Source organism: Lynx canadensis, chromosome F1, assembly GCF_007474595.2.
Source record: "Lynx canadensis isolate LIC74 chromosome F1, mLynCan4.pri.v2, whole genome shotgun sequence".
Lineage (NCBI taxonomy): Eukaryota > Metazoa > Chordata > Mammalia > Carnivora > Felidae > Lynx > Lynx canadensis.
In genome coordinates this window covers 33,784,380-34,072,737 of record NC_044319.2, presented here as the reverse complement: position 1 = coordinate 34,072,737, position 288,358 = coordinate 33,784,380, and positions in this window count along the sequence as shown.

Below are 288,358 nucleotides of genomic sequence, written 5' to 3'. Positions count from 1 at the left end.
TATGGATATGCACTGATTTATTTATTCATCTTTGTAGATGAAGGTTTTGACTCCCCATACTTCCCTGATGCAGCTTCCTCCAGCTCGGTCCCTCAGTCCACGCTCGGGTCATGGAAATACTTCACATAGACGCGACAACACGCACATCCTTTATGAGCTCTGGTGACTTGGGTTGCACCTTGAAATTGCAAAAGTGAAAGTTTATCTAATGATTTTTAATTAATTTTAATTACTTGCGTTTTGAATGGTGGCTTAACATTCTGAATCCCAGACCCTCAGATCACTCTGGGACGCCTGCCAATTTCCTCATTACACACTGGCTCCCCTAACACTATTTGATAATGAAAGGCTTTAAAGCAAACCCCCAAAATATTCAATATGTCATGGGGAGCCCCTGGGAGACAGGGGTGGATTACGGCGTGGGGGTATGGATAATATAACTCACTGTACCTGAATTTATGAAAAGACATTCTCAGCCAGGGAACGTCCTACTTTCAGCAATGAGGCAGAATTCTTTCTCCTTTCAATCTTGCCCTTGCACATCAGCATCCTAACTCTAATAATACAACCCTCTGCAATGCTTGTGATGTTGAGACAATAGAAACAATAGCTCCCAAAGAATTACATGGTATTTCCACCCCCCCCCCCCCCCCCCCCCCCCGCCAAGGCTGGAAAGTGCCTTAATTTTTCAAGAAAGGGACTTCATTTTTGGAGATAAATCAGAGAAGAGAGAAAGGGGGGAGGTGCATATCCTGTAACAGGAAGGATTTGGGCAAGATACAAGAAAGCATTTTGTGGTTTTAGACGGTGATGCACAAGCTGGTATAGTAGAGGCCACAACACTCAGGAAAGCATGTGGTCTTTGACACAAGACCAGTCAGGTTCCAAACACTGAGATTTCTCGGCTCCCAGAAATTCAGTTTACACTTCTGCACCCATTCTTGTTTCACCAGACAGGGTGAAGGTTTTATATAGCATTTAGCACATACCGGATGCTCGAAAGGATCCATCTCCTCTCGGTGAGTTTATTCTGGCTGCTGTAACAAAAATGTCATAGACTGGGTGGCTGGCTTACGAGGATCTGAAATGTATCTCTCACGGTTCCGGAGGCTGGGAGGTCCAAGATCATGGCACCGTTACGTTCAGTGTTTGGTGAGAGCCTGCTTCCTAGTTCATAGATGGCTGCTTCTTGCTGTGTCCCCACACGGCAGGGGGGGGGTGAAAGAACTCTCTGGGGACTTTTTAATAGACGCACTAATCCTGTTCAGGCCTCCCCCCCCTCATGATCCAATCACCTCCCCAACTGCCCCCAACCAAAAACCATCACAATGGAGATCAGGTTTCCACATATGAATGGGGTGCGCGGGGGCGACATAAACGTTCAGCCTTTAGCGTCCTCATTCCTTTGTCTTATTTACAAAATGTCTGTCTGGACAGCTCTTGTTTGTTTCAGATCACGTAGGGGGAGCTTTACCTAGAGGCAAGAGAGGATAACACGATTCCTGAGGTTATTTTTAGTGCCGGAATATGAGAAGGCTGTGTGATAAATGAAGAGCTATCATTTCTGTCTCCATTCTGACATTGGATTCAGAGAGAAGCAGTAGAGGAAAGAGTTCTATCTGCCGGAAGCTGTAACAGGCTAGACTCCATGGATGATAATCTAGAGCCCTGATTTCCTGGGGATCCTGAGAGTATGAAGAAGTCGTGTTTACAGTGCTAGTGCTGATGACTACCCTGACCCGGTGGCCCATTCCGGGACTCCTCAGGCTTGTGCAAGACGAGCGGATATAGAATTGTGCAACCTCCAGCTGTTGCTGACATACCTAGCTTACTATCAGTGCTAAAAGGGGCGAGGGGGCCAGATTATGCCATCGTGTGGAAGATATGGCTCACTGAGATACAGCTATTCACGTTTATTCAAAGGATTCAGGAACACCACTTTCGAGGTAGCAGCTGAATTTTACCCCAAACCCAGATGTTCATCAAGGTGGTTTCCCGGTCATTGTATAAGGTATTTCCATTCCTCCATCTTTCTCTACCCACCTTTTCTTAACTGGCTGTTTTTCCCATTTTTCATATGTATATATATATATTTTTTTCCCTTGGTTAACAACTGGGATTTGTAATTTGAAGTCTCTGTCAGGAGTTTTGAAGTGGAAATGAGTTTAGATGATTTGAAATTAGTATCAAGGGAAAGAAATATTAAGAATTATATGAGTTCGCCAAAGTCGAAGATGTTTGATGTTAGCGGCGTTCTTCTCCTGGACCAACCCCTTTTGAATAGATCGAAGCAGACACGACGGATGCCGCCACCCAGGGATTTGGAAGAAGCTGAACTTGGCAGAGGTGAGCCAAGTGAGAAGTTGCCTATCTCTTTTCTATCCACAGTCTGCATAATTTATAGCTCAGAGATTATACACAATCTCTTATTCATGAACTTTTAAACAGACTGGTTATTGTCATTGGCCCATTGAAAGGAGATTACTTCTACTCTCTCCTCTCTGTCACCGAGAGTCAAAGACACAACGAGAGACACTGAGATTCTCAGATCCCTAAAAAGGCAAGCGATCAGTTCCTCCCAAGCCCTTCACTTTGAACCCTCGCTAAGCTGTTGCATATCCACTTTGGAAAAGACCTTTTGTACGCAAACAGATCCTACCATCAGCAGCTGTTGTGCAAGTGGCACTCTTAGAGTATGGGGGGGGGTGGGGGACGGAGGTGCGAAGAGAAGGAGAGAGCATTCATGGCTGGAAGGGAAAGATAAAATCGAAGGAGTGAGGTATGTTCTTGCCCCATCTCTCCCGTGTCGTCGTCCGCATCAGAAGATGACCCAAGTGTCTGGAATCATTGAGATGAATTTTCTTTTTAATGTTTATTGATTTTTGAGAGAGGGAGAGAGAGAACGCGTGGGTGAGTGGGGGAAGGGGCGGAGAGAGGGAGACAGAGGATTTGAAGTGGGCTCTGTGGGGACAGCAGACAGCCCGACACGGGGCCCGAACCCACAAATCGTGAGATCGTGACCCGAGCTGAAGTTGGATGCTTAACCGACTGAGCCCCCCCACCCCCCCGGGTGCCCCCGCTGAGATGAATCTTAATTGGTATTTGAACTCAGGGGTCAAAGTCCCCGTGTGTGTTTCCCCATGCAGCCAGAGCAGGTGAGAAAGGAAGAACAGACCCAGATGGGAGGGTAGTCAGAGAGCGAAGCAGTGAGGACCAGCTGGGGGTGAGGGGGATTCCCATCCAAGGGCGGGTTCATTGTCACCTGTGGCTCCACCTGGGCTTGCAGAGAGGGGCACTGAGGCTGACCTCTCTTCCCAATTGTTCAGAAAGTCGGTCACCCCTTGGGCAGCCTGGATCAAGTTCACCTCCGTGTCATCCTGCTCAAAGGCCGGGCCCCCCGAAGTATTTTGTGTTCCATGCTAAGGAGTAAAAGCTAAGAAGGTACACTTCCTCCCTTCCCCGTTTAGCCCATTTGTCTGGGCATTTTATCCCTGACAGCCATCTCACGCTCCTTTTACTGAAGCTTGGGAGGCAACTGAAGCCAGTTCTCAACACCTTTGAGAAGAGACTGGCACTTCTCTGAAATTGAGAGCAGGTTTCTTTTCTTCTCTTTTTTTTTTTTTTTTTTTTTTTTTTTTTACAGCTTTGGCTCCCCAGTGCTCCTCCGCGATGGTAGGTGACCCGCCTGCGTTGCCCTGCACTTTGTCAGTGTCTGAGAGTGAGTTAGTCGTGAATGGATTAGCGACGTCTCTTTCTAGACCCAGGGGTTCTCTTTGTTTGTCCACCCCCTGCATTTGGTCTTTTTCTTTGCTTTGCTTCTTTCACTTAAATAATAATAATAAAAAAAATAGCAAAAGAGACCGTAAATGAGTGAGGCAGTGAGGTGCCAAAGCTGGGGCTTCCCTACTTTCCTAAGCAAGCATGGGATTCAGAAACATTTCGTATGTTCCATTCAGGTAGCTACCCAGGAGCCTCACCAGGGGAGAAAGCAATAGAAACGGGGAGATCACAGGGGAAGACAATACAGAAGCCGTGTTCAGAGAATCCCGGCTACACCTCTTTCTTCCCTCCCTATCCAGCTCCCTGAGGGGCCGGAGGAGCTCCTGTGAAAGAGCCTTTCATGGAATGAAAAGCCAAGAAAACTACACAATCGCAAGGGTCTTGGAGACCACAGCAAACGAAGTGCAGCGCTCTGCTAATTAAGTGATGGAGGTAGCAGAGCGATTCCGGACCTCGGCTGCCCTGGTGCTTTCCAGAACACAAGTCTCTCCAGCCCGCCTGGTCCCAGCGACTTTGCCATCCGTCCCGACTTCGGGGCGGCATCTGAGCTCTGCCGTGAGTCCCCCCCACGGGTTCACTGCCTCGAGAGCTGACAGACGTTCTCTTCCACGGTGGTGAAGCGTGAGGTGTGGGAATCACAGTGCATTTAGAAGCAGGAGACCCAGGGGCGCCTGGGTGGCGCAGTCGGTTAAGCGTCCGACTTCAGCCAGGTCACGATCTCGCGGTCCGTGAGTTCGAGCCCCGCGTCGGGCTCTGGGCTGATGGCTCAGAGCCTGGAGCCTGTTTCCGATTCTGTGTCTCCCTCTCTCTCTGCCCCTCCCCCGTTCATGCTATCTCTCTGTCCCAAAAATAAATAAACGTTGAAAAAAAAAATTAAAAAAAAAAAAAAAAAAAAGAAGCAGGAGACCCAGGTACTAGGCCTGCTTAGTGTACTAGACAGAACTTAGTTCTGTCTGTGGCTTGTTCCGTTTTTCCCTCTATGAAACAGGTTAGCAGTAATTCTCCCGTCACAGGGCTGTTGACAGCAAGGGACCCAGATACGCATGTTTTATAAACTGGCACGGGCCCTATTACTCCACTGGGACTGTTCCTAACGAGGCTGAAAACTTTCAGGAAAGAAGGCAGATTGAAACTGCTGAGGAAAGGAGAGAGGTCCAAACAGAAGGGAGTCAATTAACAATGTGAAGTCATTTTTCTCATATTTAATATCACCCAGCCACACGTTACGCATAGTATCTTAAAAGCAAGTCCCCGTTGGGGCGCCTGGGTGGCTCAGTCGGCTGAGCGGCCGACTTCGGCTCAGGTCGCCATCGCGCGGTTTGTGAGTTCGAGCCCCGCGTCCGGCTCCGTGCTGACAGCTCAGAGCCTGGAGCCTGCTTCGGATTCTGTGTCTCGCTCCCTCTCTGTCCCTCCCCTGCTCACGCTCTGTCTCTCTCTGTCTCAAAAATGAATAAAACATTAAAAAAAAATTCAAAAGGTAAGCCCTTATTCTTTCTTGTCTCCTCACCCTTTCTGTTCTCATGCTTCTCTTCTACCGTTAGTCTGTCTACCCAGCTCGCGAGAGGAAGATAAACTGGGAAGAACTGCTTCATTGTGACGCTCAGTAGTAGGTTCTCAGGGTGCGTTCTGGAAAGCCCACAAGTGGCCGAGAAAGAACACTGCTGGATGAAGCCCCCGGGCACTCTCCTCCAGGCGGGCGATCTGTTTGTCCCTGTCTGAGAGGTGGCCTGCCTCTCGGGGACTCTGGAGGGTCCTGACCCTTGGCTTTACTGGCTCAAGCTTGCCAAATGGACTTAACTGATGGAATTTCTGCATTTGTCGGAACGCTCAGAGCTCTCAGAGAGACAGAGAAATTCCTTCTCGTGGAGCTTCTTGCTCATAGTGGCTGTACCTGCTTCTCCCCGGAAGCTCCATGCAACTTCTCATCTCAACGTGTCTACCCCCAGGCTAATAAATCAATCCTTCCTCCTGCTCGCTCTCGACTCTATTTGGTGGTGTTGACACCATTAACCTTGTCAGAGCTGTTCAGCAGGAAAGTCTTGCATTTTTTTTTTTTTTTTCCCTTCACAGACTCTGAGAGTCTTTATTTGTTTCTCTCCAAAGGTATGAACTTCCGCAGAGTCTGGGGGGTGTCCACCCTATCATGTACAGAATAATCTAAGAAAACCCAGCCCAGGCTGTGGTGAAAGCCGACCGCCCCAGGATTTTCATTAGCACCCGGATGTCCCACCCCAGTTTCCTCGCGCACAAGAGGTGGGATTATATGATAGGAGCAGCCCTCCAATTCTGCTGCAATCTAGCATTTTCAGGTTCCTAGAGATGTCTCAGTACAAGAAGTGATTCTTGGGAGGAAAGGAGGGGTGGGAAGGAGACATGCTGATACCTTTCCTGTGTGGAACCAGAACCTCGGGGAGGAAGGACAGGTATGCTGATTTACATAGGATCCTTCAGTGAGAGGGCAACCCTGGCTCGGGCTAAACACAACAACTGACCGCTGAGGTGACTTCTGACAACATGAAACTGGAGGCACCATTCCGTGGCTTCCATCATCAGTTCTGGAACCATACTTTTGCTACCTCTCATGGTGATAACTTGACGTCAGCCTCGATTCCAAGACCAGAGCACATTCTCATGCCCTTGCTTTAGTAGCATGTTTCTGTATTGTTCCATAGAGCCTCAATCTTCTGTGGTAACTATATGGGGTTGAATAGTGTCTCTTCTTCCCCCCCTCCCAGTCCCCTATTCCCAAATGCGTGTCTCCCCAGAACTTTGAAACTTATTTGGAAATAGGGTCATTGCGGTTATAAGTAGATAAAATGAAGTCATGTTGGACTAGGGTAGACCCTAATCCAATAATTTATGCCTGTAAACAAAGAGAAAACAGAGACACAGAAACACACAGGGAGAACACCGGATGATGGTGGAGGCAATGACTAGAGTAATATAGCTACAAACCAAGCTCCACTGAGAATTACCAGCAACCACCCGAAGCTAGGAGAGATACATGGAACAGACTTGCCCTCAGCGTTTCCAGAAAGAACCACTCTTGCTGATACCTACATTTCAGGGTTCCATCCTTCCAAATGGTGAGACCGTAAATCTCCATAGCTTTAAGTCACCCAGTTTGTGGCACTTTGTCATGGCAAGTCAAATGGGGGTCTGCTCAACAACAGCCCCTCCTCTTTTCCATCCCCCTTCCACTCTGTAGCCACCAGGACAGGGGGGGATGATTCCCCAACCAGCTTGTGACTGCACCCTGCCTACTAGCTCTGGCAATGTGACCGAGGCCTTCCAGCTCTCACCCCTCCCCATCCGTCTTCCCTGCTGGTAAGAAACCACCTGCCTGGAGCTCATAATAATGCTTGCCCTGAGCACTCCACCGTGATGTCCTGTAATAGGCAGTCCAAACCTTGCTGTCTTCACTGACATCATCTGATAGTCTGGACTCCCACCTTCTGCCTGTTATGCTCTCTGGCCATTACGAGCCATCCACCTGGCTGCGGCCAGGTCTATCTTCACGACGCAACCCCCTGTGTTGAGAAGGGGTCTGGTCTACGTCTGACTCAAGGCTATTCTACCCCGTGTCTGTTAGATAACCTTTTGAGCCTGGCTGTGTTACCAGGGAAGGCAGGCAAGTTGGGGTATGAATGCTCGGAAGCCTTGCCCCTCCTTCAGAAAGTATTGTTTGACTTCTACTTCCTCCCACCTTCCATTTTATTTACTAGGCAGTAAGCAGAGTTCTTCTGTCTGCTGGGCACTTGGCACCATTTAGATTCTCAAATGTGCTGGCAAAAGATTCTCTCTTTCTGTGGGGAGCTTCTTTTGTTCTCCCATCCTTCGACTTTCTTTTTTCTTCCTTCCTCTTTCTTCTAAAACAAAACAAAGGCATTTGAAAGGAGCCAAATCATTGCTTGCAAAAATGGTCATATCCATATCTTGGTAAGTAATTAGCGGCATCAGAATCCTGACTGAGTACGTTCTTTTTTCTGCTTCCCATTTCACCCCTTAACCCACACATCCTAAAAGCTATAATCTCCAAAATCAGAGTAAAAAGGCACTTCAGCTGTTTTTTTGGTTAATGCGCAGAAAATGAGAGAAAGAGAAAGACACACACACACACACACACACACACACACACACTGGTCACAGTCAGGAGGCATATACGATGTGACAGCCACGAGAAACCAGTGTGGGTGAGAACCTTCTATATCTGCAAAGGACAGTTGCAGGAAACCAACTTACACTATCTGTGACACGGTGAGTAGGAAGGAAAATACAGTAAAATCTTGGACTGCGAGTAACTTGCTCTACGAGTGTTCTGCAAGACAAGCAAGCATTTCTAATAAATTTTGACTTGACAAAAGAGTGATGTCTTGCCATGCGAGTAGTACCTGACACTGAAGGTCACATGATCACAACTGAGCCAATGGCACTCTCTCTCTCTCTCTCTCTCTTTCTCTGTCTCTCACTGAAGTATTGTGGGTAATCCTCTCCCACGCTCAGATGTTCCATCTCAGGCCACCGTGGTTGGCAGAAATCGGTGATTTTTCAGAGCATTGCAAGGTGCCCACCACCGGCACTCGTGTATTTTTTGTCACTTCAAAGCACCTAGGGAGAGTCCTTTGCTTTTCCATACGAAAGTAAGCTTAGGAATGCTTTGCTTCGTTCTAGGCCAGGCTGCCTGCAGATACAGACCCTTTCCTCTGCTGCCTTATTGCCAGTTTCATTAAATACAGTATATGACAAGAGTTTATTAATACTGTACTCCAGTCAACATCCGTTAGCGTTAGTGAAAGTTGTCCTACGTAAGAACCCTCCTCTCTCTTGCCTCTCTCATACCAGCCACAAAGTTTTTCAAAGGTAAGTGCAGGTTCATTTGTTTATTTTCCTTTATATTTTGTGTTTCCTTTATTATTTTATATTATATTACAGTATTGTAATCATTTTTATATGAATATTTGGGGTTGTGGAACGACTCATCTGAGCTTCCGTTATTTCTTATGGGGAAATTCGCTTTGAGATATGTAAATGCGGATTACAGCATGTTTCCGGAATGAATTACGCACACAAACCAAGGTTTCACTTGGTTTACAAGGTTTAGCCTTGGAGGTGTGCAACCAGGAAGAACGTAGCTTAAGGTTTACGGAGTATTCCTCTTCTATTCAGTGGTATGTCAAATCACAGCATTGTGGACCTAGAGGACCTCTCACCAGAAGGATGAGAAAATCGAGTCCAGAGAGATTACCCGCTCTCTAAGCCACAAGCAATCAAGTATGGCCACTCACATCTAGAAGCACTTTCCCTGCTGAATCGGAATTGGTGAATCCCTGGAATGAAAGAAAAAAAAAAAAAGCTCATGAGGTTGCTTTTCTGTTAACATCAATAGGTGGGTCTTAAGGGTTTCTGGTCATTTTGTCACTCACTAACTTTGTTCCAGGTTTTCTAGTGACCTGTTGCATCGGCAAAGTCCGCCCTGGTCCCACTGTCCAGGGAGCCATGAGATGGATGCCTCGCGTCTCTTCGTCCTTCTTCGTCTTCTCACATAATATTTATTTATTCACTGCATATAATAAAGGGAGATTTACTGATGATTTAGGATTGCCAGAAACCATGCTAAGGTCTTTGCGTGATGTGGCAGAAAGTGCAAATTGCCGCTCCATCCCCTTGGATCCTTTGCTGTTTACCAACTTTGTGCAAACAATTTCAGGTGTCCTTCTGCTCCCGACAACCAGGCCCTGAATCTTTGTCAGAGAGCTTCCCTCAGGCTCCAGAACCTTCTTTTCTTGCATGTGCAGAGGACCAGAAGTGCTTGGGAATTTATATCTCTTAGGGGGCCGCCCTTGATGACTGATGGGTTTGAAGATGTCAATAACCCAGTTACCCGCTTCTAGTTCTGGAGAACTCTTGGTTTGCAGCTGACTGCCTGTAATGCTCCCTCGTAGGACTGAGTTACAGTTATTCTTGTGGACTTGTGCTTACTATCAAAGTTACGTGGCTCCCTTTCTTTCGTAGGCCCCACTTTCCTGCTTCCCTAGTGTTTTTTTTTTCCCGGGAGCACTGTGCAGTAAGTCACTTGTACACAAATCGTTATCTCAGCGTCTATTTTTAGAACCTAAAACACAGGGATTTTCTTATTTAATGCTCCCGACAAACCTATGAGGCAAGCTTCTAGAGATAAGACGAGAGAGTCTCAGCATGATGGGGCCAGGTTTCCTGCCCAGTTTCCCTGACGGTTCCGTCCGGACTCAGCCCCCACGCTCGCTCGACTGGGATTAGCCCTCAGGTGCTCCCGCTTCACTGCTCAGGCCCTGGGTGTGGTCAGTCTTGCAAACCACCCTTTTGCCTGGATGTCTGAGGCCAAGATCCCTTGTTAAGTTTTTGGCAGATAATCCCAGCATGTACGCTGGGGAATTCACTTTTTGCCCGGTTCTGTTTCCTGCGTTTCCTGGACTCCGCACGCTTTCTGAAATCACACACCTCATCATCTCCTGTGAGCACTGATGAATGATTTAGACCCCAAACGGATCTAGGTAACCTATCTTATCTTCAAAATCTCGAATCCACATGCACGTAGACCCTAGAGTTAAATCCATACGCCCTTGGCACTCAGTGTGTGGTCCCCGGACTCAATGTGTGGTCCAGGGACTCATAGCATTGGCATCATCCGGCAGCCCAGACCTACCGAAACAGAATCTGCATTTTAACAACATCGCCAGAGAGATACATATTCCTTGGGTATTAAGCCCACGCTCCCATGAGCCCAGTGATTTGGATTCAAGGCCAGTCCCCTAGTTCACCACCCTCTCTGGCATGAGCTGCCTTCATCAGTCTGGACAGAACCACGCTGTTTGTGTCTATCTGTTTGATTTGTTAATCTCTCTCATAGCTAAGGAATTCTGTCTCTTTTCTTGCATCCATTTCCATCTACATCGATTCAAAGTGATTTTTTCCTGGACAAAATGGACTCTCGCCTTGGGTGGGAACATAATAGCTATTTGCCTAAAAGACAGATAAGTTACCGATGCTTTTAATACAGAGGATGCAGCCGGTAAGAAACAGTAAAAGCAGTAGGCTTTCGATTATTTCTGACTTCCAGCTTGAATGAAAAATATCTCGTGCCTTGGCGAGAGAGATGCGTTCTGAGGAAGGAGCCCAAATCCCGTGCACTTCAATGTCAAGTCGTTTGTGAAAGGCAGCTCCTTGAAGTTCATCTGCATCGAGGATAGGCAGAGATTGCTGCATTCAGCTGTTCTCTGTGAGAGCTCTGAAGAGGCACCCGGTTGGAAATACAAACCTTCTCTGTGGGAAAGGGAGAGAAATTTGTGGGAAAACAGAAGGAAGTCATGAGGAGGTTGCTCCAGAGGTTTGTTTTGTAATCTTTGTAGACAGTTTTATTAAAAAGCCTTTCAGCCATAATAGGGCTGTGAGTGATGTTTGTCGAGCAAAGAAATAATTTGGTAGATCGTTGGTTCGGTGTACAGGGCACAAGCTTTTGCAACCACAAGGGTATCTGAAGGTATGGGGATTACTCTAGATCTTTCTGATGGAAAAATACCAGTGGGCCTGGCTTCTCTCCATAGTCAGCAGCTCCTTTGAACACGAGGAGACATTCAGTATAGCTGTGGCATCTGGGTTTCCTTCCTACTCATTCAGTAGTTCGCGGGATGTCCCTTTTGATTCTTCCTTCCTTGGCCAGAAGCTGGTGAAAGGAAGAGAGTCCCAGTGTATCTCAAAGAAAAGATATAAAGAAAACACTAAAAAAAATTATTAAGCATCTACGTTGACTAACTTCTACTGTCCATCGTGTACACGTTGAGTTATTGTCTAGAACGGGACTGAGCAGAGTCTATAAAGAACCAGAAAGTAAATAATTTAGGGTTTGTGGGCCGTAGGGTCTCTGTTGAAACTACTCATCGCCCCCATTGAAGACAGAAAGTAGTCATAGACCAGACCGAAATGAATGAGCAGCTGTGTTCCAATAAACATTTCTATACAAAAACAAATGGAGGGTGAATTGTATCTGTGTCTCGTGTCTCAGTAGATACCCCGTGATTCCTTCCGTGTTGCCCATCCTGGTCTAGGCCACCTTTATTCCTTGGGAGTGTGACAGTAGTTTCCTTTTTCTTCCATTCTTTCCACCTTCAAATCCATGTCGACCCCAGGAGAGCTAACTGTAAAACATAAATTAGAACATGTCACTTCCCTGGTGAAAATTCTCGTATGTTTCCATTTCACAAAGCTGTGTATTCTGCCGTCCACCTCAGACCCCACCCCATTCCCTACCTTCATCTCTGTGTCTATACAATCCGTGTCTCTGTCACATGGCCTTTCTTTCAGTCCCTCGGACGCCCCAACCTCTTTTCCACCTCAGTCTTCCCATATGTGGTGCTCTGCCTGAAACACTGCTCTCCTTACTCTGCCTGGATGGCCCTGCTCTTCCTTTAGATTCTGGAGCTGATGTCATGTCCCCAGACTAAATCCAAACTCAACTAAATCTTCCTTGTTATTCTCTCTCAGGGAGGCCTTTTTGAAATGTTTCCAAGATGCTTTGCACAACTTGTAATTATAAAGGTACTTATTTGTTAACTGTCTCGACAGGCAGGGGTGACCTCTGGGATGGCAGTGACTGTATGGTTGGCCGCTGTGTACCCAGTACCTGGAACAGAGTCTGTGAAGGATAGGAACAACAGAACCTGGGTGGAAACAATGGAGTTAGCAGGAAGCGAGTGTAACGGAGAGAAAGGAAGAGCCTTGAAGGCAGAAACCAGATTTCTCTGCTTATTGTTAGGTCAGCACAAGACAGGGCACTTCGTAAGCCAGAATATAAATTCGGCAATGGAACAATAAGACAGTTTCTTCAGCGACGGTGGCCATCAACTGCCAGGTGTTTCTGGATTATTCTGTAATGAGTGCACTGTCTGCCCATCTAGATGATGAACGTCTCCAGGGAGCTTTAGGTCATGTTCACCTTTGTGTCTTCCGTGGCATGGGGGCGGGGTTCTGCACATGGAAAGCCCTCAGCAAAACATTTTTGGTCGAATGGTTAACCCCAAGTTACTTATTTCCGTTATGAAATAACTCCCTTGTGTCCTGGGCTACCCCCACCTCTCTTCTAGTGCAAGTGTTCTTATACGGTGGCCCCCGAGGTAGCAAAAGCAGGAAGAAAGCCCTGGAATTTTCCCGTGAGCTACGAGTCCAGCCAGAATCTGGGAACAGATTTGAAAATGGAGAACCTCCAAGGTTTCACAAACAGAAAGGAATTGAATCCACCTCAGTTTCTTCCCCACATTGCCTCCTTTGAAGAGGGAAGGGAGAACGTCAGAGGAGAGGAGAGGGGACCCGGAGACCAAAAGACAGACAGAGACCAAGATGGGGGCAAAGAAACAACATATGCCAATTCCCCGGACTGTCAATCCCACACCTTTCACCCCACATCAAATTCTCTTCCAATTCTTCTCCTTAAATTGCAATCCAAAACACGCTGCAGATGTGATATCATTTTCCCTGATAACTGGACCCTCCAAGTTAATGACTTTTCTTCCTTCCAGCGGGGAAACAATTTCGTTTTGCTTAATGTAATAATCTATTGTAGTCCCTTCTGTTCACCGCTGTGACCCAAGGCCGAGTTTCAGAGGAGCTCAGCCTCTCCCCCCCAGCCGCACACGGGAGAGCTGTTCCTGGTGTTGCTCTCCTTTGTGAATCCTGGAGCAAAGGTCTGCCCCAGCCCCGCTGGTGACCTCCAGTGACAACGCCCAGGGGCTACCAGGGTGACAGAACTGGACAGTGCGAGGGACCAAGATAGGTGCCTGGGAAGAAAACAGAAACCGCCTCGTGTTTCACAGTGGCCCACAAGAGATCGCTGGCCTTGGGACGAGTCCGGGAAACGTGGGCACCCTGGCTCGGACACTGTCCTCTCCCTGAGTCCCAGGTGGGCTCTGGGATCCTCTTGTCCTTCAGTGACCTGTGTTTCCACACAGAGGAAATTTAAAGCACACGCAGACTAGCGATGATGGGCCCCAGGAGCCCTGACACTATTTGAGTGGAGACAATTGGGCTGAGGGGCCGGGGGGGGGGGGGGAAGCAGCTCAGAGACAGAGGGGGAGCTCCCGTGAGAGAAAGAAGCTTCCTGAAACCAGAGGTAGGCATCACAGCTCCCCCACTGCTGACTCAGACAAAGGCCCTACGCCTTCTCCAGCGGAGCTGACGAATGGGAGGGAGGCTAATTTGGTGCCATTTGTTTCCCATTTCTAAGCCCTCATTAAAATAATCTGCTCTGATTGTCTAGGGAAGTTATTTTTTGCGCCTCCTTTCCCGTCACTGTATCAGTGCAATTTCAGAGGCAGCAGATTTCTGTGTAGAGGGGTCCAGACAGCTCTGGGCAGACACGGTCGGGGAGGCAGTGGGGGCTCATGAATCTCTGGGAGCAGAGCCAGACCTCTTGGCAGCCCGTGAGGTGGGAATCCTAGACCTTCCACTGTCCCCTGGACTGGGTCCCTGAAAAGCATTCGACTCCTGGCATTGAGGGAGTCCACTTCTCCAGAAAATTCCTTTGATCGGAGAGTAAAAATGAAGGGAAATCTTAATCCTGAGTATTATAATTGGAAAAGGATTCTCCAGGGAGAGAATGAAAAAGCCCAAAATAGATTTCAGAATTTTGATTCTCTCAGTCACCCACACACGATGTGGTTTAGCACGCACTGAGATGATTTAAAAAGAAAAAAAAAAAAAAACATTTAATCAATGTTTGTTGAGCACCTACTATGTGACAGTTTGCGTAGAAGGTAATGAGGATACAGAGTGGAGTGGAATACAAGCCCTAGCTCCTTGTCTCTGATTGCTTTTTCTCTCATCTGCTTCTAGCAACTCAGAATGCTCTGTCGATAACCGAGCTTCCTCCGCTGTCTGGGGTCCCTCACATCCTCCTAGTAGATCTGAGCCTGCCCCTGTAGACTTCATCTCGACTCATGCCTCTGGCCCTCTTCATCTCCTAGCAACTTGGATAGAAATTTGTTCGCTTAGATTTTGCTGTTCCAAATCGAATCTCTGATGTTTGCCTCTTAGCTGGTGCCCAGCCAGGCCAGCCTCACGCCCAGACCCCTTGAGTGGAGCCATGAAATACCAGTTCTAGAGGGGATTAGATTCAGGTGGGGGCGGGGAGGGGACAGAACACGTATGCACGCACGGATCATGGAAACTGACAGGACCGCACACGGCAGAAGTCCTGTCCCTCCCCACTCTGAGCCACAGCTTCGGTCCTGACCACCCAAATCCTAGCTGAAGACGCAAAACCAATGAGATTCCCCTACCCCAGCCAGGTTGCCCAGGACCACGGCAGCAGACTCCTTCACCGGCTTTTATCCAAACCTAATAACACAATTTGTCTCTGGATTCGATTCTAGGGCAAGAAGACTTTTTTGTTTTTTCTGCTATTTATCATAATTGATGATGATGATAAACTATTTTTATTACTATAAATTCCCACCTAGTACGTGCCAAGCAGGGTTCTAGGCGGTGAAAACACAAAAGTCAATAAGACAGGACTGCCTTTAAGGAATCTACTAAAATTAAAAGAGAGAGAGAGAGAGAGAGAGAGAGAGAGAGATGAATAGCCTACTTAGTTTTTGATTGCTCCAAAAGAGTTCTTATACATATAGGGGAGAGATTAATAAAAGCGTCTTCCTCCTCCAACATCTTTTATCTTCATTCTGGTGTCTGTACCTCCCTGATGTGCCCCCCACGTTCCCTCTTCCTACCCCCCACCTGCTCCCTCTTATCCCAAAGCAGAGATGCCTCTTGCATTCAAGTGTATTTGCGTGGTCTTTGGGCACTTCATGTTTCCACAATCAACATATTTTAAAGTCTTGGGAAAGGTTTTTAATTGGCTGAAATGCTGATTGCCGTAACAACTGGCTAATGAACCATCTGGCAGCACATGTAATATTTATTTATGAATTAAACTGCCATGCACTATAAAGTCTAGTTTCCTCTCAAGGACAGCATGGGGGCCATCTTTGGAGAATGCAAGTTCGCTGCAGGGGCTGCTTCATGGGTCTCCGGAAAGGGGAGAGGGAGGCAGAAGAGGGAAACGATTCTTGGTACGAGGGCAGGTATGCTTTTGTGTCAGGTGGAGAACACAGCAGTCACAGGAAGTGGGCAGAAAAGTGCAGGGAGGAGGGGACGGTACGGGGCTCCAAGGCCTGGGAGCTGACTCAGTCTGTACTCTGCCCTTTAATGTATAAAAAACTCTCAACAAGAATTTGTTCCTCCTGAATTTAAGTAACGTTCCCAGTCTGTAGTTGTGATGATCAGGCCAGAAACTGGAGACACTGAAAATACGGGCGCAGTAAGAGCTGATATTAAAGGTTTTATTCAAAGCTGGTACCGGTCGCTATGACTTTCCAATCTATAGGCTTATTTTAGGGGATCAGAGCTGTGGGCCTTTCCCAGAAAAATACATAGACACATATTCACACAGAAATTAATTATCCCTACCCGTTTGCCTGTATTTCAATTCCAGGATTTGAAAATTCCAAGTTCAGACTTCTGGGTCATCCCTATGAGTGTTTTTAGTATCCACAGGCAATTGAATGATAGACCAGCCCTTATTTTTTTTTTTTTCATACCCTCTAGGTGACATATCCCAGGATGAAGCTGGCAAATATAAGTCTCGCACCATGACTGGGTCAGAGGAGGCACTCGATAAAAACTAGCAGTGAAAGTTGTGGAGGTCCAATAGATAATATTTTTTTTTCTTCACCTGATTTTTATTTAATTTTTAATTTTTAATTTTTTAAATTTTTTTTTAACATTTATTTATTTTTGAGACAGAGAGAGACAGAGCATGAACGGGGGAGGGTCAGAGAGAGAGGGAGACACAGAATCTGAAACAGGCTCCAGGCTCTGAGCCATCAGCACAGAGCCCGACGCGGGGCTGGAACTCACGGACCATGAGATCATGACCTGAGCCGAAGTCGGACGCTCAACCGACTGAGCCACCCAGGCGCCCCTCCTCACCTGATTTTTAGACCAATTTAAATTAGAGGCAGGCAAATGGAGACCAAAAGGTCAGTTTTCAAAAATTGTGATTATTATGGAATTGCTAGAAAATGTGATTTAGGTTTCCTAAGATTGAACTCCAGGATTATAGACTCATCCCCTAGATGAGTCTGGAAAGCGACTGTCCTTTTCCATGGAAGAGGTCCCTGGAAAGCACACTCTATACTCAGTAGAATCAAGACGGAAGGGATGACAAGGGGGTAGGAGTGGGGGGGAGGTAGGCTAGTGGACATCACTCCAAACAAAGTAACATCAGGAATGGAAAGCAAGTATTGTCTTTCAGTCAATTTCTTTTCTCCAATTTCCCTTCCCTTTCAGGGAAAATCAAAGGCAGTTTTTCCTTACAAAAAGATTAGGAACTTCTTTAAAGTGTTCAGGGCTTAGAAGCTGGGAAGCCCCAAGTGTGTTGGGACTGTGGAATTTGGAAGCAGACAGACCTGAACTCAAACTCTCCCTCTACCGCTTATTCCCGCTGTGACCTTGAATCATTAACCTCTCCAACCTTGGTGTCTTCATGGGCAAAATCTTGCGCAGACACACATCTGTAAATATTTTTGTTATTTGGGAGGAACTAAAATGGCCACTTATCTTCTGTCCCTGTTTAAGGCTGAGAAGGGAAAGAATGCGTTTAAAAAATAAAGCTTTTGAAAAACGGGGAGACAGGCAGAACAGTCAAGACAATGTCAGGAAGAACTGAGCCCTTACCGGAATCAGGGCACGATGAGAACGGCAGAGCTAGAGATTTGGAGCTGACCAAAAAGATTCTTTTTTTTTAAATATATTTTTTCAAGTTTTATTTATTTTGGCAGAGAGAGAGAGAGAGAGAAAACATGAGCAGGGGAGGGGCAGAGAGAGAATCCCAAGCAGGCTTTGCACTGTCAGCACATTGCCAGACACGGGGATTGATCCCATGAACCCCATGAACCCCATGAACCGTGAGATCGTGACCTGAACCGAAGTCAAGAGTCAGATGCTTAACCCACTGAGCCATCAGGCACCCCTGAGGCTGACCAAAGTGATTCTTAGCACAAGACCTTAGGAAAATCACTGAGCTTTTCTCTCTCTCTCTCTCTCTCTCACACACACACACACACACACACACACACGCACACGCACACACACACGCACACACAAGACACAACAGAAATCAGTGCCCCGGGGAAACATAAACAAAGCAGATGGGGCATCAAGGTTTCTCCCTTTTGTGCTGAGGTGGTTTTTAACTGTGTGTGGCTTTTGGAGTTTGTTTGTTCATTAGTTTCTAGTTGTGTTTGCTCTAGGCAACACTTGAATAGAAACAAAAAGGGGGAAAAAATATCCCTCCACTCCCGGCTGCCTTAAAATGATCCATTCTGATCTCTTCAGACTCTTCTTTTTTTCCTCCTTATCTTCCTCAACCCCTCCCCCCTTCCTTCCTTTCCTTTCTTTCTCTCCTTCTCTCTGTCTTTTTCTGTCTTTATGTCTTCTCTCGTTTTCTCTCTCGGTGCGCATACACGCACGCCGGCGCAAAAATGAGCAAGAAGAAACAGACGAACAAGATGTCCTGTGTCCGTCCCAGGGGGTCAGCTTCTTGCCCTGTGAATCCTTCCCTCTTTGCTATCACCAGAAGTCTCTTCCTCAGCCCCCGGAGAATCACACGCCTCATCTGGGTACTCGTGGCAGAGGCACCAGAAACGTGTCATTTGTTAACGATAATCCCCGGTATTTGTATGTACCAATCAGCAGAGGGGACCTCCTCTATGAATTGAAGGGGATGAGGCCTCGGTGTGATGGGAATCGGATATATTTTTAGTTTGTCCTGGGGGGGGAGGGTACTATAGGGGTAACCAGGAAAGAATGGAGAAAGCCCAGCCCTATTTCATTAAATCTCCATGAATATGCAAAAGAGGACTAATTGCCCTCTTCAAAACCTAATCATTCTGAATTTTACAAGCTGAATTATAAAAACTGACACACACTTATTTTTCTCTTTTATTATATTTGTAAGCATTACTCCTGCTGCAAAGAAAATCAAATCCTATTTTTATCGGGTGCTGTCATCTCCCCTCTTTCTGCTCCCGACCTCATTCCCCCCTCCCCTTTTGCTGAACGTTGCAGCATTGCCACGTGTATTAATTGCCCTGTGAAATGCACTTGAAGTCATTAGAATTCCCCATTCAAAACTATTATCTTGTACCATTATGTCTTTGCATTATATTTATTTAAATGTGCCTCTTCTGAATTAGCTCATTTTTAACAGCTAGCCATGCCTGAAATATTGTTCCCATCCAAGCTGCTCTCATATCATTTTTCTCTCCTCTGTGCAAGAGATGTGTGCCCTCCAGCCTCCTGTCCTGACAGGGGCAGCTTTGCTAGAAGGCAGAGGACGCTTTTGTGCAACAGGCTTCCTTGAGGAGGGATGCCAGGCTTCAGCTGTTTCTGCCATGTTGGAACCCCGGGGGGTCTGGATGAGGTATGGCCTCCCGACAGCAGGTTGCCTGCTACGTGTTGTACATCGTCTTCATCTACGCTCAGGCACTGAGAAAGGAAGAAGTCAAACCCAAGTCCCTAGTGTCTTAGTTGCCTTGTCCTCTGAACAGTCCAACGGCGACGCCCGTTGTCACTGGCAACATCCCAGGGGTCCCCAGCGTCTACATGGCCATCCTGCCCCAAGGAAGTGGGAAGAATTAGACGGCCACTCAAATTCTCTCCCAGACCTGAGTGTCTAGGGTTGCTAAGGAAGTTCTGATACCACTTCTTTGCCACTGAACTTTCTCTACAAGGACTAAATTGATTGAGGTCCCCAGTTAACAAACTGCCCCATTCACTTGTCCACTAGAGAACTGACTTCCACGGCCATGTTGTTTCCATTGAGACTCGTACAAAAAAAAAAAAAAAAAAAAAGAGATAAAGAAACCTTTTGGGTCTTGCATGAACCCTTAAGATCTCCTACTTCAGTCCGTCAGCCTGGACAGTGGAAAGCGATACCAGAGTTCCGGACTTCTGAGAAGTAAAAGAAGTGACTGGGAATCAGGAAGTGCAGGGAATTGACTCAACTTCCCCCATAAGAAAGAAGCTAGACATAGTATGTGGTTCTCACCCAAGGTCCGGGCTTAGTGGTCGGGCTCCAGAAGAGGTTCTCTGTCTGCCCTGATGGCATCATAAGCAGGCTGAAGCCCAGGACAATATGGCTGCGGATGTACTTAACGTTACAGTCCGCTTACCTGAAACCTCCAATACTAACGAACGCCACAGCCCTAGTCTCATGCTATTTCAATGCTTGGATTTCTTTGTTTTTGCTAGGGGAGGCTAACAGGCTTCAGGGGTTCTATCCAGGTTGATTCCCTTGTAAGGACCCATCTGATAGGACCACAGCCTTCTCTCCCTGAGGGAAAGTCACGTCCCTTCCCGACCTTCCCATGAAGAAGCTGTGGACGTCCACTGCGGAGCGCTCGCAAGACAGGCCCAGTGCTGCTAGCTTCGCATTCTTGTCTGGCTTGAATCTTGGAAACCTTCCTGCCCAGCCCTATCCCCTAGGAACACAGAGATTGTCGGCATGACCTTTTCCCTCATAAATATATTTTTTCTCTAGCAAGTAACAGCCAGAAAAAGCAAACACATCCCTAGCTTGCTATTTCAGCCCACAAGTCAAGACCTCCATTAACAATGCTTTCTTTCTAAAACAACCAAACCACACAAGATTGCGTCTTTTCCAGAGAATGCCCCGTGACTGCACCAGCTGCCAAGGGCCACTGTCCTTGAGTGCCCAAGTACCAGGAGACAGAGTGGGGTGTGATGAGGGTCATACTGGCCTAGGGCGAGAGTAAGTGGGGGGAATCAGTAAGACAAGACACGCTCCCATACCTGTGAGGAATCGGCCCTTCTGTGGAGAGCAAGTGGATGGGGTAGAATACGGGGTTTTTTTTGTTTTACTCTTCAGATACCTTTTTTCATTCTACTGTCAGATGACCCTATTCATTAATTCATTTTCTCCCTGAAGACTATTGAATATTTAAAACGGGGACCTGAGATATGCCCAGCGATTTCATAGCGGGGTTATATCCGGCTTAATTTCCTCTTACAAGGCCTCTTCTGACAGAACCAGCAGCCTCTTCCGTATTCCGAGAGGGCCCCATCGTTCACTGCCACATGGACAACAGCGGCCCCCCCCCCCAACCGCTGACACTTCTTGTCAAGCCCATCCCCGCACTTCCTGTAAGCCCAGACAGATTCGCCCATGTGTTGAGGTGGAAGAAACTTTCTCCTCACTCAGAAATATTGACGTAAAATGGCCTTCCCACACTGACCCAATCCTGGTGCCAGAGATGGGGTGTGAGACTGGTGGGGAACCTGTCTCTCTACGTCTCCAGGGTTCCATATTTCCCTGGGGTTGCGGGACAGGCGATTTCGAGCGGGAGGCTCTGTGCGGAAAGCCTGGGTTCCAGGTAAGAGCCTAATTAATCTCCCAAAAGTCGAGCGCTTTTGTTGAAGAAATCTAAATTACGACTGGCCATCTCCTCATCTCTCAGACGGAGATGGCTCTATCGAAACTCACAGGGCCGATGTGAAAATCAAATGTGCTAAAATTTGTGAGAGGGTTTCGTACAGCTCTATAAGCCAGAGGCATATGGTTCGTGCCGACTGGAGGCGAATGTCTTGACAGAAAGCCGCTGGGGGTTGCTCCCAACGGAAACATTCTGTGGTTCTTCTGGCCAGTCAGAGTGGAGAATGACTGCAGCTGCTATCCCTGAGCCACTGGCCTTTTCTTGCAGTAGGCTGCTGACCCCCCACAGGCCACTAGATGGCACCTCCTTTTAAAAGTGAATTTCCCCGAGTGAATCTGGATCCTTTCAGAAGCAAAAAGCATCAGAGAGGGATTTAGTCAACACTAGAGGAGGGAGCTTGGAGCACTGTCCCCTCCCTGGTGGCAGAAACCCTTTGAAAGGGTCACAGGGCCTCTTGAATTTGAGAAACATGCATAGAGATAAAAGAAAGAGATAAAGAAACCTTTTGGGTCTTGCATGAACCCTTAAGATCTCCTACTTCAGTCCGTCAGCCTCTCTCTTGCTTGTTATGAGTTAGCTTGTTAAATACACCGCTCTCTCTTGCTTGTTATGAGTTACCTCCCAGTAATAATAAGAATAATAATACGTAATAAGGTGGGTGGATTTCCATCCCTGTTCATCGTAGTGTGTCCAGAAAAAAAACCGTTGAGCCACTCTGAGGGGTCTAGGAGGAAAAGGTCCTCGGGAAAGAGAGCAGTTTGGAGGGAAAGTACCCGAAAAACCCCCTCTCTTTTTCCATAGCTGGGAACATGTCTAATCTCGCTGCAGACACCCTCTGTCTCAGAAAGCTTGTTCTCTGATTCCCCTACAACATGCCTCTAGGCTGAGTCCAGAACAAACAATTTAGTGCAAAGGCCATTGAGCTCAAGGGGTTTTCACTCAAAGTTAGACAAAAAGAGACTTCCAGAGGCTATGGAAGCCCTGGGTAGGGATCGGGGATCCTGAGAGTCTGGTCAGGTGGTTCACGCACCAGCCACACACTCTTGGGTAAATTCGCTTGTCCCCTCTGCATCTATTTCCTTATCTGTCAAATCAAGGATTTGAGTAAGGGGATTTTTTTTTTTTTTTTTTTTTTATATCTCCTTCAGAGGCCAAAATTCTCTGAGCTCACATAGTTACGTGGGTGGGTTACGTATCAGATATGTAACATTGCCATTCATCGACTTGTTCTTGTCAGGGCGCTTGACAAGGATTCTTGTCAATTTAAGAAGCATGCATCCGTTTATTTATTAAACTCTGCTCTTTCCCAAGGAGTTCGGATACAGCCGCTGCTTTTCTCCTCCTAGACCCCTTAGAATGGTTCAGTGGTTTTTCTGGACGGATTACAATGGACAGTGATGAAAATCCACTCAAGTTCTTATTATTACTGAAAGGTAATGAGGAGCAAGCAAGAAGAGGTTTTGTGTTTAATTTCGGCGTGCTTTTTAAATCCAAATTCAATCTACCCTGTCGCGGCTAGCATCCATATAGACACCAGCTCTGTGCTCTGTGGTGGCTTAGTAAATGCAATTGACTGACCAATATCAGTCAGAGAGAAAAGGATTTCATCTAGATAAAAATTCTGAAATACTCATGTTTAGCCTAAGACTAATAACAATAATAATAATAATAGCTAATGTTTGTTGAGCATTAGAAGCTAAGCAAACTAAGGACAGAGATTTTTGTCTGCTTTCTAATGGCTATATTCCAGGGCCTCCCATAATGTCTGGGATATAGAAAGCCCACAATAAATATTTGTTTAAGAAATAAACAAATGAACACTTAACCATCATTGTCTTGAGAGGTGTTACTATTACTCTCATCCACGTTAGGAAGGAGCGAACCAAAGCCAGGAAAACGTAAATAATTTGCCAAGTGCTCACCCCTCACATGGGCAGCCCTGGGATTCATATCCACTTGTCTTGTTTTAAATCTCCCTAGGGGCGCCTGGGTGGCGCAGTCGGTTAAGCGTCCGACTTCAGCCAGGTCACGATCTCGCAGCCCGTGGGTTCGAGCCCCGCGTCAGGCTCTGGGCTGATGGCTCGGAGCCTGGAGCCTGCTTCCGATTCTGTGTCTCCCTCTCTCTGCCCCTCTCCCGTTCATGCTCTGTCTCTCTCTGTCCCAAAAATAAATAAACGTTGAAAAAAAAAATTAAAAAAAAAAAAACTCCCTAAACACAGGGCCAAACACTCTCTGAGAACACCATGATTTCCTTCGATAACTCATCTGAGGCAAGAACATGTCCTGTTCTCTTATGAGCCATCAATAGTTTGTTGTTTGTTTGTTTTATCAAGAGAAAAGGGCAGGAAAAGATGCTCCCTGGGGTCCTCCCCCCAATCTACATACAGAAGAGTTCAAAACTTCTATTTTTCTGGAAAGGAAGACTCAGGACTAGTCGATTTGCAAATTCGTACACTAGGTGGCGAAAAGCAGATTAGCACTTGTTTTATTAAGGGGGATTAAGCACAGATTAAGTGCTTTGTAGGTGATGGTTGAAGGATGGAGTAGAGGACACTGGAGACATGCATAAGAGAAAGAACTCTGGCCCTACAAGAAGGGGATTGAAAAGGACCATCAGTGAGAAGACGTGGACACGGTTATTTTTCTGTCTACAATTCATGCATTTGTTCTACAGATAGATATCTGTTGAACGCCTGTGTTACATCATCCACCATCCTCCGTGCTGAAGGTGTGGCAATGAACAAGACAATGTCCCTGCTTTTATGACGGAGCTTGGGTGCTACGGGGACACCATGGATTCCAAGCAAACACATCTTTCTCTCAGCCCTGCTAACTAAGGTTGAGGGAATCCTACTAAAGGGTCCGCAGGAATCTCCCCAAACCTGAAAGCAAACAAAAAGGCATGAATTGGGTTCTCCCTTTTTAATTATTCCCAATACCTGAAAAGAATTTCCATAAATGATATGCATTCTGATTTTATTCTACTGTTTTCTTTTTTTTTTTTTTTCCTGATCCTTCATAGGATGGAGAAAATAGGTTCTTTGAAGCACAAATGCTCAAACCAAATCAGATATTCTTGGACCACCTTTTGTCACAGTTAACTTACACAAAAGGAGAGTAGTCATGTACTCATTGCCAATGCTTGTGAAAAAACTGTAAACTTGATGTGGAAAGAGACCGTAGAGATGATGGATTTTAACTTTTCTATTTTACAAATGAGCCTACGGTAGCCCAGAGAAGGGATAAGACTGCTTTATCAAGTCCAGAGAGGCAATTTGAGTAATAGGCTTGGATCTTAGGTCTTCTATTACCTAATCCAGGATGCCGCAATTGCAAGTCTCCCGACGGAGAAGCAAAGACCAGGAAGAAACTCTAGGGGAAGAGAGCAGTATGAATTATCTCAGGAATGCTGAACGCTAACTGTATGATTGGCCACAGCTTCAATCCATCTTTTCATGAGAATGGTCTCTATGCTCATGGCATCCTTTTCCAGAGGTCTCTGCTTCCCATCCAGCAGGACAGCAAGAACCCAAATGTCAGTAGGTACTCCCGGGCTTCACCACCATATGCCTCAGCCAGTAGGGCCCCCTTCAGGAGGATCCAAAAGCCTTCAGGGTCTACACGCTTGGCCTAAATTAATCTCAAAATCTCACGATCTAATCATACTCCTTCTTCACACCTATGAACGTACTATGCTGTCTCTCAGTTCAAATCCAGCCTTTAGACTCTGACATCAAAGGACTGACTCCATGTAAACAACCATGGCTTGCAGACTTTCCCTTGTGTGCCAAACATCATCCTTTGTATTTACATGTTACTTCTAATCTGCCCCTAAGTCCAATGAGTTTGGGGTGATAGCTGTGACTGCTGTTTGCCAAATACATTCCAATCTTCCCCTTGTGAACACAGTGTAAGGTTGTACTTTCCTGAATCCCTTACAGTAAAGCATGCTCAATTTGAGAAGAAAAGCGAGCACACGATTCATAGGGAGCCCCTGTCCCTTTGACCCGGGATACGCATGAAGCTTGAGTAGGAAATTAACCTTTCTTTTAAAGGTACAGATTCAGGGGATTATTTGTTATTGCAGCATAGCCTAGTCTATCCTGACTGATATAGCCGTTCTTATTATTCTCATTTTACGAAGCAGGACACTGAGGCCCAGAAACGTATTGTAATTTTCATGTAGTAATGAATAAAGACTCAACCTCAAGCCCTAACATCTGGTTCCAAAGCTTGTGATCTGTCCACTATAACAACGCATCTGTCCGTCTGGCCTGAACCTCATAATTGGTTTCTGTCCTTTCAATCTCTTATGTTTCCAATATTGGTTACTCAATTTTTATTGTTTGTCCTTCCCAAATACCACTTTGATCATGTCTTTCACTGACTCAAAAACCTTTAAGACTCTGTATCACCTCTAAAATAAATGGAAGCAGGGCGCCTGGATGGCGCAGTCGGTTAAGCGTCCGACTTCAGCCAGGTCACGATCTCGCGGTCCGTGAGTTCGAGCCCCGCGTCAGGCTCTGGGCTGATGGCTCGGAGCCTGGAGCCTGTTTCCGATTCTGTGTCTCCCTCTCTCTGCCCCTCCCCTGTTCATGCTCTGTCTCTCTCTGTCCCAAAAATAAATAAAAACGTTGAAAACATAAATAAAAACGTTGAAAAAAAATTTTAAAATAAATAAATAAATAAATAAATAAAATAAAATAAAATAAAATAAATGGAAGAAAAAAAATAGGCAGTAAGAAATAAAGTCTCTCGGGGCGCCTGGGTGGCGCAGTCGGTTAAGCGTCCGACTTCAGCCAGGTCACGATCTCGCGGTCCGTGAGTTCGAGCCCCGCGTCAGGCTCTGGGCTGATGGCTCAGAGCCTGGAGCCTGTTTCCGATTCTGTGTCTCCCTCTCTCTCTGCCCCTCCCCCGTTCATGCTCTGTCTCTCTCTGTCCCAAAAATAAATAAACGTTGAAAAAAAAAATTTTTAAAAAGAAATAAAGTCTCTCCTCTCCAACTACTGCCTGCTGTTGCTTCTACTGCCAGGACTCTGGCATCACATATCTGGTGTACTTATCCGGAAAAGGCAAGAAAAAGGGACAGGACTGCAGATCCAAAGATCCTGTAGATGAACCAGATCTTTGGGAATCGCTTTTATTTTCTATGTCCAAGCTCACTCTTCAAAATGTATCATGAGAAGCGATTTCTATCTCATTGTAAGTAAGCTACATCCATTCTGGAACTTTCTCAGACACCTTAATCGCTATGTTTCTCTTCTTTATTTCCCACGGGACCAAGGATGGCCCAGCTCTCACTTGCAAAAGAATTCCAAAAAAAAAAAAAAAAAAAAAAAAACCCAGATCAAATCCACTTGGAAAGATTCCACCACCTCACCACCTACCCTAGGGTAGGTTCTGATTTCCCATGGCACCTACGTGCTCTCTTGAAATATTCCTCAGCATTGATATTTACAGAAAAATAATAAACATAATCCACATTGGCGCACATATCGATTTCCAGATTTCACTGACATTTACGAATAAATGATGGATTGCCTTTTTTGTGAGCCTGGCTGAGCTGACCTCTGTGGCCTGTACATAATTTACTTTTGATTAAAGGAGTACTTCAACATCGAGATTCTGTTTGGGAACGCGAGGCAGGATCGATATGTTTATGACACAAACTTTCAAACAATGTACTCTGAGCGAGCAGTCTGCAGTCAGTTCACCTCAGATTGAGTGAGGGGTGGGAGGTGAAGGGAGAGGAAAGACCTGGAATTTCTGAGAGTTGGGCAAGGGCACTGGTTAGAGTCTGAAAACGGTGGCTCTGCTCTTTGGAGTTATGGGCTTGTGCTATTGCCAAGCAAGGCTGTTATAAGGGATTTTAAGGGTCCACGATCTTTCCCAAACATCACTAGAGGAGTGAGGAGAAAAACTGACAGCGGCTGGTTACAAAGAACAAAACTTCTCAGAGGACTAGACATTTTCTTATCCAATAGTGTGCCCATTTCTGCCCACCCTGGAGAGGCAGAACTTACCTCACAGACTGTATGATGTGTTTTCCAACGTTTGATGCCGAATGCTTGAGATGTGTTCTGTAGTTTACCACACTCTACACCACCCCTCATTGCCTCAAATCTGGCAATCCTGTTTCAATAACTTCTGCTCCTGTCTCTTCCCTGAAGGCACTTTGTGGTACCATTCTTGCTTAAGTCATACTGCTCTGGTGATGCTTTTTCTGAATGTTCTGGTCCAAAAGGGTATCTTGATTCTCTTCATGATTATATCACTGATTCTATGACATGATGATGATAATAATAATAATAATAATAATAATAAAGGCTAACATACATGGCACATATGCTATCTGTTTGGGCTGCAATAACAAAATATCATAGCCTGGGGGGGCTTATAAACAGCAGAACTCTATTTCTTACAGTTCTAGACAGTGGGAAGTCCAAGATCATAGCACCAGCAGATCCTGTGTCTGGTAAAGGTCCTTTCCAAGTTGCAGACCGTTGACTTCTTGCTCCGTTCCCACTTGGTGGAAGGGGCTATAGATCTTCTTTGTAAAAGCACTAATCTCATTTATGAGGACTTCACCTTCAGGACCTACGCACCTTCCAAATCCCCACCTCCTGATATCATCCAGCAAGCGTTAGGTTTCCAACGTATGAATTCTGGGGGAGGACAAACATTCAGATCATTTAATACCCAGGGCAAGCCCCTGAGGGAGGTAACAGTATCCCCATTTTCACAATGAGGAGAATGAAGGTGCTGGGAGGTACCATCACTTGACAAGATGGCATGGCGGATGAGTGGCAGGCACTGTGTTCATGGTAGGTGGGTCTCAGTCCTAGGCTTTCTGCTCAACCGTGTTCACCTTTCCTAGTTACAGAATAAGCTCCATGAAGACAGGAGCAATGGGTACCATACCACTTTAGCCCCCGTGCCTGCATGTTGGAAATACACACTCAATAAATGTGTGCTGCCAGAGCTGAAGTTGAAAGGAAACTTGGCCCACGAAGTACAATTGTATTAGATGGGATCTGCCTGAAGGGGTAATAGGAGCAAAGGACAGGAGAAGCCTAAACCCAAGCCCATGCTCCACTCACCAAACAGAACCTCCTAGTTGGTGGCTACATCCACCTGGAAGAAGGGACACCTTTTTCTAATTTGTACAACGATATCGTACAGGTTAATGGTGGCCTTTATGGAGCTTCAGTTGATTTGGGCAATTGGGAAGACTTAGGGTGAACCTACTGTCAGTAACTAGAGGGACTGAGGTCAAGAAGTGGCGTTCCAGAGTGGGCAATGGAGGGGAAAGAAGAAGGCAAGTGGTAATAGACGCTTAGTCACAAAAGAAATACTCTCTAAGGCCCACGGTCAACAGAGGGTTTTTGTCCCATTTTTGATCCCCTACATTTTTTAATTCTTCCCTCTGTGTTCTCCATGGTGGAGCCTCTGCCCAAATCTTTCATCCCCTCTTGAGCCTTTGCAGTCATCTTTTTCGTCTCCAACAAATATTTATCATGCATCTGCTATGCCCTGGGCACCCCAGTGGCACCGGACATAGAATATTACAAAAGTAGATCCGGTTCCTGCCTTTGTGAAGCTCACCATCTAATTAGTGGGGGAAGAAGGTAGGATAGCCATTGAGCAATTCATTATAATACAAATATGCTTTTCAGAATAACAATCGCTATTAGTTTCCATTTATTGAGGGATTATGACTCATCAAGAATTTTGGTGAGTGCCTTTAATGCATCATCTCATTAGCCTTTACAAAACACTATGAATTATGCATTATCTCCTTTCTTTAAGGACTGTATTCCAGAAATGTCATCTTAAATGAGAAGATGAGAGGTAGTTCAAACTTTTTTTTTTTCCCTATCAAATGCCCCACTCATAATCCCTTGGATGTTTCACACAGTTCTCTGCATTTGCTTGAATTTTAATGCCAACATCATCTCTTCTATCTATCTATCTATCTATCTATCCATCATCTATCTCCAAAGATAAGCCTGAGAGATTTCAGCTTCCAAGGCACTTTAATTTCCCAAAGTCACCACTTTTTATTTCATGGCTCTGCATAGCTTTTGCTGGCTTTCCCCTTTAGTACTAGAGTCATTGATTACCCTTTCCCTTGATGCTAAGCCCCACCCCCACACAAGCCCTCACTGTGTCTGACTCATGCGGGACTTACTCCGTAAAAAATAACCCCGGTCCTTGCCTCTAAAGCAGAGCCATCCTTCCTTGGCATTCTGTACTTAATGTTGAAGATATAGCTGTCATTAAAGTAGAATTTAGACTTCCATTAGTATGGTTTATGGCTGTCTTTCTTGCAACTTCCATATGGAAATATCATTCCTTAGGGCCGAGCCACAGAATGGAGACTAGTAGATGCCGTATTCAAGTATAACATGTCAACATGACACATAAACCATTGTTGTTTACACGTTATGGAGACTGCATGTTTTTCATGTATAGACATCGTGGTAGAGACTTCATATTTGCTATATTTAATCCTCACACAAAAAAAGTGAGCGATGACATTACGGTCGCTATTTTCAAAATTTGAAAGTTGACTCTCAGTGAAGATAAGCAGTTTGTCCAAGATGATTTGGTTAGCTAGTAACCGAACCAGGATTCAGAATCAGGTCTACAAAGCATGAAGCTCTCCCACCCCCATCCAGTGCCACACCACCCTCCATTGATTTATAGAGACACCAGGAGAGAGGGTGGCTGGTGACCTGGGCCTTACAGGCTTCATCTGTGGTTTTCAAAATGTGGGGGACCAGTCCATTAGCGTCCACTGAAGACTTGTTAGAAATGCACACTCTTGAGTCCCGTCCCTGACACCTGAAGCAGAAACTCCAGAAGGCGGGGCCCAGGAATACAATTTATCAACTCCTCCAGGTTGGCTAAAGCTTGAGAACCACTGGCCTATGTCATCTTATTCTTTTCTTAAAAATATTTATTTATTTATTCTGAGAGAGAGAGAGTGCACGGCGGCAGGGGTGGGGGGTAAGGGTGAGGGGCTTGGGAGGGGCAGAGCAAGAGGGAGAGAGATAATCACAAGCACGCTCTGTGATGTGGCGTTTGACCCCGTGAACTGTGAGATCGTGACCTGAGCCAAAATCAAGAATCAGACGTTTAACCAACTGAGCCACCCAAGTGCCCTGGCCTGTCTCATTCTTTGAAGCCTAATGGATACTGGTCACCATGTTATGCGTATCGACTGAGAAGTAGAAGAATTCCTCTGGAACCAGGTGAGAAGATGCTAGCTGGCTGAGAAATTTGAGGTAGGGTGCTTGACACTTGTCCTGGTAAAGGAGAGAGGTTGAAGTAGACCATACTTGTGAGGTGCAGAATGGTGGACCCCATTGTCACAAGTCAGGAAGCTCAGGGAGGATGGACCTAGGAAAGATTAGAGTCTGCCATCAAGAGTATTCACAGTTTTCTCAGAATAAGTGACACAGGACTGAAGAAAACTAGTTAGAACCCTGTGGGATTTCCAGACTCAAGAAAGTGATTACACCTCATTCCCCAATTTTTTTTTTTTTTTTGCTTTAAACTTTAAACCTTTATCTTTTCAAGGCAAACCTCATTTTTCCAATAAAGAGAATCAAGAGAAAAAGTTAATCAAGAGAAATTGAGTTTAGAAGTGTTCTCTCTCTCTCTCTCTCAAGGTCTCTCCCTATCCCTAAAGCCTTGGAGGGGTAAAAATTTCACAGAAATGTTACACACAGGTTTAGGGGAGTATGTAAGATCTTAGAAGTCAGTCTGTCCCTGAGGTGCTCCCTGGATAACTTTTTAACTAAATGATCTTTAAAATATTTTTAAATGTTTTTAAGAGACAGCAAGAGACAGAGCATGAGCGGGGGAGGGGCAGAGAGAAAGGGAGACACAGAATCTGAAGAAGGCTCCAGGCTCTGAGCTGTCAGCACAGAGCCCGACGCGGGGCTCGAACTCACAATCTGTGATCATGACCTGAGCAGAAGTCGGACGTTTAACTGACTGAGCCACCCAGGCGCCCCTGAATGATCTTTTTAAAGATACAGCTGAGATCCTATCAGTCCTTACCCAGAATTCTTCAGTGGTTCCACTACCTGCAGAGTAAAGCTTGAAATATTCGACATGAGACTGAATGATCTGATCCCTGATCCCACCTTCTGCCTCAAGCACACAAGAGGACTGTCCTGACCGTTACGGTGTCTGGGCTCTTTCACGCATCCTGGACTTTACCCATTGTCGTTCCCTGGAATGGCCATTCTGCCTCTCTTTCCTCTTCTGTCTACTGAAACGCTGCTCATTTGTCAAGGCCTGTCTGAATGCTGCCTCCAGAGTACGGCTCCTTTTCTGATTGCCCCCGGGGGCACAAGGAATTTTGTGCCCTTCCTTTCTCACGGTGTCATTTCGTTTTACTCCCAGTTTCACCCCCTACTAGCTGTCAGGCAGGCGGGTGATCAAGCCTGTCTGATGATACTCCAGTTTGCTCATTCGCATGTTTCCTAGGTCAGAATGTTGGGCAGATTAAATGAGATAATATGTGGAACACGCTTAACACAATGCAGTTAAACTTTCCTCCTTCCCCCCTTTCCTGTTCCTCGAGGGTACTTTTTCACCCTGCTTTATCGACAGTCTCGGCCTGCGACTTGCTTCGGAAAGAGGACTGCACGTGGATATGAAACACATGCTCTTGAGCACAAGTGCTAAGCGCTCTTGGGCGATCGATCCAGAAGCCTCCACCATGACGGCAGTGTCTCCCAGACCATGGTCACTTTCTCACCCCGGCTCCTGAACGAGAAGGGAGGTGACGCTGAGCCCAGCTGCCTCATGGCCACTCACAGCCCTCCTGTCGCAGGGAAATGAAAGAGCCACGGCTGTTCTCAGCGCCTTCGAAACTGGGATTGTTGCCGCAGCAAAAGCTAAGTAGTCCACACCTCCAAATTCCCATCTGCGGCGTTGGCTCTGGGCCCAGGCATTCAGACTTCCTAGGCCCCTGAACTGCCTTCTCTCTGAGATTTGCTTTTATAAAGCTCTACACCTAAATGGCAGCATGTACTGTAACTAAATGTGACCATAAAGAGGGAAAAGTTATAATGTTGTTTCAGAAAATTGTTGTTCTCATTACCTACCTTATTGCCATATGTTCTAATCTAAAGCACTACGACATGGGAAATTATGGCGTCACAAAGATGGAGTGATGTTCTGGCTAACGATACCCCCCCCCAAATATTTATTCTAGTTCCCTCCCCAGCGGTATTCACATGCATAATTGATGCCAGCTTCCTCAATTAGAAGTCCAGGGCGTAAAGAAAACGAGGACGAGGCCGTTTGCATTTCTGAAGCCTGACAAGGCAAGATTAAAATCTTTTATGAGTTCTCCCCTATCATCTGTGGAATGTGGCGCTCCTATATTTCATTTTCTCAGGGAAAAATAGTGTTTGCATTATTTGGAGAAAATCATTACGAATGCAACGAGTCAGCAGCCGTGGTGGGCCCTGTTACATTACCATTTCTGAGTTATGTTTTGTACTTGGCTTTCTCTACATGCTCTTACCTTTCTTTCTTTCTTTCTTTTTTTTTTTTTTTTTTTTTCCTATTGTGCGTAAGGGAAGGGATAAAATGCAGCTGCTTCAGCCCTGTGTGTGCACTGGACATGGGAACACGGAGAAGCACATCTTGCAGAGTGGAGATCACTGGGAAATGTGAACTGGGGCCTCCAAGGGGGGAAACCACAGCCATCAAAACCTTCACTAAGTTGCAGCCAAATCCCATCACCCTCTTTTCTCACGGATCCCCCCACCCTCACTGCTGATCTGGGCAAATTCTCACGGCAGAGAAGTCAAACCAAACGGGCTTTTCACATGGTTTGGTCCTATGATCTCGAAAAGACAACTGCCTTTTGGTGACATCTGTGTCATAGTGCTGGATAATAAGGATTAGGGCCCAAATACCAAAGAGAAGGCCTCATGGCATTGCACAACCAACAAGCGTAGGCATTGCAGCCACACAGAACGGGCTTCAAATCCCAGTTCTTCTACCATTCGCTGAGTAGCCTGGAGAAAACTACATCATCTCTCTGAGCTTCAGTTAATGCATGCATAAAATAGGGCAATAATTGACAAAAAAAAAAAAACAAAAAACAAAAAACCCAACTTGTAAAGATAAGTGAGTATATGTAACTTACTAGGCAACGTTATTTACTCAATTAGTTTGTAACGTTACTAATGAAGTAATTGACTTTGTTGTTTTTATTGTTATTGTTACTGTTTTTAAATTTTTTTTTAATGTTTATTTACTTTTTTGAGAGAGAGACGGAGCACGAGTGGGGGAGGAGCAGAGAGAGAGGGAGACCCAGAATCCGAAGCAGGCTCCAGGCTCTGAGCTGTCAGCACAGAGCCCGACGCGGGGCTCGAACCCACGAACCGTGAGATCATGACCTGAGCCGAAGTCGGACGCTTAACTAACTGAGCCACCCAGGCGCCCCTGTTGTTTTTGGACAAAGAGAAAAGCACTCTATTATGTCAGAGTACCTTGTGCTGACTTCAGTCTTGGCACTGATCACATGGCAATATAATTATGAACGTGCCTGCTTTTTCTTCCAGTGGTGATTTTCCAGAAGGCAGAAACTGTGTTGCTATGTACCACTGTAACTTTAAAGCTCAGTGAGCAGTGTCTGGAACACGGCGCTCACCCAGTAAATGATTGGTGAGTGAGTGAGTGAATGAATGAATGGATGAATGAATAAAATTTCCCAATGTACATTCCTAAATAATGTTGGACTGGAAGTTTGAAGCCAGGTGGGCCTGATGGCAAAATCTGTGCCATTTCCACTATAGCAATGTGTGCCTGTCCCTCATTGTCTAAGGCTCTTCTGGAGACACGGAGGAGCCAGGTTGCATGTCCAAATGGCATTGGGTCTACTTCCCTGCTTCAAGTGGTCGACCATTCTGTCCTCAAAAGATCACCATAAAATCGGGGCGCCTGGGTGTCTCAGTCAGTTAAGCGTCCGACTTTGGCTCAGGTCATGATCTCGTGGTCCGTGAGTCTGAGCCCCGCGTCACGCTCTGTGCTGACAGCTCAGAGCCTGGACCCTGCCTCAATTCCGTGCCCCCCGCCTCTTCACTCCCCTGCTTGCACTCTGTCTGTCTGTCTGTCTCTCTCTCAAAAATAAACATCAAAAATTTTTTTTTAAATATCACCATAAAGTCCGATGTGTTACACATGCATGGCATTCATGAGCTGGTTAGCTCTTGGTTCATCAGTTCCTGAGTGCCCATGAGATGCTATGATGGAAGTTATCTTCAGCTTCCTCCTTTTATGTCAAGTCTTCTGAGTTCAAGTAAATTTCCAAGATGTTATATTCTGCCCAAGATCATATATAAGTTGCAATTCAAACTAAAAGGGCCTATCTCCAAATTTTGTGCTCTTTCTGTCATACCGTGTAGCATGGGGTGAGGCTATTTTATAGAGATCACTCTGTATAGGGGAGGCAGTAAAAAAGAATTAAAAAAATTTTTTTTTTAACATTTATTCATTTTTGTGAGTGAGAGAGACAGAGCATGAGCGGGGGAGGGGCAGAGAGAGAGGGCGACACAGAATCCGAAGCAGGCTCCAGGCTCTGAGCTGTCAGCACAGAGCCCGACGCGGGGCTAGAACCCACAGACCGTGAGATCGTGACCTGAGCCGAAGTCAGACGCTCAACCGACTGAGCCACCCAGGCCCCCCAGTAAAGAAGAATTTTATACCCATAGTTTAGTAGATTTGGAAGAGACAATACAGTTCATCAGACCCAAACTCCCCATTTTGCTGATGGGGAAATAGATGCTCAGGAAGGGAAAAAGAGTTGCCTCAGGTTTCATAACCATGACTCCCAGCATAGGGCACTTTCTACTATACGAGCTCAATTCCCGACCTGGTGTTCTGGAGTTTCTTCCTCCTCAAATTCAAGATGGTCTTTTTTCTGTTCTTTGTTGAAACTAACAACCTCCAGCATCTCCTGGAGAAGGCCGACAGGTAACCCCTCTTTACCTACAGGCAATCCTTAACATTTAAATAATAGTGTGTAAAGTTTGGATGCCGTAATTCAGCAAAATCAATCATACACTTAGGTACAGGCTCAGGGCAAACATTTCTCACCTCCTCATGTTTTGCAAGAAAAACAAGGGGAACGTGACATAATTGCTCCTTGTGCTTTAAAGACAGACCTGCATGCTCCTTCTACTCCACTCTTGGCTGTCCGAGTGGGCTCCCCGCTCTCCCTTGCTTGAATTTCCACCCCTTTTCTGGGCTTGAGTTTCAGCTGGGATTCCTAGCTGAATCCCAGTAAATGTCGATACCGACGAATGAATGAAGGGAGGATTACAAGTCACTGGGCTCCTCCCGTGCATCCTGGAAACCCAGTATCCAGTCTTACCCTCTCTCTCTTCAATGTCACGAGAGGCAACAAGGGCACTTGTAGCCAGAGTGCAGCTGCTAACCTGGATTGTAGCGCAGATGCGGGAGGACCTCCAGGTGATCTCTCCTTGGACCCACTTGGTGTCTGCTGGGCTGATGGGGGCGAACTCACTTTATGGCAGGTAAGGTCAGCATCTGAAATTGCTAAAGGAAGGATGGGGGGGTGGGGAAGCCATCTATTTGTGGGCCTATGATGGATGTTTTAAATATTCCACTAAAGCATTGTCAGTTCTAGTAATTCTAAGTCAGAGAAAGTGTAACTCAGAGTTGCTGCAGTGTCTCCTGGCCAGACCCAAGTCACCCTGGATATAATTTATACACGCACGCTGAGCTGACTCTGCCAAGCATTGGCACGTCTGGTTTACGTGTTCCAGTTGTGAGGACCTCAATACATTTTTAATTAAAAAACAATTGATAGGGTTGAAGCTATAAATCCCTTCTTGCTGAAGGGAAAACTTATGAAGTTTCAGTTTTGTAGAAGGGAGGCAGAAAATATTTTTGGCCTGTGAATATTTGTTTTTTAATTTCTTTATCTCTGTACAACCATTCCTAGACTTGATGGTTGTTTTCTCTAAAGGCAATATCGGTAACTTAGGCCGACCCTGTGTGGTGCGGCACCAAACTTCAAATGAGTAGCTACCTCACTAGGTTAGAAGGCTGCTTAGAACATCATGGAGGGGAAGGAAAACTCACATGGGAATCTGACGCCTGGGACCCTGTGCTAAACTGAGTCACCACAGTCACTCGTGCCCTCCCTTTACTAGAATTACAGTCCACACCTTTGGCCATGTGACTTGGATGGAACGTCCACTAGAATGGACAAAGTATATTTCTCCGACCCACTGATTTTGGAGTCTAGCCCATGTGATTTGATTTAGCTGATGGCGTGTGGGTAGAAGGTGAACAGAGTGTTTCAGTTCTGGGCTGAGGTCTCAAGAAGCAAAACATTTTTCTGCTTGCCTCCCTGTACTCCAGGGCCCCATTCTAAGAGGAACATGCCCCTGACAGCCGCTGACTCAAGGGTGAGAGACGTATAGAGCAGCCCTGGCCCCAACCAGAAGCTCGTAGCCAATTTCAACAGAGCCTGGCCAAGATCAGCCTAGCCACCGCTAAGTTTTGGAGTGGTTTGTTACATGGCAAAACCCAACCCTATCAATAACTCGCTAATCCCAGCCAAGTCACTTCTACCCAGCACCTCAGTTTTCTCCTGTGTAAAATATAAGCGTTGAGGCAAATATTCCCTAAGGTCTCTTCAATGTCTCTTCAAATTCTAGAACATTGTGTCTGCCATGGGTAGCCTGAATTCCCAGAAAAACCTCCCATAACTGGATGCTATTGGTTCCTAAGGACAACTGAAGCAGAGGATAAGTTTTTGTTTATTGTTTTTATTTACTCCTCTTCTAAGAGCAGGTCAAATTAAATGTGAGTATACAAATGTTCCAATTTATAGCTTATGATAATTGTCTATTTTGTTAACTCACACTCTGAGCTAATATCTCTTCCATGTTGGTTGTTAATTTCTCCTCAGCGAATTGCTGTACTTAAAAGAAGTGCCGCTTTATACAACTGGAAATTCATGAACAACATATAAAACGTTTATGGTTAAAAGAAGACATCAAGTTTGGTTAAAGTAAGTCATTCCCACTTGTGAAGACAACAGTAATTCCCATTTCGAGTTTCAATTAACAATTAGGAAATGTTCTAAACAATTATATACATGGTATTATTTAATTCCCAGATAGTTTTTTAAAGACAGTATTATTTTCATAGACGAGGTAACTGAAATCCCCAAAGTTTAAATGTCTTGTCTCCACTTGCTGCCTTGTAAAAATTAAAGGCAGAGATTTGAACGCAGTCCTGTCTGACTCCAGACCTGAGGCCTGGGTTTGAGAACCCTGCTCAGAAGCCACAGGCCACAGGCAGGGGCAAGCCAGTTATCTCTGTGAGGCAGCTGTACCTTTTGTTGTGGCACCGATACATTGGCTAACTTCTAACTCTATGTTACCTTGGAGACTTCTGAACATCTTTTCGTATATACGTAATGGGTAAAAGTTTCACATCACACACTCGAGTGTTAAAAAAAAAAAAATGGAACTGTCTTAGAACTGTTAATTCATACATCAAGTCTGATTTCCACCTGATTAAACAACCCACACAGTCTGGACATTTTTGTATGATCTCGCAAAATTAGAATGAAGCATGTGGGGTACAAACTCAGCCATATTAAGAGTTCATCCCCTAGTTCCTTGGGCACTTTCTATCTACGCGTAATCTAATATCTGGAAGAAGAGCAGGGCCTGTGAACATCCCAGAGGTGATAAGGTTGAGAATGAGGGAAAACATCACATCTGTCACTCACTGCCTTCTATCCTCTGCTGGCATATGATGCTGCTTGATCTTTGGTCATTAGCTTTGATCCCCAGTGAACCAGTTGCTACTGTCCAGGGTCATGTAGTGATGTCTCATTATCAGAACTCACAGGTACCTCTCTGTTCTTATCCCGTCGGGCTGCTTTTAGTCTATCAGGTGTCCCTCAAGCATTTCCACTCCTCTTCGGGGAGCTCGGAAAATCCTCTATGCACCATTTGGCTACGTGTAAAGAAACCTGGAAGGCTCTTTCAGATTCACCTTTGTTGGACATATCACACTACCTTTTCTGTGTCAGGACTGCTGTACCCTGGGGCATGTGGCCACTCTCCCCTGACTCCTCAGACTTACCCAGCATAACGAAGCCTAACTTTTCTCTAGTCCGAGACCCTCTGGTCTTGCAGAGCCTGGCCCAGAGCCTGGGCCACTTGTCAACTATTATCTAATATCTCATCATGTCCTCCAGCTCTTGTCTCCTTGTCTACTGCCTCCTTCCCCACCCCCATAACTTCCATCTTTCTCTTGTCTCCACGATTGGATAAAATGCTCTTGTCCTACTCTTTTTCCAGTCACTTGCTTCGGCAGGCACTTTATGTCATGTTCCTTCAGGGCTTTACCTCCCATACTCTCAAGTGCCTGGCTCTTGCAAAGCAACAGCTGTAATTTAAAAAATCCATTTAGAAACTCAAAAAGTCCGGAACTTACTGTTGTTTCTTCTCTTTGTAATACGGCTCTAATAATCTTGATCTTCCCTGGGGCAAAGGGTGCCACTGATTTAATAGAGGGAGCCTCCGAGGGTGCCTGGTGGAGGTGAAGCGGGCACAGGGGGTGGAGAGACTCTTGACTAATAGCTCAAAATAGCCATAGGCTGTCAAAGGATGCAGACGATAGTCAAAGCCATAAGCAATCAGTTTCTGAGGCTTTTCATTCATTCATTCATTCAATAAATATCTGTTAAATGCTACTACGTGCTGTCCTAGGAACTGCATAAACAACAATAAACAAGGCAGGCAAGGCTGCCGCTTTCATAGAGCTTTTGCACTCTTGTTGGGAGAGACAACGAACAGGCAAACAAACGCATAAGGCAATTACATAGACTGATAACTACTGTAAGGAAAGAACACATTGTTGATTAATAGAGAGTAGGGCAAGAAAGTAGCAGCTACTTTATAGGGGTTGGGTCGGGAGGGTCTCTCTTTGTGTCATTATTTGAGTTGAAACCTGAACGATGACAAGGAGTGAGCAATGCAAAGATCGGGGTCCAAACGCTCCAAGGGGAAAACACAGCGAGGGCACAAGCCCGTAGCTGGGAAGGGTTGGGCACAGGAAGAACATCATAAGCGCGTCCGGAGCATCACGAGTGAGAAGAGGAGGTCACGGTGAGTACGAGAGGGAGTCAGGGCCTGGATAATGGTCTCGTTAGCCACAGTAAAGAGTGAATTTTGGCTTACGAACAAGACAGGCAGTCATTTCAAGACTAGAAGCACAAGAACGACATGATCGCATTTACTTTTTTAAAACAGGGAACAGAGTGTAGAAAAGCAGGAAGGGAAGCAAGGCAACAGCACCAAGGATTATTCATGACCGAGGCCACACCCGTGGCAAGCTCTCCTGCGGGCAACGTGCTGTAGGTCATCAGATACAAGGGAAGTCTCAAGACTCTCCTCAAATCACCTTCCCGTGGGTGATCACCAGGATGTAGATGCCTGAACTTCAGCTTTTGCTGCTCCTCCTTTCTCTCCAAATGGAGCCTTTAGAAGGAGACCCAGTGAATGTGTGCTCTGTAGACATTGTCAGAGACTGCCGTAAATCGAATTCTTTTATCTGATCTAAACCAAAGCTTTCCAAAGTTGGTGGCAGGTGGGGTGGGGATGGGGGCCGATGGTGGTCTGGAGGGGACTCTTCTCTCCTTGCTTCATTGTTTCCCCTACAGCATTTATCCTAGTGCGAGGCACAGATCGGGGAATCAAAAAACATTTGTTGATTCAGGGATTGATTGATTCTGAGGACTTGAGTACATTTGTAAATATCCTTTGAGGATCTTACATCCCATTGGAATAAAATACCTCATGTTTTATTCAGTTCCTTCCCAGTATGCAAATGTGCAGGTGCCCTGATGGTATAGAGATAACATCATTACACACACACACTCACACTTACACACCAAAGAAATGACTGCTCCCATAGAAGACACAATTAGAGGAAGATTGTGTTTGAGAAATCTATTGGGGTTTAATGCAAGAATGATTGGATGATTTCCTCAGATGCTGGCAGCCTGCTTCTGCAGGGCGGACACTCCCGCAGTCTCCGTGAAACAAGAAATATTGAAGGTAGACAGCCTGATTTACAGCAATAAAGTCTAGACAGCAGCCACGATATTTTTGAGTTCCAGCGCTACAATGCCTAGCTATATCACTGTGAGCAAGTCACTTAAGCAAACCAAACTTCGCTTCCAGGTCTGTAAAAATGAAATAAAAATATTTGCCTTGAAGAGCCTTGAAGATTGGAGCGAAGCATCAAAATCGCGTAAATGGAAATGATTCGCAAACTGTGAAGTGAAATGTGTGAGTGAGTTACAAGCTAGCTTCACCATGGCCACTGTCACAGTCTTATAGCCCAACCCTGCAGAGCTGGAAAAAAATAATGTCAGTGTTTTTAAAACTGTGGAATCAGATCACTGGGTCCATTTCAAATTGCTATAAAAAGCATATAATTAACTTTCAGTATTTTACATTCTTGACTATTCAGCAACAGCTGTTTCCATAGTTCTTCTGAGGTATTTACGCTTTCCTCATATTTTATGCCCCCTCCTTTTCAATAATTGGGCGTCCCCATCTCTATCATCGAAGAATATGTTGACGCTTTTCTATACTATTTATGAAGATGTAAGAAGTAACATTTTTCCTGATTCACATTTTCCTATTTTTATGTATATGATTTTATCTTCTTTATTTATTCCAAAGTTTTTTTTTAATGTGTATTTAGTTTTGAGAGAGACAGAGCACGAGCAGGGGAGGGGCAGAGAGAGAGGGAGACACAGAATCTGAAGCAGGCTCCAGGCTCTGAGCTGTCAGCACAGAGACGAACGCGGGGCTCGACCTCACAAACCGCCAGACCATGACCTGAGCCGAGGTTCATCCCTTAACCAACTGAGCCACCCAGGCGCCCCTTTATTCCAAGGTTTTAAAATATCAAGGTCATGTGTAAGTGCCCCAGACCTATATATCCAGGTATAATATTTTTAAATGGTTGCCTTCTCTTTATTTGGAAAATTAAAGGCATTATATTTCAAAAAATGTATCTTACATTGACTTCACCACTATATTATAAAAGAGAGATGTTTTGACATAAAATTGAATAAACAAATAAATAAATAAAATTGAATAAATTGAGCTTTATAGAAAGTTACTTCTTTTGATTTTTAACTTTGTTTTAATTAATATTTTGAATTGCATTTTTATATAAACAGTACTTTCAACATGGTTTGACATTTAGAAGATAAAAAAGAGCACACAAGTCAAAAGTTTTTCTGTTTTGATTCCTTAGATGCTTAGCTCCCTTTCCCATAGGCAATTGCTGTCTTGTGAATACTTCTAAAGATTTTATGTACACACAAATGTGCTTGTGTGTGTGTGTGTGTGTGTGTGTACCAGCCTTTTACACAAATGGCGGTATGCTGAATATACTATCATTCCCTTCCCTTTTTTAACTTAACAAATGTTAGCGATTTGTCCTTACGAGCCCACAGAGTTTCTGGCTCTTCTTTATGGCTACATAATATCCCATTGTGTGGCTGCCCCATCATTTATTCAACCGGTTTCCTACTAAAAGAGATTTAGGGTGTTCCCACCCACTCACCGCAGAAAACAACCATCAGTGGTTAATCTTGTATAGTCACCATTTTATGCCTGCAAAAGCATTTATTTAGGTTAAATTTCCAGCGATGAAATTACTGAGTATCAAGATATGTTCAATACTGCCAAAATGTCCTTCATAAATGTGGCTCCAATTTACAGTCTCCCGCAAAGCATGAGAGTCAATGTCCCCACACTCTTATCAGGATAGCAGGTCATGAAACTTTTGCATCTTTGACAATATGAGAGGTGAAAAATGGTATCTCTTTACTAGTCTTTTTTCCATGTCTCTTAACATAAATGAAGTTGGGTGTCTTTTCACATGGTCAATTGCCAATTTTTAATTTCCTTTCTCATGAACTGTACATTTATAACTTTTATCCATTTTTTTCTTTAGGGGTGTTGGTTTTTTATTATTGATTCATATTAACTCTTTATATATTAGGGGAATGAGACTTCTTATGTGATAAGTTTGGAAGTACTTTTTTTCAGAGCTTACCATAAAACTTTTGATTCGATTGCATGTGGTACTTTTGCCGTAAATGTATATATTTTTTCTTATTTGTTGTAATTTAATGTGTCAGTCTTTCCTTTCAGTTCCTGAGATTTGTGACATAATTAGAAAGGCCTTTGGCACTCTGAGATTACAAAATAAATTTTCCTTGGTTTCTTTTAGTACTTCTATTGTTTTGTTTTTCACCCCTTAATCTTTGATCTATTTTCAATTTATCCCATTATAAGACTTGAAGCATGAATCCAACTTAATTTTTTTCCGCATAGTGACCCAGTTTCCCCATAAAATGTATTGAATAATTCATCTTTTCCCACTGATATGAAATGGAAATTTATCATATACGGAAGTTGCATACATCTCCAGACCTATTTCTAGATTTCCAATTCCGCATCATTGACTGCCAGCAAACTCATGTGCCAGAACCAAAAATTTAATGTTTGCAACCTGGCAATTTTGTATAGTATCTGGTAATGCTAGTCTTTCCCTCTCCTTTTTATTTATTTCCATTTTCTTCCTTTTCTTCATGTAGCTTTCCACTTGAATTTCAGAATCAGCTTGTCTGCTTCCAAACACAGATTTTTTTAGCTGTTTTTGAAAAACTGGGATTACATGAAATATATGTTTATCTAAGGAATCGTTGATAGTCTTGTGTTGCTGAGTCCTTTTATCTCAACACATGATGGGCCTATCACTTTGTGTAAATTGTTGCATATCCTCAGTAGCCGTATCTGATACGCATGCATCGCACACAAGTACATATATTTCTTGTTAAATTTACACCAGGTATTTTGGGGTTTTTTTAGATTTTTTTAACGTTTATTTAGTTTTGAGAGAGAGAGAGAGAGAGAGAGCGTGCACGCGCATGAGTGGGGGAGGGGCAGAGAGAGAGAGAGGGAATCACAGAATCGGAAGCAGGCTCCAGGCTCTGAGTTGTCAGCACAGAGTCTGACGCGGGGCTGGAACTCACAGACCGCGAGATCATGACCTGAGCCGAAGTCAGACGCTCAACCGACTGAGCCACCCAGGCGCCCCTTTTTTTTTAAATTTTTTTTATTCTTCTATTGAAATTTAACTAGTTGTTCTTAGCTCCCCTTTCATCTCACTGAATTCTCCTGTTTGTGATAGGTTTTAGTTATATCATATGCAAGTAATAACTTTACAAATTTCTTTCCACGTTGCATGCCTCCGATTCCTGCCTCTTACGGGATGGTGTTTGCTAGAACTTCCAGATGATGCTGAAGAGCAGTGGTGACATAGGACATTCTATTCCTGATTCCACTGCTGTCTGTTAATGTTTCTGGTGCTTCTTATGAAGCATGATTCTGGCTTTGCAGCTGAGATATATTTTTTCGCATTAAAGAAATTCTATCTATTTCCATTTCATGAACTCTTTCGTTCCTTTCTTTCTTTCTTTCTTCTTCTTCTTTTTTTTTTTTTTTGAAAAGTAAATCTAGAATATAAAATGCCTTTTTCAGTACCCGTGGAGAAGCCTATCTGGCAGTCTCCTTTGCTCCATAAAAATGGTGAAATATATTTTCAAAGACCACCGTTCTCTTCCTGGAGTAAACCTCACTGTTTCAGTGTGGCTTATATATTTTTTTTTTTTTTATGAAATTTATTGACAAATTGGTTTCCATACAACACCCAGTGCTCATCCCAAAAGGTGCCCTCCTCAATACCCATCACCCACCCTCCCCTCCCTCCCACCCCCCATCAACCCTCAGTTTGTTCTCAGTTTTTAACAGTCTCTTATGCTTTGGCTCTCTCCCACTCTAACCTCTTTTTTTTTTTTTTCCTTCCCCTCCCCCATGGGTTCCTGTTAAGTTTCTCAGGATCCACATAAGAGTGAAACCATATGGTATCTGTCTTTCTCTGTATGGCTTATTTCACTTAGCATTACACTCTCCAGTTCCATCCACGTTGCTACAAAGGGCCATATTTCATTTTTTCTCATTGCCACATAGTATTCCATTGTGTATATAAACCACAATTTCTTTATCCATTCATCAGTTGATGGACATTTAGGCTCTTTCCATAATTTGGCTATTGTTGAGAGTGCTGCTATGAACATTGGGGTACAAGTGCCCCTATGCATCAGTACTCCTGTATCCCTTGGATAAATTCCTAGCAGTGCTATTGCTGGGTCATAGGGTAGGTCTATTTTTAATTTTCTGAGGAACCTCCACACTGCTTTCCAGAGCGGCTGCACCAATTTGCATTCCCACCAACAGTGCAAGAGGGTTCCCGTTTCTCCACATCCTCTCCAGCATCTATAGTCTCCTGATTTGTTCATTTTGGAGTGTGGCTTATATTTTTAATTTATTTAGCTTTTTTACATTAATATTGATACACAGGATTCATCTATAGTTTTATTTTCCTGTGCCATCCTTATCAGGTTTTAATGTAAAGTTTCATATGAAGATTACCCTCAGTATTTGAAAGTCTTCCTTTCCGCCACCCCACCACCATGGCCAATGCTCTAGAATGGTTTCATTCACCAAGTTTTATTCCGTTCTTTAGACTTTTAGTAGAATTTCAAAAACCGGATTTTATGCCTTTGGTGTGTAGGAGAGAGAAAATATTATTTCCCTTGTTTCATTTGTAGTAACTGGTCTGTCCACTGTTTCTAGTATTTTTTCTAGTATATACTTCATTTTACCTGTGTCTTCAAATTTATGTGTATAAAATGTGGCTCAGTGGTTTCTTTTAATGTCCTCTCTACCTTTAGTGTAGAGGTACAATTTCTTATTTTGTCTATTTGTGCTTCCTCCCCTTCTAGCCAACAGCTTAAGTGTTTTCTTTGATTGCAAAATCAGCTTTTGAATTTATTCCTTCTCCTTTCCATTTCGACTTCCTTGCCATGATCGCTTCCCCCCACCATTCCTTTATTGCACTCCGCTATATCACGTTTCAGCTCCTGTCCTCCTGAATTCTTGCACGTGTGTGTGTGTTCTTATCTCATAGAAATCCTTGCTTTAAGTTTGGTTGTTCCTTTTCTCATTGGGGAAAAATATTTGACCATATTTTCAGATCCTCCAGTGGCTTCTTTTGGATTATTCATCTTTGAAGGAGATTCTTTTCCCTCCCCAAACCAACGATTTGCTGGTTTATGTTGGGAGAAGTCAGGGCCATGTCCCAGGTTAGCCAGAATTTTCTTCATGTCTAAGGTCTTCTGTGTGAGTTCTTTCTCCTTGATTTCTCCTCTGCCAAACAATAAACAAAGGTATGTGGGTTTCCGCAAGTCAAGGTTGGGTCCTCTGCCATACTGCTAGGAAATAGTTGACTCGTCTCCATGATTCCTCGCATGGCCTGGCTTCATCCCCTTGGCCGGACCAGCAGCCCCGGCCCCACTACTTAGGCTATATCTCAGACTGCACTCTTCAAGTTTATGACACCTAACCTGTGCCTCTGTGTGAAACTTGAGGCCACCTCCTTCTCCTTCGGGGTCCGCTCCTTCGCATCCCGGCCTGATCCCCTTTGCTTTGGGCAGAACTTCCGCTGACTTAAATTACAAAACAGGAACAACCAAACTTAAAACCTGTGGCTTCAGATTTCAGCAGCCACCCCGTTCCGTCCAAAATCGCACGCGTGCCTTTGCTTCCCATTCTTGTTGGTTTGGGATAACTTCCGGGCAGGAAACGAGAAAATGCTGACTTACGTAGCCATGTTCAAACTGGAAGGGCCTCTTAAGGAAGAAAAAAAAAAAACTTACATGTTTATTTATTTTGGGGAGACATGGCGTGCGAGTGGGGGCGGGGCAGAGAGCGAGGGACACACAGAATTCGGCTCCAGGCTCCGAGCTGTGAACGGTGGGCACAGAGCCCATCGTGGGGCCAGAGCTCACCAACGGAACCACGAGATCATGACCTGAGCTGAAGTTGGTTACTTAACCAACTGAGCCACCCGAGCATCCCTGGCAGTGCTTTCAAATACCTTGCACTCTATATTACATTATTCTCTTTACATTCAATGTTTATTTTTTTTTAATTTGTTTTTTGAGTTTATTTATTCATTTTGAGAGAGACAGAGACAGCGCCGAGTGGGGAATGGGCAGAGAGAGAGAGGGAGACAGAGGATCCCCGGGAGGCTCTGCGCTGTGAGTGCGGAGCCCCGTGCGGGGCTCGAACCCAGGAAAACTGTGAGATCATGGCCTGAGCGAAAACCAAGAGTCAGACGCTTAACCGACTGAGCCACACAGGCGCCCCTACGTTCAGTGCTTAAAAAATTATGGATCCTGTTTTTCATGAAAGCTAACCAGGAAATATGCACAATTGGTTTAAACTCCAGATCTGTGTCCTTGATTAGTCACCGTTAGGTGTCTAGCCCAGCACTTGACATGTAACCCCTCACTGTATAGGTGAATTAATGCATGTATGTTGTAAGGTGCACTGAACAACGACTCCCATCCAGGGATTGAATGTCGATGCAAACGAGGCCTCTGTGAGTGTGTGGTTTGGCCAGAATGGTACTTGCTAGGCAGGACGTGCACTTGGCAGTTTGTTCTAGCCTTCCCTACACCCCGTTTGTTGTTTGACCTGGCTGCTTTACATACACACACTTTATCTTCTTGACCTCTAAATACATTTGACATTGGGCCCTCTGCAAATATTTAATTAAATATGTCAGATCATATTATCTGGACCATTCTAATTTTAAAATACTGTTATAACACACACACACACACACACACACACATACAATCTAGAGATCCACAAAGTTAGATGTGGTCTGGAGTGAAAATCAGAAGTGCGCTTGAGGGGTTATTTAACCTGGCCACACCCTCAGGGGAAGACAGCGCCTCATTAAATAGAGGCGTCTGCCTTCTGCACCAAGTATTGCCCCTTTCATAGAATCCAGGAGGAATAAACAGCACAAACGGGTGTCCAAGGGCTGTCAATATCTAATTAGTCTCTCCTCTTTCTGGTTTGATCCTGTACCGGATATCTAAAAACACAGGCAGAGAATGAGGAGCCCCGTATGTCCCTGGAGTCACCCATGTTCCTGACCGGTGATCATGTCTCACTTTTCTCCAGGAAGCTCAGCCCAATGGTCTGGGCGGTACTTGAGGGCATGAAGTTTTCCTTAAGGGTTTAGATCCTCTGAGAAATCTCCTTTGCAGTAGCTCCCAAGAGTAAATTTCCGGAAAGAGGGTGAGGCATCCCTGCCACCCTGGTCAATGAACTCATATTTACCCTATTCCAGGGGACTCCATCCCAGAAACCAGCAGTATCACCTGCCGACTGGGTGCACCTGGGGAGGGAGGAAGAAAAGGAGGAACGACCCAGGATGTTATTCTGAATTATGTGATCTGATTCCGTTACCTGGATCTTTTTCTTCCCCTAAAGTTTATTGATTTATGTTGAGAGAGACAGAGACAGCACAAGCAGGGGAGGGGCAGAGGGAGAGGGAGAGGGAGAATCCCAAGCAGGCTCCCCTGCTGCCCGCGCAGAGCCCAAAACAGGGCTCGAACTCAAGAACCGTGAGAGATCATGACCTGAGCCAAAACCAAGAGTCAGCGGCTTACCCGACTGAGCCACCCAGACGCCCCTGTTCCCTGGATCTTTGCATCCTCTGAGATCTAACGACTGAAGCAAGATTCATGAAGTTGCATCCCAATCCCCACTCCTTTGATTCTGATCCTACAGACTTGTTTTCCGTGCGCCCTCAGCAAGTATGAAACAAAGATGATCCACTGAGACTGGAATAAAGAAATGCCCTGGAAAAACCCTCCTCGAGGCCATCAGAAACTTAGAGTGCTGCAAAAGCCTTCCTCACTAAAGGCAGGCCAACAGGCTTCTGGCCCTAACTTTTGTCTTTTTGGTTATTGCTCAGTCTTTTAGCCCCTGTGGAGTAAAAATTCAGAGGAAAACAAAAAGAGAAATCCACAGAAGAACTACAGGATTTTGAAAACCGTCTGTTCCAATCTCCTTATTCTGTGGAGCAGATAGGAGAGGTCCAGGGAAGAAGTGTTCCCAGAAGTCCCAGAGCTGGCTCTGGCTCGATTGCTTTCACCAAAGTACCGGCACTGTCTGACTTTACCAATCCCGCCGCTGTCCGCTGAGCACATATCCTGTGCCAGATATGATTAGGGGTGGCGTTACAGAGAACAGGAAGACAAGTTCTTGCGTTTGAAAGCTTTAAGGGTAGCAGGAAAGAAAAATGATTCCGATTTAATGCTTCAGTGTCTTAAGCGATGCAAAATGTAGGGATATATTTTCCCTCTAGGGTAGTGTATTCTGAATTTCTGATCACAAATAGCGTTCAGACAACTTTATTCCTACTGCCCCGCCCACCTATACGCTGGCGAGAAATGAACAGTTCCAGGACTGTCCATGTCCCGGACGGCGTTCCTTAGTAGTGTAAGTCTGGGTCCCTAGATTCTTGTGGCCGCTGAAGCCCACAGCTACATCTGAGGACACCTGGGTGACAGCCACAAGGGGCCAGGGGAGGGAGTTCTGACTCCTTAAGCAGAGCTGAAGGTCCATGGTGATGTCCAATCGCAACTAAGTTTTGCCTTCTAGGAACCTTCGGGACAAAGATTTCCCAGCCTGTGCACAGAAACAAATTGAGAAGAACAAAAAACTAGGATTACACGGAGACCTTTTCAATAGTAATTCGTCAGCCATCAATCGTTCTCTCCTCCAAAACAGAAACGTGGCCTTGCTTCCCATAGGAAGGAAAGCAATCTTCGCCTGAGGCCGAAAGGAGAACCCTTCCCCCATTGGAGATTCTCACGGGTTTCCTAAAGCAAGACAGCAGTGCGCGGAAGAGACTATCAACGTAAATGGGACGCTGAACTCCGCCACAGCTGTCAAGGTGATTTTTGAGCTGGGTCCTAAAATAAGAAAGATTCTGTGCCATGATGAAGGGTATGAAGACACGCTTACTGGATGGAGGAAAGGGTATGAGAAAAGCAACAGACATAAAAGAGAATGGTACATGTGGGGCCATAAACCAACACCTTCATTTTAGAGATGGGAAAGTGCGACATAAAACATATTCAGGCTATGTCCAAGAGCAGCGGCTGGTGAGGAGCACGGCGGGTGAAGAGCCCAGAACTTCTCAGGGCTGTTGTGTTTCTCCTTAGCACCCTGCATCTGATTTCACAGCTCTAAAAGCTGGAGCATCGGGCCTTGGAGAGTTAGTCAACTGACAGAGAAGATGGGGGCGCCTGGGTGGCTGAGTCAGTTAAATGTCCGATTTCGGCTCAGGTCATGGTCTCAGGGTTTGCGGGTTCAAACCCTGCATGGGGCTCTGTGCTGACCGCTCAGGGCCTGGAGCCTGCTTCGGATTCTGTGTCTCCCTCTCTCTCTGCGCCCCACCCCCCCCCCACGCGCTCTCTCTCTCAAAAATAAGTAAAAACATTAAAAATTAAAAAAAAAATAGGGGAGATGGACACTCATAAGCACGTACCTACAATAGTTTTGTATTTTCTGCAATACTCTACTCTCCCAGTGCCTAAAACACCCTTACTACAAGAAGCCAGCTTTTCTTCTCTTTTGTTTTGGCAAGTTTGATTAGAGCAAGAGAAAGTGCTGAATTTCCAATATGCAAATGAAATGAAAGGCCACCCAGGGATGTAGGAGCCCTACAGGAATGCTTTATTGACGCTGCAGATTTACCCAAATAACAACTATTTTAAAAATAAATAAATAAATTGAGTTACAACCTCCTTTGTTATTCCCCTTAGGAGTCACATGTTTTTCACCTCTAATTTCATATCATTGTCAGAGTGGTGCATTGTGCATTATTTATGGATAGAATATCAAATGAAGGTGGAAGAAACGAGAATTAGATTAATCACAAAGTGTGTGGATATTAGCCGCTTGCCCTTTAAGTGCTTACTTTCGGTGAGTGTAAACAGGGAGCAGAATTTAATTTTCGTGGCTAGTATTAGCAGAAAATACATAAAATATTCTGTCTTTTCTACAGTTATCCCCATAGTGTTAAAATAGCCTCCCCAAGGAAATCTGAAATCATGAGGGCTTCTGGGACATAGATTGACATTAGGGAGATTGTATTTTTCAAGGACAGGAAATTAGGGGGCTTAGAACAATTCTTCTGGGTTAGCGGTGTGGTCCTGCCTTGACTGGGTGAGATTGGAAATTTCTAAACAAGTAACAGACTTCTTATGCTCCCTTGCATGGTGTCCAAATGTGCTAAAGCCATTTCCATGTACATTTAAAATTTTAATCCAGTTAGGATCCTATTAACTGCCGTGGTGGTTGAGATCATGGCTTTGGTCTCCCCAACCCCTTCCTTGTGCACAATGAGAGGTTGTGACATTCAATCAAGGACACCGGCTTTGTCCATGAAGTTGAAAGAAGATCAGAAAAAGAGCAACCCCGGAATTCCTATGGGAATTAAGGGAAAACATAAGATGTCAGCAACTTTGACGCATCTCTCCACATCCCCTTTTCCCATGTGTCTGTCACTCTCTGGAAAGTCTGGGCAAGCTCTCTAGGACAAAGGGGTGTCAAGGAAGCAGTCGGAATAACTGTTGTGCGTACAAACTTTGGAATGAAGCAAACTTGTATTTGGCACCTGGCTTGACCCTCACCGGCCACAAGAGTTTAAAAGTGCCTCAGTGATAACACTGTAAAACAGTGAGAGTTCTGTCTACTTTCCAGTCTCTTTGAGAGGACTGAATAATACTTCAAGTTCTGGACACACGGCAACTGCCTCATTACGAGGTTTTCTTACAAAGCATAAAAACAAAAGAGTTCAAACTTTTGGAGGATTTCTATGGGCCATGGCCAGGCTGAGTGTCATACGTGCATTAACACAGTGACCCTCTGACCAGCTACTCAGTGGCAGAACCAGGATTCAAACTCAGGTGGCCGGGCTTCCGAATGTGAGCACCTGACCACCAAGCTCCGCAGTAGGCTTTCTACTGAGTTGGTGACCACGAACAGTGACCCAGAAAACTCTGCGTCCCCATTTAGCCATTAAACAATGAGAACTTAAGAAAGGCAAGCCTGTCCCAAAGCTCCTGAGCTTCCGGTATGCTTCCAGACATAAGTAGGTGGGCATACGGTAGCTAACAAAGATCCCCCACACGTCCTTTTAGGGGCTGTTACCAAATTGGCAGATACCTGTGGCGTTCTAACAAACATCTTTAAAAAAGAGAGAGAGATAAACCTTAAGTCACCATCTGTGTCCAAACGATGTCTAATCCCAACAGGAAGTGCTCACGACTAAGTGAAAATGCAATGATAGCTGACAAATGTTATTCCTCTCTAACTCGAAGATAATGTGAAATCTGTCCAGTAAGATTGAAGAGTACAAGGCTAAGGTGAATAAACGCATACAAATCTCTGTCACTGCGGAGATGACAGTCTCTGAAACTCAATCACATCTCTCAATTTCCCCTATGAGCCTTCTGAATAAGAACAGGTGGGAGTTTAGGCTGACCGTCTTGTCATTGAACTTTAAGATACACCTTGATTTGGTTCATTTACCTACAGAGACATCAACAACCCTCCACTCTAAACCGGGAGACAGGAAAGGGCCCGATGGTAACTATTTCAAGCTCTGCAGGCCGTAAACTCTGTATAGCAACCACTCTACCACGTAAAGCAAAAGCGGGCATAGACGAGGGGTAAACAAACGGATGTGAATGTGTCGCAATAAAGTCTTATTTACAAAAAAAGTGGTGATGGGCTCGATTTGCCCCACAGGTCGTAGTTTGTCAACGCCTGGTCTAAATCACCATCAGCCTTAACCTTTCTCAGATACTGTTCTTATTTCTTCACTGTGAGTGTTTTCCATCCCATCCTAGGTGAATATGCCACTTCCTGGCTTAAAATGCCTCCATGCGCTCTCGTGGCACTTAGCTCAGAAGTTAAACTTCTTAGCATGGCACCCGAAGGCCACATAACAGGAGCCATCTCCCAATGTAGTGTCATCTCATAGCTTGCTCACTTCGGCTCCATGGCTTTCTTTCTGCTACTTTTCAGTGTGCCTCCTCAGGGCCTTTGCCCATGCTGTTTCCTTCTCTTTGAGGTCCTCTTCCCCATCCTCTGCTTCTCTGAGCTCCCAATCCAAATGAGATCACATCCCATGCCCGTCATAGCAAATCTATACCCTTCTTTCAGAGCGCTTAATCAATAGTTAAATATGTATTTGGGTGAAGATTTGTTTAATAGCTATCCCCCCCACCAGACTCAGGGCAGGGATCGGTCATGTTTCTTTTCCTTATTTTATGCTCCTTGACATACAACGGGCAATAAACCCTTGCGTGCTAACTGAACAGATTTTTTTTTTTTTTATTTCTCAGTGTTCAAAGAACCTCATGAAATTCAATCATCTGTCTTCTTTTTGGGGGAGAGCAAAAAAGTCAGGGGCAGCAGGATTTTTTTTCTATGTTGCAAATAGAGAAACAAGCCCACTATGGTCATATATGTCATCGGGAAGTGTTTGTTTACGAGTCCAAGCATGTTTTCCCAGCTTGATAATTTCCTAGCACACTTAGAAGTCCCACACATTCGTGTCTGAATTACCATGTGATTTCCACCTTGCCCTTGCTGATGTCTTTGGAAACCCTAGTCAATTTGCAAAGGCTACTGCCCTTCGTGCAGAGCAATGCTTATTCTGGGAGCACTTCTGATATTATTACTAGCTTCGTTCGGAGTGTGGACCCGGCACAAGAGTTGTGCATATACTATGTGCTAATTTCACAAAGTTTACAGAGCTGGGCTCCACTACGGATTTTCCAGAAGACATTTACGGTTCTAAGCACCTTCCCTAGAATCATTAGGCGACAAATTTGCTTGGAAATTTCTCTCATTGTGCCTCGGTGGAGATGAAATACAGTCACTTGCTGGGGAGGAAACAACAATAAAAGGAGAGTGAAATCTCCCTAAGTGCTCGCTGAAAACAAGAAAATCTGATATGCAGCCTGTGTGCTGATACAATTATGAGGCTTCTAGCGCTGAGCTGTAACAGATGGGCGTTTTCTCTCTCTCTTTGGTGATAAGGTGAATGGTTTCCCCCAGGGATGTGTGGGGAGAGCTGCTGAGCTGGCCGTTTTGTTGCCAAGCAGCTGGCTGCTGACGGGATTATAGGCAGAGACTGGCACCCTGGGTGGGGGGCCGGGGAATGTCGATAATATGGGCGCGGGGGAGTGGAGAGCAAAAGTCACCCTCCACGCTTCTCCATCCATAAAGCCGGGACTAGAAGTAACTCATTTTGAAGAGCGAATGGATGCATCCAAAAGATGCAAATGAAGAGCCTCCGTCCATTCACGTGGGCATGCATTCACCAACCGTTTCTGGAGTACCTGACACATGGCAGCGATCGTGATGACTGCCAAGATATAAAATCATAGGAGAAATGGATCGGGTCTACCCTCAGGAGGCTACCAGCTCAGTAAGGGAGAAGAACTGTGCAAAATAAGCTCGGTACAGCGTTCCTGTGAGCAGGAAAGTCTTCATAGTGGCAGTGACAAGAAAAATAGCCGGAAAATCTGTAGGTGTTTGGACGAGGACGTGAGCATTGGGAGGAAAAAAGAAAGTATGAGTTAGGCGGAGAATGCAGCATGGACAAAGAGAACCTGCTCTGTCCTCTCTTTATTTTCACCCTCCATTGGACCCCTGCTAAATGGACCCCATACTCATCTACGTGCAGTTCCCTTGTAACCAACGCGTCACCATTTCCAGCTCCCGGTTCTGACTCACGATGCCCATTCTACCTGGATTTAACTTCCTTCTCTCTTGAGTACTCCTGAAACCAGAGGACTGTTCGGCGTATGTTGGGCAATTTGAACTTTATCTCGAAGGTCCTTGGGGACATATTAAGGGATTTTAAGCAGAACAGTTACATGGTCAGATGTGCTTTCTAGAAAGTTCACTTTGTTGTTTGGGAGAATGAGCTATTAGGAGACAGATGCAGTCGTCTACCTGGAAGTGTTGAGAGCCTAAACTTGAGCAGTGACAGTTGTCAGAGAGAGGAGAGCCTGGGTATGAAAGACACAAAGGAGATGAGGAAAATCACAGTACTTGATCGTCTAGAAGAAGGGTGGTTTTTTTTTGTCTTTGGGTTGGCCGGATAAATGGGCGCAACATCGTGGAGAGAAAGTGAAAAGGCAGAGTTTGGAAGATCATCGATCCCCTTTGGGCTCGTGATGTCGGCTTGAGATTCAGTGATAGAAATGCACACTTGACATCCAAATGGAAATATTTGGGCATGGTGCAAAGCAGATTTGGAACTCAAGACACAGAGGTCAAGGAGGCTTCTGTCAGTCAGGACGAACTAGGTCACGATGTGGTAAAAATGAAAATCTCAGGGACTTCAAATAACGAAGGTTCATTTCTTCCTCACTCTATCATCTTTTGCGGGTCAGCAGGGGTCCTTCACTCGTTATTCACAGACCCGAGCTGGGAGAGCAGCCACCATGTCACAAGTGGTTGGCTATTGAACCGGAGGAAAAAGGGAGTCTGAAGGGTCTTGCCCTGGCAAGTAAATGTTTAACCAGGAGGTTAAACTTCTGCAAAGAGCTAGTCAGTGACTTCACCCAAACGCGGGGAGCCAGGAGGGCATTCCTCCTGGAGGGAGGGAAAGCCGGAAGTAGTTGGCGACAGCAGTGACGACCAACACAGAGCCAGAAACGAAGACCTGAGAATGTCTGCACGTCTACAGCGTTAAGCTGCGACCGTGGATAACGCAGGAAAACCACACTGAGTTCGGAAAAAAGGGGCTACATATGCTACCCTAGGAAAGTACCTCCATGCAGGATACTCTGTTTATAAGAGAGAAAGCCAGAGGCGCCTGGGTGGCTCAGTCGGTTGAGCGGCCAACTTCGGCTCAGGTCATGATCTCGCGGTCCGTGGGTTCGAGCCCCGCGTCGGGCTCTGTGCTGACTGCTCAGAGCCTGGAGCCTGCTTCAGATTCTGTGTCTCCCTCTCTCTTTGACCCTCTCCCATTCATGCTCTATCTCTCTCTGTCTCAAAAATAAATAAACGTTAAAAAAAATTAAAAAAAAAAAAGAGAGAAAGCCACAAATAGAGGATGAGAAGGAATGATCAAAAAAAAAAAAAAAGGATCAGGAAAACCAGAGTAGCCTTTCAAAAGACAAAGAAGAGAGCATTTCAACAAGGGGGAGAAAACCCAGGAAAGGACTTCAGTAGTGAATCTTCCTTTTGGGAGGTAGGTAGACGGTCTGGATATTGTGATGGATACACAACTTTTTCTTTTCTTCTTTTTTTTTTTCTTTTTTCATTTTGTATATCAGGGTAATCTACTCTCCTAAAGCTGACAGGGTCCTCAGAGGTCATCCAGTGGTCCCTCCCCGCAAATGTTGGAATCTCCACCACGACAAGTTGCAAAGCTCTACCTTCTATACACCTAAAATCTATCTCTTTGTAACTGGTAGCCACGGCTCTAATTCTGCCTTCTGAAATCAGTTAAGAAGAGGCTCTTCCTTCTGTTCCCTTCTCAACCACACACTATCCCTGAATTATAGTTCGTGCTGGAGACCGATTTCCAAGGCACAGACAGTTTGCGTGAGAAGCAACGAAAGAAGGGACCAAGGCTGGCCAGAACTCAGGAGTTCTGATTTCAAGATGGAGGTTCGGTCATCCAAACCCCACTACCTGTCTTGACTAAAGCGTTGAAAATGGGATGTGGGGGCCAGAGAGAGAATAGTTTCGAAAAAATATGAAGATCAGTGGTATAGAGGAATGCACGCTGCATTTGGTTTCTGTGGGACCTTGGCACGTCACGTAACCTCTCGGAGCAGGAACTTTTGCCTCAGTGGAATGTGCCTCACAACGTATCACAGTGCATGGTCAACCTCACAGTGTTGTTAGGGGAAAAGACTGAGGCAATATCTGTAAGTTCAATACACGTCTTAATGGAATTTTTTTTTCAACGTTTATTTATTTTTGGGACAGAGAGAGACAGAGCATGAACGGGCGAGGGGCACAGAGAGAGGGATACACAGAATCGGAAACAGGCTCCAGGCTCTGAGCCGTCAGCCCAGAGCCCGACGCGGGGCTCGAACTCACGGACCGCGAGATCGTGACCTGGCTGAAGTCGGACGCTTAACCGACTGCGCCACCCAGACGCCCCTCAACACACGTCTTAAATACAAGAAATAGAAAAGAACAGAAGAGACGAGAAGACAACATAAGGTTCAGGCATCAGCTGCCCAGCCCGAGAAACAAGTTGTGCTTAGAGGCCAATTGTTGTGAGTTAAGGAAACTCCTTTTGTGTCTATTGCCACAGTAATATTACACAATGGCCACAAAACTCCTGGATGCATGGTGACAAACATTTATTATAACTCAGGAAGCTAAGGGTCTGATGGGGGTTCTTTTGGTCTGGTTTAGGTTCAGCTAAACTTGGCTTGACTTTGTCATACATCTGCAGTCAGGTCATCTGGGCGGTGGCTGGTCTCAAATGATCTCATGTGAGACAACTCCTCTCCATGTTCTCCCATTCAGCGGGCCAGCCTAAACTTGTTCACAGGTGTTCACGGGCATCCAAGAGAAGGCCTCCTTGAAGCTGAAGCACATCTGAACACAGGCATCACTTTTGCCGCCTTGCACTGGCCGGAGCAAAAAATAAAATAAAACCCAAATCCAAGAAATGGGAAAATTGACTTCACTTTTTAACGGCGTGAACGCAGGAAGAGTGGCGCCTTTGGTCCATTTTTGTAACTAGTATATCACAATCTTTCTCTGGTTGGCCTATAAGCAGTTGTTGAGGAAAACTACACGAACAGAAGGGTCCCCCAAGGACAAAGCTAAGAGCCATGTACAGTCGTGGACAGGTGTGGGGCCACTTGCAGGCACAGAACCAGGACCTAATCAAGGCATTCTCCCGATGTCCAGAGGAAGGGGACTTGGAAACATTCGCTTTGTAGACTTCAGAATTGGCGTTCACCTTCTGTCATTCCCCTTTTGGAATGCAAGTGTTGCTAGTCACCACCTTATTCCTGCTCGCTGTTGTATCTTTTGTGTTTGTGACGGATAATCTGCTTTTCTTTTTCTTTTATAGGCTCCGGATTATAAGAAGCTGCATGGAGACTGGATTGTCATTCAGAAGATCCCGGACTTCCAGCGTGATGCCTTCGTGAGGTGGGTCTTGTGGAGGTCGTCGGAGACACTGGGGGTGAGATGTGAACGGTTGTGACCAGAGGACAGACTGTGGTGGGGTTTGCTGCCTCCTTATCCCTCCCTGAATTCATGTCCTCTGCCCTGTGGCTGTGCAGCTCTCTCAGTCAACAGGTGGAGAGTCTATTTCCCCACACGTTAAATCTGGGCCGTTTCTTTGTTCATTTGGGTTTTGGGGTTTTTTTTGGGGGGGGGGTTGGTTTTGTGTGTGTATGGGGGAGGGTATGTTTGGGCCAACAGAACACCCAAAGGTGGTGTTGAGCCATTTCTGAGCCTAGACTTCAAGAGCCTAGGCTCTCTCAGGATTCCTTCCTATGCCATGGGAAAAAGCATCACTGGACTGTGGACAACGAGAGACGTTGTGGCACAGTCCCTATCACTCCATAGGGCAGCCAAACATGTGAGAGGCCATCCTACTCTAGCCAGTCTACAGCTTACCCACCAGGTGACCGAAGATGTGTGAACAAGCTCCCTCAAGATGCACAAAGCCCGGAGTCGATCCACGCCATCCAGCTGATGTGAAAACCCATGCGAAAGAATAATTGTTTAAAGTCCTGTGGGGTGTGTGTGTGTGTGTGTTACTCAGCCATATCTCACTGATACACCCTGACTTTATTCCCTATCATTTTGAAAACTTCTCTTTCTCAGTAACGGAGCATCACACTTGCAGAGGAAGGAGACACAGAAAAGAAAAAAAAAAATCTGACTCTGTCAGCTCTGTTGTCTCTACACATGTTAGCACATTATCTATGGCTGTCTCTTTTGAAATAGGCCTAGACATGCATCATTCCTTCAAGTTACTGTTTCCTAACCTGCCCCCCTCCTCTGTCTCTGTCTCTTTCAATCACTGATGGCCTTTCTCCCATCAGTCTCTGGAGGTATGTCTGAGAGAGTGAGAAGGCATATTTAAAAACTGCGACTTTAAGCTTTTGAAATAGTAACACATGGTCATTCTACCAGTTTCCTTCCTTTTTGCAGAGAGAGGAGAGTAGGAGAAACTACTACCGGGAGAATTCTCAGGAACCGGAAGCCCTAAAATGGTACACGAATGGGCTCTCGCATCTCAAAACAAGAATTATTTTGCTGTTTTGGACACTTGTTTCTAATGGGAAATCCAAGAAGGAAACTTTAAAGACTCTGGGGCAAGGGGCAGAACCAAATGTCTCTAATCCTCCGTGCTGACAAGTTAGATATGTGGAGTGTGGGTATCTGGGTATAGGAAGAAAACAAGGGCAATGACCCCCTAAAAGAAGTTAATTAAAGACTTAAATTGAAGGGGAGAAGCAAGGTTGCACAAGGGAAGAGGCACGGGGTTTGTGATCTGGAATCAGAGTCGCTCTTTTGCCTTTTCTTCTACAACATGCCCTCTTTCCACCCGTAGTGGGTTGTACGACCTGGTTACCTGCCCTCAGCATCCTTATCATAAAATATATATAGTCCATACAGTTAAGACTTAGGGATGTTGTGCCGATTAAAGCAACACACGCGAAATGTCGTGCCAAACCAGAATTTCCTTTTTGCCTTAAAGTGCCGGTGGTAGCCAGTCTCTGGGATTCAGGGATTCATATTATCCGTGTAATTTCACAACAATTTTTCATTCTGCGTGAATCCAAATGAGCCCGGACATCGCTAGAGAAAGCCGGAATGATTTACGTCTCCTTTTCACCAACAACCTTGTGTTCAAGATCTCTGCTTGACAGTTACGATGTGTAAAAGTAAGATGCCTTTGTTCCCCAAGACACAATTCATAGAAGAACCGAGACACAAGGCTATTAAGTGGTCACTGTGTTTTTACAAGCCACACTTCCTACAAGGATCCAAACGAGGAGAAAACCAGAGTCCGGCAGATCAGTCGGGAAGGTTATGGGGGTTGGGTTTGGAGCTCACTCTTGAAGGATAAAAGGGGGAGGGGGGGAGGGCACATTGCATAGACAAGGATGCGACTACATGCAAGACATGTTGCTAGACGATATACATGAATGCATCGCCTCTAGGCTCACAACGACCCGAAAAGATGCATTATTATCTTTGTTTTAAAGACACGTAAACATGGTTCCAAGAGGTAAGGTATTTACCCCAAATCACTCAATAAATGACCACCCTGGAAAGAAAGCCAAATCTCTTTGACTCCAGAGATCATGTCCTTTCCACTGAATCCTACTGCCTGCCCGGGGGCCAGAATGAACGTGCTAAGTGACGAATCACGGGAATCTAAGCCCAAACCAAGAGCACACTGCACACACTGAACGTTAGCCAACGTGACAATAAATTACGTTAAAAAAAGAAGAAGAAAGAACATGCTGCGTTGCGGGACGGTGAGGTGACACATCCAAAAGCAGAGTGAATGTATGTTGAGAATCCCAGGAGGTAATGCTCGACAGGGAAGGTGAAGTCTTCACAGTTAGGGTGGTCTGGAAAGAGCCAGAACACCTAATAATGAGTCCTTTGACATAGGGGCTGTTGATGATTTTTCTCAATTTGGCACTAAGCGTAGACACCGTCAAATCTCCAGTTTTCTAGGGGAAGGCCCTCATTTTGTCACTCTGCAAATTTCCTCTGGGTGGAGAGCATTGTTGAAAAGTCTTTCGTATCAGAGGTTTTGATCTCCCAGTTTTTCTCCCCAGAGCACAGCCAACACGGGTCTACCGTACCTGTGAGCACATCAGCTGACCTAATGCAGACACAATACACTCTTTTCTTGTGATCTTCTTTGCCTGGACTCCTATGGAAGAACAAAAGGGAGGAAAACAGGGACTAACACGGATAGTGTTTTGAGAGTTCTTTCCACTTTGTTCTCATGGAGCAAATGTATGCCGGTCCTTCTAATGAATATTTGAATGATCTCTTCCTCTGTTGTTTCTGGAGTCTCAATTGCAATGGGGAGCAGAATTTAACCTGCCCAGCCTGTTATTCCTGGGATCCTCTCTTATAATTTGTGGGATCGAGAGCCGACGAAAACCACTGGGACTTGTGGTCCTTTATTGTCAGCCCTGAGGAGTCCATCTGATGCTGGTTCCAGAAGGAATAACTCCACGGAAGAAAGAGGTATGAGTGGAGGAGCTCAACAGGAAATATGTCAGTTCCAGCTTTTCTAATACTTCTTTATCAGTGGAAGAGCCAGGATAGGAAATGAGATTAAAAACCTCAAGGGCTATGGCTTCTCCATTGTCCGTGAGAAAATCAGACCGGTATAGGCCCATTAGGTTTCTTCATGTTTATAATTTGATTATCTGGCACCCCGTCATTCTCAATCCATTAGCCTGATTTCTTCTTTATAGCTCTTATCATTACACGACACTTCATTTTCTATTCATTTGTGTATCCATTGTATGGATGTCCCGTTCAAATATACATCTGATGATGGCAGGGGCTTTATGTATCTTGTTTACTGTTAAATTCTATATAACTGGAAACACTGCGGAGTACCAGGCAGGTGCTCGATTAATATTCTTTGGGTAAATAAAGCTTACCAGTGTACGAATTATTTAATTTACATTTATGGACTGACCACTGCGATGAGGCCCTGTGTAAGAAAGTAAACAGAGCTTGTCCTTCAGTGTGAGACACAGAGACATGAACAGATATAACCTAAAAGTTGCAATGGTAGAGGGGCATGGAGGAAATCATGAGTTTACTGAGATGAGGTACTTAACTGGAGAAACAAGCTGACCCAAACCTTAAAGAACGAGTAGGATATTGACCTGGTTAGAAATCAAATAACCTCTCTGCATTCCGCTCCCCCACCCCTTCCTCCACGGGACTGAAGGTCCTAGGGACTAGCGAGGTAGCAGCCTAAGATATTAGGAAATCAAAAACACATATTTTAGACAACAGCAATCCAAGAAGATAACAAAAGTACTTTACGGGCTATGAAACATTCTAATAGCAGTTATCATAGGCGGAATGGGAGCACAGGAATCAGACTGATGAGTACAAGAACGAGACAGAGTGGTGGGGATAAGTAAAAAGAGGAAGGGATATTGGATAACTGTGTAGAACAGGTGTTAGAGTTTGGGTTTGCTTAGACAGGCAGTCTGGAGCTTAGGGCTGGTCTCACCAAGATCATCGGGATCAGGAATGACTAACCTAGAGTGCCGGGGTCCTCTGCCGTGCGGGCTGCCGTTGTGGACCTATATCCCCCCTAGCACAGCTTGCTTCTTTTATCCTATATGAGCATAGGAGGTAATGCGAGGGAAGATGAAAGAGAAGAGAAGAAGCAGAGTAAGGAAAAAGAGTGTAAAAGATGTGAAGGAGAGAGGAAAAACAATTTTTATAAGGCAACAAGGAAAGGAAATAGAAAGTTGAAAAATAAAAGAAGAGGGAAGGGAACTTTCCAGCCCTTATTAGGTTTGAGTGCTAGCAGTTATTTAAGTGGTCCCTTTGGAGGGGTAGACACTTTGAGCATTTCACTTTTGGTTTGTTTATATTTATAAACCATAAAGTCAAGTTCAGATTTCTGCTAGAAAAGCACTTCTAGAAGGCTGTGAGATCTTATCTTTCATTTTCTATAGATCAGTTTTGCAGCCTTTTGAAGTATTTATAGTTTTAATACATAACCATAAATGCCCCCTAAACAAGGAAAATTGCACCTTTCGATTACTATTATTGCTTTATTGCTCATCACACCCATAAATTAGCACCATCCTCCGGCATTGCTGAAAGAGCATTGAATTAGGTTACCACACGAGTACACGAGAACCTATTAAAGCTTTGCTATTTCTTAAAAGTCTTTATAGTTTTCTAGCGCACCCCTTAAGTGTTTCAATTAAAGAACTACTTGCCTGCTCCATAATAGCCCTCCTGTTCAAGACAGGATAGTAGCGTCAGGAAAGAAAAGCAAGATTAAAAGGAGGAAAATTGGAGTGTAAAATATTAAAAAATGAAATTGCTACCAAAAGGATATCAGGTGTTCACGCATTTTAAAGGCATTTAAATTGTCAAACTATTTAATGCACCCTGATGTGCATACCGATCTATCTGTATCATGTCAATGGCAAAGTTTATGTCTAGGTCTGTACTTACATATTTATTCCCCCCAGCGAGCGTGTAGTTCCATCTTTGCTATCTTTTACTTTTTCAATAATTGGTCACGTGGGAAAGAACTCCGTTAAAATGACAAAAATGGCACAAAAAATTCACTTGTAGAACAAAATAGGTAGATACTGACCTAGACATCAGTATCTGATGCCTGAAGACGAAGAAGAGGATGGTAACATAGCACCTTGGAGATAAATACCACACAGACTATCATTAGGATTACAAATCAAATACGACATAGTATTTGTCCCAAATACATATCCCAAAATTATTGGGATCCAGGAGATCTGTATTACACAAGGACTCTGCTAGTAACCTTTATAAATATTTTTACATTTTTTCTGGGTTTCCTTGGGCACCGATGAGCTGATATAATCAGATAAAATGTGAGGCATTCATTTTAAATATGTAGTAAGTAACTGCTAGGCATTGTGGGAAATTTTTTAAAAAGTGTATTTCTCACCCTCAAGAAGCTTATAGTTTTTTGGGGTTTTTTTGTTTTTGTTTTTTAGGTAAGGTTTTTTTTTTTTTTTTTTTTTTTTTCATTCGGTGTTTAAAATGCAAATGATATTGCTTCTGGCTACTATGTGGAAAGTCACGAATGACGGGCACTCCCACCTTGATAAAGAGAATTAGCCAAATCTGCTACAAACACATACAGTGTGTGTGTGTGTGTGTGTGTGTTCAAACACACAATAGAGCTGAGTTTGGAAAGAAAGCTAACCTACAGAAAATGATGGCACCTTTCTAAAAGAGAAGAGACCCATCATAGCTTTTATTCCTAGTTAATTGTGGATAAGAGACTGTTACTCTCCTCTCACTAACGACAAAGATAAGCCATAAAATTTGTCTTTTTTTCAAGACTGTCAGAGAGATGAAAGTGCAAAAAAAAAAAAAAATCTAAATTTCAGAAAGTGAAAATAAAATCTCTTCTAGGAGAGAAGAAACCCATGACAGCTTTAATTTTGGCAGTGCTGTGGGATGAGGAAGAATCCATAGGAAACCCGGGTAAAGGGGAGACCAACCAGCCTGTCAATTCTTCCTCCTGAACTTTAACTGAGTAGAAGGGGAATTGTGCCAAACGATGAGGGCAAGGCAGGAAAACTGAGAGATACTCTCTCTCTTTAGTCATGCCAAGCCATCACCAGGAACACAGCAGCAACTTGCAGAAAGTTGGGATGGGAAAGGATATCAGATAAAAACCCATACAAAATACTCTGGCCCCTATGTAGTATGTAAGACAGTTGTAACACAGGCTAGTGGCAGGGCAGCTGAGTGGAAATCGATTTTCTGAGGTTTTGAGATCTTAAGGTGGTATTGGTGAGCAAAGAGAACTCTCCGGTGACCCAAAAATCTGGCGTATTTTCCCTGAAAAACAGAGACCACTGAACTGCAAAGCACAAAATGATGTGCAAAATTTCTTGAGGGCTCAGATCCTCGCCATGCTAGAAGTAAAGTCCTGATCCAGCCCTCAAAACATTTGAAGTCAGCGATAAACTGAATCTCCGTTGCAAGAAAAGCCGGACCAAACTCAGCTGAAGATGAAATGGGCTTAATCCTCACAAAACGCAGTCTGACAGAATAGGTTTGTCCAATTTGGGATATAATATTATTCATTTCCGAATCTACTGATATATCAGAGACAATGCCAACATGCTATCAAAAATATGCAGAGAGAGACCAGAAAATGAAATTCCTTGGTCCAGAGAGAAACACTCAAGAGAAGTAGATGGGAAGGAGACCTAGATATTGACATGATCATAAAGGGACTTTAAAATAACTATTAACAAACATATCAGTGGGTCTGGATCACATGTTGGGCACATGCTCATATAGATGGAGAGTTTCACCAAAGAGATGAACTCTATGAAAAGAACCAAATGAATCTGTAGAGGCTTCCTCTCTGTTGTACAGCTGAATAATAGTCAGCACGTACATGTAAAGGTACTACCTAAAGCTAGAATCACCTGAAAGGAAGCAGGGGCAGCAATTTCTGGAGCTCACACAGAGCTAGGAATAGTTTGTATTCCCACGCTCCAAAGAGAAAAAAAAAAAAAAAAAAAAAAGGTCACAAATTGTGAGATAACAGTAGAATATTCTGACAGGTATTACTTCAAGAGTGGGGAAAAATTCACCTTAGAGTAAAGGCTGCTCTGGTCCCGACTAACAAAACTTAAAAATAGCCGAACAATTTCCAAGTGACTTAGCTGCATCCCAGAAAAAAAAAAGCCTAAGAATTCAGTAAAGTATTCAAAAAGTAAAAGGCACAATTAAAATTCCAATTCAAAAGTATCAGTTATACAGTTTTCAAAAAAGAAAAGGTGGGGCGCCTGAGTGGCTCAGTCGGTTGGGCGACCAACTTCAGCTCAGTTCGTGATCTCATGGCTTGTGGGCTCGAGCCCCACATCTGGCTCTGTGCTGACAGCGTAGAGCCTGGAGCCTACTTCCAAATCTGTGTCTTTGTCTCTGTCTGCCCCTCCTTTGCTCTTTCTCTCTCTCAAAAATAAATAAACATTAAAAAGTTATAAAAAAAAAAAAAAGAAAACTTTCTCAACCACATAAAAACATCTCTGAAAAAAAACCTATAGCTAATATCACACTTAATGACATTAAGTGTGATATTGTACTTCTTTTTAGTATCAGAAATGAGGCAAAGGTATCCATATTCATCAGTACTTTTCAATATTGCACTAGAGTTCCAGTCAATGCAGTAAGACATGAAAAAGAAATAAAAGACCTCCAGATAAAAAAGAAAGAAAGAAAGAAAGAAAGAAAGAAAGAAAGAGTTGTTATCCTCAGTCATCCATGTAAAAAACCCTACAGAAGCCATAAAAAAGCCACTAGAACTAAGTTTAGAATACTAGAAGTTGGAGTATATGAAGTTAATATACAAAAACACTTAAGGTGAATATTACAAAAGATGTATAAGATTTGTTACACTGAAAACTATAAAACATCATTGAAATAAATTAAGTATTGAAATAAATTGATATATAATGTTCACGGATAAGAAGATTCAATATTGTTAAGATGCCAACCGTCTCAAATTAATCTGTAGATTCAGTGCAATCCCAATCAGCAGCAGGCTTTTTCTTCTTCTTCCTCTTCCCCTTCCCCTCCTCCTCCTCCTCATCCTTCTTCTTCTTCTTGCAATTAAAAAAAAGTAGATCCTGAAAGTTATATGGAAATGTGATAGACCTAGAGTAGCAAAACAACTTTATAAAATAATGAAAATAGCTCTAAAAATAATAAGAAAAACCTGCTTCGATACTTATTGTAAAGCTAAAGTAATTAGTTCTGCATGGCTTGAGAAAAACATGGACATATTCACCCCTGAAACAGAATAGAAAATTGAGTCATAGATCTACATATATGTAGTCGATTGATTTTCAACAAAGCTGCCATGGCAATCAATGGGGGGAAATCTTTTCAAACGACAATGTTGCAGTAATTGGGATGCCTATTTACAAATGACCCTCACTCTTTTTCTCCCACAGTGTATAATAAGGAAATCAAAAAGAAAAAGTTGAGAGTTGCCTGGGTAGCTCAGTAGTTAAGCCTCTGATTCTTGATTTCAGCTCAGGTCATGAACCCATGGTTCATGAGTTTGAGCCCCGGGTCAGGTTCCATGCGGACAGTGCGGTTTTCCTATCTCTCTGCCCCTCCCCTACTCATTCTTTCTCTCAATAAATAAATAAACTTTAAAAAAACAGAGAGAAAGATGATAAACCAAATGCAAGAGTTAAAAATATAAATCTTCCAGAAAAAAATCAGTAGAAAGCCTTAGTAATCTCGGGTTGGGCAAATATTTCTCAAGATTCAAAAAGCATGAACCATAAAGGAAAACTTGAATAACTTAGAATTCATTCGTTTTTAAACTTTCTCTTTAAAACACTATTACTAAAATTAAAGGCAAACCCCAGTCTTGACAGAAAACATTTTTAAAATACATATCCGACAGAGGATGTGTGTCTAGAACATAGTAAGAATGCTTACAACTCAATAATTAGAAGACAAAAAAGGTCAGGTAAAAAATGAGCAGAAGATTTGAATAGACATCTCACCAAAGAGGATATAAAAGTAGCAAATAAGTACAAATGGCAAAAAAAAAAAAATCAACATTATTAATCATCAGGGAACATGAAATTTAAAATGAGTTATCATCTATGTTCCCCCTAAAATGCTCAAATTTAAAAGATTGATCATACCAAGCTTTGGTAGGATTGTAGAACATATAGAACTCTCAATTTCTGATGAGACGTTAAATAGGAGAATAATTTTGAAAAAAAAATGGTTTGTAGCTTTATAAAAAGTTAAACACATACCTAATTTATAACATAGTTATTTTGTTCCTAAGTTTTTACCTAAGAAATGAAAGCAAATGCTCATACAAAGACTTGTACATAAGTGTTCATAGCATATTTATTTGCAATATCATAGAGCTGGAATCTGCCCAAATGTCAAGCAACATGTGAATGGATAAACAGATTGTGGCATAAAAATATGGCAGAATACTGCTTGGCAATATGAATAAACAAATAACAACAACAAAGAAGACAGAAAAAGCTACCGATATAGGCAACAGCCTGAATAAAAATCACAATAATTGGGGTTGATGAAAAGGAGCCAGACAAAAAAGAGCCCATCCTATAATGATCCATTTCTATAAAATTTTAGGAAAATGCAAAATAATCTACGGCAACAAAAAGCAGTTCAGTTGTCACTTGGGATAGGAGTGGAGTGAGAGATTATCAAGGAGCATGAAAGACTTGCGAGTTATGGAAACGTTCATTTTTTTGATCGTAGTGATATTTTCATAAATATATACTTCTGTCAAAGTGGACCAAATCGTACAATTTGAATATGTGAAGTTAGTTGTACTTCAATTGTACATGAATACGTTTATTATTAAAAAAAAAAAAAAACTTCAGTAAAGTAGGAAAACAAGATAATTTTCCAACTTGGATAAGAAGCTTCTACAGGGGTCCTGGGTGGCTCAGTCGGTAAGTGTCCGACTTCAGCTCAGGTCATGATCTCAAGGTTCGTGAGTTCAAGCCCCGCATCGGGCTCTGTGCTGACAGCTCGGAGCCTGGAGCCTGCTTTGGATTCTGGGTCTCCCTCTCTCTCTGCTCCGACCCCACTCACACTCTGTCTCTCTCTCAAAAATAAATAAACATTTAAAAAATGTTTTAAAAAAAGAGAAGCTTCTACCAAAAAGACCTAGTGATAAGATCATATTTACTGATGAAAGATTGAATGTTTCCCAAAGCTTAAGAAAACACAGATATCTACTCCCACCACTTGGATTCTTAGTGGAGCTCCTAGTACTAAATAAGAAAAATAACTATTCAATAAGTACTAAAATAAGAAAAATAAATTAAAAATGGACATTTTTAGAAAGAAAAGGGTAAAACTATATTTATTTACAGTTGACATGATCATGTGCATTAGAATATCCTAAAGAATCTATTAAGAACTATCATAACACATGAGTTTAGAAATACAGCAGCATAATAGGCTAATATTTCTATAGGTTAGCAATGGAAAATTGGAAGCGGAAATAGTAAATATAGTACCATTTTTATAGCATCCAAATATGAAATATTTGTGGATAAATTTAACAAAATATATGTAAAACCTGTGCACTAAAGACTACAAGACATTGCTGATAGAACTTTTAAAAGGTGAAAGCAAATGCAGATTACAAAACAGAATAGAGAGTCTAGAATAAAACCACACGTAATTGATTTTTGACAAAAAGGACAGGTAATCTAGTTGCAAAATAGAATCTTTCCCACAAATAATACTGGAACGACGGCTCATTCCTAACGAGGCGCACGAAGCGCAACCTTAACCTTTTATTGTAACCAAAAACGAATACAGAATGAACCATAGACCTAAAAGTTAAAGCAAACTCTGCAATATTATATTAAGTCCAGGTGTACAACATAGTGATTCAACAATTCCATGCATTCATTACTCAGTGCTCATCACTATGAGTGCAGTCAACATCTGTCACCATACGACACTATTACAACATTATTGATTATATTCCCTATGCTGTACTCGTTGTCTCCGTGACTTATTTTGTAACTGGAAGTTTGTATCACCTAATCCCCTTCACCTATTTCGCCCATCCCCCACCCACCTTCCCTCTGGCCACCAAAAACAATATAGAGATGCTGTTGAAGTCAGCTTGCTTATCTGAAAGAGTTTATTCAGTATACCAATTACTAGCATCATTGTGCCAGTATAGGAATTGTTATGTTATAACCTATTATTAAAATACCACTGGATCTTTTCTAAGGTCCAACTCTAAAACTGGTAAAAGGAAACATTAGAGAAAAAAATTTTGTCACATGGAAATAAGTAAAGTCTTCTTCAATGGGACACAACAAGGATGAAACATAAAAGTTTGATAAATTGTACTTCATCAGAATCATTACCTTCCGCTCTCTAAAGACGTGATTAAGAAGTTAAGAAGTAAGCCACTACCTGGGAGAATACTCATATCTGACACAGGACTTATATTCAGAAAAAATATAGAACTCTTACAACGTAACTATAAGAAAACAAGCAATTAAGACAATGGCAAAAGATTCAAAAAGAAGTTGAACGAAAGAAGATACATCAACGGTCAATAAGCACATGGAAGCATGCTTAACGTTTTTTGTCACCTGAAAAATGTAAGTTAAAATCACAGTGGCATAATACGTCATGCACATTAGAATAGTCAAAATTAGAAAAAAAAAAAAACCCTGACAAATGCAAGTTTTGATAAGCTTGTGGAACAGTTGGAACTCTCATGCATTGCTGGTGGGAATGGATAACGACATAACCACTTAAGAAAAAAAATCTGTCACTTTCTTAAAAAGTTATACATACATAGACTATGAAACTCAGCAACTCAATTTTTCAATATTCGCCCAAGAGAACTAAAAACATATGTCTACACCAAAGCTTGCACTGCCTATATTCACAACAGCCCCAAACTGGAAACAACCCAAATGTCCTTCAACTGTGACATATGCATACAATAGCTACAACTGAGCGTTAAAAAGGAACAAAGCTTTTATGGATGCCTGCAACAGCACAGATTAATTTAAAAATCACTATGTTCTTGGGAAGAGATATAAAAGGGTACGTATCATAGGAATCCTTTCATATGAAACTATAAAAGAGAAAATCAAGAAATTCAAGTTTACCTTTTTGAAATATTAAGTTGACAAACTCCTTCAAAATAAACAAAATCAAAAATTACCAATATTAAGAGAGCAGCACTACAAAACCTATGAAAATTAATAAAGCAATGAGATATTGTACAATTTTATGGCAATAAATTTAAAACGTAGAGGAAAGGTATAAATTCCTTGAAAAAATAAAAAGGATATGAAATGGAGAGTTTAGATAGCCATATGTCTATTAAAACGGCTGAATTTGTAATAAAAATATGCCCAGAAAGGAAATTTCAGTCCTAGTTGGCTTTACTGGTCAATCATATTAAACATTTAAAGAAAAAATAACACCAATCTTACACAAATTCTTTCTGAAAACAAAGAAGGAGAGAATGTTTTCTAACTTCTTTTATGAGACTAGCATAAACCTGATATCAAAACCTGACAAAGATATTTACAAGGAAAGAAATTTTCAGACCAATATTCCTCACGCACATAGATATATTTTTAATGAAACATTAGTAAATATAATCCAAAAGTACATAAAAAAAGATAATAAATTCTGACCAAGTAGGGTTTATATTAGGAAGGCAAAGTCAAATCTTAGAAAAATCAATCAATGTAATTCACAATATTAACAGAATACAGAAGAAAAACCATATGATATCTCAGTCGATGGAGGGAAAAATGACAAAATTCAATATCCATTTATAATAATAACTCAAAGCAAACTAAGAATACAAAGAAACCATCTCGATCTGTTAAAGCATATCTGTGAAATACCTATATTTAGTATCATTAATAATGGTAAAATATTTAGTTTTTTTCCTGCAATCAGAAACAACATAAGAACATACTATTTACATTAACTTCAAAAACACATCATAGACTTAAGAATAAATCTAACAAAAGGTATACACAACCTCTGCAGTGAAAACAAATTGTTGCTAAGATAACTTTAAAGACTTAAATAAATGGAGACATACACCAGATTTGAGAGATTTGATATTGTTATCCATTCTCCCTATATTTATCAATGGATTCAGTGTAATCGGAATTAAAAAAAAAAAAACAGGATTTTTTTAAAAACTTTTTTTTAATGTTTATTTTTGAGACAGAGAGAGACAGAGCATGACTGGGGAAGGGTCAGAGAGAGGGAGACACAGAATCTGAAGCAGGCTCCAGGCTCTGAGCTGTCAGCACAGAGCCTGACGCGGGGCTCGAAATCATGGACTGTGAGATCATGACCTGAGCTGAAGTCGGACGCTTAACCAACTGAACCACTCAGGCGCCCCAAACAGGATATTTTTAAAAAAGAGATTGACAAACTTTCTCCAACTTACTTGAGAATTTAAAGTGATCTAGAAGAGCCAAAACACTCATGAAAAGTAAGAACAAGTGGGCACCTGGATGGCTCAGTCGGTTCAGCGTCTGACTCTCGATGGTCTTAACGGTGGCTCAGGTCGTGATCTCACAGTCGGGAGATCGACCCTCCCATCAGGCTCCAGCATGAAGCCTGCTAAAGATTCTGGCTCTCCCTCTCCCTCTGCCCCTCCCCTGCTCACTCATGCTCTCTCTCTCTCTCAAAATATAAATAAATAAATAAATAAATAAATAAATAAATAAATAATAAATATAAGAATAAGCAGTAGGATGGATATCCCTTGATTGGAAGACTTTCTATAAAGTTCCAATAAGTAAGACAGGGTGATAGTGTCACAGAGATAGATAAACTGATCAACAGAGCAGATTAAATAGTCCAAGGTATATCCACACGTATAAAGTCAATTAATTTTCAACCAAATCAATATGCCAATTCAATTGGAGAAGAGAAAGGGTATATCCTAGGAAGACAGAGTTAATTTTAAATAGTGCTGGGATACCTGATAAAAGTAGAGATCAAAAAATAATCCTCAACCCCTATCTTGCTTACCAACATGCATTAACATTGATCTAAGATGTCTAATAAATCCTAACGTTAGCTCGAACACTAAACTGCTAGAAGAAAACATAAGCGAATATCTTTGCAACTTAGGGGAAGTCAAAGAACTTCGTGTTTATCCAGAACATGAAAAGCATTGGACAAAAAGAATAGGCAAGCCACAAACTGGCAAAAATTCTGATTGGTAGATAGATGATAGATACATAGACAGATGATAGATGAAGAATATATGAAGAACCTCTACCAGTGAATTATAAAAAAAAAAACAATCCAATAAAAAAACCATGCTCGGACAGTTTAAAAAAGAAGCTACAAATGGCCATTGATGACAAGATTTATTACATGAGAAGAAGCTCAACATCATTAGTTGTCAGAGCTACACATACTGGAACCAAAATGAAATACCATTATGTGTCCATGAAGTCAAAAGTCAAAATGCCAGTTACCCCAAATTTTGGCAAGCATGTGGGGCAACTGAAATACCTGGACTTTGTCTACGGCCGAGGAAAATGTTACAGCCACTTTGGTTGACCGTTTCTCTTGTTCTAATCATGCTAAACATACATCTAAGTTGTGACCTAGGAATACGCGCCTACATATTTACTCAAGAGAAATGAAAATGTCTGTTCGCAAGAAGACAGGTAAAATACTACCATGCCTCATTCACAGTCGATCAATATTGGAAACACAGCCCACACGTTCACCAACAAAAGATAATGACATTGTTGTATGTTAATACAGTGAACACAACTCAGCAATTCAGGAGTGAATTATTGATAGGGGCAGCCTCACGGATACATTTCCAAACACTACTTTAAGTGAAAGAAGGCAGACACAGAAAAATACCCACTGTATGAGCCCATGATAAAGCATCTACAAATAGACCAAACTAGCTATAATGAGAGAAATTTCAAAAGTATTTGCCTCAGGAGCATGGAGGAATTGAGCGGAAGAAGCCATGAGCAGTAGCGTCTGTTAAATGTTTAACAACGAGTGTGGGTGGGGTGAAAGTCCTGATTTATAGCATCTGTTGATTTTCATGCTGTAAATACTCTCAATTTCAAGATTTCCAGCTGCCAAATGACGTGACTGAATGAGGACTTGGGAATGGATATACACAATTGATTCTCACGAGGCATTGCAAGCTGGCTTCAGTACACTGCGGCGTGGGTACGAGGAAAATTTCTGACGATAAAAACATTTTATTTCTTCTTCTGGGATGTGGTTACGAGGGTATATATATGTCAAAGCTCATCATATTCCTTGAAAATGTGAGATCGGTGCATTTTTGTATGCAAGTTATATTTTAATGTAAAAAAAAAAAAGTGATAAGTGCCATATGCTGGGTACAGAGAAATACTTGCCACTGGGATTGTTCCCATTGTAACATTATAGCATCCCAGTATATCCCAGTAGAAGAAACAACTCCCGGGGCGCCTGGGTGGCTCAGTCGGTTGAGCCTCCGACCTCGGCTCAGGTCATGATCTCATGGTCTGCAAGTTCGAGCCCCGTGTCGGGCTCTGTGCTGACAGCTCAGAGCCTGGAGCCTGCTTCGGATTCTGGGTCTCCCTCTCTCTCTGACCCTCCCCCGTTCATGCTCTGTCTCTCTCTGTCTCAAAAATAAATAGACATTAAAAAAAAAAGAAAAGAAAAAAAGAAGAAGAAGAAGAAGAAGAAGAAGAAGAAGAAGAAGAAGAAGAAGAAACAACTCCAAAATGTAATGGCTTAAATCAGTGGCATTTTGTTCAAGTTTGGGCGGCTTGAAGGCTGGGCGTGGAATCATCTCTCTTGCATTTAAACATCTGATAGTGAATAATGGGCTGTTGAGGGGACTACTTACCTGTGACATCTCCATGTGACTTGGGCTTTCTTACAACATGATGCCTGAGTTTCAAGGGTGAATACCAAGAGAAGGAAATCCAAGCAGAAGCTGTATCACCTTTCCTAACCAAGCCTGGGAAGGCACAGTGCATCACTTCCACCACCTTCTACTTGTGGGAGTGGCCACAAGCTTGCCCAGGATCAAGAGACGGAGAAACAGATTTCAACTCCTGACGGCAAATGGCAAAGTTCTAGAACAGTATATAGGACTGGAAGTACTGCTGTGGCTATTTTTGAAAAATATATCTTGCCACAGGCTATCAGCTGGCCTACTTTACCTCTTTCCCGGACGCAAAATACTTGTCGCTCCTCCAACACCCTTCAAAGTCTTATCCCATTTCGGCATCATATTCGGATTGAGGGCCCAGGGTCCTATTGTCTGTGTCAGATGCAGGGGTAGAGGAGGATCCTTGGATGTGTTCCTCAAGTACCGTGACTTAAATGGAGTTCTTCTCCATATGAGGACCTAGAAACTAAAGAGAGAAGTTTTCTGAACCCCACACACCTAACCTCAACTGTAGGACAGTCATTAAGATATCATAATGCACTTAACACTCGTAAAATGGGGAAACTGGAAGCTTCCGATATTTGTTGGTTCAAGGTCAATGTGGCATCTTTGCCAAACTTGGTCCTACTTCCTGGGAATGATTCGCTAGTACCTCTATTGGCTTTGCCATCTGGGATTTGCTTCTGCCCTCTGTGTAATACTTCCCTGCTCTATAAGAACTGGCTAGTTCCTTAGACCCACAAACGTATGGCCAACTCATCTTTGACAAAGCAGGAAAGAACATCCAATGGAAAAAAGACAGCCTCTTTAACAAATGGTCCTTGGAGAACTGGACAGCAACATGCAGAAGGTTGAAACTAGACCACTTTCTCACACCATTTACAAAAATAAACTCAAAATGGATAAAGGACCTAAATGTGAGACAGGAAACCATCAAAACCTTAGAGGAGAAAGCAGGAAAAGATCTCTCTGACCTCAGCCGTAGCAATCTCTTACTCGACACATCCCCAAAGGCAAGGGAATTAAAAGCAAAAGTGAATTACTGGGACCTTATGAAGATAAAAAGTTTCTGCACAGCAAAGGAAACAACCAACAAAACTAAAAGGCAACCAACGGAATGGGAAAAGATATTTGCAAATGACATATCGGACAAAGGGCTAGTATCTAAAATCTATAAAGAGCTCACCAAACTCCACACCCGAAAAACAAATAACCCAGTGAAGAAATGGGCAGAAACATGAATAGACACTTCTCTAAAGAAGACATCCAGATGGCCAACAGGCACATGAAAAGATGTTCAGCGTCGCTCCTTATCAGGGAAATACAAATCAAAACCACACTCAGGTATCACCTCACGCCAGTCAGAGTGGCCAAAATGAACAAATCAGGAGACTATAGATGCTGGAGAGGATGTGGAGAAACGGGAACCCTCTTGCACTGTTGGTGGGAATGCAAATTGGTGCAGCCGCTCTGGAAAGCAGTGTGGAGGTTCCTCAGAAAATTAAAAATAGACCTACCCTATGACCCAGCAATAGCACTGCTAGGAATTTATCCAAGGGATACAGGAGTACTGATGCATAGGGGCACTTGTACCCCAATGTTCATAGCAGCACTCTCAACAATAGCCAAATTATGGAAAGAGCCTAAATGCCCATCAACTGATGAATGGATAAAGAAATTGTGGTATATATACACAATGGAGTACTACGTGGCAATGAGAAAAAATGAAATATGGCCCTTTGTAGCAACGTGGATGGAACTGGAGAGTGTAATGCTAAGTGAAATAAGCCATACAGAGAAAGACAGATACCATATGGTTTCACTCTTATGTGGATCCTGAGAAACTTAACAGGAACCCATGGGGGAGGGGAAGGAAAAAAAAAAAAAAGAGGTTAGAGTGGGAGAGAGCCAAAGCATAAGAGACTGTTAAAAACTGAGAACAAACTGAGGGTTGATGGGGGGTGGGAGGGAGGGGAGGGTGGGTGATGGGTATTGAGGAGGGCACCTTTTGGGATGAGCACTGGGTGTTGTATGGAAACCAATTTGTCAATAAATTTCATAAAAAAAAAAAAAAAAGAACTGGCTAGTTCTTGCTTATAGTCATTCAGGAGTCTGATGCCTTTTTCCTTTTCTTTTCTTTAACATAAACCATAGAAATTCATTCAGATTTCTCTGGTTTTTCCATTAACGCTTAAAATCCCAGGATTCCAACCAGGATACTGCATTGCATTTCGTTTTAATGTCTCTTTAGTCTTCGCCAACCTGTGACGGTTTTGCAGTCTATCTTTCTAACCTTCTTAATTAAAAAAAAATCTGTATTGAAATATAATTCACATATCATACAATTCACCAATTAAGGTATACAATCCACTGGTTTTTAATACATCCAAAGAATTGCGTGATCATTCAGGCCCTGTGTTGACAGCTCAGGGCCTGGAGCCTGCTTCGGATTCTGTGTCCCCCTCTCTCTCTGCCCCTCCCCCGCTCATGCTCTGTCTCTCTCTCTGTCAAAAATAAACATCAAAAAAAATTTAAAAAAACAGAAGTGCATGATCATCACTATAGTCCAATTTTATTTATATTTTATAAAGAGAGAAAGTACAAGTGGGGGAGAGGGGGGGAGAGAGAGAGAGAGAGAGAGAGAGAGACAACCTTAAGCAGGTTTCCAAGCTGTCAATGTGAAGCCTGATGCAGGGCTTGACCCAACAAACCGTGAGATCATGACTTGAGCCAAAATCAAGAGTCTAACGCTTACCCAACTGAGCGACCCAGGCACTCCTCTCATTACAATTTTGATCTGAATCTCCCTAATGACTAAGTGTTGAGCACATTTTCATGTGCGTGTTAACACTTTGCATATCTTCTTGGGAGAACTGTCTATTCAAATCCTTTGCCCATTTTAAAATTGGGTTATTTATCTTTTTTATTATTGAGTCAAATGCGTTCTTTATATGGTCTGATACAATCCCCTTAGCAGATATATGACTGAAATATATTTCCTCTTATTCTGTGGGTTGTCTTTTAACTTTCTTGATGTATCGAGCCATTTGTATCAAGTGGTTCTTAATTTGGTAAAAACGAATTTATCTATGTGTTATTTTGTTGCTGTTGTTTTTGGTGTCATATCCAAGAACCCATTAACAAGGCCAAGGTCATGAAGATTTACTTCTATGTTTTCTTTTAAGAGTTTTGTATTCTTAGCTTTTAAATTTAGGTCTACGACCCATTTTGAGACAATTTGTATCTGGTGTATTTTTGCATGTGGTTATCCAGTTGTTCCAACACCATTTGTTAAAAAGATGAAGCATTTCCACTTGAATTGTGTTGAAAATCTTGTCTCAAATCAATTGACCCTAAATGGAAGGGTTTGTTTCTGGACTCTCTGTTCTATTTCATGGATTTATACATCTATCCTTGTGCCAGCATGACATTGTCTTGATTACTGTATCTTTGTAGTAAGTTTGAAATTGCAGCAATCCCTCTCAAAATAACACCGGCAGAGCTAGAACAAGCAATCCTAAAACAATCAGAGCTAGAACAAACAGTCCTAAAATTTGTATGGAACCAGAAAAGACCCTGAATAGCCAAAGCAATCCTGAAAAGGAAAACCAAACCTGGAAGCATCACAATTCCAGACTTCAGGCTGTATTACAAAGCTGTAATCATCAAGACAGTATGGTACTGGCACAAAAACAGACACATAGATCACTGGAACAGAATAGAGAACCCAGAAATGGACCTGCAAACGTAAGGCCAACTAATCTTTGACAAAGCAGGAAAGAATATCCAATGGAAAAAAGACAGTTTCTTCAGCAAATGGTGTTGGGAAAACTGGACAGCGACTTGCAGAAGAAGGAACCTGGACCACTTTCTTACACCATACATAAAATTAAATTCAAAATGGATGAGAGACCTAAATGTGAGACAGGAAGCCATCAAAATCCTAGAGGAGAAAACAGGGAACAATCTCTTTGACCTTGACCACAGCAACTTCTTACTTGACATGTCTCCAGAGGCAAGGGAAACAAAAGCCAAAATGGCCTCATCAAGATAAAAAGCTTCTGCACAGTGAAGCAAACAATCAGCAAAACTAACAGGCAACCTACAAAATGGAAGAATATATTTGCAAATGACATCTCAGATCAAGGGTTAGTATCCAAAATCTATAAAGAACTTATCAAACTCAACACCCAAAAAACAAATAATCCAGTGAGGAAATGGGCAAAGACATGAGTAAACACTTTTCCAGAGAAGACGTCCAGATGGCTAACAGACATGTGAAAAAATGCTCAACATCACTCATTACCAGGGAAATACAAATCAAATAACCAAACTGTGGAAAGAATCCAAATGTCCATTGACTGATGAATGGATAAAGAATATGTGGTATATATGTGTGTATGTGTGTGTGTGTATATATATATATATATATATATATATACATATATATATATACACACACACATATATATATATACACACACACATATATATACACATACACACAGTGGAATATTACTAGACAATCAAAAAGAATGAAATCTTGCCATTTGCAACAATGTGGATGGAACCAGAGTGTATTTATGCTAAGTGAAATAAGTCAGTCAGAGAAAGACAAATATGAAATGATTTCACTCATATATGGAATTTAAGATACAAAACAAATGAACATAAGGGAAGGGAAGCAAAAATAATATGAAAACAGAGAGGGAAACCATAAGAGACCCTTAAATACAGAAAACAAACTGAGGATTGCTGGTGTGGTGTTGTGGGGGGGGGGAGGGCTAAAGGGGTGAAGGACCTTAAGGAGGACACTGGTTGGGATGAGCACTGAGTCCAATATGTAAGTAATGAGTCACTATATTCTATTCTTGAAAAATAAATATATTTTTATCAAAAAAAAGAGAAATTGCAAAGTGTGAGTCCTCCATTTTTTTTCCTTTTCAAGAGTATTTAGTCTATTTTTAGTCCCTTGGATTTCCATATGAATTTTAACATAAAAGTGAGATTATCGCAAAATATGAGATCCGAGCTTTTGATAGGGATTGCATTGAATCTGTAGATCAATTAACACATCACCATCTTAACAATAGAAAGACTTCCAATCCATGAACATGGGATGTATTTCTATTTGGTTTTCCTTTATTTGGGTTTCCATTGAATTTCTTTCAATATTTTGTGGTTTTCAGGGAGTACGTTTTGAACCGTTTTTGTTCAATTTTTTCCTAAGTATCTTACTCACCTTGATACTATGGTAGTAGAATTTAATTATCATTTCATCTTTAGATTATTCATTGCTAGCATATAGAAATACAGTGGATTTTCATAGATTAATCTTGTGTCATGCCCTGTTTGTTAGTTCTAAGAGCTTTTGGTAGATTCCTTAGTATTTATACTGCAATATCACATCATCTGAAAATAGAGATAAATAGATTATTTCATCCTTTACAATCTGGATGTCTTTTATTTCTTATTCATTCATTATTTATTTACTTATGTATTTATGTTGTCTAATTTTCTTGACTAGATATCAGTATAATAAAAATAGTGAGAGTGGTCATTTTTGACTTGTTCCTGATATTAGGGAAGAAAACATTCAATCTTTTCTCTTAAGTATGAGGTTTTAGCTACGGAGTTTTTACAGATAACCTCTATCTGATTGAACAACTTCAATCCTACTCTTAATTTGCTGAGCTCTTTTCTACTTTATGTTTCATTCTAAACATTTCATTGAGGTTGACTCCACGAGACAAAAGTAGCCACATAGCCACAAATTTCTTCGAGAAATTCTACCTTGGGTGTCCCATAAGGTTACTATGAGAAAACACCCTGAAGATTCTTAGAAAATGTGTTTTTTAAACAGACACTACCCTTGAGGCATGGCCTTACTATCATTGGACTAACATAGCTTGCGGAACTCGAGATGCCACCTTAAATTTTTCTGAGGTTTCAGTGTATGGTTGTTCAGTTAGGACATTGGTTTTCTCTTTAGATGAAGCCTTAGTTTTGTCCTTTCGGATGTAGCTCTGGATTTGACCTTTGCTTGGAAACAATTCGTTAATTTTAGCATCATTTGCCATTTGGAGAGGCTGGTATTGAGAAACAGCAAGACCTGATTTGTTTATATTTAACAGATCCTTCTGTTATATTTAACAGAAAACAGTGCATTGTTTTCTCCTCACATTATACTATAAAGAACAAGAAGAGGCTAAATAACACCTTTAACACTCTGCCTGGAAATCTCCTTAGCTGGATCACACAGTTCATTAGGTGAAATTTCTATTTCCTATGTCATCATAGGGGATCACGTGGCTAAACTTTTTGTCACTTTATAACAAGGGCCCCTTTCCTCAAGCTTCCAAAATTGTTTTCCTCGCTTTCCTAAAAGCCCTCAGAGACAACCTCCTCAGGGTCATCAGACCTCAGCTAACAGACTCCTCGAGGGTTATCCGACATCTACCCTTTCCTTGGTCCCGAAACCACTTTAGGATGTTGTCGAGAGCTCTCCACCTCCGATACCAAAAATCTGTTCTCGCTATTATGGCTGCGTAACAAGCCACTCTAAATCTTAATAGCTTAAAACAATGTCAGCACTTAGTTTACTCATGAATCTGCAGTTTGAGCAGGGCTCAGCAGGGATCATCCATCTCTTCCCCACAGCAGCTTGAAGAGCGAGAACTAGAGTCATCCGAAGGCTTCTTTGCTCATGTGTTTGGAGTTGACATTGATGCTCAGCTGAAATCTTAACTGGGAATGCCAACCAGGATATATACAGGCACCTCTCAGTGTGGCTTGGGCTTCCTGCCAACATGGCATCTGGGTTCCAAGGTAGAGCCTATGAGAAAGAGAGAGAGAGAGCAGGAGTGCTAGGCAGGAGCTCTGTCGCCTGTTCTAAGATAACTTTAGAAGTCACACAATGTCACTTCTACCACAGTCTCTATGTTGACACATCGCAAACCTGCCCCGGGCAAAGGAAAGGAAAATAGCCTTTACTTCTCGCATGTAGAGTGGCAAGGTTCCGGAAAAGCATGTTGGATGGAAATATCGTGGTGGCCATTTTTGATAACTACAATCTGCCACAGAAATCAATTGGTCTTTCTTATGGAAATGTTGCCTCAAAAGTATCCTTGAAAAAATGTAGAGCTACATATGAATTAATGGGCAAGGTGAAAGATAGACTTATCTTATATACTTAACATATACAGTTGACCCTTGAACAACCTGGAGCTGAACTGCATGGGTCCACTTATACCAGGATTTTTTTTAAGTGTTGACAGCAAAACCCATAAGACATTTATTACAACTGTCCAGCACCGTCTCCACAGGACCCAATGGAAGGTGAATGGCTCAGAGATTGACCTGCTGTTCTCTGAGTACCCAGGAGGTCTGTGGAGACCATCAGCACTCGCCAAAGGGGCCTGGGACCTGGCTTCAGGTCACCCCGTGTGCTGACATGGTGGTCAGGTCCATTGCCTGGGGCGGAGGGGAGGGCAGCCAGGAGACTGGGGTGAAGCAGAGGACCAGGCCTAGAGAGCAGGACGGTGCTGCACAGACCCCAGGCACAGATCCCTCCGCTGACCCGTGATTCTGCGTATCCAGGCTCCTGGAGGCCAGGCACTCACCTGCGACAACGGCTGCCGCAGTCGTGGGCCGTGGTGCACCGCCAGGCAGATGGGCAACTACAACTCTGTGCTCTTGTCTCCGCCACGGCTGCTGCTGCTACTGATCGAAGGCCCCCAAGCTGTGGATCATCGCCGTCGGTCAGGGCAGACCGGCTGGCACTCCTGCCCCCGCCTATTCGCAGATTTTTTTTTCAATAAATATACGATAACGTGCTGCAAATGTATTTTCTCCTTCTGATGATTTTCTTAATAACATTTTCTTTTTTCCAGCGTACTCGAAGAATACAGTATATAAGACATATTGTAACATACAAAAGATGTACTAATCCATTGTTTCTGTTATCAGTAAGGCTTCTTCTGGTCAACAGTAGTCAAGTTGCAGGGGAGCCAAAAGTTGTTGAGTTTGGATCACAGAGATCAATTGTGCACGCGCGCGCACAATTTTTTCCCACCTTTTAATATTCAGGTCACTTATTAGAATCTGGGCTGGACTAAACTTTTTTATCCTGAATTTTTTGTTTGTTTGTCCATAATGTGCCTCTGGTTTCTGTCCCTGTGTCATTTCTGTGGATCTCCCTTGCAGAAGCAAGAAATTGGACAGAGGCAAATCACTGAATCAGTCAAGAGATAGGCAAGGTTTGGGGTATTACATGAGATTGCTCAATACATCATGACCTTTTTCCTACAGAGGTGGACCTTTGAACAAGTGTCCTTGCTTGCACAGGAGGGAAAAAATAAGCCATGACTGTGGATCGAGAACAGAGAGAGAGATGGCTCTATGTCTCCAATTTGACTTACTACACGCCATCAGGATTCATTGGCATGCGTCTGCATTGTGCTCTCTGCCCATGACCAGCCTTTCAAGAACTAAGTGCCAGTAGGAAGGAAAGTATACACAGTAACTGGTGGGCATTAATCAAGGCCACACTGGGCTGCTTCCAGGGGAACACATGTCTAATGGCCACAGAGAGAGGAGAGAATAGAAATCAATCTGCTTAATGTTATTCTCGCCTCTGTCAAGAGATGAAGAGATGGGCTTATCATGCTTTGAAATGGAATGCAAACTTGGAAATCAGGATAGTGGACAGAATAAAACGGAGAGAGATTTGATTCTTTCTGCTCTCCAAAGCTCCCTAAAAGAGCCAACTTCCCATTCAGCAGACCATGTCAATAAGGCTGTATTTTCCTACTGTATTTTCATAATGGTATCATGAGCGTGGTGTTGTCCTCACCATTAGAGAATGACCGGCATCCCTTCGTGCCAGTTCTGTGATGTTATGATTCTTGGGCACAGACGTTGACCCCAGCCAGAATATGGAGGCAGGAAGCATGGAGACAATCACTCCAAGGAAGGCAAAGCAAATCCCCAGATGTCATTTGTGTAGGTAGTGGCCAAGGGATCAAATGAGGATATTGCGTTCCATGCTCTCTGAATTATTCCCCAGTTCTGATATTCCCTTCTCCTTCATGGTCCCAACCTTGCTCCTGAGGAGCATAGCTTTTATCCAGGCTCCCCAGCTAAAGCGAGACGGCCCATACTGTTGTATCTTGTGCTATACAAAGTTTTTATCTTTAGGGATTCTGATATTACCACCAGAAACAGGCTTCTTACGAGACAATCCTACAAGCGGGCTAATGTCAGAATTAACCAAAGGAAAAGGTCTGATGGAGAGTGCTTGGTGAAGAATCTGCTAGCTAACAGTTTGGGATGTGGGATATGCTTGCCCTGGAAGAGACAGGAACGTTCTGGAAAAGCAGCACATTTGTTGTAAAGCTCTGGAGATCCCACTTCCCTTCCAATGTTTGCATATTTTTTAATTAAATTGTTTTCCATCCTCGGTGAGAAAAATATGTGAGGTTATGGAGGAAATAGTTGGTCAGTTTGTTCCCCAGTTCCCAGTTCAGCTTCTGGCCAGCTCGTCCTTTTGGGCAGGCCACCCACTCACCTCCTTGCGTCTAGCGGTTTCATCTGTAAAATGCGACTGCCTTTCTCACGGAGATATTAATTTTACATTTTTAAATGAAATCTTAGAGGTGAAATTCTTTGAAAATGGGATAGTGGAACACAATTTTGAGGTGCTGCGAGCGCTGGCTTATTAGACTTCTCTGGAAACGCCTAGATTAGTTTGGCTCAGCGTTGGGTGTTTTTCAGGTACAGACAGAGAGATTCAAAGTCAGAGATTTTTGACTTCCAAAGCAACCTAAGCACTTAGGTCTCAACTGCATGAAGCCGGCACCACAGAGGAAACTGCAAAGGTGGGGACTCCCTGCAGAGTCTAGCTTTTTCAAAGGAAATAATGAGCTATTCAGTTACTATTCTGTGGGCTTAAAAATTTTTTTTTTGGAAAATGTTAGTTCAACCACTATTACTGAAAAATGCTCACTGCTCAACTTGCCTGCTGCAAATTAAGCCACCAAACAATTCAGTGCTACTGTGGCTCCTGGAGTCCAGAATGTTTTAAAAAGCATCAACTTCTTGGGTACCTAATCACATTTGAAAATAAAAATGAAGCTTCTAACTGAGCCCCAGAGCTCTTCTTTATATTCTGAGCCTTTCTTTCTTCAAGGGCTGGGACACACAGCTTAGAGCTACTCGGTCTTTGTCCATGGCTGGTCTTGAACCTTCCTCCTTTTCCTTGGACACTCATAGCTCAGCAAGGGAAAAGGGGTGGGTGTGGCTGGTTTGCATTTTTCCAAAGATCTCCTCTCTGCACTGAGCAGTTATCAAACATAGAAACTGGGTTCAGGTGAGCATACAGGAAGTGTTTACTGGATACTCACTATCATCCCAGTGCCACGTTGGCTTAGTGAGGACACCAAAGAAGGTGTCATGGCTTTTGTTGTTCGTAAGAAGGAATAAAAGCTTTTGAAGAGGTAGAGAGGATTAGCTGCTGAAGGTCCTGAATGCATCTCTCTGGCCATACTGGCCTGTTTTCTTGTTTCTGTGCACATTGGAGAACTGCACCGCCATTATCTGCACATTGTCTCTGTGACTTCAGTGTCTTATTCGGGCTCTCTATTTCCTCTTCCACCTTTAGCCCATCTTACCCTCACTCCTTAGCAGGTTGACCCACTCATCTCCTCTCCTTGACTTCCTTGGTGCCTCTAAATTTCATCTCTGTTTCACTCTTTCTTACACCTCAGCTCAGGGGGGTGTTCTGGCCGGTCCCCAGTTCTGTCGCATTGCCCATAGGACAGGAGTTTTCTTTGTTCAATGAGTTCTTTGATATTACTATCTCCTGTGGTCAGGTCCACTGTGATTGGAGCAATTTCTGATACCCTAACAGGAAGCTAAACCCTAACATAACCATTTACTGGTGGAATTTTTCACTGAGCAAGCAATTCAGTGTTATATATTCAGAGATATAAAATGACTAAAACCTTTGACCTAGAATCCCACGTGTAAAAATCAACTCTAAAATATTGTTTCTTAAAAGGTAATTATCTTATTGGTGACAATATCCAAATGGGGTTAAATAAACTGCTTGAAACATAATGTAGACTTTGATAAGTTACTCCATAAATATTTGTTTCATAAAGGAATAATTTGAAAGGTTGTGAACAAAGGTCAGATGTCCATGCTTGATTTATTCCCTTTCACTTTCACCCTTCTATGGAAATGCCCATGAAAAAAGCAGAACCCAGTCAGATCACCAAAAAACCAATGAAATAATTCAATGATACCATTCAAACTAATGTAAATTTCTTGGAGGGAATACTCCTAGTCTAGTGTGTCCAGCCGAGAAAGAAAAGCTACTCAGACACTGTGACATAAAACAACTGATCAAAAAGAGAGTGGGTTTTGAGCTGCTCATGCATTTTACCTCGACGTTGAAGATACGGAGTCCAAGCTACGGCCAAATAGCCTGATGGCCTCTCTCCTAATACAGGGGCACTGACTTCTGAGATGCCTAAAGATACGACCTTCATCAAAGCTCCTTCTCTCATCAGTACTTGTTTCTGAAACTCTTTGGAAGCCTCCAACTTGCAGCCATGCAAAATGGCTGAAGATGAAAATGGAGGTTATGCGTTGTGGCAGGAGAAATATATTCTCATATGTGTAAGAGCCCAAGAAATATTCCGCCCATGTATCTTTCCTGAAGGAGTTATTCTACGGCATAATCCAGTTGACAAACATATAAATCCAATGGTGGGAACCCAAGAAAGAAGTCAGAGGATAAGAGGATTGCAAGCACAGTGGAGTTGGTTGAAATATTTATTTAGTTGTATATCTGACCAAAAAAAAAAAATAAGGGCCAAAGTAAGAACTGTTGGAAAGAGTGGTGCCAAACAAAAATGATGCCTGGTTGATAACTTCACATTATGGTAGAAAGATTGTACAATGGGGAATGGATGGAAGTCAAATTGTGCTGAATTCCTTCTTTTATATTAAGATGAGTTAGCTTTTTGGTTCAAACTATTCGAATTACGAGGATAAAGTGACCAAAAGCTTGTCATTTCAAGAATTTGAGGGCAGACATGGGTTTTAAATGATACAATTAACAAAAAATTAATGAGTTTTAATTACTATAAAGCAGATTTTAATCACTGGAAAACTAATGCTCCTTTCCAAGTGTCCATGAAACATTTACCGAAGGTGACTGAAGACAATAATAATAAATTCCAAAGAGCTACCGTTAAAAGATCTTCTAACATGTGTTTTCTCTTTTCAGCCCCCATAATCAAAGTCTTCAAGTAAAATCATACCTACTGATGGTATTCTAAACCTCAGTGAGCATATGCCACCTCATTTTTACACTCATTGTGATTCCCAGCATCAGTGGTTTGAGAGTTTTTGAGTATGGACACAGCTTTGTTAAAAAGATTACATCAGAGGGGCACCTGGGTGGCTCAGTTGGTTAAATGTCAGACCGGGTCAGGTCACATCTCACCCTTCGTGAGTTGGAGACCCCGTGTTGGGCTCTGTGTTGACAGTTCAGAGCCTGGAGCCCGCTTCGGATTCTGGGTCTCCCTCTCTCTGCTCCCCACCCCCTTCCTGCACGCTGTCTCTCTCTCAAAAATAAATAAACATTTTTAAAAATTTTTTAAAACTAAGATGACATCAGAGGGGCACCTGGGTGGCTCAGTCCGTTAAGCATCCTATTTCAGCTCGGGTCATGATCTCATGGTTCATGAGTTCGAGCCTTGCCTCCGGACTCTCTGTTGTCATCACAGAGCCCACTTAGCATCCTCTGTCTCCCTCTTTCTCGCCCCTCCCTCACTAGCTCTCTCTCCTCTCTCTCAAAAATAAATAAACATTTGAAAAAACTACATCAGAATATCAAGCTTCAACTTGGTTTCAGCTAAGATTTTCATCACTTTGCTAGGAAGCATGACAATATACATCCACAGATACAAAGGCAGTTTGCAACCATTGAAAACTCTTTTTCATTGACTTCACTGGGGATCCATTAGGAAGATTAGAGGCAGGATATCAGACCCCAGGGAGACCCTTTGTGTTGCAGGCTTGGGGGATATGAGTAGCCTTTACTCTTATCAACATTACTGCAGAAAACATGCAAAGACCTGTCCAGATTCTTCTCCCTATGGAACAAAGGACTTAAGCTGCTGGGAGAAGGTGGTAAGTCCTATCTTCTCCAGAGCACAGGAAGCCCACCCAATAGACCAGGGAGCTGGGGGTTTTTTGAGACTAAAGCTAAACCAAGACCACAGAGCAAGTCCCTCTGGGCCCCACCACCAAGCTGATAAGCATCAAATAGTAACAAGTAAGAACAGTTTACTGCCTACAAGGTCAAGAACATGGAGAGAGAACTTCTCTGAGGTGCAGATTCACAGGGAAAACCTGAGGCTGAAGGCGATAAAGAAACATTAAAAAAAACCCACCAGCAACCAAGACTCCACCGTAATCATAAGGTAGGGTTAGAAGAATTTGAAGCCAGTGTTTTACTGAGGGTAACTTTCACAACAAATCCCAAACCTTGAGTATCTCAGCACTTGACTACCTTGACCCAACTCCCCTCACTGAAAGTCCAGTAGAAGAGTGTGCCCATTTCCAGGCATAAACACTATTTACTTGAATCCCAACTGTCTTGTACTCAATTTCTGGCTTTTATCACAGAATTATAAGAAACACAAGAAAGAACACACACACTCATACACACGATGCAACACTGTCAAGAGTCACAGCAATGAACGGAACCGCATATAGATAAGACCTAGATGGTAGAACTATCAGACAAGTGATTTTAAATAATTCCGATTAATATGTTAAATGATCTACTGCAAAAGAAGACAGTGTGTAAAACCAAATGGTAGAATTTTAGCAGGGATATGAAAACCAGAAGAATCAAATGAACATGCTAAACATATTAATAGTAAAAGTCATGGTAAGAGATAAAGAATGACATCTATAGGGTTATTAGTACTCTTGGCACAGCTGGGGGAAAGGTGTCAACTTGAAAATAGCTCGATAAAAATCACCCAAACCATCATTTTTATTTTGTTGCTAAATCTCCTAGGTTTGGCCAGTGAGAGCCCCTTCAAGACGGCTGCTCCTTCTGACATGTTCTTATCATTGTGCATTAGTCAGGGTTCTCCAAAGAAACAGACCGACAGGAAGTGTGTGCGTGTGTGTGTGCGTGTGTGTGTTTGTGTGTGTACATGAAGAGAGAGAGAGAGGAGGTTGGGGGTTTCCTTTAGGAAATTGGCTCATACATTTATGGATTCTGGTAAACCCACAGTCTCCATGGTAGATTGGCAGTCTGAATACTCAGAGAAGAGATGATGTTGTGGTTTCAGTTTGAAAGCCAACCACTGGCAGAGTTCCCTTTTCTTCCAGAGAAGTCGGTCGTTTTCTACAAAAGCCTTCAACTGTTTGGGTGAGGCCCACCTATATTACGGAGAGTAGTTTGCTTTAACCAAAGTCCATTGGTTTAAACAATCTTACCTAAAAAAATAGCTTCACAAAAACATCTAGAATAATGTTTGACCAAATATCTGGGTGCTATGGCCTAGACACATTGATATATGAAATTAGCTGTTATAGATCCTTTGAGCTCTATATTGTTTTTTAGCACGAGGTGAAGTTTTGGGTTTGTGTTTTCTCTTCGTTCTCCCTGGAGACAGCCATTTCTCCAAGTAACCCTGTTTCATTTTATTTATCCCATGGATGATTTGTGCTTACTGGTACTGAGTGAGCTTCTAGGCCCTCCAGCTGAGAGAGCTAGTAAATACATAAGTGTAGACACACACACACACACACACACACACACACAGAGGGGGATGGAGGGAGAGGGAGAGAAAGAGGATTATAAAGCAATTATAAGATATTAAAATGCGGGAGTTTGGGTTAATACGCACCAAAATTCTTTGCCTTATTTTCTTTTTAAAAGACCTTTAAAATATCATTTATTTCATTTTAATGTTATTTTCAACTTTTCTCTGCAATGGACATAATTTATTGGTGCGGTGATAAAGTGTAGGTAGGCTCAATTTGTTTCTCAGATTTTTTCATTGTTGATTTGCAAACACAGGAATTTCCCAGGTGGAATCTGAAACTGACTCCCCTTCACAGAGGACACGGGGGGGGATGGAAGAAAGAGGCCGACCATTCCAGACTGGTGGGTGGTAGGTTTAATAAGCAAGAAAACTCACCTGTGCAGCTTTCCTTGAGCAGCTGCTAGACAAATACATCTTCAAACCCATTGGCCAGAATCTTAAAAGTCTATAGAGGCCTTAACTGCATTCAGTCACATATTCATCCAGATGGTCTCAACAACACATTGAGCCTTTCCCAAGGCTATGTCCTTAGAAAGGTTCCCATTGCAGGAACGGTGGGTAGAACATACATTGCAGGGACAGGAGAGGGAGTGAGAAGCCTCCGATTGTCTAAGTCCCATCTGCGGGTCAACTGGTGGTCACATCCTCTCGATGATCTCTTCCAACATTTATCTTTTTATTGAAATATACTGACATACAATATTGTGTAAATTTAAGGTGTACAACATGTTAATGTGATTCCCACTGTAAAGATAATTAGCACCTCTATCACATTACATAATTACCCTTTCATTTTAGTGGTTGGAATAATTAAATTCTAGTCTCCTAGCAAGTTTGATAATTACGATATGGTATTGTTGTCTACGTTCACTGCACTGTGCATTATCTCTCTAAAGCTTCTTTACTACTCATTCTGAGTTTGTAGCTTTAAACAACACCTGTCTTGAACCCTTGCCCTCCATCTCTGGTAACCACCTTGTTATTCTCTGTTTGTTTGTTTTTTTTATTACAAGTTTGGTTTATTTAAATTCCACATATAAGTGATATCATATAGTACTTGTCTTTCTCCGTCTGACTCATCTCACTTAGCATAATGTACTCAAGGTCACAAATGGCATTTGTCTTCTCTTTTCATGGCTGAATAATATTCCATTATGTACACGGACCACATTGTCTTTATCCACTCATCTGTGGATAGACATTTAGGGTGTCTGCATATCATGACTATCATAAATAATGGTGCCATAAACATGAAGGTGTAGATATCTTTTTGAATTAGTGTTTTGTTTTCTTTGGATAAATAGCCTGAAGTGGAATTGTTGGATCATATAGTAGATCTATTGTAATTTTTTTGATAAACCTTCCTAGTCTTTTCCACAGTGGCTATGTAAATTTACATTCCCACCAACAGTGCTCAAGGGTTTCCTTTTCTCCATATCCTTGTTATCTCCACTTGTTATCTCTTGTCTTCTTGGTGATGGTCATTCTGATAGGTATGAAGTAATATCGCATTGTTTTGATTTGCATTTCCCTAGTGATTAGTGATGTTAAACATCTTTTCATGTATTCATTCGTTATTGTCTTCAGAAAAATATCTATGTAGTTCCTCTATTTTTAAATAAGATTGTCTATTTCTTAGTTGTTGAGTTTTATGAGTATTTTACATATTTTGGACATTAATTTCTCATCTGACATATGACTGCAAAAATTTTCTCCTTTTCTCTAGGTTCTTTTTATTTTGTTAATCGCTTCTTTTGTTATGCAAAAACTTTGAAGTTTGATACAGCTTTATTTGTTGATTTTTGCTTTTTGTGTGTGTTCGTGCTTTGGGGGTTATATCCAAAAAATCATGCTAAGACAAATGTCAAAAAATTTCTTCCTTATATTTTCTTCTAGGATTTTTGTAGTATCAGGTCTTATGTTTAAGCCTTCGATCCATTTCAAGTTCATTTTTGTGGAGTGGTGCAGGATAGGGACACAATTTCATTGCCCTGCATTGTTTAACCATTTTCCCCAGCACCAGACTATCCTTTTCCATCGGGTGCTCTTGGCTCCCTTGTTGAATATTAGTAAAACAGAAATTTAATTCTGGGCTCTCTGTTCTGTTCCATTGGCCTATGTGTCTGTTTCTGTGTCAGTACCATATTGTTTTCATTACTGTAGCTTTGCAGGATACTTTGAAATGAGAGAGTATAATACCTCTAGCTCTGCTCTCTTTCTTCAGGATTACTTTGGTTATTTTGGGGTCATCTGTGGTTCAATTCAAATGTTAGGATTATTTTTTTTTTTATTTACGTGAAAAATTCTTTTGTTATTTTGATGGGGATTATGTTGAATCAATAGATGGCTTTGGGTAGTATGGACATTTTAACAGTACGAATTCTTCTAATCCGTGGACACGGTGTGTTTGCATTTGTTTGCGCTTTTGATTTCTTTCAGCAAAATCTTAGAGCTTATGATGTACAGATTTTTCACCTCTTTGGTGAAACTGATTCCTAAACATTCTACTGTTTTTGATGCTATTGTGACTAAGATAGTTTTCTTCATTTCTTTTTCAGTTTTTAACCTTAGTGTATAGAAATGCAACTGATTTCTGTATGTTGATCTTGTATTGTGTCATATTACTGATCCGCTATCTTAACTTTTAAAGAATAAAATTATTTCAAAATTGTAGGCTTAAAAAATAAGAACACATCAAAGATACCCTCAAATAGTATCTCTGCTATTATTTTATTTGCAACGAGGCAATAATATGGCATATCTCCCTTCTCACTCTAAAACAGCATGGTCTTCCACATTGGGTATTTCCCACCCTTTCGTGGACCACTGGAGAATCAGAAGTCAGTGATTTTAAATGGCTTTTCAGACTCCTCCCTGGCCTGCTCCAACAGACCAAAGCCAAATGCGCACAGCATTCTGGCAAGTCTCTGCGCTTCAGCTGCTCATCTATCTTCTTCTAAAACACGGATTCTCAGGTTTGCTGAGAATTATCCGGAAGGCTTTTAAGAAATACCGATACTCAATCCATGACCCCCCAATTCAAAATTAATTGGCGCGTGTAGAGCATATACCCTCTATAGGGGATTCTAATGTGGAGTCAGCATTAAATACTGCTGCTGTAAGGCATCGTCACAATCATACATCATCCAAGTCTCCTGAGCCATCCATCTACCATCCCCAAAACCATAAGCATCCATAATGTGACCAATCTCCTATCTCTCCCTGCCCGCCCCAAATTTCCATTGTGCCTTGTGAAATGTATGGACTTTTGTCAATGGTCTTTTCTATATCCCTCACCTCTTCTTTGGTTTCTTCGAATCGCCGAACTGAAAAACGGCACCCTCTTTCAAGGGCTATCTCTTCTCTCACACTCCATGAATTAGAAAGAGATAGGTATGCTCTTTGCTCTCCAGTATTTCGAAAACCTTCTTCTCTTTCTTCTTTCATTGAATTTCAGGCCATCAGATTTCACCACCTACCCCTCTCGATTGGTCTTGTCATTCCTCAATTCTTGAAATTTTCCGTCACCGACTCACTATTTTTCTCCTTCATCTTGCCCCCTATTGCCATTAGTGGTGATGTCAGGGTCTTCTGCTGGCCTATCAGTACTCTTTCATTTTCATTCTTACCTTCCACCCCCTGTACGAGGCATTCATTTCCATTTTCATGGTGGAAGCCAAGTCCTTGTACCAGGTAGACTTTGGACCTATAATCTTTGGGCAGATATCAAAAAAACAAACACACACACAAACAAAACAGATTCCTATATCAATGTTCCCTGCTTGCACCAGCTTTCCACCATCAGAGTGCTACTTAACCTAAGTCTGTTCCACCTGAAGGCCACATTCAAGAAAGATTAAAGGAGAGTAGGCTAGGATTGGTGTCTGTCTACGAGTAAGCTCAGCCCTTAATTTTTTTAAGTTTAGTTATTTATTTTAAGAGAGAGAGAGAGCAGGGGAAGGGAGAGAGAGAAAATCCTAAGCAGGCTCCGCACTGTCTGTGCGGAGCCTGATGCAGGGCTCGAACTCACAGACCGTGAGATCATGACCTGAGCCAAAATCAAGAATCTGACATTTAACTGGTTGAGCCACTCGGGCCCCCCTTAGTTCAGCCCTTATAAGGAAAGAAATTCTTACCCTGATGGGTTCTTGCATCTCTAAGTGCTTTGTTAGGGTAAGTGCATTTTACTGGCTTCTATTGTTTCTTTCTCTACAGATCTCGTATTATCTGAAGCTCTTCTCTGTATTTTCATGCACTTTTTTTTTCGGGTTTTGATTCAGCATGTTTCATTCTTTTTCAGTTTCCCCAATATTAATCTTATACTGTTATTTACTAACAAGTTAGCCTGTCTTTTGCTAAATATGGCCATTTATTCTAGAGAGAAATAAACCAAGATAGTCTGTATAATATGTATTTCAGTATTTGTTCTGTTTTTCAGTGCTCACTGAATAAGGAGGCAAGGATAAGACAAGGCAGTCTTTAACTTCTTAAGGCTGAAGAATTGTAGTGGGGCAATACGAAAGATATATACTCAAAATTGTGAGGTTTGGTGATATATTGCCAGTGGAAGATATTGCAGCTAAAGAAGTATTTAAAATCTGAACTGAGCCAGGAGTCATTTGAGTTCTAGCATTAACATTACCATTAATTAATGGTGTGATACTGGGCAAGCCATTATACCATCTAAAACTCAGTTTTCTATCTGTAAAACAGGGAAAGTAACAGCTCTGTTCGCTGTCTGATAAAATACGGGGTGGGAGAAGAGGTTGTTGCAGAGGCCAAATTAAAAGTCCTAGAGAGTTCTTGGAAAACAGGTAAGAGCTGTTCAAATAGTTTTCTGAATCTGTTGCTGGTGTTCGTGTTGTCACTGTTTTTCACACAGAGAGCCGGGGTTTCGTCGGTATATAACTCTGTTCAGAATCAGGGCACGGATTCAGGATTTTCTTGGGTCTCTTCTAATAGCAGGATGGAAGAGGAGATAAGAGTCACGGTATCTAAGGGAGCTCTGCCATTTTCTGTGTCCCTGACCCCACCCCACAGCCTCTATCTGACACATCAATGCTCCAAGAGTTTTCTGTCCCCAGAAAAGAGACCCCTGGGGCCCCCTTCCCAACTTCCTGAAGCACAGCTCATTCTCGGATGAACTCTTTTCCTCTCTCGCTAGCAAGCCTAATATCACAAACAAACTAATTTGGAATTCATTTAAAGGTTTACATCCCTAAACCGACCAACTAGCTGTCTTCATCGCGTGTGCAAATGGTCAGGATTAAAATGATTTATAGTACAGTTCTCCCCCTCGGTTAGCCCTGTTTGGTTGTAGTTCCCACCTAATAAAAGTCAAAAGCAAGGGCTTTCCTAATGCTGTATTCGCTTTCAGCCCAGCAGGAAAAAAAAAACATCTTTCAGCTGGGAAGCTACTGTTCCATAGTGGCTGCTTCGGGTAATGTTATTCTAATATGTTTTAACTCAGAGATGTTAGCTATCTTATGTTAAAAAAACGTTATAAGAGGATATTTAAGAAGTCTATAAATTAGTATTCATTGTGGCATTAAAGATGCTAATTTTTAAGGAGGAAATAATGTATGGCATTCTGCGAGAATTCTATATGACCATTTTACTGCAGCAGAGTTGTGGAGATAAAGAGAGTTGTTGCTTTCATGGACTCTAACTCTCATTTATGAAGGGAAATACACTCGCCTGTCTTTTACCAGAGGAGATGCAATTGTTATTCATGTTGAGAAAGAGGTTTATTAGCAGTTTTATCATAGAGACTCGGAAATAAAGGCATTTGGGTTATTACAAGATATTAATTATGAACGTCAGCCAACAGCAGTCGTGTGCTTCTTTGTGGTATAGGGCACAAAATTATCTGCTGATTTGCTGGGTATTTAGAGGCCCAGCAGTTTTGGCCTGAGTTCACAACTTTCATCACGTGTATAAATACCCATAGATTGTTTAGATTATGCGAGCATGTTTCTATGTAACGTGTTTTCCTCGACGGATACATAGCCAAGTTTCTTTATCTGTAGACTATTCCATTGTGGATTTTTTTCCCCCTCCCAAGTGACAAAAGAATTTTTGAGTTACTGTTCATAGTTATTTACTCAGGGGGCATTGACTGAGTAATTTTTATGTGCTGGGGACTCTGCTTAGATCTAGGAATAAATTTACAGATAAGAGGGATTTTTGCCCTCTTAAAGCAGGAAAGACAGACAAGGCAATTGTAACACACGGTGTTACCTCTTAGGACGTGGGCGTGCAGATCATCAGGAAGCATACAGAAAGGGCGTCAGGCTTAGATCTGGGGATCGGGAAAGGTTTTGAAGAGGGACTGCCTTTAAGATGAGTCACAAAGGATGTGTAACAATTGGCCAGGTAAAGAGGGAGAGAGAATAAGGCTGTGGGGAGACACAGAAATGTGAAGGAAGGCCCGGAGCCCAGAGAGGGCTATGTGGTGATCAGCTTAGGAACCGAAGTTCCCTGTAGCGGGAACGTCAGTTTTGCATACAGCGGTGGGTGGGGAGAAATGAGGCCGATAGAGATGAGTGGGAGGCGGTCTCGCAGGGGCGCATGCACCCTGTGCGGTAGTTCGGGCTCCATCTTGGAGTCGGGAGGGTTTTAGGCAAGGGAGTGAAATGATCAGGGAGCCTGCATTGTGGGAAATGGATTGGGATGTGACAAAACGGGAAGTAGTTAGGAGGTTACTGCAATAATCTAGACGCAAGCGGTCGATTGTGTGGCATAAAAGCTGGTGGCTTTTACTTTCCGCATGACTTGGGAATGGAGTATTTGAGAATGAGAGCAAAGGAGAGGCGGTGTTCCGAGATTTAAGAATCATAGAGGCAAGAAAAGGGGGGCGCCTGGGTGGCTCAGTCGGTTGAGCGTCCGACTTCGGCTCAAGTCATGATCTCGCGGTCCGTGGGTTCGAGCCCCGCGTGGGGCTCTGTGCTGACAGCTCAGAGCCTGGAGCCTGTTTCCGATTCTGTGTCTCCCTCTCTCTCTCTCTCTGCCCCTCCCCTGTTCATGCTCTGTCTCTCTCTGTCTCAAAAATAAATAAATGTTAAAAAAAATTAAAAAAAAAAAAAGAGCTCTGACTAGGGAGACAGGAGGTCCAATGGGAAGGACTGAAGGAACCATTGGTGATGAAGGACATAAATTTACAGTGGCAATACCTGCATGGCTGTATGCTTTCTTCATGATCCTCTAAAGCATATGTGCGATATATTAGCAGTGAACAGCTGAACTGATCTGTAAGAACATCGGATGAACATCGGATGAAGAGACGACAAGGGAATCTAAACTGGGCAAGAAAGTAAGAAATTATAAGGACCCCACATTGGGCTCTGTGTTGCAGGACGGAGCCTGCTTGGGATTCTCTCTCCCCCTCTCTCTGCCCCTCTCCCACTCGCACTGGCTCTGCCTCTTGCAAAATAAATAGATAAACTTTAAAAAAAATTTTTTTTTTAAAAAGATACGTAAGGCAATGACCTATCACAAAGGCTAAGACATCGTTGGTGACTAAAATGTCACTAGAAATAAACTAGATGGAGGAAATTTTTAATTTGAAACTCCTCTCAGGGAGGAGAGAACTTACGGCGAGTGAGAAGTCTGAGGCGTGAAAGAGGTGAGATCTACCCGTATTGATTCTATATTTCTTTGCCTTGTCTTTCTGTCTTTCCTTCTCCATGACGCTGACTAAGGTTGGTGACTTCGCCAGGATTGGGGCCAGGAGGGGAAAGAAAGATAAGGAAGCAGAAGACGTCTTACTGGTGAACTAAGCAGAAGCCTGAGGCTCTTCCTAATTCTTTCCTCTCTCCTCTCACAGGTTTTCCACCCACCCCATGGTGGAAGTTTCTCCCTGATTGCTCTTGCTCCCTCTTCCTTTACCCTTCATAGGAGTTTTCTCCATTAAGCACCTTACACTTTTGATCTCACCTTGTCATGGGCTTTTTGGAGGACGTGACTGGCAACATCACCTCCCAAAAGTAGCTACCGCAGGCTGCCTCTTACTCTTTTACAGGCATGAGTCCCATCCATCACGGACACACGTTCCACATCCAGCTTCCTAATGGTCTTCTGTCACAGGGGACCCGGGACAGGGTTTGATAAGATATGGGAAGACATGAAGACACGGAAATGAGTGTCACGAAGGGGGACATTTGTTGTACTCACAGATTGTTAGAAAAAAAAGCACAGCATGCCCCGCGGTGCCACACGGGAAAGCCCCAGGGTCGGTCAGGAGGCAGAGGGAGTGAGGGGAAAACACGCTCACGAGTCTCTACCGTGATTTCTGCTGGAAGAAACAAGCCAGGAAGAACAAGCAGGCTTAGGATCAGCTAGTTTGAATAACTGAAGTGGGTTCTGGGGTGTAGGAGTTTTCTTTAGCTGTCAGGTGCCTGGTCCTTGGGGTGAGTAGGGCAGGGAATAGTGGCCAGAAAGAGGAAGTATGATAAACAAGGTGGTGGGGGGGGGGGCAGGCCGGTTTGCATGTGAAAGGCCCGTTGCCACATGAGTTGTTTGCTGTCTCTGGGAATTAGCAGCCTTGGGAGGGACAAGTGTCCCTCCGGTGTCAGCAGGGCCTCAAGATGTCAAAGAGCCAAAATACAGAGAACAAAAAAGACACGATTAACACACCTTCTTGGAAGTCCTCACTTGTCTCAAGGTAAAGAGTAGGAACTCTCCCATACCTGCTCCATTGTGTGTGGGAAAGTGAGGGGAGAGCCCGTCCACAAATTCTCCCTCTACGTCACTCCTTTCTATTCCCCTTACTCTCCCCAATCTCTTTCATAGACCACAGGGGCAGATCATAAAATACGTTTTTTGAAAATATGTTTTGTTTGTGAAACCGACTTTAGGTCAGATCCTATGCAAATCCCATATAGGTGGTCTGGAACCTTCTTTGATCTTAAGCCAAACCCAACATGAACCATGGTTTCCTTAGGTGAGGAATGCCGTTTTCCAGGGGCGCATGGGTGGCTCAGTCGGTGAAGCGTCCAACTAACTCTTAGTTTCGGCTCAGGTCATGATCTCACTGTTTCGTGAGCTCGAGCCTAGCATCAGGCTCTGCGCTGACAGCATGGAGGCTGCTTGGGACTCTCTCTCTGTCTCTCTGTCCCTCCCTTGCTTGCACTGTCTCTGTCTCTCTCAAAATAAGTAAATAAATTAAAAAAAAACTTTTTAAAGGAATGCCGTTTTCCATTCCATGTGAAAATCTTCCCTATTTTCAAAGTTTCAACTAAAATCTCATCATGCTTACAAACTTTTCTTTAATTGCATTGCCAGATACACCTTCACCTTCCTCTGAATCCTCATAGATCTTTACTTTCCATTTCGAACTTCACTTTTCGACATTGACATCTCTTAGACCAGTTAACTGTTAGCCTGATTTTGATTTTGATCTTGTACTGAGTCATATCATTGCAGTAAGTCATGTGCTAGGAGCTTAGAGAACATGTTTGCCCTGGAAATTCAGGGAATTATCTTCAGGAGTCTAACCCCCCTTGTGGTCCCTAGATGTCTTAGAAGAAATAACACAGGGATCTTTTGATTTGGTGATCAAAACCCAAGACACTGAGATGCAAATTCAGATAAGCAAGAATGCAGAGGATTCATATTTAAAGAAGAATCAAACTTGTGTGACTGATTTGAGGACAAAGATTCTGAAGCAGAGATGCTACAACAGAAAAAAAAAAAATGCCGTAATTATTTTTGAGTTAAGGAGAAAGGACTAGCAGAACACGCATCAAGCCAAAATCGTAATTGTAGATTTTTATCCTGAGAGACATCATACACGTCGATAAAGACACAGAAATGAAGATAGAAGGTTGGAAGCAAGGTAATGGAAAAACAGTTAATACAATAAAATTAGTACCCCAGAAAGATATCTAGACATATCTGAGACCTTGGTATATGATTGGAGGAGGCATCCAAAAGCAGCTGGGACCAAACTAATGTAGAACAAATTGTCTGTTCATACGTAAAATAGAGCAAAATTAGACTCCCACCTCAACCAATGTCAAAAGCAAACTCCAAATGGTGTAAAGACTGAACTGTGGGGGAAAAAATAACTATTAGAATACCATGCAGAATAGAATAGTAGAACCTTGAAGTAGGAAAGTATATCTTCACTCTAACAACAGAAACAGAAATCCTTAAAATGTAAACTTTCTGTAGAATAAAAGACATCGTAAATGAAATCAAGATATACCACAAACTGGGAGGAGAGATTTACAGCATATGTAACGGGCAAAATATTAATATCTTCCATATAAAGGAACTCTTACAAATCAATTTAGAGAGGGCAAATTGAAAAATGAACGAAGATGCAAAAGGCAATTCACAGATGAAACCCAAGGTAACAGTAAATATGAAAAAATGTTCCACCTAACTTTAATCAGAAAAATGCAAGTATCAGCAAGGTACACTTTAACCCCATCATACTGGCAAGGATCCTTGAGCCACACAGTGCCAAGCTTTGGCAGAAAAAAGGAGAAATAGGAACACTCAGGCATCGCCACTGAGAATATATATAAATTGGCATAGCTAGGGGTGCCTGGGTGGCTCAGATGGTTGAGCGTCTGACTTCGGCTCAGGTCATGATCTCACAGCTCGTGAGTTCAAGCCCCGGGTCAGGCTCTGTGCTGACAGCTCGGAGCCTGGAGCCTGCTTCGGATTCTGTGTCTCCCTCTCTCTCTGCCCCTCCCCTGCTCATGCTCTGTGTGTGTGTGTGTGTGTGTGTGTGTGTGTGTGTGTGTCTCTCAATAATAAATAAACATTAAAATAAAATTAAAATAAATAAATAGGCATAACTATTTTGGAGAGCAATCTGATCTGGCAATAACCAGTAAAATTGTTTGCGTGCATAGCCTATGACCTGACCATTCCATTTCTCAGTATATACCCTAGAGAAATTCTCCCTCATGTGCAAAAGGAGACATCTTCAAAGATACTCAGTGAGGCCTTGCTGGTTACATATAAGAAAAACAAAACAAAACAAAAAGGAAAAATAAATCAAATATCCATGGGGCCAAGAGAAGATAAAATGATGCGTGACATATTACACAGTAATTAAAAGAGATAACCTAGAACTAAGTGTAACGATACAGATCTGTCAACCATAATATCGACGGAAAAAGCAAGTAGCAGAAGGATACTTACAGTATGATATAATCTTGACAAATTAAAAAAAAATACAGTATGACGCTCTAGATTTTTACTGATAGATGCCCAGGCAGTTAAGGTAACAAACATGGATTTGAAACCTACATCCCACATTCATGAGAGCGTTAACTTCTGTAGAGAAAGGAAAGACCTCGCAGCATGAAGAAGACTGAGGTGACTAAGTTTATCCGTCACAATTTCTTTTTAAGATGAATGGATTTCTTTTTAAAACATTTTTTTAACGTTTATTTAATTTTGAGAGCCTGAGAGAGACAGAGCATGAACGGGGGAGGGGCAGAGAGAGAGGGAGACTCAGGATCCGAAGCAGGCTCCGGGCTCTGAGCTGTCAGCACAGAGCCCGACGCGGGGCTTGAACTCACGAACCGTGAGATCACGACCTGAGCCGAAGTCGGACGCTCAACCGACTGAGCCACCCAGGCACCCCTAAAATGAATGAGTTTCTCAATCAGCTGTGAAAAATACTTTATTTATGTGGTAGCACATAAGCAGTACAGAATCACCTGTAGTTTTTCACATTTTTAAAAAGGCTATCGAAGAGGAAAAAAACAAAACAAAACAAAACCAAATCAAACCTGAAACAGCCTCTGAGGAGAACTGCAGAAAAGAGAAGGAAGAAAGATGTGGATTGAGGATAGAATCTAAGTAACAGAAGTGGATGAGGTTTCAGGTACAAACACCCCTAAAATCTTGATCAGGCTCTTGACCGTTTCCATGTGTCATTGGCTATCTGTCGACACATCTAGACTACGGTTTCCCAAGAGTCTGGTGTGGGAGGCTCCTACACCTATCACCCACAGCACCTACCACAATGCCTGACATATAAAAAGTGATCCCTAGAAGCGTATTTACTGAATCAAATGAATGTTCTTCCCATTAGACTTTGCAAAAGGGGAAAAGAGAATTGTCCCCGTCACCTGGAGTGTCAGTTGCGCTGTTTGAACAAGAGAGAGATAAATCAGGAGGGTGGCCTGGAACCGTGGGAAGTTGCCCAAAGTGCTTTGAGGAGTCCCCACTTACAGGCGTGACAGCTGCTCACACAATGGATCTTGCAGACCAATAGAGAAAATTAGCAAATGGATAATGGGTCAAATCGTTTCCGGTGAAAAGGAGGCAATGAAGATATCCTCATCTAACTGCCCCTGTAGATCAGTAACAGAATCTTATCTATGAATCACCAATGGCTGAGTGGGGGATGCCAATCAACATTAATTTGGTACTGTGAATGTCCTGGCAGAAGGGACAGGAGGCTATCCTGCTAAATCATATTTAAATTAGCCAAGGTGGGCAGCTGCCTCACAATAATGCTGGTAGAGAACAATGTAAGACAGATGATTTACCAATTAAATGAAGCAGGCTTCCCAAACACTGATGGTTGAGGACTGGGGTGCCATGTGTTTCTGCCAGACACAGATCTGTTTCCATAACCAAATTAGGCTTCAAGTTTAGAACTCATATGTCTATCCCCCCCCCCCACTCTGTCTCCCGCCCCCTACATAAGTACAAAGAGGATTGCATGTTAATGAACAAAACTCAGACTTTCTCCATTTCTCCCCTTGTCAAAATCTCTTTCACCTTCACAACCAACAGTAAATCACACGTTCTGCTTGAACAGGCACTCAGACAAAAGCCCCAGCAAATGGCTATCATAGGAAAGAGGCCTTTGTCGGAGTACAGGCATTGTGTTTTAAAAAGGGAAAGGGAGCCCATGTGGAAATAGAAAAGCTTGTTCTGGCCATTCTTTTAAAAATACAACGTGTCTGGGGCAAACCAGAATTCAAAAACGGATTCGAGCACAGGTTCCAAGGGACTGCCAGGCCACCTAGAGGACCAGAGCATTGTACGATGACCACAGCCAACACTGGGGTAGAAACGTTTGCAGTGTGCTCTCTACTATTGTGTGTGTGGCCTTCAGGAAAGTGTTTAGTATTTTCATTGCAGCTCTTCTTTTTTCATACGGAAAATCAGAGAAGTTAAGTAAGACTTATGAATTTCAAAAAGTAATGTTCTTTCTACTCTAGCACATATCTCTAAAATGTCTTTCTAATCTAAAATTCTGTGAGTATAGATCTAAAAAGCAGGAGGCCATGGAAGGCTATTTGGGACCATTCTGGGCAGGAAGAAAGAAAGAAAGAAAGAAAGAAAGAAAGAAAGAAAAGGAAGGGAGGGACAGAGGAAAGAAAGACAGAAAGAAAGAAAGAAAGAAAGAAAGAAAGAAAGAAAGAGAAGGGAGGGAGGGACAGAGGAAAGGAAGGAAGGAAGGAAGGAAGGAAGGAAAAAGGAGAAGGAAGAAAGAAAGAAAAGGAAGGGAGGCGAAGAAAAGAAAAAGAAAGAAAGAAAGAAGAAAACAGGAAGGAGAAAGAAACAGAAAGAGAAGAAAGAAGAAGAGAAAGAAAGAAGAGAAAGAGAAAGAAAGAAGCAGAGGCGAAAAAAGAGAGGAGAAAAAACCAGAAGAAAAAAAAAAACAGAAACAAAAAATAGAAGAGAAAACAGAATAAAAGCTGTGTTCAAAATTAAAAGAAGGGATATTTGTTCACCTTGGTTTTTGCTCAAAAAGTGAGCTCTGCTCCAACTTATCTTTTTCCCTGGCCAGATAGAGGCATATAATGAAATTATAATAAATGTACTGGATGGTGCAGCTTTAACTGATGAAGCAGCCAAGGTAAAGATCTTAGACTAGCAAATGTTTTGGAAGATGAATAGCAAATGTGAAACTGTGGGCCATGGTAGGTTTTAGAATCCTTGGAAAACTACGCTAAAAGAAGCCTATGAAGCCACTTACTGCAAATACCTGATCTTGCAAATGAACAGAGAAGTGAGGAGAAATGACCCATTCGTATAAACGGAGAACCAGCACGAGGCCTCAAGTCCTTGGCTTTCTCGTCCATTCTGGCACCGAAGGCAGCCCTCATAACTTGAGTTTCAGAGGGGAAGCAAAAGAACTTGTGTCTCAGAACTACCAGATCCTGAGCACTGAGCTACAGACACTTTTCAGGGGACTCCAGGGCAGCCTGTGTAAGATTCTATGGAAGATTCTATGGTAGCGAGAAGACTCACTGATACAAAGTAAACATTACTTATTGTGGTTTCGAAAAAGGAAACTCTGTCTGATTGATCTACCAGAGCCGTTTGAAGAGCTTGGTAAATACTATAAACAGAGCAAGCCAACTGATGTATTTTTACAAAAATTCCTGATGTCTTCTGTCGATTTTCTAACGGATGTTTTAGAGCACCTTATGCATGGAATGGACAAGGAAAAAGGCTTTATTAATATTTTTTAAGGTACTTTTAAAAGGAAACAAAAGATGAAGTACATGAGATGTTTTTTTTTCTTTTCTGTACATTGCAGCAGAACCCGAGAAACCTCTAGGATATTGATACTGGAATGTATCTTATATTATTTTTCAAGGAATTATTTTGAAAACGGTACACAGTGAAGTTTGCGGGCAGAACTAAACCATTCCGTGTAGTAATACGCCAAGCCAATGTGCGTAAATTACAGGCTGTGAGACAAGGCAGATATCTAGCCCACAAGCTTCGGTATAAGCTTGTGTAGAGAATGCATTTAGAGAAAATATAAATACAGATGATATTTGTATGATTACGGGTTCAATAGCAGGTACAGTTGGGAATAGGAATGTTGGAACCTGTGTATCCATTCCCTTAACTAGCTGTTTCAGGTGCTGCTCTCCTGCCAAACGACCAGCAATTACCTGGACATGATCAGGAAGGAGGCTGGGAATGCACAGACGATATTACTATTTTGTGTACAAAACCATGATGTGGCTGGCTACAAGCTGGAACACCGCATCGTAACCTTGATGCATGCAGCAAGAGAGGAGTGTGACAGAACTGAAGGGAATCAGAGACCAAATATGAAAATAATCACCAGCAAAAAGAAAGGAATTCGCATTCGAATAAACTGAAATAATACCTTCGGATATACACATGAGAAGATGGGAATGTCACAGGCAAACACATAATGTGAAAGGGACAAGTAATGAAAGACAAGAGCAAGTCTCTTCTCCCATGTTAAGACTGGAACTTGAATAAGAGTATGTTAAGGGAAGAAAGGTATTATTTCTGTCTCCGATACCAACTAAATATTTGACCTTGAGTACTTGCGCTACTCCCTCTCGACTTCATTCTCTTCATCTCTCAAATAAAGGGATCGGGATAGATTAAAGCCATGTCTCATGCAACAAGTGTTCACTGAGCAACTACAATGAATACTTTGAGCCCTAGAAAGCTGTGTGACACTTGACCTGTATCATTGCAAAGCTTACAGTCTAATCACAGGAGGAGGATATGTTCTAATTGTATTTTTTTTTTTTTTAAATACAGGTTGAGATGTGTTCAGCTTTGCCATAGTAGAGTAACACACTGAAATAAAAACCTGGAGCGGGAGGTTTGCCTAAGGAAGGAGTTCCTAAACTCAGGGGCCGTGAAGGGAAAAGGACACGGCTTCGTTTCTGTTCATAATACCAAATTCAGTGACTTCTACTTAGAAGTGATTCAGTAATAAATGCTGATTGTAAAAGTAGCATTTAAAAAAAGTAGAGGGACACCTGAGTGGCTCAGTCGGTTAAGTATATGACTCTTGATTTTAGCTCAGATCCTGATCTCACGGTGAGTGAGTTCGAGCCACACGTGGGGCTCCACGTTGGGCATGAAGCCTGCTAAAGATTCTCCTTCTCCTTCTCCCTCTGCCCCTCCCCCCTGCATTCCCGTGTGCACTCTCTCCCTCTCTCTCTCAAAAAAAAAAGTAAATGAATGAATAAAATTTGAAAAATCAATAGGATTAATAAAATTGTTTTTCCGTCAAAGATGGATATGGAGGGATTATTTATGTTTAAGGGACTTACATAGGGAAATGTGTAGAAGCAAGAAAGTATATGTATAGAACAATGAATGGTGTGGTTAGGCTCTCATAAAAGGGATTGCATGTTGGGGCGCCTGGGTGGCGCAGTGGGTTAAGCGTCCGACTTCAGCCGGGTCACGATCTCGCGGTCCGTGAGTTCGAGCCCCGCGTCGGGCTCTGGGCTGATGGCTTAGAGCCTGGAGCCTGTTTCCGATTCTGTATCTCCCTCTCTCTCTGCCCCTCCCCTGTTCATGTTCTGTCTCTCTCTGTCCCAAAAATAAATAAACGTTGAAAAAAAAAAAAATAAATAAATAAAAGGGATTGCATGAGAGTTAGGAGCCAAAAAAGGATGCTTGAATTCCATGGTATGAATTTCTATCTGGGGCCATTTAATAGTTACAATCAGAAAACTAAGGCTGATTAATAACTAGATTTCAAAAGTTGTTCTGAGGGAACAAGAAGGAAGCAGTTGTCAACGGCAACAAATATTATAGTGAATTTCAATTAGATGAGGACAACAAATATGGTTTTGGTCTGGCAGTGAGGACGTTGGTGACTTTCAGAAGGATCACCTGGAAAACTTGTCAACAGGATTCTTGAATCCTCAGGGTCTGATTTAGACGGGAGGGGGCCTTTGGATCCGCTCTTATGACAAGCACTGCTGATGATTTTGATGCAGTAGGAATATGGACCATATTTTTACGAAACGCTAGGTGAGTAGGATTTTCATTCATAAGATGAAAAACATTAAATTATCTAATTCAGGGACCATTTCAATGACCAAATCAAATCAATAGCCTCGTTGATCTGATCAACTGTGCAGAAACTAGCTATTGCCATAGCAAAGAGGGGGAGGAACATTAAAAAAAAAAAAAGAAAAGAAAAGAAAAGAAAAGAAAAGAAAAGAAAAGAAAAGAAAAGATTGATCCATTGTTCATATCCAAGATGAATGTAGACGGGATTTTCTTTCAAATGATTTGGATGAACACTAAAAGTTATTTAAGCTCCAAGGAAATGTATATTTTTATTTTTTGATAACTCAATTCCATTACTGTTCTAATCAAATGGATATAAGACAGAGAACAGATATTATATCTCAGTTTCTCCTGTCATAGCTTTGTTCTTATTGTTCCCTCATTCAGTGCAGTTGGAGAGAGATTGATTAATTTCTTGTTCCGTTGTTGCCACACTCCCCTGCACTTTCTGATTGCTGTTGGGACTGAAACAAAGAAAATGACACAAGGACGAATGTTGTTGTGGCATTTCCAATCCATCGGAACTGGGAAGTATTTGAAATCTTGCCAGATAGCTGGTGCTCAGGAGACAGTGTCTCCCTCCCTCATTTTACTGCAAAAGCCCCCTCAACTTCTTTGTAAAAGTTATATGGCGACGTCATGCTCTCGAAGTTTGGTCTTTAAGAATGAGTCCGCGAGAAGAGTTTTTCAGGCAGTCAAGTTGTCTTGGAACATCCCATTAGACAGAATCCCATGAGACAGACTTACACACTCAGAAGGTGGAAGACCTCGGTTCTAGTTTCTGCTCTGATTTAATAAGTAATCTAGGAAAGAGTTCTAACACTTGTGGGATCATCAGAGATTCTGGGCTAACAATGTCAGTGCTGGACAGAACCTGAGATGGTTTGGCCCGACCCCTTTGTTTCACAGCGATGAGAACTAAAGGGGCTGGTCAGAAAAATGACTTCCCCATTGTCACGTGACTGAGGTGGCTCTTGCTGGGACTAAACCACAGGCGTCTTGGGTCCTTGGTCCTCTCCCATTTTCACTGCACCTCACAGCTTTGGGAGATGCACTAGGAAACACAACGATTCCTATTTCAGAAATGAGGCCATGAGGCCTCAAAGCAACGGACAACTTTCCCAACATCATATATCCATACTACTACAAACGCCAGAGTAAATACTAATATCCTGCCAGGAGGGTATTTCCCATGTGTTAGGAACATGGCCATACACTTGAGGCACATTCGCTAATATGCCTAGTCTAGTGGTCTTTTTATTTACCACCCAGTACATACAAAAGAATCTTCTGTGGACGATATATTTAAAGTCGCAAAATTCTTAGGTGATAAAACCTGGACTACTACCAATATATTCTAACATTCGGCTTTGTGCTTTATTCCCAATAATACACAGCATGCTCTCTGAAATACAAGCTTTGGTTTGTAGCACAGAATTCACCTCATGAGCCTACTCATTGTGTCTTCCTGCTTTCTACCATTCCTAGGTAGAAAGTCTTTAGAAATGATCAATGGATATTTTTAAGAAATATATTTGTTTTCAAACAAAAATTTTTCAAGGAAAAATATTCGTTCAAAGAAAAATATTTGTGTTTGTTTTCATTCAAAGCACTTCTTTCCCACGCTAAAGCCTCTGGGTTGTGTTCTATTTCTTCTAGAAATAGGGTTTCCAAGAAAGGCTATCTCTTCATAATCTCTAAAATCTCCTGCTTAGGGCCACAACTCTGTGAATGAATCCATACGAAGAGCCATGAGTGGGCTTGCATGGGACTTGTGAATGTTTAGAAACCTCCTTCAGGAAACAGAGGGAGCTCACTGACAAGAGAAGGAAAAAGGGTGGGGGATGCACGGGTCCTGGGATTCAGAAGCCACCACAGTAAAGGGGCCTCTGCCTAATACTGTTCAAGTTTCCTCTGTGGCTTAAGCTTTGGTGTGTGAAGAGGCTTAAATAAAGGATTAAATGACAGGACACTTAGAGCTAGTCCTCAGGAGAATAAGCGGGAAACAGAATAATCTACCAGAGTTAGTGATATTTGAGGGACATTTTTCAAAGCCTCCTGAGCTATCTACAACAGTGGTTCTCAAACCTCTTGTTCTCAGAACCTCTTTGTTAATTCCAAAGAAGAAAAATGAGTGAGAATAGAAAGGCATATTATTTTACATTTTTGCAAATCTCTTTAATCTCTGGTTTAATAAAAGACAGCTGTATTTTTCAAACATCCCTCTGCAATCAATCTGTTATGTTTTTCTTGTGGAAGTATATGAAAAAAATGACCCCATTCAGACATGTCGTTGGAAAAGGAAGGGGTATTTTAATATCTTACACATATAATTGTAGATATTCATCTTCAATATCACACTGAAACTCAATGAGTAGATGCTTAAAGACTCGTTGCAGTGTGGAATCTGAAACCATATTGATGAAATTTTCATATTCCGCTACATCAAAATCCACTGGTCTATCTTGCACTTTGAATGTATCTTTTATCCAGGCATGATTTTGTAACTTCCTTCCTTCCTTCCTTCCTTCCTTCCTTCCTTCCTTCCTTCCATTCTTTCCTTCTTTCCTTCTTTCTTTCTTTGATAGTGGTCATCCTAATAGGTGTGAGATGCTATCTCATTGTAGTTTTGATGTGTATGTCCTTGATGATTAGTGGTGTAGCATCTATTCATGTGTTTATTGGTTATTTGTTTATCTTGTTTGGAGAAATGTCTATTCAAGTCCTCTGCCCATTTTTGAATTGAGCTATTTGGTTTTTATTGTTGGGCTTTAGGAGTTCTCTCTATGTTCTGGAGGTCAATCCCTTGTCAGATACACCATCTGCAAATATTGTCTTTCATTCTGTGGGTTGCCTTTTTACTCTGTCGATATTATCTTTGGTGCACAACTTTTGAAAATTTTCATGGAGTCCAAATTGTCTATTTTTCCTTTTGCTGCCCGTGTTTTTGGTGTTACATCCAAGAAACCATTGCCAAATCCAATGTCATGAAGGTTTTGTCCAAGGTTTTCTTCTAAGAGATCTATACTTTAGAGATTTAGATCTCTGACTCATTTGAGTTAATTTTTATATAAGGTATAAGACAAGAATCAACTTTCATTCATTGGATATGAATAAATATTATATATATATATATGTGTGTGTGTGTGTGTGTATACATATATAATATTCCATTTTCCCAGTACTATTTGTTGAAAAATCCATCCCATACTTTGAGAACTTCTGATGTACACTATCTATTCTTTAAATGTCTCCTTGGGGCGCCTGGGTGGCGCAGTCGGTTAAGCGTCCGACTTCAGCCAGGTCACGATCTCGCGGTCCGTGAGTTCGAGCCCCGCGTCGGGCTCTGGGCTGATGGCTCAGAGCCTGGAGCCTGTTTCCGATTCTGTGTCTCCCTCTCTCTCTGCCCCTCCCCCGTTCATGCTCTGTCTCTCTCTGTCCCAGAAATAAATAAATGTTGAAAAAAAAATTTTTTTTTAAATAAAAAAAATAAAAAATAAATAAATAAATAAATAAATAAATGTCTCCTTGGCAAAGGCATTATAATCATCATGCCTTTTTATTTTAATTAGCTATCCCTAACATAGATAAATCATAAAGATGTTCACACTTCAGTATGAATTCGTTTATTAGAGATTAGTACTCTATCACTTGTAATAGTATGCCCTCTTGAGTTCTTGTTCTCACTCTGCCATTACCCAGCTATAAGAAAATTAGTGGTCCTTTCCCCTCCGTGCCCCTCAGCTTTCTTTTGTGCAAAAAAAAGAGTGGTTATTTTCAAACTTTTTTAAAGCAGCAGAACACCTTAAAATGACTTGAGGCTTCCTTTTACTAACTTGATAAAAGTGCGGGTGCTGTGATTAATGTAGGAGAGTAGCACCCAGCTCCCTCCCCACGGGCAGTCCATTCAGATATTTTTGTGACACTTAAAGGGTCCTAAAAATATAACTCAAAACCCAAAGGAGAGGCAATAGTATGCACAGCTAGATGGAATGTTTGGGTGGAAGGCAATGGAAAATTTTGAGAAATCAAAGAGGAAAAGGCAATGCGATCTGTTATAAGCACGGGGAGCAAGGAGAACAAACAGCGGGGAAGATGAGTAAAGGAAGAGAGGGAGCAGATTGTGCAAGAAACCTCTGCTTCGTGGGCTTGCTTGGGGGGCCATCTGACCTGGGAGACATATCCTTGACAAGCCGGTTGGAGGATGTTACGAGGTCATGCTGTTTTCAAATAGGGAGGAATCCTTTTTCGTTCCAAAGATAAGTTAGTGGCAGCCCCAAAAGTATCTAACACTAATTTGAACCCAAAATCCAACCCTAATCCTTTGCCGGGAAATTGGGTTAATCCCATTCCTAATCAGCATCTAATCAAGCCCTAATTCCCCTTTATCATTTAATTCTTGTCACCGGATAGCGTGTTCCATCCTTAGCTTCTGTTCTCAACTCCACTTCCCTGTGCCCTCAGCACATTGTCCATGTGCAAACACAAATCTCTCTCCCTTTCTAGATCATGTAATCTACAAAGGAGAAGAGTGTATATGGATTAAAAAAAAAAAAAGGAAAGAAAAGATGCTTTGCTCAGCTCTGAAGGCACTAACAAGAACTGGAGTAACATGTATGGAATAATTAAAGCTGCTATGATCTTTTAAGTTTCAAAAGCCTCTTAAATTCATGTCATTTTTGGTCAATAGCTTTACAGTTCTAGCAAGTAATTTTCACAAAGCGCTATTAAGGGCCGTAAGCTTTATTTTCTTCTCTCTATTCCTCCTTTAAAAAACTTCTTTTGGGTTGCTTTGTGGTAAGCAAGGATGGAGACAATGTATCTTTAAATAATAAAGAAACCATTTTAATATTCTCATAAACATCATCCCCTCTGCTCTCCACTACAAACTCTAACAGCCCAGCAGCCAGGGGAGCAAGTAGGGCAAACAATACAAGAAGAGTCATTATTGTAACTAAATTAGACCGTTTGTTTTCTTTCCCTCAAATCAAATCGTGTAGGAGCTGCTTTATTGCAAAACAGACATTAAAATTCCAGCAAGACCTCAGAGAGAAAGTAATTTCTATTTTATCAGTGCTGTAAAGCTGTCTTTATGTTCTGAAGCAGGAAATATTGCAAGGATATTTATAGCTTCGGCTCCAAAGCCAGTTTGAATAGAAATGTTACCGCGGTCGCTGGAGCTGTCATACTGTTCGGTGGAGCAGGGAATTTCAGTGAATTTGTGAATTACTGTTTCGGTCTTGACAAGTCTGTGAGGCTGGTGTGTGTCTGGAGCCGTTTGGTGGTTTGGGAGATAATGATTAAAGACTTGGATTTGCTTTAAGAGGAGATTTAAATGATATGCTGCAGCTAATCAGTTTTGCTCTTCAAGTCCTCCCAGAACAAAGGCAAGGTTTCCCAACTTGGCCAGCTTTCGCGTTCGGTGGCCCGGCTCCCCAGCCCCCTCCCCCTCCCTCCTCCCTCTGCCACCCCTCCCCCTTTGCCCTTGACCTGCCCATCAAGGTATCGAGGCTCCTCCTCTGTCTGAACAGTTTACCCAGATTTGACAGTTATTTACCATCCTGCCTCTTCCCCCGGGGTCTGTTGAAATGATTCATCATGGTATCTTGCATTTATCTGAAACCTTCTTGCGAGATGTGCCAGGATTCGGTGAATATGATCCCCACCATCAAAGTGGAAAGAGCTGTGCTTGTTTTACACGGGGAAGGACTGAAGTCGAGACGTGGGGAGACATCTGACTAAGGTCACACGGTGCTTCAGGAGAACAGATGGGCTGAGCGTTCAGTTCTCTCATTTAGTTCAAGTATTCTCCACCGCCACTCGCGCATCACACCAGTGAAGACAGAAGTTTCGTGACTTGCCGTCTAAACAGACAACCATTTGAGCAGATTCATCTGAAAGCGGGGCAATGAATAGAGACTTTCGATAGCTCCAGGGCCACCCCAGGCTGGGAGGCAAGACAAAGCTATGCCGCGCCCCCAGTTTATCATTGCTCTGAAAGCCAAGGGCAGCGGGGGTGGAGAATGGTTCCTCATGACTTCCACCGGTTGGGAAGGAAAGTCTGGAAGTGTGCAGTGTTCTCTTTAATAAAGCGGGGCAAAAACTGATCAAAAGGGCTTTGCTTTCTGTTCCTGGGTCACGGGTTTGATTTATGCCCCATTGTTCATCGCCTGACCACTTGGGTCAATAGCAAAGTTTAATTCCCAATCAAGCAGTCCCTAGAGGGAGATTTTCTCTGGAACCACATCCCAGACGATCCGTTGGCTTTATGGGACAAAGACTCTTCCCTCTGCTCAGTGTCTGCTCTTCCTGGGCGAGATGAAGACACTTTTTTTTTTCTTGCCTCCTTCAATTGAGAGAGAAACAGCAGACCAATGCAGAACCTGACTTGGGGACTGTCCCAGCGGTAGAGGCTTGGCCGTTATCATCCAATTTTTCGATACACCTCCTGACTTGCCACTGAATCAGAGAACATTAGGGCTAAAAACGGATTCTTGAGACAACTTAATATAATCTGCCATTTAGACCGATTCGAGCACAAGTCTCGGGCCCTGTGATCTTGCCTCTATACCTGTGGTGCCCAAAACAGTAGACAGTAGTCACATGTGGCTAGGAAACACGTAGATGTGGGTAGTCCAAATTGACATATGCTGTAAATGTGTGGAACATATGCCAGATTTCAAAGACTGGGTAGGAAAAAAAAAAGTAAAATAATTTTCTTCTATTGATTGTTATAGTTTTTATATTGATCACCCGCTGAAATGATAATATATATTGGGTAACATAAGACACATTAAGGTCCCTTTCATTTACCCCTTTTTTGAGTGTGGCTACAAGAAAATTTTAAGGTGCATATGGGGATCACATTATCTTTTCATGGAATGACCCCGTGTTACATTTTTTTTTTTTTCATCTTTGAGTATGGGTTCGCAAGGAAAGCTATAAGAATGCTCAGACTCTCAAACCCTCCCACGAGGATTCAACTTAATTCTGGTCAGGTTGCCCTTTTCCTTTTTGTTCTCATATGCTTAAAAATCCAAGCAACAATGGCCTGTCCTGTAGCCTAGTGCTACGCAGACTGGTCGCCGTCTGTTGAAGTTTAGAGAGTAGAGAATGGCTTGAAATTTATTCTCTTTGATCCCCCCAAAGTCCCAGTGAGGAAATCCCAACTTAGAAAGAGGTTAGGCCACGGAATTATCACTGTTTTCACATGCAAGTCTAGATTTTCCCGATTTCTCCACTCCTAATTACTGAGGTAAGCTTTAGAAAGGATATATTCAAAATGATTTTATAGGCACTCAGTCCAAGAAGCAGAGACCTACCGTCATCTGAAGTCTGTATTTCCTTTCGTTTCCCTTCAGATAGCACTCCTGTAAGGGTTAAGTTGCTGCTGACCGAGAGCCTGCATCTAATTTAGATTTTCTTTTTTCCTTTATAAAAAAAATCCCTTTTCCTTTCATACTCTTGATAACGTTTGTTAACCAGAGTATTACTAGATAGGGATGTAATCCTTCACCTTTCAAAATTAGCTACGTTGGCCTTGTGTAAAGTTGGCCAGACATTGGCAAGGATGCTTGTAGTCTGAGCATATCTTTGGCTCCATGAAACTAGAAACACTTTGATTCCGATAGACTTTCCAGCGAAGAATGGCTTGCTCCTATCATGGGCCCGTGGAGGTGATTCACGGACTTCTCTGCATGTTAGAATCGCATGATGATCTTTCAAAAATTCCAAGGTCCAGACAGTACCCCAGCCCAATCGCATCACAGTCTCTGGTGGGTAGGGCACAAGTTTCAGTAGTTTTTGAAGCTTCTCAGCTGATTCCGTGCGCAGACGAGTTTGGGAGGCACTGGCTCATCAGCTAGCTGGATGAGAACCCAAACACCAAACATCCCTCAGAGTAAAAACTATTTAACTGGATTAAGTTATCTCCGTAGAGGGTCACTGTTCCTCTCTTCTTAATAAACCAACACCACTTTTTTTTTTTTTTAATAATGAGAAGAATCTGAATTGGGAAGAAAATAGAGTAGATCATGCATATGGATAAGAGCATAATATCTACCCACTGCTTACTAAGAGATGTCGGCTCTTGCAGTGAGGAAAGAGGTATAAATTGAGAAGAAATTTTAAGAGAAGATGAGATATGGAAAAAAGTCATTATTCTTATAAAAATGTTTCAAATTTTATTCCTTTGCGTTGGACTTCAAATCACACTGCTTACTCCCATGGCGCCTACAGGCATCGTGACTTGAGTGAAGTTTCTTAAGATTCTGCCGGCTACACAAATCATTGTTCCTACGGAAGTGCTCTGGGACCGCAGATGGATCCCAGAGGCAGTAACACTGCTGGAGTCAGGACAGCTGAGGAGAACCATTTCCTATGCATTTCTTCCAGAAAGGACCTCTGTGCTCGGAGTTGTCAGTACTGATTGGACAACCAGCCCAGGAATGTAACACCAGGTCACGTACCAGAACTACTTGCCAAAGCCTATACTCTTGGTGGGTTCTTGATTCCAACTTATTGTAGCTGCCACTGACATTGATTGGATTCTGTAAAATGCAAAACCAAACCTGGATGACAATTAGCGATTACTTTAATACATACTTTTAAGTGGAAGTGTTAGACCTTCCAGCATACTCTAAGACAGCTCCTAGTGGTATATGCCAATGTTTTCTCAGGACACGGACGCCCCCGTTAGGTAGATACATACGGGAAGAGATGAGGCCAGAAGTTGTGGCCCTTATTTCCGATACAACACCGGGCTACCAAGTCTCTACTTTTCTGTCAATACCTGTTTTCCTGACACAGAGAACTTAGAGCATTTTATTCATTTATTTTTCAATATTTAAAAAAAAATTAACATGCATTTATTTTTGTTTTCCTGACACAGAGAACTTAGAGCATTTTATTCATTTATTTTTCAATATTTAACAAAAATTAACATGTATTTATTTTTGAGAGAGAGAGAGAGAGAGAGAGAGGAAGAGGTAGAGAGAGGGAGACAGAGGCTCCAAAGCAGGCTTCGTGGTGAGTGCCCAGCCTGATACGGGTCTTGAACTCATGAACCGTGAGATCATCATGACTTGAACCAAAATCAAGAGTCAGATGCTTGAACCACCCAAGCGCCCTTAGAGCATCCATCAAGTGCCAGCCAAATATATATTATTATATATATACTCTAAATGTCATATATATTTACACTTATATTTACATTATATATTTCATGAATGTATAATATATAAAATATACAATATATAATAACGTGTTTTCATATATAAGAATATATTTCTATGTAATGATTTCTAACATATAATAAATATATATTATATGGTGTATAAAGATTATATATAATTATATATTTGGTTGGCACTTGCGTAGAAAACCTACACTCTATTCCTCCTTTACTTTCACACTATTAGGACATTCGCATCACTTGTGCCACCAGTCTGGTGGGGACTTTCCCCACACCAAAAAATTCTGCAACACTAGCTGGGTGTCCTACAATTTAACTTCCTTCAGACACTGTCTACCGGAAAATCAAAAATCAGATCCGACAGGTTAAGGGCTCCGTCCCACAAGACTCCCCGAAAGGTTTCAGATGCCCGTTGTAAGTTCTGCTTGTCACCTGTGCTTCTGGCGTATCAGCTGTAAATCAGAGGTTCCCATGACCCCCCTCTTCAGGTTCAAGTAATTTACTACAGTGGCTCACAGAATTTTAAAAAAACAGTTTACTTACGGTTCACATTTATTTTCTTATTTTTTTGAGGTTATTTATTTATTTTGAGACAGAGACAGTGCAAGTGGGGAAGGGGCAGAGAAAGAGAGAGAGAGAGAGAAAGAGAGAGAGAATTACAAGTAGACTCCACACTGCCCTCCCAGAGCCCTACGTGGGGCTCAAACCACACCCCCTGAGACCATGACCTGAGCCGAAACCAAGAGTCAGACACTTAACCAACCGAACCACCCAGGTGGCCCAACCAGTTTATTATTGACAGAATGATAAAGGTTATAGATAAACACCCAGATGGGAAAGATGCAAAGGGCGAGTCTGTGGGGAAGGGCACGGAGTTTCCATGAGCTCCCTGGCATATACCTCTCCCAACACCTCCAGTGTTCACCTACCCAGAAGCTCTCTAAATCTTATACAGTTTGGATTTTTTAAATTATTATTTTAGAAAGAGTGGGGGGCACAGAGGGGCAGGGGGAGAGAGAGAGAAAATCTTAAGCAGCCTCCATGCTCAGTGCAGAGCCAGATGTGAGGCTTAATCCCACGACCTTGGGATCGTGACCTGAGCCAAAATCAAGAATCAGACACTCAACCAACTGAGCCACCCAGGCGCCCCTACTATTTGGATGTTTATGGAGACTTCATCATGTAGGCATAATTGATCATTATGTCCTCTGTCTTCTCTGGAGAATGGGAGTGGGGCCAAAAAAATTCCAAGCTTCCGATCTTGATTCAGCCTTTCTGGTGACGAGTCCCTATCCGGGAGACATCCTGGAGCCCACCAAGAGTCAGCTGATTAGAATTAAAGACACTGTTGTCACCCAGAAAATTCCAGATTTTGGAACTCTGTCAAGAACTGGAGTCAAAGACCAAATATTAGAACAAAAGATGCTTCTAGTGCTCTCATCACTTAGGAGGTTACAAGGATTTTAGGAGCTTGCTGCCAGGCAATGGGGGCAGAGACCAATGTATATACGTGTGTGTGGGTGTGTATATATGTATACACACACGTATATACATATATATATACACACATATACACGTATATATGTGTGTATATATACTTGTATATATATACATACATTTTTTATACATGTATAAATATACATATTTTTTTCTATTACCTGACAGCACTTAATTCCAATAGAATTTTACAGAATAAGAATTAAGTGCCATTCAAATATATATATATATATATTCAAATATATATCATATATAATTATATATTGTGTATAACTAATATATATTATATATCATTTGATCTTCATAATCACCTTATAAAGAGTATTTTATCTTATCTATTCTATAAATAAACATTGAGGCCCAGAAAGTTCAAGAAAATTGACCAGGATTGGCAAGTAGTATGATCACAATGTTAAGTCAAGTTTCTCTGATTCCAGGGTCCACGCTCTTTTTACTAGGCTGTGCTGTCTACCAAAATATGGAGACTGTCTTAATGGGACAGGGTTGTGTGGGTGGAGGCAAGATACTAATGGGGGTTTCCATGAAAAGATACTCAAAGCTTTGTTTGTTTGTTTGTTTTTCCTATTTTCTACTTTTGTTTTGCAATTGTGAACCATCATGAAAGAAACAGAATCAGGACTTATGCTCTGTACTCACACAGCTGTTTACAAGTACTTTCCTGGTTCACGATCTAGCAGGTTTCGGAGAATTAATGTATTTTCTCCCGAGGCAAAAGAACATCATGTTAGGATATCGGGGGCAATTTTTTGAAAAACGAATATGTTAGGTTCTAGATTGGCACATATGCTTCTCACACCTCCCTGAAACTGCTAGGCTGCTGCCTGTTGATCAGGGGCCATATCGTGTTTCATACCCCTTCCTGGTGTGCTGAATTGTTACGGCTCCCTCCCTCTCATTCATTCAGTCAATATATATTATATTTTACTTCTCCCATGCGCCAGGCCTTTCTCCTTTTTGCCATCTCCTTTTGTGGAGATGCAGTGGCAAAGAAAACAGCAAAATTACTTGCCTTCTTCCTTCGTGGTGCTCATTTTCACAGAGGGAGAGAGGCCATTAAAAAGGTATGTAAGTTAAATGCTGGGCAGTGATACGTGCTGTACAGAAAAATAGAGGAAGGAGATGGGGACTGGTATGTGTGAAAATGGTGTAAATGTAGACAGCCTGGCTAAGAATGACCTACAAAGGGTGAAGGGATGAGTGACAGATATCTGGGGAAGTGTGTTCCAGGCAGAGGGGACGGGATGGGCAAAGTCTTTACGGTGGAAGTTTGTGCTTAATGAGGCCAGATCGTATAGAGCCTTGTTCACCAGTGTAAAGACACTGGATTTTTGCTCTGAGTGAATTGATTGTGAGCTGCAGAGTGGCATGATTTGACTTCCCTTTTGTAAGATTATTGTGACTGCTATACGCAGGACAGGCTGACGGTGGGCAAATCCAACGAGGAAAGGTTCCTGCAATATTCCAAAAGAGTTGGCAGTGAATTGGATCAAAAGAATAGCCATAAGAATGTTAAGATATAGTCGGGTCCTAACCTTCTTCTGAAGACACAGCCAACATGACTTGCTGATAGATTGGAGAGAGGATTAAAGACCATTCTGTGGTTTGGAGCTGAGCAACTGGAAAGGCGGTGTTGCTACGAACAAAGATGGAAGATAGAGCAAGTGTGACCAAATTCTGGGGCCTCTATGGGTCATGCAGTATGGGCAAGCCGTAATCTGAGATGCTGTTTTGGTCACTGAAGTAGACCTGTAGAGCAGGCTCACAAGAAAGCTCTGGACTAGAGATCTAAATTTTGGAGTTGTCACGAAGGCATTGGAAGCCATTAGACTAGTAGGTACATCAAGAGAATAAGTGTATATAGAAAACATAAAAGGTACAAAGCCTGAACTATGGGCACTGCAATGTTCAGAAGTGAGTGGAATGAGAAGGAACTGACAAAGGACACTGAGAAGAAGTTGTTGATGAAATAAAAGGAAAACAAGCAGAGAGTGCTGTCCTAGAAGCCAAGTGCTGCTAGATATTGGTGACAGATGCCTACTGAAAATAGACGGTGCTCATTATGTTAATAATGTTAGAGTGAGTCAGGAGACTCCAGGGTTCAAACCCTGGCTTCTTCGTATACTAGTTTGTGATGTTGGAAAAGTCACCCTTTCAGGAAACCGTTTCCTCCACTGTGAAAAATGACCATGGTAAAGGTGAAATAAGGTAACACGAAAACTGTGTAAAAGAATAAGAATCTAGCACACTACTCGATAACTCGCAATGGACTCTGAATGGAATCTTATGCATTTAAAGCTCAATTACTTGCTTATTTCAATTCTCGACTGTTTTCCCATACTTCGAACCCTGCCTGCAGAATCGGGTCATCATTTTCTGAATACTGCTCCCCTCCCTGGGTTGAACACCTAAGCACTCCTAGATTTAGCCCTGACACCACACTTTTCCCGCACTCTGCTATAACTAGCTTGGTTACCCTGGATTTGCAAGTCATTCGTTGGACGGTTTTTGGAGACCCTGTGCTAAATATTGGTCATGACCCCTTGGAGCTCTGACCTTAACAAACTGTCTGTGAATCCTCTCTGGTAAACTCAGATTCCCGTTTCTGATTTCCAGAGGTTCGAATAAATCTCTGATTATGACTTATTAATCATAAAATATTGGAGAAATTACTTAATTTCTTGAGCTTAATAACCTTGCCTATAAAACATGAATAAAAATTGCTATGCTGAGAGACAGCATTATTTGCATTGCAAAAATATTATTCACATTGTAAAAAAAAATGATTCCTAATATGTGAAGCGCCTTGGTCTTTGTCAGTTATATAATTGGTCACATCGTAGTAATATGAATATCAATCTCCTCCCTCCATCCCACTGCGTGCTGATGCCTCCCAAGATGTGGTGCTAAGCTTCTGCAATTTTCCAAATGAATCTTGGAGAGTGAAAAATGGTGCATTACAACGTCTAACACACTCCGTTAGGTTGAGATTTTACACTGTTGGATTTGCTACAGCCATGGAGAACGAACGTACTCCTTAATTAGTAAGTCTTTTTTCATGGAATAGCCTTCCTGAAGATGCATAAACACACACACACAGGCAGGTATGCATACACACATATATGCATACATACAGATGGGCAGACATCTGGTCCTGGTGGGCATATTAACAAAAATTTTAGAAGGAGGGTTAGCTAATAATTCAAACAAGTTTCAGTGGAATTTAAAGCCAAAGCCCTGAAGAGAAAACCATGCTCCATCCCTAGGTTAGCCCTGTGCTTTCCCGTGTTTCTATACCCTTTCTTGATTCTTGACTTTGGCCAAAGGAAAGTACAACAACAACAACAACAACAATAACAAATTTGTCTCTGCCTAGTCCGTAAGTATACATGTTCTGGGGATGACCTGAAGATAGTTCCAGAATAAAATGATGGGGCTTCCATAAAGATCTAGGGAGGAGAAAACACTTTCATTAAATTTTTTCTGCGGTGATTACAGTCATACTATTGCCAAGAAAAGACCACAAATTGTATCGCCATGTATTTATATGAGGATATTCTAAGGACCGAACAAGACATTTGTTTAAAAATAAGACATTAATATTTTGCAAAATAAATCTTAATTTTTTTCATCCATGATACTTGTGAATTCCTGGTCAGACTGACTACTCTTGATTGATTTGGTCTATAAATGAACTTATGGAGGCTTAATTATACTGTGAGATCAGTGTATGCTTATCGATTGTGCCTTTGACATGATTAGCCACATTAGATTATGATGTCCTCATCCCCCAAAGATCAAAGCTAGGATTGGACTTTATTTAAGGGCCATTAGTCATATGTTCGTGTCACGTGCTCAATTTTTGTCATTATGTAATAGGTAGAGGAGACTATAAAAAGAGCATTAGCTTCATGCCGTTTAGAAATCTTTCTTAGAAATGTGCCTGATGGAAACGGACTGTCTTTCTCCTCCCAACCCAATAGATGCTTAGTAGCCATGAATGGAATTGAGAAGGGAGCATTTCTATGGACTGCTTCACTCCTTACCCTCCACCATTGTACCGGGGTGGAGCTGGGGTCCCTTCACAGCCAATCCTAAATCCCACATCACCGTCCTTGGTCCAAATGCTCTAGTCAGCCACTGGAGACAAGGGCAAATGCAGCTGTGGTGTTTCTGAATCCAGGCTCCAGCCATGTGGAAGATCAAATCCCCAGGCCCCGCAGCCAACTTGGGACTCCATCCATTTTAGTCAGCCCAGCATTACTAATAACCAGGAGAAACCACAGAAAATATGAGAGCTGTGGCAGTAGTGACAGGCAGAATGAGATGCAGAGCTATGCATGCTGGGAACTCTTGGCCTTAATTAGAATGTGCGTGTACAGTATTTATCTTTCCCTCAAACCTATAAATAAGGCCAGCGCTTTGGCGATTACTGATGTCTGCCGTCATTTCACAAGGCCTCTGTTTTGATGGAGCACCAGTTGCTGCAAAATCATATTTCTTTCCTCTGTAGCCTGCATCTACTCCTGTGGAAACGTTTCAGAGGTGTTCAGAACCGTGACTGCAGAGGAGGAAAGGGGTGAAATCTAAGAATCTAAGTATGAATTATTCTTTTGGTACCTATTACTACAATCAGAGATCATAAGATGTAAAAAAGTCCTCACAGTCAAGTAATCAACTCCCCTGTCCCCAAGAAGGCCTTCATCCGCGTCATCCCTGACAGCATATTTCTGCCTCTTCCCTGAATACTTTTAGTGATGAGCCCTTCACTGGCTCCAAATTTGGGGCACGGTAAAACCTTCTTACTCTTGAATAAATCTGCCTCACCCCCACTTACCCTGTGGATCTCAAATGGAAACTTTTTCAATGTCCCAAGTGCTTACCCGGTTCGCCTGTGAATCCCAGTTTTCAATATGACTGGTAACAATAATTACAAACGTACTCAGGGTATACTTTTCTATCAGTTCTTCTTTTTTCTTTCTGATAACAGGAGTACCGAAAATTGGTCTGATGTATATCTTCACGTGTGAACTAGAACAGTGTTGATATTTTGACGTAAAAGGATGAAAAATTATACATATCCTCAAAGGACTTTCATCTCTGAAGTTAAAAAAAAAGTCATAAGATGAAATGGTCTGTAAGAGGGCAGTTTAAATTTTTTCTCATACAGGCATCCCCTGGACCAACCTAAAGGCTAAGTAAAACCATCATGGCTCTTTGCTGCTTGGTTCCTCTCTCACAGCAAATTATAAACTCCTTATGGGAAGAAGACATTTTGCTCTTGTTTTTTTCTTGTTAAGTTTGGTGTTTCCCAGTGTGCACATAGTAGGTCTTCAAAACGTAATGAAGTGTGAGTAAATCATCCCATTTAATTGGGCGACTGGAGCCTCAATTGCAGAAGTTCGTGTCTTCTCAAAATAAACACTTCTGTCCGTCCTCTGGCCCGGTTCTCTCCATGGGAGGATGTGAGGTTGAGATATACTCACCATCACCTCCAACGAATGTTTATTCAGAAGGTTCTGGTTCTCCACCTTCTCCACCGAGCACCAAACCATTATCCACTTCCGGTGCCTGAGGAGAGCTCTTCGACTCCTCCTTCGAAGGCACCTCAGGCCGCTTCCTCTCCAGCAAGACTACTAAGTGATCTGTCTGCTGTCCCCATCCTCCTCCACCCAAAGAGAAAGATAAGTAAAAACTCATCAACCAGCGACAAGCCCTCAGCCCCAAGCTCATTCCACCAGATGTTCACTCGCTGCCTCTGCCATTAGCCCCCTTAGTTCCCTGAATGACAATCAGCCTGCTGGTAAGCCTCCTAGTGGGACAACCGTGCTCGGCTGAGGGCTCAGAAGATTTTCCTTTTCTTCTTTACTGCCGCCATGATAAAATGGGCCCCTTTGCTCAGAGAAAGGGGGGCTACAGATACATCCCCCAAGGCTGGGGAAAGGGAGTTATGGAAATCTCGTGGAAAAACTGGGTATTTGACAATGAAGGACAACTATTTATATAAAAGAAAGTAATTTACAGGAGAGAAGGAAAGCACCATCTTTAAGCTTTCAGATGACATTCAATGTTTCTTTGGGGTGCTAAAACGCCAAACAAGGGTGCGTAAACTTCACAAGGTCTTAGGAGACAGCTCTGGTGCGGTACAAAGCATCTGGACTTAAAAGCAGGAGATCTGGGTTTCATTATTCACCAGCGGTGCGCTCTGGAGCACAAGGCTGAGCCTCTGACTGAGACTTGTCCCCTCAGCCGTAAAATGGGGCGTTCAGTCACCACGAATGGGTTGTGCGGCAAGATACGTCCTTACCTCCAGCAGGTGTCCAGGGGCTGACGGAGCTGAGGTGTTGATGTCGAGGAAATGAACCAATACGCTGTCGCGGTCTTTCAGGAGGATGAACAGTCGGCCCGTCACAGATGTCACCCAGCACGAAGGTGGGGCTTGAAACGGAAGTACGGGGAGGTCATGCAGAAGTCCTGAAGACATGTGAGGTTACGGCAAGGATAAGAAGGTAGAGACTGATCCGTCTGTCAATGAGTCTCATAGCGAGAGGTAGTTCTAATTTTAATTTTTATTCTTGTGCTGAAGTAGAGTTGCCATATAACGTGATCTTAGTTTCAGGCGCACAGGGTAGTGATTTGGCAATCGCATGCATTACGCCGTGTTCTTCATGACAAATTTAGTTACCATCCGTACTACCTATGGAAGAGTGAAGGATGACGGCTGGAAGAAGGAAATGCATCATTGAAAGAACATTGAAAACTTCCAACAAAATAAATACTGAAGTGTGCAGAATGCAGGCAGTCATTGCTGGGCTGACTAAATACTGTTGTTTTGAAAGTCTTCCAACGTGTTAGGCCCTGTGCTGCATACGCCATGCATATACTCATTTAATCCTCGTAATAATCCTGAAGGGGTTTTCCCTCCCCTTTATGGATGTAGAAACTCAGGCCAAGCAAACTATGGTAACTTACCCAAGGTGACATGCTTGGTGAACGGGAGAGATGGAGCTCGAACGGAGAATCTGAGCTCTCAACACCCACACTAGACTCCAGCATTCCTGAGTGATTGCCAGGATCCACCTAGAGCCAGGGAGAAAGGGAGCGGACTGTAGAGACTTCCAGATAGAGGGAAGTCGGTTTACCTTGCAACTGGGGTTCCAGATGGCATTTGGAGGCAAGGGCAGCAGGGGTAGAACAAATTGGTAAGGAAAAAAAATAACGTTCAACATCTCATAATAAGAAGCCTGATGCGGAAAAGGAAATGACTGGTGGGCCTTGGATTTTTTTGGCAGTATCTAATGATGGCAAGGATATAAAAGATGGAGAGTTTGACTGGCATCAAAGCTTGGAATATAGCTTCGGAACAGAGTTACTCCACTGTGGACTCTGGCTTGTCGTTGGTCCTAGTTCCAAATCAAACTCCAGTAAGCATTGGCCAAGATGTTGCAAAAAAGACCCTCCCTGGGTGCCTTAAAAAGAGGGAACCTGGGGTCTCTGCAGCTGAAGAGGACTCGGTCCTTTCTGATGACCATGATGGCCCAATGCAGAAGCAGGTGCTCAAGTTTGTTTCCTTCTGTGCTACTGAACAGAGAAAAAAACAGGATACAAATTCACGGAGATGGAAGATCCAACTTACGTACATACTTTGTAGTTTGCCTGGGATCCTGAAGTAGCAGTTTGTGCTGCTAAAAATCAACGCTGTGGTTTGAATGATGATACCAGACACAGCATGGAAAACTACAAACTTTAGTCTTCTTCAAGCCGGCCTGATTGTTTTTTTAAGGCCAGAACATTCTATCCTGTGTATGTAACTATCTTCCATTGGGGGGTTTGGGGGAGAAAGGAAAACAGAGAAAGGACTGACATGAAATGTGCACAACCCACCCTTGTCCCCTCATCATGATGGGATTCTTGGCAAATGGCTAAGAAAGAAGTCTTGAGACATCTTTGGTGCACAAAGGGGACTTTATTAAAGCAGGGGGACAGGCCCTGTGGGTAGAAAGAGCTACCCTGGGGTTGTGAGGAGTGACTGATTATATACTGTTAAGTTAGTGGGGGTTGGGGATAGCCTAAGTCTCTAAGGAATTCGAAAGCCAGGCTTTCAGGACCCCGAGGGACTGGCTGCTGTTAAGATAAGGTTCCTTTTAGTCTTTACTAGAACAAAAACATTAAGGAAGTGAGGCAGCCGTGGGTTGCTTGAGGAAGATCACAGCGGATGTTTCAGGTGTCTATCAGTGGGCTGCAAGCTGTAAGGAGATTGAATTTGAGCTGCATTGCTCTTCCCTTTGTTTCCCTCATCACTTCCCCCTCTGAACAATTTAGACCCTTAAATCTTTAAGGTTGTTGAAGGCAGAAGGTCCCGTCTTCCGTAGCTTCTTCCTACCGGATAGGGGCATAGAAACGTCCCCACCGATGGGTCAGCGTTCGTCAGTTGAGAATTTAATAGGAGTTAGGAAAGGCTAAGGCAGCTGTATCTACAGTTGATGACCTATGGGAGTCTCCTTGAGCAGAAAGGGTCACCTGTTGGCTTGAAGTTGTGGCACTGTAGGAGTCTTGGGACCAGGTGGAGGGACATGGGAGAAAACAGCAAAACATGGTTAAAATAATCAAAAGGGAAAGAAGCCCCAATAGGAGTCCTCTGTTGACAAAAATCTTTCTTGAGTCCAAGAGTTTAACCAATTACTGAAGGAAAGAGAGGGATAATTGAAAGTGCCAATTTGAATCTTTGTCAGTCAGAAACTCAGAAGTAATTTTGTGGTAATCTGGAATGTATACACAGCATTATGTTTTTAGGAGAGCATAAGTTCCACCTTGTGCAGCAGTTGAGGCATCTAACGCCATTTTATTTTGCCGTAACTGTTGAACGCGTTCGAGCTATTTTAATGTTTAATAATATAATGTTATTTTGGGAGTCACGTAAGGCCTTGATTTTGTAACAGGTGGTGTGAACCATCATACGGACTCTGTTTTGTCTAGTAAACAATCAGGTACTTGATCAGAGGCACTTTTATAGAAACAAAAATATAGGTTAGTGGTTAGAGCAAATTGCAAACCCAGTTCCTGCCGGTTCTGCCAGTAAGAAGATTTTAGACGTCAGGCTTGAAGCATCCTCAGATAGAATGGGAACAGGCAGCGGGAATCAGATGGGGGTTTTTGTTTATTTGTTCTGGGGTTTTGGGGTTTTTGTTTTGTTTTGTTTTTGGTTTGTAATTCAAATGTTTGTGGTGATCCTTTCGGATAGCCCATAGAGCAACAGGCCCGAAGATCGTCTATATGTGAGTTTTGTGATAATTTCTCTGAAGTTTACCGCAAGTTGTCTAGTGTAGGCAAACAACGAACACTTAGAGACAATCAGAACTAGAATTTAACATCCATTAAGGTGTGTTATTGAAACATGATTTTTCTACCAACCCTGATTTCCAGAGATAGCCAAATGAACACTAATTCATTTGTAGAACAAATCCGGTTTTAACAAACTCAGCCTATTTATTCACATAAGCTCACCAAGAACAGCGATTGGTCATATAGATCTTTAAAAAATTTTTTTTTTCAACGTTTATTTATTTTTGGGACAGAGAGAGACAGAGCATGAACGGGGGAGGGGCAGAGAGAGAGGGAGACACAGAATCGGAAGCAGGCTCCAGGCTCTGAGCCATCAGCCCAGAGCCTGACATGGGGCTCGAACTCATGGACCGCGAGATCGTGACCTGGCTGAAGTCGGACACTTAACCGACTGCGCCACCCAGGCGCCCCGGTCATATAGATCTTTTAAATATTGCTTTTCTGGAACTTTTTATAAGGAATAGTAGCCTCTCCAGGTCAAGCCTCTACAGGCCAATAGTAGCCTCTACAGGCCAAGCCAAGTATTTGCCATCAGACATGCCTGCAAATCCTGTAGATTTGAGCTAATGCTTCTTTGTGAGGTCCCAAAGAAATCCTGAGGTTCCTGCACCTGCCTGGAAGTGACCTTCTTTACTCACCTGGTGAGGCTGCCGGGAACTCTGTAAGCAAGGTATCAGGCCTCCATTTCCAAGGGGCTTTATGGTTCCTTGTTTTGTAAAGTCAACCCGAGTTTCTTAAAACTGTTTGGTCATATCCGAGTCAATGAACGTCATTCTCAAATATGGCATTCCAGTCAAAGCCTTGGTAAGCTAACCAGTTCTTCCAGTGGTGGCCTGTCCCAGGAACAGATTCTTATTGAACTTGTGCAAATAACTGTAATTACCATGAAAGAAAGAATACTTACTGAGAGCTTTTGAATTTCAGAGGGTTCAGGTTGAAAAGTTAAATGCCTCAGTTGTCCGCAAACGAATACTTTATCACATTTCTGTATATCTTAAATATCTTAAGAGAAGGTTGCCTTAATCTGGAAGAGCAAACATTAGAGAACCAACAATATTTCCAACAAGAGTTACAGAAACTATAATCTTCCTCCATTTAGTTAGTCCCATGTTACTAATTCTTGTTCAGTTTGAATACAGCTTCTTAGTTCTGGAAATGTTTACCCATTTGTTTTATAATCTTAAAGATGTCAAATACTTGTATTTGTCCTAAAAATCCTTGTTATAAATCTCCTTGAAGATAAAACATGCTTTGTAAGAGCATCAGAACAATAACTATAAATAACAACAGACTCACAAATGGATATGGTTAACAATCTGACATGAAAGTTCATTATGATGCAATTGACAAGGAACTTTGGTTATTCAATATATTGGTTGCTTCAATAATCGGAATATCCAGGGTTCACCTTATACCAAAACATATTAAAACTTCAGGAAATATATATATTTGAGTGGTTATAGCATTTATCCAAGCAATATCACCTAAAGTTTACCATTATTTGTTTGACAGGGCTTTCCAAGTAACATACCAAATAAAAAGGCCCAACTGGCCAAAAAGATTTCATTTACAATTTAAATCCTGGGAAGTTTGTGAAAACCTGAGAAAATTATAAAGCACATCCTAAATAGGATTACATAGCATCACAAATCTCAATTATTTAGTTAACCAAGATGGCAATAAGAGACTCTAAAAGCAAATATATAGGGTTATATAGCTGCTAACAAAACCTAGCTCCTTTAACATTGAGAAGTTTTAACTAAGTAATCAAAGACCTGATAAGGACAAAACATAAAGCTTCGGTTTTCCCGGCAGACAAAAGAGAAAAGACCTTGTTTACATTTTTTTAATCAAAAACAGATCAATAATCTGAGAAAACTTTGTCTTTTGAACAGAGAGAAAAGCAGAATTTCATCTTATACCAGTGTATTTTTAAAATCCATTCATTTCAACCTTAGTCAGGCCTAACCACGAACCTTCTACAATTTTTCATTTGCATTCATATTTCGTCCCAAGCCATTTCTCTCCAAACAACCAGTTTCACTGAGGACAAAATTACTTTCTTTTCTTCTTCTTTTTTTTTTTTTTTTTTTTTTACCTTTAACAAGAATGTATTTCCATTCCTTGTATCTTTTTTACATATTTCCTACTTTTTTTACATACAAAGTTGTTTTCCTTATTTCCGTCAGTCTTAATTACATCTAGCAGAATTTTAACTCTTAGAAACCTTACACTCCAGTGAAAACTAAATAGTAACCAATTGTAAACGGTTACACCAGAATTCTTTAGATGGCAAATTTATGAATCAACTAAGCACTGCGTAGATTTTCCAACAAACTCAAATATCCTTAGTTTCTCTGCAATAAATCAAAAGCACAAACCTATGTTCAGTAAGTAATGCCTTAGTAGTTAATCTTATTTGGAAAAGACCTAGATGTCCAATGAATTCAACCCAGTTTATCATCCAAGCAAAACTTTAAAGCTTCAGGTTACCAAAGACTTTAAAAGCTATCTTAACAATTACTCATGAAAACTCTTGAGACAGAATTAACCGTCATTGTAAGCCATCTTCTTGTTGACAAATTGCAACAGAGATAAAATGAGCTTATTTGACCTTCAGCAAACCTAGGTAGAAAAAGTTTCATGTTTTTAATGCTGATAACTCTAAAGACATGTCTGTCTTAATTAAACCAACAAACTTAAATTAGTTCGAAAACAAAATATGTTCCACTTGAGTCCGCTTAAAAGTCACGTAATTTGTTCACCATTGTCAATTTCTACCTGGGACTTTGGGGAGGACACCTGAAATGGGCAGTGTAAGTTCAAGGGGACGCTCTTTGCTCCTTGACACTGAGGATAGGAAGAGGAGTTGATGGTCCCAGAGGCCCCCAGATAGTACAGGAGCCAGCTATAGAGGTTGCACCCGAGGGGGTGCAGAAACAGGAGGAGGGGCAGGGGAAGGCAGAAGAGGTGAAGTGGATAAAAGCCCAGAGGGCAGAGAAAGAGGTCTTCCAGTCCTAAAGCCTGTCAGTGGGGACAGATAAGCAGATGCAGATTTTTTTTTTTCCCACCAGTAAATTGGAATGGGCAGTCCATGTTGGGCCAGAGAAGACAGGGAACTTCCCTGAAACAAAGGGAGTTTCAACAGCTGCTTGGGAATATTCCTCAAAGTCTCCTTCCCTAGGTAGACTAACCAGAGACAATTGGCTCCAATTATCAGAGTCATTAACCCAGGAAATGAATGTGGGAGAAACCCCTAAATACAGCTAGAGTAATCTGAGTCTATTAGGAAGGAGGAACAGTGAGACAGAGTGTCAGAGTCTCCTTCATTAGGGATGGCCTGTGTTTCCTCCAACAACCCGGAGGAAGGCCTGTTTAGACAATCATCCAATATATCGGGAGGGAGTTTATCACCCTAGTTAGTGGCCAAACACATTCTGCAAGAGGCCTTCAGATCTGGGTCCTGATTTAGGGCCATGAAAACCTGTACACAGGGTACCTCAGTGCATTTGCCCTGTTTCTTGCAGAAGAGATCTGATAGATCCTGTTAAGGCCATGCAGTCCTTTCCAGATCAGTCCTTTCCTAAATTTTGCAAACCAAATAGATTCCAGTAGGTTCAAAGGCATCCCAAGGGAGACGACCCCTTGGGGACTGAAGAAGATTCTATGTTCCTAGAAAAGTAGAGAGACCCATTACCAAAAATACCCCCAACTCCTGGTTGGTATCCCATGCAGGATATATCAGAGGCTCCTGGTGTCAAAGTGACTAGAGGCACCCCTCAAACAAAATCACTAGGACCACCAACCAGCCGCGAAGGGCCCCCATTGCATCCTGGGCTACAAACGTGTGCCTGGTGTATGGACCTAAATGCCGCGCTGTGCCTTGAACACTGTGCCGTAAAAGGCTGTGCTGCAAAAGGCCGTGCCTTAGTTTACCTGGTCTTGAGGAGCATGCCATTAAGGTCATGCTTTAGTTTCCTTGAAGGCCATGCCATTTTTAACCCATGGAAAACACTAGAAAGCTTTTACAAGGGGGAATCACCCAATTCTGTAATTTCAGTAGTAGGTAGAGAACGTTGACAGAAAACAGTAACAATAGAAATCCATCATGATCTAAGCGACATTCCAACACATATAATCTTTAGAGCCAGGTTCCCTAGGAAAGAGTCCTCAGTTGGGTTTTAACTCAGTTAGGTACTGGTTTCAGCTGGCTCCCAGTGGAGGTCCCTCAGCCAGAAGCAGCTAGACCAGAGACGTGGAGGGGATCACATTAGACCAATGAGAAGGAAACCTTACACAGGAGTCTTAAGAGAGGCAGCTATGCTAGTCATTTAAATGGAGGTCCCATGCCCAAAACAGAAAACATTATATAAGGATGGAAATAAAGAGAGGGCATCAAGCTTCTGGGTCTTATTCCCATTCCAGCCAGGGTACTGACTTCCATCCCAAAGGCAGGCTTTCTCCTCCCCATACAGTAGCCACGGGCTAGAGGATTAGGACCAGAGCCATCAACACGAAGGTGTTTCAACGCGACCACACTCTTTGAAAAGCCCCTGAAATGACAGTAAAGGAAAAAGAGAGAAAGCACTCACCATGTTTGCACCAAGGCTCAGAGTCCAGATGAAAAGACCCCAAGCCCCATGTTGGGGGCCAAAATAATGGGGTTCTTGAGCAAAGGGCTAAGAAAGAATTCGTGAGACATCTTTGGTGCACAAAGGTGATTTTATTAAAACACGGGGACAGGACCCATGGGGAGAGAGAGTTGCCTTGGGGTTGTGAGGAGTGACCAATAATACACTTTTAAGTGAATGGGAATTAGGGATAGCCTAAGTCTCTAAGGAATTCGAAAGCCAGGCTTTCAGGACCTCAAGGGACTAGCTGCTGTTAAGATAAGGTTCCTTTTAGTCTTTACTAAAACAAAAAACTTTAAGGAAGTGAGGCAGCCATGAGTTGCTTGAGGAAGGTCACAGCGGATGTTCCAGGTGTCTATCAAGCTGTAAGGAGATTGAATTTGAGCTACATTCCTCTTGCCTTAGTTTCCCTCAACAACCATATGCAACCTACATTACATGAGAATGAAGTAATAGTTTGAGGTGTTCCTGTTTGTTGCAACTCTGGGACGTTTACTCTGGCCCCGCTGTTTCACAGAGTGGGTAGTAAACTGCCGAATTCTTATTTATTTACTTATTTGGATTATCGATTGTTTGCTAGCGTGTTTGATTGATTGTAATCCATTGCAGGCTGAACATAGTTAGAAATTCAACAAGTTCAAAAAGGTAGAGAGGAGGGGCGCCTGGGTGGCGCAGTCGGTTAAGCGTCCGACTTCAGCCAGGTCACGATCTCGCGGTCCGTGAGTTCGAGCCCCGCGTCGGGCTCTGGGCTGATGGCTCAGAGCCTGGAGCCTGTTTCCGATTCTGTGTCTCCCTCTCTCTCTGCCCCTCCCCCGTTCATGCTCTGTCTCTCTCTGTCCCAAAAATAAATAAACGTTGAAAAAAAAAAATTAAAAAAAAAAAAAAAGGTAGAGAGGAATTCATGGATGAAATATCTATCGTGCATTTCAAAGGGACCCAGAATACTGAGTGATGTCCTCTGACTTTGGCTGCAAACCAGACAGGTGGCCTTCTACAGTCTCACTGCAAAAGGCATGTCCCATCTTCCTATCCTGGGGGCTTGGGCAGGAAATTGAGTCTGAAGAAGAAAAGGTATCATGTCCACAGTAGGTCATCAGGACCAGCCGTGTTCGCGATGAGACTGGAGGTCGAGACGCATAATCCTTTAGGGTCAGAACCACGTGAGGTGCCAAAATGAAGTACCAGGCCACAGCAGGTCAAGTGGAGAAGACCTGCATGTGTTCTGGAGATGGGAGGTCTTGTAAGACACCAGAATCACAAATCCTATATTTTTAATGAGACGGAGCCAGGTACTAGGCCCGGAAGGACAAGAACATCCCTGAATGCATTAGCTTGGAGGACCGCACCGGCCAAACAGGTCATACCTTATTAAAAAATCACAAAGGATGGGGCGCCTGGGTGGCTCAGGCGGTTAAGCGTCCGACTTCGGCTCAGGTCATGATCTCGCGGTCCGTGAGTTCGAGCCCTGCGTCGGGCTCTGTGCTGACAGCTCGGAGCCTGGAGCCTGCTTCAGATTCTGTATCTTTCTCTCTCTCTCTCTCTCAAAAAACAAAATAAGCATTGTAAACATCACAAAGGAAGTGAGAGACAAATAAGATGGTAAAATTGTCTGTGCTTGGGGGGTCGTGGATAAGGATGGCCAAGGACAGAGGGCTCAGAGTTCTGCTGCAGAAGGAGGAGGCTGATATAGGAGCAGATTGAGACGAGATCCAAAGAAGTCCTGAGAAGTCAGTTCAGGGGGCCTCAGCAGGGAGGAGATGCTGACCACCAAGACCTAACCTCTGCGGGAACATTACAGTTTACAAAGCACTTGAACAAGCAGTTGTTGCCGTAGGTCAGCCCGAGCCAGCGTGGGTAAGCGCACGGTAAATTAAGAAATGTAGTGGGCTCATTCCAGCCTGCGCCGTGTTGTGTGAGACCTCCTTCCTCCTTTCTCCTTCCTCAATTTCTGCATGTAAACCAAGGCCTCTCAACCTCAGCACCGTAGACAATTTGGACCAGATCATTCTCTGCCGCGCAACGCAGAATGTTTCGCCGCTTCCTCCCACCAGATGCCGGCAGCACCCCTCCCCTGCCCTTGTTGTGATACCCAAAAACGTATCCAGACATTTCCAGCTGTCCCCCTGAAGGGTAGATTCGCCCCTGGGTGAGGACCACTGACCTAAACAGACAAAAATCTTCCCTGATGGTTCTTGGTGATCTCTGTGCTTCTCTTCTGTCTTTCAGGAGGGAGCTCAGCAGACCATGCAGTGTTTTGTAATTGCACAGGTTTGTGGTGAGAGCCAGGGAGACGTGAGATCAAGCCTGACTCTGTCACTTACTAGACGCATAATCACAGGCAAGTCCCTTAATCTATATGAGCCTTGTTTCCTTGTCTGCAAAATGGGGGTAATAATCAGACCATCTCAAAAGTTCTAGTGAGAAAATGATGTCATTCATGCAGAGTGCTGAGAGAGACAGGGACACGGTAAATGCGTAATCATTGTTAGTGATCCTTATTATTGTTACCGTTGTATGAGAAGGTGGCTGTCCTTGACCATTCGGTATGTCACCTCCTCTCCCCTGTGGGAATCGGAAGATGGATAAGACCATCGCCTTCCCCTCAGGAGTCCGCAGACCATTAGGGAAGAGAGGGCTGTCCATGAATCACTGGAATGCAGGCCATCAAAACGGTTGCCAGCAGTGAAGTAGAAGTTGCTGCCTCCGGTTTGAGACGCAGGGAAACAGATGCCAGGACTACCTCCGTACGGACAACTGTGGCGCCTCGTCACCTGGAATGTGCTCAGCAGTTCTGGATGCCACGTCGCAAGATCAAAGATGTCTGGAGAAGGTCCAGGGAAAGGCACCAAAAATGAGAGAAGGGGTAGTGCTCTGCTGTCTTAGTCTGGGAAGGTGAAGGCGAAAGAGGTCACGATTGAAATATACGAAACCATGGAAAGTGAGTGTTTGTTCACGCCTTTACTTCATTAATAAAAGTGTGTGTAGATCCACCTCCATCTTGGCTCTGTGCGATGGACATAGAAATAAACTAGTGCAGCCCCCGTCCTAAGAAACTCAGACTCAGTGAGGGAAATGGGCCTATAGGCAAGTACAGTTGAGTTTTGAACCACACAGGGTTGAACCGTGCAGGTCCACTTATACATGGATGTTTTCAATAAGTACCATAAGTACTATAAATGTATTTTCTCTTCTTTATGATTTTCTTAACAGCATTTCCTTTTCTCTAGCCTACTACATCGTAAGAATACAGCATATAACACATACAATGTACAAAATATGTGTTAATCACCCGCATATGTTATCGGTACGGCTTCCAGTCAACAGTAGGCTATCAGTAGTTACGTCCTGGGGGAGTCAAGTTATAGGCAGATTTTCAACAACACAGGGGGTCAGCTGCCCTAACCCCTGGGTTGTTCGAGGGTCAACAGGATCTTCGAGACATCAGTAGAATACCTGATGGCCTTATGATTGAACTGTAGTCGGAAGTCAGAGGGAGAACCTCACAGGGCCAGAGAGGCTTCACAAAGGACGTGATGCCTGCCTTCACCTTAAAGGATGAGTGGAATCTCAATGGAAAAAAAGAAGGAGGGCATTCAAGGGCAAGAGGAAGGGAATTTCAGTAGCATGAACATTGTGGCGATTAGAGCAGATGCTTCGGGAACAGTCAGCTTGGACAATTCCTTAAGTGCACAAGCTCACCTTGTTCTGCCCTTTCCACTTCCAGGATGAGCTTGCTCACATCTGCATTCGGCTCTAGAATTCTCTTCCATGAGCATCCCGCTCAGCCAACACAAGTGGACATCAGAAAATCAGAGAGCTACCCCCACCAGGGGTAACCCGCAGCCAATGGAAACACGTTGTGTGGTGGGTGGTTGCTCGGGCTTCCCACTTGGGGTGGGGGGGACTTCTGCAGGCTGCACTCTGTGTGCCTCTGCAAGGAACCGTAGAACTCAGCCCTCGTGGCCCTACAGCAGCAAACTGGGTAATCCTCCCTCCCGGCCCCACCCTCTGCACTTCCTCACTCCCATTTCTTTGAATATTACCCCCAAATAAGAAGCCTGCACCCAAGTTTTCACCTCAGGCTCTACATTTTGGAGCAACTCTAAGATCATGGTGAGGAGCAATTGAGAAAAAAAATGCCATAATTTTTCACCAGTAACTGAATTTCTAAATTTATAACAATATACCATGAAATAATACTTTGTGGGCTGGGGAACTGTCCAACATTGTTGAGCCAATTATTAGTTTCATGATCCTGGACAAGTTACTTGGCCACTCGGAAACCATACACTTTCTTTATCTGCTTCTTAGCTCCTAGAGTTGGGGAAATACAGAAGATAGGCATATTAGATACGTGTTAACTACCGTTATTATCAATAATAACAACAATAATAATAATAATTGAACATAGGATAAGGACAACCTCTCTACAACCTGTGTAACTACTATAATAAATATAAATAAATATAATAATTTAACACAATAATACAATAAAATAACACATAAACCCAGTGTTACTAGTTTATGGTCACAGTTCATTTTTGGCCTAAAGTGTTCATAACCAGCTTGATCAAGCCCTTGAATCCCTCAACTCAGCTCTTAATGATCTTTCGCTATTGCCAATCAAATTTGCTTTCAATGGAAAAAAAAAATAAAGTTGCAACCACTAAGAAAATTCTAAAGAACATATCATAAGGGACAGAAAGTAATTTCCAAAAGTCCCCCAAGGTTTGGGACATAGAAGCCGCAGCATCGTATATTTTTAGAGCCAGCAGGGTTTGAGAGAGCATCAGCCCTTTCACATTAGAAATGAAAAAACTGCTGGGGCGCCTGGGTGGCTCAGTCAGTTAAACGTCTGACTTCAGCTCAAGTCATGATCTCGCAGTTTGTGGGTTCGAGCCCCGTGTCAGGCCCTGTGTTGACAGCTCAGAGCCTGGAGCCTGCTTAGGATTCTGTGTCTCCCTCTCCCTCTGCCCCTCCCCTGCTCATGCTCTATCTGTCTCTGTCTGTAAAAAATAAATAAACGTTAAAAAAATTTTATAAAAAGGAAAAAACTGAGAGCAGGCAAGGGGGAGAGATTTGATCAACGACACACATTATGATCTGTAGTGGACTCACACCTAGGAGCCTGGTTTCTTGGCTTCTAATACACGATTCTTCTAGTGGTCTATGAATGAGTAGCATGGCCAGAAAACATGTAGCATTTTGAAGTCACTATTCCAAAATGGATAATGCCTGTGTGAATATGTAAATTTCTATAATATTATCATATATGGCCCTAACCTAGAAAGGGGTTAAAGGAGAACTTAAAAAAAACATCTGTCACTAATGGAACCGTATCAGCAAAATCGATGAACGTCTTTCCTTTATGGTTGGAACTAGGGACAAGGGCATTGCATTTCTATAGCACATACCTTGGAATACAGATGGATAGGAGTACCTGGGTGGCTCAGTCAGTTAAGCAACTCTTGGTTTGGGCTCAGATCTTGATCTCACAACTTGTGAGCTCAAGCCCCGCATTGGGCTCTGTGCTGGCAGCGCGGAACCTGCTTGGGATTCTCTCTCTCCCTCTCTCTCTCTGCCCCTCCTTCTCTCCCTCTCCCTCTCTCTCTCTTCTCTCTCAAAAATAAATAAACATTAAAAAAAGATACAGATGTATAATGGAAACTGGGCAACTTGGTGAAGAATCTGTTGGAATATGGCCATTCCACGTTCCTATGTCGCTTGTTCTATAACACACACTCACACGCACACACACACACACACGCACAGAACGTACTCCTTTTCCTCGTCAGGAATATTGTGCTTACTTTGGCTGGGAAGGGAGGAAGAGGAATTTCCGATTTTAAGTTCTAGGCAAAGCGGCCTGGAAGCACAACCTTTGAATATCACTCTTTGAAAGCACATGCTTAAAAGCCGGAGCACACACACACGCGACCACGTGCGCATCTCGTCCAATCTCCTTTAGAGACACCTCAGCCCCAGCTGCGAAGACATAGAGAAATAATTGATTATATTAATTGTGATAATTTAAGGTCGGTGGTGCACACATTAGAAAACAATAGACGATTGTTATTTTTCATGGAAATTCTCTAGGGAAGAAAAAGCGTTCTGTCAAAAAGTAGAGGTGGAAGAAGGTTAATTACCGGCTAATGATTTGGGAATACAAATCTGGCCATCTTTGTTTCCTATTAATTGACCAGATTAAGTTAGTCATTTGGTTTTTGGGCTCTCTTTGTTTCAACCACAGTCTTATCTTTTTTTTTTTTTTTTTTTTCAGGCCATAATTACCGGTTACCCAGGTACCATTTAATTTTGTCAGAAATCACACCTATAGCTTAATTAAAATCCATCCTGTTTAAAATACATACATGATAATAAGTATATAATAATATGATGCATTTATGGAATTATACAAATATACGTTATAAAATATATAATATACATAACATCCACTACAGTATTTATATAATTACATATTAAGTGTTCTAATGCTAGGCACCATAATCGGCATTGGGGATACAAAAATGAAAATGTCACAGTCTAATTGCTCGATCTGGGTGTGTTCGGCTATGGCCTGATCGTGAATGTTCCAGGTATCCCTGAGATCAAGCTGCCGTTGAAAAAGGAGGCACTCGCCTCCTCCAAAACCCCTCCTCCTCCTCCAGCCACCCGCTCGCACTAAGCCATGAATTTCCTCGTGCCTAGTGGAGCCGTTTATGAAATAACTGTCTCTATTGATTTCTGCGTCCAATACAGGTATGCTTGCTCAGCTGGCCATCTGTTTTCTGCCTAAGGCAGGACCATTGAGAAAAATAAAGGAGAGAGGAGATGTGTGTGTGTGTGTGTGTGTGTGTGTGTGTGTGTAGAGAGAGAGGTGATGTTAAAGAGAGGAACAGGGATTCAAATCATTCCTCTCTGGTAGAAGGGATGCTACACACACGGGTGGCATTTTCCCTCAAAAGTCAAGAAGTAGTTTTGCTTCCTGTTTAGAGGTTGTCAGGGAGCTGAGTCCCCTCGATTTGCGGTCAGAAGACCATGCTGTCCTCGGGCTCCACCACTTGCCAGTGCTGTGACCCTAGCATAATCATCTGACCTATCGTCATAATTTCCTCATCTAGAAGTAAGCTGATGACTCACCACCCCTCCCACTTCATAGGGAAATGTTCAGAGTCTTGTGGGACAACTCCCAGGAGAGCTCTTCAGAAACTGTCGAGCGATGTATAATCAAAGACTTACGTATATTACAATAGTCTGAGAGGGAGATGGAGGTAATATTCATCTAGGGACCATCAAAATTATCTGGTTCTTTGAGCCATCTCTGACCTCTGGCCTGAGTTCCCCTGGAGCGGTTCCCCCCCAACACGCACACACACACACCGTCCCTTTTCAGGTGACAAGGATTCTTGCGGATTATGTATTTTACATCAGACCCTAGAAGCTTTCGGCCTCTGGCGGACTCCACAGACACCATTTCTCCAAAAGGCTTTGAAGAATGATCTATGAAGGACGCTACAAAACATCTCAAGATCAATTGCTGTAATTATCCCCTGAATAATTTTCTGCCATTATTCAGGCTGTACATATTGTACATGAAAGGCTGTGTTCAGCCAAACCAGAAGCTTGCTGGGTCCGGGATTTACAGCTCACTATGTAGGAAGATTTAGAAGGCAACCCCTAGGAAATCCATCTGGAGATTCTTGGGAGGATAAAGGAAAATATAAGTTCTTTTCATCTTAATATTCTTTACGCTCTGCTCATTATGATTAGATATATCTTCTAGTTAAGCCCTCAACAAAAATAGAACGGGCAATGAAAAGACTATTTATTTTCTTTTCTATTGCTAAGGCAAAGTGGCATGCATAAAAATAATAACAACAATATAAATGCTCCAATGCTTATCTATTTAGAGAATCATTCTAGGTCTCTCATTTACTAAGTTTAGAGAAGAGAAAGAATCCCTCTCCAGAGAGTTACTGAAGAACAAGAAAACGCTAGTTGACGTATTGTCACTTCCCATACTTTGTAGACGCTCACATACTCCCTTTCTTTTTCATGTATAAGAGAAAGAAAATCATTGAGTTTTCCATTTCTGTCTCCCTCGAGCTCTCGGGGGAAAAAATTGTCTGAAAGAGACAAGAACACAGAGCCTCTGAGAAAGATCATGAGAGCTTCCTTTCCCATTATTAAGATCATTACTGAGGCAGGTTAAAGGGGAAAATAAAATCCAATATATTTGCTGTTGCATTGATCATTAATGTAAACCAGCTTTGCCTCAGATGAGACAGTAAACCCAGCTTTTCCAGACCCCCACCACCCGGGTGATAGGCCATCGGTGGCTGGACAATAATGCATTTTAGCAGCAAATGTCCTCTGAGTCATGGTTGATGGTTCTGTCCCTGAAAGCGCTATATACAATTGTATAAAGGCAGGACTTGGAACATAACTAAGGTGCTTTCTGGGATTTTTGCAGCCAGATCCGGAAAAACAAAACAAAACAAACTCCAGTTTGTTTAAACAATAACAAACAATGATAAGTTTCCATAATCGGATAATCTATTTCAAAGTCTCCATTAGTGTCCTCGGGGGTTATTTAGTTGACAACATTAGTTTAGGCAAGGTTGCCAAAATGCCCTGAAATAAAATGGCTTAGATATCGCAGCCGAGGGGCATTACTTGGCAACCAGGGATGTATGTTCAAGGTCTAAATTCAACTAGATGTTCTGCCCTCATTGGTGGAACGTAATCATCTGGCCCATAGACACAGGCAGAGACTGAGGGTTTAAAATGTATAAACACAGCCTTCTCTAATCCCTTTTCTCAGGCTCACCATGGGTGGGATTTAGGATGATAATGGGGAAGGTTAAAAAATAAGGCAAAATGAAAGGTCATGACCTTGCTGCTCTTCTTCTGGAGGATTTAATACCAGTAACCTTATCTGGTTTCCAGCATCTTGGTGGCACCTGACTTCACAAAGTGTTCCTTACTTTTTCCTCCCTACTTCCTGGGGGATTTGGGAAGGGAAAAATGAGAAGGGAAGAGTGGTTCATGGTAGAATCATAAGTCTGCCTACTTTGAGGGGATCTTAGAAAATCATTGCATCTAACCTGGTCCTTGGGTTGACCTCGGGTACATGTCCTATGAGGCACCATAAGCTTGATGGGCTGAACTTTTCTTATGTACTCGTGATATCATTGGGTTCCTACAAGCCTCGCTCACAACTGAAACTTAAAACATACTGACTGACTGAATGGTCTTTCTCATTTTGTAATATATAAATTCATTACCAAAGAGGTTAAGTGCCTTACCCAAAGTCACAAGTCGAGATAGGGGCAGAATCGAGACCACGGCTCAGATCTCTTGGGTCTTGGCATAAAGACAATGGATCCTTAAAGGACCAAAGATTTTATATGATTTCTGTATGGCAGCCATAGTTGCCTGCCATGTGGAATTTTCTTTCTGGTTTGTTGCATTTAGCTAAATTCTAGGGTTTTTTTTATTCGTTTAAAAATTGTAGGGATGCCTGGGTGGCTCAGTCCGTTGAGCGTCCGACTTAGGTCATGATCTCACGGTTTGTGAGTTCAAGCCCTACATCGGGCTCTGTGCTGATGGCTCAGAGCCTGGAGCTTGCTTCAGATTCTATGTCTCCCTCTCTCTCTGCCCCTCTGCCACTCATGCTCTGACTCTCTCTCTCAAAAATAAATAAACATTAAAAAAAAATTGTAGTAAGTTTATCAGAGAATCTGGAGACTCATGACGCAGCCAAAATGGAAAATTCTGGAAGTACTTTCAGATTGCATCTGCTGGTTCTGTGTATATGCAGGGTGTGTGACTATGCATCTGTGTATGTGTGTGTGTGGGGGGGGGTGCATGCCTGAGAAACTGCTGGAATTAAGAAGTTTCTTAATAGACGATACTCGGATAAGTCCATTGGCAGGTATACCACCGTGCTCTTTTGATGGGAAAAGATTTGGGAGTTTTGCTCAGTGTTTCCAAGGGCCAAGGCACTCCAAAGCATTAAATATGTACTAATGCTATAAAAATGGGAAAAAGGCCCTAAAATCTGAGGATAATTGCACACATCAAGCTAATTACCCAGAAGCACTATTAGCTAATGAGATTAGCCAGAAGGACTGTCCAGCATTGATTAATCAAAGAATAATGCCAATGCACCTGCAGTAAAAAGGCACCCGATTCCTAACAAAGGAAGGGTTTGTCCATGTTCAGAGATTCTACTGTGCACTTATTTTTTTGCTATGCTCTTGCTCTCTAAGAAGCAAAACTCTTCATAGATGAATACTCCGCGGGAGGCTAAAGTGGACTGTAAATCCAATAGTTTCATCCCTCTAGACGAGAAAGCTGAGCTCATGACTCAATTTCTCCATTAAAGAAATGGAAACACTCATCATCGGTGCCCCTCCCATTCATAAGACTGTGAGAAAGCATTTGAGGCTCTGTGCGCACAGCCTTAGCCCCAAGTAAAATCTTTGATGCTTAAAAATAGCCAGCTAGACAAATGTCCCTGTTATAAAATGTCTAGCTGGTATTTCCCTCACCTTTCATCAGGAAAAAATGTTCACTTTAGGGAGAACTGCCATCAGTTTACAAAATACACATTACTTAAGGGGCGCCTGGGTGGCTCAGTCGGTTAAGCGTCCGACTTCAGCCCAGGTCACGATCTCACGGTCCGCGAGTTCGAGCCCCGCGTCGGGCTCTGGGCTGATGGCTCAGAGCCTGGAGCCTGCAGCCTGCTTCCGATTCTGTGTCTCCCTCTCTCTCTGCCCCTCCCCCGTTCAGGCTCTGTCTCTCTCTGTCTCAAAAATAAATAAACATTAAAAAAAAAATTAAAAAAAAAAACAAAATATACATTACTTAAGAAAAAATGGCAAATACTTGAATAGGAAAAAAAATCACAAATAATACAGAAAATATGTCACCTTACTCTCAATTAAAGAAATGTAAGCCAAGGGATGCCTGGCTGGTTCAGTCGATAGAGCATGCGACTCCTGATCTTAAGGTTATGAGTTCGAGGCCCATGTCGGGCGTAGACATAACTTAAAAAAAAATTTTTTAATGAAAAAATGAAAAAAATATAAGCCAAAACAACAAAAATTCCCTCACAACTAGAGAAAAAAATGTCCTTCATTCAACTATTTTTTGAGTGCCAATATGCACTATAAAGAGTCAATCATTTTTTTTTAAAGAACAATTAACAAAAAATCCCTGTGTGATTTTAAAATTCCTATATTAAATTGCACCTCCTGCTTTTTTTCCGGATCACTCTGCTTGTCTTAGGCCCCATAAAGGGGCCTTTCTGACATACATTTTTGAAAAAAGCCATCAGTGTGCCTGTATTATAGGGCTGTGGTATTGATGTGCCAGTTAAAAGGTTTCTAGTTGGTAAAATGCTGGGAGAAAGAGTTTTTGTCACCACTTGTTGGAAAACAAATTCAAATGCTTTTGAACTTCAAAGGCCTTCTGTAGGGAGAAATTAGCCAAGTTTCCTTCCCTTTGGATAAGGGATTTTATTTTCTACCACAAGGGCCATGGTGGAAAAGGCTGAAAAATCTGGTCTGTTCTAGGTTCTGCCGAGACAGCATCAGAGTCAGATGTCTTTTACAGACCAAGAAGATACCACGATGGAGACCTATGTTGCTTTCTTCTTTGGGGCAGCAAAAGCGAATTGCCATCTTGGGATGTTTTTTGGTTTTTGGTTTATTGTCCCTCAGGAGTCAATTATTATGGATGTGTTCTTGGAGTCCGTTATTAATAAATTTTATCCTAGGAAGAAGAATCATGGCAAAATATTTTAAAGCACTTCCTTTAAGTGCTTGGAGATAATACATCCCATATGATAATACCATCCATATGATTATAATGGTCTTTATTCCACAGCTGTACTGTTTATTCATATCCCTGCTCGGGAGGATCTTCTCTAAAGAGGGATCACGTGGTTCTATTTGCTGATGAGTTTCCCATGCATGCTGCAGTGTCTGGAAGAAAATTAGTGCTCAAAAAATATTGGGTACATGAGTGACTGGTATCTAGAAGCTGTCACTGAAGGTTATCAACTCCTTTGACTTTAGGCTACAACTCTACTTATGCATTCCTTAACAATCTTTAATAATTTATCTGTTCATTCAACGCACGTTTCCTAAGTGAGAACTCCGAATAAGCCTCTATTCTAAGTGCTGGGGAAACAATAATGAAAAAGCAGACCCAAAATCACCGCATTTATGGAGTTTATGTTCTAGTAGGGAAGACAGATGGGGGTAAGTGCTACAGAGAACAATAAAGCCGAGATCGAGGAGTATTATTGTAGAAGGCATGTGTGGTGAGGAATCGAAATATCCTAGTTTCTGTTAGTCTTACTTAAGAAAAAAAAAAAAAAAAGAGGAAGGCTTAGAAGTCTAGATGGATAAACCAAAGTTTATACTTAAAAGAAGTGGCCAAGGATAAAGACAAGAGGGGCCACCCAGTAATATCCTGAAGAAATGTGTGAGCTCTCAAACTCCTGTCTCTGCTTCTGCTGTCTTTATACCTGGCCACCTTCCTCAAGTCAGTCTGATTTTATCCACTTGGGCCAGCAAGTTGCCTCTTTTCCCCGGGATTCTCTGGAAATATGTTCATGTCCGCTGCCCGGGCTAAGCTTATAACATTTCTCCCCTAGTATTTCTCTGTTCCCTGTAGACAGAACTATTGCCATTCCCAGGAGGACTCCCACTGCCAGTGCAGGATGCCCTTGGATTCCATTTTCGGCATGTTCCATCTTACCAGGAAATGACATCAGCCTCCTCCTGGGAAGGAGATAGTACTCACCTAATTTCTCTTAGATGTGGAAATAAGTCATGAAGATTAGGTGTGCAATCTGATGGTGCAAGAGCTCGTATACAAATACTAGTCATTTCTATGTCAAATTTCACACTCTCTTCATTGCACCGTTCTTCTTTACCAGAAACTTAGAAGGGTAACAGGTACACAAATTATGCAGAAAGGAAGGGGGAAAGGTAGAACGATCCTAAAGACAAACTTGGCTTATTCACGTGTATGCCAAGGGCTAAGCCCATAACACTTTTTCTACCTCATTTCTACCTTCTCTCGTAGAAGACCCAATCCTGTAGCTTTAAGTTCATCCCCGCAAGTTAGTAGATCCTTAGCTCTCTCCGGTGAAACAAACAAGATACTTGATATCAACTTACTTCCTGGTTTTTACTTATAATACAAGGTCCTTTCTTAAAGGAAAAAATCTTGAGTAAATGCTCTTACATTGGGGACTTTTTCTAATTTAAGGCGGTGGACTCATCCAACAGATTGCATGGTCTCTCTGCACAGAATCTAAGCTTTGAGACACTGTGTGATGACATTTGTAAACATAAAGCAAAGGTATTTCTTATTATTTATTTGACCCTCTCCTTCAAGTCTCTTCAGATATTTCACAAGGAAGAAATTGGCATATGCTTACTTTCCACCAGTCTCTCGACCCTGTTATGTGTCTCTAACATCTGCATTTACTGTATTGGGGGAGGAGGTTAGGAGATCAGAAGTGTGGAAATTAACCTGCCGAGAATGTAAGGTAAATATAATCAGAGCGGGTAAAAGGAAGCAAAGCAAAAGAAAACAAAACAAGTCAAACAATGAGAAAAAGAACAGATCTTACTGGGATTTTGTTGTTGTCTTCGAAAATTTGGGATTACCTTTTGGAAATGTTTTCAACAAGGGCAATACAAACACGTCAGAAATGTAAAACATCAGCCCACTCCCTGTACCTGCTTTTAAAAATTGCTCTTTGATTGAATCCACAGGGAACGGCAGAGGCAAGGCAATGAGCCTTACACAATGAAAGACTTAAATATGATTGAGGAAAGGCCAGCATTTGAAGCTCTTTTAGTGAAGAATTTATACACAGTGTTTTAAAAAGTGGCTAAGGAGGTGAGGTGGTAGGAGAGGGGGGCAGGAAGGAGAGGGAGGTAGTTGGTTGGCAAGGGTGGGGTTGGGGGTATAGAAGACCAAAGAACGGGGAAAAAAATTTGAATAAAATAAAATACCCTCAAGTCAGATTCCTTTATATAAACCTTTGGGGACCCAATAAAAAGCTGCCACTAAATGAAAGTGTTACCAAAGCAGATGGAGAATAACATCAGAAAATCAAATGACACATTTAAAAGGGCAAAACATCAATATTACCTAAAGAACTGATCAAATGTGTCATTTTGAAATGCACACCAAAGCAACAAAATCATGAAATGCATTAAAACGGTGAACTGGGGAATGGAGAGTGGGCGCTTGGTTGACTCCCGCCATGCAGAAAATCAGACGTTATGTGCTGGAATACATGAATATAAAGGGAGGCAGGTTGTTTCTATACACATTTAGAAGTTGTCAAAAAAATATCAAAATGATGGGCCATGCTAAGAGATGCATTTGTTCCAGCCAAGGGGACTGGAGCGGGTTTCCCAGACAGACAGCCTGACGCTCTGCCTTGTCAAGTCATTTTCTTCCTCTGAGCTACAGTATCTCTTTGGAGGAGGCTTAACAGGTGAGAGGGCCCAAGGCAAAAACTCTGAGTTCTGGACTAAGAATATGACGTGTTGTTTAATAGCGGGAGCCCTTTGATGACCGGCTTATCGGTGGGTGTCACCCAGCCCTCGTAGGCTTGTCTGCAGCAAAGCTCTAATCATACTGGCCAGAAGAGACGGTTCAGAGCAGCTAAATGCAAGCTGTGTATTGTCTGGATTAGGACACTGTGTGTGAAACCCACAAGCCAGCAGCTTATCATGAAGTATACACATTCTCTGAGGATTTTGAAAATGCTGCCAAAGATCTCCGGTGGGACTCAGACAAATTAGAAGAGTCTTTGTTGAGTGCAGGGCTGGAAGGAAGGGGGACGAGGTGTCCAGTGTTCACAATGCAGCGTTCCCTGCCCGTCCAACGTGGTACATAAGGTCAAGGGCTTTAGACTCACGTTGGCATGGAGTTTAGTCCTGGCTTCATCACTTATGAGCCAGGAGAAGGTAAGTAATTTACTAAATCCCTCAAAGCCTCAGTTTCCTCATCTCTAAAATAGAGATGATGATGGTAAGTATCTCATGGGCGTCCTTGTGAGGATTCAATAAAATAACGTACATAAAGGATTTCACAAGTGCCTGGCATAAACACTCCCTCGACGTAAGCTATTACATTAAATCCCAAGCTGTGGAACTGAAAGGGATCTTTTCATTCAGTACCAACCTCTTTATAAGGAATTACTGTCAACCTCTTTATAAGGAATTAGTCAAGGGAGGTCCAGAAAACTGAAATGAACTTGCCAGAACAACACCGCTATAATGGCCCAGAGCCCTCAGTGCCTCTTGCCCCCCTATCTTTAGATGTTCCCCCCTCGCATTTATTCTTTGTGGCACACTCGTGCTGGGACGCCAGTTTTCCTTCTCCCCAAATCATTAGCTTGACCCCTGAATCTCTCTCTTCCTCATTTAAAAGACTGACTCCTATTTAAGCAAGAATAAGCCAATGCACGTTAAGGTATTCGTGACTGATACTGGCATATAACACCCGGATGCTTGCCCCCCCAAGGATATTTCCATTTCAAAATAGAATGCACAATTCTGATGGAAAGGATCTCAAGCGCTGGTTGGGTGCAGGAGGGATAGAGGCATTTTTGTTGCATATCAAAGGTCTTTTCACACTTTCTATAAATGAGGGTATGGGGTCACTGCCTAGCTCAACTTCAAGGGACACCATTAACCTCTCTGGGAGGAAGGCCATGACATACGTGCCAGGCAAAGCCCCTGTGTAGCCCACATGTACATCACGTAGGAGACAGGGAGACACTGCCTCTCTGGTGATTAGCTTTCAAGTTGTGGAGGAGAGAAATAGTTACATTCAGACATATTGAAATTAATTCAAGTCTCTAAGGAAGGTCAATGGAATCGAGGAGAAATCGTTTAACTACCTTAAGTATAAACTAAACACATTGGGAGAGGGGTGCCTGCATGTCCCGGGGGGTGAGCATCCAACTTTTCATTACGGCTCAGGTCATGATCTCACAGTTCATGGAGACTGAGCCCCAAGTCAGGCTCTGCACCAACAGTGCCAAGTCTGCTTGGGATTTTCTCTTTTCCTTTCTCTCTGCCCGCTCGCACTCGCTCACTCCCTCTCTCTCAAAATAAATAACATGAATTCTAAAAACAAGAAATGTCTTTAGAGGATTCCTTTAAGATCTAGGCTCAAAAAAGAATTTTGACTGTTTCTGATTTCTTAATAATAAGAGAGAACCGGGGAAAGGGAAGAAGGAAGAGGAATAAGAACACATATATCCGGAAACCTTAAACGAAAAGAATAGGTCCTGTGCCAAGGAAGTAGATGACCTGTATCTGTCAACTTTTAAGCTTCCTTACTTCAGAAGTTGGCTGAGACCCCACAGGGCTGAGGATTCCATGGCCATTTTCATGAGGTTCCTTCAGGATATTGAACCTGTAACTCTGAGTGTTCCAGATTCATCCAGATTGAAGGAGATTAGCTAAGTGAGAAATCAAGACCAGAGGTCTAAAGAAGAGGTCAGAATATGTGTGGTTAGGATGACCAGGAGGCTGTACTTCTAGGAAACCAGGCTGCAGATGAGGGAAACAACACGCCCCTAGGAATGTGGTATCTTTGCCAATGATGCTTCCTCCAGCCATCCGCAGGGCTTGCTCCCTCCCTTCCTTCAAATTCCTGCTGAGATCAGCATTTCAGCAAGGCCTTTCCTGATACACATCTGAAATAGTAACCCCCCATCCATCCCAACACACCTTAACCTTCTCTAGCATCAATGCTCTCTGACATATTCTATATTTTCCCGCGTATAATAACTGTCACTCTGGTAGGTAGAAAGACGGCTCCTCAAAGGACGTTTATATCCTAGAAGCTGAAAATATACTTTGTATGGGTAAAGGAGCTTTGCAGATGTGATTAAGTTAAGAATTTTTAGCTGGGGAGATTATCCAGGGTTGTCAGAATGGACCCTAAATGCAACCACATCCGTAAAAATGAGGTAGAGGGCGATTTGATACACATGGAAGAGACCAGATGAAGACAGTGCAGAGAGAAACTTGAAGATGGTGGGTTTGAAGATTAGGAGGATATGGCCACAAGCCAAGGAATTCCGGAAGCCACTGGAAACTGGAAAAGGCAAGAAATGTTCCTAAAGGACGTGTGAGCCCACCAACACCTGGACCCCAAACTTTTGGCTTTCGGCGCTACGAGAGAATAAATTGCCATCGTGGTAAAACACCAGTTTGTGGTAATGTTACAGCAACTGTGGGAGAATAACGTACCCTTCTTCACTTCAACGTAATCTCCAAGAGGAAAAGGTCTTTTTCCTTTTGGTTCTCTATCGTCAGTACCTAAACCGGGGGGCCTGTTAGAGATTAAACGTTTACTATTTATAGATGAACCGATCAACGAATGAATGAATGAATGAATGAATAGGAAGAAGTCTTCATATCTTAAACGTCTCCTGAGTTTCAGGCTATTTGCTCCTCTAAAATAAAACAATTGCCAGCAGTTGGCATTTAAAGTGCCTAGCATACACCAACATAACCCAGTAATTCATTCACCACGTAGCTAGGCTTACTGTGGGAAGCATTTCTGGCCCGTCTTTAGCAAACAGATCTTGCCCAATTAGTAAGTGTTAGAGCCAGACTTAGAAACCAGAACTTTGGCCCTCAAGCTTGATATTCGGTCCAATCTGGCTCACCTAGCCTCATTGAGATGCAGGGCCTTCATGGGGGCAGAATCCACAAAGCTGGAACAGAACCAAGACCACTTTCTACAGGTAATGCCTACTAACCGGTCTCGTTTCTTACAGCCATACTTCTATCATATCGCCAGCAGATTCTATGGTGATTGTGGAAGCCGGCTGTTACCACCCAAGGCTGAGGCTGCCAATAATACATTATTATAATATATGTAGCTAATAGGGCTTATGCTGTCATAATGTGGCAGCACTGGATGGATCTCTGTAATAAAAGCTGTGAATCTCTTGCATGTCTGTACTGCCTTGACTTTCTACATGTAGTTACATCGGTCATGTCATTTTCTCATCCCAAAATCCCTGGGAGAGATCGATCCATTTGGATCTATCAGGAGGACTTTAGTTCAGGAGGACCGAAGAGTGCTCCCGGTGATCCCTCCACCCAGGCAGGTGGGCATTAGTCATTGCCCTCCTAAGTCACAGGATCAAATACGTAAGAAGGTGTCCTAGAAGAGTCTAAAGAAGCTTACCCACATGACAGGTTACTCTTACGAACTAGTCCTGGCCTTAGAATGAAAAATGAAATCCTGGCACTGTTCTCTGATGCACTGTAGTTGGCTTTCTCACCTCTCCCCAAGCTCTATGCCCAACCCTCGGCACTCTTTCCTGGGCCTGTAAACTTAGTGTTTGCACCCAAGAGTCAACCAAAATCGGAATGCTAATTTATTAAGCAAATGGGAAAAAACGTCAGTGTGCTCTAGCTATTAAACCGTGACTGGAACAAGAACAACACAAATCTCGCTTTTATAAGTTGAAGCAATCACAGAGAGAGAGAGAGAAAAAGAAACTGTTTTCTCCAGTCCTTCCATGGTCAATTCAGAGAAAGAAAAATACATGACAACCCAAAGTTGTCATCCCGTCCCAGGATAGTCAAACCCAAACTTGAGGGAGATGGTTTATCCCATTTCTCAATAGTTCCTGAAACAGGTTGAATGTTGTTTGGGGAAATGTGGCAACCAACCCTAGGAAAAATTCTCGGTCACCGAACTTATTAAGTGCACTTATTCCAAAATTATATTATCTGCTCTTTTTTTTCCCAGCACAAATTGAGCACCTTTAAAAGGAGCTACAGAACACTTACACCTTTTTTAGAACAAAGTATCATTCTTGCAAGCCATTTATTTCTAATTACACAGTTATTTTATCACGTAGCACTTGCTAAAAAAAAGAGACTGTGAGGCAAAGAATAGGCTGATTTAAGGTATTTTATTTCTTTTTATTGAAAAAAAGTTAATAATCTAATTTCTTTTCTCTCTGGAATTAAAAAATGTTAAAGGGTACCAAGTGTTTCTCATTGCCGGATAATAAAATAATAATGTAATTAACAGTTAAATAGCATAGCATCATAAGAAATTGTTAAATCTACTCGTGAATAGAGGTAAAAGCCACACTATTCTAAGGAAGTTCGGAAGTGGAGATCCTTAGTGTGTGGCTGGAAAGTGGGAATCAAGTCCTTCCAAAGCGCGTGCTACTCTTGATGGGCACTTGTAAAAAGTTGTCCTGACTCTGGGACTGCCAAGGCCTTGGGTGGAGCCAGGTACAGCTCAGGAACCCTCTGCTTTTAGGGCTTTCTGCCTATCCCAGTGAACTGCCCCTTCTGCCACCTTCCCTCAAACACTGCTGGCCACCCGGCAGTTTCTTCTTCAGTTGTTGCTCGCCTACAAGCCAGAGGGTGCAAGCTGGGCTGGGGAGGATTGGGATCCATCCCTCCCGCAGAGGAGTCGAGGCTCATCCCTCACCTGGACTATTGGACAAGTCTCCTAATTGTCCCCCTGTCTCCGGTCATGCCTCCTTTCAACCGGTCCTCTCCAGTGCAGCTAAAGAGACCCTTCTAAAATGCAAATTCTGATTGCTTCTCCATGAAAACCCTCCAAAGGTTCACCTATCCTCTCGGATCGGATCGTACCCAAATGCCCCACAATGGCAGACAAGGAACTTCTTCCATTTCGCCGGAACCTGTCTTTCCAGCCCCCCTCCTGCCATTCCTTCCTATAGGTCTTGTGCTCAAGCTACAGGGATGGCAAAGATTCGCATGCCTCTCTATTCTCTCTGCTTGGGAAGAGCTTCTTCCGTGATCTATCCCGGCAAAGCCCACTCATCCTTCAACTCAAAGTCACCTTGGATTCTAAGTCCCCAAAAGGGCAGGCATAGCCTCATCCATCTTTGTGCCTCTGCGTATACATACAGCATGTAACTTGCTTAGCTTACCAGATATTTTTAACTAATCGTGGAGAGGGGGAAAAACAAACAAAGTAGCATTTCCTACCAGGGCATTCTTCCTTTGTTATGTACTTGTCCTATTCTTTCACTCCCTTTCTTATTCTTTGGTTCCTTTTCTATTTCCCAGTAGCGGGGAGCAAGAGAATGGGAAGGCGCTTGGGTTTGGGGAGCCTGTGGTGAATCTTGTTGCTGTATCTGCCTCTACTGGAATTTCTTCTTGGTACCCTATTGAATGCCTCTGCCTCGGGGGCCTGGATTGTGACAGCCGTTTAATAAACCACATCAGCGGCGCACAACGGCTTAAGACAGAATGAAAGTGAGAACCTCATATTCCATTTCAACTCCGGTGATAACCTCTGAATTCCATTATCCACCGTTTTCATACAACCTTTATTATTTCTCTCAGCCCCCCACCTCTAGCCCCCTTCTTCCCTTTGGTGAAGTCGATTGGCCTTCTCACTAGGGTTGGTGGCTTTGTACAGTGGGTCTCTTATTCATATGCATAGGCTTACAGCGGCTCAGACCCTTCAGAAATCTGATCGGTCTCCCCTTCTCCCTCCCCCTCCTCGATGCTTTGTAAAATCTTTGCCTGGCAAAGAGAAAGGCCACATCTCTGAGCCGCGGCTGCGCTGCCTGTCCCCATTCAATTCCAGTCAAGTGTGGTGGTGGTTTTCCTCCCAAGGGCGTTCCATATTCCCATTCATTCAAAAGAGAGGCGGGGGGGGGGGGGGGGGGGGGAAAGGGGTTGGGGCCTGCCTTGATGGAACATTATGGGAAGCTGAGCTTTCGAAGCAGGCCTTGCTTACACTCGCACCGCCTTCCAAGGCAGGGAGAAATGCACCCTCACGTTTTTACACTAGAAGAGGTGGGGAGCTGATTTTAAGGCATGGTATTACCCCCAAGAGGTGTTTCATTGGATCTGGGCACACGAAAGCGACTTGGCTGTCCCCCTCCCCCCCCCCCCGGGGCGGGGCTGACAAAGCCGAATGTCCCCCACCAAAGAGCCCTTGTGGGAGCAGCGCCGCTCTGGGAAACACCTGTTCAGCGGCCCTACGCGGGCTGCCCCTTTATCATTTTTTCCAGGTCGCAGCAGAGCTGGCTGGGACAGACTGCCAGGTTGCCGGTGGACGCCCGGCTCCCGTCAAGCGCCGGCATCTCATCCAAACAGGTTGAAATTAGGTTTCAAAACTACCTGGGAGAAAGAAAGATGAGGTGGAAAGTCGCTGATGCGAGCAGAAATGCCGCAGTGATAGCCGATCGGGGAAGGGAGCGGGCAAGGGGAGCCGCTGCAAACACGTTAAAACGTGCTTCTCTTGAAGCCTGTGGCTCCCTGGTCTCCCCCCAACTCCCTCTTTTATTAACTTAGCCTCTTTTATGAGTACTTTAATAAAACTAACTATTTTCTACCCTGTGCCGGGAAGATCATAAACACTCCTGCTTTAGAAAAATAATAACTTAGGATTCCTAGGGTATTGGCAAGAAAGGAGAGGGGGGGGGGGGGGGGGGGGGAGCAGTGACGGGCACCACCTAAGGGCTCCTGTTTCAAGGAGTCAGAGGTAAGCCGGGCACGAGGGTCCCTTGTGGAAATCCCACTGGCGCCACCTGAAAGGAGGCGTATCTTTGTAGGCCTAGGAAGGAAGATAATCTTTTACGACTCCTAAGTTAACGCCTTTATATCCAGTGATTTGCCGTCTAATCCGCATGCTTTGCCTGGGGTCACCAGAGTCCTTTCTGCCCTGTGTGTAGAATGAGGCTGCGCAGGGGGAGGGGCGGGAGCCTCATCCGTAAGCCCAAGCTCAAGGTCTGTTCTGAGCTGGCAGGCCACCCAGAAACCCTAAGACCTCTTGGGAGAGTCAATGAAGAAGATCTCTCGCTCTCTTTCTCTCTCTCTAATACCCCATATCTAGTCCATCAGCAAATCCTGTTGGCTCACATTCCACATATATTCAAAATCAATCCACTTTTATCATCTCTACTGTTGTCACCCCACCAGGTCTCTCTGTTCCTACTCCCTGCCCCTGGCTCCACCCTTCTGTTTTGTCTCCGCAGCAGAGCCCGAGAGCTCTGGTGGGGTCCCCACCGCCACCACCGTCCCGCCCAGATCCCTCCCTGAACTCCCTACCTCTTCCACATGCACCTGCTCATTCACTGGGATTCAGCTGCCCTGGCCTCGGAGCCCCATCCCCAGGAAGGAGCAGGACTGCCCCCAACTCAGGGCTTTTGCCGCCGACCCACCCCTATGCCTAGAACGCCGCCCTAGTTATCCACATCTCACTTCCTTCAAGTCTACCCAGATGTCACCTCCTTGGCAATGCGTTCCTTGATTATCCTGTTTACATTTACCATGGCCAAGCCAGCGTTCTCTGTCCACCTCGCCTACTTTGTTTTTCTCCCATAGCACTTGTGACAGTCCAGTACACCATGTTTGTACTCATTCTGTTCCCCCCGATCTGCACATGAAGGCAGGATTCTTGTCTCTTTTTGTTGTTCATTGTTGTATCTTCAATGTCTGGAACACTGACTACTAGCTCGTAATAGGTACGTACTCAATAGATATTTTTGGAAAGAATGACTACTACGTCCATTCTTTGGTCAAAATTCTGAACAATCGGGAGGAAATTTTACTTCAGCACGACGGGGACGTTCCCGGTGAGCTGGGCTGCAGCAACCAGCTCCTTCTAGAACATGGGGGTGTGGTGGTCTGGGCAGAGAGCTTTTGAGAGAACATGCGGGAGGGCACGCCAGCCACTGACCCAGAACTTGGGAAGCTGGACTCCCAGTTTGAAAGTAGAATATAAAAAGGAACCGTACCCACCAGAGCCGCAGCATTCATGCCAGTGAGAGGGCACTTCTCAGCAGTTGGGGAGAAACCTTCCCTTAACTCTGTGGCCTCCTTCTGGGGCCAAAAGCCGCCAACCGTAATGAAACTGAGTATGGCCACTCCGGATTCTCTGCTCTCTCCCCTTCCTGCTCTGTTCCTATCATCACAGGAGTGCTCAGAGGGGCCACGCAGAGCAATGGAGGCAGAATTAGCTGCTGGAGGATATATGTGGAGCCACTCAGAAGGAGATTTTATAGCTTGGATTGTCATGCTTTCGGGAGAGGGTTTAGGAGTCAAGGACTTGGTATTCATAATCCTGGCTTGGCCACTTTCCCTTAATGCCTGTATGACCTGAATAAAATGTCGTACACCCGCATTCTACCATCTGGACCCAGGGATGATTATCCCAGCTCTAACAAAGCGGGTGCAGTCGAGATGTCTAAACCCTGAACCTGCCCTTGACTTCGGATGTAATTTGGAGCTTCTCCAGCTGTTGCTCTTGGAAACTGGAATCAGAGAGTGGAATGGTCCAAACTTTCTTTTCCTGCCAATTTAAGACCTCAGTCTCTGATCCGGTCTGGGGGTCCCGAAGTCCACAGTAATGTGATACTGAAGTATCCAAAAAGAGAGCATCCGTGGGGGGATAGGGTAACCAAAGAGAAGGTCCAGATATAAAGAGCCTCGAGATGACAACTAGTAAGAGAAAGAAACATTAAGAAGCAGACAGGTTTTAAAGAGTGAGTAAAGCAGACCGAAGCCTAGAGCCTGGCCCTCTTACACCCTCTCTCTTGGAAGGTAGGGCCTGTTAAAGGCACTAAGACTATTCAGATAGGAATAGGTAACTTTAAGTTAAGTTTGGAACAGATTCAGCGGCAGACAGAAGGTCTTCATCTCTTTAAACAATCGGCTAAAGCAAATGTCCATAAAAACAACTCATCTAGAACTTTCCTCAAAACACTCTTTTTAAAATTTTTTTTTTCAACATTTATTTATTTTTGGGACAGAGAGAGACAGAGCGTGAACGGGGGAGGGGCAGAGAGAGAGGGAGACACAGAATGGGAAACAGGCTCCAGGCTCTGAGCCATCAGCCCAGAGCCCGACGCGGGGCTCGAACTCACGGACCGCGAGATCGTGACCTGGCTGAAGTCGGACGCTTAACCGACTGCGCCACCCAGGCGCCCCAAAACGCTCTTTTTAAATTTTCTCTAAGGTAAGTTGGCAAATTCGTTGTGTGTTTGAAGCATAACCAACGTGTGTCTCATCCCTGGTCAGCTCTGCCTCTCTGCCAGGCCAGATGCACTTCTGGATACCGAAGCCATGGCTCCCCGCCCTGTCTGTGGCGGACAGGATTTGCAGGGAATACCTCTGGAGACTTGAGCTCACTGAATTTTAAAGCTACTGAAATCGTGGCTCGTCATCCTCACTTTAAAAATTGACAATTCTGCTACTCTCAGCAGATTTCAGCCTATTTTCTGAATGCTTTTGAGTTTGCAAACACTTTCATATACATCATCTCATCTCGTCTCTGTCCCTCTGGCAAGCGATGAGGTAAAAAAAAAAAAAAAAAAGAAAAAGAAAAAGAAAGAAAGACAGAAGAAAGAAAGAAAGAGAAAAAAAAAAGGACTTACTTCAGATGAATCCGAAAATGTGACCTATTTGGTACCCATGCCATCTGTTATGGATTGAACTAAACATTTTCGGCGCAAATGAACAGATTCACTGATTTACAAAACCAGACTATAAAACATTTATACCTGCCTTCTGGCCATAGGATAGAAGTCTTCTGTTAAACAACAAATTCCTGGGGGCAGGAGGTGGAAGAGGGTGACAAGGACGTCCTGTTCAGCCCTGCAAAGTCACTCTCTGCCTTCTTGTCCCCTTCCTGTGGACCCCCAGCTGACACTCAGGGAGCCCATCCTGGTATATCCTTATCCTTCCCCTTTACGCACCAGACAGAAGCTAATGGAAGGTCCACTGATTGAATTTTGTGCTTATAGTTCCTGAGGTGAGGTTATAAAGAAAGAAAACCCTAAGTGGATTGAAATAATAACAACCTCAGGGGCATGCCCAAGGATTTGATGGGATGATCCAAGCCTAGAGTCACGTGATGGTACATCTAAGTCCTGCACCCCTCCTCCCTTTTGGACCCCACATCTAGACTTCCCTGAACCCTCCCCACTCACCACCATTCCTGGCCGGAAGGTGCGACTCAAATCTCCATGGGGCTCCTGACCCAACAGACACATGGGGGCATCGGCTTTCCGGAAGTGCCCTCCATGTGTCAAGGGTGGGCTTCCTGACAGCCCCGGCCGCCACACAGTGTCCTCAGTGCTCTTCCTCTCTTGCCCAGCTCCCCGTGTCAAGGTCCTCAGCTCTGCAGGCTCCTTCTCTGCCAGCCCACTGTGGGATGCCAGCACCTGTGCCTCAGCCTGTCTCCCCAGCGAGGCCAAGCTCTGCAGAAGTCGAGACAATGCTTCTCTCCTCCATTCGCTGTCGTGTTTTCCTAGCCAGGGACACCGAGAGTGCTTCTCGTCCCTCCCCATGATTCACAGAGTCCACATCAGATACAGGTGATCCTTGAACAACCAACACAGGTTTGAACTCTGCAGGTCCGTTACAGGTGGATTTTTTTTTTATAAATACAGTAGAGTACCATAAATGTATTTTCCTCTTCACTATGATTTGTTTATGACATTTTCTTTCTCTCTGGTTTCCATTATTGTAAGAATACAGTAGATAACACACAGAATGTACAAAATACGTGTTAACTGCTTATGTTATTGGTAAACCATCCGGTCAGCAGAAGGCTATTGGTAGTTAAATTCTGGAAGAGTCAAAAGTTATACATGGCTTTTTCAACTGTGCTCAAGGGTCAGCACCCCTAACCCCAGTATTGTTCAAGGCTCAGCTGTAGTCTCTCTGGACCCAAACACAATCCGTGGCATTGGATGGAAGGAAGACAATACCCATTACTATCACATTCTTGTACCCATTCTTTCTTTTTTTTTTAATGTTTATTTATTTTTGAGAGAGGAGAGAGAGAGAGAGAGACAGAGCATGAGCAGGGGAGGGGCAGAAGGAGACAGAGACACCGAATCCGAAGCGAGCTTCAGGCTCTGAGCTGTCAGCACAGCACAGAACCCAACACGGGGCTCGAACCCACTCACCGTGAGATCTTGACCTGAGCCAAAGCCGGATACTTAACCAGCTGAGCCGCCCACGCCCACTGTACCCATTATTTCTGATCCCTGAAGCAGCCTTCTCCTTGACTGAGGAGCAGAATTTGCCGTGGCAAAATGTGACTCTTTGGCATAAGGATGGTCTTGAGCTGGTTATTTTTTTTTTTTTCAACGTTGTTTTTTTTTTTTTTTTTTTTTTTTTTTTGGGACAGAGAGAGACAGAGCATGAACGGGGGAGGGGCAGAGAGAGAGGGAGACACAGAATCGGAAACAGGCTCCAGGCTCTGAGCCATCAGCCCAGAGCCCGACGCGGGGCTCGAACTCACGGACCGCGAGATCGTGACCTGGCTGAAGTCGGACGCCCAACCGACTGAGCCACCCAGGCGCCCCTTGAGCTGGTTATTTTTAAGAAACTGCAGACATGAGAAAAAGCTCTGAAAACTGAATAGGAGCTACCCTTTTGTAAGAGACATTTACATTTTTAAGGGAAATCTTCATTTGTACGAATGTCTCCCTGTCTGTACCAAGAAGATGAAGAAACTCAATGCAGAAGGCAATGACTTAAGTCTGCATAACAAGCTTACCCTTGTTGACCGTGCTTTCCTGGTAACCCATAACCGCCTTCCCTACCCCTCAACGTCCTCTTTTGGCTCTAGCTGGAGATATTATTTAAGGCAGTGGTTAGGCTATTTAGGGAGTGAGTGACTCAGTTTTTCTGGGTCTTTCTCATAGACACAGGAGGTGTATATATTATTCAACCTCTGTTGTTCTCCTGTTACTCTGTCTTTTATCACAGGGTAGGGGTTGGTAGCTCAGCCAAGAACCTAGAAGGGTAGCAGGAGAATTATTTTTTCTCCTCCAGACAGGCCTCCCCCTTTTCTCTTCAAATCACTCATGGAAACTGCTGCCTGAGGAGTGACCCACCCCCCAACCCCCTCTTCCCCCAAGTCAGGGACCGAGATTGCTGCAACGGCATCTCAGGGTTCCAGCAAGAGACTCACATGCCTTCAAACTGCAAAGTTTTCTTTTCCTTCTGAGATGATCAATAAGGGTACTGGGTCCCTGGCTTCCGGCAGGTGATGGAGAGAGGGGGTTCCAGGTCAGCACAGCCTCCTCCCCTCTATTCCCCACCAATAATTCATGACTCAGTAGGTTTTCAGAGGTGGCCCCCAGAACCACCCCCCCCCCCCATCCACTGCTACCCTTAGGCATTTTCGGACGTTTGTCCCATAACCTGAGTATTCAAGGCTTGTCCGTTTGTCAAAGGATCAATCTACGTCATGAGCTTGGGCTTTCTCAAAGTAGAAATCTCCATCTCCGGAAACTAGCTGCTCTGAACGAAAAGACAAGTGCGTGTGCTTTTCAGTTCTCCTCATCTGTGCCTGTTGTCTTCCTTAAGGCTCTCTTGAGAACCCTCCATGAGTACGGCCCAACCCTCCCCTTGTAGGACATGTGTACGTCTTCGGAAGTTTCCAAGACTTTGAGAATTCATCATTTTTGGTGCGGAAAGGTACCCAGGAAGAGCTAGGGATACCCTAAGTAGGTAAAAAGTTCTGGTATTCCCCGAGTGGAAATTGTAGAAAAATATGAAAAATAATATTATCAGAGAACATGCTCCCACTGCCAAACCATACCCTTCCCATCCACAAGGCATCTCGGGTGCGGGATAATTTGCAATAAGGATGTTGCCCCTTAAAGGTCAGGAGGAAACTAAGTGGGCCAACAGGATGCTGAATAACCAAGGAAGGCTCCTTCCTGGTGATCCTTCAGAAGGATTTATTCCTGCCTGGCTGTGGCTCATCTATACAGATCTGTCGCCGCATGGAGAGCTAGAGTAAAAATACCACCTCTATGAAGAGGAAAAAGGAAACCAACTTATCAACTATTGTACGAGGGTATCTCTTTCCTCTGCTTCTGTATGAAATCAGGAGGAACGTGTCATTCCTTATTCCTTCCTGCAGCTCCTAGAAAGGGCAGCCCTCACTTTCTAAATAGAGCTCTTGTACTTAAGTCTGATGTCGAAGTCACTTAAGAACTCTCTGCCCTTGATTCTGATCCTTTCTCCTGTCAAAGTGACGGTGACATTAATAAGTGTGCACAGAGGGGGGCTTTGTGCCAATTAGCAATTTCTCATTAGCTTAATTAGGGGACACATGTTTTTAATCACAGCTAAGAAAGTGGAATGATTGAAGAATTGATTCCGAGCTTTTGAAAGCGTCTCTGTCAGTGCACGGAATTTAATTCTGCAGATGGGCTTGAAAACAGACAGAGGTAGAAAGAAACAGCCTGAAATGACATGGCCTCACGGAGCGTAATAGGGGCACCCAGAGACACAGCATAGGTATTTCTGGTATGGATCAAAGACAATCTTTTTCAGGCCATCTAAAGAATCAAAGGTCTCGCCCTCTGTGTTGTGTTATATGAGATATCCGAGTAGAACAATTTTCTTTTCTTTTCCACTAACTCTTCATCCCTAGGTTCCAAGTAAACAGATCTCATGGTTGTGAAGATGGTCAGATAATGTAGGTAGTTTAAAGGCGGCTTGAGGTGAGGAGGGCGGGAGCCGATGGTTGTTCTGGTAGAACTGACTGTAAAATCTGGAGCTCACGGATGACTTGGGAAGTCTGGAACTGTGCAGCCTATTCACATCAGAAAATGGTTTGACTTATGGTTCTGCGTGCTTGTAACCTGACGATGTGTGACTGTCATAGCCCATACGTCACCCCAAAGGCCATTCATTCAGATCATACAAATCCACGGGTGATTGTTGAGGAATTTGTACCCTAAATGACATTAATTTATATAGACATTGGGTCTATATTGGTTTTGGCTCTATACATGCAGCAGACTCATGATCCCAATCATTTGAGGGCACTTGTTGGGATGAGCACTGGGTGTCATATGGAAATCAATTTGACGATAAATTATATTAAAAAAAAGAGAAAATGAAAAGATAACTCAAAGACTGAAAGAAAATATTGGCAAATCACATGTATCTAGAATTTATCTAGAATTTATAAAAAATCTTAACAATCTAACAATAAAAAGATAAGTCAATTAAAAAAAAAATAAAAACCTAGTAGCCTAACACTTCACTACTTATGATATTTTAACAAGGTAGGCACAAATATCCCTTCTCTGTAAAATGCAATCTCTACTACTATACTTCTGCAATTATTTTTTTTCCTTATTGAAAAATGCAATGCATTTTAATTGCAGGAAAATTGAGAATACAATAAAACACAAAGAAGGAAGAAAATGTCAGCCATAACTCCACTTAACCAGATATAACCACTGTTTTGATTTTAATGGATAGCCCTTTTCACTCCTTATATTTTCTAATAAAATGGGAATCTATTGTACTTCTGGCCTTAAACATGCTTTTCCACTTACTGTATCATTGTCACCCAACACTGCTAAATGCCCTTGTACAACATGATTTTAATGACTGCATAGTATTCTAGCTCATGAATTTGTCATATTATTCTACAACATTATGGGTATTTCCATTTCTGTTATTATAAGCAGGGATAAAGTGGCTATACTTGAATATAAATCTTTTCGAGCACCCGTGATCATCTCTTCAGAAGAAATTTCTAGAGGTGGAATTGCTGAGTCAAAAATTATGTATATTTTAAAGACTGTTGAACATATTATCAAGTTGCTTCCCCGGAAAAGTTATACCTACCCATTTACATTCCTAGAATCTACAATATGGGAAAGATAATTTTTTAAAAAAGTAAAAAATGGTTTATACCTCATCATCACTCTTACTTGTAATGTTGTCTATCCCTGAAATCAGATATGGTCTTCCATAGTTATTGGTCATATATCTTTTTGTGAGTGTTAATGATATTCTTCTCTTATTTTGTACCTTAGAATATTAATCTTTCTATTGTTCGCTAGTGAGAATTTTTACATATTAAGCGTATTAAACCATTTGCACACAACCTTAAAATGTCTTGCTCTCTCCCTTCCTTATGATGTGTTTGTTGTTGTCAGTTATGTGAAGTTTTAACGTTGGATAAGTTAAATCTGTTATTTCTGTTACGGTTCTTCCTTTCCTATAATGGTTTGGAAAATCTTCACTGTTCTGAGATTTTATATTCACCAATATTTTCTGTTTTCATTTTTTTCACTTTTTAAAATTCTGTGATTTAGTTTTGCAGGTTGCATGGGTAGTAATTTCTTCCTCTTTTGTGTGTTTCTTTGCAAACTGCCAATTGGCCTAACGCTGTTCATGGAAATTTTTAGCCTTTCTCTAACTGTGTTCTACGGAACACTGATGCTTAAGGATTCTTGAAGAAAGCATTTTTTTCAGATACATATATATTTAAGAGATGCTGAATAATCTATTCCTTCATTAAGATTCACAGAGCGTATTTCCATTTAAAAGCTTCAAGAAGTGCTGTAGTAACTATTTTATCTTGCTCTACCTAGAATTATGTATCTAACCATGTAATCCTTTTACAAACAACATCTGTTAGCATCAAAGAAACCAAGGTTCCATAGAACACGAGGTGAGTACCTAACTTGAAAGGTCAAGAAGCTACCTTTATCAAATACTATTGTTGGAAGTATCTGAAGAGATCCCATATGTATATAGTACCCTCTTGACTACTTGGGTTCTAAATAAATTGAGAAATAAGAATTAGTAGGGCAGGGATGCTTGGGTGGCTCAGTCGGTTGAGTGTCCGACTTCGGCTCAGGTCACGATCTCACAGTTCGTGAGTTTGAGCCCCGCGTCGGGGTCTGTGCTGACAGCTCAGAGCCTGGAGTCTGCTTCAGATTCTGTGTCTCCCTCTCTCTGTCCCTCCTGCTCACACTCTCTTTCTCTCTCAAAAATAAATAAACATTAAAAAAATTTTTTAAAAAAGAATCAGTAAGGCAAATGGGGGTCAAAACATTACTTTTATTATTGTGATTGGGCATGTTAGAGGATTAGCTTAGTGCACAAGCCAGATGCGCCCTGCTAACTGAACCCCCAAATTCAACACAACTGTTGAGTCTCAGGCAATTCCTCTTTCCAAGTGCTGCTTTCCAAGCTAAGACATACAGACTTACAGAGAAATATCCTGTTATCTATAGGCAGCTAGTTCCGAAGAGAAGGAAAAGGAGAGTGATGAGCCGAGCAAGCTTGTTCCATTCTTCCAAAACCTAAGAATCAGGTAAATTACTCCCTCTTACCTTGTGTAACAAGGGCCAGAGGTGGCTAGAGAAAATCCTCAGCAAGAAGACAGGAATCTTCCCGGTGGGAAAAAGACATTCTTTGCTTCACCCGGGTTCACGTTTAGTTCTCCAATCCATTGTGTTGACCTTGAAGAGTAATGGGTGTGGCTATCTCCCCAGCAAAGAGGTCTGCTGGGAGTACTCAGCTTCCTACCTTCTTAAGTCTACTTTCCCTAACACTGGCCACTGCTCTTTTGGGTATCCTTTCCAGAGGGAGTTTAGATTTTCCTTCCAGAAAGCTGTGAAATGGATCAAAAACAGCACATTAATCAAAACAATCCTAAGGCCCCGAAGTGGGAGCTGAAAACTCCCTATTCTATTTTCCATCCTAAATTAGGACTAATAACACACATTATCAGAGATTCTCCTGGGAGATGACACATAACATAAAGACTCTTCAATAAAAAAAAATAGAAGCCTCCAATAATAAAATACCAGGAACATTTAGATGGCCCAAATTTGATAATAAACCTTCTCCCATTTTGAAATTTTCCAGGCACTAAATCCCCTTGTAAATGAAAAGCCAAAGATGGTAAAGTCCAGAATAAAGTCAGAAATAAGGTACTCTTCCATTGATCTTTCTATTCCCATGCCATTACCATACTGTTTATTTACTACATTTTAGAATATGTTTGGCTATCAGCTGGTGTATACCTACCTTACTCTTCAAAAATATCTTAGTGGCAATTCAACTGGCTTTCCTAGAAGAATGGTAGAATCATTTATCTAGTCAAAAAGGGCGATTTTTATTGGAATTGTGCTCGTTTCATAACGTAATTTGGGAGGATTCGTTGCATTGGGTATTTCTATACAGGGACATGGGCTAGATCTCAGTTGAGAAATGTTCAGCTGCGCTAATTCAGATAAATATGTTAATCACAAAATAACATTCCCCAGGACTAGTTTCTTTTGTTTGTTTTTAAAGATAAGGGAGGCAAGTATAAAAGAAAGCTAATAAGTAGGGATTGGCAGCTAGCGAAGGTTAGATTTGGAAACAATGTAGAACCGGGATAGGGATCACTTAGGTAGGAAGGTGTTCGCAGTGTAAAACAGAAATCAACTGACAGAAGTGACTGAATGGTCTGTCCCAATTAGAAGATTTCAAAAAAATCAACTAAATAATTCCATTTATATATGAGGAACGGGCAAATTGAATACAATGAAAGCAGTGTTGCAGATGGTGTATGACCTCGTCCCTGACTAAAGGGACACGTTATGCTTTCCTTGTTCTGCTTATCTGCTTAGCTGCATGGTGGCTGGACCTTGGCAATAACCTGTTTGACAGATCTCTCCGTCATGTCCCCTTGCAGGCATCTAAGATCGGAAGACTTGGAACAGATGACATCAAGCGGGCTTCACTAGATACCTGTCTTGTGGGGGGGGGGGGGGTGGCAGGTACAGCGAGAACATCGGTTCCAAACTATGACATCTAAGTTTGCCTCCCAGTGCTGTCACTCGTCTGTCCTAAGACCTGGTGAATTTCTCTCAGCCTCTCTGTGCCTCAGTTTCCACATCTGTGTAAATGAATGGGGAGGGGAAATAGCACCTACTTCATATAGTCGTTGGGACAACTAAATGAATTGATCAGTGTAATGTGCTTACTTACAACACTGTCCAGAATGGAGTAGATGCTCAATAAATATCACCTGTAATTTTTATTTTTATAATTATTTGTATTTCCTAAAGAGGGAAAATCTTTTTCTGCGCTGTAGCAGTTGCTGAATCGATAAGCAAGTCAATTTCTTATTAACTCCTGTGGTATCTTTCTACACTGCCCCCAAACAAAGGTGACTTCCCTTTTAGACACCAGCTGCCTGTGTAGGATGATAGATGTGTAGTAAATATCAGGCAGCATCTGGAATACTTACCCAACTGCTTCCAATTTATCACGCAATGGGGGAGTTGGAAAAACTTTTATATTTAGTGCAACTCTCCCCTACCCATCTTTTGCATTAATTTTGGGTGTGATGATTGCTGCCAGACAAGTGTAGACAGTGGAAAAGCCAGTGAGGGGTCCATAACTCTTTGGTAGCTTGGTGTTAGCATTCTTCAGAAGAATTTATGTCATCCCTTTTGTCAGGAAGTATGATGGAAAGCTCAGGATTTTGAGAATTGCTGGGAATGATAAGGAGTTGGGAGGGGATATCGCGCAGCACTGCTGCACTCGGAGATCCCAAGCCTGGCTGCACAGAAGGATTATCTGAAGATTTTTAGGAAAACTCACAGCGGTACTTGGGTGACTCTGTCTGTTAAGCATCCAACTGTTGATTTCGGCTCAGGTTATGATCTCACAGTTCACGGGACGGAGCCCTGTGTTGGGCTCTGTGCTGGCGGTGTGGAGCCTGCTTGGGATTCTGCCTCCCTCTCTCTGCCCCTCCTCCACTCATGCTCTCCCCTCTTTCTCAAAAGAAATAAATACACACACACACACACACAAGGAAATACTTGTGCCTCGGCGCTGGCCCAGAGCAATTAACGCGACTCCCTGCAGGACGGGGCGATGCATGACTGTTGAATAACCTCTCACTTGATGGGTCATGACCTTGCTAATATCTCTGACTGTTCTTTGCAGATTATTTTCCCCAAATCCTGACTCCCTCCACTGTCCTTTGTTACCCTTAGAATTCTCTGAGGCTTAGAGCCAGTGAACTCTAAAAGTTTAGTATATTTCACCTGCATCCGGTCAAGGGAACTGATCTGCAGGATCCCTGACAGCTGGCCATCGCTAGATGATTAAATGCCTTGGGTGACTGAGAACTCACTACCTCTCAAGCTAGACCGTTCTGTTACTAGATGGTGCTGATTGTTCAAAAATATTTTATGCTGGTACCAAATATGTTTCTTCCTACTAACTAAAAACTAGTTTGCTCCCTAAAAATTAATGACATAAACCTAACCTGCTTCACCGGAAGCCCTGCATATAGTGAAAGGTATCTGTTATGTCCTTCCTGACTCTCGTCTTAAATCTTAGCAAACCCGAATTGTACCACCACCGCTCCCAGAATTACAGGACTTACAGACTGCTACTAATCTAGGTTAACTTCCTTCAAACATACCATAGTACATTCAAGTCCTTCTTAAATGCAACATTAAGTTGTGAAGAAAGCATTCTAAGGGTGATCTGGGAAACCTCCTATGTATCTAATATTCATCTAAAACTGAGAGGAGCATCCTTTAGATGAAAGATAAGCATTAAAGGATATCAAAAGCCTCTGCCAAGAATCTTCCACATGGGAAAATAGTATGCTCATCCATGAATGCAGGGGAAAAAATACGACACGTTTAAAGAAGGTTAAAGAGACCAATTAAATATGCATTTCTTGAAAACATATATGATTGTGGGGCTCCTGGCGGCTCCTCAGTTGGTTAAGTATCTGACTTCAGCTCACATCATGGTCTTGCAGTTTGTGAGTTGAAGCCCTGCTTTGGGCTCTGTGCTGACAGCTCGGAGCCTGGGGGGCCTGCCTCAGATTCTGTGTCTCCCTCTCTCTCTGTCTCTCCCCAACTTGTGCTCTCTCTCTCTGTCTGTCTCTCTCAAAAATGCATAAACATTAAAAAAATGAAAATATATATGATTCTAAAAAAATGAAACATGTGTAATTGTATCATTTACTAGGGTTGCCATAGCAAAGATACCACAGACTGGGTGCCTTTAACAACAGACAATTATTTCCTCGCAGCTCTGCATGGGAGAAGTTCAGGATCAAGGTGTGGGCTGGCTGCGTTTTTCCTAAGGCCTCTCTCCTTGGTTTGCAAATGGCCACCTTCTGGCTATGTCCTCAGTGGTTTTTCTTCTGTGTGCCAGCATCCTTGGCATCATTTTGTGTGTCCAAGTTTCCTCTCCTTATAAGGACATCAGTCACATTGGGTTAAGACCTACCCAGCAGCCTCATTTTCAATTAATGACTTCTTTAAAGTTATTATCTCCAAATACAGTCACATTCTGGGGTACTGATGGTTAGAGCTTCAACATATGAATGGGGGGGGGACACAATTCAGCCCCTAACAATGAATACAGATATTTATGTATGTATGGGTAAATGTGTGTATGTGCGTATGCATGTGTATTTAACATGTTATTATTTAAGGTCTGCATGAATTATTATTTATTAAAGCCCGGGATCACTTCACAGACTCAGAACAATTCTTGGGGCTTTCCCTAGTCTTCCTGCTACTGGCCCCAGGTTCTTGGTCTATCTTCCTATCCTATTTAGGGTATTCGTCCCAAGACTGACAGAAACTTGGGACTTACTTTCTGTAGTTACCTCTAAAAGCGAACCACAAAAAATCTTTGAGTCTTTAAGAACTTTTTACATTCTGAAATAATCTTAGACTTCTACAGAAGTTGCAAACGTGGTACAAAAGGGGCCCCTATATCCTTTAGTCAGCTTTCACTCATGTTAATATCCCACCCCACCGGTAGTACAATGGTCAAACCAGGAAATTAACATTGATACAATGCTGGTAAATAAACTACAAATTTGAGAATTTCACTAGTTTCTCTGCTAATGCTGTTTTTCTGTTATAGGATCCAATCTAGCATCCACACTGCTTTTCTTGCCTCCTCCCCCAGTCCTTCCTTCTCTTTCATAACCTCGATACCTTGGAAAAGTAACATAACAGTATTCTGTAGAATGTCTTTTGAGTTGGGTTTGTTTGATGTTTTCTTATGAAAACTTCTGATAGAATGAAGTGATACATTTTTGGCAAGAACATCACAAAAGTGACAACATGTCCTTCTAAGTGCATCATAGCAGCAGGTTGTATGTTGATACGTCTTACCGATAGTGTGGTTAATTTTGATCATTGGCTAAACAGGTGTTTACCAGGGATTCAAATTATAATTTTGCATTATTTATTTATTTTTGCTTTTTGGTAACCACCCAAATAGACACCTAGGGGAAAATTCAGACAAATTTGGGGTAGTCAAAAAGATTAACAAATTTACAAGCTGTCGACGGTCTCTGCTTTTGGTCTGATATTCCTTGTTCTTTGCAGCAATGTAAGGGAAAGTCCCACGAAACAATGCTTTTGCTTTTATTTTTTGAGGATAGAAACTTCCAACCTGAAATCACACTTGGTCTCTGTAGAATAACAGTTGTTTAATAATCATAGGACCCTGCTCAAGTAAACAATTTGTCTTCTAAGCTGGTAATTTTGGAGTGGATTTTAGCTTCTACCGTAATTCCTATCAATCGCCACTACCACCCGACGTCCCAAAGAAGCATATGCATTGGTTAAAAATGGTGTGTGTTCTGTACAAACAGCCTTTTTTTTTTTTTTTTTGTACGAACAGCCTTAAGACAAATTCCTTGGGTCAGCTACCCATCTCTCTCTAAGCAGATTGCTCTTAGCCCTGTCCTGTATCTATGTATAAGCGGGCACCACTTCCCTGGTCTAACTGATTTATTTTACTAGACTTCACTCCAGATGGAACAGACCCTTGAGGATTATATATACACACACAAATCCTATTGTACTTTCTCTGTGTCTTTTTTATTTGTTTCTCCCCTTCTGAGATGGGGGAAACTCACATTAGGGAAATTAGCAAATGTCTTCAGGCAACCTAAAAAAAATATTTTAAAACCACTTTCCAAATCTTGTGTGGAGCCAGAAATTCCTTTGAGAAACCAGCCACCCCCTCTTCTCACCTCCCTCATCTCTGCATCTCAAGTTAAGAGCATTAGGTAACCATAGAATTTTAAGTTCCACATCTCTAGACAGGAAGGATGAATTTTAAGTGCGCTCTGCCTGATGTCTGCTTTAAGATGTAACCCTTCCTTCAAACAAAGGGATGGAAAGGTTAGTCTCTTTGCTGTATACCAGTGCTTTGCAAACTCTATTATGCATTAGGATCTCTCGGCATCTTGTTAAAATGCAGAATTGGATGGAATAGGCGTAGATGAGGCTTGTGATTTTGCTTTTCTAACATCCTCGGTGATGCTGATGCCCTGGTCTATGGACCACATTTTGAGTTGTAAGGAGATTTCTGCTGAAGTGAGAGGAGAGCCACTGGGACAGGACTGTCATTAGAAATGATACCTGCCAGGCCGGGATGATAGCGCTATGATTAAAATGTAATGGTAGGCCCTCAGCCACACCTCTGGAGAAAGCTTTCTATTCCAAACAAGAATTTTTTCTCTTCCTTTTCTTTTTTTGGGTGCTTATTCTCAAGAGAAATGTAGTGCAATGGAACCACTTTAGATTAAGCCACTACATCTGAAATTGGATACTTAATGTGATAGAAACGAAATTCCACTCTACAGGTTGGGTGATGAATTTGGAAGAAAGGCTGGTGTTACAGCATCTTGTTCCAAATGAACCGTGTGTATATTGGATATTGGGTAGCTCCATAGAGGTGGGTTGGAAAGAGGAGTAGAGGTGGAGGTGGTGAATGTTGAGAATAGAAGAACATCAAGAATGACAGAGACAGAGTAGAGATTAAAGACGACTGGTTACTATGGGCAAGAGTGTATGGAGCACTTTATGCATATTAACTCCTTGATTCTAAAAACAGCCCTATGAAGGAGAAAAGATTCATACTATCATGTTATAGAGGAGCAGAGGATGTTGAGAGAGATTACCATCCTGAAGGACACCAAGCTAGTAAGCATTACAGTTGTAGGACAACATTTGCCATCCCAAAATGTGCCTCACTGGCATGTGGTTATGTCAGGCTGATTGTTTTTAAGAAACAGAAGGCTCAAGGGGCACCTCGGTTAATCGTCCAACTTCAGCCCAGGTCATGATCTCACGGTTCATGGGTTTGAGCGCCGCGTCGGGCCCTGGGCTGACAGCTCAGAGCCTGGAGCCTACTTCGGATTGTGTCCCTCTCTCTCTCTACCCCTCCACTGCTCATGCTCTCTTTCTCTCTCTCTCTCTCTCCTCCTTCAAAAATAAACATTAAAAAATTTTTAAAAAGAAAGAAACAGAGGCCCAAGAAGAATCTTTGAGCTTCCCCCCACTAATCGCTGAAATTGAACTCTCTAGCTTAACCTCTGTACCACAGTACTCGTCTGAGCTGGATTCACAAGGACTGAAACATTAGAACGAGGACAACTTAGCCAGGCTTCAGCAACCCCTTTCTGGAACCAAATTTGAATCTTACTATCATATAGGTCTCTCCCATCTTTGAAAACATGAATTCCAACATCTCGCTCTCTGACCATCATTCCTTTATTTCCATTTCTCCCTTTATTATTTATACTTATGCACTTAGATCTCAAGATCACAAGTTCTTCAACCCCACTAGCTCCCACCACCCATCAGCCTCTTCCTGACTTCATTCCCTTACTGACCAGGATAAGCTCCATCACTCTAATCACTGGGCTTACTTTAGCCCTTGCTTTCAGGCGTCCCTGTTCTTGTGGCTCACCCACTCTGCAAAACCCTAGCCTAGAATGAAATGGGATCAGAAAGGAGGCATGCCGACATTGAAGGTGGGCTCCCAAAAATATCCACTTCCCGTCAGCTCCTCCAAAATTTACCAGCGGATGTGAAGGACAATGGCAACATTGGAAGCAAGGACGGTGGAGACTCCTTTAGCCATTAGATCCTCAACAAACTGTGGACTAAAACCCCCAGGCACACACGCTTGGAATTTTTGCAAAAAGAGAAAACCTATTAAAATCAGTTAAGATTATCAGGTGTGCCTATTTAGGAGTGAAGAGTATGTGTTGAGACATCGACGAGAGGAAACAGTTATCAGAACTAGATAACAGTGGATGAAAACAACTACGAAATATACTTGGCACCGACTTGGTCACTGAAGACAGGGACTAGAAACTGATAATGGAGAAGGGTGAACCCGTGGACCTATTACTTAGAAGCAAAATTTTGAGCAAAACTGGGACTAAGATTTCCACTTGCGCTTCAGTGAGTCCAGGAAAAGTGGCTGGAGGAATCGAAAAGAGGGGTAGTCACGATTGTTCATTATTGGAGAGCTATTGTAAGGGGAAATCATTTCAGGACAACAATTGGCCGCTTTTCAATTAGAAGTGATAGCCCGATTCGAGAGACCCCCCACCCCCCCCGAAAACAAACCACCAGAGTCCAGAGCCAAAGCCAAGCGGCAAGGGTCGTTTATTGCAGGTTCGAACCCGGTCCTCCGAGCACTCGTCGCCGGTGACGCAAGAGGCCCCGAGCAAGGATCTTACAGTTTTTTCTACACAGGCACAAACAGTTAGGGATTTTTTTTGAGGTTACAGAGTTGTTATAGGCGACATTTAAATGTGAACGCTCAGCAGAACTTGATTGGTTCCCGCCTTTATTTCAAACCATTCAGCAGAACTTGATGGTTCCGCCTTTATGTCAGACTACGACCGGGCACGCCCTGGCTGGTTTCGGGAACTGCGGGGGAAGGGAAAGATTTTTCTTTGCAGTTGTGAGTACACCTGGTAACTTTCTCTTAGCCTCTCAGAAGGATAGGAATAAAGAGAGACCGGAAAGGTGGGGCCTTGGAAGGTTAGAAAAGCCTAGCACCTGTAAACTCACATTTTTAAAAGATATGATTCAGAAAGATACTTAGCGGCAGAGCCTTCAAAAACGTGTCCGTTGAACAAAAGGAGTCTTCCTTGTGGCAAAGATGACGTTAAAGAATGCCACCTTCCCGTGCATTTTTCCAGGCCCAGGGTAAATGATATTAAGTACGAAAGAAAGGTACGAGACAAGAAGGTAAGAAATAAAACAGATTGAGAACAGTCTAGATAATACATTTGGGCTGGCTTTCTGGTGAAAGGAACTGATCAGAAGGAAAGAGATCAGAAACCTCTGAAGATTTTAGGTGATTGTATGGGATCAAGGGTCTATGAGTCCAGACCAAAAATTCTTTGAGTGTGTGAAACCGGTAGTAACTCCTGGGCCCCTGGACATCACTAGCAAAAACAAACAAACAACAAAAAAAAAAACAAAGACAGAAGCAAAAAAACCAGACTTCATAAGCTATGCAGCCCTGAAGGAAGAGCTACTGAGGGTGTCACCAGGGGCTCCAGAGACTGTGCACAAGGTGGCTCCTTCAGCAGAGAGCAATTAAGAACTAATCAGAGAAATGTCCGTGACTCCAGGGAGGGGCCTTCTGGACACCTGCCGCGCAGGAGTCCGAACTGCAGGCAACCAGTGACGGCTACATTGCTTCTATTCTTCCCTTCCCTAAACGGGACACTTTTTGCAGCTTTTTGTCCTACGTCACTATTATTTTGGGAGAGCAGTTTGCTTCTCTTTTGGGTTCAGATTTCTGGAAACAAAGGGGTGCTTGATGAAGAAGATTAAATACCCTCTGAAGATCTTGAGCTTTGGTCGGAGGGAGGGATTATACGGGGCTCTGAGTTGCCTCCCCAGGATGAATGGATGCTAGAGTTGGGGTGGATGAGTGTTTTAATGCTTGGGAAGAAGAATGGAAGCTTATTTGGTGACCAGAAGGATTGACTGTGGTAGACAGTGGTGTAGACTATTGTTTCCCTCCTGTGACTGTGGTGTAGACTATTGTTTCCCAATTATTTCCTATCCCTCCTAGACAGCCAGCTAGACAACACTGCCCAGTCTCTCTGGCAGGCAAGTAGAGCCCCATGACGGTCTTCTAGCTGATGGAATGAGAGACTGGTATGTGCCACTACCAGACTTGGTCCATAAAGGCCAGCTCAGTTGCCCACACTGGCTCTTCGTCCGTCCGCTGGCTTTCTGCCAGTGCCCAAGGTGACCTTGGAAACCGTGTGTGTTACAGATGGTGGATCCTATCAACCCAAATTCCCGAATAACTGCTTGAGGCTGGCCTCCCAAGCGCCACTGAGTGGACGTTACGTTCATAAGAAGAGACTTCTTTTGTGTTGAGCCACTGAGATGTGGGGCTTTCTTTCATAGAAATAAAGCTTATTTAGGAATACAGTGGGAAGGGCTCTCAAGCAGAAGAAAAAAAGAAAAGCATGGAAGTAACTATCTCTCCTGCCTTTCTGCAAGCCTGGGCTTCAGAATAGAAGCAGCAGTTCTGTTCCTCACAAGTGTTAGCTTGATCTCGCTGCCCAGAGTGGATCCTGCCACCAGCCTTATACCAAAAGAGACCAAATACGGTTTTCCCTTCCATCCCGCAGAAGGGCTGGGGGTTTCCCTTTGTGTCGATACGCTTTCGACAATATCTGGGTTTATATACCAGTTCGCCTCTTACCTACAATGCGTTCCGGAGCATTTTAAAACCGTTCTCAGGAAAAAATCAGTTAATCAATAAATCAACCCATAAAATAAAATAGTTCTCGGTTTTCGCATTTATGAAGCTTAGTGTATTAATAAGGCTAGTCTTCTAATGCTCTGTAACAGGCCGAGATCTAAGTAGTTTCACACAACCAAGCTTTAATTCCTACGTACAAATATCTGCGCTTGATCTGGGTGACTTTTTAGAGCAATTTTCCTCCATATGGTAACTTAAAAGTCCTGGCGGATAAAGACTCCATCCTGTGGAACACAGGGCCTCCTTGGTCAATGAATTCGGGAAGAGAGGCTAGAAAATCCCCCAAGGTCATCTCATTGCCTCCAACAGAATGAATTCGTCACTGCCTCTCACAGCTTATTGGCTAAAACGCATTTCCTAGCCCGGCCCAACGGCAATGAGGTCTTACCACTACCTCACGTGGATAACAAACACCTTTTACATAGGAATGTGGTGAAAAATTACCCAAGACAAATAAACAAAAGTTTCTTTATAAATTTTGAAAAGCTATATTCAACTATAAAACTGGTTTCATCATTCCCCCTTGAGATATAGAAGATTCGAGAAATCTTGGAATATATTTATTTTAATAATTGTTTCCAAATGGCCTCCTCCCATATTCATCGGTTTTGTTTTAAAACATAAAACATAGGCACGCTTGGGGCGCCTGGGCGGCTCAGTCGGTTAGGCGTCTGACTTCAGCTCAGGTCATGATCTCGCGGTTTGTGAGTTCGGGCCCCGGCGTCGGGCTCTGGGCTGAGCCTGCTGGAGCTTGCTTCAGATTCTGTCTCCTTCTCTCTCTGCCCCTCCCCACTTGTGCTCCGTCTCTCTGTCCCTCAAAAATAAATAAATGTAAAATAAAAAAAATTTAAAAAAAACAGGTACGCTAAACGTTAACGCGATTCAGCGAACACATATTGAATACCTACTATGTTCAAGGCACTTTCTCCGCTGCAGTAGAGTCAGACCTGACTTTTGAGACTAATCGGTACGAACACCAGAACATACGAAGTTAAATAAGCCCTTCAAAGGAGGCCTCTTGGAGCCTGACTTTCACTGGGCTCTGACGAAGCCCAGATGCCATATTTCTGCAGAATCCTTCAAATGTCATTCCCTAGTGTCCCTGGCACACAGGAATTGTTTTCATTCAAAATCTTTGTTATTTATGTAACTAAGAATTTAAATAGGCTAGGGGGAAGTAATAATACTTTATCATCTCTCTTCTATTTTTTCCAATCCTCTGCACTCTTCAAAACATAATTTCTACTTGCCCCGTACATTTCCCCCATGGATCGGTGACTATCCAATATCCCAGGGATTTCTAGTAGCTCGGCTCACCAGGAGCTGAAATTTTCCCTGCAAATTTGATGTTATCTTTGTGTGCGTGTGTCTTTCCCTTTGTGTGGCTCCAACTTTTCTGAAAGCAAGTCAAACTGCCCTTTCTCTGCCTTATCTCCTGTACCCTAACCCATCTGTTATTATTCCCCTGGCTTCTCTGAGGACTAATGTCCCTAACTTAATTTTGTTGAAAGTAATGATATGGCAGAAAGGAAAAAGACAGAGGGAGAAAATGGTAGGATGTAGATTGCCATTAGTCTGTACATATATAATTGAAGATTTCAAGTGGGGGAAAGTTTGCTGCAACGTTGTTAGAACTGCCCTTCAGGGTGCAATTGCCGACCAGGTTTCAAAATTGCAGAGTGGGGAAGCAGGCTGACATCAGGGAGGTGGGTAACAGGCTGCTGAGCCTCTTGCCAAGATTTAATAATTATGATGAAAATGCAGTAATCTCACGGCAAGAGGCAAAGGCTATTTAGAGCCGCCCCGGCCCCCCAGCTCAGCTCTGTCTTTGCAGATCAGGGCTCATTGTTCTCTCTTAATGTAACCATTGCTTTCAGGGTTCCAAGTGCTCCTTAACTAATCCCTCTTTGTCATTCCGCTTGCGTCTTATCTTTGAAAATACGGAACGCAATCCGCAGTCGCAACGCGTGCCCATTGTGAAGGCGGGTGGCACTTCAGGAACTTGAACACGGACTAATAACGGCTTTCGGGGCTGATGTAGGGCACTGGGTTTTGCGAACGTTCTCAAACCCCCCAGAGTTTGGATCAACGACACAGGTCCGAAGTCCACCACTGAATGTGATCGGTTTTCCTGGAGAAGTGGAGGCACCTTTAAAACCTTCTGCCGCAAGCTGTCTCTGTTTCTTTGTCCCCAGAGACCATCCTGACGCCAAATATGGCTCTTCTACTTCCAGAGCATTTGGCCATTGGCAAAGGTCTGTCCTGTGCAGTGTCTCTCCTTCTCATGTCAGTACTGGAGGAAGGAAGCATCTGTGCACCAAATGCATGCTGGAGGCCGGACCCTGTGCTGGGTCCTTAATGATACCTCTGCCAAACATCTCTAAAGTATTTTCAACCAACACATCACCTGTAAGATTAGCCAAAACAAAATTGAGACAAAAACAAAAAGGAAAAGCAGGCATTTAGAATTTAGTCAGGGATGAGGCTAGAAACATTATCATGCGTTCTTGCCGTGGAAGTCACGGGCGTGGCTCCCATGTTTCACAGCAGCCCGAACGAAAACGGGAAACAAGTCAATAACAGCCGGTGCAAAAAGGGAAGCGAAACTTGGGCAGTTCATCATATTCCTCACACGAAAGCAAACCAGTGGCTTAGGAAACACGTGTCCCTGCTTTTGACCAAGAAAATAGGCAGGAATTCTCCTGGGGCTTCTTATCAACAGGTCACTGCGTATCGCATGAAGGACAATACCATCGACACCGAGAACCAATGATAAGGAGAGCCGGGTTTTTTTTTTCTTGTTGAAATAGAGGCTGACACCACCCAGGCAGAGCTAGGCAGAGGTGCGTGAGGCTCCTAGGCCACAAAAGTCAAGAGGGCGTTAAATCTCAGGATGGTGCCAGTGCGTCTTGAAAATTTGTGCCCTAGACACCCACGTTTCTCTCTCTGGTCCTGTCCCTGTGATCACATCTCAAAGCCATATTCAGGAGGAAGAGTTCTCTGAGGCAGTGGCTGTCACCGGAGATAACTTTTCCTTCCAAGAGATATTCAGCAAAATCTGGAGACCCTGTCGCTACCGGGCAGGTGATACAGGCAGCTTGTGGGTAGAGGCCAGAGATGCTGCTGAACATCCTGCAAGGGGCAGGACAGCCACTGAGATGGTTTGTGTGTGTCAACTTGACGGGGCCACGGGGTGCCCAGATTAAACATTATTTCTGGATGTGTCTGTGAGGTTGTTTCAGGGTGAAATCAGCGGATTCAGTAACGTAGATTGCCCTTCCCAGCGTGGGAAACTGCCCCACTCTCCCGAGGGTCTGAATAGAATAGAAGGTAGAACAAAGAAGAGTCCACCCCTTTTTCTCCTGCCTCACTCGTGAGTGGAACATCCCATCTTATTTTCTCCTGTCCTGGGACTGGGATTTTTCACTCCTGGTTCCCCGGGCCCTCAGGCCTTCGAACTTGGACTGAGGACTACAGATGGTCTCTCCTGGACGTCCCCTGGCGGATATCACACTGTGGGACTTCTAGCCTCCAATCACAGGAGCCAATTGCTCATATAAATATTCTCTTTCTCTGGAGAACTTGCCTAAAACAGGACACCCATCGAAATTAACGTGATCAGTGTTCGGGCTGAGACAACTGTGCTCTCGGAAAGAGCCATACTTCTTCTCTACACAACCCTTCATTCATGTGGCTTCTTGCTCAACCACAAGACCCCTCACTCTTAGCCCCGTGGGTAAATTAGTCACTGAGCCCTGCCACTCTCACTGCCTTACTATCACCCAAAGCCTGCTTTCTATCTTCCACTTGGACTCTGCTGCTGTAGTCTCTGGGACACACACTTTCGATCGCCTACACAGCAGTCCCACAGCGACGGCCTCTCCGCCCAGAAATCTCATATTTGACCTTGGTATCAAAGAGAGAGTTCTCTTGATTTAGGCCAATCCTGTTATCTCACTCCTCTCTGTCAGTGAATGACCTAAGTTATGAGCATGTTTCCCAAGGAATATAAGGGAAGTTTGCTGGGAGGCTTCTGGGAAAGACTTTGAATTTCTTATGAAAGGGACAGACAAGGCTAATTGACCCTTTCTCCCCTCTTTCCTGACTTGAATGTGGACACCCATGTTCCGAGCTGTTGGTAACCATCTGGCACCATGAGATGATAAGGAAGAGGAAGATAAGAAGGAAGGGAAGGGAAGGGAAGGAAGAAGGAAGGGAAGGGAAGGAAGAAGGAAGGAAAGGAAAGGGAAGGAAGGAAAGGAAGAAGGAAGGGAAGGGAAGGGAAGGGAAGGGAAGGGAAGGGAAGGGAAGGGAAGGGAAGGGAAGGACCGGGTGGAGGGAACATACTCTCGCCACACATCTTTTTGCTTTTCCTTTTGCCTGAATGCTCCCCCCTCTCTCCTTCGCATGGGTAATTCCTATGTCATGCTTGACATCTCAGCTAAGGATCTGCTCAAGAGAGCCCTCCCCTTGACCTCTCTGACTGTCGATCTTGTTATAGGTTGTAGTATGGTGTAAGCCTCCCTCAAGGATCTGTGGCATTGGCCACGGTTGCATTTTTACATTTCTTTGTGATAGGACTTGGTTGTGTTTTGTCTTCCTGACTAGACTCCCAGCCAAGGGATGACTAAATCATCACAATATCTTCAGTTTTTGATGTTCAGAGGCTCAATAAGCAATTTTCTTTTTTTGTATTGAATGAAAGAGGCTGAAAACATCTGGAATCTCAGTCTTTCATGCAATCTTCCTGGAAAATTATTTTGTTCATCTGAAGTGTTGATAAATGGTGACGTGGGTAGAAAGTCAAGATCGTACTTCCTGGAAACTCCAAGAATCCAGATATTCTGTGTGGCCTGTTGGCTATTAAAACCCCATGACATGAGAGATCATTGGACTGGAGCAGGAAGGGCTCACTTCCTTCCTGAAAGCCGAGGGGCACGTAAGGAGCATGCTTAAAAGGGGATCCTGCTACCTGCCTCAGAGGGGAGCCAAGGAAGGACTACAGGCAGGGCCCAAATTCTCAGCAGAAAGTCATTTTTTGGTGCTTCATTAAACAGGTCAATGGTGAGTGAAGGTCAAGAGTCATACAATGGCCTAAAACTCCAAGTGCTCGACATAGAGAATTTATTAAGGGTCACGATAACATGTAATAATATGAGATAGGTATGGTGACCTCCATTTATAGAAGAGTAGGCTCTCGTGGTAAGACAAAGAGGCAGCATTGTAACCCGTCAGTTATTCTTTCCTCTGTACCATTGGTTTTCCAACTTGACTGACATTGTCATCATCTGGTCAAACTCCGGGTTCCATTCTCAAAAATTCTGATGCAATTTTGTAGGGATCTTAAAATTCTATAGGTGATTCTTGTGTAGCCAAGGTGAGCACCACTGCTCTGGCTCACCTTAAAGCAGATCAGGGGCCTTGGAGTAGGTTGAATAATGGTCCCTTACAAGATATGCCCAAGTTTTAGCCCCCAAACTTGTGAATGCAACCCCTTTTGGGGAAATTGGGTTTTTGCAGGTATAATTAAGCGAAGGGTAATTGAGATGAGATCAGCGTGAGTTTAGGGTGGGCTCTTAATCCAATGATAGATGTCTTCGTAATGGAAAGGTTCAAGGGAGATTTGGGACAAAGAGACACAAGAGACAAGGCCCTGGGAAGGTGAGACACATATTGGAGTTATACTCCCACAAGCTGAAGAAGCCTGCATCCCAGAAGCTGGAAAAAATCAAGCAAAGATTGGAGGTTGCCTGACCCCCAACACCTTGATTTCAGTCTTCTGGCCTCCATAAACTCTGAGACAATAAATTTCTGTCTCAACCACTAAATACAAGGCAAACTGTTACACAAAAACTAGATGAGTAATACAAGGCCCCACCTCCCGGGTTGCTCAGTAGGTTTGGATGGGGCATTCTGATTTCCATTTCTTTTTTTCAACATTTATTTTTTATTTTATTTATTTATTTTTTTTTTTTGGGACAGAGAGAGACAGAGCATGAATGGGGGAGGGGCAGAGAGAGAAGGGAGACACAGAATCGGAAACAGGCTCCAGGCTCTGAGCCGTCAGCCCAGAGCCCGACGCAGGGCTCGAACTCACGGACCGCGAGATCGTGACCTGGCTGAAGTCGGACGCTTAACCGACTGTGCCACCCAGGCGCCCCTCTGATTTCCATTTCTGATGATCAGCAGGTGACGCTGACACGACTGGTCCAGGGACCACACTTTGAGAACCCTTGTCCATCTGCCAGCTTTCACAGCCCCTCTCTGGAAACTTTCCAGAGAGGGATGTGAGGAATAACTAAAGAAAAGGAGGAAAGTCACAGGCCTCCCAGATTTCCATTATTATTGTTATTAATCTCTGAAAGTGAACCAGGATTTAAATGTGGAACACTTTTCTTTTTCCTCCACAATTACCACAAGAATTCTATCCGTGAAGATGTAACGCACAAGACACTAGGAGAAGCCCCTCAACTTCCCGCCCCCCAAACCGACATATGTATGAGTTTGTACTCACTCCCTCTGCCTGTCTCCTGCTTGGCTGTAGAGAAAGAGGTGCCCCTTTTTGTGCGCAGAGTACTTACCTCCTGCTATATTGAGGATCTTGTTGACTATTGTTAGCCTCAGAGATGCTGTGCCATGAATACGGTCACAGACACTCAAGACTTCAGTCTCTTCAAAAAGGCTTTCATCAGCCCCATGTCCTCTTTAGACACCGCCATATTTCCTCGCCCCTTTGCAGGCACATTTGGTGGTAAAGTACACGGCCCTTTCTTTCTTCTTCCTGCCACTTTCCTGCCTTGATGGGTTGCACAGCACTTTCCTATGCACGTTTTTGTTCTGTTTTGTTTCCTTTTGTTTGTTTTTTCAGTCTACACTGAGGTTAGCCTTCCTTTTCCTCCTGGTCCTTAATGGTCTTTTCTGGGCCTTCTACTCTCACGAGGTACTTCCTTGGTTATTCATCTACTTACAAGATTTCATGGCCACCTCTTTGCTGAGGAAAACCGTGGTCTTTATCTCTAGCTCTGATCTCCGTCTTCACCTCTAGACTCTATTTTCCATTTGTTTACTTCCCTTGAGCATTTGTTAGCCAACAATTCCATACAGCTTCCCTTTCCTACCTCCCAATCCAGCAATAGACTTATAAACAACCCTTTGGTCGAAAGAAAAAAGAAGTCATAATGGACATTAGAAAATATTTTGAACTGAATGATAGATAAAAATAAATAATACCCTCTTAACTGTAAGGAACAAACTGATGGTTACCAGAGGGGACGTGGGTGAGAGGACAGGGGAAGTAGGTGAAAGGGATTAAGAGTACATTTATCGTGATGAACACTGAGAAATGCATACAACTGTTGAATTACTGTATCGGACCCCTGAGACTAATATAACACTGTATATTAATCATACGGGAATGAAAATACAATAAAATAACCCCAGATTTGTGAGGTACAGCGAAAGCCAATCTTAAAGGGAACTGTATTGCTTTAAACGTATACACGAGAAAAGACCAAAGGCCAAACATTAATTTTTTAAGTACTTGAGTACTTTCTTAGAAAGCTAGACAAAAATGGCAGTACCTTAAACCAAAGAAAGGAGATGGATGGAAATGAGAGTAGACATTTTAAAATAGAAAACAATATACAATCAAGAAAATCAGCAGAGCCAAGTTTGTTCTTTTTTTAAAAAAATTTTTTTTCAATGTTTTTTATTTATTTTTGGGACAGAGAGAGACAGAGCATGAACGGGGGAGGGGCAGAGAGAGAGGGAGACACAGAATCAGAAACAGGCTCCAGGCTCCGAGCTATCAGCCCAGAGCCCGACGCGGGGCTCGAACTCACGGACCGCGAGATCGTGACCTGGCTGAAGTCGGACGCTTAACCGACTGCGCCGCCCAGGCGCCCCCAAGTTTGTTCTTTTTGTATTGAGATATGGTTGACATACAATATCTCATTCGTTTCAGATGTACTGAATATCCCGATTCAACAATTTCATACATTATGACATGCTCACCGTGGTAAATGTAGTCACCACGCAAAGTGATGACAGTATTATTAATCATGTCCCCTAGGCTGTACCTCTGGTTTCCGTGACTTACTTATTTTATAACCGGAACTTCGCACCTCTTCGTCCCCTTCACCTATTTCGCCCATCCCCCCACCCTCTGTCTTCTGGCACTCGCCAGTTGGTTCTCCGCGTTTATGATTCTGTTTCTGTTCCGTTAGTTCATTTTGTTGTTTAGGGTCCACACGTGAGTGAAATCATAGCGTAGTCGTCTTTTTCTCTGCGACTTCCTTCAATTAGCATAATACACGCTGGGCCCGTTCGTGTTGTCACAAGTGTCAAGACTTTGTTCTTTGTCGTGACTGCGTAATATTCCGCCGTGTGCATAGACAGGGCTATTCTTAGCCATGCGTCTGTCAGTGGACACTTAATGTTGCTTCCACATCTTGGCTGTTGGACATAGTGCTGCAATAAACATACAGATGCCTATATCCCTTGAATTAGTGTTTGTGTTTTCTCCAGGTAAATACCCCGAAATGGAATGACTGGGTCCATCGACTGGACCTTTAAAGCTCCAATGACTGGAGCTTTATTTTTAATTTTTTGAGAAACCTCCGTACTGTTTTGCGTTGTAGCTGTACCCATTCATATTCCCACCAACAGGGCACGAGGGTCTCCTGTTCTCTGCATCCTTGCCCACGCTTTTTATTCTTGTCCGTTTGGTACCAGCCATTCTGATTGGTGTGAGGTGAGGTTATCATGCGTGGGTTTGATTTGCTTTCGCCTGATGATCAGTGACGTTGAACAACTGTTCACGTATCCTTCGGCCATCTGGAAGTCTTCTTTGGGGAAAAACTGCATAGTCAGGCAAAAGCACGTTTTTGAGAAGACAAATAACGTTTGGAAATTTTCTAATAAAAACTGATTAAATTTTTTTTAAATTTTTTTTCTTAACGTTTATTTATTTTTGAGACACAGAGAGATAGCGCATGAACGGGGAGGGTCAGAAAGAGAGGGAGACACAGAATCCGAACCAGGCTCCAGGCACTAAGCTGTCAGCACAGAGCCTGACGCGGGGCTCGAGCTCACGGACCGTGAGATCATGAGCTGAGCCGAAGTCGGACGCTTAACCGACTAAGCCACCCAGGCGCCCCAAAAAAAACCGATTAAAATTTTTAAAAGTACAAGTTACTAATAAGAAGAAAAAAAGGGGGTTATCAATACCAATTCAATAGAGGATATTGTAAAAAAAATTATTTGACTTAAATATATGTGTAAAAAATGAACATATTTGTAGAAAAATGTTTTATCAAAGGTAACCCAAAAAGAAATGGAAAATCTGAAAACTTCTGCATTTATATGGGAATTCGAACTCATAATTAAAACCTCCTTGTTGAGGCGCCTGGGTGGCTCAGTCGGCTGAGCGTCCAACTCTTGATCTTGGCTCAGGTCACAATCTCATGGTCATGGGATCAAGCCTTGCGTGGGGGTCTCTGCTAAGCGTGCTTGAGATTCTCTCTCTCCCTCTCTCTGCTCCTCTCCCCAGTACGCCCTGTCTCTATAAAATAAAATAAAGTAAAATAAATAAAATAAGTTAAAATAAGAATTTAAAACCTCCTTATTTAAGAACTATCCAGGTCTGATGCCTCAAACTAGTAAAGTCTTCCAAATGTTTAAAAACAAAGCGATCATTGGTTAAAGCAAACAGGAAAGAATTCTCAGAGAAGGAGTCTCTTCAGCTTAAAGAAATTAACTTACGTGGATGAAAAATGGGAAGTGGGATGTTACCCAAAAAGGGGAAAACAAGCAGGTGTGGGAATATGTAGCTGAGAAATGGTGTGTGAGGCAAGGGACACATATTTGCTGAGCACTGAGAGATGAATCTTGCTATATGGGGGAACCTGGCTTGCAGAATTCCTCTGGGGTAGGTTATTTGGAGGCCAGTTGATAGAGAGCTGGAAATGGTAGGAAAAATGTTGATCTGAACTGTAAGTAAGAGCCAATCTCTGAGATTCATCACCTAAGTGACTAAATGAAAACAGAATGGAGGATAAATATTTTTGGAAGCTTTATGTAGGTTGGGTTTGTGACGGCCAAGGTGTTCAGAGATGGTGGTAGGGATCGAGACATGAGGTACAGAGATCCTGGCCTGGGGTCGTGTCACTGGGGACAGAGAAGTTTGAATCTATGGGGTTTTTCAAAAGGAAGAAGGAGACCAAGGAGATAGGAAGGCAATAGGGGAGGCTGAGGAAGGGAGAAAGGGAAAGGGGGCGGGGGTGGGGTGGGGTGGGGTGGGAAGGAAAGGGGCAGTCATGGCAGGGGGTAGAGGGAGGGGAGATAGTCCAGCCCCGGGGATGAAGGTCCGTCTCCATTAAACCTTGATGCGTCCTCTCTACCTGACTAGCCAACCCAAGATCACGTTGAATATTTTATTGTATCTGCACAGAGCCGCTGAAGTGTCCCTGCTCTGTATAAATTCCTCTCTTTTTCTCTTTATCCCATCACTGCCATCCCAGCTAAAGCGAGAGACATCTGTAGGGCACTCAGCGAAGTCTGCAGTGACCTGGTTCTTGCTGATTTGCCTGAGCAGGTTTGGGACAGATTTTCCAAAATAAAGCACAGTTCTGTGTATAATAAATGCATGCACAGATATCTTTATGACTCTGTGAATTGTTTTTCTCTAATCCAATAAATACTACGCAAAGGTCAGGGTCAGAGGGAGCTGGAGTCTCCTCGCCAGCAGAAGAGAACACCTACGCAATGAAGCCAGAAAAGACAACAGAAGCGATAACGGTCTTCATTCTTTAGATCTGCATTTCTTCACTAATGTTCACATTTCGTGAAGCAGAAGTTCAAGACAACTTTTTCAATTTATGAGCAATAAGGAGCAAATGGGGAAGATCATTCATGAAAATGAGATAGTTTTCCAATTATCAGTGACATCATCTTTAAACCCCAAAAGCATGGTTTTCCAGAAATGTTGCAGTCAATGTGAAAATGTAACTATTGATTTTACTTTTATGGCAACATTGTGAGAAAGAACTTTAGAAACTCAGCATCAGAAAAGGCTTCAGATCCGGTTTTTTTTGTTTTTTGTTTTTTTTTTTCAAACCATGCATTTGGAGCAATGATTCCCAGATGGCTTCGGTGACCTGCCCCCAGTCACTCATGAAAGGCCACATATAAAAGGAATAAAAGTAATATTGACAGCAGATAATTATTGAGTGCTTACTAGGTGCCAAGCATTGTTGCAGAAATTTTACAAGTATTAACTTGTTCCATCCTATCCAACATCATAATATATAGTCTATTTCACAGATAAGAAAACTGAGGCACGAGGCAAAGTCACCTGTCGCAGGTTACATTGCTGATAAGTGATAGAGTCAGGACTCAACACGGGCACCTTGACTTCAAAGCATGCATCAGAGGCTTAGACATTTTGTGTGAAGGGATAAGGAAAGAAAGTCTTTTGCGTGCCCCTGTTTAGGATGAAGATAATGGTCACCCACACAGAAGAAATGACGTGAAGTGCAGATGGAATTTCCAGTGGTGTCCAAGAGAGACCAATATTTCTAGTTCCTTCTCTTTCTTTTAAATTTTTTTTATGTTTGCTCATTTTTGAAAGACAGAGAGAGACAGAGCACAAGCAGGGGTGGGGCGGAGAGGGGGGGGACACAGAATCCGAAGCAGGCTCCAGGCTCTGAGTTGTCAGCACAGAGCCCGACGCGGGGCTCGACTCACAAACCGCGGGATCATGACCTGAACCAAAGTCGGACGCTCAAACCGACGGAGCCACCCAGGCGCCCCTGGTTCATTCTCTTGAGGTGTTTGTTACTAACAGTGCTCATGCATGCGAGACTCTACTTTCCAGAATTGTTCCTCGTACCAGAAAGAAAACCAAGAAGTCGTTTAAATTATAGTGATTATATCAAAAAGGCTCTTCTTTCTCCTCTCAGTCGTCTGAAGAAGAGAGAAATCTAAAATCAAGACACAGGACCAGACAAGAAGTGCAGCTGGGTTTTTTTTTCTTTAAGAAAAACAAAATGTTTATCCAAGTAATACACTTCTAGATCTCTGATGTGAAATGAAGCACGAGCAATAAATTGTGTCCGAGGTCCCGCCCATCGCAGCCTCTGTGATGTCCTCGCTCTGTTTCACTAGGACGATAGGAAATTGCTTCACGTGACGCATCTGCCACATTAGGTGGCTTGTGGGGGCAGGGGCAGAGGTTCCTGGCCAACAGTCCTGGTCCATGGTGATAGGTAGAGTTTTCGTGTCTCCTTCATGGGGATGGTGTGGCATAGCCAGCAATTGCCAGGTGAGGCAAGAAGTCTCATGCGGATTCAGTGCCTCGTGGGTTCTCATAGCCTCGTTCTCCTCACAGCTAAGCAAGCTCTTCGCAGCTCGGGAGCAAACTCACTCCCCCTGCAGGCTTTGGGTGCATCTGGCCTTCGCGCGCCACCTTTCATACTCTTAAGTTTGGCCTTGACCTTTTCCCCCGCAGCGTCATACCTGGGAAGCTGCTGTGTTTCCAAAACCTGAGCCCATGTCATGCTTATGTTTTTTTTTTTTAATTTTTTTTAATGTTTATTTATTTTTGAGACAGAGAGAGACAGAGCATGAACGGGGGAGGGGCAGAGAGAGAGGGAGACACAGAATCGGAAACAGGCTCCAGGCTCGGAGCTGTCAGCACCGAGCCCGACGCGGGGCTCAAACTCACGGACCCGCGAGATCATGACCTGGGCCGAAGTCGGACGCTCAACCAACTGAGCCACCCAGGCGCCCCCATGCTTATGTATTTTTAATGGCCTCTCCATCCTGTTTCCATGTTGAAATGCTCCTCTGTTAACCAGCGGAATACGCATCACCTTAGGACCATGTCCTACGTGTTCTTATGAGTCGCTTAACTCACTACTTGCCCACCCCGCCCCCAATCCAAGGCTTCCATGGAAGAGTGGCTCCCCTGAATCCCAACCCTGTCTGGGCTCTGCTGCGATGAGCGGATTTTCCGTATGTCCTACCTGTTCCTCTGGATTGTCCAGCACTTCCTAGAATTCCCTGCGGCATGTTCTGCTCACATGTCGCATACCCCATCTCAATTTTAGACATTTCTTCTTTCTGACAACCCTCTTGCTGGCTGCCGGACCTGAGCTACTTACTACCGGTCCCTTATCATACGTTGTCCGGGTTCTGTGTTCCTCCTGCCTCGTGTTTTTCTCCAATCCCAGAGCAGAACTGAATATGTCTCCTCCTCTGGGTTGTTTTGTTTCTGTTCATACTCGCTGGGAATTATCCTGTGGATGGCCCAATTTTGCTAGCTTTTTAACCGCTGGGCTTTTATCCAGTGACTGACATGTAGCGTGCGTTCAGTAAATACAGACTGAATGAATGAAGCCACGTCCCAGCCCTCATTACCCTGCCCTACCCCCTGCAGTCAACCCCACTATGCCATTTTACGTTGTAAGCTAGGCCTTCTTTTTTATCGGCGCTTCTCCTTCAAATCGCTCGCTCGACGGTAAGCCAGACATCTCCAGCAACGGAAGATCCTTCAGAGACCGTGCTTTGATTTTGCCTTCTGAAACTTTTGTTTCTTTCTCAGCGAATGGTCAACTAGCCGTGTGGGAACCGGTGGAGGCTCATTATCTTTCTGCAGCAAAGCAGAATCAAGACAAAACGAACAGATATATCCAAATGGATCACCGTTGAGTGCATCAGCCCCGGATAAATGGCATTTGGGGGGTGCAGGTAAAGAGAAGCTGTCACTGTAAACGCCGAAGGATGGCAATCAGCGTGAGTGCGAGTTCTCAACGGCACATAGCACAGGAGCAGCTGCATAAATAATAAATGCTGAAAACCCTGCCTTCCCCACCCACCGCTCGACAAGAATTTATCAGAAGTGAAGTGGGCTGGAGGAGTAAAAACAATCAGGAGGCACTTTACATACATCATTCTATTTTTTTTTTTTAATTTTTTAAATTTATTTTTGAGACAGAGAGAGACAGAGCATGAGCAGGGGAGGGGCAGAGAGAGAGAGGGAGACCCAGAATCCGAAGCAGGCTCCAGGTTCCGAGCTGTCAGCACAGAGCCCGACGCGGGGCTCGAACTCACGGACCGCGAGATCGTGACCTGAGCCGAAGTCGGACGCGCAACTGACTGAGCCGCCCAGGCGCCCCTACATGCATAATTTTATAACGGGAGTGAGGTCATGTTCCCTCTGGGTTCAAAGCCCTCTGATGGTTTTCCCTACCATGCGGAGGAAAGACACAGGCCTGAGGGTGGTCTGAAGGACCACCCACAGCCTGCACCCCCTTGCTTCTATCACCTCATTTTCCACCGCTGCTTCCCTGGCTCAGACCTCGCCAGCACACCGGCCTCTTTGCCGTTGCCCACGTGGTCTGCTGTACTGCTGACTCGGGGCCATCGTATTTGCTGATCCCTCAGCCCCGGCATTCTTTACATCACCTTCCCAAGGCCTGCTGTGGCAGAGAGCCAACAACTGAGAGGCTTAACGCAACGGAAACAAATTGCCTCACAGTCGTGGGGGCTCGAAGTCCAACGTCAAGGCTTCGTTGGCAGCACCCTGGTCCCTCTGACACGGCAGTGTGCTTCCGTCACTTTCCAGCAAGCCTTTGTATTCTCTGACTTGTGGACGCAGCAGTCCAGTCACATGCCATTTTCTTCCGGTGTCTTTACACGGTCATCCCTCCTCGTGGGTCTGTGGGTCCATATTGCCCAGTCGTACTCGATCAGGGCTACCCTAATGACCTCATTTCAACTTGATTGCCTCGATGAAGACCTTATTTCCAAATAAGGTCATGGTCTTGCGTTACTTAGCTCTAGGACCTCAGCATATCTTTTGGGGGGACACAATTCAGCTCATACCATTCTTCTCCCAAACGTCCCCATGACCTGCCCTCTCCGTTCTTCAGGCATCGCCATGTTAAGGGAGGCTTCTCTGACATCTCTTCCCGCATACCACCTTTTTTCCCCCCGACTCACGTTCTGTTCTATATTTTATGTTTCTTCCAGACCTCTCGTCACCACCGCACCTATTTATTTTTCTTGTGAATCTTGGTTTTGTCTGTCTCCTCCCCCTAGGTTATCAGTTCCACAAAGGCTATGATACCAGCTCTTTGGGTCACTGCTGCTTTCCCCGAGCCTATAACAGTGCCTGACACACAGTAGGCACTCAGCAAATGCTTACTGAATGAATCACCTTCAATCCTCATCGCGGCTGGAAGTTATCGGGATGATTGTCACCCCCGTTTTATAAATAAGGCAACTGATGCTTGAAAATTTTAGGTACCTTGCTCAAGATAACACAGCTGATGAGTTTTGGAACTGGGACTGTGAACCGGGTCAGATAGACTCTAAAACTCGTGCCCTATCCATTATGCTGTGCTGCCCGGGGCAGAAGGAAGGACTTCCGGCAGATGTACAAGGAATTCTGCAGCTGCTTTAAATTATTTCTTTTTTCCTCTAGATAAAACAGCACTTGAAAAACATCATCAAAATGTAAATCTTCGAGTCTAGGTAAGTGGTCTGGCTCAGCTCACAATGTCACTCAGACAATTGCGACATTAGAATACACTTTGTGTATCTCTCAAATTAAAAAAAAAAAAAAATCCAATTAGGCAAACTACTCTTTGGCTCAGGTGATGGTTTTATTTCTCTGGGCAGATTAGAAAACCAAGAAGCATATGCAGTCTGAGTTTCCAGACAGCTGGGAGTTAGGCACGTATTGCCGCTTTTAAATTTGGGGCACAAAGGCTTCCAAACCAGAGTGAAACCTGAATGTCAAATTAACAGATGCTGTGGTTATAACCCCCAAACCCTCACTTAACCAGCAAACACATGTACTGCATTTCCACAGGCAAAGAAAGTTAAACAACGATCTCACTAAATCAAGCCCCAAACCTGCCAGGGAGGCAAAGGAAGTTGTTTCTATTTGAATTATCCAGATCGGCTGTCAGCATGGATCACATCCACTGGATAATTGCTCATCTTTCGTCTTTGCTCTGCCTGCATAGCCACAGTCGAGAAGTCATTGTTCAGTGGAAATCACCCATCGCTGACGTTCCTGTCACGGCAATGATCCTACGATAAGGCAAGGACATTAACCAAAGCTGATAGTCATGTGCGACCATGTCTACCATCATCAAAGGTGGGGCTAATCGATGGTGCGGGAACCGAAAGAGATAGTCAAGCTGGACACAGAACAAATTCTGTATCTGAAAGCTTATGTCTGGAAAATAAAAACAGAATTAAAAAACAAACAAAAAAAAAAGCAGGGGACCCCGAGTGCCAGAACCCAGCATAATATCTGACTGAGCCAGAAAAAGACTAAAATCTAATTAACTCTTCCAGCCTTTGGGTAAGGAGCTTTGGGAGAAGTGTGGGCACGAGTGCCCGAGTTTGCCTAGATGTGCTTCTCAGATTCTTTGGATAGCGATGTGGGCTTGGTTAATGTGAGTGTTGGTTTGCCTCTCTTCGCCTGTCGTATGGGGATGTCCTCAGCGGCAGTAAATTGCACCACGCCAGCATTATGTCACGGGAAAGAGTCGACTTTCTTACATCCTAAACCAAACTCCACCGAAAGGAAGATTCTCGATCTATGTCGTGGAGCCCTCCTGACCTGCGGAGGTCCCAAGTTCCTACCGATGGCTGCAATTCTTATTTTGTAAAGCAGATAGGATCTAAGAGAAGGGCAAGCGAGCTCCTGTTGGGGAGACTTTGGGACCCTGTGATACCAGCGCTGACCTCTCATTGCTTCAGGTAACAACGAGCCATCACTTTTCTTCCTGACACGCTCCTTCGTAAGCTCCCCCAGGGAGTCAGGCCTTGGCATTAGTCATATTTCCTAATGCTGTGTGAAATCGGTCAGAGGCCGAAAATGACTTTTAGTGAGGCAGGTGTTAAATTTTGCTTTATGGCTGTTACTTTGCACCTCTTGAGCTTGGGTAGGCCTTGGAGATTACCGTACGTTTCAGCTGAGTTTCATCGTCCCCGTGTACTGCGGTTCCAGGGAATATTGCTTTCTTAAGCCTACAAACTTTTATTACTCTATCCAAAGACGAGGATGAAGTTTCAAAATTTATTGCCCAACCTGCTTCTGTGAAATACACCCACCTCCTCAAGCACGCGGCCGAACGCGCCAAATTGCGCAGACACGCACGAATCAGTCTATCACCACCTGCGAATATGTGAGCCATTGATGTGTTCGAAGATGCAAATGGTTATGCGTGGATGCCCATTACAACCTCCTCTTAACAGAGAAACCACTTTGGAGACAACAAGAGCCGTGTTACAGACAAAACATTTGGACTTAGCATCTCCATTCACAATGGATTTCTCTCCTGTTGCCCGTAATGGGTAGAAATGTTTTAAATCTCTTTCAGGCCACTTTTAAGATATTGAAAGCACTGGCAAGACAGACCCAAATAAAATGTTACATTACGAAACTTAGAGCAATTTCTTCTACTTTTCAAATCACACGGAGCACTGTAGAAAAGAACTGTCATTCACTAAAATGTTTTGTTTGGAAAGCACCTGTGTTGGATCTGGACAAGCCCTCCCCCTGTCAACAGAAAGAGCTACCAGTGACTCACTTTGTGGTGGCAAACACCGTCCTCAAAAGCAGGAAACTGAAGGAAATGTGAATTCCTTTCAGAACATTAAATACAGGGCTTATGAGATGGAAAGCACCATTAAATACGAGCTAAAACGAATCTAATGTGCCAGAACACGTCAGTTGTGGGACTTCATAAGGATTTTAATATTGTCTTAAATAAATACATACTGAGTAAAAGCAACAGTTCTGTATCAATACTCTACCTAGAATAAACTTGACCCTTTAAAGAGGATAAGGAGTGGGCTAAGGGGCTGGAAGTTATTCAATAAGGCAGGTAGACACCCATGTGGCTCCCGTGGCTTTTCCACTGTTAGCCCTGGAGGAGTAAAGAACTTGGCCCTACCAAAATAGACATCTGGCCTTTGTCCTTGGCTCTACACGAGAATGCTTGTTCTTCATGGTGGGCCCCCTAGGACCCTACTTGCTGGTTTATCCCACAACATGACTCAGGGTCGGTGGGGGGGGGACCACATTTGATAATCTTAGGGTGGAGACTGGCAAATGCCAGAAAGGCCGACCGTATCATTAGAGGGTGGACTGCTTTTGGTCTTGAGGTATCAGCTGACACAGAGACTGAGTTCAATCATAGGCAATCAAGCAATCATGACTATGTAACGAAGCCTCAATACGAACCCCGCATATCAAGCTTGACTAAGCGTCACAGGTGACGCATTGCAGGATGATGAAAGATTTGGGTTTGGAACCCTCCTTGTCTCTGTCCTATGAGTGTCTTCCTTTCACTGGTCCCAATTTGCATCCTTTCCCTGTAATAAATATGATTGTGGGTGCACCCATTTTTATTGAGTTCTGCAAGACTTCCTAATGAGTTGTTGAGCCTGAGCGTGTGAGAGATAATAAGAAATATATATAAAATGTCTCTGCCTCTGGTTCGTGCCAATATTTTGCCTTTGACCCCAGTTCCTGACATGGGGCTCCTAATCCCTTGGAATTTCCTAGGTGACAGGAGCATCTTTTCTTCTAATGAGGTGACTCCTTGTGGCTTCTAGATGAGGGCTGGTCACCACAAAGGCCAACCCGTGAAGAGAAGCTTGGAATTTTCAGTCCTACCTTTCGTTCTCTAGAGACAGGAGAGAGGTTGGAAAGTGAGATAGTAATCAATCATGGTTATGTGATGAATCCTCCATAAAAATCCCTGAACTACAGAGTTCGGAGAGTCTCTGGGTTGACGAGCACATCTTCTGGCCAGAAGGATGGTGTATCCAGCTCCAAAGGGACAGAAGTTCCTGCACTGAGAACGCTTCCAGATCTCACACTATGGATCTCTTCATCTGAGAAGTCATCTGTAGCCTTTAACACATGCCTTGTCATAAAGTGGCAATAATAAGTAAACTGTTTTCCTGAGTTCTGACAGCTGCTCTGGCAAATGATTGAACCTAAGCATGGGGCCATGGGAACCTCTGATTTGTAGCCAAGTCACAGGGAAGTTGTGGGTAACCTGGGGGGGGGGGGGCACCAGCTGTGATTGGCATCTGATAAGGGTGCAGTCTTGTGGGATTGAGCCCTTAACCTGTGGGGTCTGCACTGCTATGGTTAGTTTCAGAACTGAACTGGATTGTAGAACATCCAGGTGGGGTGATTCTGGAAAACTCCCAAACTTGCAGTTGGTGTCAGGCATTTGGGGCAGACGTGGCAGTTGCCAGGACCGTGTCCTTCACCTCAGAGTTTGGTTAATACCTGGTGCCCTACATATCTGGATGTCCCGATCTCGGCCAGACTCACAAGACCTAGGCAAGAGATGTCATTTTGAAGCCTGGGAAGAAGGTCATGCCTCAGACTCACATTCCTGCACTTGTCTCTTTCCTATTTTCTTTCTTTCTTCTTCTTCTTCTTTTTTTTTTTTTAGCCAGACCCAGGGAGCACAGGAGGACTAGCCAAGCCTCAGTTGTGCGGGAGGACGAGGAGGGAGACTAACATGTGAAGGGCCGAGTGGATGACGGAAAGCAGAAGGAAAGAGGAGGGGGGGAAGGAGGCACAGGTCACTGTACTGGGTGACTCTGGTGCTGCCGTATCCACCCCCTGGCTAGAGAGGCTGCAGCTTCTCACAGCCTCACAAAGCCCTCTACCACGTGGTCTAGGACACCTGCTAATTATGCTGCACGTGCTTTATTTTTAATAATATTTTTATGCCAATATTTCAGAGGGCCATGTCGATGGAGGTGGCATGATGCTTCTAAGCGCTGGCGGTAGAACCAGAAATGACATATTGCTTTGGGGGCAGATACGGAAACGAAGTCTAGTGAAATTCAATCGCTTGTGGTCATATTCTGCTTTTCAGACAAAAGTTTCGGAGAATAAAATAGCGGATGAGATTCCTCATCCCGGGCCACAAAAAAATTCCGAGGAGAAGCCTAGCAAATAGGAAATGAAATGATGCGAGGAAACCAATGAGAAAAAACGATGTTGTTTTTTTTTTTCTTTTTTAAATTAAAAACTGAAATATATACCTGCTGAAAAGGGGAAATTAAACAAACACTGTGTGATGGAGGGCAATAAAAGAAAATATTTCACCAGGAAACGTTTTTTTTTTTTTTTTTTCAGGGTTATATCAAAGTGTTCCTCTGAAATTGATAAAAAAAAAAAAAAAACAACCTTTTCTTCATTTCTTCTCTCTCCCTCGGAAACTTTATCCTTTCATTAGAAGTCAGTCATGTGCAGGAATTATTGATAGCTGCAATATTTCATCGTGTATTTTTTAATCAGTCACTGCAATGCCCGCGCAGCTCACGGCCTGCGCTGTGGTCTCTAAAAAATGTTCTCAATTGCGTGGTGCGGCTGTTCGATCATTGGGCCCCAGCTGCATTCGCGACCCTAGGAGAGCAGGTGAATTGCTAAGAGTTCGCTTGGATTGCTGGTCCCTGATGGCAAAGGGAAAGCTGAGGAAACTTCATGAGCCAACATTTTAGCCCGCTACGGTTTCCAAAGCATAAGTGCGTGTATTCTCTTATTTGTTTGTGTGACAACCTATGAGCAAGACCCTATTCTTAGGTCTATCGGATGGATGATCAGAGGAGGGTTTGAGAGATTTACTCCAAGTGATGGGGAAAGAACAGTGTTATTCAACCTTGCACCGTGAGCTGAGTGGACACCACTGCCTTTCCTTCTACTTTAGGATGAAAGGCTCTTGGTCAGATGCCAAGGATCTTGGTGCAAAAGCTAGAAACATATGAGCAACAAGTCTCTCCACGTACGGGGAAGCCGGTCTCCTCCCCACGCTCCGAACCCACGCTGTCCATCCCTCCCCCGGAGGCCCTGCCTTGTTTCCTCTGCACCCAGCTGGCTCTTCGTCCTTCCGGCGTCCTTTCCAAATCTTTCCCTTGACGACCAATTGAAATTCCACCTGCTGAAATTCTAGTTCCGGTCCCTCTGTACTGACAAGCTCAAGCAAGCTATGTAACTTCTCTGGGTCTCAGTTTCTGCCTTTGTAAAATGGGGACGTTGTCATAGATGCGCGCTAAGAGCCATACTCAAAATGAATAATACGCAATTTTATGCATAGATACTGTCTTCTTTATCAAGATTGCTTCATTTCTGTTTACAGAAATCTGTAAGCCAGATTGTATATTTCTTTTATAACCCTGTAAGACCTAATCCAGTAATATATTTGATTATCCTTTTTTTTTTCCCCGATCGATGGATTGGTTGCAAACTCACTTTGCTGATCATTACATTAAGTCTTTTGAGGGAGTGTCTAAATTGAATTCAAATTAACTGTGGACTTGTAAACGTGTTTTCTCCCGGATATGGACAGTACGTGAAGGAATAATGATAAGAGATAACATTTACTGCGGACATATTAACTGCCGGGCTCTGTTCTGGGTGTCTTGGTTTTTTTGTTTGTTTGTTTATGTATTTGCTCATTTAATTACCACAAGAATCCTGAGAGATGGGCACTCTTGTTATCTGTGCTGTAGCGAAGAGGGAGAGGTTGAGGATGTCGCTCCATGTTGCAAATTCAGTAAGTGGGCATTGGGATTTGAATGGGACTCTGGAACCCGTGCTTTCCTCCTGCCCTGCACTGCCGTCTGGCTGTGCCTAGAGGAGCAGACTGGTTTCCTCCTGTCCGGCTGTGTGTACAGGAGGAGCATGCCAGAGAGCAGACGGACAGGTGATGTTGGCCCATGGATTCTTGTCCTAGGCTTGGAGCGGGAAAGAGGAGCGAGGTTCGAGCGAACGATCTCTAAGCTCCTTCGTTCTGCGGCATGTTATTGCGATTTCACTCTAAGATGGCAATGGTTAACCTTCCTACCACTGGATAAATTTGTTTCAACCTCATCCCAGTCTTTGTTATTCCTCCAGTGAAAACAGTAGGGTACAAAGTGTATAAAACATTTACATAGTTAGGTACCTCTGAGTGCATACATGACCTATATGCGGGTATATATGATATATATAATGGAGAGAAATCTAAAGTGTAAACGGTGGCCTTATCTCAGGAGTGGGATTATTTTGTAACAATGATTGTCTTTCTTTATAATTTTTGAAAATGTGAATGTGCTTCCAAATGAACCGCATTTTGAACCGTGTAGATGACGGCACCCGCATTAAGCCTGGGCTGAGTCTTAGCACCCCACTTTTCCCCCCCACCCCCCCCCCACGGCAGTTTGCTGCTTTGGCTCCTTCAACACCATTTTCACTTCCTCCTCCTTGAACTGAGTGTGTTCAGCAAAGTAAAATATCTTGCACGCCTAAATCGTGTCTCACTGGCCTCACAATTGAAGTGGCATGGGGCTTGGGGAGGGACCTGTGGTTTCCAGAAGTGTGAAGAAGCTGAGAACGCAAGGAGAAAGGCAGTAGCCTGGTGGTGAGTGAAATGAAATTGCTTTAAAAGACAAAACACGATACCTCTTTCACCCGGGATCTTCCCCTCTCTGTGACAGTCGTGCAGAAAAGAATATCGCAGATTTTTAGGAGAAAAGCTATTGACATCTGAAGCCCAATTAGCCGGACGGATCTCCTCCCCTGACTTGTACAACATGAAGTTCCTTGCACTTAGTAATTCCGTCTCCCCTAAAAGAGAAAATCTGGGATCGCAGCCTGAATTCAGGGCTCCCCTCTCAACAAAGACGTCCTTTGCTAATAAGCCTAAATATCTGAAACTGTACCTCTCCAGGTAATAATTGCTACTTAAAACTGTCTGCTTTTTTAAGGCCTACAGAACTGGAAAAGCCATTCTTTTTTTTTCTTTTTTTTTTCATTTTTTTTTTTTTAACGTTTTATTTTTGAGACAGAGAGAGACAGAGCACGAACGGGGGAGGGGCAGAGAGAGGGAGACACAGAATCGGAAACAGGCTCCAGGCTCTGAGCCATCAGCCTAGAGCCCGACGCGGGGCTTGAACTCACGGACCGCGAGATCGTGACCTGAGCCGAAGTTGGACGCTCAACCGACTGAGCCACCCAGGCGCCCCAAGCCATTCTTTACAGTAGACACTGTGTAGGGGCGCTCGGATGGCTCGGTGGGTTAAGCATCCGACTCTTGATTTCAGTTCAGGTCACGATCTCATGGCTTGTGGGATCAAGTCCTACATTGGGCTCTGTGCTTGGGATTCTTTCTCTGCCCCTCCCCCACTCATGCTCTTTCTCTTTCTCTCTCTCCAAAAAAATGAAAAACATTTTAAAAATCATTTAAAGTAGGGGCGCCTGGGTGGCTCGGTCAGTTGAGCGTCCCGGCTTCGGCTCAGGTCATGACCTCGCAGTCCGTGAGTTCGAGCCCCGCGTCAGGCTCTGCGCTGACCACTCAGAGCCTGGAGCCTGCTTCGGATTTTGTGTCTCCCTCCCCCTCTGCCCCTAACCCACTCACATTCTGTCTCTGTCTCTCTCAAAAATAAATAAACATTAAAAAAAAATGTTTTTTGATCGTTTAAAATAGACAGTGTGTGTACCCAACTTGCGCAAGTTTGTGATTACAGGATAGGTCAACGGACCTGGGTTATGCTCCATTCATTCATTGCTTCCTTTACCTCTTCAACAAACATTTATCCATTGCCTGTGTGTCCTGTCCTGAGCCAGGCAGAGGGCACACAAAGAAAAACAGTGCATCGAGTCTGTTCCATGGAGCTAAGAGTCTAATGAGGGTCTATGGTTAAGTACATAGACAATTGCAGGGTGACAGTCAGTTGCAATGCTGGATTTGTGACCCAGTTTTTCAGACAGATACCAAAATAGTGCAGGGCGTACAAGCCTTTGCACAAAAGTACTCGTGCGGCAGTACAAATGAGCTTGCTTAAATGAGTGCCGACTATTGTTGAGAGCAATTTATTTCTCTTCCCAAATGAAGTGCTATTTTGTTGAAAAGGGGTCCAGCATGCCACCTACCTATACTGAGTAAACTCAAAGAGCAGATGCACATTCTAAATAATAGCAACGTTATTTGCAAAACATCTTTTATCTTGTTAGCCCATAACATGCTTTACAAACTCAATAAATGACTGTAATATATTTTTATCAACATTGGTTAAAACACTGACGTTTTAATATATTTCATGTCATAAAGTATATTCGTTTCCTAAAAAAGCCATCCAACAGTAATTTTGCCGGTACTTACATTAAAGGCTGTCACTTGCACTTCATAAAACATGTCAATCTGCTGACAGACAGAAGGTGAAGATGTTTTTCTCTTGACAGGGACAGAGTTTCCTGTGATGTTTCAGGCATGGGTCTTCGGTAGGTCTCTAGCCTCATTTTCCCTGACCTAATTTTAAAGAAGTGAATGTCGAAAGGATGCTGAGAGCAGAAGACACGCACAAAATCACCTTGCTGGGTGATAATCCTACTGTGATCTTAGTGTAACGTTAATGGGCCAAAAATGTATGTGATGTTAATTTAGTGACTTGTGAGAAAGCATCTGGAGTTTAATGTAGCAACATCGACTATGCAAAAAAAAAAAAAAAAAATGTAATCATAATGCCGGCAAGGCTCAGTGCTCTGGATGAAGCCCAAATTGTTAGTCAGTGCCACGAGGGCATTTAAAGCCAAGCTGGAGAGAGGGGAATGCGCAGAAAATGCCACGACATGTTCCCTGATGCCTCCGATCAGCTACCATTTGGTTATAATACAAAAACAATTTGAGAAAGAGCTTGGCAAAAACAGATAGAAAAGAGCCCTGGGGAAAGTGAAGGGAATAAAGAAACGCTCTGTTTTTGCTTTTGCTTTTCTTTATGTCATTTTACGTATGCTGATAGGTTATGAAGATCTATTAATAAATACTTTTTTAAAGAATGTAGACTCAGTTTGCACGCTGACATCACACTTAAAGATGTCTCTGTGTATTGGATAATGTAGGAAGGAGAGCTGGAAGTTGGCTTTGAAAATGGTGGAATGGGTCCCGTCAATCGTGGTTATCAGGTAATTTTTTGGAAAAATAAAATGTTACTGAGGCACCAGGTCATCGAAGCCATTACAAACTCCTGTGATAAATCGGACTTGGCTTACCTGGATACTTATTACCTGGCAACAAAGTGGGAGGAGGAGAAGGCGGAAACATGCATGAACATTTGGGGTTATATTTTCTTTCTTCAAAATACAGACAGGCTGAGAGCAAGTGTTTGAGCATTTGCTTGCTTAAGCTATGCCTGTAATAGCCTGACCTTATCACTCTCAATGCAGCTAAATAATTTGATGTCTAAATGTGCTTGTATTGGGGCGCCTGGGTGCCTCAGTCTGTTAAGCATCCCACTCTTAATTCCAGCAAGGGTCACGATCCCAAGGTCGGGGGATTGAGCCCCATGTCGGGCTCTGTGCTGAGTGTGGAGCATGCTTAAGATTCTCTCCGTGTCTCCCTCTGCCCCTCTCTCCTCTGCCTGTTCATACTCTCTCTATCACAAATACTAAATAAGCAAATAAATAAATAAATAAAATGTGTTTGTATTATGTTAGAATTTCCTGGAGCTAATGGCTGAACATATTGAGAATTTACGTCATCAAAAGGACTTATTTGGCCTAAATCTTATTATAAGTTATGCACAAAATTGCTTCACAGATGTGACATGCCATTCTTCATGGGTAGGTAGTGGGAAGGAAGCGGAGAAGGGGTCACTAACATGAGGGGCAGGGGCTATATTCACATGTATCTGAGTCCAATATTCCTTTAAGTATAGGTGTCTCAGTGTTAGACCTGGTTCCATCTCCTAGTTCATTTGGTGACCTTAGGCAAGTGATCTGACCCCTTTGCATATCACTTTTCCCAGCTGCAAATTGGGGACGTGTTGCACCCACCCTATGTATTTTTATAAGATTCTAAATAGGGCGAAAGAAGAAAATGTATACAACGTTACTGTGAAAAATATAAGGATAGGTAGCTGGATGTTATATATATGTATTTAATAATTTATTGTTATTCCGAAGTGATTTTAGTACATCGGCTCACTGTCCTGAGGGTCGAGATGGGACATGAAACTCTATTGAGGAGCTATTTCCAACGAGTTAGACTTTTTCTATAGAAAATAGATACCCCTAGAAGGAACGAGGAGGAGTGTATAAATGAGGATGTGGGCAGAGGTGCCGGCATCCAGAATAGACTCCACAGCAATTCATTCTCTGCCTGTAAACTCCAGGAGGGTGGGAGAGAAACTGGTTTCAATGTGAGAGACTTCTTTTTCACCTTGCTCAACATACAATGACATTGCTTCGTCATATATAACGATATGCCTGCATGCAAGTCATGATTTCCAGGCTATTTTAAGGATCTCTGCCTACATACAGAGGTATGCATCATTCAATTTGTCAGAATCCTGATGGCAACAAAAATTGATGTCTGGTCAGACGTTCTTTCTCATGTTCTCACGCAGACCATATGCAACTGAAATACAGGAGTCAGGTGGGCAGAAAGAAACATGGAAAGTTTTACTCTTTTCTTCCTTCCACTTCCTATCCACCCCCGTTCTCTTCCACTAACAAAATAGTATGAGAAATCAGGGGCATCTAAAATAGAAGGGAGAGTGTCAAAATGCTTTTTATTGTCTAGAAGCTCTTCTAGAAGGGAATCGCGGGTCTCTAAAGAGGAATCAGCATCTTCACCTATCTAGTGGCATCCTTCCTCAAACCCCACTACAGAGAGGGAACACTCTGTCTAGGAACAAGTGGCACTTTATGTCAAGTCGTCAAATAACTAGGGAAGCAACCTAGGGCATAACTACCAGCGTCTGATACAGTGTTTTTAAAGTGGAAAACTGAGACCGTTGACTGATTTACCTCGAACAAAAATGGAGCACCCAGATGTTCTTGGGGGGGTGGAGCAGAGAAGGCTATAAATTCACTGAAATACCTTTCTTCTTCCTCTGGGGGGCATTCTCCTCCATCCTTCCAGTGATACAAGCCACTCCTGGGCCAGAGTGCTTCAGAAGCAATACACTCCCCCCTACTCTCTTTCCCTGCATGCTAGCTGGATGGAAAAGCTTCCAAGAAGCTACAGAAGGACAGAAGCAACCCAAAATAGAACACCAAAAAAGGAACTGTATTAGTAAGAAGATAGACGACCCTGATTGATAAAAAGGGAGAGACATTCGCTCTCTTTACGCTGAATTCATAGGATAATTCAACTGACCACTAAAAGCAGCGACTTGAAACCGTGACCTAATGAACATCTAAAGTCTACACCAGTGGTCTTCAAGGCATGGTTTCCAAACCAGCAGCATTAACATTACCCGGGAACACATGAGAAATGCAAACTCTTGGGTCCCACCCCAGATCTACCGAGTCAGATTCTCTGTAGGTGGAGCCAGCATTTTCATGACGCCCTCCTTGTGGTTCTGATGCACGCTGAAGTTTGAGATCACCTCTGTTCTGGAGGTTTCAGGACCAGGGTGGAGTTTGAAACATGGTCACAAAGGTAAATGGCTCAATGGTCCAAAATCTGAACTGTTGATATATACTCTTCAGGCATATTTGCAAATAACAAAACAAAACAAAACAAAAAAAAAACCCAAATTGGAACAAAGACATTACTGATGCTCTGCTTTAAGCTAAAACCTACTTAAAGAAAAAAAAAAAAAGACTTGTATCAGATTAAAGGACATCAGATTTGTCTAGCAACTTGTATGATCCCGAGCTTGTCCATTACCTGGTTAGGGCAAGGTTCGGTAGAAGATTCGTCTGGAATTGGAAGACATAGAAGAGTCTCAACATTTAGTAAAGAGTAGCTTCTTCTAGGGCATATTTAAAGGGGCTGAGACTCCCCTGTAACCTCAAAGCTTAGAAAAGTTTTGCGTAATTTTCAAACAGTATCCTGAAGGCTCAAGGAAGGTGGTGGGTTCAGCGCTGCGGTAGGTGGTTCTATTAGCAAGGGAGTTTAGAAGCTTGCCCGGTCCACCTCTCATTTGCCCAGCAGCTGCCCTTTCATTCTTAAATCAAAAGAACTGTAAAGGATAAATTCTGTGCAGGTCCTACTTTATCATGGGGCACAGCAGAAGACCCCCATAAAAATGCTTAACCCCGGGGGCTGAGTCTTAGCCACTTGGATGAAAATGAGAGAGGAAAAGCTACGCCATCTGAATTCTGCTGTCTGACCCCGCCAGCTGAGCCATCTTGCACCCGGAGTGTCAGGTTCATAAATAGCCCCGCCTCCAGTCTGGCCCCTCTTCGAGTCCCATCAAGGGAGGCAAGACCAGATTTCATGGATCAGCTGGGGAGATTTGAAGGCCTAACCTTGAGGTCACATGGATCTCAAATGTGTTCCCCTGCCCGCCTTTGTTGCCTGCTGAGGCCAAAGAGATTTTCCTCTCTGGGTTAAAAACGACTCTCCCTTCCCTTCCCCTGCAAAGCCCAATACCAGGTGGGTGGCCGTTTGTCGAGAAGGTATGTACTGATACGCGGGTCCACATGAGAAAAGATCGGGCAAGTAAAAGACAGTGGATTTCTGCGGCTTCACCTGTGGCAAGGCAGGTGAAGGCCATGATGCACTTGCCTTGGGCAGAAATTCAAGCGTTGCCAAAAAGCTCAACCATCAGGATAAAGGATGTTTTCATGCGCCATTTTCAAAAGCCAAACTTAAAGCCAAAACAAAAAAAAAAATCCAAATATCAAAAAATACAAATAAAGACGGCAACAGCATTACTGAGTTTTCTTCTTGCCTCTGGCCCTGAGGGTTCTACCTAGCACTGTCTGTGACTACCAGCCACAACCGTGGGACGATGTTCAGTTCTGTACACAACAGATGGGTGAGTAATGAGTGAAGTAAAGCTAATTCTCTGGGGTCAGAACTGCCAGTGGTAAAAAAAAAAAAAAAAAAAAAAAAAAAAGGCAAGTGGGTGATAAAACAGGAGAAAAGGCAGAAGAAAAGGACGAGGAAGAAAACGACGGGTTGAGCGCTTGTAAAGGGTGAGTAGGCGTTGTCCTAGGCACGTCGCATGTGTTAATTCATGCAGTCCTCAAAACATAATTGTGAAGCAAATACTGTTATTTGTCACCGCTCCATAGGTGAGGACACAGACACGGAGAGGTTAGTTCCCCGAGATCGCGTTAGTCAATGGCAGGGCTGCGATAAGGCTTGGGGGCCCGTGTTTCTGACCAGCAGGAAGACGAGGAAGAAAGGAAGGAACCAGGGAGGAAATGCAACGGAGAGAAAGCCCCCGGGTTTCCAGTCCTTTGTGAAGTCCCCAGTAGCAGAGCACTGGCGAAGAAAGAAGAAACGGAGACGCGGTGGCTGTTTGAAGACCAGTTTAGCATCTTTGAACAGGAGACAAAAGCATATTGGAGACACTCGCTGTTGTGCTGGCACAGAATGTCTACTTAATGTTGGTTGTTTTCACATCCTGACATCTCCCAGTTGACAAGGAAATGCTTAGCGTGCCATGAAATGAACGGGAGCCAGAGCCGAGCAGACGGCGGTGGCGGCGGACAGCGGGACTGCAGCGCGCCCGCCTCTTTGGCCCCCTCCTTCCCAAACGGGTCTCGCTCTGCCTCGCAGTCTCTAAATCTTCCTCCGTAGACCTCAAGGAACAGCACACAGGGATGGGTATATATTATTTATTTACTTACTTCTTTATAGGTGATATCTGCGTGCACTGTGTAAGTATTTAAAACCCGACTCGACCCAGAGCCAGGAGAATGATGTCTCCATCGCAGGGCAGGGGGGTGGCGGGGCACGTTGCACAGGTTTAAGCATGATAGATGGGGCAACCTCCCTTGCTCTAGCAAACTGCCGTGAGAGAAAGGGAATAACCCTGAAATTAGAGCCGGGGTGGGAGGGGGAGGGTCGTGCTGGTGTAATATTACTGGAACAAGATGCAGAGAGAAGTAATTTACTCTGAAGTGACAGTCTGAAGGCGAAAAATAAACTAACAGGAGGGAGTTTAGGCTCATTAGCAGCCTGGTCTCAATATTTCATTATTAATGATAATAAAAGAAGAAAGGAGGGAGAAAAGGCATATGAGCATGTGCGTCCCCTTCCCCAAAACACACACACACACACACACACACACACACACACACACACAGGAGTCAGCGCACAATAGCTCCGGGACTTGGTTTCAGTCCGGCACAACAAAGGCACCTCCAAGAGAAAGGAAATGCCAGGCAGGATGAAGAATGGTTTAGCTCTGGTTCTGGTCTGCTCTCGTCTAAATGCCTGAATCAGTGGGGCCCCTCTGCGGGATTCTGCCTGATTTATTAGAACCTCTGGCACAGGCAATGAAGCCCCCAACCGATGCTCCGCAGCCCAGCCTGAAGGAGCAACACCGAAAGGGGAGACCACGCGGAGCTGCCCATGGGATTTCTCGGGCAACACCCCTCTGGGTGGGAGGCGATCACTCCTTCCTGAGATTGTATATTGTCTGCACCCAGACAGGGAAGGAACAAAGATACGGGGAATCGATAGCTACGGTCTGAATATAAAAGGAAACAGGATACATCCCAGAGATGGTAACGAAAACCTAAAAATGAAATTCTGCAGTCAGCAGCCATGCTGGATTCCATTTAATTTAAAATGGCTCTCAGGGTCTACCTGTTGGCCCAGTAAAGAAAATGATAATTGTCTTCTCTGCCACCAGACTGCCACTCCTGACAAATATTTTGCTGTGAATAACTGATACATTTTCTTCTTGACTTTGCCTTTCAGAAGCCAGCCAGTCTGGCCTGGCCCGTTTGTCTGTTTTCTTGGACAATTTCTGAAATTGTCAATATGGTTATGTTAACGTTAATCTGGTTGGGAGAAACAGTAGCTCCCCGACGGCTTTGAGCGATTAAAAAACATGTTCAAGGTGGGGCGCCTGGGTGGCTCAGTCGGCTAAGCGTCTGACTTCGGCTCAGGTCATGCTCTCACCGTTCGTGAGTTCAAGCCCCGCATCAGGCTCTGTGCTGACAGCTCACAGCCTGGAGCCTGCTTCAGATTCTGTGTCTCCCTCTCTCTGCCCCTTTCCTGATTGCACTCTGTATATCTCTCAAAAGAAAAAAATATATTCAAGATCATCTCTTCTGTTGTCAGTGTCCCTGTAATTTATTAACATGACAGAATTCTCCATCCAACCAACGGACACATGAGGGTCCACCCCTGTTCTGGGCACCAGGCTAAGTTATAATAAATACAGAAATGAACAGATACAAGGTTTCTTTCCTCTTGTTGCTGATAGACCATTTGGGGGACCGATATGAAGCCGTAAATGCACAAATAATTATGGTATAAGTGTAAAGAAAATGATCCCTTGCTATAAGAAGCCTGGTGGATGGAAATGCTACTTTCCAGAGGACGGTTCAGTCAGCTTCTCAGAGGAAGTGCATTTAAGTTGAGACCTGAAGAAATGGCCATCTCAACAAATCAGAGGAGGAAGAGAATTCCGAGCAAAGGGACCATCCCAGGGAGGGCTCAGAGTCAGAAAAGAGCTTATTGGTTTCTTGCTCAAACAGGAGGAAGAGGCCAGCTGCAGGGAGGGCAGTGTCATATGTGACTGCAGAATGGGCGAAGAGTGCCGTGAAGTGCATCAAATATCTTTCTGGCTGCAGTGTGCGGAATAACTTGGGGGTGGGCAAGCCCAGAAGCAGGGAGAGCTGTCAGGGGGCTTCTCAGTGGAACAGGAGGGAAGTGGAACACACGACGGGCTCACGGATGTCTGGTCGCCCCCTCTGGAGCAAATCTGTAGTATTAACAGTGAAAACTGCGGTCAGTGGGTCTAGACACAGACACACACTCTTAGCAAATGGTTATTTTACTTATTATTTTACTTATTATTATACACGCGAGGTCAAACCTGCATACCGATTTGCCTTGCTGTGGACAACAACTGCATCCGGGCCCCAGAGACCATCCTACATAGAAAATCTATGTTCTTTCTTCTGGTTCTGATTTTTTTTTCCCCTCCCACATTCCTGAGTCCTCCTTATGTTTCTCCTTTTAGTCCAGAACCTGATGATTTCTCAGGTGAGGCGACAATTCTCTTAGTGTGGTCCCGGGACCAACTGCAGCAGCGTGACCCGGGAATTTGTTAGAAATATAAATACAGATCTACTGAACCAGCAACTCCAGATGTGGCCACTCAGCCATCTGTGTTTTAACAGCCCTCCACGTGTAATTTTACTTGTTGTTTTGTTTGTTTGTTTGTTTGTTTACCTTTTGAATGTCTGTAAGAAAACTCAGCATTGCATTGTAATATATATTGGACAGCACTGCGCAAAAGCATTGCTTCCCTGAATGCAAGGTGCACAGGAATTGCCGAGAGGGGTCTTGTTAAAATGCAGATTCGGACTTCATAGGTCTGGGATGAGGACTGATGGTCCGCCCTGGGAGCAAGCGCCCAGGAGATGTTCCTGGTGCCGGTCTGCGGACCACACTTGGAGTAGCAGGGCACTGACACCTGTTGGGGAAGTGTTTGAAACTAGATCTCATATCACTGAGCAACCACTAGATGTGAAATCAGTACACCTGGCTTCAGTCCCATCTCTGCTTCGTAGTAACTACATGACTTCAGGCAAGTCGTTTTTTTTTTTTTAATGAAAAATGTAGGTAATAGAAATAACAAATCACATTTGATTATTGCATGGTTTCAATAAAATACTATTGACAGAATTATTTTTCTATGTTATCAAGGCCAAGCAGGGCTAGATAATTATTCCACACCACACACACACACACACACACATGCACGCACACGTGCGTGCACACACACACACACATACGTGCACACACACAGGGTGAGGCACTGAACATTCTGGAGTCAGTGATACGTAGGCAATTTCCCAGTTTCTAAAATAACTGCACTTGATCTTAGCCAAAAGGCCGAGAAGCGATGCCAGTTTCTAAAATAACTGAAGGTTGGGGCACCTGGGTGGTTCAGTCGGTTGGGTGTCTGCCTCTTGGTTTCGGCTCAAGTCATGATCTCGCAGTTCATGAGTCTGAGCCCCTCGCTGGGCTCTGCGCTGACAGTGCGGAGCCTGCTTGGGATTCCGTCTCTCTCCCTCTCTCTCTGTCCCTCCCCTGCTCATGTTCTCTTTCTCTCAAAATAAATGAGTAAACTTAAATTAAAAAAAATAAAACAACTGAAGACTACATAGAGAGATCATAAGTACGTGGATGTTCCACATTTCCTCCCAATTATCTCTGCCTGGATTCTCTGAGTCATCGTGACCAGGGAGAAGCTATCTGAGAGGGACGATTGTATTTCTTGTATCTCGCCAGCGTTCCTTTCAGAAGCATTTGGTAATTCGATGCTTTGATACTTTCCCAAGGGGCGAGGCCCCCAGGGGATGTTATTCTAAATACCCATCTCAATACTCAGCTCCAAGTCTCCGAGAATCTGAACATCCACCAGGCGAGAGGCTCCAGTAGATTAGACTTCATCAGTAATTAACAAGCATCCAGGCTCTTAGAAGGAGTCACTTTGTGACCAGAGGGAAAAGAGAACAGAGCTAGCCTGTGACTTTGTCATCATTAGGAAGATGGGGAAGGTGGAGAAAGATGCATAAAGCAATAGTCCCTCAAAGCCTAATTGTCATGCTGTGGTGACAACATCCATATGGCTGAGTTTAGCCCACGTCTCCCTCTAGGGCTGTAGTGCTGGGAATCCAAGATGGCAGGAGAGGGCACAACGGCTCAGAAGCTGAACATATATTGTGCGGGAGCACTTGTGCTGGGTCCTGGAATCGAAAATATTGCAATTAGCTGCGACGGCAAGAGAAACTGTTTTGTTACCTGCTGTCCCCAAATCCTCCCTCACCTCCTCCCACCTGACAGAATTCACCTACTTCATCGCTTCCCCAGCAAAGAGGGTGTGGAATGGTTTCTTCTTTCATGAAGGTTATTGATACGTTGATTTTGAATTTCTGGACAGGGAAGGGGGTCCCCCTCAATCTTTCTAACGGCAGTTTTCTCTAGAAGGGAAAGACTAGGTTGTTTAGACTAAGGCAAGATCCCTGCCTTGCCACGTCTACTGCTGGCCTTGTTGGTGGCACATCCCATGCACAGCATGGAAAGCCACGTAAAACCAGAATGGCAGCCCCGAGAAGCGGTGGGTGCAGAAGACCCAGCTCTATTTACGAGTCGTACTAGCCCAGGGACCTATGGCAAATCGTTCCTCTTCCCCAGGCCTTGGTGTAACATCTTTAACATAAGAGCGCTTGAGGACGCGACCTAGAAAGTCCTTTTCGGCCACAGTATCCTGCTATTGCAAAGGGTAATTTGCTTATATAAAAGGACCCCGTGGTAGGGACCGCTTTGCTGACAGGGTGCCCGTGCATGCCTGTGGAAAGCACACACTACCGCAGACGGGCTGAGGCAGCACGAACACCACACCCACGGCTTAAAGAAGTGAGACCTTCGCCACTGGAGAAGGAATGGTCACTGGCAAGTTCCAGGGCCACCAAGCAGGGTCAAAATGGACGTGAAGTTCACCACCAGGGCCTTCCCCATTTCCTCTCTTGCTGCTCAGGCCCTAGCCAAGGCCAGTGGGTCCCTGGGAAAGATCTCATTAGATAGTCTGGAGCAAAGGAAGGAAACTTGTACTTAATAACCTAGAATATGCCCGTAACTTGAGTACAGGTTCTTATCTAGTTTGATCTTTGCTATAAGGGACAATATAGTGCAAGGAGGCCCTGGCTCCTGAGGGCCGTGAGTAGGGGGCTGACTCACGTACCACTTTGAGGGCGAGCGCCTCCTTAAATTTTGCATCTGCACGCCTCCTTTGCCTCACCTAGCTCTGGTCCTCTTACGTCTGTACTTATATTCCCATGTCATAAATACAGAATCAGCCATAGAGAGACCCCAAGTCGCACAGCCCCACATCTGACATTAAGATCCATCCATTTGGGACACCTGGGTGGCTCAGTCAGTTAAGTGTCCAGCTCTTCCTTTCGGCTCAGGTCACAATCTCACGGTTCATAGGAGATCAAGCCCCGTGTCAGGGTCTGTGCTTGGAGCATAGAGCTTGCTTGGGATTCTCCCTCCCTCTCTCTCTCTTCCCCTCTCCCACTCCCTCTCTGTCTCTGTCTCTCTCTCTCTCTCAAAGTAAATAAACAGGGGCGCCTGGGTGGCGCAGTCGGTTAAGCGTCCGACTTCAGCCAGGTCACGATCTCGCGGTCCGTGAGTTCGAGCCCCGCGTCAGGCTCTGGGCTGATGGCTCGGAGCCTGGAGCCTGTTTCCGATTCTGTGTCTCCCTCTCTCTCTGCCCCTCCCCCGTTCATGCTCTGTCTCTCTCTGTCTCAAAAATAAATAAAACGTTGAAAAAAAAAAGTAAAAAAAAAAAGTAAATAAACATTTTTACCAAAAAGATCCGTGTGTTTCCTCTATCCCAGCAGTGCAGTAGTGAGTCAAGGCACAGACCCTAGAGAGTTTAGAAGAGCCTGCTAGTTTGGAATTCTGGTACCAATATTTGCTAACCAGTAGCCTCAGCCAACTTGCTTGAATGCTCCACTCCAGTTTCCTGGTCTTCCCAAAGCTAGCACCTACCTCCTAATGTGGTCATTAAGATTAAAGGCGCATCGCACAGAGAGCGCTGAAAACAGTGTCAGGAACGAGTATGTATTGAGATACGTGTTACCTACTCGGTAATGAGGATGACGGTGGGGGGGGGTGATGATGGAGATGATGATGATGATAATGACGACGATGACAGTGTCTCGATAAATGTGAGTCGCTCTTACTAATACTCTGATTATATTATCGACATATAATGCTCAGGGAGTTATCCTCTGATAAGTTGTTTGCGTTTTAGCAGGAATTACTTTCCTAAATGCTGGACCCCCAGCCGTAAATTATTACTAGCTCTCATCACCGAGTCCAGGCAGGTTATCTCGTGGAGGAATGAGAGAGGCGGCCACAAATCATACAACGAATGTCATTCCCAGCTCAGACGGCCAGCCCGCAAACCGATGGCTTTGCACCTTACGGAAATGACTTTTTCTTCGGAATCAGGAGCTTAACTCAACAGGGAGAATTTGGCAGGCGTTGCAGTTTGGGCCCACGTGGACTCCCGCACGAGGCTAGCATTTTCCTAAACTTTTGCCCCGTGGAAGCCAAGATGTTGCTCCTCGTCCGTTCACTGGCTGCTTGTCCGGGATGTAGTCTACTCCCTTGGGAGGCCCTGGCCCCAAGAATATAAGGTTGGATTGTCCCTGCCACCCTAGCTGGCTTCCTTTCACAGTTGATTACTCCCCCATTAATTGTTGGTGTTGATAATCTGCAGAACACGTTTTATCAGCAGTGCCAAGTGCCGGAAGGAAGACAAGCGGTGGCTGGCATTATTTCATCGGCCTCCCCATTAGCAGTGCTTGTGAGCGTGGTCATGGGGCCAGGATCACAAACAGGCTAACTGCTGGTCCCCAAGCACAGCTCTCGTCAAGCAGACTCAAGCTGATCCAAGGGTGCCTTGCAGCTGTGGTGGCTATGAAGGAACTGACCGAACCAAACTGGGGTCCCCATGGTGACAGGCGAGCTAGGCATCTAGCCTGCAACGGAGAGGCCGTCTGACTCGTTCCTCTGAACTAGACCACCTTGAGGGAAGACAGACAGAGAGCAGGGGTGACAAATGAAAAGGGAAGGCTGACTCACCGCCCTTGGGGCACGGAGCCCGGCACCCAGTGAAACCACCCTGAAGAGACCGTGTGCTGTGGCTTTACTTCCTCAGGCTGGTGTCCCTGGTCCCCGCCACTGCCTGTCTCTACGCTGACAACTCCAATTGCATCAGCCCAAAAAGGACCCCAAAGGAGCACTTGATGGGTGTCACCCTGGATGTCACACTGGACAATGCCCAAACGCCCACTGAACCCTTGAGCGGAAGGAGGCCTTGAAAGGATCTGACATTGAAAACAGTACTCTGGGGGTAGGATATTGAAGCCTTGGGGCGCCATTACTATGGGTCTTATGGCCCAAGCTCCTTCTCTCTTCGGCTTCTACTTTCTCTTCCTTTGCTTCTTCCCCCTTTGTTTTTTTTTGTCTCGTTTTTCTCCTGTGATGAACTGTACCATTCCCCACCCCCCCACGCACATCGCCCCCCATCCTAAGCCCACGAACATGCGATACCTCATATGCAGTTATGTTTATACGGCACGCCTGAAAGAGGGCAGAAGCGCCAAAAATGCGTCTCTGATTGTGACTTAGAAAAACAAGAGCCTCCTCCCTGCCTCCTTGAAAAGAGCCTTCAATGCTGATGACTCCCTTTGTGAGAAGAACAAAGACAGCCCATGTGGTGGGCCCGTGGGAGCAGGGAGGACAGTTATAGAAAAGACCGGAGAAAGAACCGTGATGAAATCAGACTTCCCTGCAGCCGAAAGGAAGCCCAGCTCCAAACCAAATCAGAGAGACAGATGACACGGAGGCCAGATAGGGGACAGGCTACAGGTTGAGCGGGGACCTGCAGGGAGGGCTTGGGGCTGAGCAAAAGCTACAGGCACCACCTCCCAAGGGTGCACATGTTCCAGGCGTGCTTCTTACCAATGGTAGACAACTTCTTCCCTAACAAGAATCAGGACTTGGGCTGCACGCCAAGGTGGGCTGAGATTTTATGATGGGCCGATGCCCTACAATAAAGAGGACGGGAGGAGGATTTAAGGGGACGCTGGCTGGGTTTTGAATTTCAGGGAGCTGTACCACAGAGGAAGGTCCTTTGCATTATCATAAACACAGGGAGACAGTGGTCAGCCAGCAGTGAGCCATCTTATTATACTTGCCCTTTGCCCATTATAATGATCTTTTCCCTGATGCTCACTATGCCTTCCACCACCACCCCCATCCACACACACACACGCGCGCACACACACACACACACACACACGCCTTCTTGGGTACCTTTGTTTTTTTAAGTTTTATTTATTTCTTTTGAGAGAGTGAGGGAAAGAGAGAGAGAGTGTGTGTGTGTGTGTGTGTGTGTGTGCGCACATGTACAAGCAGGGAGGGGCAGAAAGAGAGGGAGAAAGAGAATCCCAAATAGGTTCCATGCTGTCAGTGCAGAGCTCAACCCGGGGCTTCATCCTGCAAACTGGGAGATCATGACCTGAGTCAGATGCTTAATGGAATGAGCCACCCAGGCAACCCCTTCCTGGGTACCTTTTTGTCCAGGGATGGCTATCACCTGCATGCCTGCCCTTGAATGTGCTGAATGACCAAGTCTTCAGACGAGCAATAGGAGGGGTTATTTCAAAGGAAATTCAAGCACCAAGGGGCCTGCCTTGCCCACACCTGGAGAAGTCCAGAAGGATACAGAGAAGGCACTGCCTAAACTGGAGACGAGAGGCCCTAAAGAAATGTCCCCAGTTCCTGCATAGTGGTAGTGGACCGGTCTCCTGAGCTTGGTACTTCATCCTAACCATGCCAGAGGAGGCTCTGTGTTGCCCCACCCTCTCCCAAGGTCACGGTGGCCGGGCTGCGGGAACAGCTGAACCCCAATCTAAACAAGGTCCAATCTTGCCTTTGATTTTTTAATGATGCAGACAAGTCAGTTTCAGATAAGAAAGAAATTACAATACAGGAGGAGGGGGAACTAACTTAGATGAAACGGTTAACAATTTTTGCTGGGTTTGATCTTGGGAGACAAAGTGCTGAGATGGAAAGACATGGGTTTTATTGTTAGACAAACCCGGCCGTGAATCCAATCTCAGCAACTTCTGTGAAGCCTTGGATAAACATTTCACCCTATCTGAGCCCAGTTTCTCGAGTCAAATACATATATTATTACCTGCCTCGTAGATGTATGAGGAATAAATGTGATAATACAGGTAGAAAACCTTGAGCGTATTTGGTTATAAATAAATGTTAGCTTTATGTGCTAATATATTGAGCTATTAAAATGTATCCCGGCCACCCTCTATTTCCCCCCTTTCCTGTTTTCTTTTCCGGCAGGTAATTGTCCTTGGATTCCTTCATTCAAAGAAGATTTATTGAGAGCCTACTACATGACAGATACCACTCTAGGCGCTGGGAACATTGTGGTTTATAAAATATACAAAGCATTATTTCCTTGGAGGACAGACGCGGAAAAGCAAAACATAACCAACCTTCAAAAGAAAAACAAAAGCAAGAAACATAATGGATTTGCTTTCAAAAGCCCAAGCCACCAATAGGAGAAAGGATTGGAGTCTAGATACAGTGCTCTGGCAGAAACAGTGGGGTAAGCATGGTTTCCAGACTGAAAAGCGACTGTGCGGGCAAGAAACTAGGGAGGCAAAGACAGACGGGGGCACTGCGCGCAGCCTCCCTTGCTCCTGGGAGGCTGCGGAACTCCTGAGAGACGTGGATCCGGGGTCCATCGGGGACATTTTGGCAACTGGCCGCCTGGCACGTGGGTTTTGTTTGGCCCATGCTCCATTTGAAAAAAAGGATGATGGCCTGAGACACTTAAGAGGTAATCGGGCCCACCTCTTCTGTTATAGAGGAGGAAAGTGAGGTTGAGAAGAGTGAAGTATCTTAGCCAATTCACATAGTAAGAGAGTGGGTCACTGTGAGTCTAACCTAGATGTAGATGGTACTGACCAAGGGGGCGGGGCAGGCTCAGAAAGACGGTCTCATTCAGTGTGCATAAAGGCCACTTGGTGGTGGTGGTGGGGGGGGGGTAATTAAAATGCAGATTCTCAGGCCCCACGCTAAGGGCTTCTGATTCAATGGGTCTGTAACAGAGGCAGCGGAAACTGCATTTAATACGCACCCTGGGGTGATTCTGCTGCAGAGGGTCTGAGGACTAATTGCCACCCTGGGCCTCTCCAGTGCTAATTTGTATGGAAACCCACAACCTCTGAGATGTAATAAGGTGGCGTGAATTCCATCAAATCCCTGGCTAGTGCAGCTCCCTTCCATAGGTACCAGCCGAACCTCTTCAGCTGAGTTATGGCGTGTATTTGCATAAATTACCATGAGAAACTTGTTAATATTTCCTAGATATCTCTTCTCATTGCTCCATTAGACAAGGCTTTGTGCTTTTGTTTGGGGCTGAATGTCAGCCAATTGGAAGCCGCAACTGCGATGGCAGAGAACTCGAGGTGGTAATTTATTCCCCTCATGGAGCCCTGGTGTCACCTATCTGCTCTAAGAAACGCTATCTGAAATCGGTTGAATTTTATCATGCAAATTATAGGAAGTGTTATCATTATAAGCAGCAGGAGGTTCCTGATTTGCTATCATTTACGCGGTAAATGAGTTCGACCCGTTAGGGATAGGGAACGAGTTTGGGAAGTAGATGGGAAGGGATTCCACCAGGGGTTGAGCACGCCCTCCCCTCCCCGGGGCTTTGTGCCTTCAGGAAAATGAGGCTTCCAAAAGATGATTGGATTTGCTGGATAGAAAAGACTCAAGAAGTTTGCTTTTTGGAGAAGATAGTCCACCACCCCGCAGTGTGATCTGGGCTGGCAAGTATTGTCTCCAGCGGTCCTGCCCAGATATGTTCTCCTCCCAGGGTAATTGCAAATAAAAGAAAGTGTAAAGGAAACCATGATACTTTAACCTTTGATATTGAAATTTCAGCCACAATTCCAGCAAGCACATTAGAAACATCTCCAGGAAGAGCTGCTTCTTAATGACTTCCCTCAGGCTGGGTTGGCAAGGAATGAAGAATTTATTTTCCATTCGGCCAGTTCTGTGTATCCTCCTAAAGGTGAGGGAACAACAGCGAGTGATCGTGGGGGGTGGGTGTGGAGGAAACACGGGGAGAGAAGGCACAGGGACTGTAAAGAACAAGACGGATTAAAAAAAAAAAAATGAGTTGTAAGATGCTCAAGCGAGTGAACGGGGGAAAGCAGAAATTTAACCCTGGAGTTGGAGTAGAGGCATTGAAAGCGGCCAGTAGGCGGCTCACTGACCAGAATGATCAGTGATTTGGGATTTTAGAACGCCTAAATTCTCTTCCCTGTTCAGCCACAATTATCCATTTAAACCTGGATACAGCTCTCCGGCCTCTGTGTCCCATTCTAGAACTAAAATGTTAAAGTGAATGATCTCTATCATTGTATAATTCTAAATGACCTTATGTCTATGGGAGTCATTGGCACCAGGCCTGTACTAACACTAGGATTTCTGGAAGAGGCACAGCCCCTGTGGTGGCTAAAGATTTCAGGAAACTGGCCAAAATAAAGAGAGGATCATTAATAACCAAGAGCAAGCAGGGCAATGCTGGGTAGTCAGATGACAGAGACAAGAAGAGAACAGGAGAGGGAAGAAGAGTGTGCTGGTTTCATATCTCAGCCTTTCTCAGAAACCATCCATATCATCGCTCAAGAAAAGTAAGGAAGGGGACGCCTGGGTGGCTCAGTCGGTGAAGCATCCGACTTCGACCCAGGTCATGATCTCACGGTTCATGAGTTCGAGCCCCGCATCGGGTTCTGTGCTGACAGCTCGGAGCCTGGAGCCTGCTTTGGATTCTGTCTCTCCCCCTCTCTCTCGCTGCACTTCTCCAGCTCATGCTCACACTCTGTCTCTGTCAAAAATAAATAAATTAAAACAAATTTAAAAAAAAAAAAGAAAGAAAGAAAGAAAAGTGAGGAAGTCACCTTCCGCCTGACTAGCAAGGTGATAGAGCACATGGGGCCAGGCTTCACCAAAGACCTGAATTACAGTGATCGGAGTCCAAATGCGCTGGACCAGTTACTTCAGTCCCCCAGGTCTGTCTTTCCCTATTATTAGGTCTAATATCGGTGACCAGAATCTTCCTTTAGATGGCATCACTTATTTTCCTCCGGAAGAATTTCGAGCTCAGTTGGCAAATGGAAAAGGAATACTTATTTGGGGAGTGCCCCAGAGCTGCAAGGCCGTGCAGAGTTTTGGGGAGGTGGCAGGGTTAGGAAGGGGGGGGTGCTAATAGCAGGGATTAAGAGTTTCTCTCATTCCAAATCTGGAAGCTACTTTTAATTCTAGCTTCCTGGGTTGGTATATATATATATATATATATATATATATATATATATGGGATCCACAAAGAATCTGGGAGATCTGTTCCCTTCAGTCTTTCAGTCTAGCTCCACCTGTGACTGTATTATGATGGAAGAATGGAAGAATCTCTCTCTTTAAAAAAAAAATGTATTTATTTTTGAGGGCTAGAGAGAGTGCGCACATGCACACGAGGTGGAGGGGCAGAGAGAGAGAGGGAGAGAGAGAATCCCAAGCAGGCTCCGTGCTGTCAGCCCAGAGCCCAATGACTCAGGGCTTGAACTCATGAACCGCACGATGGTGATGCGAGCCGAAATCAAGAGTCGGTCGCTCAACCCACTGAGCCACCCCAGGCACCCCAAGAATCTCTTCCTCATAAATTATAAGCAGAGAAAACAAAGTCAAGACCTGTATTCTTCCTTGAAGCCTTAATATTCATTATGCAGTAAGCCTTAGGACTGAAAGTCAAGAGTTCTTGAGAATGAAACGTTCTTCCGAATCTGAGTTGTTGAGTAGTATGAAACTATGTACTAATCTCACTTATTAATTCAGTGTGCTGATTCTTCTCTGTCAGTGACCAAACCCGTGTGTTTTGACAGCTCCCAAGCTGCAATCGTTTGGTTACTTTCCCCCTTCCTTGTTCCTCACATATTCTGTCAAACATTTGGTTCAGGAAGTTTAATCCCTAGACAAAGACGAGAGTGTGTCGTACGTCTATGAGGATCCAGCTGGGGGTTGAGGTTGTAACACACTTAATGACTGGGAAAACACCACTCAAAATAAAGGAGTGGTGTTTTGCCTCCCACCAACATCTTCTTGGCCAGACAGACAAAAGTAGGGAGCCCAGGGAAGCCAGCCTGCAAGCGAACCTCGGTGCTTTGTCTCTGTGATACTCTTCATGCACGGGACGTATGCCTAGTAGCCATCCCCCGGCTGCCATGTTTGACAGGATCTCAGACACACATCCTGAACATGGGCTGTCCCTGGAGAAGCTTCAGCACTTAATCCTGTCACCGTAAAGCATCCATGCACAGCCAGGCTACAGGCAGACCCGATGTTCTCAGGGAATGGCTGTCAGTCATCAGTAATCCTACAGCCAGCAAGATTACACACGGAACCGGCATGCAGATGGGCTTGAGGAGAAGTCGGAGAGGACTCGGGCTGTAACGGGCACCCCCAACGCAACCAGCATGAGGTTCTCTTGTGCTTTGAGGAGTTGTGGATGGAAATCGTTTCCAGGATGGTGTCCTTCCAGGGTTTGTTACTGTCATGCTTGGAAGGGGTTACCTCCGTGGTGTCTGAGACATAACCTGCTGTGGCTCATCAGGCCATCGCTTTGAGGAAAATATCTAGAAGCTCCTTAGAAAAGCCAGTCATTCATCCATCCATTTATTTCCCCTGTAACCTGTAGTGAGCAACTGTTACAGGCATCGCATGGACCATATGAAGTTGGAGTGTGGAAAAATGTGTCTCAGGAAAGATCACACTTCATATCTTTGGCCACCAAAATAAAGAGACTATTGTTCAGGGTCTGGGGAACTGTCCTGCAGCCATCACTCTGTTCTCTCTTTACACGCTCCAGCCCCCCCCCCTCCAAACTCCTTTCTCTTTGGATAATGGGAGGCCTAGATTAAACAACTATTTCTTGAAATATGCTATTTTCTTGATAAGCTGGCACACAAAATATCTTAACCCGACACACCCATGGGGATATGTCATAATGCTATTAGCGTCACTCGTCGATAATGTATCAGAAAGTAAATAAGCCTAATTGACGATAGTAAATCCCCAGCCAAATCTCTGAACCTTCCACCTCCCAGTCCAGCTCTGGAGTCCTCTTTCCACACCTCTGGGTGACCACAGGTCTCGCCCGTTGCCTGCTTGTCGCCGGCTGGACGAGCGAGTCATGTGCTTGGCTGAAGCGACGGCCTCTACAGAGCAGCCTGGGCTGGTGGCCGTGTCCACCACAGGACTAGAGGAACCCTAAGAAAGGAATTCCTGGCTCTTTGGAAAGTTTCCAACATCCTCTAACAGAAAATGCGCATCCAAGATTGTTGGCAGTTTCTTCACAGGGAATTGTTTTCAGCAAACTAGGTGGCTTGAACTATCAGGTGACACACCGGGCCGGGCTACAAAAGTGACTCTGAACAACCCTGGTGAAACATGTATCCTGAAAGCTGTCCAGGAGATAAAAGCTCTCAAGGTTATCGTGTCTGTTTTTCTTGTCTCTGTCACCTTTGATTTGAGATGGGAGGACATTTGTGATGGCCTAACCTTTTGGTCTCTAGGGATTTGTGTTTGACATTTGATTGAAGGGTGATTAAAAAAAAAATGGGTGCATATATTTCTAGAGCTGTGAACTTTTCAACAGGGTTAGTCCCTGGTGGGGTGGGGCAGTGGGTGAGATTTACTTCAGGACTCTGCACCTGCCTTTTGCGGCCCTGCCCTTAGCGTTTCTTGCAATTTCTTCCTTGATTCCCTTTCTCCGCCAGGAGCAGTAATCTCACACCCCGCTACCCTTCCCCCTTCACCCAGCCACACAAACACATTCTCAGGCTTTATGAGGAGGGGATTATGTATATCTAGGAGTCAAGAGTATTTCTGTTATTTTTAAATTTTTTTAAGTGTATTTATTTTGAGAGAGAAGGAGCGAAAGACAGAGAGGGATTGGGGGAGAGAGAGAGAATCCCAAGCAGGTTCTGCACTGTCAGTGTGGAGCGCGACACGGGACTCGAACTCACAAACCACGAGATCCACCAGCTGAGCCACCAGGCCCCCCCTAGAGTATTTCTATTTTAAAGATGCTACCCAATAACGCGCCCACAAAGCCGAGCACCAGCTGGATGGGAAGGATAAATCTACGGGAGGGCTGGGGAATTTTCCCATGCCTCCTCCCCTCCCCATCGCGTCCTTGAGTCTACCACGGGCTTGGGCTGTATGGCTGGTCGTGCCCCCCGATCTCAAGGTTGATGTGACAATGCCTACACATATATTTTCACTTACTCGGGGATACCAGAAAAGAGTATGTTGGGACAACAGAGTAGTTTTTCATTGTTGCCTGTAAGTCGTCCCATGGTCTGAGGGAAAGGCTCAGCTCACACGGAACCTCAAAGGAACAACTTTTCACTCGTCTCGTTACGTTGTGCTTCCGATGCCAACGTATCTAAGAAAACTGGGAAGGCTGGAGGAGAAGCAAGCACACACTGAAAGGGGTGGCGAATAGCATTCCCAAATAAGGATGAAAGATTTGTCGTAAGCAAGGGATTTCTAAAGGGCTTAATGATGGGCTTTAAATATATGAAGGTGTATTACCGACAGAGCAGGGGCCATCTGCTCCCCATTCCTCCCTCCTCTGAAATCCTACAGCACATATTGTCTGTAACTTTCTCTCAACCATTCATCGTATGCTGCCGTAGGACTCGTCTTCTGTTGTCCAGAAAATCCATTTAACTTTATCATGAACTTCTCTTTCTTCTTTCCAATTAAGACCATCGCTCCTTGAGAGTAGGAACCAGTTGCTTCTGGTCTTCCTACCTCTTTCAGTTCTGACCACCAAACTTCGCAGATGCTAGATATTAAAAAAACCAATAATAAATACGATTTTTTGACTTGGTGATTGATACCGAGGGGAAAAAATAACTTTCACTCTCAGGGATCTAGCTTGGAGATAAGAACATAAGATCTTGACTGCAATGAGTTCGAGAGGCAGTAGGATGAGAAAGACAGTACTCTGAGGAGTGAAGTACTTTGGTACTCGGTAAGCCTGAGTATAAATGCAAAATAACCTCTTCCCAGCTACATTCTCTTAGTCACATACTTAATTTCTAGACCTCAGTTTTCCTACATATAAAATGGAGATAATAATGCCTACTACGAAGGATATCTGGGTGGCTCAGTCGGTTGAGGGACCAACTCGATTTTGGCTCAGGTCATGAGTTCAGGGTTCACAAGTTCCAGCCCCATGTCAGGCTCCACACTAACAGTGCAAAGCCTCCTTGGGATTCTCTCTCTCTCCCTCTCTCTCTCTTGCCCTTCCCTGCTCACTCCCTCTCCCTCTCTCTCTCAAAATAAAGAAATAACCTTTTAAAATTTTTTCCAGAAAAAATGCCTACTAGGGAAGAACTGCTCAGCAGTTATGTGGCCTTAATGTATGGCCCTCAGTAGCCACACAGTCACGGGGACTTTTGAGTCAACCTTCAACGTGAAACATGGTTCCGCTCCTTACAGATGGTGGGACCTCCAGTGTGTTACTTTCCTCACTAAGCCTCAGTTTCTTGACAAGAGTAAGTACTCCTCAGCGTTGTTGTGCATGTTACATGGAGTTTGTGTCTCTAAAATGCTTAGCACAGTTCAGCACACGTTAGGTGTTTGATAAATATGAAATATTATTAGGTTCTTTTGTAAAATTCCTCATTTCTCTGGGACAAAGCCTTACGAAGAAAAAGATAATCTCACCCCTTTCTTCATGTCTCCTGCATGGCTTTCTTACTAAGAGCAAACGGGCGGATGACGGCGCCTCTTCCAGAGTGAGGTAAAGTAAACTCTCAGCTGCTATAAAAGTGCCTTGAAGTCGATCATCAAAGAGGCATTGGAGAATTCTGTTGCGGAGCCAGAGGTAGTTAAGAGTAAGTCCAGGTCCGGCTAGTCTGGTATAGACTATTACAGAAATTACAAACTGGTTAGAGACCATCTGTTATGTCCACTGGAATAGTCCCCATCTTGGATAATTGTTTGTTTTATGGAAAACATCCTGCTTACATTAGAGACTATGGAATTAATGGCTTCGGTTTGGGTTTCTTTTTCTTTGGCCTGGCGTAACACTGGAAAAGAGAGGCACTTAATCATTATTTCATAAACGTGTAGAGGATTATATGGCCTGTTGGACAAAGTTGATCATCCCTTAGAACAGAGGCACATGGCCAGATATGAGCGATAAGGCAGGTCCACAGACAGACATGTAGATAGAAAAACCAAAACTAATACAGAGAGAAAGAAATGGAATCGGAGATAAAGCTAAAGGTAGGAAAGAGAGAGGAGAAAGAGAGACACATCGAGGAAAAATAGGTACTGCTTATCTTGGAAGGTATGCAATCACCTTTAAATGGAAGTGCTGGGGCACCGGGCTGGCTCAGGGAGGAACATGTAACTCTTGATCTCAGGGTCATGAGTTCTAGCCCCACTTTGGGTGTAGAGATTACTTAAAAAACAAAAAAAAAAACTTTTCTTTTTCTTTCTTTCTTTCTTTCTTTCTTTCTTTCTTTCTTTCTTTCTCTTTCCTTCCTTCCTTCTTTCCTTCCTCTTTCTTTTTTTTTTTCTTTCTTTCTTTCCTTCCTTCTCCCCTTCTTTCTTTCTTTCTTTCTTTCTTCTTTCTTTCTTCTTTCATAGAGAGAGAGAATACGAGTGGGGGAGAGGGGCAGAAGAAGAGAAAGAGACTCTTAAGCAGACTTTATGCTCAGCTTGGAGCCTGACATGGGACTCAAATCACACGACCCTGGGATCATGACCTGAGCTGAAACCAAGAGTCAGATATCAACCAATGGAGCCACCCAGGTGTCCCCCCACCAAAAAAATAAATAAACTTTAAATGAAAGGGGTCCTCTCCCTAGAAATTTCATTTGTCTTCTCTTTTCTTTGCTGAAATGGTTTTAAGCAATACCTTACCTTTGAGTTAGTCCCAATATCTCACCCCCGCATACCCTTCTGAGAGAGAAAATAGGAACTTTCTAGTTAAAGTCTTCACTTGCAGCCCATTAGAGTAATAATTACACTGTAATCTTCTCAAGAGATGCAGCGTGCCATCGTGCAGCCTCCAAGGTCACAAGCCTCATCATAAACAAACCACTGTATGACAATTTCTGAAATGCAATCTCTCTCTCTCTCTCAAAGGTCCATCGCTTCATTAATGAACCTGTAATCCCATGCACACCTGTTTGCCTGATTTATAGATGTTTCTGTCTCTTCAACAGACCCATACATTTCCATGCCAGTCTCAAGTGCCTTCTCGTTTGTCCTGTGGTATAAAATGTTGAGGAATGGTCCACCATTTTTCTCCGATCCCACACCCTGAGACCCACACACCCTCTCTGGGGCACCGGCCACAATACTCTCTTGCTTTCAAGCCTTTGTGAAACCTAAAACCATCCACTGGCAGCTCCAAATCAGAGTAGCACTCTCTGCAGGTCACACTGAATCAAGACTCTGTATTTAACCCTATAAACTGTTTTATTGAGGGGCTAGCAGAGATAAAGGGTGCCCTTGGTGCTCTTAGAAGACAGTGCAAAGGGCATATCTAGAAGATCATGTGCGTTGTCGTTTGGGAGAGCACTGACCTAGAAGAGCCCCTCCATTCACATCAAAGTGTGACACAAGCAACCAATAAACACTTATTATGTTGAGCGCCTCTTCTTTTGGGGTTTGTTGCTGCCGTTGACATTAATTACTGTGAGCGACATGCCTATCCATCCTTCAGGGTTAAGATCAAATATTACCTCTCTCAAGAGAGCTTTCTCTACATTTGTAACCATCAAAACATTCATTCCTGCATACATCTAATAACTAGATCTGAGTCATTTTGCTTCATATCCACTGTTGGAAGGGTGACATTTTAGCTTCATAATTAAATTTTAAGCTCATGGGACAGTTTCTTCCAAGTCTATTAAATCTCCTACACATGGTCTTTAGGTCGACAATAAAGACACGGAACGAAGGAAGGAAGGAAGGTCTGATTATTTGACACTAGGCACTGGTAACACCCACGCTGTCAACTGAGCGGCCCCAAGGTGAGCAATTGCTATTTGCTTCGCAAAATGCATGGAAAATAAAAGCAGAGGTGAAAATACCTGAGGGCAGGTGGTAGGGTAGGAAAGACGGAAGAAATAAATTCTGGAATTTGTAAGAAATTTTGGTAGTCTCTGTTTAGGGAAAACAGACTCCGTGGATATTTACTGAATGTATATTTCATGCCAAGTGTTACAATAGGATATTTTGCAAACATGACTCCTTACAACAGTTCCATAATTAGGTTTTGCTATACGACTGTATGGCTGAGGAAATATAGCTGGGATGTTCCAGAGACTTGCCTAAGGTCACACAGCTAATAAATGAAAAACCTGTTTGGGAGACCAAACCAGGTTCTCATTTAATCACTTCTTCAACAAATATCAGTTAAACACCAGCCACATGCCAGGCACTTTTCTAGGAACAGAGAACCAAAGATAGAATCCTTGCTCTTATGAAGCTTGCATTCTAGGACAAGAGATATAACCAATAAATGAATGTGCTTTAAAAACATCACGCCATGTGTTGGTGACTGTTATGGTAACAGTACAGTTTGGAAAGGCATCGCGAAGTGGGGGGCTGTGGGAATGTGGTGGGCTACAATATTAAATATGGTGGTCAGCAAACACCTGAGAAGTGAAATTTGAGTAACTTCAATAGAAGAGGGGGTATGCTACAGAGATTCCAGCAAGGACAAAGATACCGGGGTGGTAGTCTGTCTGACCCAACTGAAGAATAATGAGGAAGTCATCGGGATTGGAGTAAAGTGGAAAAGGGGGAGGAGAGGAGGAAATGATGAGGTCATGGAGATACTGTGGGGTCTGACCATGCCAAGCCTTATAGGCTTTTACTGAGTGGGTTCTGAAGTTATTAGTGGATCTTAAACAAAGAAGAACCAATATAATTCAATTCTTGGAAGAATCACTTGGAGGTGAGATTAAACTTCACAGAGGAAAGGCCAGCAAGCAGAAGACCAGTTAGGAGGCTATCACGGTAATCCAGGCAAGAAATAACAGCGGCTTAGACCAGCCTGGTTGTGTTGACTTCAGTTGTAGTTTGAGTGTGGGAGCTTAGAAGATTTGCTGACGGATTTGAGATAATATGTGACAAAAGCATAGGCATACAGATAGCTACAAGGTTTTGGAATGAACAGTTGGAAGGATGGAGTTTCTGTTTACTGAGACGGAGAGATTGAAAGGAAGAGCAGGCTTGAGTGAGAGATCGTGTGTTTTGGGTTTACGCATCTGAGATTTGATATGTCTTTTGGACCTCCGCATAGAGCTGTTGAAACAGGAGTTGGGTATATTATTCTAGAGGTCAGAGAGAAGTTTAGACTACAGATATAATTGGACTTCCCAGCAGACAGGTGGTAATTAAGCTGGAGCTTGATTAAAGACACGAGAGTAGATAAAGAGCATATAGACATTGGAATCAGATATAAACAGAGACTAATAATGGTGTTGAATTCAGCCCAGACATTTCCAATCTTAGAGTTTCCAGAGATGAGGAGGGAGATTGAGAAGAAGGCATCAGTGAGTTAAAACGATTACCAAAAATAATACTGTCCAGCGGGGAACATATAGCAAGGGAAAGAAAGTGATCAGCTTGAGTTCCATGCAACTACGAGTAAGATGAGGGACGAGAATCAGCCATTGGGTTTATTAATATGGATTTATCAATATTGGCATTTACAAGTGGTTTATTGTTGCAGTGGTGGTGATGGAAACTTGACTGACATTGATTTAGGAGATAAGATGAGGAAAAATGGCGGGACAATAAGTATAAAAGACTATTTTGAGGTGTTTTGCTATAAAGGGGAGCAAAAACAAGAGGCAAAAGTTTGAGGGGGGTGTGATCTCGAGAAAATATCTCTAGAACAGGAGGCATACTTACCATGTTTGTGTCTCGATGAAAGTGGCCTAGGGAAAAACAGATGATGTAGGGGAAAGAGCAAAGAATTAGTTCTGTCCTCAAGGAAGCAAGAGGGGATAGCCCCCAGCACAAAACTGAGCCGTTGAGATATGACCCTGAGGTGAATATTCAGGCAAAAGTAACAGGAGGGTACAGATGCAAAAGGGAGACGGCTGCACTGTGGAAACTTGGAACGTTCTCTTCTGAGTGATTCAGTTCCTCAAAGAAGCAATGTAACCAGTTGAGGGTGAGGGTGGGGTAGATTTTGGAGGCTTAAGGAGAGAGAAGGTTGGTATGTCTAAAATACAATGAGGATGGGGCGCCTGGGTGGCTCAGTCGGTTAAGCGGCCGACTTCGGCTCAGGTCATGATTTCGCGGTCTGTGCAGTTCAAGCCCCGCGTCGGGCTCTGTGCCGACAGCTCAGAGCCTGTTTCAGATTCTGTGTCTCCCTCTCTCTGACCCTCCCCCGTTCATTGGCTCTGTCTCTCTCTGTCTCAAAAATAAACGTTAAATAAATCAATAAATAAATAAATGAATAAAATAAAACAAAACACAATGAGGCTACACGCATAAATTAGACAGACGTTTGGACTTGACTAAGGAATGGGATTTTTCCAGACTAGCACAATTTGAAGAGAGAGAGGCAAGAGAGTTCAGGGAAATACCCAAGGGTATGATTACGATGATGGCGAAGGAGGGAAATGACGCCTTGAAGGGGATGTGTGACCGAGAAAGAATGGTTGTGTCAATGTGTGACAGCTTCCAATGTGATAAAAACAATTATTAGGTTGGGGTCCCGGAGGGAGTGAGAAGCCAGGACGGACTGGGCTGGACGATGGGATGTTATGAGGTAATGTAGAAATTGCTACCAACAGATGCTGCAGTGGGGGTAATACAACCTCATCAGAGAAGACAAAGGGGCTGAGAGGCAGAGGGGCAGATGCTGTGGGTGCCCTCCTATACCTCCTTGGTCCACCCTGGAGGTCACCCTAGACAGTTCTCAGAAATGCTCGTAGCTTTCCGCATCTCTGCCTGGGGATGTTCCCTGACCACAGACGTTTCCTTGGCCTACATGAGGTGCAAAGTTCATGTCTCAAAAGTGACTTCTAATCACGGAGGGAAGGAAATTAATGGGAAAATTCCCCAACCTCACCACCCCTCTGACACCCTGTTCTGAAGTATGTTTTACAATGTCTCAGAAGGCCCTTAGTTGTACTGAGCCCCAGTTCCCACACAAAGAAACCCATTCAGTCATTCACCTATGATCGGTCTCACTGTCTTACTGGGCCACCTGGAATCACATCCTAAATAAATCACCTACCTCAAAATCCTTGTATCAGGATTTGTTTCGGGGGAAACCCATTTTATTTTATTTTATTTTATTTTATTTTATTTTATTTATTAAGTTATTATTTGATAGAGATAGCACAAGTAGGGGAGGGGGCAGAGAGAGAGGGAGAGAGAAAAATCCCAAGCAGGCTCCACGCTGTCAGCGCAGAGCCCGACACAGGGCTTGAACTCACGAAACCACGAGATCATAATCGGAACCTCAATCAAGAGTCGGATGCTAACTGACTGAGCCCATCCAGGTGCCCCGGGAGAACTCATTTTAAATAGTTGGGATTTGGGAAAGATAAGCTATGCGGACATTGACGTCAACTAGGAGCAATTGGAAGATCTTCAATTATATATGATAATGGTGTTATTGCAAGCCAATTTTTAAAAGCAACAATATGCCGTGTGTGTATATATGGAGGGCAACCGTTCGAGATTGGCTGAATGCAGCATAGAATAGTTTTATCGTGAAACACCACGCATCTTGAAAAAATAATTACAGCTCTAGGGGCGCCTGGGTGGCTCAGTCAGTTAAGCGTCCGACTTCGGCTCAGGTCATGATCTCACAGTTTGTGAGTTTGAGCCCCGCATCGGGCTCTGTGCTGACAGCTCAGAGCCTGGAGCCTGCTTCAGATTCTGTATCTCCCTCTCTCTCTGCCCCTTCCCTGCCTCATGCTGTGTCTCTCTCTGTCTCAAAATAATAAACATTAAAAAAAATTTAAAAAAATAATAATAATTACAGCTCTAGATACAATATAGTCTTGAAAAGATATTCATGCTAAGGTACATGAAGAATGAAAAACAGGGTAACAAAGCAGTATGTTGGGAGGGCATTTGTATATATATATATATATATATATATATATATATACACAAATATACAATTCCATAAATACAAATATATATATGCATATATATAATACATGCATATATATGTCTATGCTTTCCTCTCTTTCCACATACGTGCATGCACACACACACACACACACAGATGTGTTAATTTTTCTTTACAAGTATACAATATTTGTGTCTAATACGTTTTAAAAAACATAGCAGGTCCTCTTACCCCTAGTGCAGGGAACTGTGTCACCACAGAACTCAGAAATCTCCATAAAACATTGGGAGAAATTCCGTTTGACCAACGGTCCCTGTCCCGATTTGCACTTGACTGAGGGCTTCCCGGGGATGCCATGAGGACTGACTCTCAGTACTAAAACCCGTCACACCGAGGTGGTTGGTCACCCTAGGAAACATTTACGGTCTCTCTTCCCTCACTTCCCATAAGTGGACAAATGACAAATAGAATCTTTCAGAGTCCTGGAAAGGAAGGCATGATGGGAGTGCAAGACATCCTATTATTCAGGAGGACATACATTTTTTGCTGCAAAGACCCAGGGATAAATCAACACATTTGGTTGATAATCCCCTTCACATGTGCATGCTAGTTTGGCTTTCATTTCATCTGCAGGGAGTCTTTAACAGCTGTTACTGTCAGGCCTTTGCACCCTGTTTCCAACCTATAGGAACCACACAAGGGCAGGAATGTTCAGAGAATGAAGTGGAGGGGCTTAAGGCAAAACTAGTTCATCTGCATTGTTACCTTAGAAATTCACACCCGTTCTCTCCCTCTGCTTCAGTTCCTTGCTCTCCTGCTCTCTCTCCCTGTGTGCCAGGCAGAGATCCTGGGATGAACACCAGCGTGCCTGTTGCGTATGCATACCGTGTGGATGGTCCAGACAGGAGGCTCTCACTTCATTGTTCATGAAGGCTCTCTGTTAAATAATTTTTAATGTTATCTAAGGAGTTTAATGGCACAGTTATTGGAAATATTACAAAGGCAAGAGGAAAAGAAGTCATCCCTCTTACATTTTCCAGACCTGTCACAGGCTCACTCAGCCCCAAATCCGCCCCCGTTAGCTACGGAAGCCGTGTTCATTTTTGTTTAATTTATTGAAATTATGTAGGATCGCCTTCTGTCCTAAAAGAATTGAGTTGCCCATATCTCCATTTAAAGAAAGTGTGTGACCCTCGTCCCAAACACATTTATGTGGTGATATGACTTTGGCTGGGGAAGGTCTAAGGAAAGCCTAGATGGGAACCTTTGCCATGGGTGGGAAAACCCAACACAAGTAGGAAATCTCTGGTATGGATCCTAGGCATTAGTATGTTTAGATACTCCACTAGGTAATTCTTTTTTTTTTGTTTTTAAGTTTATTATTTACTTTGAGAGAGAGAGAGAGAGAGACAGAGAGAGAGAGAGGCGGCGGGGTGGGGGGGAGAGGAAGGGGAAGGAGTAGAGAGAGAGGGGGACAGAGGATCCAAAGAGGGCTCTGGGCTCACAGCAGAGAGCCCAATGTGGGGCTTGTGCTCACGAACCACGTGATCATGACCTGAGCAGAAATCAAACACTTAGCCAACTGAGACACCCAGGTGCCCCAGCTGCTAGGTGATTCTACTGTGCAGTTTGTTCCAGTTCCTTCTTGCATTTCAACTCTTCATTCATTCATTCATTCATTCAAACACACAGGTGAAGTGCCCTCTAGAAGATGCTACTGTCATTAGCGAGAGTAACGAGGGCATACTTTACCTACGAGGTCATATTCAACAAGGTGAGAACTTAAGTCTGCAAGCCCAGAGACCTGAGTTTGAGTCCTGGCTCCACCATGGCTAGCACTGTAAGCACATGCAAGTCATTCCCTTCTATGAACCATTTTATTCCCTCCATACAAAACATCCTCCAAAGTTCGTAAAGATCAGCTTAGATAATGCATAAGGACAAGTTTTGTAAGCTTTCGAGTGTACCAGATATTTTCATTGTTGGTGACTACATACTTTCTATAGAGCTCTATTCCCTCTAATCTGTCCCCGACCTAGCTTTCCAAATGTACGTTCAAGTTTCTAGCTTTAAAACCGAGGCTTTTTCTTTATTGCATACTCATCTATAGCTGGACTGATTTATTCTACTTTCCTAAAACCTGGCCATGTGTATTCCCATAGTCACGTCTTTGCTAATGCCATTTAGTCCTGAGAATACCTCTTGTCCCCAGTTCCTTAATCTTTACTTAGCTTTCCCAACTCGAGTTATTGATTAACTTGAATATCAGGTACTTTCTAACTATGCTAATGCACACTGAACCCCCTTTCCAAGGATCTTACAGCCAACAATGCATTGCATCATAACATGCCTTGGTTGAATTGTTTTTCACATGTTTCTATCTTATTTCTCCAACTGGTTTGTAAATTCCTTCAAGAGTAGGTACCATGGGTTACATTGCTTTGCTCAACTACAAAGGCTTATGCCAAATTGATTTGTATCAATGCATACTTAGAAGAAAGGAAGAAGGAAGGAAAAAAGGAACAAAGGAGGGAAGGAAGGAATGGATATGTCTTGGCAACTTGGTTAAAAATAAATTGATTATTGATTTTTAGACCTGTTTCTAGATTCTGTGTTCTATTTTATTGGCCTGTGTCTCCAGTCTCCATACTTCCATCAATATCACTCTGTCTCAATAGCTACAGCTTTACAGTGAGTTTTAAAATCATATACTGTGAGTCCTTAAAAAAGGAAAGAGGGAAGGAAGGAAGGAAGGAAGGAAGGAAGGAAGGAAGGAAGGAAGGAGAGAAGATAAAAGGATTAGAAGGAAGAATTATTCCTCTGAGAGTCCTAAATTTGTAACCCTTGATGTAGTTGTTATATCATCCCCAGTTTTAAGTGTTGAACTTAACAACAGCAATGCCTGCCTACTGCCCTACACCTATAACCTGAACAACCTCTTGCCCTAAACATACCTGTTCTTTCCCCATCTGAACCTTGTCGTCTTGTCCAGTTTGATATTTTAAGCTTCAATTATATGGTGGCTAAATGAGACTTATTTCTTCTACCTCTACTTCTTCTCTCCTTTATTTTGAAAACAAGGAGGGAGAAGTCTCATGATAGCTTCCTGGCAAAAGTATTTGAGATGCCTGCCCTTTGGTCAATGCAGCTCTCAGACCAGGGAGAGAGAGTTCCAGACCCTGGCTGGAATCCTGTATTAGAGGCCCTTTTCTGCTTGTCATCTGGCTACAATCTCCCCATCAGGCAACTAGTCCTTGGAACCACGACTGGTGCTTACCTAGATCCCATGTCCCTCTCTAGATCAGGTTGTGAGACTGTAATTTCCCACTCACAGGACCCCAAGCCACTCTCCAGGGCCGGTATGCACCTCCTCCTGGGTCTGTCTTTGCAAGAGTGAACTACACTCTCAGTGTGCAACCCCACAGGAATGGCCAATAGGCAGTGCTTTGGGGGCCAGGTGGCAGAATTTGCACATAGAAGTTGAGATGTCCATGTGCGTTATGTGAAGCATAGATAGATAGAAAGAAAATTGGGGTGGATGAAAAGTTAACAGTCTATATATATGACAGTGCTCTAGGTCACGGGAGTCCCAGAATCCTAAGCTCAAATCTGGCTTCCAGGTCATAATTCAGGTATTTGTGTGAGGGTAAGAGGTCAAGAATATATTTTATGTGAGACTTTTTATCTCAATATGATACTTCCTAAATCTTCAGACATACAGGAATCCCTGTTGATACTCTTGCTATGCTATGGGACCAACAAATTAAGGACATGCCTAAATTTGAGAATTTTAAAGCTCTTCCCACTCTTCACTTTTTTCTTATTAACTTTGAAAAAGAACTTAATGAGATGCCACTTATCAATAATGAAATGCATGGATTTAAAGTGTACAATTCACTGAGTTTTAACAATAGAGACCTGTGCAATCACCATGCCCGTCAAGATAGATCATATTTCCATAATCCCTCAAAATTTCCCTGGGACCCCCCCCCTCCCTTTTTTTTTTTTAATCAATTCTCCCTCATTCATGATCCAGAAAACCACTGATTTGTTTTCTGTTGCTATAGATGCGTTTTCCTTGTTTCAGAATCTTATCTAAACTGAATCACATGGTATTTATTCTTTTGTATGCTTCTCTTGTTCAGCGTAACGCTTTAGCTTTATCTTCTAAGTTGTAGCATTGTTTAAATTTGCATTTTCCTGATGTCAAATGATGCCAAGCATCTTTTTTTTTTTAATTTTTTTTTTAACGTTTATTTATTTTTGAGACAGAGAGAGACAGAGCATCAACGGGAGAGGGTCAGAGAGAGGGAGACACAGAATCCGAAGCAGGCTCCAGGCTCTGAGCTGTCAGCACAGAGCCCGACGCGGGGCTCGAAGTCACGGACCGTGAGATCATGACCCGAGCCGAAGTCAGACGCCCAACCCACTGAGCCACCCAGGCGCCCCATGCCAAGCATCTTTTAATGTGCCTATTGGCCATGATTATATCTTGCTTTGTGAAGTGTTCATTCAAATATTTCGCCTTTTCTTTTTAATTATGGTTTTGTTTTTTTTTTTTTTTTTCTAAGTTGTAAGAGTTCTTTATTCTGGATACAAGTCCTTTGTCCAAGGTACGTGCTATAAATGTATTTTCCCCTTGTAACCTTTGTCTTTTAAAAAATCTTTTCAGTGTCTCCCTCTCTCTCTGCCCCTCCCCCGTTCATGCTCTGTCTCTCTCTGTCCCAAAAATAAATAAACGTTGAAAAAAAAAATCTTTTCAATGGTGTCTTTCGAAGAACGGAAATTTAAATTCTGGCGAAGTCCAAATTACAGGATTTTTGTGCTTTGTCTAAAAAATGTTTGCCTATCCCAAATTACAAACATTTTTCCTATGCATTTTTCCTAGAAGTTTTATGGTTTTAGTATTTATATTTAGGTCTATAATCCATTTTGATTATATTTGGTTTTGTGTATCCTGTAAAGTAAGGGCTGTGATTCACTGTTGCTGTTTGTTTGTTTTCTTTAGAGATATCTAACTGTTCCAGCACCATTTGTTGAAAGCATTATTCTTTCCCTATTGACATGTCTTGGCAATTGGTCAAAAATAAATTGATTATTTTTAGGCCTATTTCTAGATTCTCTATTCTATTTTATTGGTCTGTGTCTCTATACTTCCATCAGTATCACTCTGTCTCAATAGCTACAGCTTTACAATGAGTTTTAAAATCATACACTGTGAGTCCTAAAACTTTATTCTTTTTAAAAAATGGTTTGACTAATCTAGGATTTTTTTATACCCATCTAAATACCAGAATCAGCTTATAAATTGCTATTTAAAAGGCCTGGTGGAAATGTTGAATAAAATTGATATGATTTTATAGATCAATTTGGGGAGATTGACATCTGAACAATTATGAGTGTCCTAGTCTATAAATATGATATGTCTCTTCATCTATTAGGTTCTTTTAAATTTTTCTCAGCTAATTCAACCTTACATTCCTGGCATAAATCTCATCTCTTAGTTTATAATCCTTTTTATATATTGTGGACTCAGTCTGCTACTATTTTAAGAATATTTACATCCATGTTTAGAAGGGATATTGGTCTGTAGTTTTCTCTTGGGAGATGTCTTTGTTTGACTTTGCTATAAGAATAATATCGGTCTCATATTTGAGTTTGAAAGTAGCTTCTGAGTTAATTTGTGTTGGATTGGTATTATTTCTGCCTCAGATATTTGATATAATTCAATAATTTGGGTCTGGAGTATTCCCTGTAGAAAAATTTTAAATTATGAATTTAATATATCTAATAGATGGAAGGCTTTTCAGGTATTCTGTTTCTTCTTGTATCATTTTTGGTAATATCATTCTTTAAAAGAATTTTTTCCATTTCATCTAACTTGTTTAATATGTTGCCGTAAAGTTCTAATATTTTCTGATTTTTTCCCCCATGGGAAAATGCTCAAAATTGATTAAGTGAAAAAAGTTATACCTGATTACCTTTTTAGTGTTTGGAGAGTCTATAGTGATATTTCCTCATTCATTTCCAATATTGGTAATTTTCCTTTTCATTTTTTTTTTCTCAGTCATTCTAGCAAGATATTTAATAATTTTAACTTCTCAAAGAATCAGCTTTTGGCTTTACTGATTGTCTTCTATTTTTTATTCTCTATTTCATGTATTTCAACTATTATTTTTATTTTCTTTCTTCTGACTTTGAGATAATTTGTTCTTGTTTTTTGGCTTTTACAGGAGATCCTTGATTTTAGGCACCTCTTTTCTAATGTAAACATCTACGTTTTCTCTTTAAGCACTCTTTCAGGTGTTCTCACAAATCGCAACATATTATGACTTTATTATTATCAAGTTCAAAATATTTTCCAATTGCCCCCGAGATTTCTTCTTTGACACATAAAGTATTTAGGGGTCTGTTGCTAATTTTCCAAAGGTTAAGTGATTTTCTAGAAGTATACTTTTCATTTATTTCCAATTTAGTTATATGGCAGTCCAAGAATATACCCTGAATGACTCCAATCCATCTAAATTTACTAAGACTCGTTTTTGTCTTGCATATGGTCTATTTTGGTGAATATTTATGTGCACTTTAAAAGATATATATGCTTTCATTTTTATACATAAGTGTCAATTAAATTAAGGTAGTTGACAATGATGTTCAAATCTTCTCTATACGTATTACCCTGATTTTCTTTTCACTTGGTCCACTTGGTTTTTCTTTTCAATTGCCAAGCGAGGTGTATAGAAATCTCCAATTATAGCTAAGTAAATGTCAAGTTTTCCAATCACGTTTAGGATTGATTATTACACTCTCCTCTTGGACTGACCCTTTTCATTGCAAAATGTCTTCTTTTGTCTACAAAACATTTCTCGTCCTCAAATCGACTTTTATTCATATAGTCACTGCGGTTTCCTGTGATTCTAGTTTCCTTGGTATACTTTTCCCGTCCTTCCCCTTTTATCTTACCTCTATCTTCATATGTAAAAGACTTTCTTCTAGGCCAGAGCTAGTTAGGTTCTGCCTTCCCATCCAATAAGACACTGGCTGTCTTTCACTTCAACTATTTTATTCAATACACCTATGGATTTGTTTGACTAAGTCTGTCATGTTGTTATTTACTCTCTATTTATTCCGTGTTTCTCTGTATCTTTCTACCTCTTTTTTTGTCTTCTTTGAATTTTTTAAATATGTTTTATTATTTCACTTTATTTTATTGTTGGCTTATTATCTTTAAAAAATTAACCATTGTGGGGCGCCTGGGTGGCGCAGTCGCTTAAGCGTCCGACTTCAGCCAGGTCACGATCTCGCGGTCCGGGAGTTCGAGCCCCGTGTCGGCTCTGGGCTGATGGCTCAGAGCCTGGAGCCTGTTTCCGATTCTGTGTCTCCCTCTCTCTCTGCCCCTCCCCCGTTCATGCTCTGTCTCTCTCTGTCCCAAAAATAAATAAATGTTGAAAAAAAAATTAAAAAAAAAAATTAACCACTGCTATAGGGTTTACACAATCTTAACACAATCTACATTTAACATATTACTTCTTGAACAAAATGAGGAATTAATTACAGAGTTCCTAGATCTTCCCATCTCTCTTTTGTACTATTATGGTCTTATATTTACTTTTGCAAATGTCATAAGCCCCACTTGCATTATTATTAATTTTGCTTTAAATGGGCAATTATCTCTTAAATAAGTTTTAAAAAAAACATATTTACTCATACATTTATCATTTCTAGTGTTCCCTGGTCCTCTGTATAGATCTAAACTTTTATTACCATTTTTGAAGGATATAGTCATTGCTTTTAGATTTCTAGGTTGAGACGTTAACTTTTTCAAAAATATTTTTGTGTAATTTTTTAAAGTAAGCTCTACACCCAACGTGGGGCTTGAACTCATGACCCCAAGGTTAAGAGTCCCATACTCCACCAACTGACCCGGCCAGGCACCCCTGAGAGGTTGACTTTTTGTCTTTGTTTTTGTTTTGTTCTTTCAGAACTGTAAAAATATGTATACGCTATCTTTTGGCTCATATTATTTTTGGTGGAAAGTCTGTAGGTTTTTGTTGTTGTTTTTTGGGTTTTTTGTTTTTTTCTTTTTTGTTTTTTGCCCTGTGTATCTTTTTCCCTCTTAGACACTTTTTTAGATTTTTCTTTATTATTGGTTTTCAGTTATTTCATTATAATGCCCTGTTGTGTGGTTTCTCTGTTTATCCCGCTTGAGTTTTGTTAGATTTTTTATATCTGGAGGCATATATCTTTTATCAAATGGGGGGGGGGGAAATTGAACTTATTCATCAAATATATTTTCTTCTTCTCTCTTTTCCTTCTAAGATTCCAACTACATACATTAGATTATTTGATGTTTTCTCAAACATCTAGTCTTTCTCATTCTTTTTGACTTCTATGCTTTAGCTTGGATAACTTCTATTGTTGTACTCTCAAGTTCATTGATACTTTCACTTGCAGTTTATAAGCTGCTATTACTCCCATTAAGTTAATTTTTAATTCTGGATACTGTATTATCCAGCTTTAGAAATTCCATTTGATTAAATTTTACATCTTTCATTTCCCTCCTTTTTATGCTCTTATTTTTTTTAAATCCTTGAATATATATATAATAGTGATTTTATGCTTATAATAGCTGTTTATCTGTTCTTTCTATCACTTCGGCATCTGCTTCTATAGATTGGTTTTTCTCTTAATTATGGGTCACACTTTTCTTTCCCCCTCTCCATGGTCCCCAGCTTTTTTTTCCATAGCTGGTTATTTTTTACTGGATGCTTGGCATTGTAAATGTTATATTTGCAAATACTGATTTTGTTGCCTTCCTTCAAAGAATATTGAGTTTTGTCTGGGTAGGCAGTTAAAATACACGAGACCCTCTTAATCCTTTCAAAAGAAAATTTTCAATTTTGTCGTGTTTAGAGTAACACTCACTGTATATCTAGTTTATATCTGAGCCTCTGGATTCTCTCTAATCTGACAGCTTGGAACTTGACCATGTCCTAGTCTGCTCTCTAAGAATCATTCAGCTTGTAGAGCTACCCATTTGTTTTGTTTTGTTTTGTTTTCACGATGTTTGTTCTTTGCTCCACCTTTACAGGGTCTTACCCAACAAGTGTATAATTTAGTATTCAACAACCAACTCAGAGGAACCATCCTGCTGGTTTTAAGGGTTCTTTCTCTGTGTAGTTCCTGCCAATATGGCTCAGTAGGCTCAAGCCTCCTCGTCCTCCCCAAATTTCAATTACTGTATCTTCAACTCAGCCAGACAATTGCGCTTTGCTTGTGTTCCCAACCGCACACTGTGCTCAAAAAAATTGCTTCCAAGCAGAAAGCCAAGGCAAAGGCAGGACTCACCTGTTTGTTTCCCTCCCTCGGGGATCATGGTTTGGTGCTGCTTTTTATCTGTGTCTGAAAACACTTGCTTCTTATATTTTTTTTCCAATTTTTCTAGTTTTTGGGGGGTTTTTGTTTGTTTGTTTGTTTGTTTGTTTATACCAAAGAGGACAAATCCAGGACTAAGGATTAAAACATAGCTGGAAACATAAGTCACCTCCCATGGTTTTTAATTCCCTCACACTTCTGATGTTATCTGTGGCCTGGAAGTGCCTGTCACTTTTCCTTTGGAAATCTTCCTTGTGATCTCCCCCTTGCTTGTGCCAGGGAAAGGGATCAGAGAGGGTGTACAGGTACGTTTTAAAAAGGAATGGGACACACTTTTCTGAGAGTGGTTGGCAAATATTTAATTCTGAGAAATAGAAAATAGGTGCCCATGTCCTTCAGGAATCCAGACAATATTTGAGTATGGGGGATAGACATCAGCCAGCTCTGGGTTAAACATCATCAAGTTTGGCAAAAGCTTTCTTAGTGATGCTTTCCACTTCTGGGAATTTCTGACACTCATTTTCCCGCTAACCCAGGGACACAGGCTACCCTGACTCTTTCATCTTTCTGGCTCAAATTCGGTTATCCACTAAGTGTGAAATAAATTTCTTATGAGATGTTAATGACATATAAAACTCAATATGGTATTCCACTAAAAACTTTTAGAACATCTAGAACCGTAAGTTGAAAGAATGAATCACTAATGAAGGCAGTTTAAGGCCAAACCAGAAGTATGGGGGTGAATATGAAAGGACCAGATGTCTCCCAACACCCCTTATGTAGACTAGAGTGAAAGACGGGACAAAAACAGCATTCTAACAAAGACCTAAGGAGAAAAGAGAACGCTCACTGTTCCACCTCTTCAATAACCCCACTGTCATTACAAAGCTTGGCCTAGTCTGGCAATAACCTCCACCCCTCCTTCCCCTGCCCATTAGCTGGAGACAGTGAATTATGGTGGAAGGCAGAAGCTCTTCCCGCCTCTAGGGGGAAAATAACTTTAATCTCGTCAGAGCCTTGGAAGAGAGACTATTAAAAGAGTTAATGGAAGAAACTTCTGAATAGATGAGTCAGGCTGTGACAAACCAAAGTCATTTTTTGACTTAAGAAGGAAAAAAGGAAAAGAAAGCTGGTGATACGATCCTGTGGCTCTGATGGCCCCCAAGTCCCCCATCAAATCAATCCCAAATGCAGTAGAGTCCTGATAATTAATGAAGGACTCCAGAGGCGATGTGGTGAATTTGGTCACGAGGGTAAAATGGGGAAGTATAGTCCGGTACAAAGAGTGTCATCCCACATTGTGACCTGGATTATAACTGGGAGGAAATGAGTCTGTTTTCAAACGTCGAAAGCCAAGTTGTTGGAGTTTCAAAAGATCCTAGTTAGAAGGTTCTCCTGAAATTGCAAACATATATAAGAATAAAATTAGACTGTAGTTTAGCAAATAAAATAACCAGGCTGAGCAAGAAGTGAGGGAGGAATAAAAGGCAGCTTTTAGAGTCTAGTCAGCAGTGAAAATATGCCTCCAAACAAATGTTCCCAGTCACCCCAGAGAAACAACGAAGTTACCATATTCTGATGGTTTAGATTTGCCAAACTCTCTGGGACATCTGTAGATTTAGTTTGTAATCAGCAGAGATAAAAAAGGGTACAAGTCTTTTTGACCACGTTCATTCTGAAAAGATCTATCAAAGATGCACAATTTACAGAACAGAAGGGTGATCATAGAACTGATTTTCTTTCATAATGATCGCAAATGTAGATCTTCAAGTACGTCTTGGAAACAATGATGTATGTAACCACAAGTCCTTAAATATCACGAAGATAGTGAATTAGACAGAGTTACTCGGTTTTAGCTACCTCTATGGGCCCCAGATCTGAGAAACTGCATCTTTAGGAACTCTTGGACTCCTCTTGAAGCCCTTTTGTGAGCGAATCATGTCTCATTCCAGGGAGATGGAAAACCACAAGGATCTAGGATTCTCACACTCTTAAAATTATTGGGCTAATATCAAAATAGTACCGAGTAATAGCTAGAATCCCAAGTCAGCTCCGCCTAGTGTGAACCATCTGATTGCCTTAAACGAGACGAGAAAAGTGAGATTAAATGCCATACGCTGAGTAGCTATTAGGTATCAGGCACTCTCCAAACTTCATCTATAGAAGACACTTTTGTTTTATGGTGACTATAATTGATAACACTATGTTGTATAATTAAAATTGTGAAGAGAGTAGAACTTCAGTGTTTTCACCAAAAAAGGGATAAAAAGATAAATATGTAATAGAGGTGTTAATTAACTCAACTATGGGAATTCTTTTTCAATGTATATGTATATCGTATCGTCACATTATATACTTTAAATATATTACAATGTTATTTGTCAATCATACCTCAATAAAGCTGGGGCAAAATGAAGGCATTTTTGTTTTAGGCTCTCTGGCATTCATTTCCCCCTTTCTAATAGTATCCTATTTCACTTCATTGGAACGCCTTTATCTCACGAAATATTATCCGTTAGAGAAATTGCAATCAGTGATGCCCCTTACTCCTGAACAAGAAATGGCCTCAGTGACCCAGTCTGGAACAATTGGATGTTTTCTCTCTGATATTTCAAATAGGATCAGAAAGTCAGAGACTGACCGTGTTGGGTCAGTTCCACTCGATTGAGCATGCTCAGACTAGTTTCTGTTACAAAATTATTGCTAGATTTTCAACCTCTGCCTCCAGAGCTCCTTTGGTTCATCCCCATTGCCACCGCCTGGTTCTTCAGGCTCTTGTGGACATTGTAAAGTCCCGATAGCCTTGCAATAAATTACGTTTTTTTTAGTTTTTTTTTTAATGTTTTTATTTATTTTTGAGACAGAGAGAGACAGAGCATGAACAGGGGAGGGTCAGAGAAAGAGGGAGACACAGAATCCAAAGCAAGCTCCAGGCTCTGAGCTGTCAGCACACAGCCCAACGTGGGGCTCGAACTCACAGAGTGTGAGATCATGACCTGAGCTGAAGTTGGACGCTTAACCGACTGAGCCACCCAGGCGCCCCGTGCAATAAATTACTTTTCCTGAATTTACGCCAAATTTATTTGCTTCTAATGAAAGCATCCTTAATGATATACCACCTTACTCACATAATTCTCAGATATTAACAATTATAACCATTCTACAGAGGAGAAAATTATAGCAAAGAAAGGTTAAATGGCATGCCCACAATCACAGAGCTGGTAACTGATAGATGGAGGGCTCAAGTCTGGGTGTGTCTGATCCTGAGTTTCACGTTTTTAACCTATATCGTGCCGATTCCCGTCTGTACTTTTCAAACCTCTTCCTCAAAGATTACCAATGTCCCACGTGCTGATCCAAGATTTTTCACCGCGGAAATTGAATAATGTCAGTGTTGCCCATTTTGAAGAAACAATAGCTTAATGGATAGACTGTTTTCCATTTTAAATTTTCTTCCCATAAATTTTTCTTAAATCTTTGGTGGTTTCCACTGCTTGTCTGCGAGGCAGACAACAAAACAAATGAACAAGCAACAAATGAATATTAATGGCAAGACTCAGAAACAACAGATCGTGCCTCCCTCCAGAGCCTGTTTTTTGCATCGACATTTTATGTTGCATACCTATAATATAGTCATTTTCTGCCAGTAAAATTGCCCCCAGTTCAAACGCTGGAATTAAATACATCCATATTTCATAAGTGTTATGCAAAGAGCACTATGATTTTCAAGCTGTCTGACACCTCACAAAGTTTCGGAAAAATTGCCCCAAATAAGTCTAAGACAATGGCAATGGGACATTTTGGGTGGTATCGGTCACATCACCTTTAGGAAACTCGGCCCTTGATCTACATCCAAAGCCATCAGATTTTGAGGATAAGGACTTTGGCACCTGCTGGATTCGACAAGAATAATGTCATTTGTCAGCCTAACTGCAAGACCCAGAATCAGTTTAAGGGGCTTGAAATCTCATTTTAATTCTTGGCCTGGACACAAGTAAAATGCCTTGGGCCTTGAGAAAGGCCAGTGTATGGTATATTTATTGGCTGTGACTACAAATCTGGTTAACTTGGTGGGGATTTATAGAAAAGGGATAGAGCAAAGCCAGATTGTGCTTTTGGCCACAGATGCATCAGGTTAATAAGACACAGGATAGTAGCTTGGCCTTAAGTCGGAATAGTAGCCCAGTCAGACTTTCCGAGGTCTGAGGATTAATACAATGAGAGTAGAAAGTGGACCCCTGGACCTTCCTTCCAGCTTCCCAGCTTCTTCTCCAGCACCATCCTTTTTTACCGGCACCCCTGTTATATGGTCCCCCCTGCCCCCAAGTTACCTCTCTCCGGAGATGTCTGCTGCTCCTGAAATTTCCTGTCCACCAAGAAGCCAAGCCAAAATAAAATTATTTAACATTTGCTTTGGGCCAGCAGTGACCATCCCATAGGTCATCCTGCACGTGTGGTTTATTGTCTAGCAAAGCAAAAATTTTCCCCAGGAGATGAACTATCTACTACCCTTCCCATCCTGAATATAAAGCTTTTACCATTTTTAGTTGTGCCGGTGTGCTCTCTTTCGCATCCGGGGGGGGGAGGGGGGGGGGACAGGACTGTAAACACCGCTGTAACCTGCTGACCACGTGATCTAATTCGACTCAGCTCTGCGTTGGCACCGCTATCCCGATGTCTGTACATCCCGTAGCCTGTGGCTGAAATGTCCTGGGTGGCAACAGATTGGAGCTCATCAATCTAGGTGAAGTAAACTTTCAAATAAACATATAGGTAGTGAGACTTCAGGGAGAGACCCAGGGATCATGGTCCCTCAGTGCGCCATTCTCTTAAAGAGGCAAAGCTGCTTCTCATCTTTCCTTGCGAGAAGCTGTAGCGATCTCCATATGGTCTAGTGTCCCTGTTTTCCAGCGTTCTACCACCCACGGAGTTTAAGAACTACTTCTGTGACATCTAGAAATGGCCGGGGAGCCCTTCCATCCCTCACCGCTGATCTTTATTACCGCGTGTCACCAGGCAGTGCACTGGGCTCGTTTTGTTTACTTCCACCAGCCATTTATATTGAGGTATAATCCCGGATCCTAAAAAGAAGAACACTTGATGTCCCGAGTGAGTGATTCACACTCAACACCACGTTGACACATTCTGTGGGATGTAAAAATCTCCGTTCCTGTGATTTCAGCCCCATCAGCATAATTTTCTTCCACATGGTACAGGTAAATCGTGGTTAAATATTGAATCATTTATCACCCAGTGCTTTGTAAGCCAGATCTCATAAAATCTCGGGAATAGATTGTGCTAACAAAGCAGCCAGCAACCAACTACGATTATCAAATTTTTTCCTTCTACAATCTGTTCCTCATTTAGAGAGAAAATGCTAAGGAAATTAAAAATTAGTAAGCTTTACCTTTTTATTGGTAACAATATGAAAAGTGTAATGATTTTCTTTAGAATAAAGATCTTATTTGAGGGTTTATAATAGAAAGGAAAAGTTGGAATCTCTGGTTCTTCCGGAAGATGAATGGTGGTTCCCTGTGAGACCAGTGCATTTCAGAAAGTAAACCCCGTCTTATGTACCCCATGCTTAGACTTCAGTCCACAAGGAAAGCGCGTTGAATGAGAAAAGTTTACGCTTAGATGAAGGGGTTCTGTGACAACCAGGGAAGTCGACCCTTAAACATTCCGGTAAGGAAAAACAGTACCTGAGTAAAGATGTTCTAAAGACAAATCTGTCTGCAATCAAACCTCATTTACTTCTGAAATGGTACCACCAATTGCTTTGCTGGGAAATGAGATCAAATCAAGAAAGCATTTTCTAAAGGCCAAGATTTCAATTTGACTTGTTCGTTGCTTGGTTCTTTATGTTTACAAACAGGGGCATACAGAGAGCGGTTCAAGAACAAAGGCGATCATAGTTTCCCACCGGCAGGCTCCTCTGTGCATACCTGAGTGCCACACACCTGATTACAGAAAGGAAGACTATGAACTTGAATCGACAGAGGGCATAGAAAATGATAAGGAGACGCGACCTCAGGTGAAAACTGAACAGAGCCTGAATATGTAAATGGTTGGATATGATTTTAAAAGATGAGATTAAGAAACTTTAATTCCGGTCACTGTAGCATTCCTTTCCTCTTGGAAATGGTAAATTAAACTATCATTATTTCTGCAAGGAAACAGTGATTCTTTCTATTTCAAGCCGGTGAGGTCATTGTTATTTCAATGATCGGTGACCCTAGAAACAAGGTTGAGTAAACAATTCTCTCATTTAGAATGTCGAATGCCCAACCACACCTTCTTGCCTTTGGGGATTGTTTTAGAAAAAACCACCCATCAGAACACTTCTAAAATAAACTGTGTTGTTCTTGGGCTGTCAGAGGGCATTAAGGCAAAGCCTAAGCTCTCTTCAAGATAAGGGCACGCTCCAGGCGAACCTGGAAAGTGTGTGTCCCCCTGTCATGAAAGGAATGTGAGTACAGGCAGGATAGGTCTAGAGTTTTCTGACACTAGAAGTCCAAGTAGACCCAGAGGGTCAGGGTAGGCTGGAAGTTACTATGGGGCAAATCAGAAAGAGACAGGAGTCTAGAAAGCAGCTTCCCCAAAGAGGTGATTAATTTGAGGCCCAGAAGGAGAAAATAAGTACGGGAGGGAAAAGCAGGGCATTGCTCTCGGTAAAGATGAGGGAAGCAAACCAAAAAGCTCCATGCAGGCTGAAAATCTGCACCGGTGTGGAGTGAGAGGATGTAGGGAAACGGAAGACCTTGCCCCTGGGGACAAGGGTTCACTATGCAATTCAGTGGTACAGAGCACGAGCCCACTTTCTTGGGAACAAGGAGAGCCCCGTGACCAGGTTCTTAAAAAACCGGAAATCGCTGATGCCAACTCCATGAGGAACAGAGGGAAGGCGCCTTGTGACACCTGCCTATTATGAATATTTGTGCCAGATTGAACCTATGTGTACAAGGTTGAACCTGCAGGGGAGGATGGGTAGGGGGTAGTTATTGGGAGTTAGAGAAAGAAGGTTCTGGAAACCTAACGGGGCCAGTACCATACTCCTTAGTATGTTAGGCAGGTACAGCGTGCCTGGAAAGCATCATAGGGCTTTCAGCATCGGCCTTTCAGCATCATAGGGCTCAGTGTGGATGTCAGCCCCATGGCGGGCTGGCCAGTATGCATGTTGGTAACAAGTACAAGATCTGAAACCCTGTTGCCTGGACTCGAAGCCAGTTCTGTTGCACTGGGTACATTTCTTAGTCTCTTGATGTCAGTTTCCTTATCTACAAAATGGACCGTAATTAGAGTATTATTCCCAACAGTTGCCGGGAATACACTTAGACCTGTGTTTGAATCCACTGATAACACAATCGACATTAACTATTATTATTATTATAAGGCGTCAAGCAGGGTACTCGGGCTCTTTTAATTTGTTTTCTCACCTGAAAATAGACACAATAGCACCTGCCTCACAGAGTGATTATAAATAGTTAAATGAGATTTAAGTGAGATATAGAGAAACTGCATCATGTTTGGCCCTGAACAGGTGTATCAGGTAAGACTGCTTTTGTGTCGTAGCAACAGAAAACCCTATTAACAGTGACCTAAACATATGTAGAGTGAAATTTCATCCCAAAGACAATAGTCCAGAGCTTGGATGTTCTTCACATCCAGTCGGAGACTTCCTGAACAGCGTCTCTCTGATTTCTTTGATTGTCACAGTCCTTACTTAAGACGGGAAGGAAGAGGAGGGGGCACTGTGAGCTACCTACAAAGCCAAAATGTATGCATGGGTAAGGTTGCCAGATAAGATACAGGAAGCTCAGTTAACTTTGGGTTTCAGATGAATAAATGGATAAATTTTTAGGGTATTTCCTAAGCAGTATTAGAGACATACTTCTACTAAACACTTGTGGTTTATCTGAAATGCAAGTTTACCTAGGCATCCTGTATTTTATCTCCCAGATCTGGCAGCCCTATGCCAGGAACACCTAGTGAATTGCTGCTGTAACCTGATTGGCTGGACTCTGTTACACGTAGCCATTAGCCGCAAAGGAGCCCGGGAAAACAGGATTCTAGCACCCTTTCTAGCTGGCAAGGGACAAAGGGAGTAGGGAATGAAAGTAGGTTGGTCAACTAACATTCCCTGCCTTAGTAGGTGTTCAGTAAACGTGCATTTCCTCTTCTGACCCCCTCCTCAAAGACCTGATTGTCCCTTTACAGAGAAAAAAGAACACGCTAAGGTTTATTTATCACTGTGACGTATTGTATAATTAATGTCAACAGATGAAATCAGCAATTTTCATATTTTTAAAAAAGAGATCTGGGGCGCCTGGGTGACTCAGTCGGTTAAGCGTCCGACTTCGGCTCAGGTCACGAACTTGTGGTTGGTGAGTTGGAGCCCGGCATGGAGCTCTGGGCTGACAGCTCGGAGCCTGGAGCCTGCTTCGGATTCTGTGTCTCCCTCTCTCTCTGTTCCTCCCCACTTGCACTCTGTCTCTGTCTCTGGCAAAAATAAAGATTAAAAAAATTAAAAAAAAAAAAAGAGAGGAGAGAGATCTGAAGCTTCATTGACCAATCTAGTGGTAGACCACATAAAACTGATTTTTTACAGGCTGATTTTTTTTGCTCTGCAATTATATCTGTGCTAATAGGCCTCCCTGCCCCATATGGAAGTTTCTTTTCCACGTTTGAAAGCAGGGTTAGAAAAAGGTAAAGTAAGGCACCCAGGGAGCAAATTTTAAAGAGACACTCTCACTCACTTTGTGCAATCTCCTTAAATTATGTGCCCAAGATACCTTACTGGCCTCACCCTGGTACCTGGCCTGGGTGAAACACAGCTGTGTTTCCCTTACTTAAGCCACAGAATGCACCACTGATGGCTGTTAGTTCTTAAACTCCCCAATACAGTTACAGACGAGGAGCCATCAACTACGTTGGTTAGTTCTGCAGAGAAAGCTTTGGGTGACTCACGTTACCTAGTTTAGCTCAGGTTTAGCCTAGGTTTTCTGTGCGTGCCAGGGGTACTCTTGACTGCCACCCTTTCCCCCGTGCATGGGAATATATGTATACGACTTTCACTCCTTGGGAGATAACTCTGTGTCAGAGTATATTAGGACCCCTCAAAACACTATGACCTGGTTGCAACATGTCTTCAATTATAGACAGCCTCCCGCTTTCTACCAGACAAGAATACAGCCTCAAGGGTCTGATGTGATTTGACTCTATTTCCTTTATGTGCCATAGAACACTGTAAAATTATCACTTTTTAAAATTTCTTCCATCGTCTCTCTTTTTTGTCTCCGCACCCTCTACGTCTCTCTTGGATACTCATTGCCAACAAGGTGGTGACAGGATAAACTGACAGCTTATCACTACTCTCACCCTAAATCATGGGAGAAATTTGAAGGTCAAAGGACAACGAATAGTGGATGGGACAGCCACCATCCATCACAAAGGGCTCAGACAGAGGCCTTCTTAGCTAATGTAGAGACCATATGAACAGGCAAGTAAGCTTAAGAAAGAGAAGGTATGCCGCCTTGGCAAAATACAGATAGAGTTTATGATTTCACAAAGAGCAACACTATTTTATTTTTTAAGTTCATTTATTTTTTGAGAGGGATAGAGAGAGCGCAAGCAGGGGAGGGGCGGAGAGAGGGGAGATTGAAAATCCCAAGCAGGCCCCGCGCTGTGAGCACAGAGCCTGACACGGGGCTTGAACTCATAAACCGTGAGATCATGACCTGAGCCAAAACCAAGAGTCAGACGCTTACGCGACCGTGCCACCCAGGCATCCCTCTTTTTTTTTTTTATTTTTTTTAACGTTTTTATTTATTTTTGAGACAGAGAGAGACAGAGCATGAACGGGGGAGGGGCAGAGAGAGAGGGAGACACAGAATCGGAAGCAGGCTCCAGGCTCCGAGCCATCAGCCCAGAGCCCGACGCAGGGCTCGAACTCACGGACCGCGAGATCGTGACCTGAGCTGAAGTCGGACGCTTAACCGACTGTGCCACCCAGGCATCCCTCCTTTTTTTTTTTTTTTTTTTTTTTAATAAGTTTTACGCCCAGCGTGGAGCCCGGTGCAGGGCTTGAACTCATGACCCTGAGATCAAGACCTAGGCTAATATCAAGAGTCAGACGCTTAACAGACTGAGCCATCCAGGTGCGCCAGAATCATTTCTATAGAAGGAATGCATGCATCTCACAGAAGACTAGACCTAGAAGAAATTCTAGAAGCAACTGTACCTTCCTGGTGCTAAAAATATCTGCCTTTAATTATCCTGGAGATACCTCAGGCTCTGTGCCGACAGCTCAGAGCCTGGGGGCTGCTTCAGATTCTCTGTCTCCCTCTCTCTCTGCCCCTCCCCCCGCTCCCACTCTGTCTCTGTCTTATTCACTTGGGACAGCTCCCAAAGGCTTGGACCATGAGATGGCATGTGGCCCCTTGTGTGGCAGAAGCGGACTGATCAGCTGAATCAGGATGTAAACGACAATCCGCTGACTCAGCCTCCCTGGAAGACTTCCTGAAACCTCTCATGCACAGGTCGGCTTAAACCGTAACTGGAGTCCAGCATGTGCTTAATTTTTGGATAACGTACAAGGTGATACGGAGAAAGGGCAAGTTCTGCTTCCTGGTCACCACACCACCCCTCCCCCATTTCTGAAACGATGGCAGGCAGATGACTCCCCAGGGCGATAGACTATGGGCTGGTTTTCCCCAGACTCCCATCCCAGTTTGCACCTTCCCCAGAGAAGAACAAGAGTAATTCTTGTACGCGAAGGAGGAGACTGGTTACAATGCATTATTCTGCTAACTGAGACATGGAAGGGAGGGAAGGGACTTTACGGAGGTAGCGGTAGGCGGAAAATGCCCTGAAGGCCGTCAGCTCCAAAACAGAAAACAGAATCTAATGGTAGTTATAAGGTGACTTTGATCAAGAGGCAGCAAACCAAGAGCTGAGAAAAAGCAAACCTACACTCTGTCATTTGAGATGAAATGTTTTAGCCTTCTCTCTTTCTGCATCTTCTCTTTCTGTCTCCTAAGCAAATAAAATAATGTTTGGGCGATCGGGGCGCCTGGGTGGCGCAGTCGGTTAAGCGTCCGACTTCAGCCAGGTCACGATCTCGCGGTCCGTGAGTTCGAGCCCCGCGTCAGGCTCTGGGCTGATGGCTCAGAGCCTGGAGCCTGTTTCCGATTCTGTGTCTCCCTCTCTCTCTGCCCCTCCCCCGTTCATGCTCTGTCTCTCTCTGTCCCAAAAATAAATAAACGTTGAAAAAAAAAAATGTTGGGCGAGAAATGGATTTACAAACAGGCACCTGTTTGGATACGTGGGCACCCAAAGGAAAGGTTTTGTTCTTCCCCCCAAAATTCCTGCACAGAAAACGCACACAAATGATTTCAGTGGTCACCGTCACAACTTAGAGAAAATGCAGATGGTATAAAATAATATTCACAACTGGCTAGTAGAATTTTAATAGCTACAGGAAAGAAGAGAAAATGAAAACACTGAATCTATTTGGGATGTGAAGAAAATGAGGAGGTTCTGGAAAAGTCTAACAGCTCCGGCAGAGCAACCCTTGATTTTCCCCATGTTTAGAAGTGGCATTCCCTGGTGCATTGATTTATGTGAGGATTAGGCAGCAATCATAGTCTCTATACTAGCCTGGAAGGCATGTGCATAAAGTATGATATTTGCAATATGCAAATGTCATGTATGATGAATGAAATGCTCGGTGTGTCTCGAGGACACCCAGATGCTAACCAGCCACTGCTTCCATGCTGCAAATTGGAAAGGAACTTGGAGCAAAGGTATCTTTCTAGAGCTAATTGATTTTTTTAATAACACGGTCTTTGAGTCTAAATACCAGTCACTAAACCATAAGTCATTCTACCGATGTTAGCTTTGGGGGACTTGAGATATTTCTCAATGATAATAACTGCCAGAACGGGGGATTAAGCAATGGAAATCTGGGTCAACCTCAGTATATATAGCACCTCTAGGACAAAGTCACCAAGCCACAGAGCCACAAAGCCAGTGAAGATTGGACGAAGGATGACTTGGCTAACCAACAGCTGAGTTCAGCAGTAGAAATAAAACTTGGAAACTGTTCTGCAGGTCAGAGGACAAATGGGTCACAAAGGTCCTCAGCCAAAGTCCACGCTGACTCAGAATGAACGAGAACAGTAAAAGATAGAGGGCCCATAAAGACGCCAGATCAACATCTGGATGGTTTGGTGAGAAGTAACTAAAGAAGACAGGTTCAACAGCAACAATGCATTCTCCGTTCTCTGTTTGCAGGCAGGTGTTATATCACCGCGGAAGGAGGATGGAATCTCATCAGTGCAGACCTGGGAATTCAAAGTAAGACCAGGAGAGTTGAACTGAAGGCAGCCTATAGATCTAGGGACCTCTCTCTTCCTGTGCAGAAGAGGTTTGAGGGTCTTTAAAATCTAAGAATGCGCTGACTCCAACTGTACAAAATAGAGACACAATGTACAGATCCTGGGCGATCATCCACGTAGTACCCATGCCTGACCCCCTGTAGAGGCTCCAAATGGTTTGCCTCGCAGCGATCCGAGTCTCCTGTGTGTGAGAGGATCTTCCTTATTACCAGTTCCTGCCTTTATCTTCTCTGGCCCTTCTTTGACTAGAACTAGGTGTGCAGTCTAGAAGACTGCCTGCGAAATGCAGAAGTCATTCAAATGCCGGTCAGAGCAGCCCGCCCCCGGGGAGGCAGCGGCCAGAGCCTTGCTAAGTGCGCTCCTGGGGAAGCGTGCTTCAGAGGCCACATAAAGAAGAAACTAAGGAACAGCTTCCCATCATTTTCAGCGGCTGCCGGTTCTGAGCCTTTGTGCCAAGCGCCTAGACTATGGCAGGACTGGGAGGCCAAGGAGGCCCAGGCAGTGAGGCTGCAGAACTCGGAGCATACAGGATCCACATGGCCCTCAATAAGTGAGCGGTTGCTTCTCAAGGCAGCCTCTCAGAATTTCATCCTTCACAGACCTAGCGTGGATGTATGCACTCATTTGCTCATCTAGTCAAGAAACATTGAGTAGTTACTATGTTCCAGGAATTCTGCTACATGCTAGAGCTACAAGAATGAGTAAGACATCGGGGCTGCTCACAAGATTGCACAGTGTATGGTGGGGCGGGGGGGGGGGGGGGGGGGGGGGGGGTGGGGGGGGGGGACGGGACTGAAACACACACCTTGCATGACAAGACATGGGGTATGGGCCTGGAGAACGACAGTGGGATAAGGTTGCCGTGAGCCGAAGAACTCAAGGAACTCTCTGTGGATCCTGGAACAAGTAATGCTGCCCTCTGAGGCAGCTCCTGGTGACAAGAGGCAGCAACGAATCTGAGAAAAAGACCAATGGTTTCAGATTCAGATCGAACCGGGTTCGAATCCAGGTTTCTCTGTTTATAGGCATATGGCCTGGGACCTCAGTTCCCATCCCTCTAACGTGGAGCTAGGTTGGGGCACCTGGGTGGCATCCAACTTCGGCTCAGGTCATGATCTCACAGTTTGTGAATTCGAGCCCCACATCAGTCTCTGTGCTGACAGCTCCGAGCCTGGAGCCTGCTTCGGATTCTGTGTCTCCCTCTCTCAAAAATAAATAAAACATTAAATAGATAGATAGATAGATAGATAGATAAAATAAACTGGGGCTTGATATCCCCACTGAAGAGATGTTGCGCGTACTAAGTGAACTAACAAAGTTAAGCACCAGGCACATTAGAAGTGCTCAGTAGCGAAGCCATATAAACTTTACATTCACCTTTGCCCAAGACAAGATTTTTCCTGTGAGGCTGAAACTACATGGGGGTCACGTGGACCCTGCTCTGCAGACTGGAGAATCACAGGGTCAGGGTGCTGGACGAACCAGGAAGCAGTGGGCTCCACTGCTTTCAGGCTAGACTGAACAGAACTTATGTTGGCTGGATATCAGGTAGATAAAAGGAAGAGTTTTCAGTCGTTTGAGTCGGTGTCTATGAGAAGCTGGGAGTATCCCAGGTCCCTGGCGTGCCAGAGACTTACGTGTGAGTTGCAAAGACTAGTGTGCATTACAAACCACAGTAACAGATGACGTGAGATAACGGACAGGCAAGAGCTTTGGGCGGTGGAAGGGGCTAGTCGGTGCACGGTGGTACCGTTATTACGTGCCATCTTCTAGAAAGGCGAGGGCTGGGAAAATGGGCGACATGCAAATGCGAAGAGCTTGTTTTACACAGAGCCAAACAAATGGGTGGTCCCTCCTTGAAGAAGCTGACATCTGATTAGTTGTAGGACCCTGTGTCCCAGCTCTGGGAGCCAGTCCAGGTCCAGGGGGTGGACAGCTGCCAGCCCCGGGAAGAAGAGCCAGCCGATTCAATGTAACATCAGTCATTTAGTGGCACAGACAGAAGGCAGTGGGGGGGGAATGAGAGGTTCCCGGGCGTCAATAGCTCCTGCTTAAACAAAACCAAAATGAAGTACCCGGGCATTTTTCTTGCAGCACCAGGCAGTTAGCTGGGGGGTGGGGGGCATATTCAATCCCATTGCCGATGTCTTTAAAAAACACACTATCATGGATCACCGCATCCTTATGCAAATGTGGTGGCAATCTTAGAGCTCTAATGGATGTGTATTCTGTGTGTGTGTGTTTCCACAATCAGCTATGCCTAAGGTAGCACTGTAGCCAAGAGGATGTTTTTTTATTATTTCCATTTGATACAATTGCTATTGTTAACTGGACTCAAAGAAATTAAGATAATAAAACTATATTATACGACTGTTCTGTCACCAGCTCTAGGCTCTGAGCTGTCAGCACAGAGCCGGACGCAGGGCTGGAACTCACAAACCGAGAGATCGTGACCTGAGCCGAAGTCGGATGCTTAACTGACTGAGCCACCCAGGCACCCACATTCAGCTCTCTTGACTAACAGTGATACATACCAGATAAAGGTTTGTTTGCTTGTTTGTTTGTTTTTTTTGAAATCCTCCCAGATGATTTATGCAATCAACCACAAACTTGATTAACTTGGGATTTTTTTTTTTTTTTTACTAAATTAGCTGAATTTATGTAACAGTAAGGGAATCATGTATGTGTAGACCCGTCTCTGAGGTTGTGAGTGTAGAAGTGTGTACACGTGCGTGAGCAAAGTGCTGGAACAAGTTGAGTTTCTGCAGACACGGGGCTTTGTAGTTTTGATATTGAAAAATCACATCCAAGAGACAAAAGGACACAGTTTAAAGACTTTTTTTAGGGGGAAAAAAGTCAGATATACGCAGGGTTGTAAATAGTTTCTGGGAAAATTATATAGAAAGCAGTGCTTTTCGGCAAAAAGCTTGGGGGAGGCAGTCATGAATATAATGAAGACCACAGGGGACGGCGTGCTGGACAATGCCACAGTAAACAGACCTGGGAAAGGTCGGGAGATGTCTATATTTTTATACCCTCTTATTTTACTTTTATTTTATTTTCTTACTGATTTCAGGAGGTCTCAAGTGGGGCCCAGGCATCTACATCTTTAACAAGCTCCCTAGGTGATTCTGATGCACACCACAAGTAAGAATCACCTACACACACACACACACACACACACGCATGCACACATTATTACTTAAAAATTACATAATTGCATCAGAAAAAATTAAGAAAATAATCATAAAAGACTATGGTTATTCACAATTCTACCAATCTAATTCAACTATCTAGAGCACTTTGGGATATCTACTTCCAGATTTTTCCTCCCATGTACATGGAATGTTGTTATTTTATAAGTAGAGTTATAGCTCTGTGATTACTCTCCGCTGGATTGTGAAAGAAACGTACGGTGAAGGTTCTAGTGACTTTCTTTGGGAGGCTCTTTCCTACTTAATACATCTGCCATTCGGGAACATTTATCTCCTTCCTAGACTCGGCAGCCAAATCACCCTCTCCTGGGATTAAGCTCAGGGCACCTGACTACCTTTGTGTTAATTCAGTTGTTCTCTTGGTGCGTGCCATACCTCTGTCAGAAAGGCTTGAACTTAAAGCAGCAACCTGGGGTAGCAGGTGGGGATCTTAACCTGGATTTATCCATATTTTCCACTGTGATTTCTATGTTTATATATACTAGGGGATATCAAAGCACTGCCTGGAATCCCTCGCCTCCCACGAGTTCATGAATCTCTCCCTTTCACTTACACTGCAGGGATATTAAACACATTATTCTGTTTTGACTGAACGCCAGTAAAATTAAATTCCATCTTTCCATCTGCGGCACCACACCGGGACCACTGCCTTATGGAGAAGGGGAGTGTAGCAATGGAGGAGGGACCCCTTCAGGACACTCATGAACATGCCACTTTCTGCTAGACGAGACGAATTTGTCCCTTCCATGGCACAAATCTCAACATCTGCTCTGTCTTCGCCTCCCAGACACCCTGACAGGTGTAGCCATGTTTAAACCAGCGCTAGGAAGCAACATATGGATTGTCATCAGTGAATAAAGGAGAAAACGACATAGGGTGGAAGAGGGGCTCTGCTTCTGATCTTCCGGCCTTTATTTGCATTTTTAAAATTTGCTTTTAGGTTTTCCAGGCCTTCCTGGGTGCCCACCTCTCACTGCCCCCACTGACACGCTTGGCAGGGAATTCAGATTTTTCACTCTTGCCTTTTCCAGCTGTTTCTCACCATTCAGCCCCCTCCCTGCCTCCCCCCCCCCCCCCCGCCCCCAGGGAGAGGAAAGTTAAATGATGTTAATCTGCCAAACATTTCTGATCATTAGGAAGCCATAAAAATTAACATAACCATCAGAGGAAATTAATTGCCAGAGAAGACAAGGTTAGAGCGGGATGGGGGCGATAGGAGCAGAGGGACAAGGCGCAGGGGCACTTTGTTCCTCCTTTGTGGTTCTGAACTAGGTTTAGGCTGCAGCCAGAGGCACCCAGGAGGCTGCTCAGAGGTCGGCTTCCCCCACACTTAATTATGAGCACAGGCCCAGAAAATCAAGGAGCGCCTGTAGTAACAGCCTGCGAAGGGATACCCTTAATTCCTACCCACACCCCCCTGCTCCTCTGGGGGAGACTTTTGGTTATTTTTTAATTCTAGTTCAAAAAGAGGTAGGGGAGAAAAAGCCCACACAGGCCTCCTGCAGGAAATGCCATTAATAATTAATACCCAATAATAATCAAATCCATGGGAGACTCGTTACAAGTAACATCCTGACAGACCCATCGATGGATGCCTGTAGCTTTACTTCTTCATCAGCTTGCAGGATTGGTTCAGCAGGGATTTGAGCACACATAAGCGGTGACAAAAAAAAAGGATAAATAGCAGGTTTGTTCACGGAAGAGGCTTATTCATCCCTATAGGGTTTTTTTTCATTTTAGGTTTATGGCTTGGTGGGGAATTCCCCTTTAATTGGGATTGTAATATAAGGATGGGACCTGTCGACATTTACAAGAGAGATGGGAGGCTAATTCTTCCTAACTTGTTTGTTGTTGTTATTACACCGCTGCCGCCTTTAGGAGGCTCTGGATAAAGGGAGCAGACAATCAAACCCATCAGAAACAAAGTAAGCCAGTGAAAGGGGGAGAAGAGATCCACGCCCTGGACCGAGCTGGAGTTAGCATTCCTTGCGAGTCAGATTTGAGAGTGTGCGAAGCGCGAGACTTGGTCATTCGGGGCAGCTTTGCGCGTTGCTTTGTTTCACTGAATCTTCACGATAGCCCGGTAACGTAAGTGTTAATAAATCCACTTTCTGGATGAAAAAACTGAGGAATCGAGTGGTTAGGCCATTCCCCAGGATTTTGCAGTTAATCAGCGGCAAGGGAGGCCTGTGGGCAAGTCAGCTCAGACTTGCTCCTGTTTTCTGCTACTTTGTTACTCTTTCACAAGAGATGTGAGAAAGGACTCTTGACCGGCCAGATAAACACCCACCGTAGCAGAAAAGGTCCGGCCTTTGGAGGCAGGAATTTCCTATTATTCTACCCTGTGTTCCAGAAAACATTTGAGAGTATCAGGGCCTCTTTGTCCAACATCTTCACAGAGAAAGCAAGTAGGGTCACAGCAGGGAAACACAATCGCACTCTGATGGCTTATCCAAAGAGAATTTAATGCAGAGACTGTATGCAGGTGTGTGGTGAGGACAGATTTAAGGAACCCAGAAACAAGCGACAGCAGCCATGGCCGCTAACACCTAATTCTAGGGCAAAAATGCGATCCTCAACTCACTGGAAAGCATAAAATGCTTCTTAATTTCAAAGGAGAATTCTACCCGATGCAGGCTGAGTAGGTATTTGAAGGGCCAGCTTGGAATTTCGTTATTATTGGCCACCAAGAAGACACACATTGGGACGTAACCAAAAGCATTTTTGGGGTCTTAGGGATTGCAAAACAGGAGACACAGTGCCCACCCAAATCAAAAGCGCGCTCCAAATTCCAAGCGGGGAAAGCAGCCTTATAAAGGCAAAACCCCCAAGGTTTACATAACTTGTTTTGAAAGAACTATGGTTGGTGCCCACGGAGTTAAACAATCTAATACCCCATTGGCTATTTAGCTAAGATATGTTACATTATCTCTATTTCAGCCCCAAGTAGAAGAAGGTGTGCCAGGAAGTGGTCCAGTTGTAGGCTGCACGTTGCAATTGACAAAGGTCTAAGGTTCATAGCATTGGCAGAATTGAAAAAAGCAGGTGACTCGGCTCAGGTCATGATCTCGCGGTCCGTGAGTTCAAGCCCCGCGTCGGGCTCTGTGCTGACAGCTCAGAACCTGGAGCCTGTTTCAGATTCTGTGTCTCCCTCTCTCCGACCCTCTCCTGTTCATGCTCTGTCTCTCCCTGTCTTAAAAATAATAAAACGTTAAAAAAAAAAAAAAAAAAAAAAAAGAAACTGGAGGCTTGCATAGGCTCCTCTTCTTCCGTGCCTTTCTGTGCTAGTTTGAATGACTTTGTTAGCAATGCTTACTGCATCTTGGAGACTTCTTTCACATTTCAATTAAGAAAACATTAGAATCAACAATACTGGAACTAACATAAGAAACCCGATAAAGCCAACATCGAAATTTATCAAACGCTAATGCATTGTTGTATACACATATACAAGCTCCGTGTGTGTACATATTTTTTATTTTCAAAGACATTAAAGTTATGATGTAACTAAAGGCGTACCCCCATGAATCTGATTCATCTTCCCTCTCCCCATGAGTAATCAGTAGTCTGGAGTTGGGGGTATATCCTTACCAACTTTTTTATACTTTTGCTACATACTGATGTATCTATAATCAGATTTATTATTGCTTTGTGTATTTTGAATTGTATATCAATTGTATTTGTATGTACAGCTTATATGTGCACTATATGTATTTGTAAGCACCCGGCTTTTTTTTCAATTTCACATTATTTTTAAGTTAGTTCTTATCATTATAGAGACACCGAGTTTATTTTATTATCTGTCGCTCCGCCGTATGACTACACCACAGTTCATTCCCCCCTTTGTTGATGATATTTAAGTTGTTTTTAATTTTTCTCTGTTAAAAGCAATGCCTCAGGGCGGCTCTTTATGCACTGGAGGGAGAAAAATAGCCAGCAATGCTGCAATAAGCATCCTTATATACATCTACATCAGCACGTAATGCAAGCAATTCTCTAGAAGAAGAGTCACTGACTTATAAAGCATTCTTATCCTTGATTATTAGATTGTGCCAAATTGCCTTCCAAGGTGCCAATTTTTATACTGAGTAACACTGAATGATAGTTCTCTTCCCCACATTGGGTTTTAATTTACACCTTCTGGTTCTAATTTATATTTCCTTTACTACAAATGAGATTGGACTTCTTTTCATATGTTTACTGACCACGCACATTCCCACATTTACGAATTTTCTGTTCAAATGTAGGGTGTTTTTTTTTTTTTTTTTTTTTTTTTTTTTTTTTTTTTTTTTTTTTTTTTTCCGTTTTTTTTTTTTTTTCCTGATGATTTTTAATCTTACCTCTTTAAAAGAGTGCTTATTATTCTGGTCACTGATCTTTATAGGTGTTACAAATACTATCTTTTCATTTCCGTTACGACATTTTGTTGTTGTTGGGCAGAAGATTTTAATTTTAATATGGTCAAAGTTGTCAATCTTTTCCTTTATGGTTTATTGTGTGTGGTATGTTTCTTGTTTAGGAAAATCCCTTTTACACTTCAGGTTCACAAAGATATTGTTCTATGTTCTTCTCTGAAAATCATTTTGCTTTTCACATAAGGTTTTAGATATACCTGGAATTGATTTTTTTTGTGTGTGAATGGTGTGGGAATATATATTTAATATATTAATGGTCCTAATATATCTGTTAAAATTACACTATGTTGTTCCACTGATTTAAATAACACTCTGGAAAAAAATGCCACTCTGTAATATGCTTTTGTTTGTCCATATAGGCAAGTGTTCATTTCTAACTGTAGTCCTACTATTTCGTGAGTCTTTTTTTTGACCACTCCTATTCCAGTACATCACTGTCTCAATTAATGGTTTTTTCAATAGGCACTGATAATATATACATATCTTAATCTTTCTTAGATGTTCTTGGCTTTTGCCTGCTATCCTAGTTTTAAACATTAGTTTATCAACTTTCATGAAAATCTCTGTTATACTTGATAGTGGTACCGTGAAATTTTATTTTCATCTGGAAAGAATTTTTATCTTCACATAAGGGAGTATTCCCACTCCCAACCATAACAATATCACAACTAGGATACCGACATGGATACAGTCAAAAAAACAGAACATTTCCAGGGGCGCCTGGGTGGCTCAGGCGATTAAGCGTCTGGAGATTAATCCATATTGTTCCATGTAGCAATCGTTTGTCCCTTTGTATTTGAGTAGTGTTCCGTGGTATAGGCGGATGTGTTTGTTATATCATTCACCTGTTTCAGGACATCTGGGTTGTCTCTCCAGTCTTAAGTGTTTTCGAATAAAGCTAGTATAAATATTCACGCGCAAGTTTTTATGGGAATATAAGTTTTCATTTCTCTGGAATAAATGCCCAGGAGTGCCATTGCCGGACATGGGGAAGCCACCCGTTTAGTTTTTAAAGAAACTGCCACGTTGTTTTCCAGAGTTGCTGTAACATTTTACGTTCCCCCTCAGCAATCAGTGAGTGATCCACTTTCTCCGCATCCTCTCCAACCTTTGGTGTTGTCACTATTGCTTAGCTTTGCCGCTTTGATCGGTATGTTTTGATATCTCCTTGCAGTTTTAATCTGCATTTCCCTAATGTCTAATGATAGCGAACATTTTTTAAGTGCTTGTTTTGCCATCCGCATATATTTTTTTTAGTGAAATGTCTTTTCCTGTATTATGCCCATTTTCTAATTAGATTGGTAGGACTATTATTTATTTATTTATTTGAGTCTTGGGAGTTCTTTCTATATTCTAGATACTAGTCCTTTGATGGAGAGATGATCTGATAATATTTTCTTCTCCGTGTATAGTTCACCCTTTCATGTTCCCAGCCAGGTCTTCTGCAGAGCAAAAGTTCTTGTTTTTTTCTTTTTCTTTTTTTGTTTTGTTTTCCATACGTCCAGTTTCTTCTCCAGCACTATTCGTTGAAAGGACTAATTTCTATGCTGTCCCATAAATCCATCCGTCTTTCCCTCTACTGCACTCTCTTGAGTACTTCAGCTTGAAATTGGGAAGACTGATTCTTTCCACTTTATTCCCGATGCGCAAATTTGTTTTATCTAGCATAGTGTTACGTTGTTTTGGTTTTTGGTTTTATTTTGTTTTTCTAACTTTTTCTATACATTTTAGCATCATTTTTTTTTTTTCTGTATCTACAAAACACTGCTCAAATTTTGACAGGAATTGTGTTAAACCCATTTGCCAGTTGGGAAGAATTGACATCTTTAATATATTGAAACTTCTAATCCATAAATATGTCTCTCCGTTGTTTTTTTTTTTTTTTCTTTCATGAGCATGTTGTAGTTTTCAGAACACTGGTCCTAGACAGGTTTGTATATCAACACCTGTGAAGGTTTTTTAAAAATTATATATTTATCTCCAGCCTTGCTGAACTCATTATTAGTTTTAGGATTTTTTTTTTTTTCTTTTTCTTTTTGAGATTCGTTGGGCTGTTCTATGTATATGACCATGCTGTCTGCAAATAAGGAATGTTTTATTTCTTCCTTTCTGATATGTATGTCTTGTCTTTTTCTTTTTTCCACCTTTCTTTGTGTTACTTGAACACTTTCTTTAGAATTCTATTTTGATTTATCTACAGTTTTGGTGGGTTTATCTGTCTCTCTCTCTCTTTTTTAGTGATTGTTCCAGGCATTCTCTTATATATAAATAGCATCCAAGTTCACTGGTGTTGACATTTTACCAGTTTTGAGTAAAGTACAGAAGCCCTGTTTCTTTTCATTTCTCTTTAAATTCCCCACCTCTCAATGTCTTAATCATTTTTTCTACGTATATTTAGAACCATCTCGGACTGTATATGACCATGCTACCTGCAAATAAGGAAAGGAATATTTCTTCCTTTCTAATATGTATGTCTTGTCTCCTGCTTGAAGTGCTAAATATTCTCGAGAAAACTCAAAGCGATTAGCATGTATTGGATTTACCTGTATTTTTATTCTTTCTGTTATTCTTTCTCCCTTTTTGATAATCTAAGATTTCTTTATTATTATTTCCTTACGGTTTAGAATAGTCCTTTATGCGTTCTCTTAAGGCAGGCCTTGTGGTGAAAATTCTCTTCATTTTCCTTCAGCTTGGCGTGTTTTTATTTTCTCTTTCTTTCCAGAAAGGTATTTTTGCTGGATATAGAATTCTGGGCTGACAGTTATTTTCTTAGTGCCCGGGGTGCTCAGTTCGGTTGAGCAACCAACTCTTGATATGGGCCCAGGTCGTGATCTCACCGTCATGAGACTGAGCCCCGCATCGGCTCTGCGTGGAGTGTGGAGACTGCTTGGGATTCTCTCTCTCTACCCCTCCCCTGCTCACGTTCTTGCTCTCCCTCAGAAACGTTATGCCAACTCCTCTGAAGCTCCGTGGCTCCCAATGAGAAATCCACAGTCCTTCAAATTGCTTTTCCCTCATAGGTGAGGTATTGCTTCTCTCTTGCTGCTGTAAGTATATTTTTCCTTTGTCTCTGGTTTTTAGACGTTCGACCGTGATGTGTCTGGGTTCAGATTCGTTTTCAGTTTATCCTGTTGGGGTTTCATTCAGCTTCTTGATTCTGTTTTATGTCTTCTGCCAAATCTGGAACATGTTCAACTGTTATTTCTTTCATTACTTCTTCAGGCCACTCTATTTCTCTTGTCCTCCCAGGATTCTGATGACACTGGTTTCAGAACTTTTGTTATAGTTGTGCAGGTTGCTGAGGCTCCTTTCATTACTTTTTTCAGTCTGTTTTCTCTCTGTTATTTATTTATTTTTTTTTTAATTTTTTTTTTCAACGTTTATTTATTTTTGGGACAGAGAGAGACAGAGCATGAACAGGGGAGGGGCAGAGAGAGAGGGAGACACAGAATCGGAAACAGGCTCCAGGCTCTGAGCCATCAGCCCAGAGCCCGACGCGGGGCTCGAACTCACGGACCGCGAGATCGTGACCTGGCTGAAGTCGGACGCTTAACCGACTGTGCCACCCAGGTGCCCCTCTCTCTGTTATTTAGATTGGATGTTTTCTATTCAATCTTCAGGTTTACTTATTCTTTCCTTATTCTTCCTCCATTCTGCTGTTAAGGATGTGCACTGAGTTGATGATGATGATGATGGTGATGATGATGATGTATTTATTTTTTGGAGTGTTAAACAAAAGAGTACCATGTGTTTTTCTTAATGTTTATTTATTATTTTTGAGAGAGAGAGACAGAGTGCAAGCGGGGGAAGGGCAGAAAGTGAGGAGATACAGAATCTGAAGCAGGTTCCCGGCTCTGAGCTGTCAGCACGAAGTCTGATACAGGGCTCGAACTCACGAACTGTGAGATCATGACCCGAGTCGAAGTCAGACACTCAACCGACTTGAGCCACCCAGACGCCCAGAGAGTACCATGATTTTAACTACATTTTAAGATCACTCTGGATGCTACAGCGTCAGACAGAAGGAGAAGGAAGAAATGATGATGGTTTAGACTATCAGATAGCAGTGGAGATGGCATGAAGGGGTAGGGCTTGAGATATATTGTAAAGGACATCTGACAGGATTTTCAGATTGACCGAATATGCAGTTAAGAAGAAGGGAGGGGTGCCTAGGTGGCTCAGTAGGTTAAACATCTGACTCTTGATTTTGGCTCAGGTCATGATCTTACAGCTTATGAGACTGAGCCCCGGGTGGGGCTCTGCCCTGACAGCTCAGAGCCTGCATGGGATTCTCTCTCTCCATTCTCTCTCTGCCCCTCCTCTGCTTGCATGCACACACTCTGTCTCTCTCTCTCTCTCTCAAAATAAATAAATAAACATTTTTTAAAAAGAAGGAAGAAATCAAGGAGAACTCCCAGGTGTTTGGCCTAAGCGACTGATGAGTGGTGAAGCAATGTTTTTTGGTTTTTTGTTTGTATATTGAGAGGAAGTGAGTTGGGAATGAGAATAGGTAATCCGGAGTATTCAATGGGCATCTTGATTCTAAAATGTTTACTAGACATCCAAGTGCCTATATTGAGGAAGCAGCTAAATGTATACTTCTGAATCACAGAAGAAAGTTGATTTTGGATATTTTTTTCTTAAATATTTTTTAACTTTTTTAAAATTTATTTTTGGGAGACAGAGAGAGATAGAGCACAAGCAGGGGAGAGGCAGAGAGAGAGGGAGACAGAGAATCCAAAGCAGACTCCAGGCTCTGAGCTGCCAGCACAGAGCCCGACGCGGGGCTTGAACTCACAAACCGTGAGATCATGACCTGAGCTGAAGTCAGGCACTCAACCACCTGAGCCACCCAGGTGCCTCAATTTTGGATATTTTAAATATGGGAATCATCAGTATGTCCCATATTTCATCAACTCAGAGTCACTAATGATTTCAAGATGCCTTAAGCAAAACGAAACGAAATAAATATCCTATTAACTGGAATGAAAGCAAACGAACAAATAGTAACCTTAAAAAAAAAAAAAACCTACCAATTAAGCTATGATACATTTACTTAGTAATCGCCCTGCCTAATGTATGAATTGGTGACACTTGTGTCACTTACAAGCTTGTATTATTTTTTCCAAAGCATTTGATGGCTTCTCTTGCCTTCGTTTGCATTGATAAAAATGTGATAGGTAAACCTCGCATAGCTATCTCAGTAACTGAATATAAAAGAGCTTCTCCTGAAGGTATCTTCTCTCTAAAGATTCATAAAGCAGTTTGTTGTGGTTTTGAAGGAGAAAAATTGAAGTTTTGCCATTTCACGTTCTTTCTTTTTAAACTTTTTTTAAATATTTATTTATTTATTTTTGAGAGAGAGAGAGAGAGAGAGCAGGGGAGGGGCAGAGAGAGAAGGAGACAGAGAGAATCCGAAGCAGGCTCCAGGCTCTGAGCTGTCAGCACAGAGCCTGACGCAAGGCTCCAACTCACGAACCACAAGATCGTGACCTGAGCCGAAGCTGGACGCTTAACCGACTCAGCCACCCAAGCGCCCCTGTCATTTCATGTGCTTTCACATTGCTCTATTTCCGTGCTCTTCTGCATATATAATAATGATTTTCTTTCAATGTCAAATCAAAGTACTCATTTTTAGATTCATTTTAAACAGCATTAAACCCAACATGTTCGGTGCCATTCAGCCATACATTTGCACTGAATAAATATTAACAACAAAGACCAAGCTCTCACAGTGCAGACAGTGAAGGACTAAATCAAGACCGCTGTCTGGATGATGACAACTATTCGAGGAGGCATCTCATTTATGGAGATGTAAAACGTGGAACCATTTGTGTTTTAGATTGGATGAAATGTGGCAAGTACTTCACCAGTACTTGGAAAGTACCAGTACAAGGAAATTGAGGTCTCAGAGGGACAGGGTCAAAAGAGTAGAGGTGAGGTCTGAGGTCAGAGTCCCGAAAAAACGCTAGCGGCCAATGGAATAAGAAGGAAATGCTCCAAATGGAGCAGTCAATGAGGTAGGAAAGAAACCACGGACTGTGGTTTCTGACAAGTCAAGAAAGGCAAATGCTGATGAGGACTGAGGATTGACCACCAGTATTGGAAGAGGCTAACTTTTTTTAAAATTTTTATTCATTTATTTTGAAAGAGAGAGAGAGAGGACATGTAGGCGAGAGAGACGGAGAGGGACAGCGAGAGGGAGAGACAGAATCTCAAGCAGGATTGTACTGTCAGCACAGAGCCCCATGCCGGGCTCGATCCCACGAACTGTGAGATCATGACCTGAGCCAAAATCAAGAGTCTGCTGCTTAACCGACTGACCCACCCAGGCGCCCTAGAAACAGGCCAATCTTTGGTGACCTTAACAGATACCGTATCTTAGGCATGGTGGGGAGAATAACCTGATTGAAATGGAATTAAGAGAGAATGAGAAGAAGATAGCAAAGGTGACTCCTCGAAGGCTGGTGTGTCGGTGTCTATTTGTTTGATTTTGTTTTGTTTTTACAAAGAGAAGCAGGAAAACAAGGGCAGCAGTTAGAAGGGGAGAGGAGGCTCAAAGATGTTTTTTTATATTGAGAGATTTTATCGTATATTTGTATGCTAATGAGAATAACGGCAGAGAAAGAAAACTTGATCATGCAGAGAAAAGAGGAGAAATGCCCTTGCTTAGACATGAAGGGATAGGGTCCAGCATCATCCAAGCCTCTGGAGGGTGCCCAAGTTGTATAATTACGTATATGTCTCAATCTCCTAGGCTTGGAATTCCTTTATGGCTGGAATCGTGCTCCATTTACCTTTTCATACGCAGTTCAGACAGAATAGCAAGGTGTGCATCAGTGTGAACTTTGGAGGCAGACCGCCTGGGTTTGGACCCTGAATCAGACACCTGCCAGCTGTGTTCCTGAGAAATTCTATGCGAAGTTTTCTATGCCTCAGTTTCCTCTTACATAAAATGGGATAATAACATTACTTACCTGTTGTGGCAAAGTATGAATGTTTGTAAGGTGCTCAGAATGGCATCTGACATGGGTAGCAGATGTTCAGTAAATGTTAGCCACTTGGGGGCGCCTGGGTGGCGCAGTCGGTTAAGCGTCCGACTTCAGCCAGGTCACGATCTCATGGTCCGTGAGTTCGAGCCCCGCGTCAGGCTCTGGGCTGATGGCTCAGAGCCCGGAGCCTGTTTCCGATTCTGTGTCTCCCTCTCTCTCTGCCCCTCCCCCGTTCATGCTCTGTCTCTCTCTGTCCCAAAAAAATAAACGTTGAAAAAAAATATTAAAAAAAAAATGTTAGCCATTTGGAACCTGATACAGAACGTAGCACGCTGTATGCACTCTGAGAGTGAATGAATGAGTGAATGAATCAATATTATTTTACAATATCTTTATAGTTTAAATTATTTCCTATCAGAGCCCCCTCTGGTCTTCTGAGATCAATTCTAAACTTAGAGAAGAAGGATTTCTAGGGTTTGGGCTGAAGGTTGAGTTCTTTCTTTGATGTTTGTGTGTTTGTTTGTTTGTTTTGTTTTGGATCTTCCGTTCTGATCCCGTGCCTGGTTTATGCAAACTAAGTGGGCATCTGCCTTTTTGATTTTCTTATGTTCGGGACCTCTTCTTTCTTAGCAATTCTTGCCTCTCTGGTTGTTTCCATGTCTGTTTCTCTTTTTCCTTCTTGACTCCATATAATCCGGGCTTGCTTTGCTGTGCTTCCAAGATTGTAAACTCTGCTTAGCTCCATGCATGACTTCGGAATGGGCAATAAGCTCCCAGGGCTCCCCTATAATTAATGTTCATAATTAGTGTAAATACGCTGCAGAGATCTACAGCACAATATGCCACATGTGGACCTAATTGGGACCAAAGGACTAGTAGCCCCAATTCTGAAGCCTTTAGGATAAGGGAATTAGAGGCATCTAAAGGGTTCTAAGGGAGCTAATAAGGCACAGAGAATTAGGTAATTAATGGATCTAATGCTGTCCTGGAAAACGTTGTAAAAGGCTTCTCACCAGCCCTACTCCTCTGAAGGCAAATTTCTTGATGTGAGATGATTCTTCATTCCTTTCCAGTTTGTGGGGGTTTTCCTCTGGGGAGACATCTAGGGAGAGTAGAGCTCAGGTTTGCATTTGCTTATGCCCGTGGCCTTGGAAGACAATTAAAGCTTTAGCAGTCAGGTGCCATGGAGGGGAGTGTTGAGGCAATTACCTGGATAATCCGAGGAAGAAGGAAATCTTTATTTCTTGTCTTAGATTATGCTGCATGGATTTATTTTTGTGAATCAGCCTGTCGAACAGCCATGCAGGGGGCATGAGGCACAGAACAAGAATTCGTTCAATGTTTGCCGGAAAGTTGACTCTTTAAAATATCTCATAATATGAATAATTTTTAATAATTCTAGGCTGCACCTAGATTTCATCTCTTGACTTGGCAAGTTAATGAAGAGAGATAGGAAGGCTTAGTTCCATTTCCCAGATGGGCTTTGGTTTACCCAGCTGTGGAAGAGAACTTGGCTTTTACTAGATGGTTTCTTGTAAAACTTTGTGCTGTTTGTGATGATTCACCAGACAATGTTGCACCTTTACTCTTCTCTTAATCTGAGCAGTTTAAACCTGATACCACAGTGGCCTTTGAATATGGTAGTGGGGGGTGGGGGAAATCCGGCCACTGGTTTGCCTTTCTGTAGCTGAATTGGTGAGTTGGTTGATTGCTTGTTTTATTTATCTAACCGATTTATGAAGGACTGTTTCCAAATCCTTTCTGCTTGGGGGGTAGGACATTGGCTTCCATGTTCTAGACCTTCTGTATTCCTTGACATTGGTGCCTTTGAAGTATGTTTATTATCACACGTCCCTCAGACCTTGATCAATAACTTCTACAATTTGGAAGCTAGAGATTTCCAAACCAAGAGTTAAGACACAGGAAAGAAAAAGGACAAAGGTGATGGACACAGAAGTGTCTGGATTTGGCGTTTTTTAAATTTCCTATTTGTTTGCGGGGGGGAAAATGATAAAAGAAAAACTGCCTGGTTGTGCACATCTGGGGAAAAAAAAATTGTATCAGTGCCTAGGATATTAGTGAGAGTCGTGTGAAAGGCCTGTGAAAAGTTTTAAAAGTTACTAGACAGCTTTTGAGTATACATGTGAGGCCAGAAATACCAGTGATATGAATCAGTCTTGACTTTCACATTGTAGAGGTATCCTACAACCAGAAACTTGTCTAATTCCATCAAAGAACTTGCCATGGCAATATCTTACAGATGGACCAAAAAGAAAGAAGGTGGTATACTGTGTGAGAATGAATTCTGTACTAGGCAGACGCCTAGGATCTTGTCCTGGATTATCTTGAAGTGTCGCTGGTGCAAAGTAATACAACCAGCTGTTTACAAAAGCAACAAACTATATTTCACAACAGGTAGAGGATAATCTCCCCTCCCTATCCCCCCCAATACCACCTGTCAGAGCACCACCTAGGCTAACAGAACTTAGGCCTGTGAATTCCCCTCCAGAGGTGCAAGTACCCACAGTTTCTTCCTCACAGGACACAGACTGCTAGATTCAAGATGACTCTTGGTCGAGGAGTGTTCCCTATACCTACAGCCTAAGTCTCCAGCCCACCCAATGTTTCCAAGTCATAGAAAAAGCCCATGTGCTTGAAAACAATTCTGTGGAATTTAAGAAACACAACAGATGAACACAGGGAAAGGGAAGGAAAAATCAGGTAAAAACAGAGAGGGGGGCAAATCATAAGAGACTCTTAAATGCAGAGAACAAACTGAGGGTTGCTGGAAGGGAGGGGGGGATGGGTTAAATGGGTGACGGGCATGAAGGAGGGCACTGGTTGGGATGAGCATTGGGTGTCCTTCGTAAGAGATGAATCACTGGGTTCTACGCCTAAAACCAAGACTATACTGTGTGTTAACTAACTTGAATTTAAATATAAATAAACAGGGGCGCCTGGGTGGTGCAGTCGGTTGAGCGTCCGACTTCAGCCAGGTCATGATCTCGCGGTCCGTGAGTTCGAGCCCCGCGTCAGGCTCTGGGCTGATGGCTCAGAGCCTGGAGCCTGTTTCCGATTCTGTGTCTCCCTCTCTCTCTGCCCCTCCCCCATTCATGCTCTGTCTCTCTCTGTCCCAAAAATAAATAAACGTTGAAAAATAAATAAACAGGGGCGCCTGGGTGGCGCAGTCTGTTGAGCGTCCGACTTCAGCCAGGTCATGATCTCGCAGTCCGTGAGTTCGAGCCCCGCGTCAGGCTCTGGGCTGATGGCTCAGAGCCTGGAGCCTGTTTCCGATTCTGTGTCTCCCTCTCTCTCTGCCCCTCCCCCGTTCATGCTCTGTCTCTCTCTGTCCCAAAAATAAATAAACATTGAAAAAATAAATAAATAAATATAAATAAACAAACAAACATTAAAAAAAAAAGAACTCACTGTAAGATATAAGCTCTGCTTCCTGCTAACTATGAGACCTTGAACAAATCACTTAACCTTTCTGAATCTTCATTCCCTCAATCTCTCTCAAATTTTTTCTAAATGTGGAAAACAAACGCCACCTCACCTGTTTGCTGTGAGGTACTGAGATCACCGCGAGGGGGCTAATCAATGTCCGCTTCCTCCACGGTTCTCTCCCTTGGTTGACTGAGGAGAGCCAGGTGAGCCAGCCCTTCGCACAGCTACCCAGTGTCTTCCCGTTTCCCCCTCTCCCCCCAGCGCAAATGGTCCCCAGTTCTCCACTGATTTTGTTCTCACTACACACAAGGCAAAGCCATCACAGGACCTAATACTCTCTGAGAGCTTAGTATCAGTACAAAGACTCTGTCCCAGGCCAAACAAGCCTTGAAAGAAGGAGAGAGACTGAGAGAGGAGGGGAAGGGGGCGGGGGAGAGAGAACGCACAAACAGGTCTACTTTCAGCCTGTCTAGAAGGAGCTCGAAACAAAGAGCAGCTGGGAAGGAAGCCTAGATTACAGAGAACCTAAGGGTGGTGAGAGAGGCAGACAGAAATAATTGACGAATGGCCCTCGTCTCATCCATTTCTGTCCAGTAGTATGTTCTGTGTAATGGGAATGTGCTATTCTACTTCCGTCCAACAGGGTGACTACCAGCCACTGTGGGCACCGAGCGCTTGAGACGCGCAGCTCCTGCGGCCGAAGAACAATTCCTTATTTCATTTTGTTTACGTTCATTTAAACGTAAAGAGCCAGTTGAAGCTAGAGGCCGGGTATGGTAATCTGTTGTTCTTGGAGACGTGGATTCCCGAGGGCTCAGATGGGTAACAGAAGGTGATTTCCATCTATGCGCTCTTTCTTCTGGCACCAAAAGAGTCACCAAAGCTCTTTCCGATACATAACTGGATCGTGGAGAGCGGGGGAGGGCGTGTGGAGACGAAGCTGATGTATCCAAATGCAGCCAAATGCATCAGACACACACAAAGGCCTCCATTTATAAGCGCCTATCAAGGGCACCGGCTAGGTTTCCTCCAGACGCGGTCCTCTCAGTCTCAGGGTGAAGGATGGCCGTCTAGATTGTGTCCGCCTGTTGTCACTCGAGAAGCAGGCGTAGAGAAAATTCCCGCGGAAGTGGCAGTAAAAACAATCCATAAACCTGCTGTTGATCCGTCACCGTCTGCATCCTCTGGGAGAGGGTTCTTTGCACAGAGCCAATCCTTCAAAATCCTTTTTTTTTTTTTATGGTCTTCGAGGCCCATCAGCAGCCATTTATCTCTGAGCCTATCATTTTCAGAGCCCAAGAAAAAACCGGTTCCGAATTAAAGTAAGATAGAGACAACCAGGAGATTTAACTGAGTGCATACTTGATTCTCTCGGCGATGTTAATTGTCACGTGGCACACACAACGATAAGGTTATATTCTAACCTTAAAGAACTAGACACCTACATTTAGGGACATGAAATAAACACAGGGAGCGTGCAAGGCGGGTTTTGTAAACGCCATCCAGTACTGTCTCTTTCAGTTCTGTGTCTAGACTTTTCACCCTGGATTTCTGTCCTCATAGGTTCTGACCATCTACCACGGACTAAGGCGGAGACTTGAGAACCTCTTCTCCACCCCCAGGTCAAGTCAATAATGAATCTTACTACCACCCTGCAACTTGGTTCTTGGTAGCTGCTTGGAAACAGCCTTCTATGCCAGGGGTCCCCCCCTCCAATGCCAGCTACATTGGCTTCTTCTGTATAAACAAGTTCCGGAACTCTCGTTTTCGCGAATTCCAAATTATTTGGCCAGCCATCACACATCCCCCTCAGTAATCTTGTTCATCTTCTTCCCCGGTAGACTGAACTTTGTTTCTTGGCCTGCCAGATGAGAGCTGGGATTTTTGTCCAAACCACACCCACCCCAGTTACCCATGTCGTTTGCCTTCATGTGTTCCGGGGTCCCTTGTGGCAGCAACTAAAATAAAGCCCGGTTTTACCAGCCCCCTCCCCTACTTCGCCCACACTAGTGTCTATTCCCACACACCACACTCTAGCATAGGACTAGCTCCTTACTCATGTAGGGCTTCCTCCACTTCCCCCCAGCTCTTATCACCCCAATCTTAACCTTCCCTGCGGCAAATGACTAACCCTGATGCTAAGTGTTTCGGGGATTCTGGGAGCCCACTTCAAGTTTCGCTAAAGCTTGACATTTGGACGTTTGGTTCACTTTGCAGTTGGCTACAGAAAGCCCCAATGCCTTATCCCGGGGACTGCCCAAAGCTGAATACTTCGGCACTTAGCGTGTGACATTGAATCGGTAAAGGTCACCGGCAGAGACAAGATGAATCATCCCCTGTGCCTTTAAGACACACTTTCCAGCTCATTATGATAAGATGCCTGTGAAATTTTTTTGTCCCCCTCCGTAGAGATTAAGCCTCGTGTGTGTTATCTGCCCTAATGAAGCACTTGTTCTTGTATCTTTTTTACTAGATGGTTTGTCACCGGTGCTGTCCGGTCCTGTAAAGCCCCAGTGACAGTGAGCTGTTGACAGAGTATTAGAAAGAGCTCACATCTTTAAAGCCAGGGATGTGACACAGAATGTTTTGCCGTTTCCCCTCCACGGCCTCTGTGCTCTAACACGATTCCATTAAATCATAAAGATTAGAGCTTGTCAAGCCCTTAGCATCTTTCCTCTGATTTGCAAAAACAAGTGGGGATTTGTTATTAATTCTTGTTGTGGCTACAGAGAAGGCACCACTAACTATTGCTAAGCCATTAACCGGATTGGTATTAATCAGAAGTGTCCCATGAGTCGTATTGGTTGGAGAGGCCTGGATGTTTTTCAGTAAAGGGGCTTTGTGGAATCAAATGAGAATTGATTGATGATCCCAGAGTACATGTATCCAACTAAAGAACCAGCCACATTCCGGGTATCCCAGTTCAATGCAGGCACTGTCCTCTCTGCATGCAAAGAAGGCAAGTTGGTTTAACTGACCCATCACAAAGATAGTCTGTGCTTTGACTTACTCCTCTTCTGCGGGACAGGAAAGAGAGAGACGGAGACAGAGACAGAGACAGAGAAATTAACCGGTGCACAGAAGATAAATAAGTGATAGCTTTGGCATCCAGCGCACTTTCAAGGGATATTTTTGGAAGAGCTAAGCACCAAGCCTCACAGAGTTATCGCCAATGGCTCCCATGGACGGCATGTCCCACATGTTTGAGGCAGGTGTCCAGGAGCATAGTCTTCAGCCAAGGCACAGAAACAAAGTCAAGGAGCCCACTGGGGGATTACGTCCATGACCTTGGTGTCATTGGCACCAGGCTCTAATTAACTGAGCTAACCAGACACAGATGCTCTGAACAGCTGAACTAACTCTCTATAGAAAAAGCCAAGACAAAAAGAATTCCTCACAGTTTTCAAATTCCATTATTTCCTAGGCAACCTTCTTAAACGTGTTTGCCGGATGGTTGTCCTGAAAAAGGCATGACAATGTCCAGGCCATCAAAATAACTTAGATATCTGGGCAACTACCCAGATTATTAAGTAGCAATTACACTGAATATCGTGAAAAAAAAAATGGAAAGGTCTTCCCAGTAACTTAATCCAACTGATTTGTTGTTCTCCACACTGCCCAAATATAGATGGTGAAATTCAGAGGAGACCGAGGCAAAATATGGTTATAAGGCCTCCTCTGGTCCTAACTTCCTACAGTCAATCCTCCCTCTATGAACGCTACAAGACAGAGTTTAGTTTTTTTCTGGTTGGTTACATCCTGTTTTAAAGAAAGGACTTGCAGGAAACTTATGGAAATATATCAAATAATAGATGGAAATATATACACCAAACTACAGTGTGAAATGTAAATAACTGGGGAAAATCAGTGGAGTAACAAACAACATAGGAAAAAATAAAATACATATCAGGAATAGGATTAGTATGCGTAATAGAAACCACGAGGTCCTGCAGAGTTGCCCAAGGTGTTTTCAGAATTGGTTGTTCAATTGAATTAAGAACCACGATATTCATAAAAGACAAATATTCATTCCCCGGAAACTGCATAGTGATTCCTGGTACAAATGCCTCAAATCAAGGTGTGCCAGTGTTTCTAATAAAAGGAGTGGGTACCTCCTACCCACCACCTCCTACCCTGTAGAGAGACCAGGATAAGATCTCTACCCTTGACATCCCTAGGAGGGGACGTAAGAATGAATGCTTTGCGGCTCGCTTTTAGTGTTAACGATACAGGGATATAACACTGATTGTCATTCCACTTACTGACACTGACATGTACTACTTGGGTTGTAGACTAAGTTTTCTTGTGCCCAGGTCTTGACCTTTTAGCTTAATTCCTGTCTCCCCGTAGAGCAAAGGTTAAATTCTATCCCTTTACATTACCTGAACCATACAGCACAGACCATTGAATACAGAAGGTTTCTCAAAAAATGTGAGATTAATCAAGTTACCCACCATGATGATCCATCATGATCGATGAGACATCTACCATTTTGTCTGCTCAGTACCTCCCAATTTTTGTATTCAACACCACAGGCTCTTTTTACGTGATTTCAACGGGTAGCGGCAGCCATGTTCAAACGTTGAGACCCCAAACCCTTAACCAAATCCAGTGATTTGGGAGAGGGCACTAATCTCAGCTGCACACGCCAGAAGCTTTAACCTTTGGAATTTGGAACTGAGGCTAAGCTAGTCTGGTTTGACTCCACTCTTCAATAACGAGTCATAATATCAGGGCACTGTTGATATTATTGAGGAAATTGTTATGCTCTGAAGATACGTAACTAGAGAGAAGAAAGACTCACAAAATGCAGGGAAAAGGAAGAAATGAGAGGCAGAGAGAGAAAAACTTGGCCATTTATACTCAGTGCTTTTCTTCCCTGAATAAAGCCCCTTGGTTCCATTAGATACATGTGTATCCATATGATAAATATATTTTTGTTTCAGCTCATTTATGGTGTTTCTGCTGTTCTCTACCAGAAGTGTTGACTATACAGTGAATCATAGCATCTAATTTACAAATGATACTCATTGGTTCATAAAATAAATATTTATTGAGCACATACTATGTGCCAGGCAATATTCTAGGAGTTTGAGGTGCATCATGGAACAAAACAGACAAAGATTTCTGCCCTGTTTCTATGTCATACTAACCCTCCCTATGCTTTTCACAAAGAACTGGGTGACATTTATTGAGAAGACAGTATTCAGGTGTATTAGTATAGCTGTTTTCCAAACACTAGAAAAGCTAAACAGATGATAAAGAGACTTGACCTAAAAGGATCAAGGAGGGAGAATCTACCAAAACGTCTAGAGTTTGATCTAAAGAAGAACATTCAAAGTCGTCTAAAATCGTGCTTCTCAAACTTCAGTACGCATGATAACCACTTGGAGACTTTTGTTAAAATACAGCCTGACCCACTCCCTGAGATTCTCATTCAACAGATGATGGGTGGGGGGCTAAGAATTTGCATTTCTAACACTATCCTAGGTGATGGAAGATATTGTAGATCCACTCGCCAAGCATCAGCGGTCTACAAAATACATCAGCCTGGCTTCACACGTGAATTCTACCAAACGTGTAAGAATTAACACCTGTCCTTCACAAATGCTTCCAACAAATAAAGAAGAATGGACTTCCAAATGCCCATCAGGGACGAATGGTTAAGGAAGTGTGGTATTCCCATACTATGGAATATTATTTAACCTTGAAAAGAAATGAAGTACCAATACATGCCATGACGTGGAAGAACCTCGAAAACATTATGCTAAGTGAGAGGAGTCAGTCACAAAAGGCCACATACTGTACGATTCCATGCATGTGACATGTGTAGTATAGGCAAATGTGTAGAAACAGAAGGCAGATTAGTCAGAGTAGGGGAAGAGTGAGGGATGGGGACATACAGCTAATGGGTTTCTCCGGAGTGATGAACACGTCCTGAAATTAGATAGTCCAGGTGGTCGTGTAACTTTCTAAATATACTAAAGCCCGCTGAGTGTATATGTCTAAAGAGCATGTGAAATCATATCTCAATAAAGTTATTATTAAATCTAAAAAATGGCATGCCTGAGCCACCTTGGGGTTGACCGTGGACTGGCATGCCCAGCAAACTAGCGGTTACTAGAGTGGCCAAAACCTAACGGGAGAGTCCTTGGGATGGATGTTGAAGAAACAGAATATAATCTAGAATCTTACCTTCTAAAATCACTTTAATCCTGAATAAAGATCACTGAGGAGATGGTGGTTTAAGATTATGCTTATGTTTCGGTATCACAGGCAACTAACACATATCACGTGTTTAATCTCATGAATTCTGTGGGTGACAGAAACTAGCATTTTCCTACTCTTGATGTTACTCATAGGCAATTAATGACCTCCCTAATATGTACAGGGTGGAAAATATAATAATGCTTCTATAGGATCCTAGCGAATTGAACTTCTAATATAACAGGTTAACTTCAGTGCCTCACATATAGATCAGTACCTAGAAAGGAACCATGGGAACATAGCACGTTAACACTCTTGTGTGCTAAGAAGCAAATGCTGTATCCAGAGAAGTACAGATGTGAAGAAAGGAGCACAGCCATGGTTACAATTATGGACTCTGGAACCAGACTCCTTGCATATTAAACTGGGCTCTGCCACTTACTTCCCGTGTGATCTTTTCCATTTGGTTAACCTATTAGCAATTCTCAATTCTCTCATCTGCCAAATGGAAATAATAATAATACCTACCTACATGGAGATTGTCACGATGATTCAATGACTTCATATTTGAAAACACTGGGAGCAGATGCCTAACACATAGCAAAGCACCGTGTGATGGCTTGTCAGTAAATCCCTGGGGTCCAATTTGGATAATTTTTCCATAAGGATGTCTATTTGGGAAGTAGATGCTTTCACAAATGGGGTGGCCCTTCTAAATTGTCCCCCTTTCTTGGGTGATTTCTATTGAGTGACTCACGTAGACAAACTCTTAATTAGGCTAGTCTCTATTTAAGATTTAACAGAAGAGTGGAAACTCGAAAATTGATTTTGATATATAGGATATAATCATTGGTACACTGATTTCCTTATGAAAGTATTTAACACTGTGTGCTATCTCTTAAAGAGCTAAGAAGAATACGAGGGATTTGTCTTTTCTCTGATGTAACTTCAAAACTTTTTCTCACCATAAAATATGGCTTAAGATTTATGTGTACTAAACCTTAATTCATTTAATCTTCAGATAGGCACTAATCTCCATTTTACATAGTGAGAAAGCCTAGTCCCGGGGGATTGAAGTGACTTCTGTGAGGCCACACAGCTAGCAAAGGGGGTAGGACAGAATTTAAATCCGGGCAGTATGATTTTAATACAAATGCTCTTCGCATTCTCCTACATTACCTACTGCACCTACAGTGGACCTGTCACACAGATATTGCTGCCTTTTAATTCGTTTATTGCTATTGTCATGGTGGACAAATTCTTGGTTGTGAGTTCCCTAAAACTTAAAATATCTCGTTGATTTGTCTCCTTCAAGCTACAGCAAGGAACAAAATGAAACGAAACATGGTAGGCAGGCTGCAAAGTCATGCTCTAAAATTAGTCACCCCCGTGTGCCAGGCAAAGAGAAAAGATAACAGCAGATCCCAGGGTTGTCTTCTGAAGCCTTTGCAAACCAACCAGCAAGGGGCCCTGCCTAGCAGCTCACTTCTCTTGACTGCTTTTGGGAACCAGCTGATCCTTGTCAAGCCTGAGTGATTGACCCCAGGTCATTCATTTGCCTCTCTTCCAGGATGCGAGGGCCCTCTTGCCTTATCCAGAGACATTAAAGAAGGCTGCTTGACGTTGGACATCAAATTGATTTCATGCCAAGATCTCACTCAAACCACGGGTGACAACCATTGACGTGTCAAAGCCTTACAAGAAAAATAAACATGTCTGATGCAAAGAGTCCTTTGTTTTTGATGCCAGGTTGAATTATGCACCTTCTCTCAGATCTGACACTGGCTGCGACTGTTTGCTAGGAGGCAGAGTGGAGGCATGTAGGGTCTCAAATTGGAATGTCAGAGAAGGGCAAAGGACAGCTGATTCAAAGGTGGCTGTGAATTTAGTGCTGGAGGAGGACCCTCTTTCTCTCATCTTCCTTTTCCAGTTTAACTCTACGGAACCCAACTCGCATTCTCTAGCTCCTGGTTCCGAATGCTTGAAGTTACTTACTTGTCTGTTCTCCCCAGAGAGCAAAAGTCTGCTATTTAGAAGGGCTTAAAACCATAGCACTACTCCTCTTTCTAGCCGCGTCTGCTCAAGGTGACATATGTCTTAGGACAAGCATTCCTAGCAGGCATCCCAGCTGTTTTGGCTTGGCCAAAAGTGGGGGGCTGCCCACAGTAACCGCCTTTGTGGCTGTCTCTTCTCCTTCCTAGCCTGAGGGATGCATAATCACTTCTCTGATGTTTCCTAGCTTAGTGGTTTCCCTGAAATCTTTTCATCCAGCTGTGTTTACTCTTTTTTTTTTGGTATTCTGTCTGTAGAAGACTGAGAATTTGCATAATTAAGAATGACCTCAGCAATCTCTGCTGATGCCTCCACTAAAACCTCTGACTATCCCTGTTAACTAATTACATCTATCATTGTGTCAGACAGGTAAAAGACTCCTTCAGTCTGTTGAGACAACATTATTCACCTGGGATTATCAAAGGTTTCAATTCTGGCCATTAGCTGAAATTGCTTGGGTCTTCATTATGGCAAATTCTGCATCCTTTCCAGACAGAGCAAAGTAAATGCAGAATCAGGGATAGATTAAATAGCCATGTATCAGGAGCCTAATTCAGAACCTCAGCCCCTTCTTCTTCCTTACAGCTCAAGGATGAAAAATGAACAGAAAAACCTTGTTGTCCTCGCCTTAAAGCAGTGCATTTGAGGGTTTTTACTTCAAACTTTGGAAAGGTCTATCGCTTCCCCCAAATTTCCAGCCTGTTAAGTGTATGATTTAACAAAGCGATAAAGAAAAAAAAAAGTCCTTAAACTTGAAATCAAATCCCAAAGTGGGCTGACACCCCAAACCCCCATTCTCAGCATCTCAGGTCCCCGCCACTAACCATGGGTTGTGGATAAGGTCTTGGGTCGCTATGAGGGGCAGTGTTCCAGTTACATTATTCCACCTGAACTGAAAACAGAACAAGGGGAGACAGATTAAAGGTTGAGCCTAGACACAAACAAGGAATGGGAGATGATAAAAAATATCTCTGGAGGACTTGAAATGGAGACACAATCGTCGTTGGGTTGAGTAGTTGGCAGCTAAACCAGGCAGTGCATTCATTTCCTTCCGTGGGCACTGCCATTTGCTGGCACGTCGTTTCGTCTGTCCCGCCCTCGCCCAGAACTCAGCGTTTTTGTCACCAGTCAAGGAAATATTTTTATGTTGATTTAGAGTCCGTTACGGACGAAAACTATAAAATGAGCTGGGTAAAAGGATGCCAAGTAGTACATGCAAACATGAGTATTGATGTTCACGTTGGAAAGACAAGTCATAGAATAATAAAGAGTAACTAGCAATGTAAGATATCTAGCAGTATTATTTGTTAATCGTGTGAGAGTATGGTTCTTAGAAAAAGCTCTATATCCAATCATAATGTCCAATTTATGTCTTTTCAGATACATTTTCATGTCATGTGCAGGGGTACTACACGCATTAAATGTGTGCCTGCTTTGCAGAAGGAGTGAATGGAGAGATCATAAACTACATCATTGGAGAACCCAAAACATTGGTTAGTGGAGAGATCTATGTAAGTGACTAAGATCTATTTTTTTCTTCAGTTCGGGGAAATCCGAGATGAGTTCTATTTTTTTTTGTTTTCCTGATGTTCAAAGGAATTTTCTTGTCCAAAGAAGAAAAGAATATGGAAATTTGAGGTGAAGAGGATGCTTCTTTATAGTCATTCATGAACAAATATGTATTTGTTTTGAATCTTCGTTCATAATAGAAATCTGAATTCTGATTATGTATCACGTGGTGAACTACATCCTAGGGATATAGCAGTGAATACACAGGCAACAATTTCTACCCTCGTGGAACTTATTTTCGTTGTGGTGAAGCAGATGTCAAACCTTAACCATAATTATTAATGTAATATAGACTATATATATATTAGAGGCTTCATTAAGATGATGACATTTGGTCAAGCTTGAATGAATGTCAGGATGTGGACCACATGGAAATCTGGAGGAAGAATATTTCTGGCAGAGGGAACAAAAGTCCTGAGGTAGGAATGTGGCTGGCCTATCCAAGAACTAGCAAGTAGAGACCTGGACAGTCAAGATAGAGGAGGGAGGGGAAGAATTGTAGTAAGACATAAAGTCAAGAGATAAGTAGGAGAGTCAGACCACGTAAGTCCTTTTAAGCCATTGTAAGAACTTCGGCTTTTACTCTGAGCAAAATGAGAAGATATTGCTAAGTCCTGAGCAAAGGAGTAAAATGCCCTCACTTTCACTGTTAAAGATGTACTCTGGGCATCTCCTGAGAGTAGCTTGCATGGGGGAATACAGAGTGGTAACCAGAAAAGCAAGGAGATTACTGTGGAGGGTATGCAGTCTTGCAGGTGAGATATGGCTCTGGTTTGAATCAAGGCGGAGGTATAGCAGAGGGGAGATACAGTTGGGTCACCAATACTTTCTGAAGATAGCGTCAGCAAGATTTGCTTACAAACCGAATGAAGAGTAAGAGAAAAAGAGAGAAGCCAACGATGACCCCAAATTTTGTCATGAACGACCGGAAGCATGGAGATGTCATGAACTGAGGCAAGAAAAAACCACGGATGGAACTGATTTTGGGGGTGGGGTGAATCAAACTTGGGCTTGGGACCTGTTATACTCGACGTTTCTCTTAGACACATAAGTGAAGAAGTTGAGTAGGCATTTAGATACTCTAATGTTCTACGCTGACGACAAGGAAGGTTGGAAACGGTCAGTGTGTAGGTGTTCTTTAAGACCATCATGCTTGGTGGGATAACCAAAGGGAGTGAGTGTCTACAGAGGATAGAAGAACCCAACGGTTGCGGCCTTGGGCACTGCCACTTTAGGAGGGGGTGGAGAAGAAGAGAAATCAGAAAAGGAGACTAAGGACATCAATGAGTAGAGTGCTACAATAGTGCATTGAAGAAAGTATTTTAAGCGGGAAGGAATGAGCAGCTGTGTAAAAGCTGGGCAGGCAAGACAAGGCCTGAGACTTGGCCATGAGTCCAGCAAGGGGAGGCAACTAGTGGGTGGCAAATGCAGTTTCAGTGCATATACAAAGTTTGTATAATAAAGAGTTGATGTAATAGACAATGGGCGTTGTGGTGGCATCAGAGATGGAAAGAACAGAAACCTTTTGTTATACAATGAAAGAGGGGTAAAGAAACCCCACAAAAGCAAAAGTATGGCTTCATGAGTTGTGCTAAGGTGACCATCCTTTTAACCACAACCCACGGCAAGAAAGTGAACTTTGCCAGCCGCCCGAAAAGCCTTTCCACGTGTCACAATCTTATTTCCCTCCTAAGCCAACACCCACCATCCCGAGTTTTGTACTAATCGCCTTTTTTTTTTTTAAGTTTATTTATTTTTGAGACAGAGAGAGACAGAGCATGAATTGGGGAGGGGCAGAGAGAGAGGGAGACACAGAACTGGAAGCAGGCTCCAGGCTCTGAGCCATCAGCCCAGAGCCCGATGCGGGGCTCGAACTCACGGACCGTGAGATCGTGACCTGAGCCGAAGTCGGACGCTTAACCGACTAAGCCAGTCAGGGGCCTCTAATCGCCTTCTTAAGTTTCTTTATGGCTTTATCAGTCCGTGAGACTGATATATAGGCCCCAGGTTCCCAGCACAGAGCTCCTAAAACCCTTTTAAATTCCTAATGATAAGAATATTAGGAGTATCTTTGTTCTAGAGAGGCAATCATGGCAGAGTCCCTGGATGGCTTCTGGATGGTCACCAGAAAGACCAAGCCATGCATGGAAGCTTGAGATTTTCAGCAACCACCCCCTGCTTCTCCCGAGAGGGGAGAGAGGCTGGAAATGGAGTTAATAATGGGTTATGCCTACATGAAGAAGCTTCCATAAACATCCCAATAGATGGATAGTCACGGGTACCTTAAAACCTTTATGGAAAACGAAATTCTGTCAGCCTCAAATCTCTCCATGTTTCTCACAAATTGAGTCTTCACTGTGTACCAATGAAGAGGCCTTATCATCCGCTCACACATTAGTGCTCACCCTTGGTATCTAGTCGTTCTGTTTCATGCACAATCCTTGGGACTACCTGTGGAAGCTTTGTACTGTGACACATTAGCTACACTGGAATATTTCCCAGAATTCCCTTCCCTGTATGGTTGCTGGCTAGTGTTGGCCCTAGAGAATCATGAGATTCGGGTGGAAATGGAGGAGTAATCGTTCTTACTCTCTGAAGGTCGATGCCGGACTTCAGACTCTGGGGCAGCTCTCGCCTATTGTCGCTGACCCGCGGGCTCCCCTTCCGGATGTGGGCAGCTCCTGAACCTGCAGCTTCTCTAGAAGGAGCCAGATGATCTTATTTCATTTCTCCAAGTCTTGAGCCAAGTGCCTACACATCTCCGGGGTCAAGGGCACAGGCGTCTCCTCTTGGGCAGCCATGACTTCAAGGCTGGCGGTAGCAGGAAGCAGAGGGGGATTCCAGGTTGTCCTTGTGGACTGCAGTTTGTCCCTGTTCTCCACGTTCCGCTTTCCATCCTGACTCCTGATCTAGCCGATCTACAGCAACTTTAGGGTCAATAGCAGACGCAGGGCCGCAGACTCCTCGGCCAGCTCCAGACCGCTAATCCTTACAATAGCCCTCTTCTCCTGTATCATTCAGCAGTCTTGCTTTTCTCCTCAAACTCTGACTGATACACTGGCTGTTGCCCATTCTTCTAACTCTGCTCTCTTTGCAGTACACCAGCCCCACTGGCCTCCAATAAGGTTAGCCCCGTCCAAATTGTCGAGGGCTCCTTATTGCAGCCAACAAAATGTGAAAGACAGCTGGTCTCCCCAGTACTCTCGTTCTGTGACAGCAAGAGGCCAGGGTCTTTGTCCCTGAGGATGTTTCTTTCCTCGGCTGAATCAAACTTGCAATTCCTAATATCAGAACAATGTGGTTGCCATGCTGGAGCCTGAGATGAAATGCTTTTTATAAGAGCTAATCAGATTGTACATTAATGAGAGAAATATGAGGCTAATCAACACCACAGAAGGTCTCTAGGCTCAGGCCTATTAAACTTCATAAAAAATTAATGACTGAAAGAGCAGACTCTTTTGTAAGGGGTCTCTTGTGGTTGGATAAGGGCCTGAAGTCCCATTCACCTCTCATTACGTCGAATTAGCCTCACTTTCCAACCCAAAATATAATCCATCAAGTGGCATTTTCCACTGGGTGTTAGACGGCTAGTGTTTGAAAACACTTGTAAAATATTTATTGCTTTTTCTCCGTCCCTTTCTTCCCATCATCCCCCTCCTCCTTCCCCTCTCAGCCAACCCCCTCTCACCTCGCTCACTATGGCTTTTCCCATTTTAATTAAAGAGATTTGTACTCCTAAAGCCTTCTGGGAAATGTCTTCGATGATTGTGGTTTGTAGATGCTTCTGGAGCTGCCTGGCAGGAAACCCCTAGCCCTTTGCTCAAAGCATGTTCGGCATCTGCTTGCAGAAGCCAAGAAGGGTGAGGAGAGGATTTAGACCAACTGGGTTGAAAAATAATCCTAGCACTCCCCTTCTTGAACTCAGGTGCACTTTTTGTGTATGTGAACGGTGGCTGTAATTATTGAATAGGTTCAGCATATAAGACATTTATCTACAAAGTTGGTGGCCTCAACTCCAATTAAATCCAAATGCCCACCTCCCTCTCCTGCTACCTTCACCCCAAACTATAACTCACCTTAGTCTGGTTGTTGTTGGAGGTCAGAGAATCAACTCCATTATTCACCCAGCAGGATACAACAGGCAGCCCTTGGCTCTCGGAGTGAGCAAGCAGGTAATTATACATAGTGGAATGAGGAGGGGTCTTCTCCGTGGGCTCGAACCATAAAATGGACCATTAGAGTCATTCCTTTAAATACTGAAATCTTTCCCCCTTGAAGGAGCTCCTGTAAAAATGGCACTGCCATTGGGAGGCATCCCACCTTAAGGGGTTATTATGTAATGCCACATGGCCCTGTTCCTGAAGGACTAACCAAGACAGAGCCCCAGGGAAAGTCTGAGAACTCTGGGGAGAGGTGTGTTCGTCAGGGACAATGGAACGAGTAGAAGGGAAATTAAGTAGAAAGTGGAAGCAAGTCAAAGAAAATCTTCTCTCCAATTTTGGCTGGAAAGCCACCTCTTTGCAGCTTCCAAACGACCTCCTCCGTCAACCTCCAGGCCATGTCAATAGCCTGCCCAGAACCCCCCATCAGGCTTTTTCATCTTGTTTCCTCTTCTGAAGCTTCTACACTTGAACACAGCCCTGGGGACTTTTGTAATACAAGCTATTAACAGAGCCCTGAAGCGTGTGCCAAAAGAGGTGTGAAAAGGGAGGTCAGGCTATGCTGTGTCAGGATGTGTTTCCCCGGTGGGGGCGTCAGCTCATATATCTGCTTCTCTGCTGACATGTGCAGGGGGTCAGAAGCAAGGGCAGTTCAACACATGGGTTCATGCCAGGATCCAGGAAATGTTGGTTAACACTAAAGTTCAGAACGTCTCTCCAAGGAGCTCTGGAAATCAACTGGATACGCCAATAGATGGGATAGACAAGCTGGTACGACAGCCCCCAACACTATGCTTAACTGTTTTGTTTGCCATTTAAAGTGTTTTGTAATCAAAGCTTATTCGTGAAGTACAAAAATGTCCTATTAACCCAAGGGTCAGCCTTCTAGCAACCAAAATCAGTCGGAATATAGCTGAAAAAACATAAACTATGTAGAAAAGGGTCAGTAGTCCATACACTACTCTTTAAGGAAGAGACGTAGGGCTGCCTTCAGAGGACTGACTCAAAGATCACGTAACAAGCTTCTACAATCCGATTTCCTCCAGGGATATTTAATTCCTTTCAAGCCACAGCCTACGACAGATGTAAAGTGGTTAGATTTGGAAAGTAGGAGGCTCCTAGAAGCCAAAACATTATGAAATGACATCTGAAAGGAGTAAAGGAGGCTCAGGGAGAATCCTCAAGCTTTGGGCGTATAAGTTAAGTGTAAGGGTAATTAAGGGAAAAGATCACCTACGCCCTGTCTCCTTGTTCAAGAACACAGTGGTCCAACGATACTGAATTTCTCCAAATCTAAGTCGCTTACTCCCTGTCTGATGTCAAATGCCAAATTAAATTTGTGAACTCAGAACCTGAGGCCATTCCTAAAATCCTGTCTCAGCATATATCCTATGAACAATATTTTTTAAGTTACCATTTGTAAAGCACGTACAAAATGCCCATCACTGGGCTGAATACCTGACATACGTTATCTCATAGAATCCTCACAATAACGATGTAAGCCATATAGTTTATATTCTTTTTAAATGCATTGGGATAATACTTGCAAGAATTAAGTGTCTTCTCCAAGGTCTTTCTTTCAAAAGTAGTAGAATTTTGAGCTAAGTCCAGATCGTTTTACATCTCAAAATTGGGACGTTAGCCTCAATAGAAGTGTATAGGCCAGTGCGATGTCAAATCCACATAGAAAAATAAAGACTTTTTTTTCCTCACTCTCTTTAAAGTAGCCACAGACATATTTTTGAGTATGTTATATAGGATGTTTATATCACTGTGGTGGCTATATTCTAAAAATGCTCCAATGAACCGCATCCCTGATATTTGAACCCTTGTACAGTCTCCCCTCTGACTCAATCACAGCCCTTTGACTCACTGGAATCAACAGGATGCAGAACCACATACTAGGGAACCGCTTTCGTAGAACAGGATTGGACCCTAATCAAGGAACTGGCAACATGGGTCCAGCTGTGACTCAGGAACTACAAAGTGTTGCCTGCTTCTTCCTCCATTTTGATAGGGGATATCTACTGTGGTTATCTAAGCATTGTCTCACCACTGGGGGTGGGGAGGGAGGACGGATATTTCTCTTTAGTTTTTAGATCATCAGCTTGGGAAGAAGCTTACTCAAGGAGCCTCAGCCTCATCAACACATGGACCTGATTTAGATACTGAGATTCCGGACCTCAAGCTTGAGCGTAATGTTATAGCATGACTAGACTTTGGAGGTATTGGAAAGCGAAAGGAGTATATTTTCAAGAGATTTCAGAGGTTTCTCAGGGCGTTGCAGTGTAGCTTTTTAGGATAAAGTCTTGCATAGCTCCAAAAGTCGGGAAATGTCTTGAAGAAGAATCTGGCCAAGTATCCTAGGCCCTTCAGATCGTCAATTTACCACCCCCCCCCATCCCATATCTACATAGCACCTAAATATCTGATGTTTTTCCTGTCTCCCAGCAGTGACTTAATGCCTAGAACCACATGAGTTACTTAGCATGCCCAGATTCAACAAATACCCCAAGGAAAAAGCAGATTTTTATCATCAACTCACTTTTTTATAGTTTTCTCCTCTTGAAATTTAACCACTATGATCTGAATGGCTCCAATGTCTCCATACACCATTACACAGATGATTTTAGTTTTTTGTCTGGCTGGGTTTTTGTTTTTTGTTTTTATTTGCTCAGCTGTAGCATTGGTCTCTACAAACTACAGCCTACCAAAAGCAGCAATTGTCTTGACCATCCAATCCAAAGTTGCTGAGGCCATTATAATTCTCTATGAACTATTGTCTTCATAGAACTTAAAACTGACGGGGTGGCTGGGTGGCTCAGTTGGTTAAGCATCCGACTTCGGCTCAGGTCATGATCTCACTGTTTGTGGGTTTGAGCCCCACATTGGGCTCTGTGCTGACAGCTCAGAGCCTGGAGCCTGCTTCGGATTCTGTGTCTCCCTCTCTCTCTGTCCCTTCCCCTCTCATGCTCTGTCTCTCTCTCTCAAAAATAAATAAACATAAAAAAAAAAAAGAACTTAAAACTGTCTTAAATGATCTTGCCTGATGTTTTTTCTTGTTTTCTCATTTTGGGAAGTGTAACTCTTTTTTAAACAAATCTTGTCTTTTGTTGCTGTTAACTGCTGAATATTCAGATAGCAAGAGAACCTTGCACATAATAGGTTCGCAAGAAATAGCTATTGAATTAATAAGTGCTGAAGGAAAGAGACACAGAGGCTCTCAAATCAAGAGCTCTACTTTTTTATTAGTTTGAATTCTCCCTATGTCCTAAAATAAAGTTCTGTACCCAAAGAGGTATAAAATACATTTCAAATAATTTGTGCCGAAGGAATTATAAAAAGGGTAATTGTATCAAACAAAAACAAATTCTTCTTCATTGGATACCCTATTTATTCAATAATTTGTCTTAGAATCAAACAACATTGCTCTGTAACTTGTTTTTCACATTTCCTTTATGTTTTGTTGTGGTTTTGGGGGGTTTGTTTTGTTTTTGTTTTTGTTTTTTTGTCGTCTGTGATCTCATTGCCACTAAGAAAAAAACATGATAGGGGCGCCTGGGTGGCTTGGTCGGTTAAGTGTCCGACTTCGGCTCAGGTCATGATCTCATGGTCCGTGAGTTCGAGCCCCGTGTCGGGCTCTGTGCTGACAGCTCAGAGCCTGGAGCCTGTTTCAGAATCTATGTCTCCCTCTCTCTGACCCTCCCCCGTTCATGCTCTGTCTCTCTCTGTCTTAAAAATAAATAAACGTTAAAAAAAAATTTAAAAAAAAAACATGATAAAAAAGGCAGCCTCATCTGTGCTCAGAGGAACTAGTTATAGTTCAGTTCGATTTTCATCCAAAAAGGTTGAAAATCAGATGTTGTTTTGTTTCGGTTTTATTTATTTAATCGTAAATAAAAGTTGTATATGTTTAAGGTGTACAACATTATTATAATCAAGTTAATTAGCAGATCTTCTCCTTACCGACTATCTTTTTGTGTGTGTGCTAAGAACACCTGAAATCTCCTCTTAGAAATTTCCAGTTTTCATACTGTTTTATTACCTATTATCATCACGCCGTACTTTAGATCTCTAGGCTTATTCATCTTACATAACCGCAGGAAATTTAATGATTTTGGAACTCTTCTATCCACCTAACTTCTCATTTCTGTGTTACCTGTGCTCACAGAATTTTCTGCTAGCCCTTTTTGGCTTCATCCATCATAAGTAATACTCACAACTGATCATCAATAATATTATAAAGAGAAACCCGAATCACCAGTATGATGGATGAAACAATTTCTGCAAACTGAAGTCAATATTAGTCAGCCTTCTGTCATTTTTTCTGGTGACCAAAGAAGCTGCAAGGCCTGGAAGATGGTTTCCAAGACTTATAGAACGCCGACGGCCATGAGTTTCTCCATTTAAAGATCAATAATTGACTTGCAATGAATTCTGATCTTAATTCCGCATGGCATTCAAATTCAAGAATTAATTTGCTGTGTCGAAAATGAGACGGCTTGTTGCAGACCGCTGGCCACGTGTCTTACAGCTGTAACACAAAGACAATAAAACAACTCAAGACATGATTTTGTAGTGTTTCTGCTGAGAAGTGCTTAATCTTTGCATCATCTACTCTGGCTTCTCCAAGAACAATCTCTTGGGGAAATTCCATAGACCTAAGTGTGGCTCCTTTGATATCCCAGTGAGCTGGGAGACAGCAGTGTGACTGCAGTATTTCACTTGCAACTCTTCCTAAAAAATTAATTTCGTTCGTTGCCGAACAGCGGAGGCCAATAAACACTCTTTGCCTCCAACTAGGCCTCATTGAATTGAGGAACAGTTTCTTTTTTGTGTGAATCTCCATAATCATCAATAGGAGCCATCCCCAGGCTTTATTATGTCAGGACAAGAAAGAGGGAAAAGTTGAGGAGATACCAGTTGGAGACGTAAACTGATGGTCTCACTCTAGTCTCTGAACCAGACTCTGCTTTCCAAAAAATGCCTTTTCTCTTCCTCACAATCCAGGCCTTAGATTAGAAGCCCTTGGGAAACAATCCCATCGCACTGCCGAGAAGTTTCCATCAACAGAGGTGCCAGGATGAGTGCTGGCATTAGGCATATGGGTGACATAGCTTCCTGTGCTTAGGTCATTACTAAAAGGAAAAATGTTGGGCTTTGCTGACCAGATGTCAGGATTTCTTTAAGCCACTACACATTTCATTGGTATATGACTCACATTTCAGGAAAGCTGGAATCTTACCAATGAGATTGAAAGGGCCTGTTGATTATCTGCCACATTTCTCTTTACAGAGGGCCAATGCTGCGAGGAAAAGAACAATGATCCGTCTTAGGTCTGGGTACCAGTGGCCTAAAAGAGGAGACTGCATCCAAAGGTGGAAACATTTGCATTTAACTTCTGATGTTCTTAAGGATCGTAGTACAAGATCATTGTGAATCCATGGCCTAGAAAATGTGCCAATATTGAGAGCTGGTAGAGACAGTGAGGGGAGGACATCACACCCGGGTGACGGCAGGAGAGCCCACTGGGCTTGATCATCAGCGGTAAAGACTTCATCCCGCTCAGTAGTCTGTAGCATGATACTCATGTGGCTTGGCAAAATTAAAATTTCTCTTTGAGACTTGGAGATTGTTGTGAATGTTCAAAACTAAGATTTAAAAATACAGAATGCCAAAGGTCTTTGAGGACGCTAAGGAAAACTAAGATGTCAACTGGCATTATATAAAAAAAAGAAGGGATTAAAATAAGCTTACGAAATTCTGTATTAAACAAGTCCAAAGCCTTCTTTACTCTAGGACATTGTGGGCCTTTAAATTACTAAAATATCGTATAAACTTTCAATTCACACAGAAAATGACTGAAAATAGATATGTGTATTCTTGTCAGCATATATTATATTGATATCATATATACATTGATATCATGTATGCATATCACGTATACATATGGAGACTGTGTGTGTGTGTGCGTGTGTGTGTATCTCCAAGAAAATCTTAGTGAATGATAAATATGGAATTTGTTATAAAAGAGGGTGTAGCATTTCACAAAGTTTGGAATCCTAGAGACGAATCACATATTAGAGGGTATAGAGAGCTGGAAAAAAAGAAAACTGGAATTTTCCAGTTTCTTTTTACATGTTAAAAAAAATCCCTAAAGTTAAATGATTTATCCAAGGATTTTCAGCTACTTGGTAGCACAGCTGAGAATCAGGTTCTCCTATATCATATTGATTTTTAAGTTGTATTCAAAATTTAATTTAGTTTAGTATTTAGTAAGCAGCTAACATGTGCCTCATAAGATATCAGAGAAGTCTGTGCCATGGTCATTAGATTTACAATGTTTACGATCTCCTTTTTTTTAGACAGGCTGGCTTCCAGAAGCAAGAAGGCTCACAGATTTCAAGCAACTTGACTATATATCTTGCAAGTCAGAGCCCAAGAATTTGGCCCAAAGCCCACACATTACTTTATTCTACACCAAGGTGCAAATGGTCAGGATTTTGCTTTAGGCATCTGTGCATTTGGAATGACTAGAACAGCATCAGGCATCTTACTCAAGTTCAGTTCGAATTTAAATTAATAATGAAGTGAATCCAGGGGTGCCTGGGTGACTCAGCCGGTTAAGTGTCCCACCTCAACTCAGGTCATGATCTCACAGTTCGTGGGTTGGAGCCCCGCATCGGGCTCTGTGCTGACCGCTTGTTCAGAGCCTGGAGCCTGCTTCGGATTCTGCGTCCCCCTCTGTTGCCCCTCCCCCGCTTGCATTCTGTCTCTCAAATAAATGAACATTAAAAAAAAGAAGAAGAAGAAAGGAAAGGAAGGAGATGCTGAAAGGAGATGAAGCACATTTCCTTATCTAGAAATTGCCTAATAAAAGTAGAATGCTTAGGCTTCTGTGGGCAACACACACACACACACACACACACACACGCGCACTCAGATGCTCAAACAATTCAATTGAGCCATGCAAATAACACTGAACCTGAATCTGGAGAAAACCAGGTATGAAGCTTAAACGGAATTAAATGTTCCTTGCATTTCCTTTCTATTCGATTCGTGCTTGGCTTCCGTGGGAAGCTAAACTAAGTAGTGGAAGGAAATGATATTCTCCTCCTACCTGATCCATTTCAGCTGAATTGGCTGAAAAAGTTCATATTCGGTATGATATGAAGAAAGTCACTGCTGCTTGTCTAAGTAGTAGAAGCTACATCTGTAGAATTTCTTTCCAGTAAAATTGGATAGTTAGAGAATTCTGTACAACAGTGATTAATATGCATACAAATTATGTGTTACATGATGTGAAAGAGAGAAAGAGAGAAGAATCATAGCTGCCCAATGGTTTCTCACCTCTCCTGCAAAATGGCTGCATAGAAATCCATCTGACTGGCTCAGTTGGGAACCTCTCTCCCTATTTAAGGAGCTCATTTCCTCTCAAAATCTGTGAAACCGGCCTAACAAAGACATTCCTGTGGGGATTCCTTTGCCCCTTCTCTTCTTCCTCAGGTGACAGGGATGTATCTAACGCTTCATTGCCCATTACTGACAGGCTGTGAGCTTGTCACTGCCCAGAGTGACAACTGATGGGTCCCTCCATTCACCCTAGTATGAACAACCAGATTAAATTTATATACTCCTTCACCCTGTGGAGGGGTGTCCTGACATCCAGGGAAAATTGAGGGTAAGGAGGTCACTGCTGCTTTATCTGAGGCCCAAAGTCTTTTCTCGATGCTGTTTGACATTATCCCAGATACATTTTTAAATCGGTAATAGGAGTGAAGAGTTGTAATTGGTTTAAGGTACCCAGAGACTTCTGAGCAGGCAGGATCTAAGTCATTGCCCCTGTAAATGACCGACAGCCGAAGTAGGGAGACGAGAAAATGAAGCTCTCTGTACTGGCCAGTGGAAACATCTTCTGCCATTGAGGGAGACGCAGGCTTCCAAGTGCGGGGACCCCCTTGGAGAAGATCAGCCTTGCCTTCCCTGCACCCCAAGCCTGCCAACACCCAAAGAAGCTTGCCTCCTTTTAATCTGCTTCAGCCCCCACTCTCCTCCCGCCCAGGGACTAATCTGCAAAATCGCCCTTCCTTTTCTTCCTTTGTCGTAAAAGTAGTTTCTCCTCTGCAGCCTAAAGAGTCTGGAGCCCGAGCTATGCTACGTTCAGCAGGTTTCAAATACATGCTGCGTGTAACACTTTTAGCTTCTTCCCAGCCTGGTTGCCCTTCAGCTTGGAAAGTCTGTTTTCTCTTCTTGGTGTTGTTAGCCACCGAAAGTCAGCCACCCTCTTTTCTCAGAGGCTTTCTTACACCACCCCTGTTCTTTTTTAAAAAAAAAAATAAGGCTGTTTGTGGGTTGCTTCTGTTGTGTTAGACAATAAGACATCTAAAATCACGTAAAGGGGGGCACCTGAGTGGCTCATTTTGTCCAGCATCCGACTGCTTTCGGCTCAGGTCACGATTCCGGGTTCACGAGTTCAAGCCCTGCATCCAGCTCTGTGCTGACAAGGCAGAGCCTGCTTGGGATTCTCTCTCTCTCTCTCTCTCTCTCTCAAAATAAATAAATAAACCTTAAAAAGTCATCCAAAGGATTTTTCTTCCTTATTCTAGACCCTGCAATCTTCAGAACCTCTTTTCTAAAGACTGCATCCCATTGGCAATCTGTCCTTCTCCAAATCTTGCCTTTGCCTTAAAATACTAATTCCTTTGGGGCGCCTGGGTGGCGCAGTCAGTTGAGCGCCCGACTTCAGCCAGGTCACGATCTCGCGGTCCGTGACTTCGAGCCCCGAGTCAGGCTCTGGGCTGATGGCTCAGAGCCTGGAGCCTGTTTCCGATTCTGTGTCTCCCTCTCTCTCTGCCCCTCCCCCGTTCATGCTCTGTCTCTCTCTGTCCCAAAAATAAAAATAAATATTGAAAAAAAAATTTTTTAAAAATACTAATTCCTTTTAGTTTTTAGGTATTTTTCTCCTAGGTTCCCCCCTTCTTTCTTTCTCTCTTTCTTCCTCTCCCTCCCCACCTTATACACACACACACACACACACACACACACTCCCCCCATCCTTTCCTTTACTCTCTGCTGTGGACAAGAAAGATACTATAAACATTCCAAGGATGATTTGCACTTACTGTCAGGAGGATGGACATGAGCCGTCTTGAACCCAGGAAGCATATGAGCTGTATAGTCAATAAAATGCACTAAATGAATTGCTTTGGGTTTTCTTCCTTCTATGAGAAAGTCTTAATTACTCAGCGGCACGAGTCCAACTCTTGGTCTTTTAGCAAAGAGTTGGAGGCAGGCAAAAAGAGAGAATTCGTTTCCAAGGGCTAGAATCCCAAGACCTCCGTCGTCTATCCCTTCTGCCTTTGCTCTAGGTGCTCCCCACATATCCCTGACCCATGACAAATCAGTTCTTAAAAGTACCTGTGGTCACTACATACACACATGAGAATTCTCGCCTGGAATAAGAGCAGCTTTCACGCCAGGTTTGCTCCCAGGCCACATAAGTGGGTCATTTGAAAGTAGATCTTGGTCACCCTAGTGCAGGGCATGATAGTGCGCCTGAGCCACTTATTCAAACCCTCTTCTGAAACTACATTCAGCACCATTTCTCATACTCCTGATTTCTGGCACCATTATGTGTCATTCTCAGAACCAACGCACTTCCAGATACTTCCCTGGCTCCTGACCTTGATGACCCTTGACATTCTTCTTACCCAACCTACACAGCCATTCACAGGTGACCACCAGAACTGTTTAGGCTGGTCTTCAGAGAAGGCACCACCCCACCACTCCTCCTGCGTACACGAATGGGAACCTGACAGTGTTCACATCATTTGAGTGTTGTTAAACACATGCTTTGATTTTTACAAACACGGGGAACTCTTATATATGGTCTAGTTTGGTTTTATAAATTATTGCTTGCTTACTCATGATGATGGGTTTCCCAAACCAGGTATCTCCTTCAATGTAGTTCTATGGTTTGGGTATTTTTACTGCCTCTTACCAAAGTTGTCCTTCGGAGAGCTGTAGAAGAGGCCCGGAGACTTCCTCAAGGACACTGCTATGAAAGATGATACAAATGAGAGACAGAGAGGGAAAAAAAAAAAAGCAAAATTCCCCATGAGGAGCCGATGCTTTTTAGCTGATGGCTTCGTAGTCATATTTCCATTTAATTTTGAACTTCCGTAAAGATGCCATAAGTGATTTGGACTTGCCTTCAAGAGAACAGGCACGTGGTATCTTGAACCCATGGAGTAAATGTGCCGTGAAATCAATAAAACACATTAAATGAATTGCTTC